Source organism: Capra hircus, chromosome 3 (assembly GCF_001704415.2).
Source record: "Capra hircus breed San Clemente chromosome 3, ASM170441v1, whole genome shotgun sequence".
Lineage (NCBI taxonomy): Eukaryota > Metazoa > Chordata > Mammalia > Artiodactyla > Bovidae > Capra > Capra hircus.
In genome coordinates this window covers 98,364,396-98,652,753 of record NC_030810.1, presented here as the reverse complement: position 1 = coordinate 98,652,753, position 288,358 = coordinate 98,364,396, and the positions used below count along the sequence as shown (strand labels likewise).

The 288,358-nt window shown below is 43.6% G+C and overlaps 3 protein-coding genes and 2 pseudogenes across 6 annotated transcripts in view; 4 read left to right on the top strand and 1 right to left on the bottom strand.

The window, feature by feature from the left end:
* GJA5 (gap junction protein alpha 5) overlaps window positions 1-861 on the top strand; it is an 18,499-nt gene extending 17,638 nt beyond the window's left edge. For both annotated transcript variants that reach the window (XM_005677755.3, XM_013962468.2), the window contains exon 2: window positions 1-861. This exon is cut by the window's left edge and continues 2,905 nt beyond it. The gene's annotated coding sequence lies outside the window, so the exon portion shown is untranslated.
* LOC102189724 lies at window positions 14,173-14,771 on the top strand (annotated as a pseudogene).
* Window positions 80,238-101,624, top strand: ACP6 (acid phosphatase 6, lysophosphatidic). The gene is made up of 10 exons (XM_005677757.3): window positions 80,238-80,927; window positions 88,871-88,999; window positions 89,120-89,250; window positions 90,050-90,129; window positions 93,795-93,882; window positions 95,210-95,342; window positions 96,296-96,396; window positions 99,244-99,339; window positions 100,609-100,774; window positions 101,423-101,624. Exons 1-10 carry the CDS (start codon window positions 80,709-80,711, stop codon window positions 101,564-101,566), a joined length of 1,287 nt encoding a protein of 428 aa, XP_005677814.2. The 5' UTR covers window positions 80,238-80,708; the 3' UTR covers window positions 101,567-101,624.
* On the bottom strand, window positions 123,146-218,553 carry BCL9 (B-cell CLL/lymphoma 9). Of its 3 annotated transcripts, none has more exons than XM_018046002.1 (10): window positions 218,311-218,553; window positions 144,184-144,303; window positions 142,244-142,335; window positions 137,592-137,904; window positions 136,319-136,635; window positions 134,727-134,916; window positions 133,739-133,838; window positions 127,732-129,973; window positions 126,244-126,504; window positions 123,146-124,902 (listed from the first exon to the last, which is right to left on the bottom strand). In XM_018046002.1, exons 4-10 carry the CDS (start codon window positions 137,642-137,644, stop codon window positions 123,785-123,787), a joined length of 4,281 nt encoding a protein of 1,426 aa, XP_017901491.1. In that variant the 5' UTR covers window positions 137,645-137,904; window positions 142,244-142,335; window positions 144,184-144,303; window positions 218,311-218,553; the 3' UTR covers window positions 123,146-123,784. The 3 variants fall into 3 exon arrangements, with proteins under 3 accessions (XP_017901491.1, XP_017901493.1, XP_017901492.1); XM_018046004.1 differs by having other exon boundaries at window positions 136,541-136,635; window positions 218,311-218,551; XM_018046003.1 differs by lacking the exon at window positions 218,311-218,553 and adding an exon at window positions 148,087-148,179.
* LOC102190569 lies at window positions 228,926-229,693 on the top strand (annotated as a pseudogene).

Below are 288,358 nucleotides of genomic sequence, written 5' to 3'. Positions count from 1 at the left end.
ATCTATTGTCTGGCACTGGCATTGAAAGTGAGGTCGCTCAGTCGTGTCCGACTCTTTGCAATCCCATGGACTGTAGTCTACCAGGCTTCTCTCTCTATGGGATTTTCCAGGCAAGAGTACTGGAGTGGGTTGCCATTTCCTTCTCCAGGGGATCTTCCTGACCCAGGGATCGAACCCAAGTCTCCTGCATTGCAGGCAGACGCTTGCATTAAGACTCTCCAAAACAAAACAAGACTATCTTTCCCACTATCTCTCAAGTGTGTTTGTTTTATGAAATAAGTGTTCTTGGGTTAGAAATTCTGTGAGATCAGTCCTTCATGAAGGGGCTTTCAGGAAGGAAAAAAGGAAATAATATGTGTAGTTTGTCCAAATAAAGTCTGGCCCTCCATGTATCTCTTCTTGGTGTCCCTTTCATGGTATGACTATAAGATAGTGGTAGCAGACTTGGTAGGGGAGGGGAGCACTTGATCAATATTGCAAAGGGCTTTGGAATTACACATGCTAGGGTGAAAATTGCAGCTGCTGATTTACAACTGGACTCCAGCAGGCTACTTAATCCTTGAAGCTTGGTTTCCTCATCTGTAAACTGAACCTAGTAATATCTACCTCACAGGTTGTTTGTTGAGGTCCTTTAATGGACCAGAACCTGGTGGTCTGGAGTCGACGATAAGAAAGTAAAAGAGCGAAAGAGGCTAATATTCCTTGGTTTACACAGAAAGCCAATAAAGCCCCCGCAGGGGGCCTGCTCTGTTCACAAAGTCCTCAGGTACCCTCTTGATGGGGTGAAGATGCAGAGCGGCTTTTCGAGAGGGTCTTAGGAGCCTGGGCAGGAAAGCGAACTCAGAGAGCCTCTGTACTCCAGGGGATCAGCCTGAAAAAAAGAGCGAGGGAGAGAGAGAGAGAGAGAGACACGGGGACCAGAGCTCTGATGGAGCAAATGTGTTTTATTCAACACTGTGTAGGTATTTATACTGTCTTACAAAATAGCTATTTTCAGCAGAGATAAAATCAAAACTTACACGTTATCAAGAAAACATGAGATCATCCATATGAAAGAGAGAGTTGTAAATAACCACTTTTACCATATGGTTCATAAAAAGGAAGAGGGTACTTATCACCATATAGAAAAACTAATGAAGGAAATGCCTGGATTCCTCAGTCCTGGGAGAGGCTTGCCTCTCCTCTTAATTCCTGAATATTCAGGAATTAATAAGGAGCAGAGAATTCCTGACAGATCCAAAACGGCACACAGGAAGCCTCCTGTTAAATGCTTCCTGACAGTTGTTGAATGAGATAGTGTTTGTAAAGAGTTCAGCAGGGTGCCTGGGAAATCATATTCTGTCATTAAATTGCAATTATTGCTATTATCTTCATTATTTTTGTTATTATGTTGACTACATAGAATTTGAAAACCTGGGATGTTCAGGAATGATTTTAGAACTTGCCATTATGGAGCTCACAGTCTGCCTAAGATGGTTACACTAAATTACATAAAGGAAACAAAAGAGAATGAGAAAGAAATTCATTAATGACCAATTCTAGGAACTATAAAGCTCTAAGAAGTGATCCACATGAAAAAAACTACGTTAGAAGAGGAGATACCTGACTTGGCCTTAAGTAATGGCTAAGGTTTTAGAAAAGTGAAGACCTCAAAAATGACTCTGTGAAATAGGCCTGTGTGTGTAAGTCACTCAGTCGTGCCCAACTCTTTCCAACCCCATGGACTGTAGCCCACCAGGTTCTTCTGTCTATGAGATTCTCCAGGCAAGAATAACTAGATTGGGTAACCACTCCCTTCTCCAGGGAATCTTCCCAAACCAGAGATCAAACCCAGATTTCCTGCATTGCAGGTAGATTCTTTACCATCTGAGCCACCAGGGAAGCCTGTGAAATTGGCCTGAGAACCCGAGTCTCCTACACTGCAGGTGGATTCTTTACTACTTTACCTATTTACCGAAAGTGAAATAGGCCTGATATTGGGCTTTCCAGGTGGCTCAGTGGTAAAGAATCCACCTGCAACATAGGAGACTCGGGTTCAATCCCTAGGTTGGGAAAAATCTCCAGGAAAAGGAAATGGCAACCCACTCCAGCATCCTTGCCTGGGAAATCCCATGAACAGAGGAGCGTAGTAGGCTACAGTACATGGGGTCGCAAGAGTTGGACATGACTTAACGACTAAACCACCACCACCATCCCCATTTTACACTTGGAAACTGAGTTCCAGGAAGGTTCTCTGATAGTGGTCATCTTCTCACTGGCCTCTTTGATTGGGATCACATCTCTTTGGAAGAGAAAAATGCTTCGTGCTAAAAAAAAAAAAAAAGGGGGGGGATCTTCCAGTTCCTCACCAGCAAATGGGTGCCATTTCCTAGACAAAGAATCAAAGGCTGGGAAAAAGCAAACAAGTATTATCTGAACTACCAACTGGTCTATTTATCAGGGCAGGGAAGCTCTTTTAAAGAGGGGTTGCAAAGCGCTCATAGAACACATCTTGCAACACCACTGTTGAGATTCAAGTGTGTACCTGGCGCCTGTCCAAAGGTAAGGTGCTCAGCCCAGAAGTACCTGAGCAGTTCAGCTAGAAAAAGCACCTGGTATCCATTTTTTCTCCTAGGGAAAAAAAGGATAGTGAATCTCATGGTTTTATAAACATGGCTGTTAACATTTGACAGTTTATGTTACGCCGAGACTTCAAAAGCCAAGGGACTTATTTTATAGGGAGTAGGATTTCAGCCTCATGTATCTACTCTCATTTTACTTCCTTTCTGCCTCTAAATGTTCACCACTAAAGAGGTAAGCTGAGAATAATATAATGAACACACCGTAGGTTGTAGGTCCCTACAGGCCCCTTTCCTTACTTTCCTTCCTCCAGTGCCAGTTAAAACCACTACTGTTTCATTCTTAAGGCTAAAGTGTTGATGTGGTTAATGCTAGTAACACTCTTACGAAGAATTGCAGTATGAATGAGTTTTTCCAGGTTTCTTCTTGATAGCAAACTTTGATAGCAGAGGGAAAAACAGAAGAGCACCAGGCACTTGGCAGATGTCTTGAAGATTTGCTTTCGTGATGTGGAAATGAAGAGTGGAGCGAGGCTGGAGAAGGGAGCCAAAGATAAGCTGCCCACTTCCTGGTCCCCAGTAGATGCTGGAAGCCCCTGCAGCCCATCCATGTATTGGCCCTTACCGTCCACATGGTGAACAAACGAATTTACAAATGACAGCTATGTAAATAGGATAGAATCGATCGTTTATCCTCAGCGGCCACCTGATGATCATCAGAGATGGGTATGGTCTATAGCTTTTTATTGTCATTTCAATTGGAAAAGAGGAAAACTTGAATTCAACAAATATTTATTGAGCACATACTTTGAGCTGGCACTCTTTTGGGCTTTAGGAATACAGTTTTACAAAATAGACATGGTTCCCTCCTTTTGGAGCTTACAGCCTAGTGGGGAAGACTCCCTCAGATAAGCAAGTGAACAAAATAATTACAAATTGTGATAAGTGCCTAGAAATAGACTGGGGAGGGGGGTACCTAACAAAGGTGGGGAAGTTTCTAATTTCTAAGAAATTAGAAAACATAAACTAAGTGAAATGGGAACAGTGAATATGAAATAGAAAAAGTGAAACAAACTAGATACAAGTAAAAGATCCTCATATAGTCCGTATAGCTATCAGATAGGTTGGGCGGAAGGTCCTTTCTGAGGAGGTAATGTTAAGGCTGAGATCTAACAGCTGAGAAGACACCAGTCAGTGATAAGTAGGACAAGAACCCAGGGAGGGGAAACCAAATTACTTCCAGGAAACCCCAGAATCCAGCTGTCCCTGACCCCAATCTGATCCAACATTTTTGAAAGATATAGAGTTCAAACAGCACCTGGATAGCACCTAAAGCAAGACTGTTTGGCAGCAACTGCTGCAAAACCCAACCAAGCCTTAAGGGACAGAGAAGTTTTTTTACTCAAGGAAGCAAAAGGAACATATAAAAGGTCTTAATTAAATATATGTTGTTAACATTCTAGAAAGCTCCATTTGATGCTACAACTATTATTTCCACCAATATCAATTCTTGTAACACACTTGGGGCCTGCTAAACTAGGCCTGTTCCCTAGAGGCCACAGAAACTGGTGGGCACAAGACTGTGTCTGGAGGGGCTGGGAAGGAGCCAGCAAGGCGTGGTCCAGAGGAGCCTTGGCATCGGAGGAATCAAAACAGCAAAACATCGAGTGCACAGAGAAGGGGAAGTGAGAGGGAGGGTAGCACATCTGCAGGGAAGCCAGGCTACAGGAGTCGTGCAAGACACCAGGCAGACAGGCATCTGGGGACATCTCTCCACTGGATCTGGACTTGGAGCTAGACCTCCAGACTCAGAGGAGGGAGTTGACATGGGCAAAGCAGAGCTTCATCTTCGGGGCTGGAGCACTAGGCGGAGCACCAGGTCAGTGTCTTGGACAGAGTACAAGGTGGGTGCCCATTATCAGAATTACTAAGGTGCTAATAAAGTCATTGCCAGTGATATGCATGATTTAATAGATGCCTTTGAAACCTTAAACCACAGGAATGACCGACTGAGACTTCCAGGCTCCCCATCAAGCATGATGGTGGACAGGGAGATGATTTTTGGCATGGAACTTAGCATTGGTCTGAAATCGCCCCAAGTTGGCATCTACTTCCTTCACCTGCATGTAAGGCCAGCATAGCCCTGGGGAAGTCGTGACCTGGACACAAGTCTTAAGTCTCCTCTGTCCCTTCAACCCCACTGACTTTTCCATTACCCTAATTCAAGACCCTTGTGTGACAGGATAGGCACATTTACTTGCTAACAACAGTTTCCTCAGAGAGAAGCTGAGAACCATGGGTGAATGCATTCTGGAGAGGGTATGGCCCTGTTCACTGTAGCCTGGTCATTGCTCAACCATTCAGGCAGTTGCTGCTGTTCCAGCAACAGGGGACATTCAGGGCTGGTAGAATTGTCTTATGCTTTCTTGGGACTCCTCTTCAAATGAGCTGAAATGTTAGAACCATATCTGGAGCCTTGGAGAAAAGAATTTCTCTCATTGTTTCTAATGAGTAGCCATGTTTAAAAACAACTGGGTTATATGAGGCTCTTTTACTTGTATCTAGTTTGTTTTACCTTTTCTATTTCATATTCAATGTTCCCATTTCATTTAGTTTATGTTTTCTGATTTCTTCATCTCTTCTTTTTCTTTTGATATTTTTTCTCAAGCCTTTATCAAGCACAGAAGAAAAGCTTTTGTATACATAGATATAAATAGTATGTATAACATATATATTTTAGAAAACTTATGAATTTTGCCTAACAAAAAGATTTATGACATTTTGATTCCACTTGTTTGACTTAGTATGAATAGAATGCTAGATTTCTAATTTTAAAAAACAGATATGCAACAAGCAACAAAGGTTTACCATATAGCACAAGGAACTGGAGTCAGTATCTTGTAATAACCTATAATGGAAAATAATCTGAAAAATAATATACATGTATGTTATTATATATATATATATATCCTTGTATGTTGTATAACTGAATCACCTTGCTGTACACGTGAAACATTGTAAGTCTACTATACTTCAATAAAATATATGCATATTAAGAAAAAATAAAGATTGGAGAAAGAAAAAAATTAAGCTGAAATATAACTTGGAGGGATTTAAGCTTGCAAATGTTTGAGGTAAAATTACGCATTTGAAACCCAGTGTAAAAAACTGGAGGGTGTCGTTGGCTAGGGACAAGTCAATTAAAAAAAAAAGAAACCCACATATTTTGGTGATAATCACATAACAAGTTTGCAGTTGCTGACCTCTAACTCTTTCATTGGCTCTGTGCTGAGATTTCATGAATGATCATTTTACCCTTACAATAATCCTGTGAGATCAGTTGACCCCACTTTACAGATAAGGAAACAGAAAGATGCAATAAGCTGCACAGCTTGTAGGTGGCAGAACTGTGATACACACACTCATCTCTCAGTCGACAGTGGGCTTCATCTAGTGTTAGTCTCTCAGTCGTGTCCAACTGTTTACGACCTTAAAGATTGTAGCCCGCGAGGCTCTTCTGTCCATGGGATTCTCCAGACGAGAATACTGGAATGGGTTGCCATGCCCTTCTGCAGGGGATCTTCCTGACCCAGGAATCGAACCTGGGTCTCCCACATTGCAGGCGGAATCTTTACCATCTGAGCCACCAGGGAAACCTACCTTATCATATATATTTTTGGTACAAAGGCAACACGCAAAATTGTACTTATGCTATGATTATAATGTGTAAAATAGATATTTATAAGAACAAAGGCCTGAAAAGAACAAAAATGAAAACAGTCATGCCGGTATGGTGGATCTGTGGGGGTGCTTTAATTCTCCTTATTTTCTGAAGTATTTTAATGTTATTTTTGTAATTAAAACATTTAAATTATATTTATATTCAACCTTTGGGCTAAATTTGGTGTCTCCCTGGGGCAGCTGCCAGGAGCTGCCTCTCTTCATTTCCGCAGTTCTCATGCCTGGGAACATTTTTCTTTGTTTGGGCTCTGACTGCCACCCTTAAATGGAATAAGACTAAGCAGGAGGCACCCACCCCAGGGTCTGGGCTGCTGACTACGTGACGGTGGATGGTCTGCCAGCTGTGTCTCTGGAAATAGCTGAGCTTCTGAGGGAGCGTGGGAGGCATGACCCGCACCCTCAGCGTGGTGGGTGTGGACAGTGCCCGCTCCACATCAGGTCAGGGCCGTGGACCACCAGGCACTGTTTGGATGATTTAGAAGGTTATCAGTGAGAGAGAAGCCTGCCCTCAGATGCTCAGACCTGGGGGGAGAGGAGAATGATGCTAAAGCACAAGGCAGAAGCACAGAATGGTAAACGAGAGGAAGGCAGCAATGTAGTTCTCAGAGAAAGGAGAGGACCTCGGGAGAGGGAGAGCTCAGGAAAAGAATCACTAAATAGGTGCCCCTTGAACTTGGGTGTGCAAGATGAATAAGAGTTTACTATGTAGAGAGAGAAGACTTTCTAGTGGGAAGAAATAGGATGGAATGTTCCAGGAGCTGGGAGGGGCCCAGAAAGGAACATTGAGGGGGAAGATGAGGGCAAGGGGAAAGAGGATTCTTGAAAGTGTGCCTTTCACCTTGTAGGTGGTAAGGAGCTCTGAGTTTCTTTGGGCATCTGGGGAGCAGGGTGATCAGTGCTGTTCTTGAAGTCAACTAAGGCCAGTGAGCTATGGAGGGAAGACCATCTTGGCTGACCATCCATCCCCTTTTGATCCGGGGATGAAGTGAGGGGCCACAGACAGAGCCTCAACCAGGGACTTGGTGGCTGGTGAGGAATGAAGTGGGGATGGTGGCAGGAGAAGGATGCCAGAGATAACTAAGAGGTTTCAGCTCTCTGTGAACGTTTATTTATTTATTCAACAAAATTAATTCCAGGAGAGGGTAATGGGTATATTAGATCCCTTTTACATATCACTTCAGATCCTATCGGCCTTGGTGGTGGTGGTTTAGTCGCTAAGTTGCCTGACTCTCATGACCCCATGGACTGTGGCTCACCAGGCTCCTATGTCCGTGGTATTTCCCAAGCAAGAATACTGGAGTAGGTTGCCAAGTACTGGAGTAGGTTTCCTTCTCCAAGGGATCTTCCTGAGCCATGGACTGAACCCAGGTTTCCTGCAGGCAGTCTCCTGATTTGCAGGCAGATTCTTTACCAACTGAGCCACTAGGGGAGCCCCTTGTCAGCCTTGCTGCTGCTGCTGCTGCTGCTGCTAAGTCGCGTCAGTCAAGTCCAACTCTGTGCGACCCCATAGACAGCAGCCCACCAGGCTCCCCCGTCCCTGGGATTCTCCAGGCAAGAGCACTGGAGTGGGTTGCCATTTCCTTCTCCAACGCATAAAAGTGAAAAGTGAAAGTGAAGTCGTTCAGTTGTGTCTGACTTTTAGCGGCCCCATGGACTGCAGCCTACCAGGCTCCTCTGACTATGGGATTTTCCAGGCAAGAGTACTGGAGTGGGTTGCCATTGCCTTCTCTGCCTTACCTGCCTCTAATTTCAATTGCCAGTGGGTGTTGATCAGCCACCCAAGGTCCATCTGACCCCACTCCAGGGTGCCCTACCAACCCAGTGGTAGATCTCTGCTCAGCACCTACACTGACACATGGACAACTGGAAGTGGGGGGTCATCAGTGCAAACACAGGGTACACCTCTGAACAGTGGAGACAGAAGCCCCTCCTCCGCCCCTGCCGCCATGTCCCTGATGGTTCCAAGGCCTGGTCACTAGGGTTTCTCCACAATGGGCTGAGCAGCCCACTGCACTTACCAATGCCCAGTTTGATAATGTGTCTTCTTATTTTGAATCCTTCCTTGCTTCTCTGTCCTTGCTTCCCACTCTTGCTCCTGGAACTGTACACCCTGATAAAGTGTTATCACATCAGTCTCTGCCTCAGGCTCTGCTCCCTGGGGAATCTAGACTGAACCAATGATTCCAGTTGGAAATCTGGAAATTTCAAATCAGAAAATTCAAATCTGAAAATCTAGCTTTTATCACTCTACCCAGAACTGTAGAGCATTCAGTCCAAGCCAAGGTTGGCAGTTCACTCTTGGAATAAGTATAGGTGTGCAGGTCACAAATCCTGACATCTGACAGCATTCAGAAGTCCAGCAGGTATAGGCATTCTCCGTTTCTTGTGTGTCAGTCTTGTCTGCCTGTAGGGATCTGTACCTCCAAGACCCTGTGCCTCAGGCATTTAGGACAATGTGGGGCAGGCAGAAGATGCCAGGAAACATCTGCCAAGTTGAACTGAAGTTGTTCTCTGTTATTTCCCTGAATTCCACATAATCTTCAGCGGCCTCACTTAATCTGGAGACTAGTTTCCAAAAGGGCATGTCCTTCTGCTTGTACTGCTTGTGCCCAGCGAAGTGGTACCGAAGGAATCTTCCACCGAGCATGGCAGGGCCACAGCACTCCAGCAGACACTGGGCCATTATACAGCGCTTTATCCCAAGAGCTCGCCTCCCCCAGGCAGTGCATCTGGAGCTCCAGCCTTGGAAATAGTCAGGCTGCTTGCTGCTCTTATGCCCCTGTGTCCCTCTATCCGCAACATCCCTGCTGCCTTGCTCCCCCACCCACCCACCACTGACAACCATAACAGCTCCCTATTTCTGTTCAAATTTTCAGTGGGAAGGGAATTAGAAGTGCGGAAAGAAATTATTCTCCCCTCCCCAGTTAACCAAGGACTTCACTGCCCCTAACTTGCCTCTCTTCTTCCCCGTTCCTCAAAGAGTCTAAAGATTTGGGGAAAATTAAAAGTTGCTACAGACACACACATATGCATGCATGCATACGCCACCACCACCCCCACCTCCCCCCCCCCCCCACACAGGGGCCTCTGTCTTCACATTTATAGCTGCCCTTAAGCCAAAGGGCTTTCTGGGTGAGGGAGGCAGCCCAAGTGATGCTGGCTTTTCTCTGGGCCTCCTGTGTCAGGTTCATGCAGGAGACCATGAGCGTGGAGGTGTTGAGTTCGGACCGCCAGGGCACTTCAGCTGGTAGAGAGAGTGAAAGGCGCCCTCTGACAGCTGGGCTGGGAGCTGTCAGGGCGTGGAGAGAGCAGCTCAGGGGGCAGCTATGCTTTCAAAGGAAAACACCTCTGGCTTTTCCAGTGTGCGCTCTTCTGCTTCCTTTCCCTGGCACCCACTTACACCCTGCCATCCCGAGCCCCCTGCTCACTCCTTCCAACACTTTCTGTCCACCCTGCTGACCTTCTCTCCCTACCCAGCAGAGGCCAGGGTCACGGGCAGATGGATGCATGTGTATATGACTCGTCTTCCCACATAAGCCCCGGAACGTCAGAATACATCTGACTTTTCTGTTGTCCTCTGTCCCTCTCATGTGAACCATAGGCTTTTTAAATAGAGAGAGGCCTCTAGCAATCAAATTTAACTCGCTTTTTCCAGGAAACTGAATCCTGGAGGATCAAGAATTCTGGAACCTCAGTGCTGAGCAGTCGTTTAGGCCAACCTCCTAATTGCTGCTGTCTGCCAGTGGTTGCCCAGCTTATCCTGAAACTTCCATTGACAAAGTCCCTGGAACGGTTAGGTTTAATTTGCCTGGCTTCTCAGACCCAGAGTCAGAGCCTAGCTTTCTACTTATAAAACCTCTTTGAGCTCTTGTTTCTCATCTAGGAAATAGTATAATAGTATCTAACTCGTAGGCTTGTTGTGAAGAATAAATTAAGGAAATAATACCTAGTATCAAATGATTACTTAATAAGTATTAGTTATCATTATGCCTTTTTCCAAGAAAGCCAGGCTGTCTCTGAAATACTCGCTGCATAACTGAAAAAGAAGGCAATTTGCCACAATAAAACACTGTGGTGTTTGTTCCCATTTTAGAAGGTGAGATAAGAGAGTGAGTTTTCGCTAGCCTCAGAGTTAGTTGGGTTCAGAATCGGTTCCAATCACGCCTTCTCTCCAGGCCTGTGCCCTGTCCCGCTACACGTGTGGCTTTAACGGTGTTTTCTCTCTCCCGCTTCCATCTTAGCAGATCAGGGAGGGTGGTATTTGTAGATATAGATAAATTGTAGCCTGCCCTGAGATCCCACGCATCTCCTCTGTTCATCTGTCTAATGCTAATGGGTTGGTTAAAATATAGGAATAGTTCTAGCCTGCAAGTATATTGGAGAGACAAGATCAGTCCTTCAGTTCTATAAGGGGTCACAAATAACGTTCTGCTTACACCTCTATTTAAGGGGTGGCCCTGAAAGACTGTATAGGAGAGAAATCCTACCATGGAGCAGAGCTCTGATTGGTTCTTGTCATCATACTCTTTGGAAGAGGAAATGACCTGACCTCTGGATTGAAGCCAATTCAGAGACAATGACTAATGATTTGGAAAAATAGTTAGGGAATTTGAAGAGATAAGACTGAAAGATGTGCGACAAAGAATTTTGGGAAAGAAGTGTATGAATAGACCAGTCATAATGGGCCCAGGATGTGAAACAGATTCGTTCCATGAGAATGTTCTTCCAAAGGTGTGCACAGTGCAAGAGGCTCTCAAACAATGTACAAGATATCTTGCCCTTTGAGTGTTCACCTCTTTCCCAAGTCACCCCAGTATTTGCTTAGTGAGGTTAGGAACTTCATCCTGGTGGCGGGGTTAAGATTATTGAAAGTCTACAACATACAAGAGACTTTACCTAGGCTGACCTGGCCACCATCACTGCTGAGTATCGAACTTCCCAGAAGCTTGAACCCTCAGTATGGTACCATGACTGAGAGGTGCCTGTCAACCACTTGCCTGGAAGACTGACTGCATTAAATCCTTTTATCATGAAGGGGGCGGAAATTTTGCTTCTCATTGAAATAGCAAGTGTGTTAGTTGCTAGTCATGTCTGACTCTTTGTGACCCCATGGACTGTAGCCCTCCAGGCTCCTCTGTTCGTGGGATTCTCCAGGCAAGAATACTGGAGTGGGTTGCCATCCCCTTCTCCAAAGGATCTTCCCAACCCAGGGACTGAACTCAGGTCTCCTGCATCGCAGGCAGACTAAAGACTCTTTACCAACTGAGTTACAGGGAAGTCCCACTGAAACAGATATTTCTGCATTTGCTCTCTCTGCCCACCGTGCTTCTGTCAGGAATATTACCTACAGCGTGCCTGCCACGCTCCTCTGCCCACGAGATTCTCCAGACTAGAATACTGGAATGGGTTGTTGTTTCCCTCTCCAGGAAGATGCCCTGACCAGGGATCAGATCCGTATCTCCTGCATTGGCAGGTGGATTCTTTACCGCTGAGCCACCAGGAAAGCCCCATAGTAATGAATGGAACACATTTAGTATTCTCCTTAAGAGATAGTCTGAGGAGGGTTGGGAGGGAGGTATGAGAGAGGGGACGTATGTATTTTTATGGTTGATTCACTTTTTGTGTGGCAGAAACCAAGGCAACATTGTAAAGTGAATATCCTCTAACTTAAAAGAGATATTCTGATAAACATATTTTCTTTTATTTCATTATATTCAGGCATGGTTAACAACCTAGACATGTTTCCGTAATTCTTGTAAATGGAACTTTGGGAAACTGCCTGGTTGGCCCATGCCCAGCCCTCATTGAAAGAATGAACATGGTATGTGCCTAGGACTGGGAAGAGCAGAGGATACACAATGGGGGGAAATGAGGTCAAGTAGAGCTCGCCCACTAGGTGCCGTCCGGTTGGGGCAACTCCACCATTGACAACCTGTGCATAGAGAGAACACTGCAGCTGCCACCACCCCTCAATGCAGGAGCCTCACTTCCTTTTGACCCAAGGCAGGCTTTCCTGAGAGGTGAAGGGAAGGGAATACGGTGGTTCTAGATGTTTCCCTCTGATAAGGTAGACCCGATGCCTGGTCCCACTTTAATCCATAGCTTCTTCAGAACTTTGCAGAGTGCGGATGTAGCTAACATTGAGTAAAAATAAACCCTGAAACAGACATTGTTAGGAACAGGTGCTTCAGAGAAGTAGGATTTGATTCCTGAAAACAAGTACCTCCGAGGGCCTTTTTGCCAGGAGGCAGGGCGCCTGATGGTGGCAGTGAAGTTGGCTTTCTTGCCCAAGACTTCCACCTACCCTTCACCTCTAACACCACCACATACCACAGCCCCATCATTCTCTCCTCACATTGCTTCCCCAACTCCTGCCCAATATAGATTCCTGAAGCCACCACCTTCTGACTCAAGGATTATAGTTTCTCAAAATAAGTTGTACTGAACAACTGCTGTCCCCAGAAAGAGAACGAGTGGAAATTCCAAGGCCCTGGGACAGGGTCTCCCCCTCCCTCGTGCTTAAGCCCCTGCCTCTGTGCCCCTGCAGGTGCCTGTGATGTGTTGTTCTGAGTCGCTTGGTCATGGCTAGTGGTCCACCCAGTATTCATAGAGTATGGAACTGACAATGGGGTAGATTTCATTCCCCAGCATCTCTTGTATCTATGTAACTAACTATCACCCACGGAATATGAGTAGAAATTATGTCATTTCCAGGCTGAGACTTTCAAGCAGCTGATGAGGGAAATCCACTTTTTCTTCTCCTGTCTGCCATATGAATGTTAAGAACTCCGAGTTTCCAGGAAAGAGTGGAGCCACAAGACAGCATGAAGGAATGCTGCAACCTACCAATGAGAAACATGTGCACTGAACAATTACATGATCAAAAAATCAATATTTATTTGTGTTAAACCACCATTTTTTGTTATAGAAACTAGCACTATTATAATGCTGTGCTCAGTTGCTTCAATCATATCCAACTCTTTGTGACCCCATGGACTGTAACCTGACAGGCTCCTCTGTCCTTCAGATTTTCCTGGCAAGAATACTGGAGTAGGTTGCCATTTCCTCCTCCAGGGGATCTTCTCAACCCAGGGATTGAACCCATGTCTCCTGCATCTCCTGCGCTGCAGGCGGATTCTATACCCCTGAGCACAGGAAGCCCGGTAGGTGCCTGACCAAGAAGCAAATGGAAAGAGCAAGTCTTTACAACACTGTACTTCATTTTTGCATCAAAAAGAGGCTGGTCAGGTCTAGGTCAATGTACTGAAAGTCCTTTTGTGTTGTGCACCTCTTTGAATACAATGTCCTGGAAGCTCATATAGGCAACTGGCCCACCTGAGCAGCTGTAATCAAATTGTGAGGCAGGGAGCGACATGTAGCTGGGCCTTAGCCACTTCACTCCATGTCAATCCCTCCCTCCTGTGGGACTGGATGAGCTATGAGTCTCCCTTCCGTCATAGCTCAGGGAGGATGAGTGTGAGGCCCAGATTGCCCTAGCAGGAAGGGACATGCTGAATGGAGCAGGAACTGGAACTAACTTATATGTGGGCCAATCTTTTCAAGCCTATGTGGGAGATGCAGATGGGGTGTTATACAGCCTCACTTGAGAGGGGAGAGGCCTGCAGGGCCAGGAACCCTGGCAGGACCAGAGAAGGCTCTCCTGGTCCAAAGAGAACTACAGTGGGGAGGAAACCATGAAGGATCGAGTTAATCGACAATTCTGAAGGTCTGTAGGGAAAACCTGGATTTGATCCTATGGGCAGTAGGGAACTGCTGTAACTTTCTGAGCAGAGGAACATCTCATGAAAGGGTTACCAGAAGAACAGTGGCTGTGTTCATGTAAGATCATCTCTAAAAACACACATGGCTTTTCCGGTAAGCGGCCTGAGGTGACGCCTAAAAATGGTGCGCTATTCACTTGACCCAGAAAGCCTCACAAAATCATGCAAATCAAGAGGTTCAAATCTTCGTGTTCACTTTAAGAACACTCGTGAAACTGCCGAGGCCATAAAGGGAATTCATATCCGAAAAGCCAGCAAGTACCTGCAGGAGGTCACTTTAAAGAAGCAATGCGTGCCATTCCGTCGTTACGTCGGTGGAGTTGGTAGGTGTGCACAGGCCAAACAGTGCGGCTGGACGCAGGGTCGGTGGCCCAGAAAGAGTGCTGAATTTTTACTACATATGCTCAAAAATGCAGAGAGTAATGCTGAACGTAAGGGCTTAGATGTAGATTCTCTGGTCATTGAGCACATCCAAGTGAACAAAGCCCCGCAGATGCGGCGCAGGACTTACAGAGCTCACGGTCGGATCAACCCCTACGGGAGCTCTCCCTGCCACATTGAGATGATCCTTACTGAAAAAGAACAGATTATTCCTAAACCAGAAGAGGAGGTTGCACAGAAGAAAAAGAGATCTCAGAAGAAACTGAAGAAACAAAAACTTATGGCCCGGGAATAAATACTGCAAAAAATAAATGCAAATAAAAGTAAAAAAAAAAATAAAAACACACATGTCTGAACTATAACAACCTTTAACAAGCACTTTGTGGTGTCTCTTCCTCTCATCCAACATTTCTGCCTGTCTAATTCTAGATGCCCAAACATGTTGCCCAGGCTTCTGCTCAGGTGTCCAGGCTCCATCACCCAACATGAGCCCATCCTCCATTCTGAAGCTGCAGTGACTCCCCTGGAACACAAATGTGGCATGGCATGGCACTCCGCCTTCAGTGGACCCTCACTGATTCAAGTCCAACTCCTAAGCCTGTTCCCACTTCCTCCACAGATTCACTGTAACCTTCTCCAATTACACTACAGCCTCCTCCAGTTACTCTATAGCCTCATCCCCAGTTACACTACAGCCTCCGTCAGTTACATTACAGCCCTCTCCCCAGTTACACTATAGCCACCCTTTCTGGCTTTCTCCTCAGGACACCTACCCACACCAGCCGGTCAGCGCTTCCCGTCTCTCCCCCACTTCCTGCCTGACTCACGCCTTCCTCTCTGCTTATTCTCCTTCCCTTCTGCAGCCTCCCTTACCTTCTCTCAAGCCTACCATGGAAAATCTGTTTTTCTCTGGTGCCTAGGTCTAACATCATGTCTCTTGGAAATCCTTTTAAGACCCTCTAGTCTAAAATAGTCTCTCAAGACACTGCATTTGTATCTCCAGTGTATCTGGTCTAGCACTTATCTGTCTGCCTAGTATCAGAGTTATTTATAAATGCCTGTTCCTCCCATTATGTTGTGCACTCTTAGCAAGCACAAAGAGTCGAAATACATACTTGACCAACTTGTGTTGGCTAGCAGAGTTTATAAATTTTCACGGGGAACAGTTCTATAGATATTTGAAAAGTAAGAGTAATCATCCTGAGCTCAGGACTCTGAACTTTTAAGCCCCAAACACTTCCTACCCCCTTGTTTTATGACAGGTGAGGCCAGCACTAGATAAGAAATGCTACCGAGAAGGCCAAGAATTTCCCGCACCCCTCCCAGTCCAGGGCTGTGCCAGGACAGGCGTGGCGTCAGTGTCCAAACACTAGGATGCGATCCACTGCACGGCCTGAGTCCCTTTCCTCCCACGGTGCATCTATAACCTGAGGCTGACATGCTGCTTAGTCTTATAAAGACTTTGGGGGAACATGCCACTCAGCAATGAGAATGGTTATTTAAGAGAATGGCAGCCATCTGAGATCATTTATTGAGCATGCTTATACGCTGGGCTCTGGCCCCAAGACTGGGAAAACACAACCCTGAAAGGTTAAGAATGATGGTGAAGGGACTTCCCTGTGGTCCAGGGGTTAAAAAATCAGCTTTCCAATGCAGGAGACTCAGGTTCAATCCCTGGTTGGGGAACAAAGATCCCAAAGGCTGCGTCCAAGGCAACTAAGCCTGAGCGCTGTAACTACTGAATGCATGCCATAATGAAGATCCTGCATGCTGCATAAATAAATATTAAAACGCAGCCATAAATAAATATTAAAAAAGAAAAAAGAATGATGGTGAAGTTACAAGTCAGGGCAGTGTGCCGCCTACAGATAGGTTGTGTTCCTGAATCACATGTGTTGAAACTTAGCATGCTTGCTTCAGAGAAACAATGAATAGGAGGGTGAGGCTTCTGGGTTATCACACAAGAGCCCATTGAATTCACAATGCAGTTAACTGTAGTACCTGAACACTACAGAACTCAAGCAACCTGTAAAGTCTGATTCCAACAGAAGTCATCCTGCCTTCCAATATGGGATGCCATCTTCACCAAGCACAGCCTCAGCATAGGCCTGGAGGTCCTTTCCTCTGCACCACCTCAGTGGGCAGAGCCCACTTTCCTTGGGGCCACCACAGTGGCAGAAGCTCTGAGTGCCTTGGCTCCTCAGTAAGTATAAATGACAGGGAGGAAGAGTCTCTGAAGCTTCTAGTGTTTAAGTGGGTGCCTAAGTGTCCCTAGCAGCACGGAGGAGAGGGGAACTCAAATGTTTCCATCTGAGATGGGAGTCTTTGACTGGAATGGCCATCTGTACGAAACGGACGTTCGCTAACCATGGTTTGTAAGCTGAGAAGAGGAGCTGGAGGACATTAGAACTGAAAGGATCTTTAAGATCAGCTAATCCAACCCCCATATTTTATAGAGGAAACTGACACTAAAGAAGTTAAACAGGGACTTCCCTGGTGGTCCAGTGGTTAAGAATCCACCTTGCCATGCAGGGTACTTGGGTTTGATCCCTGGTGGGGGAACTAAGATTCCACATGCCACGGGGCAACTAAGCCAGCACGTTCCAGGGCCTATGTACAACTACTGAGCCCTCGTGCCACAACTAGAGAGTTGTGTGCCACAACAAAAGAGCTTGCATGATGCATTTAAGACCCAATGCAGCCAAATAAAGAATTAGATAATTTTTGAAAAGAAGTTAAACGACTTGTCTCTGGCTACACAAAATGAGTGGCACAACCAGGCTGTGAACCCAGAGCTTCTAAAGGTAAGCAAGTCAAGTTTAGTTCCATCATCTGCTAGGTGGGAACAGTGATCCTTCCTCATCTCAGGGTTGTTGGGAGGTGCTCATGAAGACATCCTTAAGAAAGCTTTGTAAACTGCAAAAGGCCATGCGAACGAAAGCTACTTTTCTTTCCACTACTCCTAACTGCCTCTCATTCCTCTCTCCAAACTTAGTGGTGCAGTGAGGTGATACAGAAGCCAGGAAGTGCAGAGTCAGGATATTCAAAGGCAGCCCCCAATCCTGTTGGTCTACTAGCCTAAGAGGTGTGTTAACTCTTGTCCTCTGTTTTTCCATACTTTTATCCCAAAGCTGACATTTCTCTTCGGACAAGCTGTTAAAAAAAAAATAAAAAGCTCACTCTTCTAATCCAAACAAGAGAAGCCTGGTCTCCTGGAAAAGTTTCCAAGCTTTAAATAAGAGGCATGCTTCATCTTATTTGGGACAACACTAGAAACACCTCCAGGTGCCTGTCAGAATGGCACCCGAAGCCCCTTGGTATTTCCCAGGAGAAGGCACTAGAAAGCAGGGAGTCCTCAGAAGAAGGCCCTTGGGAAACAAACCATTTTCCCCTGGTGCCCACTTTGCCCTTTTGAACAAACTGGTTTGGAATCTGCCCATGTTCCATCCCCTCCCACTTGCAGATATTCTTGTAATAAGTTAAACATTTTGTAATTGCTTGCCATTGATGGGTGACTTGTTTTTTCAATTGCTCTATGCTACCTTCAAAAGTATTCCATTCACCACCACTGCTTAGTTATGGGGTTCTGATAGCTGGTGGGAGCCCACCCATCTGGGGGCACATGCCTTATAAGGAAGTCCTTGCTGAGTTCTGATTGGCTGATTTTCCTAGTGGCCCAGTTGATCCCAACATCTCTCTGAAGGTGGGTAGTAGTGATTTCTTGGTGAAATCTCATGGTGAATGTGTTTTCTCTTGTGAAGCATGGAACAGAGGTAAGTAAAAATCATAGTGTGAGCTAACATTTATGGCTCAGTGAATATCCCGGGCTCTGTGATGAGCTTGTTACTTGGCAGAACTCATTTAATCTTTATAATAACCCCCCGAGGTGAGTTGGCAGTTTTTACTCCCATTTTATAAAGGAGGAAACTGAGGCTCAAATAACTTGCCCAGAGTCCCACAGCCACTAGACAGAGGATGTGGGATCTGGTAATGTCTATCTAGGTCAATGGATTTGGTCTGTGAAATTCTCGGAAACTGACTTAAAAACAAATGCATACTACTTTGTTTATGAGAAGCGCTCTTGTGTACATAAAATGGGGAAATGGTCACCCTTCACAGTTCTGAGCTCTTGTTTCAGGTCAGGACAGAGCTTACCGTGGTCTGACATGGGTTGTGTAATCTGGGGAGGACCTTGCATGCAGCAGCTGTAGATGATCACCAAGTTCTGATGACAGAGGGGTCACCTCTGTACACCAGTCTGAAGTGCCCCCAGAGGGCTGAGCTGGCCCCCTGTCTGAGTTCACATGACCCTGAACAACAATAAGCAATTACAGAAGAGTTCACCAAAGAGGGTCATCCTGCCCAAGTCACCCCATCGTAAAACTCCTGGGTGCCCACCCAGCCTCGGGGCGGGAGATGCGCCTGCAGGAGTGGGGCTTGAGCCTCACTGGACATTGCAGATGCAAACCCTCCTCACCCCCTGCTCACCCTCTGCTGTGGGCTCCACCACCCTCCTCGCCTCCTTCAGGAGGCCACTGGGTGGGATCTTTTGTTGGCACGCTTACTGAGTAGTAAAGAGTCAGGAGAGGGAGGTGGAGGCAACTGCGGCTGTGTCCTTGTCACCACAGACACAGCTGAGCCTGGGGCCCATCCAGCCACACTCTTAACTCCAGCTGTCACGGCAGCCACGCCCTCAGCTCAGTTTGCAAGAGTCAAAGTAGCTGTCCCCAGTGACCTCTCGGGGCCAATAGAACTGAAAACAGACCGAAAGTGACTCGACAGAAAATAGACTGAGTCAGGGCTTAAAAACATGCCTTCCTCAGCCCCTCCTTCCCCATTCGGCTTTTGTCTCTGTCCCTTATCTTGTAGGTGTGCAAGCTGTCTGTTCCATGCAGTGGGAGGAGACCATTACATACGATGTGAAAACCTTATGATGGTCCTTTAGAACCGCCCTGGAGAGGATCTCAGGAAATATGCTGCTGACACACAGGGAAGCCCAGGAGGCTATAGGCCCAGGTCACACAGATCATGGGGCATTACACGGCCTCTGCCAAGCTTTGAGTCTCTGCTAAATATTAATCCACAAAAGCTCATTCCCTCTTCTTCAATAGGGGAATAGCATGAAAAAAATCTCCAAATATCTAAGACATCTGGAAAGAAGAATATTATTGCCAAGCAGAAACCTTGACCTTTGAGGCTCTCTCACCCCAATCAGCCCCACCCCAGCTCTCTTACAGGTCACCGTAGAGTCTGGGCTGAGATGCCCAAAGCAACCTCATCCCTAACCTTGGTCGTGATCCTCCAGGCCAAAAAGGCACAAAAGGCAGTGAGTCCCCAGTTCTGCCTTCCTGTGATCTGGAGACTTCCTCAGTCTTCAGGAGATGCTGAGACCACTCTCCGTGACGAGAACAAGGCAGGAACCCGGGAGCCACTCAGCCCACCTTTTCTTCCTCTGATGAGTACTTTCTGCAGTGCTTTTCCCATTTCCTGATTTGTCAATAAAATGAGGTCAGAGCAACCAGTTCAGCTGCCATTCTGGTGAGTCCTCTAACCTAGACCTAATAAATGAAGAAAAATTAGATAGAAAAGATAGATATTTAAAGAAAAGGAGCATGATGTGCACTAACGTGTAAAATAGACAGCTGGTGGGAGCCCCCTGTATCGCACAGGGAGCTCAGCTTGGTGCTTTGTGGTGACCTAGATGAGCCGCAGGGAGGGAGTTCCCAGAGGGAGGGGATATATGTACACACGTGGCTGATTCGTTTTGTTGTACAGCGAAAACTAACACAACATTTAAAAAGTAACTGTACCCCAATTAAAAAAACACACACACATAGGAGGAGGGACTCATGGGGTAGAGGCAAAGAATAGAGAAGAGATGAAAAGGCGGGGAGGGGAATAGAAAAGCTTTAAAAGTCCTTGAGTAAACAAGTGATGAGGAGCCATGCCCTGGGGAGTGTGACCAATTCGGTTCATTGCACCTGAGGTCTAATAGAAAATGAATGAATGAATTAGGAAAGTGGTGTGTCTCAGAAACTAAATCCTGAGAGAGTGTTTTGGACTGAGATGAAAAAAAATGGCACCACTCATTCACAAAAGAGACAGCCCATTGGTTATTTTAAAACTCACCCATATTCACACCCTGGCTCTGACATAATGTATTTAAAAATGTAAAAAAATATTCTTGCAATTTTAATACCATGGGGAAAAGTTCAAATTATTGTAGAAAATTCAACAGTGTTTCTTCTGTTAAATGCATAGAGTAAAAATGCCAAGAAAGGAAGCTATAGCAATGTATGTGCCTGGGACATAGCAAGTGCTTAAATATTTATTGCATAATGTACAAATTCAGTAACGCAATGTCTAACCTACTGTATGTACTATGAACACAGACTCTTGGGCATGCTTTATGTATATTTACTTGTATTTTCTTAAACTGCTAAAAAATTTCCTTTCTTTTCTTCATTGTAAAATTCATGCATTCTGCCCTCTCTGGTTCTTTTCTTGCTTTTGTTTTTTCAGTTCCTGGACCAGGGATGAAACCCTCACCCCGTATAGTATAAGTGCAGTGTCTTAATCATTGGACTGCCAGGGAAGTACACTCTTGCTTTAGTTTTTCAACTGGCATTTGCTTTCACAAAATAACCTCAAGGAGCTTCCTTAATTCCCAAGCCTCTCTTCTCAATGTATTACTATTCTGTTTTCTCCCGTTCTTCCTCACACATACTCACACAACACATACCACAATCTGCTGCTGCTAAGTCACTTCAGTCGTGTCCGACTCTGTGCGACCCCATAGACAGCAGCCCACCAGGCTCCCCCATCCCTGGGATTCTCCAGGCAAGAACACTGGAGTGGGCTGCCATTTCTTTCTCCAATGAATGAAAGTGAAAAGTGAAAGTGAAATCGCTCAGTCGTGTCTGACTCTTGGCGACCCCATGGACTGCAACCTACCAGGCACCTCCATCCATGGGATTTTCCAGGCAAGAGCACTGGAGTGGGGTGCCATACCACAATCTAGATGCCTTTATTCAACTTCATATAGACAGCTCAACATATACCTCCTTCAGCAGAATTTAATACTTACCATAAAACATTAATAATATTGTATTTATTCATGTAATTATTACAAATACAGTTAATTTATACTTAGTAAGCCCAATGATAAAACTCTTAAGAGAGCAACATATGGTTATTAGTGAACACATTAATAACTATGTTTTTGATGGTATAAGTTGTTTCTATAAACTGACTATTCCTATGACAGACTTGAAATATGTTTAATATTTAAATGCTTTCATTTAAAAGCATTTAAATAAAATGTGTGATTTTAATACATCCAGTTCAATTTAGTTCAGTCGCTCAGTCGTGTCAGACTATTTGCGACCCCATGAACTGCAGCACACCAGGCCTCCCTGTCCATCACCAACTCCTGGAGTTCACTCAGACTCACGTCCATCGAGTCAGTGATGCCATCCAGCCATCTCATCCTCTGTCGTCCCCTTCTCCTCCTGCCCCCAATCCCTCCCAGCATCAGAGTCTTTTCTGATGAGTCAACTCTTCGCATGAGGTGGCCAAAGTACTGGAGTTTCAGCTTCAGTATCAGTCCTTCCAATGAACACCCAGGACTGATCTCCTTTAGAATGGACTGGTTGGATCTCCTTGCAGTCCAAGGGACTCTCAAGAGTCTTCTCTAACACCACAGTTCAAAAGCATCAATTCTTCGGCGCTCAGCTTTCTTCACAGTCCAACTCTTTCATCCATACATGACCACTGGAAAAACCATAGCCTTGACTAGATGGACCTCTGTTGGCAAAGTAATGTCTCTGCTTTTGAATATGCTATGTAGTTTGGTCATAACTTTTCTTCCAAGAAGTAAGCGTCTTTTAATTTCATGGCTGCAGTCACCATCTGCAGTGATTTTGGAGCCCCCCAAAATAAAGTCTGACACTGTTTCCACTGTTTCCCCATCTATTTCCCATGAAGTGATGGGACCAGATGCCATGATCTTCGTTTTCTGAATGTTGAGCTTTAAGCCAACTTTTTCACTCTCCTCTTTTACTTTCATCAAGAGGCTTTTAGTTCCTCTTCACTTTCTGCCGTAAGTGTGGTGTCATCTGCATATCTGAGGTTATTGATAGTTCTCCCGGCAATCTTGATTCCAGCTTGTGCTTCTTCCAGCCCAGCGTTTCTCATGATGTACTCTGCATAGAAGTGAAATAAGCTGGGTGACAATATACAGCCTTGACGTACTCCTTTTCCTATTTGGAACCAGTCTGTTGTTCCATGTCCAGTTCTAACTGTTGCTTCCTGACCTGCATATAGGTTTCTCAAGAGGCAGATCAGGTGGTCTGGTATTCCCATCTCTCTCAGAATTTTCCAGTTTATTGTGATCCACACAGTCGAAGGCTTTGGCATAGTCAATAAAGCAGAAATAGATTTTTTTCTGGAACTCTCTTGCTTTTTCCATGATGGATGTTGGCAATTTGATCTCTGGTTCCTCTGCCTTTTCTAAAACCAGCTTGAACATTAGGAAGTTCACGGTTCACGTATTGCTGAAGCCTGGCTTGGAGAATTTTGAGCATTACTTTACTAGCATTTGAGATGTGTGCAATTGTGCGGTAGTTTGAGCATTCTTTGGCATTGCCTTTCTTTGGGATTGGAATGAAAACTGACCTTTTCCAGTCCTGTGGCCACTGCTGAGTTTTCCAAATTTGCTGGCATATTGAGTGCAGCACCTTCACTGCATCATCTTTCAGGATCTGAAAGAGCTCAACTGGAATTCCATCACCTCCACTAGCTTTGTTCATAGTGATGCTTTCTAAGGCTCACTTGACTTCACATTCAAAGGTAGTACTACCTTTACTACCTCTTCACATTCACATGTCTGGCTCTAGCTGAGTGATCACACCATTGTGATTATCTTAGTCTTTAAGGTCTCTTTTGTACAGTTCTTCTATATATTCTTGCCACCTTTTCTTAATATCTTCTGCTTTGTTAGGTCCATACCATTTCTGTCCTTTATCGAGCCCATCTTTGCATGAAATGTTCCCTTGGTATCTCTAATTTTCTTGAAGAGATCTCTAGTCTTTCCCATTCTGTTCTTTTCCTCTATTTCTTTGCATTGATCGCTGAGGAAGGCTTTCTTATCTCTCCTTGCTATTCTCTGGAACTCTGCATTCAAATGCTTACATCTTTCCTTTTCTCCTTTGCTTTTTGCTTCTCTTCTTTTCACAGCCATCTGTAAGGCCTCCCCAGACAGCCATTTTGCATTTTTGCATTTCTTTTCCATGGGAATGGTCTTGATCCCTGTCTCCTGTACAATGTCAGGAACCTCAGTCCATAGTTCATCAGACACTCTATCTATCAGATCTAGTCCCTTAAATCTATTTCTCACTTCCACTGTATAATCATAAGGGATTTGATTTAGGTCATACCTGAAAGGTCTAGTGGTTTTCCCTACTTTCTTCAATTTAAGTCTGAATTTGGCTATTACACAAAATGAGAAATTTATAGGGATTCTAAGATTATTTTCAAGAAGACAAAGTAAAAATGCTTCTAAATAGAACTCCTTACCTATTACTTGTCAACATCTAAAATATGGTTTTCATAATTACTGAATATCTGTCTATTCATTGGCTTGGCTGTCACCTGAGAACCATACCCTATTGAGTTCTGGGGGAAATATACCTACATATTTTAAGTAAAGCCATCCCCTATAACAATACTCGATTCTCCTCACTATGGCCTAATGTGCTGGTCTCATCTTCAGTTTCTCACCTTTACTCCCCTTTCAAGTCCAGCTGACTATGAATGTTCACAGCCTGGAATGCCCTAAGTAATTTGGCTGAAACTTACTTCAAGGTCCAGCCTCAGCGTCACTTGCTCTATGGGGTGGCCTCAGTAACCATGACAGAATTCATCTTTCTCCTCTATGTGCTTCTGGGTGCTCCTGCAGCACTTTTCATCCGGAGATATGAAAGTCACGTCTTTCCTTGTGTGACTTCTCCTTGGGCTTCAGAACTCCTTAAAGACAAGGATGGGGACTTATTTGGGATTGTATTTTCACACAGGGTTTGGCATATGGTAGATAGGCAAGAAATATTTCTTGTATAAACATATTGAAGTATTTCTGGTCTGCATTCAACATCTCTTTTTATACCTCTACTAACAATGATGCCCAACAGGTACAGTGGAGCTGACTGTAGCCTCAAGAAGCAGAAGTCAGTTGTCCTAACTTCTTTGTTGGGTCAGCTCCCTTGGCAACAGTAAACAACCTCTAGCTCCACTAGTTTGCTTTTCGAGCCTCTTTTCTCTACTCTTCTCTCTTCTGTGTTTCCCCACAAGTGAGAATAGGAACAAAACCTCTAATGCACACCGTATGAAAAGGCTTGTGTTCATGTTAAGTCACTTCAGTCATGACTGACTCTGCGACCCTACCATAGCCCACCAGGATCCTCCGTCCGCGGGATTTTCCAGGCAAGAATACTGGAGCAGCTTGCCATGCCCTCCTCCAAGGGATCTTCCCAACCCAGGGATCAAACCTGCATTTGTTACATCTCCTGTTTTGGCAGTGTGTTCTTTACCACTTGCACCACCTGGAAAGCCCCATGGAAAGGCTTATCTGCTAAAAAAATGTTTTTGTAGAAATGCAATTAAGCTACACCTTATATACTCCTGTAGACCATTCTGCAATGCCTAGCACAGTCCTTGGCTCAAAAAATATTTCATCAGTATGGCAGAAGTCAAAATATTGTAAAGCAACTATCCTTCAACTAAAAATAAATAAATTTAAAAATATTTCATCAGTTAATACATGGTTTTATCAATGCTATAAAATACCAGAGAACTTTAGCTATTTACAGTAGCAAAAATGTTTCATTATTAGGGTATCATTTTTGTGAGGTACATGAATAGGGTTAGAAGATTAAGAGACTAAAAACTCTGTGCCTGCCCTTTTATTGCCTCCATAAGCTACTGGGAGACTTGGCACATGCTATTGTGGTTAGTAAACTAATTTCATAAACTCAGTTAAGACAGACTCAATTCAACCTCTGAGAAAGTAACACCAATTTTGAATGATGGCATCAAAGTGGCCAGAGGTGAATTGTACTGTACACTGAACTGCAGGCAGCCCCCACATGCCTCTTTCTGGCTAGATCTCCAGCCTCCAGGCATTTCAACTCAGCGACCACCAAAGGTTGTCACAAGTTTAGAACATCTGTGGAATAGAAGAGACTTTAGAGACCAAGTTCTTCCAGCCCAGAGACCTTACATTCTCAGGAATATACTAAAGGGACTATGAGAGAGCCAGAGTCATTTTCGTATGCTTACCAAGAACCTATGGCAAAACTCTCTTAAGTCTGATTTATGTACAGGTGAATCTATTTGCAGGACAGGAATAGAGACAGAGATGTAGAGAATGGACGTGTGGGGTGGGGATGGAAGGAAGGAATGAATTGGAGGGGGGAATGAATTGGGGAGATTGGGATTGACATATATACGAAACTATGGGTAAAATAGGAAACTAGTGGGAATCTGTGCTCAGCTCGGTGCTCTGTGATAACCTAGATGGGTAGGATGAGGAGGAAGGGAAGTCCAAGAGGGAGGGGATATATGTACACATATAGCGGATTCACTTCGTTGTACAGCAGAAATTAACACAACATTGTAAAGCAACCATACCCCCAATTTTTTTAAAAGTCTGATTTATTTATGTTTTCGTTAAGCTTTTGTCAATTCTGTGTTATCAAGCTCTCTCTTGCTGATTAAAGTCTCTGATTAATTACACATGGAGAAACAAATTCTTTAAAACTCGGGGGTTACGGGAAAGGGAGATCAAATCTTTCAAAACAACGTTCATGCAGATAAAAACCATACAAGAGGTCCATGGTGGTGAAGAGTTTGCAAACTACTGACCTTATCCAACACTCTCCTTTTCCCACCCAGGATAGGAAATTTGCCTGGGTCACACAGCAGGCTAGAGGCAGAGTCGGGGTGACTCTCTCTTTCCTGGGCCAGTGTCTTTTGGGCTCCCACACTATAGCATTCTCAGTCCCTTGCCCTGAATCTGTCTCTGCTTCTTGATTTTCCTGACATCACCGGCTGTCGCAGAGAGGCGGGAGCGCACTGCACTCAGAGGAAAGGAGACCAGGAAGTGCCCCAAGAGAGAAAAAAGCTGGAGACTAGCGACACCCACTGCTCAGACCATGATGAGACATGTGAGTGTTCTGGGCAAAGGACCTCAGTACAGGAGCTCAACGAAGGGGACAGTGAGGAAGACTGATGGAGGTGGCTGAAGGGAAGTACACAGGTCAAGAAGAAAAGGTAAAATGGCTCTGTTTCCTGGAGGCCAGGCTTCCTTATTAAAGGGGCATTGAGGATGTGAGACATTTACTCCACCAGCTCCTAATGGTTAATCAGTGGCCCTGTGCGGTGAGATGAATAAGCACATGGTTTGGTAGAGACCCAGGGAAGACAAAGGGAAATAAAAGCAAAGATGCAGAGTGACCACTGATTATGTAGGGGACACACTTGCCTCTTGAGATTTCCCTGATCTCCTCTCCCACAGTCCCTATTGCCTGCCTGCAGAGCTCACTTAGTAATAACACACACTTAGAGTCTGTTCTAGCAACTCACTCAAGCCTCGTAACAACCCTACAAGTAGGTACTATTATGTCCCCATTTTATCAGTGTAGAAATGGAAACAGAGAGAGGTTAAAAAATTTTCCCAAGTCTCACAACTAGTAAGGAGCACAGCTGGGATTCAAATCCAAGCAGTCTGACTTAAAGTCTGCACTCTTAAGTGAAAGTGAAAGTTCCTCAGTAGTGTCTGACTCTGCAACCGCATGGACTGGGGTATGCCAGGCTCCTCTGTCCATGGAATTCTCCAGGAGTGGGTAGCCATTCCCTTCTCCAGAGGACCATCCCAACCCAGGGATCGAACCCAGATCTCCCGCACTGCAGGCAGATTCTTTGTCATCAGCCTGACTTGCTATGTAATTAACATCTCCTATTGAAATGTTGCTTTTCCCTCTCAGTCTCTGACTGTGAATTCCTGAAGGTCAGAGACTTGATTTTACTCATTATTGTATCCACTCTACTTAGCCAAGTGCCTGATATATGGTATATTCTCAACAAATGTTTGTTAAATGAACCAAAGTGCCCCTCTTTGTCTCCAAATCCTTCAGATTTCTAAGATTCCAGAAGGTCCCCTAGCTGGCATAGATTTTATTCCACCATCTCCATCCCAGTCCCTACTCTCCCAACAGGCTTGTTCTTATGAGAACTGCTTCCTACTTAGACAATTTTTCTTTCCTTTCCCCGCTTATACTCCTACATTCTATAGGGCCTCTCATTTGACAAGATCTTATTTTTAGCCATCAGAAATATGAATTTATGCTAATATTAATGTTATCATTTATTGTCTCTCTTAGTGGATTTCCTAGCCCAAATGGAAAAACACAAATTCATTCATTCAGACAATTCAACGATTCTTTAGTCTGATTCATGGAAGGTTAGGGCAAGGCAGGATTTTAAAAGTCATCATGTTCAATCTCTTCATCCTACAAAGGATGAATCTGAGTCCTGGAGAGGGAAGTGATGGGTCCTTGATGATACTGCCAGTTAGGAGCACAGTCAGCTCTCTTAGGCCTTTGTTGATGGATAGGAAATGGTCCTTCCCTTCAAGAAGTCTGTGATGGAAGAATTGCTGCAGGTGCTAGTAGGAGTAGACAGACCTTCTGAAATCATTCCTATAGGTGGCCACCTACTTGACTGTCCCCTGCTTTGGGCATCTAACAGTGGTTCCTAGCAATCTGGGCTGGAGGTGGGGAGCCTGCAAAAGTAAGGAGGCTGTGATAACAACCAGAGCCAAATATTGGAAGGACCTCACTTTAATGTGTGCTTATAGTTTCAGTACAAGTAGCACCAATTTTCTGCAAATTCATTTTAAGATCTTTGGATTGACAGAATAGATCAAGACAGCATTTTTTGTTTGTTTCAAGCCTTAGATTTGGGGGAACATTTCAGTTCAGGACAATTTCACTAGTCTTCTCTGTTGACTGCCTGTAAAATGCTGTTTTCCTTCATGGCTTCATTCCCATGTATTCATTTATACACTATTCCTGACTGATCTCATCCATTCTCCTGGCTTCTAACCTGATCCTCAAATTCTTATCAACTGGCAGTTCTCTCCCCTGAGCCCCAGTTGCTATATTGAATGTCTTTTGGACATCTTTATCTGGGTGACCACAGTCTATTAGACTCTGTAACTTTTTGCCTACCCTATACCTACTACTCCAGACTATCAATATCCTGTGACAGACTCTCATAGCACTCTTTGTCTACAGTTTATTATTATTGATAATGGTTGTGATGGTTATGTTTCAACTTGACTGAGCTCTGATGTGCCCAAGTATTTGGTCAAACATTCTGGGTGTTTCTATGAAGATGCTTTGGGATGGGATTAACATTTAATCAGTAGACTGAGAAAAGCAGAATGCCATCTGTCACGTAAGTGGGCCTCATGCAATCAGTTGAAGTTCTGAATAGACAAAAGGCTCCCCTCCCTCAAGTAGGGGAGAATTCTCCTGTTCGATGGCCTTTAAACTGGGACATCAGTTTTCCTGGTTCCACAGCAGCCTGCTGGCTTTGGGACTTGAACTGGGACATCAAAGCTATAATTTTGGGACTTGTCATCATCCATGGTCTTCTGAACCAATTCCTTATAATAAATCTCATACGTTCTATTGACTCTGTTTCTCTGGATACTCCTGATTAACACAATGTGCTAAGTCACTTCAGTCATGTCTGGTTCTTTGCAGCTCTATGGACTGTAGGCTCCTCTGTCCATGGGATTCTCCAGGCAAAAATACTGGAGTGGGTTGCCATTTCCTACTCCAGGGAATCTTCCCAACCTAGGGATCAAACCTGTGTCCCTTATGTCTCCTGCGTTGTCAGGCAGGCTTTTTACAACTAGCCCCACCTGGGAGTAAGCTGACTAATACAAAAGTAATAGCTATTTATTGCCTTGTTTTACTATACTTTATTTTGGGGGGCTCCAAAATCACTGCAGATGGTGATTGCAGCCATGAAATTAAAAGACGCTTACTCCTTGGAAGGAAAGTTATGACCAACCTAGGTAGCATATTCAAAAGCAGAGACATTACTTTGCCAACTAAGGTCTGTCTAGTCGAGGGTATGGTTTTTCCAGTGGTCATGTATGGATGAAAGAGTTGGACTGTAAAGAAAGCTGCTGAGCGCCAAAGAATTGATGGTTTTAAACTGTGGTGCTGGAGAAGACTCTTGAGAGTCCCTTGGACTGCAAGGAGATCCAACCAGTCCATCCTAAAGGAGATTAATCCTGGGTGTTCTTTGGAAGGACTGATGCTAAAGCTGAAACTCCAGTACTTTGGCCACCTCATGCGAAGAGTTAACTCATTGGAAAAGACCCTGATGCTGGGAGGGATTGGGGGCAGGAGAAGAAAGGGGCAACAGAGGATGAGATGGCTGGATGGCATCACAGACTCAAAGCACATGAATCTGAGTGAACTCCAGGAGTTGGTGATGGACAGGGAGGCCTGGCGTTCTGTTATTCATGGGGTCGCAAAGAGTCAGACATGACTGAGCGACTGAACTGAACTGAACTATGTGCTATAAGGAGAAACACATAACTGCACTTAACTTCTTTACAACTCTACATGGTAGGTATTATCTCTATTTTATAGATGAGGTATCAGGTTTAGCATGGGATAGTGATGTGTCCAATGTACTCTCATTCCAAGGTCCAGTTTTCTGGTCACCTGTGTGTCTCTCTCACTGAATTGGATATATTCCTATATCCAAAAAATATATTCCTATATTTTCTTTCCTCTCTCAGCATCACTCAGATTCATGGTATCCAAAAAAAGAATTATTTTACCTTTTCCTCGAAGTTGCTTAGTTAAGGAAAGGGGTGGAGAGCACTAAAGGCCCTACATTTTGGATATGCTATAAAGTGCTACCACGGAACTCTAAAGAAAGTGATGGAAACTTCTCACCACCAACATTTGCAGCACAATGCCTCATGCCTGCCCACCCTGTGAATGTCTTCCTTGCCAAGAGTTTCAAGTCTATCGGTAAATTAACTTTAAAAATTTAACCCCGAAAACACACTACAGTTTTATGATGAAAGTCAGTGGAAAATAGAACTTTATTCATTTATTTATTCATCCACTCATATCTATTGAGTCTCTACTGTTTTTCAACTTCTGGGCTAGGCATTGAGATTGACAAATATTTCCAAATTATAGATACAGGTAGATCGATTTTATTTATTTTTATTTTTTTCATGATAAACCAATGAATTTTAATGTAAGGCATTGTAGAAAGTTTATTGGTGTGATTTTGGATACCACATTGCAACTACTTTTTAAGAAACTGCTCCTTGCTGAGTTTGTTATGATATCAAAGAAGAATATTCACAGTTAGATGCAAAAGTTATTAAAATACTTCTCCACAGGTAGATGTCTTTTAATGAGAAGTATATGTTCTTATTGGGGTTTCCCAGGTGGCTCAGCAGTAAAGAATCTGCCTATAATGCAGGAGACTGGAGACATGGGCTTAATCCCTAGGTTGGGAAGATGCCTTTGAGGAGGGCATGGCAACTCATCCAGTATTCTTGCCTGGAGAATCCCATGGACAGAGGAGCCTGTCAGGCTACAGTACATAGGGTTACAAAGAGTCAGACACAACTGAAGTGACTGAGCGTGCACACACACGTGTATATTCCTTTTCAGAAACAGAAATGACACATGATGTGTTTCACAAAAATAAGCTGTTTTTTAGAAAATTTGAAGACATTGAAGGTTTTTGAGCAGTATCTGAAGTCTGACAGCATTCTGAAGAATGAATTAGATGCAAAAAAGAGTGAAAGATTAATGGCATGGACATAAATTAAGGAGTAATTGCAGTAAGTTGGAGAAAGTTGTAACTAGGTATAAGTTTAAAATGTGCTAGACTCAGGTACTGAAAGCAGAAATGGAAAGGGGATGTGGTGGGTGAAAATGTATTGCAAAGGAAACACTGACAAGATGTGGGAACTAGCAGATGTTAAGGGAAGGAAGAAAAACTGACTCTAGGGATTTGAGTGTGAGTGACTGGAAGAATGAAACCTTGGAAGAAGGAAGTGGTTTGGAGGCTAAAGCCCTGTTTCAGATACACTGAGTGGGAATGTGGTGCCTCTGGAAGCGCCCCTAGTGGGAAGTTGGTGAAGTGAAATATAGGATTGCCTAACCCATGTCTTCCATGGGTTCCAAATAGGAAAAGGAGTGGAGTACGTCAAGGCTGTATATTGTCACCCTGCTTATTTAACTTATATGCAGAGTACATCATGAGAAAAGCTGGGCTAGAGGAATCACAAGCTGGAATCAAGATTACCAGGAGAAATAATAACCTCAGATATGCAGATGACACAACCCTTATGGCAGAAAGTGAAGAATTAAAGAGCCTCTTGATGAAAGTGAAAGTGGAGAGTGAAAAAGTTGGCTTAAAGCTCAACATTTAGAAAACTAAAATCATGGCATCCAGTCCCATCACTTCATGCCAAATAGATGGGGAAACAGTGGAAACAGTGGCTGACTATTTTTCTGGGCTTCAAAATCACTGCAGATGGAGATTGCAGCCATGAAATTAAAAGACGCTTACTCCTTGGAAGGAAGGTTATGACCAACCTAGACAGCATATTAAAAAGCAGAGACATTACTTTGCCAACAAAGGTCCATCTGGTCAAGGCTATGGTTTTTCCAGTGGTCATGTATGGATGTGAGAGTTGGACTATAAAGAAAGCTAAGCACTGAAGAATTGATGCTTTGAACTGTGGTGTTGGAGAAGACTCTTGAGAGTCCCTTGGACTGCAAGGAGATCCAACCAGTCCATCCTAAAGATCAGTCTTGGGTGTTCATTGGAAGGACTGATGTTGAAGCTGAAACTCCAATACTTTGGCCACCTGATGTGAAGAGCTGACTCATTGGAAAAGACCCTGATGCTGGGAAAGATTGAGGGCAGGAGGAGAAGGGGACGACAGAGGATGGGATGGTTGGATGGCATCACTGACTCAATGGACATGGGTTTGGTTGGACTCTGGGAGTTGGTGATGGACAGGGAGGCCTGGCGTGGTGCAGTTCGTGGGGTTGCAAGGAATCGGACACAACTGAGCGACTGAACTGAACTGAGCTTAACGCATGTCTTCTGATTCCATGCAAATACTGCTTTAGTTGATTCACGAGAATGCTATACAATCACTTAAAGTGATGTACTTGAAAAGATATTTGTTCATTAACATGAAATGAAGTCTGCATATTAATTGAAAAAAAGTGAATAGAAAAATCTGAAAGGACTTACCCCAAATGTTAACAGTGGTTACTTCTGGGTGATGGGATTATGGTGATTTTTCCCTCTTCTTATGAATGGCATTTTTAAATCTTTGGCAAAATTGTGTTATCTTGCCCTCATCTGAGACCAGTCCCAGATCAATGACTGAATGAGATCTGCTGTTTCCTTCAGTCAGGGTGGCTCACAGTCTCCTGTGCTAGTGTCTAGGAGCTTCCCACAACTCTCCTCCCACCCTGCTCACAGGACAAAACCACACTGGCTGCAGCTCAGCCATGCTTGGCAGTCTTAGTGCCCTCTCTGGCGGCAGAGCTCCCCACGTGTAATGTGTGCCTGGGACATCACGGGGCTCTCGGAAGGAAAGGTCTATCCTAGGAGGCAGCCTTCTCTTTGAAGAAATCAGGCTCAGAATCCACGTGGGAGGAAGTGGTGTGGGGAGCTTTGACCCTGTCAGAACACAGAAAGCTCAGAGTCTGTTTTTCCTGAATAAGCCACGAGGCCTCTCAGTAGCCTTAGGTGGCCCTGCCCAAGCTCTCCTCTCTCTCCATCACCCAAGAACAGTGTGTGTGGAAACCTTTCCCCAGGCCTTCGAGGTGCAATAGCATGAGCGTGGGATTGGCACCAAGGCAGGAGAATTTGCATTCTCGCTCCATCACTTCCTAATCAAATGCATGCCAAGCATTGTCACTCTGTGTATTAACTCACTGAATCCTTACACCAACTCTAAGAAGCTGGTGACAATTACAGTTTCTCCCAGCCCCAGAGAACTGCAGAGTTCTCCACTCACTCTGACCTCTCTGACTGCTACCCTACAATGTTCCTGCACCTCCGCTAAGCTCTGGCCACAGTCATCTCTATCTTCTCACTCCTGTTTGCTTCTCATCCCTCTGCAATCCTCTTTACTCCAATTGCATCAGTGGAGTCCCTCAGTAATCTTCAGGCTGCCAACTCCTATGTATATTTTCCCTCATTTTGTATCACCTCTTTGTGCATTTGATTAAGTTGACCAGTATCTCTCATTTAGCTTCCAAGATACTCTCTCCCACCCCTTAGCCCTATTTTCACTGGCTGTCTTTCAAAATCTCATTCGGATGCCACCTCAGATTCCTGCCTACCTTCTGTTGAGCCAAGGACGCTGTTCTACGTCTGGGCCTTGCTCGTATCCTCTTTGTTATACTTAGCACATTAGATTATCCTTTGTTTACCTGCATCCCCTATAGGCCATCCCTTGAGGGCAGAAGTCATACTCTATTTCTCTATTCTAAGTATTTAATACATAAAAGTTCAGTTCAATCGCTCAGTCATGTCCAACTCCTTTGAAACCCCATGGACTGCAGCATGCCAGGCTTCCCTGTCCATCACCAACTCCAGAGCTTGCTCAAACTCACGTCCATTGAGTCAATGATGCTATCCAACCATCTCATCCTCTGTCGTCCCCTTCTCCTCCTGCCTGCAACCTTTCCCAGCATCAGGATCTTTTCAAATGAGTCAGGTCTTCACATCAGGTGGCCAAATTATTGGAGTTTCAGCTTCACTATCAGTCATTCCAATGAATAGTCAGGACTGATTTCCTTTAGGACAGACTGGTTGGATCTCCTTGCAATCCAAGGGACTCTCAAGAGTCTTCTCCAACACCACAGTTCAAAAGCAACAATTCTTCAGTGCTCAGCTTTCTTTATAGTCCAACTCTCATCCATACATGACCACTGGAAAAACCATAGCTTCGACTAGATGAATCTTTTTTGGCAAAGTAATGTCTCTGCTTTTTAATACACTGTCTAGACTGGTCATAGCTTTTCTTCCAAGGAGCAAGCATCTTTTAATTTCATGGCTGCAGTCACCATCTGCAGGGATTTTGGAGCCCAAAAAAATAAAGTCTCTCATTGTTTCCCCATCTATTTGCCATGAAGTGATGGGACCGGATGCCATGATCTTCGTTTTTTGAATGTTGAGTTTAAAGCCAACTCTTTCACTCTCCTCTTTCACTTTCATGAAGAGGCTCTTTAGTTCTTCTTCACTTTCTGCAATAAGGGTTATGTCATCTGCATATCTGAGGTTATTGCTATTTCTCCTGGCAATCTTGATTCCAGCTTGTGCTTCATCCAGCCTGGCATTTCACATGATGTACTCTGCATAGAAATTAAATGAGCAGGGCGACAATGTACAGCCTTGAGGTACTCCTTTCCCAATTTGGAACCAGTCTGCTGTTCCATATTCAATTGTAACTGTTGCTCCTTGACCTGCATACAGTTTCTTAGGAGGCAGGTAAGGTGGTCTGGTACTCCCATCTCTTGAAGAATTTTCCAGTTTGCTGTAATCCACACAGTTAAAGGCTTTGGTGTAGTCAATAAAGTAGATGTAGATGTTTTATTGGAACTCTCTTGCTTTTTGATGATCCAATGGATGTTGGCAATTTGATCTCTAGTTCCTCTGCCTTTTCTAAATCCAGCTTGAACATCTGGAAGTTCACGGTTCACGTACTGCCGAAGCCTGGTTTGGAGAATTTTGAGCATTACTTTACTAGCATGTGAGATGAGTGCAATTGTGCAGTAGTTTGAGCATTCTTTGGCATTGCCTTTCTTTGGGATGGGCTTCCCTGATAGCTCAGTTGGTAAAAAATCTGCCTGGAATGCAGGAGGCCCCAGTTCAATTCCTGGGTCAGGGAGATCCACTGGAGAAGGGATAGGCTACCCACTCGAGTATTCTTGGGCTTCCCTGTGGCTCAGCTGGTAAAGAATCCACCTACAGTGAGGGAGACCTGGGTTAGATCCCTGGGTTGCGAAGATCCTCTGGAGAATGGAAAGGCTACCCACTCCAGTATTCTGGCCTAGAGAATTCCTCAGACTATATAGTCCCTGGGGTAGCAAAGAGTTGGATATAACTGAGTGACTTTCACTTTTCTTTGGGATTAGAATGAAAACTGACCTTTTCCGTTCCTGCGGTCACTGCTGGGTTTTCCAAGTTTGCTGGCATGTTGAGTGCAGCACTTTAATAGCATCATCTTTTAGGATTTGAAATAGCTCAACTGGAATTCCATCACCTCCACTAGCTTTGTTCATAGTGATGCTTCCTAAGGCCCACTTGACTTCGAATTCCAGGATGTCTGGCTCTAGGTGAGTGATCACACCATCATGGTTATCTGGGTCATTCCCTAGGTTGGGAAGATCCCCTGGAGAAGAGGAGAAAATACATAATAGGTCCTCATCAATAAATTGCTTATTAAAAAATTAATAACTGAGTAAATTGATGAGGACAATCAGGCATGCAAATAGCTCATTTAATAAATTTGCTAAGGACAGATGAAATGTAGTTGGAAAACATGACCAAATGGTAGAGAAATGTGGTTTTGCGTGTGTATTCATTTTAATTAGGGAGTGGCTAAGACCTGAGACCAAGTGGTCCCTGAAGAGAGAAGAGGTTTTTAGCATAAGGAAGAGCATAAGGCTTCTTCGGTGGCTCAGCGGTAAAGAATCTGCTTGCAATGTAGGAGACACAGGGTTCGAAAGAAATGGCAACCCACTCTAGTATTCTTGCCTTGGAAAACCCATGGACAGAGGAGTCTGGAGGTCTGTAGTCCATGAGATCACAAAGAGTTGAACACGACTGAGTACGCACGCACGGTTCATTTCATAATTTGCACAGTTAGGTTTGCACGAGGTGGAAAGCCTGTGTAAAGGAAGTAGGAAGGAATGGGTGTGGGGATATACCTGAACCAGAGCCTGTGAGGAAAGTCAGGATGGGCCCCAAAGCACAGGGATTAGCCACGGACAGAGGAGGAGCCAGGGACATCCCCTTACCAGCTCGGCCCTGCCCTTCTCAGCAGCTTGTTAGCACCCACCTCAGCTGCGGCTCCCCCAACCTCAGCTGCCCGCACCACCAAGACCTGGCAGGCAGGAAATAGGTGCTGCTCCTCCACTTGGTCATTCCTGAGCTCTGGTGGCGTGGTCACCATCAGATGCTAATAACTCCTCTCTTCAACCACCGAACAGGGCCTTCTTTCTTTTACAGTCACCCTAACCCCAGAATACTTTTCTTTAACTTCCTCCTTCTATTTATTAACATTCCCTCCTTAGCTCTTAGGCCTGATAGTCAGAAAACACTGTGGGGGACACTCTATTCCCATTATATTTACTGAGCATGAAATGGTCAAAGAAAAACTTTGTCAGTGTGTGTATGCGTGTGTGTGAGAGAGGGAGGGAGGGAGGGAGGGAAATGAGGGTGTTGTAGGAGGTGTTCCAATGGCTTTGTTTTTAGCTCAGATCTCAATCAGGAAGTCATTCACTCTGGCACTAAATAGATTGGGTCAGAAAACAAAGATGGGCCACTGAATGCTCAGAGAAGTGTAAAGAGCCAGCTGGAGCTGGAGCTTCTTGCAATTTAAGAGTGAAAAGCTGCTCTAGAATAATAATCAGGGTGGGCAGACAGGATTTTGCAAAGTTTTATATCCAATTAGTCATTTGACAAATATTCTGAGTGCTTACTATATGCCTGGCGCTATGCTAGCCACTTAGAGGTATGCTGCTACTGCTAAGTCACTTCAGTTGTGCCCGACTCTTAGCGACCCCATGGACTGCAGCCTACCAGGCTCCTCCGTCCATGGGATTTTCCAGGCAAGAGTACTGGAGTGGGTTGCCATTTCCTTTTCCAACTTAGAGGTATAACATTCAACAAAAGAGATCAAAATTACTACCATCAGGAAATTTGCACCTAGTGTGACCTGTATGCTCAGGCCTGTCTGACTCTTTGTGATCCCATGGACTGTAGCCCACCAGGCTCCTCTGCCTGGGATTCTTCAGGCAAGAAGACTGGAGCAGGTTGCTATTCCTACTCCAGTGGATCTTCCCAACCCTGAGATCGAACCCAAGACTCTTGCATCTCCTACACTGGCAGGTGGGTTCTTTACCACTGCGCCACCTAGGAAACCACATTCATCTACTGTGGGGAGACCAAAAACAAACATCTGAAATAGGTAAATGATACGGTATGTACAAAGGGATGAGTACTATGGGAAACAATAGACTTCAACATGGACCCCAGTGATCCCACCTCATGGAAACACACCTAGTGTTTTCTCCCACACTGAATAGGTCTGGCCTGTGAGACTGATTGGATATACAGAAGAGATGGTGAGTGACTTCCAAGGGTAGGTTATAAAAGACACTGTAGCTCCTGCGTGGTTATCTCTTGGAATCCTTGTTCTGGGGGAAGCCGGTTGCCATGTGGGAGAGGTCCATCTGGGAAGAAACTGGGACTTCCTGCCAAGAGTCTCACTACAAAGGAGACACTTGAGCAGAGATTTGTAAAGAAGTCTGGGAAATAGGTGAGCAAATATCTGGGGAAGAGTATTGCAGGCAGTATTGCCAGTTGAAAGGTCTGAGGAGAAAGCATGCTTAAAGGATTTGAGAAACAGTAAGGACTGTGTGGCTGGAGTGGAGAGATGGGGAGAGAAGTTAGTGATAAGGTCAGAGAAGTAACGGGAGGAGGGACAGTGGCTGGTCCAGAGAAATGAAAAATGATTATTGGATTCAGCTCCATAGCAGTCATTGTTGACCTTGATAAAAGTTGCTTCAGTGAACTAATAGAGATGAACGCCTGCTTGGTTTGGGTTTACAAGATAATGGGAGAACAGAATTGGAGGCAGCAACTCTTTCAAGGACTTTTTCTGTAGAGGGGAAAAGAGAAATAGAATGTAGCAGCAGAAGAAAGTGGGGTCAAGCGAAGATATATTTTTTAGATGGGAGAAATGACAGCATATGGGCATGCCGATGAGAAGGAACCAGTGACAATAGATGATGGGCAGACATGCTGGAGGGATATGCTTGAGTGTCTGAAAGGGGATCAGATTGAAGGCATGAGTGGAGGAGCTGGATTAAAGAGGAATTGGAAGCTTCATCTAAGGAAAGGTCAGGAAGACAGAGAATATGGAACAGCTACTGGAGGAGGGCAGATGTCACGGTAGGAGGCTGTGGCAGCTCTTGTCGGATTATTTCTCCTTGCTCACTGGAGGAAGTCAGATTTTCTCAGCCATACAATGACAAAAACTGTATAAAATGAGCCAGTATATAACAAAGACAGAATAAAATCCCCAGCAGAAGAAAAACACACCTTGATATAGCCTGTTGTTTAGAAAAAAAATGGCATGGAACATAGAAGAGAACTACAGAATTGAACTACCTAAGACTTCATCAAAAACCCAGGTAATTCAGCCAAACCTAAGGACTTTTGAGTCTACTTCATAGTTTTCTACTTCAAACTATAAGTCCTTCATAGTTTTCATGTGCACTTATGTGTGAGTTTGCCATATGGCAAAATGCATAAAGTTTTAATTGCAGAATGTAAGTTTTATCATTCTTAATTTTCACATCTTCATCAAGTCCTACGGTAAAAAGATATTTTTAAAGCTCTTGTTATAGACAGATATCTATCCATCTATATACATAGATGTGAAAATTAAGAATATATATATATAGATATCTATATCTATATACCAGGGTTTCTCTGGTAGCTTAGCTGGTAAAGAATCCACCTGCAATGCAGGAGACCCCTATTTGATTTTTGGGACAGGAAGATCCCTTGGAGAAAGGATAGGCTGCCCACTCCAGTCTTCTTGGTCTTTCCTGGTGGCTCAGATGGTAAAGAATCTGCTTGCAATGCGAGAGACCTGGGTTCAATCCCTGGGATGGGAAGATTCCTGAAGGAGGGCATGGTAACTCACTCCAGTATTCTTGCCTGGAGAATCCCAATGGACAGAGGAGCCTGGTGAGCTCCAGTCCATAGGGTTGCGAAGAGTCAGACATGACTGAGCAACTAAGCACAGTACAGCACGTAGATATCTGGATTGACTGGATCTTACTTGACTTTTGAAATTAGTATATGGTGTCCCAAGTTTTTGTCCTGAGTTTTTAGCAAGAGAGTATTTCATACTCTATGTTATCATATAACATTATATTCAAAATCATCTCTCCATTCACCCAAACAGTATCTTGGATTGAATCGGTACCCTCATCTGTCCCTTTTCTCCAGGTAAAATGTTTTAGTTTGGGACATTCAAAGGTATCCCTCTTACTGGCTGTAATTATTAAAATGAGGACCAATCATTATCTGACTTGTCCTGTGCCGGGGTCCAGCCCCGGTGGATCCAGGGAATTCGAAGGGTGGACGGCGTTGGCGTGGAAAGACTTGTTTATTTATTGATATAAGATTAGATTAGGAAACTATAGTGTAGTAAGAAGATTAAGTGGAGGAAGAGGGCTGAATAGCTTGGTTTACACGGAAGGCCAATAAAATTCCAGACAAGGAATTTGCACCATCTACGTTGGGCCACCGGCACCTGCTTGAATATCTAAGGGTGCCTCGCCTTAAGCTACCTTTCGCGTGGGTCTTAACAGCCAAGGCAAGTAAGTAGACCTGGCAAGCCTCCGCGCCCCAGGTGGAGATTCAAGGCTAGTCAAGTGCAGTAGTGAGAAGGGGGGAAGAGTAGAACGAGGAGTTCGATCTGTAACTGACTGTGAACAATCAATTGAGATAACTCACTACCTTCGGACCAGCCTGAAATTAAAGTAAAGCGCAGAGAGAGGGAAAGGGAGAGAAGAAGAGAGAGAGAAAGACACGGGGGGGAGCCAGATTCCCAAGAAACCAGGCCGAGAGACTAGTTCGAGAAACTGGTCCGAGAAACTGGTCCGAGAAGCTGGCCCCATCCTTTATTGTTCAGAAGACCTTTTATACTTTTGATAAAATATGGAGATCAATGGGTAACACAAAATTATGTAGCGTTCGCAACCCAGATTCTTTCTGTACATCATTTTGTATACAAAAGGTCTCAGGTGATTTACATTATCTTTTGGCCAAGAGGCTTATTAACAGTTTTTGGCTCTCTTCCTTAATGAATGTTAATTTTGTTTCCCCTGAAGTGTTTTTCTTTAATCTACATCTCCTTAAAGCACTAAAGTTACATCTCTATAGAACAAAGGTGCAGTGGGTTATAACAAAGAAGGTACTTAACTCAAAGATCTAATGTTGCTAATACAAGGTCTACTACTTGCATTTCTATATACCAACTATATCTAAAAATAAAGGATATGAAAATTTGGCAGCAAGGATTGACTCAACAAATGAAACTTTTAATCAGTCCTATTCTAAAGATTTTGACTCTTCGGAAGCCCCTACATTCCTAGGATGTTTTAAGCTTTCTGTGCCTCCTGCGGTCAGGAGGCCTCAAACAATCACACTCGCAGCTGTATGAGTCCTGCAGGCAGGCTAGAAAGCCATCAGAGGGGTATTTGGATTGAAACACTCTTTCAAATGCAGAAGACTAAAGCCCTGAATTGACTTTTTCCAGAAAATGTCAGAAGTGTGGAAAAGCAGAGCACAAAAGCCGGCAGATTTTTGTTGGGGTACATGCTTAGGAATTTCCAGAGGGGTCCCTGAAGTCTGAGCACGCCTTGCGTATGTCAGCTTCCTTCCTCATGACCTTGTCACGGGTGGGATTCCTCACACTGGCTCCCGGCAGTCCTGGTCCCCTCCCTCTTTAGGTTCATTAAGCCTGCATTCAGACAGAACCGGTGGCCAGCTACTCTAAGTGTTCAAACTTGCTTTGATATGCTTGAGCTCCCTAAATAGGCAAACGACGCAGCTCAGCCGCCCTGGACCCTCCTACATCCCCTTTGTTCCATAAACTGAGGGGAGGATAATTCTTTTTTATTAAGACCCATCTAGGATAAGTTAAATAGTCTGCTGATTTCTCATGAACTACCATGAGTTATTTTCAAGTCTCTTTAGATAGCACTGGGGGAGGTTGGTGGAAAAGAAACGGGGAGGGTGTTTGATTCATGTTTGAGAATTGTTCTACAATAAAGATATTTAAAAAAAAAAAAGATTCCTTCTGTATGGACTTTCATTCAAACACAAAGCTTCTCTTTATTTGAGTACCAAAAAATCCTATTTATGCTTACAATTGTGCATTAACCAAAAGCCTCAAATTAAATTGCAAGAGAATTGAGAAAATAGGGCTATTACAATATTTGAGTTATTTACTGAAGTTGAGAAGAAAAAAAAGACTGTTTTAGCTTCCTCCTACCTTTTATCCCTCTGCCTTTTCCCTCCCTCCCCAATTCCCCTCTCTTCCTCTGTCTGTCCGTTTTTCACACGTTGTCACAGGAAATGACTTTAGAGGGGTCTTAGGGAACATGATCCTGCCCTGGCTTTAACTGGCTGCCTATTGGCCCTCAGATGGAGTGTACAGTTTGTCCTCTATCCTGCTCTACTCCTGCTTTCCATATCATTCCAGTTGAAATCAATCATTCCACATGCACTGAGTTCTCTCCATGTCTAAAGCACTATGATCTATAATTTGGGGGAAGAACAGGCTTAAAGAATTGAATGCTGTAGTCTCCTTAGAAGGACTTTTATCACTGAGATGTAATCGTACATATATATTGTTGAATGATGCATATATATTGCTGTTGTTTAGTCAATAAAATCTGTCAATGGAATTCTCCAGGCAAGAATACTAGAGTGGGTTGCCATGCCCTCCTCCAGGGGATCTTCGCAACCCAGGGATCAAACCAGTGTCTCTTATATCTCCTGCATTGGCAGGTGAGTTCTTTATCAGTAGCGCCAAATAGGAAGCCAGTTGTTCAGAATAGCACAGCTCAAATGATGGCGTAGAAGAAAACGTCCTAATACAGCAGGTAATAGATCACACTCCAGATAACAGATTCAAACAACATGCTTAACATGTCTGCTGCAGCAGGCTTCCCCAGGGACAGTGAATGGATATTTTTGCCTTACATCTACCTGACCAAATCAATCACTAATAGGACACTCTCAGGACAAGAGTGGGTTATCTCAAACACACTCAGACTTCACCATCCAAGAGGCAGAAGCTGCTGCCAGTCCCCAGCTGGCAGTTTAGCGAGCTCTATCAGGGTTAAAATCCATTTTCTACCTGGCAACCTATTGCCCTTTTATGAATCCTTCATTGTGTCTATTTCTGATTCTGGTTCTAACTTTTTTTTTAAGGCAGCAAAAGATCTTACATGGCAAACTTGAATATCTAAAAATGTGCAAACCTTTCAGTAAACTAAATCTTTAGTGTCATAAACAATAGAGTGGTACTTGTAGTATGTTGCTACTTAGGCTTTTTAAAAATGTGAACCTGATCATTTTAGTTTAAAGCTGTGACTCCATATATATCCAGTTGAATACGAAAATAAGTAATCATTTTCTAACCTTCATAATATTTAGTGACTGACTAATGGATCAGTCTCTGAGTGAGTCTCTTTGAGTCACTCTGAGTCAGTTATCTTTATGACTACAATAACTATATTAGTTTTGCAGACCTGAGTCAGCCTTCTAGCTCAGACACTCCTGGAGTACTGATAAAATAGATCCCCTGAAACAGGAGTTGTTGTTCAGTTGCTAAGGTGTGTCCAACTCTTTTTGTCCCCATGGACTGTGGTCGAATATCAGGCTTCCCTGTCCTTCACTATGTCCCAGAGTTTGCTCAAACCCACATTCAGAGTTGGTGATGCTATCTAACCATCTCATCCTCTGCTGCCCGCTTCTACATTTGCCTTCAATCTTTCCCAGCATCAGGGTCTTTTCTGATGAAACTGAAGAACACACCTCAATTTCATAACAAGCTCCCCAAGTGCAGCCATGGTCTGAGAACCTTCCTGAGCCATCAGTCACATCTCTCTCTGACATCTCTTTAACAATAGCAGCTCTCAGGTCCAGGATAAAAGCACTTTTCACTGAATAACAAGGACTTTCATCAGATGTGATTTGACTAGATGGTACTCTCACCCACAGAACATCCTTAGGTTTCTTTTCAGGTCTTAACCCCTGGCTCTCATTTATTGAGTTGCTATTACATGCCAAACTCTGTGAAAAGCTATTATTTATACCATGTATAATCTTAAAGAATCTTAAAGAAATTCCTGTGAGGTGGAGCATCGTTTTCCTGTTTTCACAGATAACAAGCAATTCTACATGCCTTGCCTAAGGGCGTATAGAAGTAAGTGGTGAAACCAGGATCCAAATGCAAATTTGCCTGGATCCAAAGCTTTTCCTTTTTCTTATTTCTGTTCTGGGTATTTCCTGCTGGCTTATCGGAAAATAAGTATTGGTGGTCACCTGTATAATCCACCAAGAATACACAGAAGAACGGTACAAAAAAGACCTTCACGACCCAGATAATCACGATGATGTGATCACTCATCTAGAGCCAGACATCCTGGAATGTGAAGTCAAGTGGGCCTTAGAAAGCACCACTTACGAACAAAGCTAGTGGAGGTGATGGAATTCCAGTTGAGCTCTTTCAGATCCTGAAAGATGCTGCTGTGAAAGTCCTGCACTCAATATGCCAGCAAATTTGGAAAACTCAGCAGTGACCATAGGACTGGAAAAGGTCAGTTTTCATTCCAATCCCAAAGAAAGGCAATGCCTAAGAATGCTCAAACTATTGCACAATTGCACTCATCTCACACTCTGGTAAAGTAATGCTCAAAATTCTCCAAGCCAGGCTTCAGCAATACGTGAACTGTGAACTTCCTGATGTTCAAGCTGGTTTTAGAAAAGGCAGAGAAACCAGAGATCTAATTGCCAACATCCACTGGATCATGGAAAAAGCAAGAGAGTTCCAGAAAAACCTCTATTTCTGCTTTATTGACTATGCCAAAGCCTTTGACTATGTGGATCATAATAAACTGGAAAATTCTGAGAGAGATGGGAATACCAGACCACCTGACCTGCCTCTTGAGAAACCTATATGCAGGTCAGGAAGCAACAGTTAGAACTGGACATGGAACAACAGACTGGTTCCAAATAGGAAAAGAAGTACATCAAGGCTGTATATTGTCACCCTGCTTCAGTTCAGTTCAGTTCAGTTCAGTTCAGTTGCTCAGTCATGTCTGACTCTTTGCGACCCCAGGAATCACAGCACGCCAGGCCTCCCTGTCCATCACCAACTCCTGGAGTTCACTCAGATTCATGTCCATTGAGTCCGTGATGCCATCCAGCCATCTCATCCTCCGTCGTCCCCTTCTCCTCCTGCCTCCAATCCCTCCCAGCATCAGAGTCTTTTCCAGTGAGTCAACTCTTCACATGAGGTGGCCAAAGTACTGGAGTTTCAGCTTTAGCATCATTCCTTCCAATGAAATCCCAGGGTTGATCTCCTTCAGAATGGACTGGTTGGATCTCCTTGCAGTCCAAGGGACTCTCAAGAGTCTTCTCCAGCACCACAGTTCAAAAGCATCAATTCTTCGGTGCTCAGCCTTCTTCACAGTCCAACTCTCACATCCATACATGACTATGCAGAGTTCATCAAGAGAAATGCTGGGCTGGAAGAAACACAAGCTGGAATCAAGATTGCCGGGAAAAATATCAATAACCTCAGATATGCAGATGACACCACCCTTATGGCAGAAAGTGAGGAGGAACTAAAAAGCCTCTTGATGAAAGTGAAAGTGGAGAGTGAAAAAGTTGGCTTACAGCTCAACACTCAGAAAACGAAGATCATGGCATCTGGTCCCATCACTTCATGGGAAATAGATGGGGAAACAGTGGAGACAGTGTCAGACTTTATTTTGGGGGGCTCCAAAATCACTGCAGATGGTGACTGCAGCCATGAAATTAAAAGATGCTTACTCCTTGGAAGAAAAGTTATGACCAACCTAGATAGCATATTCAAAAGCAAAAACATTACTTTGCCGACTAAGGTCCGTCTAGTCAAGGCTATGGTTTTTCCAGTGGTCATGTATGGATGTGAGAGTTGGACTGTGAAGAAGGCTGAGCACTGAAGAACTGATGCTTTTGAACTGTGGTGTTGGAGAAGACTCTTGAGAGTCCCTTGGACTGCAAGGAGATCCAACCAGTCCATTCTGAAGGAGATCAACCCTGGGATTTCTTTGGAAGGAATGATGCTGAAGCTGAAACTCCAGTACTTTGGCCACCTCATGTGAAGAGTTGACTCATTGGAAAAGACTGTGATGCTGGGAGGGATTGGAGGCAGGAGAAGAAGGGGACGATGGAGGATGAGATGGCTGGATGGCATCACTGACTTGACGAACATGAGTCTGAATAAACTCCGGGAGTTGGTGATGGACAGGGAGGCCTGGCATGCTGTGATTCATGGGGTCGCAAAGAGTCAGACATGACTGAGCGACTGAACTGAACTGAACTGTATAAGCCAGTGTACAATAATGAGAGACACCACACAGTAATTTGAACAAATGAAGTTTAGCATGAAGCATTATTAACTACGTCAGGGGATTGGAATAATGACAAATTGTCTTGTAAAAGGTAAAGAAGAACTCTTACATCTCAATGATAAGACAGAATACTCATTTTTTTTTAATAGGCAAAAATTTGGATATGTCACCAAAGGACATATATGAGTGGCTCATAACACATGAAAAGATACTCCATATCATTAGTCATTAGGGAAATGCATATTAAAACCACAATAAGATGCCACTTCACAGCACTAGACTGTTTATAATAGAAAAAGACAATACCAAGTGTTGGTAAGGATGTAGGGAAAGCAGAACTCACATATTGCTGGTGGGAATGCAAAATGGTACAGCTACCTTAGAAAGCAGAGTGGTAGTTTCTTAAAAAGTGAAACAAGCTGATCCACTTTGCTGTACAGCAGAAACAAACACAATATTGTAAAACAATGTTTATTTTTTCTTTTAAAAAAATAAACATTTTTTAAAATGTGAAAACCGACATAGCCCAGTGATTCTGCTCTGAGGTGTTTACATAAGAGAAATGAAAACATAAGTCCACACAAAGGCATGAACATCATTATACAGAGCAACATTAATCATAATAGCCAAAGCTTTAAAACAAATCAAATGTCCATCAACTAAATAATGAATAAATAATAAATGGGATCTAAGCATATGGTCTAGATAATAGTTTATATTATCCAGCCATAAAAAGGAATGAAGTACTGAAAAATATTCAATATGGATGAACTTTAAAACATGCTGAGTCAAAAGAGCAAGAGACAAAAGATCACATATTACATGATTCCATTTATATGAAAAGTCCAGAATAGACAAATCCATAGCGATAAGAAGTAGATTAATGGTTGGCTGGGGTAGAGAATGGCAATTGACAAAAAAATGGGTATGATGAATTTTCATGGGGTAATGGATATGTTGATAAAATTAGATTGTGATGATAGCTGTACAGTTCTATAAATATACTAAAAGTTATTGAAGTTTTCCTCTTTGAGTAATATTTTTTCAAAAAATGTAAAGACAACTTCAAAGAATTCAGGAAAAGCAGATATAAGGAGCAGCCACTACCACAACGGCTTGGAGAAGCCCCAGAAGAGCACACCCCACACCATCAACTCCACACGCCCAACACTCCTCCGCTCACCTGCCTTGTCTCCAACGTCAAAGAAATGTGAAGCAATCAGACATGATCCAACTTCCCACCTCTTTACCTGCAACTGCCTTTTCCTCTTTTCTCCAGACTCAGAGGGTGAAGGGTCCCTTTTCCCAATCTCAGCTGGCCAGGTGCTCCTCATCCCTTCATGCATTGTCCTCCTAGGCTCTGCTCCACACCTAATCCCCTTTCTTTAAAGTCTGCCTCTCCTTCTCCACTGCCCTCTGCCACATATCAAAATGTGCACACCTCCTCCATCCAAAGAAAAAGAAAGCTTCTCCAATTCTGCTACTTCTTCAACTTCTCAACTTCTCAAAGGAATGGCTGGCAGCATGTTTCTACTCTTCTCCCATTTGTGCGTCGGTCCACAGAAATAAGGCTTCTGCCACTTACCCTTTAACTATTGTACTCTGAAAACAGAACAATGACCTCCTCCCAAGTTCCCAATCAAAAAGATTCTTTTTTCAGACCTCACATGACTTGCCCTCTCTGATTGCTCCCCTTGAAGAACTCTGCTCCCAGTGTCTCTCCTGGTACCTGCCGCTGTGTTGACTCCCCTTCTCCCTGATGCTCCCTAGTGTTCTGACCTTGGCCACATTCTCTTCTCAGACCACAACTCTCTCCTTGGCCATCTCTTCGCTCTCACAGCTTCAACCGCCTTAGGGCTTGTGGCTCTGCAAACTCTCTCCAGATCAGGCCTCCACACTGAGCCTGAGAGTCAGAGATCCATCTGCCTTCTGCTTCTCTCCAATCTGCCCAGACCCACTTCTCCTCCAGCGCTCCCTGTGCCAGTAAATGTCACCACTATGTACCTAGTTTATCAGCCAGAAATCATGGGGCCAGCCTAGTCTTCTTTTGCTCCCTCATTCCCCACAATCAAATCACTAGTCTGTGTATCTTTTATTTTTTTAAAAAATCAATGTGGACCATTTTAAAAGTCTTTATTGATTTTGTTACAATATTGTTTTGTTTCATGTTTTGGTTTTTTGGCTGATAGGCATGTGGGATCTTACCTCTCCAAACAGGGGTGGAACCACCTCTCCCGCATCGGAAAGGGAAATCCTAACACTGGATTGTCAGGGAAGTCCCCTGTATCGCTTTTACAATACAATTCAGAACTCTCTATAACTGATCCCTCCTGTCTATCCTCAGTGCCCCTGCCTGGATGAGGAGCAGTATCACTTGCCATGTGCTTGTTTTTCTAAACCCAGACATGGAATTATCATCACTTGGCACAGAAGCTTCCGCAGTGGCTCAGCAGTAGAGAATCTGCCTGTGATGCAGGAGGCACAGGAGATGCGGATTCGATTCCTGGGTCAGGAAGATCACCTGGAGGAGGAAATGGTGAAAAAACACTCCTGTATTTTTGCCTGGGAAATCCGATGGACAGAAGGGTCTGATGGGCTGCAATCCAAAGGGTTGCAAAGAGTTGGACATGACTGAGCATGCTTGGATGCACAACAACTGCACAGAATTTATCACCTCTGAAGCATCACCCCTTCAGTAATGCTGATGGGGAGACTATTTGAACCCTCTGTGCTGGGTCAGGCTTTGTCATAGAACAAGGATCTTAAACCAGTCTAGAGGATCCAGGTAGGTCTGTGTCTCTGTGGAATAGTCAGTTGAATATGAAAATAAGTAACTTCACTGGGGCGGGGCAAAGATGGCAGCGGGGGGCATGTAGACAGTGGAGAGGAAAGGACTGAGCTGAACTAAAAGACACCGTGCTCTGTCTGAAGGCAGCGATGCTCCGCCGCACCCATCAATCGCAACGTGGAAATGCAGGTCTCGAGTTGCCAAATAATCTAATTCCCCACCCCACCCCCTCAAAAGCTAGAAATTCTGATTTTTATCTAAAAATCTTCCTTTTACAGTGTTGGAGATGAGTTCAAAATATTTTTTTAAGTATCAGGTAGTCAAGCAAAGCATAGCTATAGGACTGAGAGGACTTGTTCAAGACTTCCACAATTGAAGGTTTTTCAGCTGTGGAGGAGCATGGTAGAAACAATGTTCTGGGAAGATGTTTCTAGAAGCAGGGTGCATGGTCTCGGCTGTTAGAAGGTGAAGGCAGGGAAAACTAGCAGCGAGCCCAGGTGTGGCGAGGAGAGGCCCTGGATGGGTGGATAGCAGTGGAGCCAGCATGTCGTGGATGTCCCCCACACCACACACCAGCTGAACAAGACACAACCAGAGATGACGTCTTCGTGGCAAAATTCTCCAAAGGAACCCAGTGCAGTCTGAGCCGCTGCCTCCACTTACCTACCTTAACCTGCGCTCCTCAGCCCCACCCGCATCCTCTTGAGGAGCCTGAGCGACCTTGGTGCTGTCCATATGGCTCTGATGAGGACGTCGGCTAGCTAGTTGCAGAACTGCCATTGTCTCACTGTTGCCTTATGCAAACGGCAGGCCTGCCGAGCCTGTTTCTCTATCTGGATCCCCAAAGGAAAGCCTCTGGACAACCTGATCTTCCTCTCGGAGACAGTAAAAGGAGCAATGAGGAAGCATTTGCAAAGCCCCCCACACCCACCTGTTTGTCGAGGGAAGGAGAGCTGCTCTCTAAATTATTAAGGAGACCGATCTGAGCCCGGAGGGAGTCTTGGAAACTTCATTATTATGCGTGGTGTGTGGCTGTCTTTTGAATATTCTGCTTGCTTGGTTTCTAATTTCCTTTTCCTACGCAAGTCTTTCTCCCTCATAAATCTTTGCATCTCAATGTGCTGTTCTTTCTTCCTTTGTGTTCTGAACTGGGAGTTCTCACAACCCCTCTATAGTTAACCTGATCCTGCAAACGTCAGGAGCTCTGAGCGGCCCTGGGTGAAATTAGGATGAGTCCTGGAGAGGAGAGAGTAGAGGGGGCGTTGACGAGAGTGAAGTGGGCCAGGAACCCTCCCATCACGCCTACCTCTCCCAGCTGGCCAAGGAAACACTCTCCAGACCGTTTCTCTAGAACAAACAAACCAAGCACCGCAAGCGTGCTGTGAATCTGACAGCAGGCTGATCATAGAAGCAGGACTTCCAATTTCCCTGGGGTAGCACCTCGCCCAGAATTAGCAGTAAGTGCATCCTAGTGGGAATCAGAGGCACCCTATGTGAGAGGCAGATCAAGTCCTCCCTGAAATGGGCGCTCCTTGGCATATGATACAACACACAAACCCCCCAAATTGGTGTCTTTGTCACTAAAAGACAGAAAGGAAAGTGTCTTTTGGTATCAAGAGGAATCTCATGTCTGAGAAAAAATGAATGCTGATCTAATTAGGCTAATTCTCTGGAGGAAGCAGTAGGCAGGGGAGGGACCAATGGTGATCCCTGGGTGGGGTGACAGTGTGTGGCCCCTCTGCTGGCTCACTCTTGGGACCTGCCCCCAGCCACAGGGTTCCTAGCCAGAACCTGCTACCCCTTTGTTAGGGGAAGCACACTGACTGAAACCCAGCCAGGCACCAGAGTAACCATTTGCATTAATTGTTTTACCGCAGGAGATCCTGGTAAGGAACACGGAACTAATCAGCCACCAGCAACCAGGAGATTTCAGGAAAGGTCAAAAGGTGACACCACATGTCCAGCCACCTCCCTGAATCCTCGCTGGTGTCCATCTCGGCTGAACAAAGCGTGCACCACCAGGAAAGACTCTGAGTTAGAATGATTGGCTAAAGACAACCCAGAAACAAAGCCCATCACCATAAAACCTGAGACTGCAAGCCATATGGCAGAGCGGTTCTCCTGGGTTCCCTTAGTCTACTGCTCTCTGCCTGGGCGCCCTTTCCCAATAAAATCTCTTGCTTTGTCAGCACATGTGTCTCCTGGACAATTCATTTCCAAGTGTTTGACAAGAACCCACTTTTGGGCCCTGGAAGGTGTCCCCCTTCCTGCAACCTTCCCCCTTGCTTTTGAAATGTATTGAAGCAGGCACAGCAGTTTAAACTGTGGCATCCCTGTTTATCTTTGTGTTCTCAGTGCTTAATATCAATAGTTAAGTGCTCGAATGGAATTTAAATTGCTGTAAGCTTGTTCATTACAAAATAACAGAAAATTTTCAGAGGGATGGTGGTTGGGGCTGCATTTCTACTGTTACCGAGTCCAAGCTCCCTCTGCTCACCACATGACAGGCTAATGAATCTGAGAGATGAGGTGTTGAGGCAAGGAATATGACTTTATTCAGAAAGACTGTTGACCGAGAAGATGGCAGACCAAGGTCTCAAAATAACCATCTTGTCCGTGTCTGGAAGCCAGGTTCTCTTACAGAGCCAGAGAGAGAGGCAACGAGAAACTAAAGTCAAAAGGCAGAACAGAGAGGGAGAGGCAGTGGGGAAGTAAAGTGAAAGGGTCTTCAGTCTTGCAAAACATCTCCTGGAAGGGCCAGTCTTAGGAAAGGGTATGTTAATCTTTTCTATTCACAGGTGGGCAGGGTCAGATGATCTCTCTATGAGCTGAACAAAAGCACTTTGGTCAGGCAGGGGGCAGGGTCCTTTGAGGCAAGACATTACATACGATTTTCTTGGAAGGAAAGCTATGAACAACCTAGACAGTGTATTAAAAAGCAGAGACATTACTTTGCCAAAAAAGGTCCATCTAGTCAAAGCTATGGTTTTTCCAGTAGTCACATACAGATGTGAGAGTTGGACTATAAAGAAAGCTGAGCGCTGAAGAATTGATGCTTTTGAACTATACTGTTGGAGAAGACTCTTGAGAGTTCCTTGGACTGCACGGAGGTCAAACCAGTCAATCCTAAAGGAAATTAATCCTGACTATTCATGGAAGGTCTGATGCTAAAGCTGAAACTCCAATACTTTGGCCACATGATGTGAAGAACTGACTCATTGGAAAAGAGATGCTGGGAAAGATTGAAGGCAGGAGGAGATGAGATGGTTGGATAGCATCACCGACTCAATGGACATGAGTTAGAGTAGGCTCCAGGAGTTGGTGGACAGGGAAGCCTGGCATGCTGTAGTCCATGGGGTCGCAGAGTCAGACAGGACTGAGCAACTGAACTAAACTGATTATGTATGAGTATAATAACAAAAGCAAGGAAAAGCAAGTCAAAGAAGCAGTTTCCAACATGGAATCAGAATTGCCTTCCTCTCTGCAAGAGTTGGTGTCTGGCTTAACTTTTTATGTCTGGAGGGTCAACATGGTATAATGGGAAAATCTTGGGTCTTGGAATTAGATATGACTAGATTTCAACAGGAGTTCCTCCACTTACTAGTTGTGAGACCTATAGTTAGTTCAGTTGCTCAGTCGTGTCCAACTCTTTGCAACCCCATGAATCACAGCACGCCAGGCCTCCCTGTCCATCACCAACTCCCAGAGTTCACTCAGACTCACGTCCATTGAGTCAGTGATGCCATCCAGCCATCTCATCCTCCATCATCCCCTTCTCCTCCTGCCCCCAATCCCTCCCAGCATCAGAGTCTTTTCCAATGAGTCAATTCTTCTCATGAGGTGGCCAAAGTACTGGAGTTTCAGCTTTAGCATCATTCCTTCCAAAGAAATCCCAGGGTTGATCTCCTTCAGAATGGACTGGTTGGATCTCCTTGCAGTCCAAGGGACTCTCAAGAGTCTTCTCCAACACCACAGTTCAAACGCATCAATTCTTTGGTGCTCAGCCTTCTTCACAGTCCAACTCTCACATCCATACATGACCACAGGAAAAACCATAGCCTTGACTAGACGGACCTTAGTCGGCGAAGTAATGTCTCTGCTTTTGAATATGCTACCTAGGTTGGTCATAACTTTTCTTCCAAGGAGTAAGCGTCTTTTAAAAACTTTCTGCACCTCAGTTTCTTCATCTTAAAAATGAAAATCTATTTCAGAATCTAGTTCATTTAGCATAATGCAAACTATTTAAACCATGCCAGACACACATTTAATGACATAGAAATTTTATGGCATGTTAAATTTTAAAAGTAGTTATGAAAACTGTTATAGAGTGTAACCAGTTTGTAGGATGACATGACACTGTTAGGGGAAGCACACTGACTGAAACCGCCCACCCTGGCCAGGTACCATAGTAACCATTTGCATGAGCTGTTTTATGACAGGAGATCCTGATAAGGAATACGGAACTAATAAGCCACCACCAACCGGAAGAGTTCGGGAAAGGTCTAAAGGAAACACTGCAAGTTCATCCACTTCCCAGAATCCTTCTCGCTAGCATCCATCTTGGCTGAGTGATGCGTGCGCCACCAGGAAAGACTGAATTAGAATGATTGGTCAAAGACCACCCGGAAACTAATGCCATCACCATAAAACCCGACATTGCAAGCCACGCGGCAGAGCAGTTCTCCTGGGTTTCCTTACCCTACTGTCTCCACTCGAGTGCCCTTTCCCAATAAAATCTCTTGCTTTGTCAGCACATGTGTCTCCTCGGACAATTCATTTCCGAGTGTTAGACAAAAGCCCAGTTTCGGGCCCAGGAAGGGGTCTGCCTTCCTGCAAACAACACTACTGTGTGGATGTCCCAAGTTTTCTTCTGTGTTTTGATCTATTGCTACCATATCTATGTGGCATCATTGGTACCAAGTCCATACTTGCTCTGTTTGCCGCACAACGGACCAATAAAACCAAGAGATGAGGTGTTGAGGCAAGGAATACGACTTTATTCAGAAAGTCAGCAGACTGAGATATGATGGCAGATTAGTCAGTCAGTTCAGTTGCTCAGTCATGTCCAACTCTTTGCAACCCCATGGACTGCAGCATGCCAGGCTTCCCTGTCCACCAACTCCTGGAGCCTACTCAAACTCATGTCCATTGAGTAGGTGATGCCATCCAACCATCTCATCGTCTGTCATCCCCTTCTCCTGCCTTCAATCTTTCCCAGTATCAGGGTCTTTTCAAATGAGTCAGTTCTTCATATCAGGTGGCCAAAGTATTAGAGCTTCAGCTTCAGCATCAGTCCTTCCAATAAATATTCAGGACTGATTTCCCTTAGGATGGACTGGTTGGATCTCCTTGCAATCCAAGGGACTCTCAAGAGTCTTCTCCAACACCACAGTTCAAAAGCATCAATTCTTTGGTGCTCAGCTTTCTTTACAGTCCAGCTCTCATATCCATACATGACTACTGGAAAAACCATAGTTTTGACTCAATGGACATTTGTTGGTAAAGTAATGTCTCTGCTTTTTAATATGCTGTTTAGGTTGATAATAGCTTTTCTTCCAAGGAGCAAGCCTCTTTTAATTTCATGGCTGTAGTCACCATCTGCAGTGATTTTGGAGGCCCCAAAAATAAAGTCTGTCACTGTTTCCATTGTTTCCCCATCTATTTGCCATGAAGTGATGGGACGGATGCCACAATCTTAGTGTTTTGAATGTTGAGTTTTAAGCCAGCTTTTTCACTCTCCTCTTTTGCTTTCAAGTCATCTGCGTATCTGAGGTTATTGATATTTCTCCCAGCAATATTGATTCCAGCCTGTGCTTCATCCAGCCCAACATTTTGCATTATTGGGGTCTGGGTGCCAAGTTCCTTTAAGAATAGAGATGGGGGCGGATGAGGAAATAAAGTGAAAAAGGCAGAATTGAGAGGGAAAGGTGGTAAGAAAGTTTAGTATAGAGGGTGATCAGAGTTGTCTTGTGAAACTTCTCGGGACACCAGCCTTCTGGAAGGAATGTGTTACTTCTTCTTTCCTATAGCCATTCACAAGTGGGCAGGGTCAGATTATCTCTCTGTGAGCTGAACAAAGGCTCTTTAGTTTAATAGTCAGGCAGAGGGGCAAGGTTCTCTAAGGCAGGCCATTATGTATGGTCGTAATAACAAAAGCAGTGAAAAAACAAGTCAAAGAAACTGATCTAACAGGGAGTCAGAATTGGCTCTTTCTTGCACATTGTGACAGAAATAGGGGAAGGGGAGCCCCCTAGTCCATGGGTTCCCTGCCACTGCCTCTGCCCACATGTGTTAAATCACTTCAGTTGTGTTTGACTCTTTGCGACCCCATGGACTATAACCCACCAAGTTCCTCTGTCCTTGGGATTTTTCAGGCAAGAATACTGGAGAGGGTTGCCATTTACTTCTCCAGGGAATCTTCCCAACCCAGGGATCAAACTTGCATCTCCTCTGGCTCCTGCATTGCAGCAGAGGCTTTACTGCTGAACTCTGCCCAGCTGGTCCTTTTTAAGGCCAGTCCCTCGGTGGTTTAGCTGTAATGGTTCCCCAGGGAGGAGTCTCTGCACATTTGCCATCACCACTGTTCGCCTCTTTCCCCACAACAGCGTTCTCTGAAGACTTGACATTCCATGCCTGAGAGTAAAGAACACTGGTGAGCTGCTGAGAAGAACTGCTTTGCACTGTTGGGTTTTATACACATTTGGGCTAAGAGAATTAATCTAAATTCATTAGATGTGACACTGTCACAAATTAGTATTTAACCAGCAATTATTTTGTCTATAAAATGATGGACAAAGTGCACTGAAATGGGAACTCCATTAGCATGCTGTACTCTATTAATGATGGTAAAAGCTGGTTCAACTCTCTGGAAGACCATCCAACAAGAGCCTTTAATATGGCATACCCTTTAACCCAGTAAATCTGGGAAGCCATCCTAAGAAAATAATTTAGAACACATAAAACCTTTATGCACAAAATTTTCATTCTAACATTATTTATGCTAGTGAAAAACTAGAAAAACCTAGAAACAATAATAATCATTCTGGAGGTAAATAAATTATAATACACTCAAATGTTGGAATAGTTACTTAAGATTATGATCAATGGTCTCCAAAGGTATAAATGAGTTGTTTTCTTTCTACTTAAATATATACCGTTTTCTATAAGAAAGAAGAATACTTTTGAATTTGGGGGGAAAAACTTTATTGATTAAAAAAGATAGAGTTCAAATTAGATAATCTCTAAGGCTGGGTTCTTTGGAAGCAGATGTTGAGTTGGAGTTTGGGTGTAAGATGTTTGGAGGTATCAACATTGTAAAGAAAGGGAGAAGAAGAAGGATTAAGCAGAGGAAAAGATTAAACTCTAGTAAAGATCTGAGAAAATCTTAGCCAACCCATTAGGAAGCTTTAGAGCAAGGAATACCCACAAGAGTGTCCCATACTGGGCAAAATGGCCTGACTTCTATTCTCCCAACCCTCTCAATCACCAAATGCAGGCTGCACACAGAAAGGCATGACCTCAAGTGACCTAACCTTCTGTAACAGAGGCAGAATCAGAAAGACCTGACAGCTGGAGGCTCTCTGTTGATTACATCACCAAGAAGGGAGATCTAGGTGGATTTTTCCATTTATACTATATCCCTCCTGGGTCCAAGTTCTTATGGTCCAATTTTATATACTTATTTATTGAACAAACATTAATAACAATAATGCAATCTTATAAAGCACTTTTATAATGGTGTCACATGTGGCACGCTTCCTTAAGTTTTAGTACTGAACCAAGAAGACTCTGAGGGATATTTTTTAAAAGCACCCCCTTCATAGATTTTTCATGACAATTGCTTTCATCATACTTCAGTAAGAACATTTTATCTTTAAAAAAAAATTAGTGGGGTATAGATAGAGGTTGAATCGAAGAGAGTGTCCACTTTCTAAGATTTCACAGTACCCAGCAATATGGAGCAATCCATTTGGGGATTTAATAAATATAATGTGCATATTGTGTAACACTTCCGTTAAACAAAACCAAAGAGGCCTAGTGTCTACCTTAGAGGAACTTACAAATTTTTGGCAGAAACAAGTACACTTAATTTCAATACAAGGCAGAAAATAAGTACCATGTGAATGGCGTAATGATCCACACCTGACAGTTTGGCAAAGTGGAAAATTACTACTTTGGGGCTGATGAGGAAGATTTTGTGGAGGTAGAGCTTTAGGGATGTAACAAGATGTTAAAATAAAAGTTTCAGCTGAGCTACGTTTCTGAATTTTGTGTTGGACCAAAATGCAACCACTTTCAAAGTGAAGTGAAAGTCGATCAGTCATGTCTGACTCTTTGCAACCCCATGGACTATACAGTCCATAGAATTCTCCAGGCCAGAATACTGAAGTGGGTAGGTAGCCTTTCCCTTCTCCAGGGGATCTTCCCAACCCAGGGAGGATTCTTTACCAGCTAAGCCACAAGGGAAGCCCAAGAATACTGAAGTGGGTAGCCTAACCCTTCTCCAGTGGATCTTCCCAACCCAGCAATTGAACTGGGTCTCCTGCATTCCAGGCGGATTCTTTGCCAACTGAGCTACCAGGGAAGCCTGACGGTAAAAAGAGAAGGGAGAGGCGAGTAACTCTTAACTGGTCACCCACACTGAGGACATAAAGGGATGCTGGACTGGAGATAGGAAGCTTTTGAAAAGGATTTCTTTGAAAAGAACTAGTAAGTATGAAGAATTCTATCTTCCTCACTAAGGGTGAAGGAGGAAGAGGAGGGATGTGTGCTCTTTTTGTTGTTGCTAGTTAGTCACTAAGTTGTGTCCAACTCTTTGTAGAACACCAGGCTTCCCTGTCCTTAACTATCTTCCAGAATTTGCTCAAATCTATGTCCATTGAGTTGGATGCTATCCAACCATTTCATCCTCTGCCACTCCCTTCTCCTTTTGCCTTTAATCTTTCCTAGAATCAGGGTCTTTTCTAATGAGTTGGCTCTTCACATCAGGAGGCCAGAGTATTGGAGCTTCAAGCTTCAGCATCAGTCCTTCCAATGAATATTCAGGACTGATTTCCTTTAGGATTGACTGGTTTGATCTCCTTGCTATGCAAGGGACACTGAAGATTTTTCTCCAGCACCACAATTCTAAAGCATCAATTCTTCAGTGCTTAGCCTTCTTTATAGTCCAACTCTTGCATCTGTACATGACTATAGGAAACACCATAACTTTAACTATACAGACCTTTGTTGGCAAAGTAATGTCTCTGATTTTAATACCTTGTCTAGGTTTTGTAGCCCAGGCTCCTCTGTCCATGGAATTCTCCATGCAAGAATACTGGAGTGGGTTGCCATTCCTTCTCCAGGGGATGTCCTGCAATACAGGCAGAGTCTTTACCATCTGAGCCACCAGAGAAGCCTGATGGGCTTCCTGCCCTGAGGTAAGGGCTTCAGCTCCTTACCTCAGATCAAAGGACAGCACTTTGATGGAATCATCTGCAGAGTTTAATGTGTGCCTCCTACATTTGAAGGACACAGGTCTGCTGACTGGCTCACACTGCAGAAATTGAAATCTCGAGGACTGAAGTGTGGGAAAGTAGCTGCATTCTCAGAGTCTGCCTGGGCAAATGGTGTTTCCTATGGACAAGATGAATTCCTAAGGGAAAGGGAGTTGAGGTGGTTATGCTTTGCTCCTGATCAAAATGGCCTCCAGGGGAGGCAGAGGGTGAAAGCTGGAGATGAATTGCTGCTGGACACCTTGATGCTGCAGAAATGGGGAAAGGGAAGGTCTCTGAGGAACCCATGAAAGTCCCTCGAGAAAGAAATCAGCTTCCAACATCTGCAAAGTCCAGAGACAGTGTGATCACTTCCAAAGCATCAAACAAGAATTTTGTGAATCAACAAATTCCCCTCCTCAAGCTCCAGGTCTTGAAAGGATCAGAAACAAGTTAGTAAGATGGGAGAAGAGAAGAAGGAACATGAAAGGAGGAAAGAGAGATGAAGCCAAGAACCTTTCTCTCCATGGTCTTCAAATTTCAGACTTTTAGCCTGTAGCCAGCCTGAGCTGGAGGAGAAGAGACATCTCAACTGTAAGTTAAAGTTGAAGTTACAACAGTTCTTATCTGGAACTGCCATTTAAATTCCCAATTGACATTTTGTGCCTTAAAAAGTGTCGGTACTGTTTTAACCTCTGAGGAAACACCTATGTCTTTTCTAAGGGTAAGAGAGAAATAGCCCCTTGGTGCAGACTTAAAGAGACAGTGGGAGACAAAAATGAATTGCTTTAAGATTGCATTCTACCGGTTGTCCTCATTCAGTGTAAACTTTACAGGTAAAAATGAGAGAAGGCCTCAAGCAAAGGAATAGAGGTGACCAGATCCAAGCTCTACTTGGAAAAGGAAACATAAACATATCTCTCCTTGGGATGGGGAGAGCAGGAAGGAGTTGTGACTGTAGACAGGGGGCTGACTGGAGGGGCCTCCAGTGCCAAGCTCGAGCCATTTAAATGCTGGATAAAATTTCAGATATTTTGGTACTTATTTCACATAGTATATAAATACTCGAGATCAGTAAAATTAAGTATTTTTATTTCTTTTTGTATGTTTAGTTGCTAAGTCGTGTCCAACTCTTTTGTGACCCCATGGACATGCTTTTGATCCCTGGGTTTGGAAGATCCCTTGGAGAAGGAAATGGCAACCCATTCCAGTACTCTTGCCTGGAGAATCCCGTGGACCGAGGGCTACAGTCCACCTGGGGCCACAAAGAATCGGACATGACTGAGTACACACACACTAGCATAAATGTAAACCTATGAAATATATTAAACATGTTATTTTAATATAAAAATAAAATCCTGCTTAAAGTAAGTGCTACATAAAATAGTTTAATTGGGTTTAAAGTGAAGTAAAATTACAGTCTTTTTCAGTGATATTAGTCTATCAACGATATCATCATTGAGCTGTGAAAAACTTTCCAGTTGCTGAAAACTACTGAGTGTATGCTGGTTAAGGGAATGATAAGGAGATAGCAATAAGATGTTCTTAAATATTTTCTTTAGTCCTGTATATTCAAACAACCTATCTCTCGGTTAATAAGTTCGAGGAGATTTGGGTGAGGGGCACTATTTTCTTTCTTTGCAGGGACAACTTTTTGTTTGTAACAATCTTTTTTTTTTTTTTGCTTCAAAAAAAGTATCTATCTCTCACTTGTCTTCATCTTCCTAGCTCATCTTACATTTATGAAGATTCTAATGTGGACACCATATTAATAACAGTAGTGGTCTGATCCTACTCCTTCTGTTGGAAATCTTTGTAACAGATAAGAATTATTCTTGCATTAGAGGCTTTGCTTTAGTGGTTATAATTTTCTTCTTTGGCTTAAGGATTATGGAAGTATAGAAGATAGCTTTCTAAACAAGCTCACTTATATTTGATTCAAAATTTTAATGAAGCATGTCACTGATCTGCCTGAAGACATAAATGATTCAGATTTTTTAAACTCCAAAATAACCATATCACACCAACAAGACTGCCAGTATTCCAGGACTTTAAAACCGTATGGAAAGCCAGAGCAGTGGAGCACTGAACGCTGATATGTAAATCATTCTTCCATGGGCAATGTGGCACCAATAGAGATGCTTAAGCAAGGAAATGACAAAGATATATAGATGCAGACATAGACCCGATTAGAGCTGTAGACAGTGTTAAGCCCACCCACCTTTGCTGAAAGGTCAGCAACTTCAGTGTGAGTCACTGACAATCACGTGGGAAGATGATTAATGAGGGGAAGAAAGCTGGGGGAAAGGCTGGAAACATCTGTTGTTTTCCCCTAATCATTCTGTCACTTGTTTCTAGTAAAAGCAATTCTAAGTCTCCTTTGAAGAACTGCTGGTACCCGTTTAGCTTATGTGTGTAGGTCTGACTTCCCCTTCAACTCCAGAGATGGTTGGAAGTGATTTGCCATGAATGAAACACGTGTCTCTAATCTTGCAAATGATTGCAGTCTAGGGTTTATTTATGTGGGGGAAAATCTTTTTTTCCGGACATACTGGATGGTCAAGGGATAGAACTGCTATAGCCATTGTGTGACCCAGGGGTGAGTTAGGAGTCACCAGATAAAGTTTCAGGAAAAAGGCAACAGAGAGAGAGAAAGATCTGGAGGCTTCAAAAGAACCAGAACTCATTATTATCTGAGCTTCTACACAGCCAAGCCTTCTGAAGTTTCCGATTATGCAGCCTAATTAATTCCTTTTCTTTTTTCATATTAAGCCAACTTGAGTCAAGTTTTCTACATTTACAACAGAAAGTTCTAAATGATATTTAAGAAGAAAATAAGAAAAACCCAGAGAGCCATCAATTAGGACTGAGGTGATAGTAGGAAGAAAGACTTAGTGGCCCCAAATTCATGAAGGAAAAACTCTTTCAGTCTCCCAAGTTAGAGGGGTATAGCTATGGGGTCGCACAGAGTCGGACACGACTGAAGCGACTTAGCAGCAGCAGCAGCAGCAGTGAATGCAAGTAAGTAAGTGCTGAGTCCTGTCCGACTGTGACCCCATGGACTGTAGCCCACCAGGCTCCTCTGTCCGTGGGGTTTGCCAGGCAATAATATTGGAGTCGGTTGCCATTTCTTTCTCCAAGGGATCTTCCCAGCCCAAGAATGGAACCCGAGTTTCTATGTCTCCTGCATTGGTAGGTTGGTTCTTTACTACTAGTGCCACCTGGGCTGAATCATGTATGCAAAATGGCACACAAATTACTATCCCTTCCCCAATGAGTTCAGCAGTATAGTATCTGTGGCTCATAGTGTTGGCTCAGATGTCAGACAGACATGGGTTCAAATTCAGACCACCTAGACTCTTGGACAAGTTACTTGCATCCTTGGACAAGTTACTTAATTTTTGTTCTCGAACCTCAGTTTCCTTCTCTATGAAATGGTAATAGGACCTTCCATTTAACTTACTAGGAGGATTAAATGGCACATTGCATGTGAAAGGTTTAGCATAAGGCCAGTTATTAATATTATTATTGATAGTTTCTCTTTTCCTAACTTGCTGGAGATTATCACTGGGGAAAATTTTTGTTGGAGGTAAAAATACCAATGTCAGTTACCTGCCTCCATGCTTATGTCTTTATCTCCATTTCCATCTTAATTGGAGAGGTAGCCCTTAATGAAAGAGGATTTAAGGCTCTTTCTGCCTAAGGCTGATCTAGAGAGGTTGATGTATCTCCTGTCCAAGACTGATCCTTCCTTCTTTCTTCTTTATCACAACTTCTCTTTGGAGATTTTCCCTATCAATGATTCCTTATTTGTCTTCTTGTTTCTCCCCTCACTGGCAGTTTTCTCTCATTTTATTAAAAAAAAACAAACACACAAAAAACTCTCCCAGATTAAAATAATCCCCTCCTGGTACTTAGCTGGTAGTCCAGTAGTTAAGAATCTGCTTTGTAATGCAGAAGAAGGCAGGTTCAAACCCTGGTTGGGGAACTAAGAACCCCCACATACCACAAAGCAACTCAGCCTACACACCACAACTACTGAGCGTGAGAACCACAACTAGACAGTCTGTGTGCCACAGTGAAAGATTCACATAACACATGGAAGATCCTGCATGTCTCAACTAAGCCCTGATGCATCCCCCCGCAAAAAAAAAAAAAAATCCCCTCCTGGCTATCAGCAGTTCTCAAAGTGTAATCTGAAGAACTCCTGTATCAGAATCATGCGGAGGCCAGCAAGCCTCTGGCTGCCTCGTCATCACCCTCTGTTGTGCTGCTGCTACTTCACTTTCCCAGGCCCCTCAAATCTTCGAAAGTACCAAACCTACCCCTCCACACTCAGGGATAAAAAGAATCATCCCCCTACACACACACACACACACACACACACAACCGCTCTAGTTCCCACACTGTAAGTGGATCTTCACTTTCGTCTACCTTTTTTTTCCCCCCATCTGTCAATGTTGACAATATGTACCTTCTTCTGAAGCTAAATCAGTTCAGTTCAGTCGCTCAGTCGTGTCCAACTCTTTGCAACCCCATGAATTGTAGCACGCCATGCCCTGTCCATCACCAACTCCTGGAGTTCACTCAGACTCACGTCCACTGAGTCCGTGATGCCATCCAGCCATCTCATCCTCTGTCGTCCCCTTCTCCTCCTGCCTCCAATCCCTCCCAGCATCACAGTCTTTTCCAATGAGTCAACTCTTCGCATGAGGTGGCCAAAGTACTAGAGTTTCAGCTTTAGCGTCATTCCTTCCAAAGAAATCCCAGGGCTGATCTCTTTCAGAATGGATTGGTTGGATCTCCTTGCAGTCCAAGGGACTCTCAAGAGTCTTCTCCAACACCACAGTTCAAAAGCATCAATTCTTTGATGCTCAGCCTTCTTCACAGTCCAACTCTTACATCCATTCATGACCACAGGAAAAACCATAGCTTTGACTAGACAGACCTTAGTCGGCAAAGTAATATCTCTGCTTTTGAATATGCTATCTAGGTTGGTCATAACTTTTCTTCCAAGGAGTAAGCATCTTTTAATTTCATGGCTGCAATCTCCATCTGCAGTGATTTTGGAGCCCCCCAGAATAAAGTCTGACACTGTTTCCACTATTTCCCCATCTATTTCCCATGAAGTGATGGGACCGGATGCCATGATCTTTGTTTTCTGAATGTTGAGCTTCAAGCCAACTTTTTCACTCTCCTCTTTCACTTTCATCAAGAGGCTTTTTAGCTCCTCTTCACTTTCTGCCATAAGGGTGGTGTCATCTGCATATCTGAGGTTATTGATATTTCTCCCAGCAATCTTGATTCCAGCTTGTGTTTCTTCCAGCCCAGCGTTTCTCATGATGTACTCTGCATATAAGTTAAATAAGCAGGGTGACAATATACAGCCTTGACATACTCCTTTTCCTATTTGGAGCCAGTCTGTTGTCCCATGTCCAGCTCTAACTGTTGCTTCCTGACCTGCATACAGATTTCTCAAGAGGCAGGTCACGTGGTCTGATATTCCCATCTCTTTCAGAATTTTCCACAGTTTATTGTGATCCACACAGTCAAAGGCTTTGGCATAGTCAATAAAGCAGAAATAGATGTTTTTCTGGAACTCTCTTGCTTTTTCCATGATCCAGCAGACGTTGGCAATTTGATCTCTGGTTCCTCTGCCTTTTCTAAAACCAGCTTGAACATTAGGAAGTTCACAGTTCACGTATTGCTGAAGCCTGGCTTGGAGAATCTTGAGCATTACTTTACTAGCATGTGAGATGAGTGCAACTGTGCAATAGTTTGAGCATTCTTTGGCATTGCCTTTCTTTGGGATTGGAATGAAAACTGACCTTTTCCAGTCCTATGGCCACTGCTGAGTTTTCCAAATGTGCTGGCATATTGAGTGCAGCACTTTCACTGCATCATCTTTCAGGATCTGAAAGAGCTCAACTGGAATTCCATCACCTCCACTAGCTTTGTTCATAGTGATACTTTCTAAGGCCCACTTGACTTCACATTCAAGGATGTCTGGCTCTAGATAAGTGATCACACCATCGTGATTATCTGGGTTGTGAAGATCTTTTTTGTACAGTTCTTCTGTGTATTCTTGCCACCTCTTCTTAATATCTTCTGCTTCTGTAAGGTCCATACCATTTCTGTCCTTTATCGAGCCCATCTTTGCATGAAATGTTCCCTTGGTATCTCTAATTTTCTTGAAGAGATCTCTAGTCTTTCCCATTCTGTTGTTTTCCTCTATTTCTTTGCATTGATCGCTGAGGAAGTCTTTCTTATCTCTTCTTGCTATTCTTTGGAACTCTGCATTCAAATGCTTATATCTTTCCTTTTCTCCTTTGCTTTTCCCTTCTCTTCTCTTCACAGCTATTTGTAACGGCTCCCCAGACAGCCATTTTGCATTTTTGCATTTCTTTTCCATGGGGATGGTCTTGATCCCTGTCTCCTGTATAATGTCATGAACCTCATTCCATAGTTCATCAGGCACTCTATCTATCAGATCTAGTCCCTTAAATCTATTTCTCACTTCCACTGTATAATCATAAGGGATTTGATTTAGGTCATACCTGAATGGTCTAGCGGTTTTCCCTACTTTCTTCAATTTCAGTCTGAATTTGGTAATAAGGAGTTCATGATCTGAGCCACAGTCAGCTCCTGGTCTTGTTTTTGTTGACTGTATAGAGCTTCTCCATCTTTGGCTGCAAAGAATATAATTAATCTGATTTCAGTGTTGACCATCTGGTGATATCCATGTGTAGAGTCTTCTCTTGTGTTGTTGGAAGAGGGTGTTTGCTATAACCAGTGCATTTTCTTGGCAGAACTCTATTAGTCTTTGCCCTGCTTCATTCTGCATTCCAAGGCCAAATTTGCCTGTTACTCCAGGTGTTTCTTGACTTCCTACTTTTGCATTCCAGTCCCCTATAATGAAAAGGACATCTTTTTTGGGTGTTAGTTCTAAAAGGTCTTGTACGTCTTCATAGAACCGTTCAACTTGAGCTTCTTCAGCGTTACTGGTTGGGGCATAGACTTGGATTACTGTGATATTGAATGGTTTGCCTTGGAAATGAACAGAGATCATTCTGTCATTTTTGAGATTGCATCTAAGTACTGCATTTTGGACTCTGAAGCTAATAGTCTTCTAAATACTTCACTCAATTATCCTGTCTTTTGTATTTTCAGCCTCTCCCTATCTATAGCCTTCTTTCTATCAACATTTAAGCACACATAGGAACATCTCTCCGGAGAAGGCAATGGCACCCTACTCCAGTACTCTTGCCTGGAAAATCCCATGGACGGAGGAGCCTGGAAGGCTGCAGTCCATGGGGTCGCTGAGGATCAGACGTGGCTGAGTGACTTGACTTTCACTTTTCACTTTCATGCATTGGAGAAGGAAATGGCAACCCACTCCAGTGTTCTTGCCTGGAGAATCCCAGGGATGGGGGAGCCTGGTGGGCTGCCGTCTATGGGGTCGCACAGAGTTGGACACGACCGAAGCGACTTAGCAGCAGCAGCAGCAGGAGGAACATCTCTCATCTTCAAAATACATTTAGTTCTCCCTTAATTTCCTGAATCAAACACTTCATGATACTGTACTCGTTTACCTCCTCTTCTCAGCTAAACTTCGGGAAGATTTCTACACTTTCTTCCTACTCACTACCCAGTTTTATTTGATTTTCATCCCACTATTTCACTGAAACTGCTCTCCCTAACATGACCAGAGAAGATTTTGTTAAATTCAGGAGACACTTGGTTCATCCATCACGAGCTCTCAGCTCCATTTGACACTACTGTCCATTCTCTTCTTTTGGCTTTCTTTCTTCTCTTGTCTTTCATACCTAAGTCTTTTCTATCTCTGCCACACCTTTAAATTTTTTTTTAATTTTTAAATAAAAAATTTATTTTTGCCAGTCCTTATCATTCTTCTTCTCAGGTTTCTCTTTCTCTACCCTTCCCTTAAATGACGATGTTCCTTATGTTACTAATAAGGGCTTCCTGTCTCACACGGAAGCCAGCACAGAAGCCAGTACTACAGCACTGGCTTTTGAGAAAAGAAAGCATTATTGCGAGGTCTACTTGATCTCGGATATGCACAGCAGTAAGTGGCAGCTTGCAACAGGCAGCAGCAAGCGGTATCTGGAAGTGGGGCCTAAGTTTCCCAGACCGGGAGTCCTAACCACTGGACCACAGGAGCCAGCAGTTAGGGCTAAATTCCGTAGTCTTGCCTGCCTAATCAAGAACGAATTCAGGTGAGGAAGCAGAAGGTAAACAGTAAAGTAAAAAGTTTATTGAAAAGAAAAGTACATATGGAAAGGCACACAGGTGAGATCAGAGAGACAGTTGTGCCTCTGGAAATTCAAATCCTTTATAAAGGGGCAGACTTCTGGGTCTTCATCTTCCCTTAGGCCAATCACCTTGCTTTGTCTCCCTGCTGGTTAATTTATCTCGGGACCTTCCCCTGAGTTGCACATGCACACCCAAGCCAAGATGGATCTCAAAAGTGAAGGCTTCTGAAGGAACAAGACTCATTATGGCCTGGAATTATCCTCTGACTTTTGGCTCCAAGGAGCCTTTCTGCACATATGTAGTGTCTACCTTATCAGACAGGGTTTTTTCCTTTCTTTGTCCTTGCCATGATTATTCCCTTGAGGTAAGAGACAGAGACTGGCTATTTACCCTGTTTTTGTTGGCTGCAACTTCCTGAACTGGAGCCCACCTATCTCATCTCAAGAAATGCAAGCAGAAGGGTGACTGATTTTAAATTTCCAACCTGGAGCCCACCTATCTCCTACCTCATACTGACAAAGACACAGGAGGCAAGGCTCTCAAACCTGTCTCCTCAACCCAGAGTTTGGGAAGAAATTCAAGGGGTTAGAAGAAGGAAGTGGCAACCCACTCCAGTATTCTTGCCTGGAGAATCGCGTGGACAGACGAGCCTGGTGGGTTGCTGTCCACGGGGTTGCACAGAGTCAGACACGACTGAAGTGACTTAGCAACAGCAGCAGCAGAGGCATTTCAAACCTGGAAGCTGATTGGTTAGTCTTGAATAGTCCATATGAGCTACTGGAAGCCAGATTTTCCTTATTGAAGGACTTGTCACTTTGTAAAGGGCTCTGGTGGCAACATTTCTATTCTCTGAGTTCTGTAGACTGAAGATTTTTGGTTCTAGGGTCATCCTGGAGACATGGGTTCCTGTCTGGCACACCCACAGTGCTATCTCTGTAAAATAACTCCAGCTTTGATTAATCAACAACCTGTTTAAAGGAAGTAAAACCAGTTTAAGCCGGCACTGTTTCAGTTCGATTAGTCAGCAACCTATTTAAGGAGGCAAAAGCAGTTGAAGCTGGTTGATGTTTTATGTGCTATTTCAAAAAATCTCCCCTTTTTCTTTGTACATTCTTCAGTCTTGAGGGAAATAGGGCAATGACCATTCTAGGTGCTTCCTGCTGATTAGAGGTGTGAATTTTTATAAGAGGAAGGAAATTGTTTTGCATTTAATCATAAATATTTGCAAATTCCACCTTGAACTCTTAAGTCGAGCAATCTCATGCAAATGGGGCAGGGCTTTTTAAATATACACAATGAACAATAAGTCCAAAATCTGATGAATGACAGGATTAACCCTAAGATACAAAAAACTATGACTCCTAACTTTAAGAGTCCTTAAAAAACACACCTATTCCTTTGGGAATCCATGAAAACATGTTGTAGTATCTAATTGTTTTACAATATGAGCTACTCATGCTGCATGATCATTTTCAAAACTGTAATAATATCTAGTTTTAAGGAAGATTATTTCATATATTTCATAAGGGCTCATTTGGAGCTTGTGGCTAGGGGTTATTCTTATCCCAAGCTAAGTTGGTTTCTTGGCATATTTTGGTGATTGTCTTTCTAAAGGTATGATTCATCTTTTCCTGTAGATTGAGGTCTCCATGAAGCATATAACTTTCACTGTATTACAAGGGTCTAAGATATTCCTTCTGGAGAAGGCAATGGCACCCTACTCCAGTACTCTTGCCTGGAAAATCCCATGGACGGAGAAGCCTGGTGGGCTGCAGTCCATGGGATCGCTAAGAGTTGGACACGACTGAGCGACTTCACTTTCATTTTTCACTTTTATGCATTGGAGAAGGAAATGGCAACCCACTCCAGTGTTTTTGCTTGGAGAATCCCAGGGACGGGGGAGCCTGGTGGGCTGTTGTCTATGGAGTCGCACAGAGTTGGACACGACTGAAGCGACGCAGCAGCAGCAGCAGCAGCAGCAGCAGCAGCAGCAGCAAGTTACCCCTTCAGTTATCTTGGCTATGAACTCTCCACTGTCACTTTGATAGAAAGAGGCAACTAAAAAAGAGGGAAACTTTCCTTTAGTAGGTCTTTGTTACCTCAGAAGCTTTCTCTGTTCAGCATAGAAATGCTTCGACCCATCCTGTGAAGGTATCCACAAATACAAGCAAATATCTGTTATTTCCCCTGTTCTTGGCTTAACAGTAAAGTCTGTTTACCAATCACTTCCTGGTTTTGTCCCTCAGGTTTGCACCCCTTTTACTATTGGGCATGGCCCAGTTTTAGGAGTGTTTCTGGTGTAGATGATGCAATTTTGTACTACTTTTTGGATGATCCTTTGAATTTGCTAACCAACAATAAACTTCTATAGCCAGTGATAGGTTGTATCCTTCCCATAATGGGCTCCTTGATGTAAATGAGTTATAGTTCTTTCCAGTAAATGTGCAGATGTAAGCACTAGTCCCTATTGATGTTAAGTCCAGCCTTATTTGGTTGTTTGGTACTGATTACCATCTAAGTCTTGAGTGTTAGCCACTCAGTCGTGTCTGATTCTTGGCCACCCTATGGACTGTAGCTGGCCAGCTCCTCTGACCTTGGAATTCTCCAGTCAAGAATACTGGAGGAGGCTGCCATTCCCTTCTTCAGTGGACCTTCTAGACCCAAGGATCAAACCCAGGTCTGCTGCATTGCAGGCAAGTTCCTTACTGTCTGAGCCACCAGGGAAGCCTGAAGTCTTAAGAGTCATCAAAATCCCCATAAGTCTCTTTGTTTTAGATCCATTTTTGAATACTAAGGCTTAAAAATTGATGAATCCACACTTGGAATTACTGCAAGGGCCTTAGGATCTGGGGTTTTGGCTCTGGCTGCCTGTTTATAGCCCAATCCATCAAATTATTTCCTTTAGCTACATAACTATCATTCTTTTGGTGGCCAGAGCATTGTACTATGGCTACTTCTTTAAGCATTATAACAGAGTCTAATAAGGCCAGTATCTCCTCTCTGTATTTAATTTCTTTCCTCTCTGATAACAGCAGACCTCTCTTTCCCTCTGGCCCTCTGGGTATGCACAACAGAGAAGGCATACTTAGAATCAACATAAACAGTTACCTTTTTCTTAGCTCTAAGGTATGGGGCTCTCATGAGGGCTATGAATGCTGCCTTTTGGGCAGATGTACCTGTAAGAGGGCTTCTGCTTCTTGGACTTGCTGATGAATTTCAATTGCACAAGCAGCCTTTTGAAGTCCCTGGTCCGTGAAGCTGTTCCATCTATAAACATTTCCACCTCTGGCTTTTCTAAAGGCTGATCAGTCAGGTCAGGTCTGCTAGAATAGACTTCTTCAGTTATTTTTATGGTATGCAATGCCTTAGGGCATTCCATACCCCAGCATAATGGTTCACTGTCATTTCTTCTAAGAGCCTCATATAGGGATTTAGCCATGAGTCCAAAGTTAGGAATCCCAATATGGCAAAACCCAGCCATTCCTAAGGATCCTTCCAGTTGCCTTCCGGTGGTGGGAACAACCACCACACCTAATGCTAATGCTTCCCTTAGCTTTGTCTTTGTCCTTTTGGTAAATCAAATCCTAGACATTTTACAGTTGGTTGAGAAATTTGCACTTTTCCCTTGGACTTTATAACTCTGGTCTTCCAAAAAAGTGAGGATTGTATTTTGGTCTGAAGCATCCTTAGTTTTACAGGCAATTAGTATTAGGGAATTAAATGAGGGAATCTTTTAATTGGAGGTCCTTTGGCTAAGGCTACCCTGAAATTGGTGGGAGCATTCTTAAATCCTTGTGTGAGTATATTAGTCACTGGATCATCCCATTCAAAGTCAAATGGTTCCTGGGACTCAGGATTTAGTGATTAAATGCATTGAAAGGCAACTTTTAAGTCCAGAATTGTAAACAAGTAAGTCTCAGATAAAGTTGGATAAGGATTTGGCACCACTGAATGTATGTCCTCCACAATTTGGCTAATGGTTCTCAAACCCTGCACAAAACGATGCTCTTTTGTCCCAGGTTTTCCTACAGGCAGGACTGGAGTGTCACATGGGGATTGACAAGGTCAGATTAATTGGAATTTAAGAGAGATGATTATCAGAGGTTTTATACCTTCCTTGGCATGCCTCTTTAAAGGATATTGCTTTAAATTTGCAGCCTTGGCACCTGGACAGAGTTGGCTCTCCTCTTTGCTCTCCCTACGTACCCATCAGCCCAAACATCTGTTCTTGCACTTTGTAGAATTCCTTCAGGGACTTCTAGTGGAAGCTTGTCTCCCAATTGTAATAGTGCAGCTTGGAGGGTGCAAGCTTGCTTTTTTGTTGTTGATAAAGTCATTTAATTTTGTTAGTAGATCTCACCTACAAAGGAGTAGAACATTCAGGCAAATGCAGAAAGCTGCGCTGTAAATATTTCTTTTCCCAATTGTATCGATCAGAGGTAGAAAAGCAGGAAGACACATATACAAATCCCCTGAGTTGACCTTGGGCACCTAGACCTGTGGGAAATTGTCTCCATGGACATTACCCTGCCTGAAGAAAGGTATCCCTGGGCTGAACTGAGTACCTTCTTGGTATGGTATGAAGAGGGGGCTTCTCTGGTGGCTCAGACAGTAAAGAATATGCCTGCAATGCGGGAGACCCGGATTTGATCCCTGGGTAGGGAAGATCTCCTGGAGAAGGGAATGGTAGCCCATTCCAGGATTCTTGACTGGAGAATCTCATGGACAGAGGAGCCTGGCAGGCTGCAGTCCATGGGATCACAAAGAGTCAGACATGACAGCAACTAACGCTTTCCATTCCTTTTTGGGTATGGGTAGGGGAGACTGTTGATTGACTGGTGAGGAAGGTTACAGAGCTAGCGCTGGACCTGGGGCTCTAGGGGGATTGTTGTAGAAGCCTCAGCACCACTCACAGAGATTTCCCCCTTCATAAGGTGGGGGAACAGGGGGAGGAACCAAAGGGGAGCCAGATGTAGTAAGTCAGGATCATCACTGGGCTCTGACTCAGGGAAGACAGACTGTTTGTGGGGGTCTTCCTCTGAACCATAACTTTACACATTTTCTGCAAATTCTTATTCTGATATAAAGACTCAGTTTGGACACGTTGCTGAAAAACGTACAAAATAAATTAGAAAATCCAGTTGAGGTCAATGTTGTGAGGTCACTATTCATACCTGCCAACTCTTGATCTGAGGAAAGTTGATAACCGCAGTGCAAGGCAGAGCTGATGATAGGATAGTCAGGAGTTCTCCAGTTGGAAGTTCCTTCTCTGAAGAAAAACAAGCCCTAGTCAAGTCTGAGCTTTGCATTTGGCTGACTGGATTTCCTTCATTATATTGCTCAAAATAGTGTATACATGTACACACACGCTTAAAAGCAGTTCAGTGCTAACTCCTTGAGAGAGGAGTTGTACAAAAGAGGGTTAAAACTCTCAGTGAAGAAAGGCTGAAATGTGTCCTGTTGTATAAAAGCTCTTCCCTTGCAAGAAATGGAGATAAAGCTGATTTTGTTCCATTTCTCCTCTTTTTTTTTTTTTTTCAAAACAAGTCTAATTGTAAGATAGTCTTACAATTCCTAAGTAACATTCCTGATTTTGTGTTTTCTTCCTCAAGATAACCAGAGCAAAATGACAAGAAGCAGATTCAATAAAGCTTTGCTGTGGCCATCCAGTAGTTAACCGTATTGTTGTTGTTCATTTGGTCCGTTGTGTCCAACTCTTTGCAACCCCATGGACTGAAGCACTCCAGGCTTCCCTGTCCTTCACCATCTCCCAGATCTTGCCCAAACTCATGTCCATTGAGTCGGTGATACCATCCAACCTTCTCATCCTCTGTTGTCCCCTTCTCCTACCTTCAATCATTCCCAGCATCAGGAAATTTTCTAATGAGTCTAACTCATTACTGTCAGTCTAACGAGTCTAACTCTAATGAGTTAACCCTCTTAGCCAATTCCTAACAGATAAAACAATTATAGGCAAACATACACAAGCAGAGAAATCCAAAGACCTCAGCCTCTAACCCAAGGCTTTCGACTCTAATCCTCTTGAGTAACCTTTCATGTATATATATATATATGCTGAGTCTCTACAGTCATCCGACTCTGTGCGACCCCATGGACAGCAGCCCACCAGGCTCCTCTTCCAGGGGATTCTCTAGGCAAGAATACTGGAGTGGGTTGCCATTGCCTTCTCCGATACACACTGCAAGTGATAAATCCTTCCTTCTCCTGATCTTCGGTTTGGTTGTATCTTCAGGCTCAACACCCACCAAGAATGGCTTTGGTGGTAACCCAGTTCCGGGGTAATACTTCCTGTGGCGTGCAGGACCTGGCTGAGCTAGGCCGACCTCCCAGCCCACTGGTGGTCTCCCCACAACTCATTCCTCTGAAGCTATACTGGCCACACGGATCAGTTTTCCTTTTCCTAAACACACATAGCCTCACACTTGCCAGTCCCTCTGCTCAGAATGCTCTTCCCCAGTTCTCCTCAGAACTGACTCCTTCTCAGCCTCCTGGAAATCTCCACCCCTTCCCCAAAATGGTTGCAATAATCCCCCCACTCATTAGCCTATGAAATTACCCAGCCCATAAAAAAACGAACCCTGCCGCATTTCGAGGCGACCACTCTCGCTTTCTGCGGTGGCCCACACTCTGTCTGTGAAGTGTGTTTCTCCCTGAATAAATCCACTTCTTACCACTTTGTCTCTCAATTGTCTGTGATGAGACATCAAGAACCTGAGCTTCACAACTGTGGGTTTTGGCTGGGTTCAAGTCCTAGTCTGAGGTACATGGTGTTTCGGCAGGGCCTCCTATGACCACCCTGTTGGAAGTGGCCACCAGTCACCCAGACCCCACCTTTGCCCTCTATCAAGTAGACTGTCGTCCTCACAGCACCACGGCCGAGAACAGAAACCCCAAAGGACAGGTGCTTTCCTAGTTTGATTCACTGTGTGCCAGCTGCTGAGGACACTGTCTGGTGATTTTTCTTCTTTTGGCTGCACTGTGAGGCATGCAGGATCTTAGTTCCCTAACCGGGGACTGAACCTGTGCCCCTGCGCTGGAAGGCGGATTCTTCACTGCTGGACCATGGGAAAAGTCCCATCTGGTATGTCGTAAGTACTAAATAAATATTTTGCCTGAATTTTCATATAAAAGTTTTCTTCTTTTACTACTTTATGGTCTACCCGTCCCCCCACTAGAATATTAGTTCTATGAGGGCAAGACTTTGTCTGTCTAAGTTGCCACTATATCCCCACACTTGGATCAGTGGATGGCGCATGACTGATTCTGAAGAAATGAATGAGTTCCTCAGTAGCTGGGGGTCCTGACCCCCTAGTCCCTGTCCTCTCTGGCTGGGGTTGGAGAGTGTCACAACTTGTCACACTCAAGGGGCGTGACTGCAACAGGGGACACAATTAAGAGCATGATCCTGATTTGAATATTGCCTCCATTAATACTGGCCTGTGAAATCAGCAAGTTGCTTAACCTCTATGAGCCTTAGTTTCCTCATCTTGGCAGAGTTGTTGGGGGGAATTCAGTGAGATCACGTGTGAACCTGCCATGTGGCACGCAATAGAGGTTAGTAAATGCAGAGCAGTGTAATTGCTTGCCTGTACCACAGAAAATGACAATGCCTTGACATCAGAGACTGCAAGGCAGTGCTGCCCATATTGGAGGCACAGGCCCCTCCTTCCTCAGGAGCACAGGCCCCTCCTTCTTCATGTGCCATTCATCTGCCCTCCCTGGTGACTGCCAAATACACAGAAGCTGGAGACTCACATTCACATCCAGGAAATGGAGATAAGGGCAGCCCAAGGAGCCCTCGGGCAGACTGCGGAGCTTGCCCATGTTGAGGGTGGACAGCGAGATCCGGGGAAGCTCCTGTAGGATCAAGTAAACTTTTATATATATACATTCGAGTAACCTTATATAAATATATTTTAAATATATATATTTATATTTATATAATATATTTTATATTTTATCCTCTGGCTGTAACCTTTTATATTGGCTCCCTTAGGGAAGGACTCTAATCCACAAACTGGACTTGCCTCTAGAAATACTGGCACTAGAGCCCTTTACTAAGTGAGAAGTCCTTCAATAAGGAAATTCTGGCTTCTAGCAGCTTATGTGGATTAATTCAAGACTAGCCAATCAGCTTCCACATTTGAAATTTCCCCAACCCCTTAAACTTTGCCCTTATACTGGATCAAGGAGACAGGTTCGAGAGCCTTGCCTCCTTATCAGTCAACCTCAAGATAAAGTTCTTTCTTTTCTCAAAAGCCAGTGCCTTTTTATAGCTGAGTAATATTCCAAAGGGGTAAGATGGGGAGAGGGAAATGGCAGCCCATTCCAGTATTCTTGTCTGGAGAATCACATGGACAGAGGAGCCTGGGGGGGGCTGTAGTCCATGGGGTCACAAAGAGTTGGACATGACTGAAGTGACTCAACAACAGCAAGATGGGGAGGGAGGTTTAAGAGGGAGAAGACGTGCTTATACCTGTGGCTGATTCATGCTGATGTATGGCAGAAACCATCTCAAAATTGTAATTATCCTCCAATTAAAAAAAGAGAAGCCACTACCATAGTATTGGCTTCTATGTGCATTGTACAGGGAGCCCTTGCTTGGTAACACTCAGAGTCCTGTTTTAGCCTTCTGTTTTTCTCCTTCTACTCTATTCACTCACCTGGGAATCTTATCTGCTCCTTTTGTTTCAATTAATAATTATGTGCAGAGGAGTTCCACCTACATTTTCCTAGTCCAAATTTATCCTGACGGATATGTAATCTAGAGGGCATTTCTATTTAAATGCCTCACAGGTAACCTCATAATGTACATGTTCAAAATTAATTTGCTAATTTCTGCTCAATCTCCTTCCAAAGTCATTCTCTGCAAATTGCCCAACCCAGGAACTAAGAAGTTATCCTTGACTCCTTCCTCCCTCTCACTCTCTATTGTTAACTCTCTGTCTTAAACTTAACTTTCACACCTGGAGTCCTGCAACACCCTCACTGACCTTTCTCCAGTTTTGCCCCCTTCCAATCCAGAGAAAGCTGAGCACTGTAAGAATTGATGCTTTTTAACTGTGGTGTTGGAGAAGACTCTTGAGAGTCCCTTGGACGGAGATCCAACCAGTCCATCCTAAAGGAAAGCAGTCCTGAATATTCATTGGAAGGACTGATGCTGAAGCTGAAACTCCAATACTTTAGCCACCTGATGCAAAGAATTGACTCACTAGAAAAGACTCTGATGCTGGGAAAGATTGAAGGCGGGAGGAGAAAGGGCCCACAGAGGATGAGATGGTTGGATGGCATCACTGACTCGATGGACATGAGTTTGAGTAAGCCCCGGGAGTTGGTGATGGACAGGGAAGCCTGGCGTGCTGCAGGCCATGGGGTCACAAAGAGTCGGACCTGACTGAGCTACTGAACTGAACTAATCTGGGGTGATTTTCCTGAAGGAAAAGATCACAGTTATACTAGCTATTAGATTCTAAATATATGCTGTGGTCAAGTTTAAAATTAAGCTCCAAGCTTCCTGTCAGCCAAGGCAAAAACAAAGGAAAAGTAATCTTCATACGTTTTGCTGTCTGTTCTAATGCTAACACTAAAACAAGGTTCTCAAGAGGAGATTTATATAGGGAGCAATAAGTGATGTAATGAACAATGTCCTCAACACTATTCCTATGATATAACCTATAATTTCATCCCAAAAGTATTTGCGGGGTACTTATGAGTCAGGCACTATGCTCACTATTGGAGATAAAACAGTGAATGTGGCTGTTTCTTACCTAATCTCATAATTCAACCTGAGTTTGGGCATAATATTAACACTAACCCTCTGAGGACAATTTGGGCGGAGGAGGGCTTATTTCCCAAGTAACACTTGTATGATGGTAAAGCCAAGGTTACAATATCAGTTGTTCAGTGCCCCCACCCCTACTACTCCCAACCCTTGCTACTCTGCAGTCCCAGGGCATGATTTCAGGATTTCTGGGGTCGCACAGAGTTGGACACGACTGAAGTTGCGGGGGACTGCCCGTGAAGGGTTAAGTCTTGGGAGCTGCTCGGCGTTATGCAGAGCCCTAGGACATGTTCCTAAGCTCCCTGTCCCGCCCCCTTGAAGAATTTATTACCCTTAAGGCTCCAGGACGTTTGGTTCTTGCAACATTTCATAGAAGATAGATTAGCTTATTGATAGAAGATAGATTATCTATTTGTGATGTACACAACGGTAAGGGTCTTGTGATTGTATTTGGAGATTAAGAACAATCTTGTGAATGTCAGAAGTCACGTACTTTATCCTATATATACTGCAGCACAATAAAGGAAGGCATCAGCCATTTTGGTCTGATCCTCTCAACCCCATCTTTCGTCTCTCTCTCTTATTTTTCTTAGCGGGGACGCTCCGTTCTCTCCCTATGCAGGTGTGACTCTTGCTTGTGCTGGCCGCGGCAGAAGTGACTTAGCAGTAGCAGCATAGCTGATTAACAATGTTATGATAGTTTCAGGTGGACAGAAAAGGGACTCAGCCATACATGTACATTATATCCAGTCTTTCCCAAACTCCTCTCTTATTCAGTCTAGCCTTTCTTTTAAAATGCAATTTATTAACATGACCAGGACCTCTGTACACAACGCACCAAATATTTATAGGATTCCCCAAGTGTTGTCTCACATGTGCTGACAAACAGGGCTTTTATTAATAAACGACCTCAAGGAATCTATCATTTTTCCAACCTTACTTTCTCTGGCTTCTGGCAAAACTCTGCTGCTAAGACTGCTCCCCACGTCAACCACACACTTGCGTCCTGACAGCATGTGCTCCACCAGGTCAAAGGTGCTGCTCATGATGCCTGACAAGACTGTGCTGAGGCTGCTAGGGAACAGCATGTGGACTAGGCTGACCTGTCCATTATGCAGAAGGGAATGGAACCCAGATGCCAACATTACATTGCCCTGGAGCTGCTCTGACATCCTAGAACTATCAGGACTCCTGAAGCTGCTCAAATGCCAGGGCCCTTCCGTACTCAAGCCATACCACAATTTTGCTCAACTGCTGAGAACATTTTTCCCCACTGAGGTTACATTTTATCACTCACTTTCCGAAGCAGTGTTGTCTAGTGCTCCTGATAGCTTACTTAGCCTAGAAAAACAGCTTTCAGTTTTTAATAACATCAGAACACACAATAAGACTCTGAGAAATGAGTCCATGGGCTAGGCCAGGGAGAAAACTGTGACAACATGCAGTGTTTCAAAATGACTCCTCCCAATGGTAGGACATTTAGAACTTTCTAGCCTGATGAAGTTTAGACTCAGGTCAGGAGCCATACTCCATAAGTATGTTGCCTTTACATCTGACCAAGTTTGACGCAATGACAGAATTCAGAATGATAAAAGAACTGGTTGGATGCTGTTAAAAAGAAAACCACAAGCCCCAGATGGCATCATTTGTGTTGCCAAAATCTTGGCTCTCTGTGCACCAATACCAGACAAATACAGAGACAGTTATGGAGGAGAAGGAAAGTGTGGCTTTATTATTTTGCCAGGCAAAGGGGGAACACAACAGGCTAGTAGCTCAAGAACTGTGCCCCCCTCCCTGGTGAGTAGGAAGAGATTATATAGTCAGGCAGGATATGTGATAAGGCAGTAACAGTTTTCATTCTTTCTTCTTTAAAGTTTTAACAGTGTGGGGTTGCTGACAAGATTAGGGTGTGTGCAGGGTCTCAGGTGGCTCATCTCCTAATCCTGTCCCTAGGACAGCAAGGAGATCAAACCAGCCAATCCTAAAGGAAATCAACCCTGAGTATTCATTGGAAGGACTGATGCTGATATTCCTATACTTTGCCAACCTGATGTGAAGACTCATTGGAAAAGACCCTGATGCTGGGAAAGATTGAGGGCAGGAGGAAAAGGGGGCAACAGTGCATGAGACGATCGGATGGCATCACTGTTTCAATGGACACGAATTTGAGCAAACTCTGGAAGATGGTGAAGGACAGGGAAGCTTGGCAGTGCTGTAGTTCACACGGCTGCAAAGAGTCAAATATGACTTAGTGACTGAATAACAACAACTGGTTCCTTTAATCTTGCCTCAGGTGGTTTCATTACTCTTTCTCCTTTGATTAGTAACTGTTTTGTCCTTTGGAACTCAGAGAAGGTCATGGAGGCTGGAGTCTTGCCTACAAGGAATGGGGGACAAAAAGGCCTCCAGGCCCAGGATCCCACAAGGCCCTGCTCAGCATCACGTGTACTACAGACCATGGTACCAAACCTAGATTTAGTATCTCTGTCAAATTGCAGTTTTAACCTTCCCTAGAAATGTAATGTTAATGGACCAGTCTGGAATTTTCTGGTTAAGCACCAGTAAGTTAAACTGTCACAGGGTCCCTCTCCATCAACTCCCCCATCCCCAGCTGAAGAAGAGGCAATCTGCATGATAAAACCCTTGCCAGTTCCTTTCTCCTCCCTCTTCCCAGTAGGGGAATCCTTTTTTTCTTTTATTACTACCTTCTTTTCTTTTGTTAATACTTTCTTGCTCCACCCTATGAAAAACCTTCCATTTTGTACAACCCCTCCCAGCACCCTTCTAGTTGCTAGATGGGGTGCTACCCAATTCATGCGTAGTTGAATAAACACAATTAAATCTTCAAATTTACTCAGTTGAATTTTTTTTTTTTTTTTTTTAGTGTCAATATACTCAAGACTCTCCTCACAACTTGACCTTTGCCTTGAGGACACAGATGTGTCCTGTTCAAAGACCTGGAACAGAAGTTTGGAGCTGCAGTATATTCATGAGAAACCAGACCAGCAGGTGGTTTAGGCTAGTTAAGGTACTTACTCACTGGGACATCTACAGACAAGGCCTGGATTTTTCCACAAGAAATATTCTGGATACAAGTAACGCATCAATGGGCTTGAACTTCTATACGTTTGGAATGATCTAAACCTCTTTAAACACAGAAGTGGGATATCAAATGATTAAATATAAAGCCCCCACCCACCGTGTCGCCAAGAGTAATCATTCAGTAAGTGGTGTCTTGGCTCTTAACTCAGTAACTTCAACTTCAAGAAAGTCTTCTATGCTCCCTAGACTCCAAATAGATGATCTACATTACCCAATTCTATCTACTCCTTTCTTCATGTCTCCTACCCAATCAGCCTGGCAAACTCGCCAATTCATTACCACACACTGGCAGCCCTGCGCCGGAGACTTGCAACCTGCTAGCCCGAACGCTGCGAAATTTACGGTCGGAGTTCTCAGGGAAATATTCCAAAGGAAATAATGTCAAAATAGGGTTTCTAGGGGTGAATGGAGAAGGCAATGGCACCCCACTCCAGTACTCTTGCCTGGAAAATCCCATGGACGGAGGAGCCTGCTGGCTGCAGTCCATGAGGTTGCTGAGTCGGACACAACTGAGCGACTTCACTTTGACTTTTCACTTTCATGCATTAGAGAAGGAAATGGAAACCCACTCCAGTGTTCTTATCTGCAGAATCCCAGGGACGGGGGAGCAGCAGCAGCAGCCTACCAAGCTAGGCCCACGGCGGAGTGCGGGGTAACACCTCCAGCTAGCCCACGGCGCGCAGCCTTGTGGGAGTTGTAGTTCTGGCAACTCAGAGTCCCCGGACAGGCTTCACCACGGGACTCGTTTTCCCGTGCTCCTTTGCGCGGGTCCACTTGAGGCAAGTCCCTGGGTAGGTGAGAAAGTGGCTGGCAGCTTTCTTATAAAAAAGTGGAGTTCAGCGGTCTTTGTTAATGGAGCTACTGCCACGGAGGGACTCAGGGCGTGTTTCTGTCCCGTCAAGAGTGCTGCAGGCCGAACTTGAAATACAAGTTTAAGGTTCCCTAGAGGACGAAAGATCAGGAGCTGAGCTCCCGGCTCCCGGTATCCCCGCCCAGTCTGCTGCAGGAGCGGCCAACCCCGACCCGGGTTAAAACTCCCGGGAAGTCGCTGCGCCCACTTTGGGTCCCCTTCAAAGCTGGGAGTCGTAGCGGTCGCAGCCTGGGCGGCTGGATGTGTGCACCCTCCGGTTCCCAGGAACTTAAGGGAGGCTGCTGAGCCCCGTCGCCCACGGGGGACTTGTATTCTCTTTCTGCACTCACCCCGAAGGGCAGCCGAGGGGTTTCCACCATGATCTCCCGGGTCTTCAGGCTGCGCATGTGGGCCCCCGTGGGCGTCCTGACTTCGCTAACCTACTGCCTCCACCAGCGGCGGGTGGCCCTGGCCGAGCCTGGGGGGGCGGACGACCAGAATCCTGTCGACCGAAGCCTGTTGGAGTTGAAAATGGTGCAAGTCGTGTTTCGACACGGGGCGAGGAGCCCTCTCAAGCCGCTCCCGCAGGAGGACCAGGTGAGAGAGACCAGCACGGTTGGGGAGCGAGAACTGTGTGGCCAGCTAGTGGCGGGCCAGGGTCTTTGCCCCAACGCACACCACCTTTGGAATTTTACTCACGGAGCGGGAATTCGGACTGGGTCCTGACGAAGGGAAAACAGTGTGAACAAAGGTGCTGATCGTGTACTCCCAATCCCTCCCAGCCCCCTCGGACACCCGGATTGTGGGGCAGCCCGGAAACTTTCCATGGCTGTAGCCCAGCTAATAGTAGTGTGCTTCCCTGGGTGCGTATAAATTGCCTAGGGATCTTGTTAAAATGCGGATTCAGTAGATGTGGGAGACTGAAACTCTGTATTTCTAGTGAATATTGTGGGAACTTGAGTACAAGGGTGTAATGTAGTTCTGACCATTTTAACGTTTGTCAAAGAGTTGCAGGGACCTTTGTGACAGGAACCAACCAGATTGGGATCACAGTGGACAAGAGGTTAATAATGCCTTTGGGAAGGGACCTCCCTGGTGGCTCAGTGGTGGCTCCTGCCAATGCAGGAGACAGGGATTCAATTCCCTGGGTGGGGAAGATCCGGGCAGAAGGAAATGGCAACCCACTCCAGTATTCTTGCCTGGAAAATCCCATGGACAGAGGAGCCTGGCAGGATATAGTCCATGGGATTGCAAAAGAGTTGGAGACTTCGCGACTAAACAACAAAACCAACACCACTTTTGGGAACAGATTTTACCTCAACTTTTTCTCCGGGTTTGCTGGAGACCATTTGAGATCCTGAAGATTTTTTTGGTAACATGTGCTGTATCTTGGGGCTCTCCTTTTTCATTCTGGGTTCCTAAACTTACTGTAGAAGGGATCTGAGGTAGGAAAAAACAAAATTAATTGACCAGTCTTAAAATCCACCTGGTTTTGCTCAGGATAATTATGATTAAAGTACAGGGTTTTGAAGATGATTACCCTTTCTGGATTTTATTCTTGGGGAGACCCAGTAAAGATCTCTTTCATAGCAGGCAGGCTGTGATTAAAGAATTGTCTTCCTAATGAAGATAAATAGGCAACCTGGAATTCCCAGGCATCTAGGTGGCAAGCTTGCCTGTGGGTGCTTTTGCATTGCTGGTTCTCCAGGTTGATGTTGAAGCAGGTTCAGCAGGATGTCCAAACTAATATTAGGCATACTCATGACAGTTGCTTTTAAGAAGTCCTCAGGGTTCTACAGCTCACAGTGTACAACTGAAAACCCAGTTTTTAAAGCTGGCCACATGTGAAATCAAACCTCAAAGCACTTCCCACATAATAAATCTTTGTAGGCACTTAAATTCTGTTATCAAGTTTCTAGTTAGCCTTTCTATATGGCCATTCCACATTCTATCTGGAACCTGAACTTCACTCCTTTCCTTCTCTTTCTTTCCTTATTCAAATATTTGGATCTTTTCTCAGTCTCTTACTTTGCCTTTTTATTGTTAGGTCACTAAATTTTCCTTCTAGTTTTGTACATAGCCCATCTCTTGTGTACTCTCCTTTCTTCTCCATTTATTCTTGGTACAGAATTGTTGTTCAGTCGCTCAGTCATGTCCAGCTCTTTGCGACCCCATGGACTGCAGCACATGAGGCTTCCCTGTCCTTTACTATCTCCTAGAGCTTGCTCAAACTCATGTCCATTGAGTCGGTGATGCCATCCAACCTTCTTATCCTCTGTTATCCCCTTCTCCTCTTGCTTTCAAATTTTCCCAGCATCAGGGTCTTTTCTAATGAGTTGGCTCTTTGCATCAGGTGGCCAAAGTATTGGAGCTTCAGTATGAGTCCTTCCGATGAATACTCAGGATTGATTTCCTTTAAGATTGACTGGTTTGATCTCCTTGCAGTCCAAGGTACTCTGCAGAGTCTTCTCCAACACCACAGTTGAAAAGCATCAGTTCTTTGGTACTCAACCTTCTTTATGGTCGAACTCTCACATTCATACATGACTACTGGGGAAACTCACAGCTTTGACTAGATGGACCTTTGCTGGCAAAGTAATGTATCTGCTTTTTAATATGCAGTCTAGCTAGGTTGGTTGGAGAAGGCAATGGCAACCCACTCCAGTATTCTTGCCTGGAGAATCCCAGGGACGGGGGAGCCTGGTGGGCTGCCGTCTGTGGGGTTGCACAGAGTCAGACATGACTGAAGTGACAGCGGCAGCAGCAGCAGCTAGGTTGGTCATAGCTTTTCTTCCGAGGAGGAAGCGTCTTTTGATTTCATGGCTGCAGTCACTATCTGCAGTGATTTTGGAGCCCAAGAATAAAAGTTTGAATGTGTAGGCCTGGACCTCTTTCAGACAGTATGTGTGTTCCCTGAAGGAACCAGAAAAAGATTTAGAGTCTTTTAGGGCTTTCTCTGGAGAAGGCAATGGCACCCCACTCCAGTACTCTTGCCTGGAAAATCCCATGGACCGAGGAGCCTGGTAGGCTGCAGTCCATGGGGTTGCTAAGAGTTGGACACGACTGAGCGACTTCACTTTCACTTTTCACTTTCATGCATTGGAGACGAAAATGGCAACCCACTCCAGTGTTCTTGCCTGGAGAATCCCAGGGACTGGGGAGCCTGATGGGCTGCCGTCTATTGGGTTGCAGAGTCGGATACAACTGAAGCGACTTAGCAGCAGCAGCAGCAGCAACAGCAGCAGCATCAGGGCTTTCTCCTGAGCCACTGGGTGTGTGATGGGTATCTTTGCCTTATGTTGGAAGGGGCAGTTGTAGCTAAGGTAGAATGCCGGCTTCATTCATCTTCTGTTTTTGTAGCCACAAAATATGGTGCATTTGAATCCTTGGTCTCATTTTGCAATTAAATAAGGCACATTACCCCTCAGACCTCCTCACATTTTCAGATTTTATGTAGATGCACTGAACGCCTTTAGTTATTCTGTATAAAGTCTTGTGCATAAAAGCAAGGGGTATAACCAACTTTTGTTCAACTTAGTCTATGAGCAGGTGTCATCAGCCTCCTGTGACTTGTTTCTGGCTATTCTATCAGGATTTTGTTTCCAAGCTCCAGTAGGATAGAGGCTGTTAATGGGATTTTCTAGTCTTCCTGATTCTACTATTAATTAGAGTCAGGAAGCAGTTCTAAAACTAAAATTGCCTTTGGTGGATGTTTCCAGACTTCTGACTGGTTTATAGATAAACACGTGACAAGTCAATGCATTCATTATCTTACAAATCCTTAGAAAATATCATTGTTTAAAACTAGATGTTTTATTGAGTTTTTTTTTTTTTATGATTGAATGACTGATAAATTAACCTGTCTTCCTGAAAGTATTGTATCTGTGCTCTGGAAATAAAACTCTAGAACTTGATTGGTCATTTTTTTCTGATTGTTGGATTAGATCCAAAGATAAATTGACCCTACTTTTGGAATTTTGTCAGCTTCTCTCTGTTTCATGGCAAGATAGCCCCCAACCCAGGAAGACTCCAGTTTTTAGAAAATAAAGTCCAATGCGTTCAGACTCCACAGTTCATGAAGACATTGCTACTAAGTCACTTCATTCGTGTCCGACTCTGTGTGACCCCATAGACAGCAGTCTACCAGGCTCCTCCGTACCTGGGATTCTCCAGGCAAGAATGCTGGAGTGGGCTGCCATTTCCTTCTCCAATGCATGAAAGTGAAAAGTGAAAGTGAAGTCACTAGTCGTGTCTGACTCTGTGTGACCCCATGGACTGCAGCCCACCAGGCTCCTGCATCTATGGGAGTTTCCAGGCAAGAGTACTGGAGTGGGTTGCTGTTGCCTTCTCTGTTTGAAGACATTAGAGTCCATATTTATTCTATACTGTAAATGAGCCAGGAAGAATAATGTCAGGTGGGCTGGGAAGGATGATGTCAGTATCATTGTCGATTAACACTTATTCAAAGCTCAGCTAAGATAAGTGGTTTTCAGGAAGCATTACATAAAGGATGTGCAGTCAGTCCATTAATTCCTGTGCAGTGGTGGTTCTTAACCTTGGTGGGACATTGGATTCAACTGGGGGGAACTTTAAAAAATACTGAAGCCTAGATCTCTCTCCCAGAGATTCTGATTTAATTGACTCAGAGCATCCAGTCATGATAAAAGCTTCTCTGGTGAAGCTTATAATTATCTAGACTGCTGCTGCTGTTGCTGCTAAGTTGCTTCAGTCGTGTCCAACTCTGTGCGACCCCATGGACTGCAGCCCACCAGGCTCCCCCGTCCCAGGGATTCTCCAGGCAAGAACACTGGAGTGGGTTGCCATTTGACTGAGTAGCATTTAAAAAACTGAGGCCCCATCCCTGGGAGATTTGGACGTGATTAACCCATGCGGGGCTCAGGCATCAGTAACTTAAAAAAATTTTTCCAGCTATAATAGTGTGCAGTGTGTAAGCTTTCAATTCGTTAGTTTATTCTGAAAACTACACCTGGAAGTTTCTGTTTACTTTTATGTAGATTTTTTTTCCCCTTTTACCTGGAATGTAACATATCAATCCCTGTATAGTAGTGTCTTCATGGAAATGTGCTTTGGTGAGATGCTATCATTCCGTGTCGAGGGAACAATAAGAAACAATCCCAGAAAACTCATTGCTGTGACTACTGAAAAGATGTTCATTATATTACTCTATCCTCTTTATGAGGACCCTTGGGAGGAATTTGTCTGTTCACTTGAGAAATGGTGTGCTTCTCCTGTACAGTTGGCTTGCTTTTATCTTTAAGCTTGTCTAGCTGATCAGGTTTCTCCTTTTACATAAAAGCCAGAAAGCTTAGTGCTGAATCTTTTGGCCCACCTACAATAAGTATATAGGTCTTCACAGCATGTATTAATGTTTTTTGAGAAACTTTTGCTTTATCCATTTTTTTGGTCACTCTACTCACTTGCTTTTGTTTCTTTTCGACTTTGAATTGGTTATCTTGGGAGTTCCGTCAGTCCAGAGTTAGGATTCCATGCTTTCACCACTGAGGGCACAGGTTCAATCCCTGGTCAGGGAACTAAGATCCCACAAGCCTCGTGGTGCAGCCAAAAAATAAATAAATAAATAGGTTATGTTGCTATATTTTAGGTATTGCTACCACCTACTTCAAGTTAGTTCTTGAAAATGGAGTATAAATAAATAAAATTATAAAGTTACTCTTTGCTACTGACTCTGGACTGAAAAACAGGAGCAAGAATGACAGTATGTATGTGGGATGGTCACTGTGTATGGAACTGATGTATCATCCATTCTTGAAAGTCTGAAAACGTGTATTTTGGACTTGACGTGACCTAGCCCTCAGGAGTCATCTCCTAGGAGAACCAGAGGTCCTCTGTTGGTGGATACACCTAACAGGAGAAGACTTTTTAGTGTGGCTGAGCAGGCCTTATGGACCAGGTGTCAGGACCTGTGCTGAGACACTGGGCTTACATGGATGGATAATTCAGTCTCAACTATAAAAAAGAAACGAGTTTACAGTGTGATGAAGAAGAGAGACAAAACGGACTCCAGTTATGGGAATATGCTGGGAATGCTGGAAACTCAGAGGAGATATCTCAAACTTAAATTGTACAAAACTGAACTCAGTTTGTTAACTGTTCTTCTGTCTTGGCCTCAGTTTTAGTCAAGAAGTACCTCCATCACCCCTTACCACCTCACGCACCCTGACTCCAATCAAAGTAATTTTTTTCTTTATTCTTTCTTGTTCACCTACCAATATAGCCTCCAAAAAAAAAAAAAAAGAAGAAGAAAAAGCTTTTATCTACTTCCTTGCCAGGATTGACGCAATGTCTTGAATTCTGTTCTGTTGAATTCCCTTCTGTTCTGACTGCCTTTCAGTTCAGTTCAGTTCAGTCGCTCAGTCGTGTCCGACTCTTTGCGACCCCATGAATCGCAGCACGCCAGGCCTCCCTGTCCATCACCAACTCCCGGAGTTCACTCAGACTCACGTCCATCGAGTCAGTGATGCCATCCAGCCATCTCATCCTCGGTCGTCCCCTTCTCCTCCTCCCCCAATCCCTCCCAAGATCAGAGTCTTTTCCAGTGAGTCAACTCTTCGCATGAGGTGGCCAAAGTACTGGAGTTTCAGCTTCAGTATCATTCCCTCCAAAGAAATCCGAGGGCTGATCTCCTTTAGAATGGACTGGTTGGATTTCCTTGCAGTCCAAGGGACTCTCAAGAGTCTTCTCCAACACCACAGTTCAAAAGCATCAATTCTTCAGCACTCAGCCTTCTTCACAGTCTAACTCTCACATCCATACATGACTGCCTTAGATGAGCCCTTAGGTGCTCGCTGGCTCTCGTACAGACATCTTGAAATTGGCTTTTTCTGTGTTGAGTCTTTCCAATTCAGTTGTGATCTCTCTGATAGCCTTCAAACCATTCTGTAGAGCCTGTGGGCTAAAGGGATGCTGAGTGACTGGGCCTGAGTTCCCTCTCCTGCTTCAGCTAGAGAAACTCCAGGCCTTTTTATGGCTGAGTAATATTCCATTGTATAAATGCACCACAACTTCTTTAATCATCTGTTGATGGACATCGAGGTTGTTTGCATGTCCTGGCTATTGTAAATATTGCTGCTCTTTACAATGGCTATTGTAAATATTGAGGTACGTGTATCTTTTAGAGTTGTGGTTTTCTCAGGGTATATGCCCAGTTGCGGAATTGCTAGGTCACATGGTAGATTTATTCCTGGTTTTTTAAGGACTCTCCATACTGTTTTCCGTAATGGCTGTATCAGTTTACATTCCCACCGGCAGTGCAGGAGGGTTCCCTTTTCTCCACATCCTCTCCAGCTTTTACTGTTTGTAGATTTTTTTTTTTGATGATGGCCATTCTGACTGGTATGAAATGATACTTCATTGTAGTTTTTATTTGCATTTCTCTAATAATGAGCAATGTTGAGCATCTTTTCATGTATTAGTAATAAGGTTTTATGAAGCTTCCCTGGTGGCTCAGTAGTTCCAATGCAGGAAAGACGGGTTCAATCCTTGGGTCAGGAAGATCCCCTGGAGAAGAAAATGACAACCGACTTCAGTATTCTTGACTAGCAAATCCCATGGACAGAGGAGCCTAACAGGCTATAGTCCATGGGGTTGCAAAAGAGTTGGACACGACAGAGCATCTAAAAACAACAATAAGGATTTATACTCTAATAATAAGATAAAAGAAGGACCAGCAGAAGTGACATTTTTTTTCTAGCCAGTGATCCACAGGGTTTGGGGTGGAAATGGGGGAGCAATGGGAAGAGTCAGGTTTGAGTTCTAGGGATTAGAATTGGGGTAGCCTTGAGAGTCATAATAAGTTGAGAAGAGGAGCTGGCATATGGAATTAGAAGGAAAGATTTATTTTTAAAACTGAGTCATCACATCCGACTCAATGAGTGTAAGAATTTTGTGGGCTGTTGGAGCTATGAGGCCTATAACTACTTGTTATGTTTTGAAAACCAGTACAGTTGGGGCAGGAGTCAGAATCTGGGGAGTAAAGGAAGATGGTGAAAAGTGAAGGTTTCTTACAGGGCAGCTACTTGTTTGAGAAACTGGATGAAAGGAAGAGATATATGTAGTAGTTCAAGGGGCATTAAGTAGAGTCTTTAACAAGGGGCCACAAAACCCTGCAGGTTGATTCCTTAAAAAATCTTACAAATATATGGTCACTGAGATTGTGTTATATTCATTCATTCATTCATTCACCAAGTATTAGGTGCCAGGCCCTCTGGCCACTTCTCCCCTTTACTTCAGTCTGGGCTTGGTGCCAGAATAGACCCTCAACAATGAGTACTAGTGTGGCAATTACAGGACCTGGGCTGAGGATACCTGGAATAATAAATTGCAGTCATTTCTTCCCTTAATTGGAGCTAGAGTTGAAGTTTCTTTCCTTCTTCCCATCCTTCTTGGGAAGGTTGCTCGTATAGCATCAGTGTGATTCTAGCTATGTGCTGCCAGATGTTAACGCTCTTAAGTTTCCAGAACCTTTTAAGCAATGTGTTGTTTTTTTGTGCTCACCGCAGGTAGAGTGGAAGCCCCAGCTATTAGAGGTCCCACCGCAAACTCAGCTTGATTATACAGTCACCAATCTTGCTGGTGGCCCGAAACCACACTCTCCTTTTGACTCTCAGTACCATGAGACCACGCTGAAGGTGAGCGATGCTTTCCTGCTCCCTGAAGCGCCTTGCAGAGCTGTGATGGTCTGCCCTGGGCTGAGGTTCTTTAGCAGGCTGTGAGATTTCTTCATTCTTCTCTCCCCTCCCATGCCTCAGGGGGGCATGTTTGCTGGACAGCTGACCAAGGTGGGCATGGAGCAGATGTTTGCCCTCGGGGAGAGGCTGAGGAAGAACTACGTGGAGGACATCCCCTTTCTTTCGCCAAACTTCAACCCACTGGAGGTCTTGTGAGTCACTTGAAAAAGGAGTATAGCACCCAGTGTCAGGTCTTAAGTGTGAGAAAACCTGTCCTGACCCTCTGTGTGGTTCCCACTCTCATCCGAGGTAGTCTAGGTGGGAGATATGAGAGTGATCTGGCTGCAGCCTGTCACTCCATTGAGCTCCAGGGTTGAGTTGGCTCATCTGGCTAGCTTGGCTGGTGTCCCTTCCTTTCTCACTGCTCCACATGTATCCCTCCTGATGCTGCGTGCTCAGTCCAGAGGATGACCTTCCCTGAGAGAGGAGAACCGTTCTTCGATCGAGGGTATACAAGAAGCTGTGTTCCCTTGCTAGAACCTCGTAGGCAGTCTGGGGACAGTTACCCTAATATGATAGGATTCGGAGAACAAGTGGTCCCTGGAGGTCATGTTCACTGGCCCTCAGGTCCCTTGGACAGCCATCCCACAGAGAGAGAAAGGGTATTTCCCAGCCCTCTAGCCCCCTTTTGGGGCTTTCCTGGTGGCTCAGATGGTAAAGAATCTGCCTGCCGTGCAGGAGACCAGGTTCGATCCCTAAATTGGGAAGATCCCCTGGAGAAGGGAATGGCTACCCACTCCAGTATTCTTGCCTGGAGAATTCGATGGACAGAGGAGCCTGGCACGCTATAGTCCATGGGGTCGCAAAGAATCAGGCACGACTGAGTGACTAACACTATAGTAGCTCCCTTTATGTAGTTTAGAAAGCCTATGAGTGCTCTGTGGAATAAGGTAGTGGGCACATGTAAATCTTCCTTCTATGAGTTTCTCTATGTTTTTGTTTTGTTTCCAGCATCCGTTCTACTAACATCTATCGGAACCTGGAGTCTACCCGCTGTTTGCTGGCTGGACTTTTCCAGCATCAAAAAGAAGGTTCGAGTTCAGGGTCTACAAGTCAGCCCCTGTCCCTGAGGTGCCTTTTCGTCTTGCTTCCAAAGCCCCGCCCTCTCTTTCTTGATGTCTGTCCCCACCTGGGTCTCTCTCCTCCTGCTCCTGGGGCCTCTCTGATGTACCAGCTGTGTGGCGGGCCCCTCCCTGTCTGGCCTGCCGCTGCACCTGCCAGCCTGACCTCACACCTACACCGACATGTCAGCTGCTCCGATGCACCCCTGGCTCCTGACTTTTTCTCTCAAGTGTCTACACAAGCTGCATAAGGTAGCTGCAGCCAGAGTTTTTCAAACAATACTTGGGGCTTTTTGTTTAGTTGAGACACTGCTGGAGAGGAAAGAGAGTAAGAGGAACTCTTCACTGGGACCCAGGCCTGCTGCCACGGCCCTGGTCTTGGTGATAATCCACAGCATAACCCAGGTGGTGGTAACAGTTTCCCATATGGCCTTTCCCAATTCAGGAAGTCTGTTGAGTTTGGGTTTTGACATATTCAGCCAGTGAGTGATCACACTAGTGGGTTCTGCAACTTTCCACCCTCAGGGACTACGTTTATTATTTTCCCTTATGGATCTCATGTATTTGAGGGCTTTTGACTATCAAGTGAAGCTGCATTTTGTCGTGAATTTTAATTGATTCAAATTTACAACTTAATTACTGGTCTGAGTTTCAGAGCATCATGACCTTGCCAATATTAAAATACTCAAATGATGCCATAAGGCAAAAGTTCTTGTTACTTTGTTTAACTTCTTTAGCAGTATCTCAAATTGAGGTAAAATTTCCATCAGGCTTTTAAAATATATGTAAGATACAGAACCTCCAGACCAGAGGAGGCTGGCCTTGCCCCTAGCTGGTTTGGGTATGGCTGCTAATTCTGGCTGACATTGGCTGAACACAAACAGCCTGAATAACAGAGTAAACAGGATGGCCTGCTCCTTACCTTTTGGGAGCCCCTGAGCTTAGGAATAGTCTACGGTGCATGGCCTTCTGAAAACTGTTCACTTGCTCAGCTTCTGAAAGGCAAATGTCCTGTCCCCAGAACCACCTAAAGTATAAGTAATGTAGAAAGGGTGTTTTTTGGTAGCAGCCTGATCTACAGGTGGGCCTCAGACTCAGGCTGCCCCAGGTTTCCTGCAAGGAAGGAAGTGGTATCATCACCAACTGCTGGTGTGGCCGCCTGGGTAGCCGCTCCCTGCGCGGGACTCAGCCTCACGCTCCAACTTGACTTGTGACCTGGCTACTTCCTTGCCTTGGCCATTATCATGGGATTTGGATAGACCAAAGAACCCCAAAAGGTGCTAACATTGGTGGGAGTGGTTCAACTTTGGGATATTGTTTCAAGAGTAAAATTGTAGCGAAGTCCAAGAAGGTTTTGAGTAAGCTCCAGAGAATCAGAATGGTGGGGAAGGGCTGGAGGGTGTTGCTCTATATCATTTGGTCATTCATTCCTTCAACACATATCTGAGTGCCAGCTCAAATATACCTTATTTATCGTAAACTGAAGGTCTGTTATCCAGACAGTCATGGCAGGTACCAGGTAGGAATTACCATGTGTTAAGTAGAGGCTTAAATCATAGTTAATATTATTCTCACATTTAAAGGACTCACTGTACATCAAACATGGTTCTAAGAGCTTTGCAGATACTGACTTAATTCTTGTGATGACCCTGTGAAGTAGGTAGCATCTCTATTTTACAGATAAGAAAACTAAGGCAAAGGATAAAGGACTGTCTGAGGTACACAAAGCTAGTAAATGGAGGAGCTGGGATTCAGATTCTGGCAGTCTGATTTCCCAGTCCATACTTTTCACTGTTGTGCCATCTTGCTTCTCAGAAGACTTGGGTATCTGGAGAGGGCCTCTGATCATGAGGTCTGTTTTACGATGTGTTCTGCAGAACTCCAGGATTCTTCAGAGGGGTCAGGATCTACAGAAAAGGAGTGGGAATGGGGCATGCAAGTACACTGTGCTTCAGACCCCTACCTGGAAGCCCTCAACCCCTTTTCTTTTATTACCTTACTTCATAGTGGGAGAAAAAATCTCCCACTGCTTTAGAAACAATTGGAAATTGCTGATACTAGTCTCACCCCTTCGATTTACATGTGAGCACCAAAGAAGAGAAGTGACTTCCCAAAGTCATCTTGCTGGTTGGTTGTAGATTCAGGGCTAAACTCATGACACAGTCTGATTTTCTCCTCCTGTCCAGACCAGCCAAGTGTGTGTGACTTCTGGTATTGTGCTCAAGTCACGGTAGGCTGCTCTTTAATCCTGAGGTTTTGACTATCAGTAATTTGTTTGGGAATGGTAGGTCTTTGGGGTTTGGATTCACCTGAGGGCTTCCCAGGTGGCACTAAAGAATCTGCCTGCCAATGCAGGAGACGCAAGAGATGTAGGTTTGATACCCGGGTTGGGAAGATCACCTGGAGTAGGAAATGGCAACATACTCAGTATTCATGCCTGGAAAATTCCATGGGCCGAGGACTTGGTGGGCTATAGTCCATGGGGCTGCAAAGAGTTGGATAAAACCGAGTGACTGACCGCATAATACAGCAATCATTCCACAGATTGACCTCAGTGAATTCCATAAAGCTCCTCTGCCATCAGAGAAGAAGAGGCTTGAGCTGTGTAGAACAGGACGCTGGTGCAGAGCAAAGCATGGAAAGGTGTTAAAGCACCTCCCTTGGGCATTGACAGGAGACAAGGGTACCTGTCAACTCTGAGCAGGAGCAAGCTGCTGTGAGGTGTGTAAGAAACACTGTCTGTAGTCTAATCTTTGCTTCCTGCTAGTGCATCTAGAAGCCTGGCTTTTCTTTTGGGCAAGGCCATGGGGTCTCAGAGGATTTGTGACCTTGTGGGCACCTTTCTCAGATTGTTTCATGAGTCACCATATTGGTGTATGCAGCCATGCATGCATGCTAAGTTGCTTCAGTTGTGTCCGACTCTTTGTGACTGTATAAACTGTAGCCTGCCAGGGTCCTCTGTCCATGGGATTTTCCAGGCAAGAATACTGGAGTGGGTTGCCATGCCCTCCTCCAGGGGATCTTCCCATCCCAGGGATTGAACCCATGTCTTACTTCTGCATTGGCAGGAAGGTTCTTAACCACAAGTGCCACCTGGAAAGCCCATATTGGCTTATAGGGTTGGACTTTGCAAAGCAAGAAAATCACCTTGTTCTGCTAAAGTAAGGGATGGCCCATTTGTTAGCATCTCCGAGTACTGGTAGTATCTTGAGGCAGGCTTTTTTTTTAGAATGCATCATAGATGTGCCTGGAGTAGGAAATAGCTACCCACTCCAGTATTGTTGCCTAGAAGATCCCATGGACAGAGGAGCCTGGCAGGCTACAGTACATAGGGTTGCAAAGGGTCACGACTGAGCATGGATGTGCCAGTCTGATCAGGTCTGTGCCTTCTCCAGGATACAGGTAGCCCAGCAGGAGAGGTTGTGCTCGACAGAACCGGGCTGCTGTGTGCTTTCTCAGACCCCAGGGGAGCTCCTGTTGGCAAAGCCAGGACATTCACTGTCCTTAAGGAGTAACCTGGATGAAGGCCTCTGGGAGTAGCTCCATCTGTGTATACAAAGAGAAGAAGTGGGTGGAGCTGCTGGGAAGAACAAGCTGAAGCCTCTTCCCGCCTGTGCTTCCCACCTTCCTTCCAGGACCCATTGTCATCCACACTGATGAAGCAAGCTCAGAAGTCTTGTACCCCAACTACCAATACTGCTGGAACCTGCGGAAAAGAACCAGGTAACTGCCTCTGACTCATGTTCCTTAGGGTGGGGGTACAGGCAGCATTATACCACCTCTGCCAGCAGACTGGCTGTGCCAGTGGATAATGGATGGGAGAGATGTCTAGGATGGGGGGCAGCTGTTGCTCACAGGACAGGCTCATGGTGAAGGTACAGGACATCCAGGGAGACCTACACGCTGGGCTGAGAGATGGTGTATACAGCCACGCGTGGGGCTTCACCATTTACCAAGCATTGTCCTTTGTATTCAGTCCTGGGCTCTCAGATGGGGTAACTGAAGAAACTTATGGAAAAGATGAGTAAGCCAGTCATTAACTGCAAATCTGGATGGGCACGCCAAAGAAGACACAACGTGCTGCTGTGTAGGATAGATTGGTTTGGAGCTGATGGCACTATTCAGGTTTCAGGTATTTTGAGACTGCACTTAAAATATGTAGAGTGTGTTCCCCAGAAGAAGTAGACGTGTTTTCAAGCAGACCTGGCCATGCTTGCATTGTTTTGGGTATAATAGAAGGGAATGCTGGAATGGGATTTAGAAAATCGATTACTCTAGCCCAGGTATGTACTAAGTCAGTTGGCCTAGTAGAGTTTCAGTTCAGTTCAGTCACTCAGTCCTGTCCAACTCTGCAACCCCATGAACCACAGCACGCCAGGCCTCGCTGTCCATCACCAGCTCCCAGAGTTCACCCAAATGCATGTCCATTGAGTTGGTGATACCAACCATCTCATCCTCTGTTGTCCCCTTCTCCTCCTGCCCTCAATCTTTCCCAGCATCAGAGTCTTTTCAAATGAGTCAGCTCTTCGCTTCAGGTATCCAAAGTATTGGAGTTTCAGCTTAAACATCAGTCCTACCAGTGAACACCCAGAACTGATCTCCTTTAGGATGGACTGGTTGGCTCTCCTTGCAGTCCAAGGGACTCTCAAGAGTCTTCTCCAACACCACAGTTCAAAAGCATCAATTCTTTGGTGCTCAGTTTTCTTCACAGTCCAACTCTCACATCCATACATGACCACTGGAAAAACCATAGCCTTGACTAGACGGACCTGACACAGTAATGTCTCTGCTTTTCAATATGCTGTCTAAGTTGGTCATAACTTTCCTTCCAAGGAGTAAACATCTTAATTTCATGGTTGCAATCACCATCTGCAGTGATTTTGGATTTTGTAGAGTTTACCTATCTTTAAAATGACAATTATACTAGCTAACCCCAATGAGTTGTTGAAAGTTAAATAAGATCCTAAATGATGAATGAAATATATTTTGTAAACTTAATAACCATACAGTATAAAGAAATATAAGGGATAACTTTTTTATTTTTCGGCAGAGGCCGGAGGCAGGCTGCTTCTTTGCAGCCAGGGATCTCAGAGGATTTGAAGAAAGTGAAGGAAGCAATGGGCATTGCCAGTAGTGATGAAGTGGACTTCCTCGTCCTACTGGACAACATGGCTGCTGAGCAGGTAGGCTGGCTGTCCTCCTCGAGCTCTGGGAGGGTCGGGGGAGCCTGGGCAAGGCTTGGTGGGCTGGCTCCTGAGTTAGAAGCGGGTGGAGGCCTCTTGGCTTGGAGGCAGCTATGAAAGCACTTGCTGGCAGAATGGACCTGGGAACTGGGGGGTAGGGTGGACTCCTCACCAGATTAGGTGTGTAGACATTTTAACTCTTTACCAGAGTTCCTTGAAGCATATTCACTAGAATACCCATGATGCAAGTGTGTATAATGTGGGCAGGCAGGGCTGGGGTGGGTGGTGAGTAGGGAAGGATTGTGGTCTAAAAAGTTTGGAATGCCTCTTTATTGTGTCACTTTTTGGAGAGTCTATATGCACGTCAGCCTATAATCTTTAATTCTGTTTTTCTCAAGCTTGGCCCTAGAATCTTTTTTTTCCTAATAAATACTGATGGCCACACAATGGGAAATGCTGCTGCAGATTCAGAAGTCAGACACCCAAAGGCTGTATGGTCTGGATCCTCCTTCCTTCTCTTGTGAAGATGACAGTGTGCCTTGAAGGCAGAAATGCACCTTATGCTTATGTGTAAAATAGGTTTAAGGTTATAAAACAAAAGAGTTGATAAAGTATTTATATGGCATACTTTTTAGAAATCATTTTGGGGATAATGAAGGCCGAGTAAAAATTTTATTAATTCCTTGCCTTTTATTTATTTATTTATTTAGCTTAAAAGAACACAAATGTTTTTTACTTTGGAGTAGATGAGCATCAGAAAGAGAGGAAAAAACAATTTTTCTCTGGGCCTTCAGATCTGGAGGAATAGCTTCCGACAGGCCTTGGGGACATAGAGTTTTGAGCCAGTCTCTCTCTGAGAGAAGACAGCCCCCTTGGACTCCATGGAAGCGGATCGGCCGCCAGGCCCATTGGATGAGCATTTCTTTCTAAAACTGTACCCATGGCCCTTTCAGGTGCACAACCTCCCGAGCTGCCCCACCCTGAAGAGGTTTGCATGGATGATCGAGCAGAGAGCTGTGGACACAGCCATGTACATCCTGCAGTGGGAAGACAGGTGAGGGGGCCTCTTCAGCTGCCGGCATACAGTCACGCTTGGTCAGGCCTCCCAGAGTGTGGGGAAGGGGACTCGTCAGGCCTGCTCACACCTGTCAGCTGGTGTCTCTGTGTGCAGAGGCTGAAATCACCCCATTCTGCTGGCCTTCTGAATAGACTCGGCCCTGGGTCCTTCCATTTCTGGAGCTGGGACTGGTGACGTAGTGTTTTCATTCACTGTTACACAAAACAGGGAGCTGCCACTCGACCAAGTTTCTCTCTCTCTTTTTAAAGTATTTATTTTATTTTTATATATTTATTTGGCCATGCCAGGTCTTAGTGGCAGCATGTGGGATCTAGTTCCCTGACCAGGGATCAAACCTGGGCCCCCTGCGTAAGGGAGCATGGACTCTTAGCCACTGGACCAGCAGGGAAGTCCCTTGATTGAGTTTCTCTTAATCACTGACTTTTTCCTTTGCTTTAAGTTTCAAAACATTGGGAGAATGAAGGAGGAATGATTATTGCTCATTTTATTGATCATATTACAGTTTATAAATAATTTTCCTGTTCTTGCCATGAGGTTGATGTCATTATCCCTGATAAGTCCAAGTCCTGGCTTTAGAGATGGGGAAACGGGGCCCGAGAGATGTGGGCCACCTTGCCTAGGCTCAGCTAACAAGAGGTGGAGGCAGGACTTGAACCCAGATCTTCTGACCACCAATCCTGTATTTTCTCTGTTTTATTGGTATTTAGGGCTCTCTTTATAGAAGGCCTATTTCCCGACTATCAGAATGGAGGGTATCTCTCTTCCCAAATATAAAAAGCACTTTTTAATGGTTGGTTCAGAGCATTCAGCTTGTACTCAGAATAGATGACTTGGTAAGAGAGGGGAGTATAGAGGGGAAGTCCTGAGGAAGAGAAGTGGGAGGAAAAAGCCGCTAACGTTTCAAGAATTTGCTTGATCTTGCATCATAGGAGCCTCTGCCTGCTTTTCTTCCGCTCAGTCAGCGCATCCATTTTGCACTTGCCTCAGGCTCCTGGAAGGTTCCAGCCACACCCTCAGCTCGCTGCCACTCCTGTGACTGACCACCTTCCCTCATCTTTTCCTGAAGTGGCCCCACTGTTCCTTCCCTTCCACCAGCACATACTCGCATGTATCTGTCCTGGCTGTGCTGCTCGCTGCTGTGTGCTCAGGCGCTCTCTAGTTGCAGTGGGGCTTGCTCTCTGGTTGTGCACAGGCTTCTCACTGTGGCGGCTTCTCCTGTTGCAGAGCACGGGCTCTAGGCGCACGGGCTTCAATAACTGCCGCACCAGGCTCAGCAGGTGTGACAGACAGGCTTAGCTGCTCTGCAGCATGTGGAATCTTCCTGAACTAGGGATTCAACTCATGTCCCTTGCCTTGGCAGGTGGATTCTTGTCCACTGTGCCACCAGGACAGTCCATACACACATGGTTAATAAATATATTAGGCTTTGCAGGCCGTGCATTATCTGTTGTGTCTGTTCGTCTTGGCCCGTGGAGCATGAAAGCAGCCATAGATGATACACAAACAAATGGGCACAACTGTGTTCCGGTGGAACGAGTTACAAAAACGGGCTGCTGAGTTGGAATTGGCCCACAGGTGTTGTTTGCTTTCTCCTGCATTTTAAACAAGAGCTGGGTCCAGTCCACTTTCTTTTCCTTTAGCCCTGGTTTCTTAAAATTGATGTTTCTTCAGGAACAAATGGTTCTAGTTCATAATGCCATACAACTTGCCTTGGCCTGCACGAATTATTTGGAAAGTATATGCTGCTTATGGTATTGATTGCCTGCTGCTGCTGCTGCTGCTAAGTCGCTTCAGTCGTGTCCGACTCTATGCGACCCCATAGATGGCAGCCCACCAGGCTCCCCTGTCCCTGGGATTCTCCAGGCAAGAACACTGGAGTGGGTTGCCATTTCCTTCTCCAATGCATGAAAGTGAAAAGTGAAAGGGCAGTCGCTCAGTCGTGTCTGACTCTGTGCAACCCCATGGACTTCAGCCCACCAGGCTCCTCCATCCATGGGATTTTCCAGGCAAGAGTACTGGAGTCGGGTGCCACTGCCTTCTCCATTGGTTGCCTACTCTTCAGCTATTGCTTCAGCTTTCCTTGGTTTGTAAAAGTGGCCAGTCACCATGAATAAGGATTGGTCTAAGCCAGTCATGGCAACTCTTTTTGTCAGTGATTGGGTTCTGGGGATTCTGGGAAAGATTTTTCTTCTCTTGGATAAAAAGTGAGAGTCATCCAAACCAAGCCTTTTTGCTGCTTACTAGCCCCCGTGTTCCTGCTTTGTTACTTCTCAAATGTGCTTTGAGTTGAGGTAACCACCTGTGATCATGAGGTGCCCATCCTGAGAATGAAAGTGGTAGAGCCCCAGTGCCAACGCGAGGGCTCTAGTGCTGGACTTGTTAAATAAATTAAGAGAAGTCCTTATGGTCTCAACGCCAAAGAAGGGGAGCTGACACATAGGAAGTGTAGTTCAGGCGATTTCCCTTCAGGTCGCTCTTCTAAGGCCCTTCTGGAATTCCAGGAATTCATTACACCCTGTCCTTCCCAGTTTTGGCCTCGTTCTCTATTGCTTATCCTGGTTGCCATCCCCTCACCCCTCCCATCTCAGCCACGTTCGTACCAGGTCTGTACCCTGCTGCTGTTTACAGTCTCGGCGCACAGAGAGCCCTCGGACGTAAGGCAGTGCTGCTTCTGCCCTTACCGCCTGTCTCTGTCCTTCTTGCATTCCCTGTCTTTTCTCAGCTCTCTGACTGGGCTCATGAGGTTCCAGGGGGCAGAAGCAGCCTGCATCCCTTGTGTGCCCAGTGCCCACTGGGTACTTCAGTACCATTTACTCACCACAGGGAGGGCCTTCAGATGGCAGTTGGCCCATTCCTCCACATCCTGGAGAGCAACCTGCTGAAAGCCGTGGACCCTGCCACTCCGCCCAGCAAGACCAGGTACTTGGCCGAGGAGCTTGGCTTGGCGTGACTGAGGAGGGTGGTGGTGGTGGGGCTCTGGCTACAGGAAGGGAACCCAGGTTCTAGGAGGGTGAGAACCAGGCTGTCGGTAACTGAAAGTAGATGTTCGAGGCCATGTGTCCCAGAGACATTCACGACATTTCTACCTTTCTTCCTGACACATCTGTCCTACCATGTTTCTAAATTTTCGTTTTAGTAGAAAAGAACCCTAAATTAATTTTTCCATTTTTTAAAACTAGTTGAACATGCATCCAATGGAATAAGTAATTAGGACATCACAACTCTGAGAGGATGGACAGGGAGGTCTGGCGTGCTGCAGTCCATGGGGTCGCAAAGAGTCGGACACGACTGAGCGACTGAACTGAACTGAACTGATTTGGTATTAAAATAGCCCCAAACAATGATAGTTGCTTAATAGATTGTTTAAACACCTTCACTGAGTATATTGGAAGAAAGGATTTCTACTGGGCATTTAAAAATGTTGGAAGTGGCTTGTGAACCTCCATAGCCACTTTTGGGGTGCCTGGAACTCCAGGTTAGGGACCATGGATTTGGAATGTATGTCCAAGGCACTTGGTAACCAAAGTGTGGTCTGCAGATAAACAGCTTCACCATCACCTGAGATTGTTTGATTTGCCACTGTAGCCTGACCCACTGAATCAGAGTCTGCCTTTTAACAAGACTCCCAGGTGGTTTGTAAGCCCCCTGATATTGGAGAAAACACTTTGCGGCCCCATGGACTGAATCCCACCAGGTTCCTCTGTGCGTGGAATTCTCCAGGCAAGAATATTGGAGTGAGTAGCCATTCCCTTCTCCAGAGAAAACTTCCCAACCCAGGGATCTAACCTGGGTCTCCTGCGTCGCAGCCAGATTTTTCACTCTTTGAGTCACCAGGGAAGCCCATCTACGCCCAAGGAGTTTTTTGATTTTTTCCCTCACATTTATTTATTTGGTTGTGCTGGGTCTTCATTGCAGGACGCAGGCTTCAGTAGTTGTGGCACTTGGGCTTAGTTGCTCCATAGCATGTGAGCTCTTACTTCCTGGACCAGGGATCAAACCCATGTCCCCTGCACTGCAAGGTGGATTCTTAACCACTGGGCTACCAGGAAAGTCCCTCAAAGGAGATTTATACCAGGCTCAACTGATTTCTAGATGTCACCTGGTTTCCCCACTCAAAGGAGGCAGGTGATATCCTGGCCTCCAGCATCCTGCGGTGAAGAACTATGGAGAACTGTTTTCTTCTTGCAGGAAGCTGTATCTCTATGCAGCTCACGATGTGACCCTCATGCCTCTCTTAATGACCCTGGGAATTTTTGACCACAAATGGCCCCCATTTGCTGTGGACCTGACCGTGGAACTCTACCAGCACCGGGAATCTAAGGAGTGGTTTGTGCAGCTCTATTACCGAGGGAAGGTAAGACCTCTGGGGTGTGGCTGGGAGGTGGCTGGGCCACGCGGCCCATCTGGTTTCGCACCAAGTCGCCTGCTTGGGCCCAGGGAGTCTCCACTGGTACTCGAGCTCTCTGGATCCTCTCATGGCTCTGGCCCAGGGATAAGGCAGAACTGGGTCCGTAGTGGCAGGCTGGGGCTGGAACCATGTCCCGGTTCTGCCGCAGAACCCTTCTAACAACAGGACCACCCTTCTCTTCTCCTGAGGGTCTCTCCCAGGATGTAACTCCTGACTGCGAGGCCTGTTTTGAAAGTTAATGATGAGGTCTTTGGGAGGTGATGTGTACTGTCAGCACCTCTGGTGCCATGGCCACTGCAGCAGGCTGCTGTCCAGGGCAGAGGCTGAACACTCCCTAAGGTTAGACCTTTAGCCTTCCCAGGGGTATAACATCAATGTGTCTTCCAGTCAGTTCAACCAACAGTTATTGAGTGACTTTTAATGAGCAGGGCATAGTGCCTTTAATCTGAAAGCTGACTGATTAATGGGGGTTCTTGGCTGATACATGTGTGCATACACATCTGATTGGGTCAAAGCCTTTCAGAACTCTGGACACAGCTGAAAACAGCCAGACACGGTCCCCAGTGCCCCTGCTGAGTTACGTCTCTTCCACAGGAGCAAGTGCCAAAAGGTTGCTCTGACCGGCTCTGTCCACTGGACCAGTTCTTGAACACCATATCAGTTTATACCTTAAACCCAGAAAAATACCACATGCTCTGCTCTGAAGCACAGATGATGGGACTTGGAAATGGAGAGTGATTGGTTTGTACAAGTAAGATGTCTGGATTTTTAAAATAAAACGCCTTTACACAATGCCTCCTGCTGTTTGGTTTGGGGAAGGCAAGAACAAGGGTTAATGGACTTTAACATAAGGTAAGGGTATTTCTTTCCTATAGGTATATTAAGGTCTCTTCTTGAAAGGAAAAGGGTATAATGTTGAGACCAAAAGGATATATCCTATTTTGTGGCTTGATTTCCATGGCAGCTGCCTGTGACATGAGGCTTCCCTAGTGGCTCAGATGATAAATAATCTGCCTGCAATGTGGAAGCCCTGGTTTGGGAAGATCCCCTGGAGAAGTGCATGGCTACCCACTCCAGTATTCTTGCCTGGTGAATTCCGTGGACAGAGGAGCCTAGTGGGCTACAGTCCATGGGGTTGCAAAAGTCAAACATGACTGAGCAACTAACACTTTGCTTTTCTTGCCTGTGACATAAGCTATAGAATTGCGTGTGGTTTTGGACCTCAGTTCTTTTCCTGTCTTCATTTCACACACATATATTGAACATCTACTAAGTAGTGGTCATTATAAGGGTGAAAGATTTCTGCTCTCAAGTTTTTTCAGTCCAGTAGGAGTGGCAGATAAAATATATCAGTGCTGATGATACAGTATGGTTCATCCTGTGATAAGGTACCTCGAGGGCTGTTTGGGTTCGGAGAAGACCCCTCAGCCCTGATTGGCAGGGGCTGGGGGGAGCAGTTAAAGGTTTTTTGGCAGGTTTTGCTCTGATCTGAATAGAAAAAAACGAGTGAGTAGTAACCAGTTAAGTAAGGAGAAAAGAGTGTCATGTAAAAGATCGGCTAACCAGGTAAACAAGGAGGAAAGGGTGTCGTGTGAAAGGTCAGGGAGCATAGCTGGGCAGTGAGGTGGAGCCCTGCTATGGAGACCCAGCAGGGGGGTCCCTGGCTTGTGGTGGCTGTAGCTCCAGGAGCGTGGGTGAGGTCTCCGCATGGTGGGTCAGGACCACTCAGCATATCTGCTCTACCTTGACCTGGGCCTCCAAAGTTACCTGATGGTCCCCTATTTCCTTTTCAATTTTCCCATTCTTCCCCAGAATCTATTTCAAACTTTCTTTGATCTCAAACCATCAATCCCTTTACTTCTCAGAGAAAACAGCAAGCACAAACACCTCTCTGCTTCCCACTGTCTGTATGGTGATGACTCCCAGATCTCCTTCTCTAGTTGAGGTTTTCTCTTCCAAGCTTCAGACTCTCATGTCCACTTGGCGGTCTCATAGACACAGAATTTCCCCTCTCTCCTCCTAGACCTGCCCTCCCCACAAGCCTGCCTTATTTGAATGGAAGCCACCTCCACCATCCACTCAGTTACTAAACCAGAAATCTATCCTTATCTCTTTCCTCTCACATGTTTCTATGTCTGATCTGTTAAGTTCTATCAGTCCCACCCGTTTATGTCTTAAATATATTCATATCTTCTTATCCTCAACCTTCAATATTCCTTCACCCTACTAATTGCTATATTTAATTCACTAAGAAAATAAAAGTAATCAGAAGATAACTTCCATCTCCATCACCCCTCCCCAACCTGCTAACCCAGCTGCATTGGTACCTACAAGGCCCTCCTTCCTGTTACTAAGAATGAACCATTCTTACTCCTATTGAAGGCCAGCCCTCCAGCTTTGCTTTAAACCCTGTAATTATTTCTTTCCTGTATTGTTAATTTTCTCTTCCTACCAGTTATTCCCATTAGCTTAAAAACATGCCATAAAATCCCATCTTGAAAAATGTTTCCCCACATCTTTGAAGTACTCTGCTATTTTCTTCTTCCCTTTATAACAAAACTTTTCAAAAGAGTTGTTTATACCCTGATTCTTCCCTTCCCCTTCTCTTTTGAAGGAACTGTGATTTGGCATTCACCCCTACCACTCCATGGAAACAGCTTTGTTAAAATCATCAGTGACCTCTGAGTGCTAAATTAGTAGCCAGTTTTCAGTCTTCTTACTCAGCTTCTCATTAGCACTCTTGGAAGAGTTTCTTCATTTGGCTTCTATGACATATGGTTTTCCTCACTTCTTGACTTCTCAGTTTTCTCTGAATCTACCTTTTAAAAATTTCTAAATGTTGGAGTATCTCTCTTAGTCCTTGGACCTTTTCTCCTACACTTACCACCCCCCCACCCCCCACACCTTTGGTGATGTCAAGCTATTCTGTAACTTAAAATATTATTTACATAATGTCTCCCAAATTTATACCTTCATTCTGGACCTTTCCCTCTGAATTCTGGTCTCATTTCCAACTGTTTACTCAACATCTCTGCAAGGATATTTAAGATATTTAATGTGTATTAAACTCGCCGTTGCCTGTGCTGAACTCTTAATTCTCTCTCCTCTTCTACTTCTCCACAACTTCCCCATCGAGGTAAATGGCACTACCATTAACCCAGCTGGTTGGGCCAAGAACTTTGGAGTTACCCTTAACATCTGTCTTTTTCTTATGTCCTACATCTAATCCATCAGTAAACGCTATTGCGCCTTATCCAGAATTGACTGCTTCTCAAGACTACCATTGCTACTATTCCAGCAGCACCACTCACCTGGACTGTTGCCATGTCTCGTGTTTCTGTGCTTTCACTCTCTGCTAATTTATTCCCAACACAGGCGTTGCTTTTAAAATACGAGTCACATTGCCATTCAGGGGCTCCATCTAAGAGAAGGTACTAGACAAGAGTTGTTTTATGTAGCTAACCATTCTGGTTTGCTAATTGTTTTCCTACCTATAAACTTGAAGTTGTTGCTCATTGAAAAAAGATAAATAAATTAAATAAATATTTGAATTATCCAAATAAAATAAAATACGAGTTAGATCATGTCAGTCTTCTGCTCAGAATTCTTGCCAGACTTCCCATCTCAAAAAAAGGGCCAGTCATAATGGCGGTCAAGGTCTTTATGTAACTTCCTTTCCTCCCTGTCTCTACTCAATGGACTCCAGCCATACTATTCTTGTTTCCCAAGAAGTCCCAAGGCATGTCCTCATCTCAGGCTCTTTGTAATCGCTCTTCCCCTCTCTGGAATATTCTCCTAGGCATGGGCATTTTTAGCTCCCTGTCTTCATTCAGATCTCAGCTCACTAGTCATCTCTGGGAAACCCTTCCATATTGTCCTATATGAGACATTTCAGATCCACCCCTTTACCTACAGCCCAATTACATTCTGTCTCCTTGTGTGATGGGCTGACTTATGTCCACTTAAAATTCATATTTCGAAGTCCTAACCCCCAGTACCTCAAATGTGACTGTATTGGAGTAGAGCCTTTAAAGAGGTAATTAAGGTAAAAAGAGGTGATATGGATGGGCCCTAATCCAATATGGCTGGATAAGGAAGAGAGCGTTAGGACTCTGACACAGAAGGAAGGCCACGCGAAGACGCAGGGAGAGGATGGACATCTATAAGCCAAGCGGAGAGGCCTCAGAAGAAACCAGCCCTGCTGACACCATGACCGTGAACTTCAGAACCGCCAGGAAATGCATTTCTACTGTTTAAGCCACCTGGTCTGTAGTATTTTGCGCTGGTAGCCCAAGTAAACCAGTCCGCCTGCCCTCTTTTCCACTGTGGTTCTTCTCAGTGCTTGATATTACACATTTGTGTATTTATCTATCTCTCTGACAAGAACGTGAGCTGCATGAAGGCAGACTTCACCTTGTTCACCATGTGTGGCCAGTGCTGAGAATCGTGCCTGGCACGTGCTAGTAGTCACGCATCCGTAGAGTGAGCACATGCCCTTTGCCCCCGTTCTCCTGGGCTCACACTTATCCTCCCAGGTTACTCAGCCCCTTTCTAGTGGGTCATCTCCTTTGAAACGTGGCCCCTGCTTGCCTCTCCAGCCTCATCCTTCATGCCGCCTCACACATCCCCAGACTGAACTGTTTCAAGAAAAGTGTCTTGCCCTCTGGCCCTTGTGACACACTCTTCCCTTCCCTGACCCCCAACACACCCTCTCTTGCCCAACTATCCCTCCCTTTTTTTTTTTTTTAGGAGAGGGAGAGACTTTTTTTTTTTAAGGAGTTGGCTAATACAATCGTGGGGACCAGCAAGTCTTTAGGAAGGGGACTCAGGTAAGAGCTGGTATTGCCATCTTGATGGTCGGAAACTCAGGCAGAATTTCTGTGTTGCTATCTTGAGAATTCCTTCTTCCCTTTCTTGTACTTCTTTTTTTTCTTTGGCCACACCTCACAGAATGTAGTAGTTTTAGAACCAGGGATTGAACCCACGGTCCCTGCATTGGAAGTGTGGAGTCTTAACCACTGAACCACCTGGGAAGTCCCTATCCCTCGCATCTGGATACCTCCTGTGTTTCTGTCTGTCCGTCAGTAGGGGGCACCTGTCTTGTCCCTTGCTATGTTCTTAGAGCCAAGTACAGGATTCACTGGAACAAGATTCACTGAATGGCTTCTGACGGCTCCCTATCCTTGTTTCTGCTTTGCAGGAAGGGGGCTTCTGTGCACTCTTCTCCACTCACCACCAGGGGGAAGCATGGAGTAAGGGAAACAAGGCTTCTGCTGGGTTCACATTCTGATGCTAACAGCTGTTTCTTTGTGGCCCTTGGACAGGTGTCTGAGCCTGCTTTTCCTCACATGTAAAATGGAAATAATTATTATCAACTTATTAACTAATTAGGGTTGTTGTGAGAACTGAGTAAATGTAAGAGCCTTCAAATGCTCCTTTTTGTCCCACTGGGCTCAGCACTAACTTTAGTTTCCTCAACTAGTCAGGTGCTTTGGACTGCTCTTTCCAGCCGCCCCCTCTGCGGGCCGTGCTTCCCTCTGCTTGCCCTTACCAAGGAGAGCACGCCTATGTGTGCAGGAGAGCCCTGGCCCCTCTCTGGCTAGTTGTGTGACTGTGGGCAAGACATTTAACTTTTCCGAGCTTATGCTTTCCCAACTGCAAAACAGTGATGTTACTATTTCCCTAACCTGACAATTTGTTCTGAGGATGGATGTGAAATGTAAAATGGAGATGTTAAGCACAGCATAGCCTAACCTGCCCTTAGCCTCGACTGGTTTCTCTAAATGCTTTTAAAATGAGTGTTGTTAAGGTTGAAATAATTTCCAGAGGGGATCTCACCCTTGGATGGCAAAGTAAAGGGCCTCCCAGGAGACAGGAGAATGGTCACTCCTCTCCCCCCACATAACCAAGCCTGTTCAGATAGGCTGACTTCTTGGGAACTTCACCTGAGAGACCGTCCGGAGGGCCTCATGGCTTATCTTAGGAGCTCTTGGCCCTGGTAGGCACTGGGATGAAATAACTGGTAAAGACAAGGCCAGGCACTGCTGTGCTGACTCTCCTTTAATAGTTTCATGTAGATAGTTTAAAGCTGAAGCTTCAATACTTTGGCCACCTGATGCGAAGAACCAACATATTAGAAAAGATACTGATGCTTGGAAAGATTGAGGGCAGGAGGAGAAGGGGGCAACAGAGGATGAGATGGTTGGATGTCATCACCGACTCAATGGCCATGAGTTTAAGCAAATTCCGGGAGACAGTGAAGGACAGAGAAACCTGGCATGCTGCAATCCATGGGGTTGCAAAGAGTCGGACACGACTTAGCGACTGAATGACATAGTTTGAAAGGACAGCAAGGACATCAAAACTGAAAGATCCACCTGGAGAGAGGGAGGAGGAAAGAGTTTTTATTCCACCCACACCCCCAGACCTCAGGGCACTGGGTCCTGGTGTGCTGGCTTGTTTATTATAAGAAACTTGCATCTTTGCAAGTGATGCCTGGCACCCCTTCTCCTCAGCTGGACTTATCTAGGGCACTGCTCATATACCTGTGAAGAAGGCTGGGGGGTTTAAGAGCAGCTACTTTAATATATACCAGGGAAGTATCATTCTTCAGCTTTGGGGCCAAGAGCTGTGCTTTGCTGTGCACCCTGGCTCTGCACGGGCAGGTGTGGGTCCCTTTGGCCACCTGGGGAATTCTCTGGGGAGCGGGCTGTGTGCTCTGCTCAGACCCTGCCCTCTAGTGGCCAAGGGAACCGGCCATGCAGTCCGGACCGTCCCAGTCCACCCCATCAACCTCTAGGATCCTGGTCCCTGTCCAAGGGTAAGTGCGGAGAGGAGAGAAACACTTTCCCCAATACAAAGCCTGTCTTCCCTGAGCTCAAGTCTTGCCTCTGCAGGTAGTTTCCATGTGACTTAGGACATTCTACTAACTTCCTGTTAACAAGCCTGCAGATCCTCATTTGTATACTGGGACTCTAATATGGTGCCTTGTTCACAGAACTACCCCAGGGTTCACACAGGTCAGGTGTATAAAGCATGCTGTAATGTCACAGTGTTATACAAATGTGAGGCAATTGACAAAAAGAAAAAAAAAAGTTTAAAACAAACAAAAAACACATGAGGCGTTGCTCAAAGTATTGTCAGAAAAGCCCCTCTGTGGCTCCTGAATGTTGCCTGGCAGTTGAGGTAGTGGGCGCCCTGTCCTGGATGGCGTTCCATTGGTAGTATGATCCTGGTGACTATTTTTTTAAAAATAACATTAAAGAAACATTTTTTTTTAAGCAGACCTTTTTCTTTTAAAAAAACTGATTTTTATGTATTTATGTATTACTTTTGGCTGCACTGGGTCGTCACTGCTGCGTGCAGCCTTTCTCTAGTTGCAGTGAGCAGGGGCTACTTTCTAGTGGTGCATGGGCTTCTCATTTCAGTGGCTTCTCTTGTAGAGCATGGGCTCTAGGGTGCTCCAGGTTCAGCAGCTGCAGCGCGTGGGCTCGGTAGTTGTGGCGCACAGGCTTAGTTGTCTCACAGCACGTAGGATCTCAGTTCCTAGATGGGATTGAACCTGTGTCCCCTGCATTGGCAGGCAGATTCTTAACCACTGGACCACCAGGGAAATCTTTGCTTAATTTTTTTGGCTGCATGGCATGGCATCTTAGTTTCCTGACCAGGGATTGAACCCACGCCCCCTGCAGTGGAAGTACAGCATCTTAACCGCTGGGCCACCAGGGAAGTCCCCTTGGTGACTGTTCTAGAGGTGCTTAAGCACTCCTGTGGGGTGGTGAGTGCACCCACCTTGGAGTAAAGGGCCAGGGGCTTGAATTCCAGCTTTACCACTTTCTTGGACTCTGACCTTGAGTAACTCAACATGATCAAGTCTTTCTTCATTTGTATATTGAGGATGGGGATGCTATCTGTAGGTTAGAGGGGGCAAGTGGTAGAGAATGTAAAGCAAAATAACTATATAAAAGGGTCTGGAATGTGGTAACTGCTTAAGTATAAACCTTTGAATCCTCATCTTCATGTATTTGGGGCTTAAAGAAATTAGAATTCAACAGCTCACTGTAAGCCCCTAAAATCTGAGTCACTCCTTGTGGTGCAGGGATGTTTAGAGAGTGCAAGCATGGGCTTTGAAATCAAAGGTCGGGCCTAGGTAAACCAGTAAAGGAAGTGTGCTGTGGGGTAGGGCTGTTTATGTTGGTTGGAAAGCAGGGCATTTTTCCCTAAGGCAGGCTTTCTGCAGAGGAAAATCTGGATTGGAGAGAGAGATTAAAAATCTCAAAGGTAAAAGGAAAGATGTAAGGAAATGGCCTGCACTGAATCACTGCAAAGGACAGTATTCATCAGAGAATTAATTTGGAAGGAAATAGAGTGTGAAATAGCAGCAAGGCTTTCAACTCTGGGCACCATGGCCTTAGAAACCCAGTCGGTGTTTCAGAGGCTTGCCAAGGCCCAGCCTGGGAGCTCCCTCCAGAAGAGCAGCCGGGGGCTGCCCAGAGACCACAAATGGCTGAGCTCGGAGGAACTGATTGAGTGTGTAATTAAGGGGAGGGTTGTATAACACTTGGGTAAGTAGAACTTGATGGGGTCAAACCAGCAGGGCTTCTGGGAGATGAGAGAGCAGTCCCTGGAGCCGTTAGTAATGGAAGCCAGATGCATAACGTTAGACACAGCTTACCTGGGCTTTGTGGGGAGAAGAATGGAAGAGATCAGGAAGGGGAAGGGTTGAAAGAGTGACTGCTCTGTAGATCTAAGTGTCGACAGATGCTTAATACCTTAGTGCGAGGAGTGAGATAACATTCTGGAACAATGTGGAAAATCCCCAGAAACTGACGATCAGAGAGGCTGTGATGTGGCCAGCACACTGGAGATGTAATGGATGCTGAATCCTGACTGTGGGTCCAGAGTGTGTCTTGACGTACACCAGTGAGCTAGGTAGGAGCTGCCAGGGTGTAAAGGGGGCATCTTGGATCATGCATGGGGATTAGGACAGGAAACCATTCATGGCATATTCGTGGACAGAACGGTCACATGTAGACCAGGTGGCGCTAGTGGTAAAGAACCTGCCTGCCAATGCAGGAGACATAAGAGATGCAGGTTCGATCCTTGGGTCGGGAAGGTCCCCTGGAGGAAGGCGTGGCAATCCACTCCAGTATTCTTGCCTGGAGAGTCCCATGGACAGAGGAGCCTGGTGGGCTAGAGTCCATTGGGTCACAGAGTTGGACATGACTGAAGTGACTTAGCACACATGTAGGCTGGATACTAAAGCAATTGTGCATATTCATAACTGCTTGAATTCCTAGAGCTACATCCCTAGGAGGCCCTAGTACACAAGACCCCTCGTAATAGCCCCTCTGCTCACCTCTCCAGCCTCATCCCCTACCTCTTTTTTTTTTTTTAACTTATTAATTTTTTTGGCTGTGCTGTATCTTCGCTGCTGCTTGGACTTTCCTCTGGTGTGGTGAGTAGGGCGACTCTCTCGTTGCGGGGCACAGACTTCTCACTGCGGTGGCTTCTCTTGTTGCGGAGCACTGGCTCCCGGGCACGCAGGCTTCAGTAGCTGCAGCACATGGGCTCTGGGGCACAGGCTCAATAGTTGCGGCACACTCGCTTGGTTGCTCCATGGCACGTGGGATCTTCCCGGACCAGAGATCGAACCCGTGTCTCCTGCATTGTCAGCTGGATTCTTTACCACCGAGCCACCAGGAAAGCCCTCATCCCTACTGAGGGCTTGCTGTTCTATGATGTGTTGGCTCCTTCTTGTCATTCAGACCTCAGCTTAAATGTCACTCCTTTTCATATGAGGATATTTCCTTGCATGTTAATATATATGTCTAATTTAGTGTTTGCTTTTGCAGAGACACAATAGAAACTCAGTGGTTAGACAGACAGGCTCTGGAGCCAGACTGCCTGCACTGATGCTCCGTCCTTTAGGATCTGTGTGGTCCTGAGCAAGGGTCTTAACTCTTCTTTGCCTCAGTATACCTAATCAATAAGATGGGAATAATGATTTACTTCATAAGGTTTTGTGAAGAATAAACATGCAAAGTGTTTAGAGCAATGCTAGGGATATTGGAAATGCTCAGTAAATGTCAGCTAGTGTTAGTAGTAGCATGCGTGTTATGCTCTGTCTCTCCCTCTATAGTCAGGAGGACGTCTGTCTGCTTTGTTTGCTTTCCTGTCTCTCCAGCACAGAGATCATGCCTTGGCATATTCTGTGTTGACACATATTAAGTGAATAAATTTGCTGAATTAATAAAACCACTAATGCGGCAGTCAGTCATTCTTCAAGGAGGTGTTGCGTGTTGTATGGTAGGCTCTGCCCTTTCAGACATGTTTTTCAATGGTTTGCAAAAAAACAACACAACTGAATAAATACATAGAGTATAGGCTAATTACATTTATTAAAAGCATAAAGCTGGAAGAAATAGGTAACTGAATGACTGAATGAGTGAATAAGTGTGTTAGATGTCCATATTGATATCTTTTTTTTTTTTTTTTTTTTTTTGATTCTGGGCCAAATATTGCAAGGTGAAATTTACTGGGGATAAATACTAAGCTCTTAATCTCACAATCAATTGCCCACAACAGGATAGATGTTAGAGTGAACAATTTATTCAGTGTGAGTCAATGACATGATGCATTCCTCAAAATTCTAAATGTGCTGTGTCTGTGCTGGTCCCTGAGATGAAGGAGGTGATGGTCCTGTCCTGCCCAGCTCGGAGCACTCCCAGAGAGCTGTGCTCAGAGAGCAAAGACAGACAAGCAGGTCAACTGGAGATGGACCATCTCTGGGAGGAATGGAAGGGCTCAGGGCACATCAAAGCTTTTATTTATGTGTGTCTTAAGGACCACACTTAGGCCAGAATGTAAGCTACAGGGACATACAGAGCAATATAAGGATAATCCATGAAATAGTCAGAGCTTCCATGCATGAACTGGGCTATGTGTGAGGGTTCCTGTCACTGCAGGATTTTGAGCTTACATGGGCATTTAGCCAGAGTATGGGAAAGGGTCTCAGACCAGCCAAGTGGTGGAATAAATGACCTGTAAAGTCTGCCCACTCTGAGAACCTACAGTCCTATAATTCCACAGCATCCTTCATTCCCTGTGAACAGTCTGAGTCAGAGGCAAGCCTCCTTTTGTCTTTCATGTGGTCAGGGCTGGGGTTTGGTCCTCTAATTTGATAATTCTGAACTTTTTAAAGAAGAGAGGAGTGCTTGGGAATCCGGTGACCTCAGTATAACCCTGTTGAGTGTTGCTACCATCACCTTGGGCCGCTTGGGCTTGGAGCCTCTAAGGATGAGTAGCTCTTGAAAGCACCTTCTTGATACTGCTCCCGCCATCCCATCTTGAAATTTCCGCTCTGGTGCTTCTTTCTTTAAGGCTTTTCTGTGCTGCCTTTCAGAATCCAGGAGAGCAACAACAGGGCTTCCTGGGTCTCTCTTCTGAAAGAAGATAAGGAATTTCAAGCTAGAACCTTCCCATTGCCTAGCCAGCACACCTCTTGTGAGCTTTTGAATTTACTCACTGGAGCAGCCATTTCAGACGTTCTCTTTTGCATTGTGAGTCCTGGGATGAATCTCATAAATGCTCTGATAACTTAGGTTGTACTGGGCATATGCACCTGTGTTAACTGATACCAGCCTCATGTGAAGACTGTGACATCCCAGTGTAAAGCTGCTGGCTCAGAGGGATCAAAGTCAATGATCCAGGGAGAGGCAGAGGCTGGACTCAGATTCCCGCTGTTGACCTTGAGGTCAGCTTGGTTTTCTCCCCTTTTACCCCTACACCTGTCCTCTGGGGTGTGGCTTTCCTTTTGCTTTGTCTCCTTCACCACTTGTGGTACCTTCCTCTTTTCTCTTTCCAGTATCTTCCTTTCTCCAAAGCTTACCTCCATCTGTGCTCTGGTTTCTTTTCTGCTTCTGTGATCTTTCTGTCAAGGATGGCAGGAGTTCTCTTGTATCCTCCATCCCTCTCATTCAATTGATTCCTCCCTTCTGTCTTAAAATAGTAATATTTCCATTATCTTAAACTCTATTTCTCCTTTCCTTCTAGCTATCATCTTATTTCTCTTGTCAAGCTGAGTGCATATAACTCACCATCTCCTTGTCTCTTTCACATTCAAACCCTTTCCTCTGATACTGACCTTGCAGTCTGGCTTCCTTTTCTTTTCTTTTTTTTTCTTTACCAAAACTGTATACCAGAAGACCAACGCATCATTTAATTAATTTTGAGACCCATTCTTAGTACCCTCACATTCTTTAATTCCTTAGTACCGTCTGGCCCTATGGACCACTTCCTACTGCTTAAAAGCCACTTTCTCACTCCTTCCGGATTTATGCAACTCTATACTTTTGTAGCTACTCCAGGGACATATTCTTTTTTATCTGGACAACCATTTTCTCATCAGTTATGTGAGAGAGGTGAGTTAGATCTAAAGGTCTAGGAAGATCATTTCTTCTTAATCAATGGGTTTCAGTTTCTTTTGCTGGAACTTCTCCTCCCTGCTGATTGTGCCAGTCTTTCATGACTTATTTCTTGGCCTTCCATGTGACTCTCTTCTCTCATTTCCATTGAGAGAGAATCCATACTCATCTCAATTTCTCACAGAGGAATTCACACCTTTATAACTAGTCCGAACGTCTCAGCCTTTATTTCCAACGGTCCACATGTAGCTGCCACAGCATCACTTTACATTCAGCACTTCCTCAACCCCCAACAAGCACTTCTCCCCAACTCCCACAATTTTTAATCCATGATACCTGAGGCTTGGGTGAGGTGGGTGTGGAGGGGAAGCTAAGGCTTTTAAACTATATTCTGAGAATATAATGAAAAAATCAAATATAGGCCCCAATATCTGGGGGAAAAGATTTAATAAAGGAGAGAGACAGGACAAAATCCTTTAACTCCAAATTCTGCTCTCCTTCCTAGTAAGTCTTTCCTAGGACTTATTTTTGCCTTTTTGTACAGTTCATGAGATTCTCATGTCTAGTATCCGGGAGTGGTTTGCCATTCCCTCCTCCAGTAGATCACATTTTGTCAGAAGCCTGGTGTGCTTCTGCAGTTCATGGGGTCGAGAAGATTTGGACACAACTTGGCAACTGAACAACAACAAGAAATTACTTATTTTTACTTTTAGTTCGTTTAGTGGTGTCTGACTCTTTGTGACCCCATGGACTGTAGGCTCCTCCTCCAGGCTCCTCTGCCCATGGAATTCTCGAGGCAAGAATCCTGGACTGAGTTGCCATTCCCTTCTCCAGGGGATCTTCCTGACCCAGGGATTAAACCCTAGCCTCCTGCATTACAGGTAGATTCTTTACCTTCTGAGCCACCAGGGAAGGCTTCAAGTCTCTCTTATAAGGAGAACCAATCTTCAAGCCAAAACTTACCAAACAAACATTGTTAGGAGGAATGAAAACCTGAAAGAGGTGAGGATATAACATCCAGTTGCTTTTAATGACTTCAGATATTGTTATCCATTGAGTAATATCCCAAGGTAGGTAAAGAAGTTATAGCTGTTACTTCAGAGAATTATCTAAGATAAATTAAAATGCTCTCAGATTTTTTTTTTTTTTTTTTTTTTGCTTCATTGGGTCTTCATTACAGTGCACAGGGCTCTTTGTTGCTGTGCACGGGTGTTCTCTAGTTGCAGAAAGCAGGGGCTTCTCTTTGTGGTGGCTTCTTTCATTGCAGGGCATTGACTTTAGGGCGCATGGGCTTCAGTAGTTGGGTGTGTGGGCTCAATTGCCTCACAGCATATGGGATCCTAGTTCCTGGATCAGAGATGAAACCCATGTCCCCTGCATTGGCAGACCAACTCCTAACCACTGGATCACCAGGGAAGTCCCAAGATACTCTCAGATTTTTAGTCTCAGAGAGCCAAAGTACAAAGGCAAATGTGGTCCTTGTATTAAAATGCATGAAATGTTGGACTCTACAGTCTGAAAAACAAGAGCTCCTTGGCCCCAGTAGAGCCTAGAATGGATTCTTGAGTAGAAGTTGGTGAGCATTTAGGGAAGAAAGCAGTAATTCCCACTAGGGATCAGTAGTTAGCTAGACTATTTCTTTTATTTAGGTTAATAAACCAGTAAGTCAAAGATTCCCAAGAAATTGATAAAATCTTTGGGGTTATTTTATGTTTCTCAGTCTTACCTGTTGGCAGCTTCCTTTTCTTCTTTCATATTATACCTGTGCCTTCATACTATACCTGTTCAGTGTCTGACTTCTTTAATCAATAGAACTTGGTGAGAGCAAGGTGGGGCCATTTCTGACCACTTCATTGCTGTATCCATAGTTCTTAGCTTTGTAGGTACTCATTAAAAGAATAGATAAGACAACTAATTGCTTAATAGGAAGATGGAAAATGTGAGCTGGCTGATGGTAGACTTGGGATTATGAAGGTATGCTTAAAATACTAATGAATTACTGAATTGATGTCAGTCTAAAGATTAGCTCTGACTGTAAAACTCTTAAAAGAAAACATAGGGAGAAAGCTTCATGACTTGGGATTTGGCAATGATTTCTTGGATATGACACCAAAAGCACAGGCAAGAAAAGAAAAAAAATAGGTAAGTTGGACATGATCAAAATTTTTTGCCTCAAAGAACACTGTCTACAGCAAAAACGTAGCCTATGGAGTGGGAGATACAATCATGTACTGGATAAGGAATTGATACCTAGAACATATAAAGAACTCCTACAACTCAACAGACACTAACAATCCAATTCAAAAATGGAAAAAGGACCTGTATAGACATTTCTCTAAAGGAAATATACAAATGGCCATAAACACATGAAACAATGCTCAACATCACTAGTTATCAGGGAAACGCAAACCCAAACCACTTCATACCCATTAGGATGGCTATTATTGTAAAAAAACAAACAGAAAATAACTAGTGTTGGCAAAGATGCACAGAAATTGGAACTCTTGTACATTCTTGGTGGGAATGTAAAATAGTACACAGCCACTGTGGAAAACTATGGCAATTCCTCAAAAAAATCAAGCTTAGAATTACCATATGATCCAGCAGTTACACTTAATGAAGTTGACTTACATTAAAGACTAAGGAAAAAAAGCTAAAGGGAAAGGAAGTTAAAGCAGGGATTCAGATCTTTGTATACCTATGTTTATAGCAGCCGTATTCACAACAGCCAAAAGGTGGAAGTAACCAAGTGTCCACTGCCTATTATACAGAGTGAGGTCAAAAAGAGAAAAACAAATATCGTATATTAATGCATATTTATAGACTCTAGAAAGACGGTACTGATTCACAGTTTCTGTATCCATCTGTCAAACCGAATTTTTCTTGTTCATCACTCGTTCACCAGCACTAGCATAGGACTTGCATTCTGAAAGCAATCAGTAAATATTTGTTGAATGAAAGGAAGGAAGGGTCATACAAAATCTTTCCTGGCCACCCAGACTCACACTGATCCTTTGGTTCTTGACTTCGTGGAGTAAGTGAGAAAGAATAAATAATTGCCATGAAGGACACAAGTAGGATGTTGTACTACAAAATGATGATGTGTGTGTGTTGGGGATGGGGGAGTAGTACTTTGTTGGGGTAATCAGAAAAGGCCTTTCTGAGGAGCTGAGCCCTTAGGATGTGAAGGAGTCAGCCGTTGGGAAAGGGGAAGGCCAGAGTCAAGAGCATGCCAGTACAGAAAGCCAGTGTGTGATTCCTGAGGCAGGAAGAGTGTGGCACATCGGAGGTACTAGAATTAGAGTGGTTTGACTGGAGCATAGTGAGTGCGAGGAGAACGGCATGCGGTGAAACTGGAGAATGCCTGGGGCCTGGTAGGCACTGTTAAAGATCTTGGATTTTATATGAATTATACTGGAAAGCCATTGGAGGGTTTTAAGGAAGGAACTGATGTATATGATTTAGACACTTTTTGAGATGACTCAGGCTACTCTGGAGAACAGACTGAAGGAGAGCAAGAGTGGAAGTAGCAGTTAAGAACTGAATGTAATGGACCATGTGAAGGATGGTGACTTTATCTGGAGGGATGGAGAGAAGTAGACAGATTTAAGATATTTCTTGGCAATAGACATAAAAGGATTTGCTTATGGTTTTACGTGAGGAGTAAAGGATGAAAGATGACTCCTGTGTGTCTGACATGATAACTGGATGGATGGATATAGATCATTTACTGTGATGGGGAAATAGGATATGGAGATTAGATTTGGGGGAAATGCAAATGTTTAGGACTTAAGTTTGAGGTGCCAGCAAGACACAAGGCAGTGCTGAAGGTTCCAGTTGACTGTCTAGAACTCCTATGGATACGCTGAGAGGGAGAGAGAAATTCTAGGCTTACAGTTACACAGATGGTATTTAGTGACTTGTGATTGGATGGATTAGAAGAGTAAGCAGGAGGCCCAGGGCCGAGCCCAGGGCATGTTTGTATGCTGATGGGAATGCTCTGCAGGAAGAGGGTCAAAGGCATGATCATAAGCCCAATAACTGCACTCTATATGGTCCTTGCTTTGTTGTTTAGGGGCTTCCCTGGTGGCTCCAGTCTGTCTTGATTAGCTAACTTAGTAATTATTTCAATATGAACTATGAACACGAAATATACTAAGAATAGCATGTGGTCCACTTTTGCCATTATTGCTAGTGTATATCTCTTCAGTTAGACGTAGGTTCCTTGTAGGCAGCTGTTATACTTTCCTTTTACTCCACTGTGCCCAGCACAGTGCAGGATAGAAGATAAATGCTCAGTGCTCCGTATAAGGCCCTTGTTGAAACCATGGATCCTGGTACATAATGCTAAAGACTGCTTCATACTTCGTATGGCTGCGATCCCTGTTTTTCCTTATTGTTATTATTACATTTAAATCACAATGGTTATATTTTAAAGCTCTTGCAGACACTAAGCATAAGAGAAATAAAGAGACCCTAGGGATTGTGTAGCTTCCTTGACAAGGGAAAACCAACTCATCTTTACAACAGTGTACTGACATTTCAAAACTGGCATTTAATTATTTACATACTCTAGTATATTAAAAGTACATATACATTTGTATAAGTAAATCTGTCTGTGTGTATATAAAAATTTTTAATAGCTGAACTACTGACAGCTAGAATAGAGAACTTCACCAAAGCTTGGGAGACCTCCTGCTGTTTGGAGAACAAAATAAATCACAGTAATCCATGACTCCCTGTAACCAAATACATTTTGAGTGAACGCAGTGGTGATGACTCAGTGTCTAGCAAGGTGCTGGGCCTGGCCGGACTGTGTTTGGTGCTGGGAACTGGGCAGCCAGAGGCCAGCGCCCCAGAGCTCATAAAGCACATCCAACAGCACGTGCTTAGATCAGACTGACTCATGGGGGTGGCTGGGAGCTCCAGGAGAGGAAATGCATGTAGAGCTGTGGGGTTTCTATGTGGGAAACGGGGAAGATAAAAGCTCCTGAAAGACTGACAAAGAGGAGAAACAGGCTCCCAGGAGTTTTCAACAGAACTTAAGCTGTGGGGGAAAAAAAATCTTGAAAAGTTAAATCCACCCTGGACAGTAATTTTGTTTAGTTGCTAAATTGGGTCCAATTTTTTGCAACCCCATAGACTGTAGCCCACCAGGCTCCTCTGTTCATGGCATTTTCCAAGCAAGAATACTGGAGTGGGTTGCCATTTCCTCCTCCAGGGGATCTTTCTACTCAGGGATCGAACTGGGATCGAACCTGCATCTTCTGCATTTGCAGGTGGATTCTTTGTTGCTAAGCCACCAGGGACACTAAATACCATTAAGATTTCTAAGTCTCTTTCACCTTTGACCCTAGCTCCCTGGTGGCTCAGAGGTTAAAGCATCTGCCTCCAATGCGGGAGACCTGGGTTCGATCCCTGGGTTGGGAAGATCCCCTGGAGAAGGAAATGGTAAACCACTCCAGTATTCTTGCCTGGAGAATCCCATGGACGGAGAAGCCTGGTAGGCTACAGTCCATGGGGTCGCAAGAGTCGGACACGACTGAACGACTACACCTTCCCTTCCCCTTCCAGCCACAGGACAAAGGAAGAGGGAGGCTAGCAAAGAGCTGTGGGCAGGCTGTATAGTATGAAGAACCAGACTTCCCAGAATCACGCATCATGTCCTGTCCTGTTCCCCTCCCCCCGCCACAGGGCAGACCTGAACTTTCTTAGGGCTGGATTGTGTTTTTAAACCTGTTCTTTGGAACCCCAGGGTCCCTCATAATTGCTTCGGGCTCTGAGGTGGGGTTTTGCAAGGGAAGCCTGAGTTCTCGTATGTTTGATGAAATAACTGGATTTTTTTCATGCTTTAAATATGTGTGAGGCACTCATTTCTGAACTTTCTCTTTATCTTCTTTCTGTGATCATCTGCTTACCCTCTTCCCCAGGCAGTGTTGGTTGCCAAGCACAACTAAGCACTGGGCCAGAAAGTTAACAGTCAAAGTGTGGTTACCTACAGGCAGAAAACAGATCCCGTCTGTTACAGTAACCCAGATAAGGAGCCACGTCAGAGGCTTTGTTATTTATACAACCCTTAGAGTGTATCTTCTTTTTAACTTAGTTTATTATTTAACTCCCTCCAATATAAAATATTGGGCCACAAATTGGTTTCTGTGTGCTATAAACTGTTTGCTTTAAATGTGTCATTAAAATTTTACCACCAAATTAAGCTCCCTTGACTTTTCTTAAAAAGGTGTTTGTGACTTTGAAAAATATGAGTTGTCTGGGTTAGAGAAAAGAAAGTGGCAGTAGGCTCAAGTTATTAAGCAGCAGAGGAAATATGACCCAATTTGATGTTTTTTTAAAGCAAGAGAGATGAGTCTGTGAGTTTAAAGATTTTGTAGAATAAACAAGTTTTTGCAAAATCTTCCTGTGGTTCTCTCACTCCATCCCCACCCTGTCCTCCACACCCAGCACAGTAATCTTTCTGCAGAATCTATCTGATCACCAGATTCCCTTGCTTAAAGCTGTGAAGTTCAAACTCCCTGGGCCACGCTGGGTTCTCCCATGACCTGCTCTCTCTGAGCTCATTTCTTCTCTCCACCTCCCTCCCTTAAAGAGCCACCCTGTTGCAAGAAGCAGGCCTTTGCTGCCCCCATGTCCTATTTAAAGCCCACCAGCACCCTCCACTGGGAAGTGATTCCTCCTTCAAGAGTTAAGTTCAAAAGCACCTTTCATGGCAGTTTCCCTGGACCTTCCTCTCTGGCCAGTAGCACTCAGCTGGCACTTTCCCCATGGCAGCGATCAGAGTATGGAATGTCGATTTACAACACGTGTTTCCTGGCCCGTCTTAGCGCAGTTCTTGACACACAATAGACGCTGTCTAAATGGTTGCTAATAAATGAATCCTTGGGTTAAATACAGCTTTCCTCTCCTCTGAGCACTTTGAAGGTACTCAGAAAAGGAAAAGGAAGTGACTGAAGTGTAGACGGTTTAAACAGAACACAGCACCCACCCTGTCTGGGGTCACCCCTGGCCACTGGGATAGAGAAAGCACGAAGAGAGACCCGGATCCCAGCACTGCTCTGGAGCTGCTGAGAATTCTCTTATTCCTAACAGGGCCAGCTGCTTCATTTGTGGGGCCCAGTATAAAAATGGAAATATGGGGCCTCTGCTCAAAGATTATTAAGAAAGTCAACACGTGACAGCAGAGCATTAACCACTCTGGGGCCTGTGCAGCTGCTTCAGTGACACAAGTTGTGTCATGATCACAACATCTAGAAGTACAGGAGAGTAGGGAGGATGGCAGAAATTTTGGATCAATTTTTTAAAGAATAGCTTTAAAATATACAAAATTGTTTTAAAAACTTATTTTTCTTGCCCCTTCATAAGGCGTCTCCAGTTTTGTTTGCTTGTTTTCATTTACAGGTGCAGATTCTTTTAAAAAGTAAATCACTTTGTTTCACGTTATTTTAAGGAAAATACCACATATGCTTCATTCGTTCTTAAAAAATGCTATGATCCACAACCTTACCACTTAGCCTGGAATGAAGCAACACATTATTGCACTTCCTTCATTTAATCCCAAAATTTCAGGAGGGGCAGGGGGTGGGAGAGACTAGCTTGGGTTTCATGGGATTATGTTAACATGAATTATTTTTATCACCCTTTTGTGAATTTTTAAAAAAATCTTGCATCATTTATTCCTCATGCAAAAGCACCCAATCTGCCAAACATGACTTTATTTCATAGCAAGATTAGCAAATTAGAAATTGTGACATTTAAACCCTAAATGAAGTTTATCATATCAGATGGATCATGATGAAACATATATGGCTAATGTAAACGAATGAAGATTTATGGTCTTTTCAAAACCCAACTACTTTGAAATGGTTAAGCTGATTTGCACTGCTACAAGTTCTCCAGCAGGGGAAGGACATGCAGAGTGCCACACGTCCAGCCTCTCCCAGTGGGGGTCTACAAAACTCCTACTTGCCTTTGTCTCCCTCCTTGGGACAGAAGCAAAGGGACCACACAGCATCAGTGACCACAGCACAGAGATGCAACAGAGAGTGGGGCTGCCCATGAAGCCAGACCAGTGGACCACCACCGGGTCCCAGCCTTCCTTTCAGGGCTCTCATCTTGCGTGCCCGCACGCTTAGCTGTTTCCCTATTCTTATTTGTTCAAAGCCTAGAGAACCTAGGGATAGGGCTAAATCCCTGAAACAAAATCCTTGTACTCTAATTTCTCCACAATGTAAAATTTTCACTGCTTAGGTTCATCTGTAAAGATCTGATTGTGAGCTTGGTATTCTCATCTCCAAATGAGATGATTTACTACCTGCTTCCTATGGCCCCTCAAAAGTTCACAAGAGAACACATGTGGGGTGGAGGTGGCTGGTAGAGGAGGTACTCAACTCAAATCTCACTTTTGCGGTCTGGGGCTCTTGAGAAGACAGGGTTGCTGAGGGCAGAAAAGAAAGTGACTCTCAAAACCATTTCACGGAGAGAAACGTTCATAGGTCAAACTCAGACTGGGGCTCTGGCAGAGCCCAATCTGTACAAGTCTGTTTGCAGACAACTGCACCTGCTGCTCCTCACTTAGATTCCCTCACCTGGGAGGAAACACGCACACAGACACCCACTTGCTCAGCTGAAGATGCCTCTAACTCACAAGAAATACATACACCAGAAGAAACCTAACTGCACAGAACACAAAAGCAGCCGGTCCCTTAGACGCTTACCTTGCAGGGCTCATACACTGACGTGCTGAAGGTGTGTGTGTGGAAGGGAACTGTGTAGGCTGAGCACGGCTGGCAGAAGGGGACCGTGATAGGCAGGGAAGCGGGGAGGCAGAACGGACCACAGAAACCCACGTTTGCACACACAGTTAATAATATGTTACTTTAACAAGCTCCAGGGACATTTCATAGTTTTTCAAATGACTGTAACTTTGGCCTTCTTAAATACTTCACACCATTACACTGGCCCTCACAAAAATTCCTAGTAAAGACCATGAGCTGCCTCCAGAGATGAGGCCGTGGGCACCAGGGCTGCTCTTCTGCCTACAGCTAAGATTTCACGCCTGAGACAGGAACAGCACTGGATCAATCTACAAGAGCAGTTACTCCTCAACAGCAAGCAATACGCTTCATCTGCAAAAGCACTTTTCTATACTTTCCCTAACTTTCACCCTGTCGATCAAGTCTGATACAACGGTGCTACGTTCCTGGGTCACATGGCAACCACTATACCTAATACTCAGCAAACAGGAATCCAAACGGACAAAAAGAAAAGACAGTCCAATTTTGTAAGAAACAATATATTTTATTTTTCTGACACCACAGCTCTGGTGAGTGGTTTTGTACCAAATTTAATGGAGGTTACACAGAACGTTTTACGCATGGGAGGGGGAGGAAAGGGAAGGAACCACAAAATTAAAAACAGAAAAACAAAATCCTGGATAGCTTTTAGCATCTGTTCCACTCCCACATTAATAAAATTCACTTGGGAATTCCTAATAAAAGGAGAACAGAAAACAAGGTGGGCAGGGAAGAGTAGGATGGGGAAGAAAAGACGAAGGGCAAAGACCGTCGAGCATCCCAAAGACAGACCTTTCCCTCATGGAGCCGGGACGATGCTCGGCATGGAAGGTGAGGCTTGCTTAGATTTATTTCCCCAAAGTATCACCGTGTATTGCAGCTGCCAAAGGGAAAAAGAGGAGCGAAGCAGGGGGTCACCAGTGAGGGACACAACAGGGGAAACTCACTCAACCAAGAGACGGGGAAGGAGAGGGGAGGGAAAACAAGAGAAAAATGTGCAGGTGGGTCTGTAGACTGGGAGAGGCAGACAGTGCTGAGAGCACTTACACTGGAAAACAAAAGTCCTAAGCGTCATTATTTTTAAAAAGAAAAATCTCCCCCTCCCCCACCCCTCGCTGAACTTAGTTCCTTTTTTTGTGCTTTTCATTAATACTCTGCTCTGAGGTTGTAGTTTGGTTTTTCTATACACTGGAGTTGAAAGAAAATAGTCCAAAGGTCTGAAGATGGATTCTCCACCTAAAGTAAACAGCCCAGCATTCCTGTTCTCCTCTTGTCCCAAAGACTAAAGTCTCTGCTAAAATCCCTTTTACAATATAGTACAGTACACAAAAAAATAAAGCCCCAAGCAAAAACAAAACCAGAAAAGAATCCTGGGAGAAGCCAAGTCCAAAGGACGTAAACATACAGAGAACGGTGCAACACGTGACCCATGGCGATTCTCAAAGCACGGCTACAGATTCCCAAAAGGAGGTGCCATCACGGGATACCCAAGTCCACAAAAATAATTTTTAAAAAATAAATCTTAAAAAAAACACACCTGTTGATTAAATGAATAATTTGTTTTCAGATAAATCCATACATTCTCGAGTTCCCCCCGCCCCCAAAGCAGCCCTTGGGTCTCTGTTCTCCTATTGCATGACCAACAGTGCTCCTGGAACGCCCTCATAGCAGCTCTCAGGACCTGGAATCTCATCTCAACAAGGATGGGCACATCCAGTCTTAGCAGCTTAAAACATCATGTTTCCTGGGTTGCCAGGTCCTTGGCTGAATCCACCCATGCCCACGTCAGCGGCCATGCCCCGGGGCCTCATCTGTGGGGGGATCATGATGTTCTGTTGGGGTCCCATCATGCCCTGCATGGACATCATCATGCCTGGAGAGCCCACAGGCCCAGGGTGAGTGTAGAGCCCGGCAGGCCCCCGCTCCTTGCCAGGAATCATGCCCACGGCAGCAGCAGGATTGCTCATCAGGGTGGGCTGGCCGGGCATTGTAGATTGTGCTGGTGACATCATCCGATGGTGAGGTCCCATCATGCCTTGCTGGAGAAAGGCTGGTGGTCTCATAGGGTTGTGGCCTGGCATGGACGGAGCTGTACCAAGAGGGATGTCTGGAGTTCCCACGGGCCCTGGACCTCCCATGCCAGGTAATGCTAGTCCCATTCTGGGGGCTTGTTCACCCATCATCCCCTGCATGTGCGAAAACCCAGGTCCAGGACCCTGGGGCTGTTTACGGCCTGGGACTTCCCCTCGAGGGAAATATTGCAGTGTCTGGCTAGGCTTCTCAGATGGGATAATGCGAGACAGGTCAAACTCAGGTATTCCGGTGGCTCCAGGTCGGATGACCTCCTGTAGATCTGGGTCTGTAAACACTGAAGGCATGCTGTTTCCCAGGACAGCGAAGGAGTCAGGACCCCCTGGGCCTCCAGGCTTGCAAAGTGCTGCATCTGCTGAACTTTGGGGCAGGTTGCTGGGGCGGCCAAGAGGCCCTTCTCCTGGGAAACCCATCCCTCCTGGGAAGTTGCCCTGCCCCCCACTGGGGCCATTGTGAGGAAATGGAACCTGCTGTGGAGGAGACTGAACTGGAGGGAAACCCTGGGGAAAACCCATGCGTCCTTGAGGTACCATTGGAGGCTCCTGGGACCCATGCCCCATGATAGGATTGTGTGACATCAAACCAGGCCCCATAGGGACTCCATGAGGAGGTATGTTGGGTCCCATGGCGTTCGGAGAGGGCATCTGATTGGAGTGAGAAAGTGGCTGGGTCATTCCCATTGGGCTGAGGGTTGGCATTGGAACCACGGGGTTTGGACCTGAAATTCGAGGATTCTGTGTATTAATGCCCATTCCTAGAAAAATAAAGATATCAAAGGAATCAATTTCACCAAAAGTAACTCAGAAAAACTATTATAAATAAAATTAACCAAAAAAGTTACTATGCATCAAATGTGCATGGGACTGTGCTGAGAAAATACACAATGCACAATGTACCCTCAGGAAGGCTATAACACATTCTGGGGCACACAAACGAACAACTCCACGAGGCACTGTATGACTGAGCTTTAAACTGTATGACATATACGTGTATAGAAGACACCTAGAAAGAAAGTCTCCTGAGTGAAAAGTTACAAGTTAATACACAAATGAGTACAGTCTTCTTCATTGGAGGTATTTAATTCAGAAGAAAACAATTTGCCTAGATGACCTATAGTACGGTCCTTTTTGGAGAAAGAGGACTCATCAGTCCTACAAGTCCAAGAATCAGAAGCAACAGCAATGAGGAAACCAAACAGGCCTTTTTCAATTGATAATGTGACATCTATTTCACACTGCCTTATAGGGAGAGCATTTAAAACTCTAGATTACATAAAATGGTGAAGAAAAGCTAACTTTTAACGGAAAAGGAAAACACACAGGTTCTACCATGGCCTCTGGGACATTTAAATATTTGGTCTCTCCATGAAATTAACCACCGAGTATGGTAAGAATGATGCTTGTGCCATCCATGGAGCATGCCCTAACCTGACTGATGATAAGAAGCATTCTTAACAATCAGAATGGAACTGGAACCAGAAACTCATGGCTGAAGTTATTATGGTCTCTTTGTTGACCACCTTTGCCCTCTCATATCCTTTCCTGTTAGTGACATGTGGGGAGATGGGAGGTGTAGGAGTGAAGGAGAACAAAATGAGAAGGGAAGGGAGGAATTTTATTTTCTCTGTAGGCCTAAACAAAGTGCTTCTCTAGGAAATAGGGGTCTTCCATTGTCTGAAATTCTGTGGCTGCTTGTGGTTTGAGGCTGCTCTTTCAGGAAAATAGTTGAGGACTCAAGACATTCCTATCAGCATATTAAAAAGATACTGCTTTCAGTCTCGCTCCAGGAGGAGCCACCTAAAAATAAGCACATCGAGGTACACAGAAGCATCAGAACTTCTGTAAGAAAATGACAAGAACTCTAAAGAAACTTGCTTTCTTATCCACAAACACAGAATTAAATAAGCTAATCCAAAAAAGTGTTATTCTCTTCCTCTAGACAAGACATTTTAGTTTTACTGAAACTAACTCAGATGGTATACTTTTTCAATCTGCTGAACGTCCAGCTTATCGAGGTCTACAGACATAAAGAAAACACAAGACGTTTTTCTTCTTTCAAAGCAATAGGGCCATATCCTATCTTCCTGATTTCTTACCTGGCATATTATTCATTGATGGCAAGTTGGGAGAACGAGCTGGAGGGGAGTCGTCATCTGAGCTGGCCACGGTCTTGATGGCATCGTGGTATAACGGGGTAGAACTGGGCATTGCAAACTTGGACATTCGAGACATCATAATAGACAGTGGGTTCTGGGAAAGGGTCGGCTCTGGAGGCATGGTGTAAGGTGTACTAGAGGGAAGACTTCCCGGGATACTCACAGAGGCAGACTGGCTGGCTGTAGGAGGTGGGGGGCCACCTAGGAGAAGAAAGCAAAATAAAACAGGCAGGGAATTAGATTCTCCTGAAGGTTCTTGGGCCTTTGATTATGAACTAGCAGGGCCAGGAATGAGACAAATGAACGGGACAGTGTTATTAGACCCAGGACATGAATCATCAGTCTTCTAGTCAAGCTCCGTGCGTGTGCAGAGGGAGATGGCAGCGTGCGATGGAGGTGACAGCTCAGCAGATGGCAGGACAACGCACCAAGGATGCATGAGAAATATTAGCTCAAACTTGGGAAAACCACGTCTCACAAACTCCTTCACTAAAACAATGGGAAATAAGTGGATCTCTTACCCTTGCCAATCACAATTCAGAATTTGCCTCTGGCGTTAAGTGTGTTTGGAAGCCAGATGAGCCATCCCACCCCAGGTACTGACCAAAGCACCCTACACATGCTCCTGACTGATTTCCGCCACCAAGATGTCTGCACTCGAAAGGTCTGAGGGGGCTGCTCCACTGGACTGCTTTATAGAGAACTGCTACCCAACGGAGAGACACACTTTAACCTGGTAGGATAAATCTCCGATCTCATTCTGATTCTAGTCTTTCTCAAGTGGAGGCAGCACAGACCTAGTATTTACACCTCAGTGCTCATCTACTGACCGCCTCTGGTCCTGTTCACAAAACCACCATCATCAGTGAGAACTTCCCCTAGGAAGAAAATACTAATAAATTGCAGCTGATCTGTGAGAATAGCAGTCTACCAAGGAGAAGGTTTTGGAAACTGTTTCGATGGTCGACACATATTTACGAGAACCACTCAAGTCTCTCAGCAGTCTCCCCTCTTTGCTTGGGATGACACTCACACTCTCTTAACACAAAAGCAGACCTCTGAAGTGAGTAGGGCTGGTGTTAAAAGGAAACACATTTATCCACTGTTAAGACATTTTATTTCACCAATAAGAGTTCCCTGTGCAAATGTAAATCGTTCAGTGAAATGATATGCATTTCCCATTCTCCTCCCAGTCCTATCCCATAAACATATTTTGCACTGAAACCCATAAATCTTCACCAGGATTGAACACTTGAGCATAACCCCATGGGAGTACCAACTCTGCACCTTGCCACAAATACATCCATCTTGGCAAAAGCCCCCTCCTCTGGCTGCATAATTAGGATACCAGTTTTCTTAAAAGTACGTAAACCAGGCTTTCACAATCTCTGGCTATAGGTGCAACTGTGAGGATGAGAACATACTGACCTGACTCTACACTTGCCAGCATGGCTGGGGAGGCCATGGTGAGGGGCGCTTTGTGGTTTGGAGGGATCCCAGGACTCTGAAGGGGAGGTTTTGGAGACGAGGTCCATCCAGGTGACGGGGCGGGAAGTGATGGAGACTTGAGGTGAACAGGCGAAGCAGCAGCAGACCCCAAGACGGGCGGGGACTTAATGGAAGCAGCGGCAGCTGGGCCTGCCAGCATGCCTGCCAGCTGCGATGGAGTCTGGGGGGACTTGAGGTTCCCCGAGGGTGAGCCCAGCATCGGTGACTGGACTTGGCGCATCGTGGGAGATTTCAGAGGGTTGATGCCTGGGGAATGCACCTGGCTGCCTGCCACAGATATATCCACGGGCTTCCGCCCCAGGCCGCGCTGAACGGGAGGAGCTGTGTTGAGGCTAGTGGGGTTATTGGAAGGGTTGAGAGGTAGTGGTGGCATATGACTGAGCCGGCTGTTAGTCCTTTGGTCAGGCCCCATGGGTTCTCTGAGATTCCGCAAGCCACTGTTGCTGCCTGGACCCTGAGACATGGGGAGGAACGGCCTGGGGCCCATGCCATACTCTTGCTGCGGGTGCTCGCCAAACGGCAGAGGCACCATCTTTTGCTGAGCAGGCAGCATGTCTGCGCCACCCGCACGGAGCTTCAGCATCTCCTCGGGCCCCGCCCCAGCCTCTCTCATCTTCTGAGGTAACATCTGAGAGTTGGATCCCATGCTGACATTTAGACTGACATCTCCCTTCATCCCACTGGGAACCATCCCAAACTCGAGTTCCCGGCCAGCGCCCAGCTGCGGGGGCATTCCTTTTGGAAAGTCACCCCTGGAAGGGCTCAGTGGGCCCTCCACTGGTATTCGCGGGAAGATGGGATTATTCCCTGGCTCCACATGGCGCTGGGAGCCTGGGATCATCCTGTTCATCTCCATTCCAGGCCTGATACCTTCCACGCTCATCCCCGGGGGCAATCCCAGCTGCTTCTCTGCCAGCTGCTGTTGAAACATCTCTTCAGACAATCCTTGGGGGTTTGGGAAGCGCTCCCCTCGGCCAGGACCACTGAAGACGCCCTGGCTAGGCGGGAAGTTTTGACCGTCTGGGATTTTTGGCACATCGTCTGGCCAGCTGACTGCAGAAAGACCTGGTCGCGATGCTGGGTTGGGGACATTGGGCCCCTCCATCTCAGAATTTATCATTCCTGCAAACCCAGGGAGGCGCATTTGGCTCCCTGGCATGTTGGGGTGGGGAGCCATGGCCCTCGGGGGCAGAGAATGGGGCATGTTGATCCCGTCGGCAAAGGGCTCTGCGCCCCCCGGCCCCCAAGCCTCACCAGGGGTCATCTGGTACGGAGGGGGCGGCCCTCGGACCACTCCCCGCGGCCCGTGCTGATGGACCATCATGTCCTGGAGGGAGCACTGCTGCACGACCACTTGCTCCTGCTTCCTTCTCTTTTCTTCATAGAACTCCTGCTGCAATTTCAGCCATGCTATCTGCTCAGGGGTCATGTGATCCAGATGGTCGGGTCCGATGGGCCCAGACTGGGAGTTCAGAGAGGGTGGAACCATTTCATCTGGAGAAAAGGGCACATCTCTGTGTCCTTGAGGGCCAAACGGAGCCCCCACGTCTGTCCGGGGCCCAGGTCCCTTACCTAGGCTTTGGGATTGAACCATCATGGCCTGTATAGGCCCTTCTGGTTTTTTCTGAGGTCCATCTAATACCCCAGGGTTCTGCTGGGGTCCCCCACTCTGTCCTCCTGGGAATTCCTTCTCATCGGGGAAAAGCATTCGCTGGATATCTCTGAGCGTTTGTAAGGAGCGCTCCCGGTGCTCCAGCTGCTCCTGAGATAGTCCATCAGGGTTCTCCCCCAGTGTGGGGGGCTCTCCACTGGACACCGGCGGAGGCGGGGGGGCTTTGGGATCTGCTGAAGAGCTATTGCTCCCCTGAGAGACAGGGGTCACGGCTCGGTTGTTGGGCGTTGAGTTCGGCCCGGTGCTGTCTGGGGGCAGTGGAGTGGAGCCGGCAGGGCTGCCGACAGAAGGGATCAGTTTGTTTTCTACCCCAGGACTGTCCCGGTCCAGGGGACGAGGGGGTGCGGCAGGCTTGGGTGCTGGTGCCGGAATGGGGGGAGTTGGCTGCAGCCTGGTGTTCTGGGAAGAATTCTGGTCCTGGTTGGCTGGAGCTGGGGGCTGTTGTGGGAGAGGTTTCGGATCATTTCGAAGGGCAGATATCTGTGTGTTCTGAAGATAAACGAGATTTTAAAAATCATTGGTAAATTGAACAGAAGGACAATGAAAAGAGCACACTATGTTATAAAGGACTGGTCCCAGCCATATAAATCTACACTGACACTTGCCGTAGAAACTGCTCAGGTACAAACCCCATGGACATGAAGACATTCGGATTTCTTCCCTCACATTTTACTGTCAAACAGTATCCTCTTTCCCAAGCTGAAGATTAGGTTTCAATAACTTTATAAGCATGCCAAGGGAAAGCCACTCTGCTGGAGTGAATACATCTGAGTATCTATTTCGAGGAACAGGTTTGATATCACATGTCTACTATGTGTTTCTGATTCAGGGAGAGATTAGTTTCTTGGTATGTGGGAGGCTGTACCTAACACCTTTTTCTTTCCCTGAAAGTATAAATGGGTATGTAGACTTCTCCCTGTCAATCAAAGAGTCTGACGTTTTCAACTGAAAAAGAAAGTCCCTGTCACTCCAGTTCAGTACTCTACCAGCCAGAGGCAGCAGGTGAGGCCGCTCCACTTCACTGTCTGCCCTGGCCCGGCGGCTAGTGAAGCACTCCTCTCCTTTAGTTTCCAAGGGGCCTGACAGCTCCGATTTCTGTTTTCAGTTTGTGATCACTGATTCAATATTTGATAAGAACTTGCACATTAACTGCAGTAAGATAATCTGTAGGCAAGAAACATCTGTGGAGAAATCTGAGGCTAGCTTGTGGTGTCTCTTGATCTGTTCTTTCCAACAGACAGCACATGGCCCTTTCTACAGGCTGGATGAGTGTTTTATTATTATTTATTAAGTACCAATGCTACATTTAAGTCCTGGATAAAGGCAGGCTCACCTGTAAGAGGTGACATGGATGATGTCAGTGTTTGGAAGAGGGATATAAAATGTTCTGCATCTATGCCTTGGCCCTGCTGGAGGTTCGGGTACTAGAGAAGGGCGGTACTGAAGAACAGAAGGGCCCAGCCTACCACTCCATCAAGGGATCTCGAGAGCTGCAGGATCCCTTTTTGATGTTCACTTCCTTCTACCTGTTCACTTAATCCAGTCTGTATTTCCAAACCCCTAAGGCTCTTACTTACATCCCCACCTACTCTCTGGAATGTTTCTCAAGGTACAAATTTGTACAGAAATCATTACATGTATCCCTGAACACAAACAGCTCACATTCTGTGGACATGTATGTAAATGCTCCACTAGCTGGTATTCTCCATGCATCTATGCCTGCAGACCCAGACTGAGGTGGGGCAGATTGGCTGAACCTAGATGACTCTGGACGTCACAGTGTCCTCAGTATCTCTGACTATTTTACTGGAGTCTGGAGGTCACCTTAATTTTCTCTCCAGAGCCAGTTCACATTTGCTTTTGCTGGCCAGGCTGTGTTTTGTGTTAAGGGTGGACACTCCTTTCCTATAAGGGTGACTGTGACAGAAGAAATGGTTTAGTGCCACTCTTTTTATTTTAGATTTGGAGTGATGGTGACTGGACTGTTCCCAATACCCTCCTTAACTCCTCTTCTGATTTCATGTTAGTACTAGAGGAGGTGGAGGTAAAAACTGTATGAAGATCTGTCATTAAGTCAATAAAACACCGGTTTGAGCTGCAATTGTGCCCTATATATTCCAGAACAATATAAAATATAAATACTTCTAAAGTATAAATTTAAAATATATACACTTAAATATTATATATACACGTCTTCTTCCCTTGAGTAGTGGAGATACAAAGAGACATGCAATTCCTTTGCTTGGTCTGGGAAAGCCCAAGCCCTGCTATGTCATGGGGAGGCATCCTAAGTTCTCATATAACATGGACAAAATGTCATCTATTCTGTACTGAATTTTCACTTCAGTCATTTCACTTTCCCCATGTTTCAGACTCATCCCAGTTTTATACTTCATGCTTCCTGAAAGCAGGGATTGTGTCTTTAACCTCCAGTGTTCTCACAGCACGGGGTGCAATGCCTTGACAATCTGAGACACAAGAAATACCGTCTGGAATGTGAGACCCTACATATATTGAAACAACCACTGCAGGCATGTTCTAATGTAGTTTACAGCAGGCGCTTACATTCCAGAGAGGAAACAAACACTAACTATAATTTTGAAAATATCAAGAAATTAAAAACATTCAATGGTTCTCTCACTCTGAAATAAGTTAAGAAACATTCTGAAAGTCACTGAGACTCTAACTGTGGCATCAGCAGCATGCACTCCAGTCCCGTAGGACGGGAGTAAACTGTTTCTTCTGTCACCGTCTATAGGAAACCACTGTCCACCCTTAACTGCTGTTTTTCCTCTGTTCTTTAAGTAACTCAAGAGTATCTGTTATTTTTTTTTAATTCTGCTGTGTATGCAGGGTCTGAATTCAGAATTTCCCAGAGAGGGCCACATTAAGGAAATCCTAAGATATCCATATGTCTCCTTTTTTTATTTTGCACCTCTTCTCTTCTAGGAATTCACCAATATATCAGCATGCTAGCAGAAAAGGCCAGTGTGATGTGCCTAAAACTACACAACTAGGTTAAATGCTCAAAATGTAGCTGATACCAAGACTGTCTCCCTACTGAACCCTCGTGGATTGTTGGTGGGGATGTATACTCGTGTAGGCACTATGGAAAACAGTGTGGAGATTCCACAAAGAATTACAAATACAACTAACATATAATCCAGCAAGTTCACTCCTGGCTATTTATCCGAGGAAAACAAAAACACCAATTAGAAAAGATATCTGTACCCTTATGTTGTTCACTGCAGCATTATTTACAATAGCCAAGATATGGAAGCAACCTAAGTGCCCATTAATAGATGAATAAAGACTATATGGTACACACACACACACACACACACACACACACACACAATGGTGTATTACTTAGCCATTAAAAAAGAATGAAACCTTGCCATTTTCAAAAAGATGGATGGACCTAGAGGGTATTGTGCTAAATGAAATAAGTCAGAGAAAGACAAACATGTGGAATCTTAAAAAAACAAAGCAAATGGTTAAACATAACTAAACAGGAACAGAGTCACAGATATAGAGAACAAACAGGTCATTTAAAGAGGAGGGAGGCCATGGGAGGAGGACATAAACAGGTGATGGAAATTAAGAGTACAATTAATAAATGAATAATAGGCGTGAAATGTACAGTGTGGGGGATATAGTCAATAATTGTGTGATATCTTTATACAGTGATACATGGTGACTAGACTTATGGTGATCACTTTGAAATGTATAGAAATATCATTTCACTATGTTGTATACCACAAACTAACACAGTATAGGTCAGTTAAACGTCACAAACAAACTCACAGAAAAACAGATTAGATCTGTGATTACCAGAAGTGGGGGGACTAGGGGAAAGGGGACTGGAGGAGGGCAGCAAAAAGGTATAAACTTCTAGTTATAGGATAAGTAAGTACTAGGAATGTAATGTATAACACGATAAATAATTAATGTTGCTGTATGTTCTACATAAAAATTAAGAAAGTACACCTAAGAGTTCTCATCACAAGACAAAACAAAATTTTTTGTCTTAATTTTTATATGTATATGAGATGATGATAATCATTTCGTAATGTATATGAGTTAAAGTATATACAGTATAGTTGGCTGTACACTTTAACTTATACAGTGCTATCCATCAACTACATCTCAGAACTGGAAGAAGGAAAAAAAGACTATCAGTGAACTCATCATCTCCCACCTTTAGTCACCTTATAACCTTTAAACCATTATTCCACTTCTAAGACGACATACCAGAGGGGCTGTGCTTCTCTCTGTCTTGCTGTTAGAGATGTTCTGGATGTGGAAAGAGACGATAGTTTCAACCTGGCCCTTCAATACGGCTTCTGCAGCCCTACAAAGAGAGAAGAGATGCACACACTAGGACGTTTCTATTTCACTAACTGAAATTCTAAAGCATTTTAACCCCAGATGGAACTGGTATGAGAGAGGAAGAAGTATAAAGAACCACCAGCAATGCCCAGTGAGAAGAAATCAAGATAAAAAGGTTTTCATTACTTGTCTGTCATTTACTGTAACTCCTCTGAAATTTAAAAATAGCCATTAGCAAATCTCAAAAGAGGCATTAAAAAACCCCAGGGATTTTTCCTTTAAATCCATCCACTCTAGTAGGTGTTTTATAGAGAATCCTAGTTCAAAATCCCAACCCAAGAAGGGTAAAATGAATTCTCACACCTTATCATAATTTAAGGTTGCCAAGATTCACTCTATGTCTTAATTTTAAATACGTTAGATGAAAAAAGTCAGAAAACTATGTAGTGTATATTCACATTTTAAATAAACAAATATCCAATGATGCATCTGTCTACTAGAAACATGTACCAAAACATTCATAAGTTATTTCTGTAAATTCTTGAGATACATTTCCTAATTATTCTAAAATGGACATGTATTACTTATGTATGCCATTTTAAAAAGAATACTGAGTTGCAGAAAAGTGTGTACTGTGCCATCGATCCTTTTCCTGTTTAAAGAAGTATATATACATCTATATGTATAAGCCTAAAAAGTTTCTCTGGAAGGAAAGCCAAGGAACTACCACCAATGGTTGCCTCTGGGAGAAGGGGAGTAGGGGGTTTATATTTTATTTTACCGCTTTCTGTAGTGTTAACCTTAAGTAATAATACAAGTGGGCAAAAAAAAGGTCTCTTCAAAGGGAATAAAAATTTAGATGCCCAAACACAAAACCCACACCAGCATCAAGACACAGCCATGAACTTACTTATTAGCCATCTCAGTAGAAAACACATAGACCACTTTGGCAGGAGTCTTCTGAGCAGGTGTGGGCTCTGGGGCAGTAGTCTGGCCATGGGAAGGGGTGGAAGGCCTGGGGGCTGTAGCATTTGATGGGGTCATCGAGTGTGGCGTGTGCTGGGGATCCTGGGACTTTATGTGGTCAGCAGAATTACATTCTAAAAAATAAAAAGAAGGTTCATCTTATAGAAAGTATAAAGCTTTCTTTTTTCTGCCAGCATTTACAGCATCATAATGCAAACACCTTGAAAATTTCAAGGAGGAAGTATCTTGTTAAGAGGAAATTCTTCTATTCATAAAAATACAAATATACTTCTCCCATTTAAATGACTAAGTACAAAGCGCTCTTCCCCACATCCTTACTGCTCTACTACACATTCTTTGAAAAGTGTGAAAATGTTAGTTGCTCAGTCCTATGTGACCTCATGGACTGTAGCCTGCCAGGCTCCTCTGTCCCTGGAATTCTCCAGGCAAGAATACTGGAGTGGGTAGCCATTCTCTTCTCCAGGGGATATTCCCGACCCAAGGATTGAACCCAGGTCTCCTGCACTGCAGGCAGAATCTTTACCGTCTGAGCACGAGGGTTTAGATATTAGCATAAATGTCCCTCCTTCCTGGAAACCTTTTGGAACCTCCTGGGCTAGATGTCCCTGCTAGTTAGACCCATAGCCCCCTAATTTCCCTTACTTCAGCATTTATCAAATATTATTGTAATTTTTTAAATGATCTGCTATCTAGGTGCATTTAAACCCTTGAGGATAGCAACTGTTTCGGTTCTGCTGACCATGGCACCCCCAGCACCCAGCGTAGTGCTGGTGCTCAAAACAGGCCTCCAACAAACAACCTGAAGAAGAAATGAAAGACAGGGGAACAATTACCCAGGCACTCATTTCAAATTTGGGTTGGGGAGTCACCGTTCCACTCCTTGAGTATTAGTTTCACATTCTGGCCTACAGTTAAGATGTTTTATTTTACACTAAGTGAGCATAGCCATGGGTCCCATCCCCTTCTTGGCTGACTCCACTGTGGCACCTCCTGGATCTCTACCACATGGAGCCCCTCATTCCCGCCATGGTGACACTGGCAGGGACAAATCTGGACTTGTGCCAGGGCAGCCTCTTGACCTACAACTGGCAAAATGGCAGCCAGAGCGCATGCAACCCAAGTCCTGAAGGACTAATTTCATGAAGAGGAAGAGTTGTCAGAAAAACCGCTCCAGTATGGGCTCTGGCATAGACAAACTGGAGCTACTGGCTTGACACTCAAGTACACAAAGGCACAGAGACTAGAAACATCCATGAGTACATGGTTGGGGTCATGCAGCATCCTCAAACACTTGCATCCTCAAGGGCAAGAACTCAACAAGGTCACTCCAAACTATTCTTAAGTTCATAGGAAAATGACCAGAAGGAGTTCCATCTGAAACTCCGAGAACTCCTGGATCCGATTCCTGCTCTCCCCACTTGGCTACTATTAGGCTCTCCGGCATCCGTCCATGTCAGAGGCCCTCCCTCAGGAATACCTACTTCCCTCTGAGTCTCAAAGATCTTATAGACATACCTTTCATGTCAGAGTCATCGTTTGGAGTCCCAGGATCTCTCTGATCAAAGGAGTCGGCGGAAATACTTCGCTCCCTTTTCCCCTTGCCCTTGGCACCATTTCCAGCCCCATTCTTCAGCCCCATGCTCCCACCTGGGCCAGGGAGTGCTTTAGGGGTATGGCCCCCACTCTTGGAGTCACAGGGGGATGGCTGGGATTGGCTGGTTGAGCCCCCCTGTTTACCCTGATTGGAGAATTTGGAATCCAGCTGGGGGTTTCCAGATGGGGACATCACTGTAGGGGGACGGACCATCACCTCCTGCTTTGACTTAGGGCTACTGGAAGAGACAAATAACAAAGGGAAATCAGACACCAGACAGCACTGGGCAGCGCAAATCAAAGAGGTCTGATTCCTATCACACGTCAGGGAGACCCAGACAGCTAAGTAACCACCCCACCTTTCACTTAAGCCGCTTGCTTGTTCTCTTCTCCCCATTCTCATCTCAGAGCTCTCAACAGAGAGGAGGATTTGGGCAGAGTGGCCTGCCTCGTCTCGGTAACCCTAGAGTCACATGGGGACCCATCGCTAGGGCTTCTGTCAATAAAGGACAACGGTTTCTATGTACATAGAGAAATGACTCTCACACTAAGACTAGCTCAGAGTAAACAAACAGACATCGTTAAGATCAAAATACTACCCACCCCTCGGCTGATGAACAAGGAACAGCTGTAACAAGAGGCTGGCTTCCCTGCTGGAAACTACCAGCAGGTCTGGGAGAGTGTGAGGAAACCCGCTGGTGACTGGCAGGTTGGGGAAACCCTCCAGGACACTAATCACCAAATAAGAAGTATCACACCAGAGCAGACACACTAACCACTGCCTCCAGGGGAGGAGGAAGAAATTCTTTTAAGATATCAATGTTGTAGAACAGAGGAGAAAGCTTCACAGTGGGGGTCAAGGGCTGGTGTTTTAGCTGTAGGCCTTTAGGCCTCCTGAACATTCCAGGTCTCCTCCTTCCAAGTTTCATTTGCCAAGTTTAGCACACTGTACTGGATGGTTCTTAATGTTTTGTTGAGGAGGGGGGCTATAATGAGGAGCAGTTAGGTAACGATGGACAAATGAATAAGAGGAGGACGCTAACCTAAACTCTGACTCACTATTCTATCACTGTTTACTTGAGTCTTTTTCTCTTCCCATTTGGGTCTCATGATTCAACATACTGTTCCACCAGTGAATGTTCTGGGTCCACTATGATGTCCCCAAGGCGCAGCTGGGCCAGGCCCTAGGCCTCACCTCTGTGTGTTTCCTGACGGAGAGTTCCTCACTTTAGGGTTACTGGAATGCATTGATTGAAATCCTGAGCTTGCAGCCACAAACAGGGACGGGCTCACCGAGTTCCTCTCGGGCTGCAGCAGAAACGGCTGCTGGGGGCAGTGGCAGGGGCCCACTGCGTGCTGGCTGCGTCCCTTAGCGCTGACTGCCTGCACGCCTTTTTCCTCTTTGTTTTTCTCCGCTGTGGAAGTGGGTCCTGTCCCCTTGCGGCTCCAGCATTCTCTGGGTGTGTGCCTCCGGCTGCCAAAGGAAAATCTCGCATCTCCAGGGCACACTGGGAACAGAAACAGAGACATCCAACACCCTTATAGCAGGACCAAGGCTAAAGCCCCACCTCAACAGTGCAGAGGCAGATGGTTCCTCAGCTTTCCTCAGGGTGAAAGGAAAGGGCGATGTTCATATTCTGGCCAAAAGGCTCTAGTGCTAAACAGCGGAAGAGTGACTTAAACTTTCTGCCAGGCATACAAGCCTCCCACCCAAGCATCATATACCAGGCGTTTGTAAGCAGATGAGAAAAACATTTTTATCTTTAGCTGTGTATTCTCCCTTACATTTCTCTACTTCTAAATACAAAACCCTCAAAAACTTGGGTTTTTCTTTCTTTGAAACAATGCTCTGAAACCACTGGGTACTCCAAATCCATAGCAACTATCTGGTGCTTCACCTCTGATGGCACTGAAATGTAACAAACCCATCCCAATTTCAAACCATGAAACAAATTACTCTCTGTTTATATTCTCAGGGCCTCAGGGTGGGGAAGACATTAAAGGAGGTACTTCTGAAATCAACTATTGAGCCAATACCAAATACAATCAGTTCTGCCCCCTGATTTCTATGATCTTTCTATTAAATTATGCTGAGTATGTGTCCTGTGTTCTCACTGCTTAATGACAGGAGCTGTAGGCATGGGTAAGCAAGGGAATGATCCATAATGCGGAGGTGAAAGAACATCTTTGAAGACTAAGATATTTTTTGAGCCAATTTGCAAGGCTAATTTGAAGCATAAAGGTCAAAAAAATATTCCCCAACCTAGTAAGAGAACAAATGGGAAAGCCCTTTATTTAGAGAAACCTAAACTGGTTCAGGGAAAACCAAGATACACTTTCAGTCACTGCTTCTTCCAGGGCAGTTCCAATGTGATTTTTTTTGGTAACCATGGTCCCCTTACCTCCCTTCCTCCTGCTATCTTTACTGATGAGGTATAGGACTGAAGGAGAATATTAGATGCAGGATTAAAGGCTAAGGAATCAAAAGGAGTTAGAAGTCGCTTCGGTGTTACATACACTATAAGAGGTTCAAGAACGGGACTAAAACTGGGAGAAATCCTTATATTCTAGGAATCAGCAATGAGTATGATCATTGTCAAGTATTAAATGTCTATTTCCTCATTTAGAAATAGTCCCAACTATTTTACCTGAGCCCATGAGAGGAATTTATGGATGTTCTGAGTATACACAATCACATTTTTTTTCTTTTAAATGAAGAAGGCAGGGAAAAAAACGAGTAAAATGCTATAGAATATTTCTACACTGACCTTAGGAAAAAGCATCCTATAATTGAGTCTCAATTATATTTAGGGGTGTATGTTTATTCCCTACCACCTTTAGCTCCCTCCCCCCAATTTAGATTCTAAAACTGATTATTGCTGTGAAGCTCAACATAATATATGATCATAAACCATACTGTACCTCTCACTAAACATCAGGAATCACCGGTAAAACAGAAGTAGTCAATGAATCTTCCATGGACAAAGCCAACAGAAAACACTTAGCTCAGGAAAAGAAAAGAAGTTACCACCCGTACAGTCCCTTTTGGTACTTTCTGTCTATATCATACATTTGAGCACTCCAATCATGTGTCAAACTGAATAGTCCCATGTGTATGATTTACCTCCCTCTGAAGACTATGCTCTTTGAAGACAAGAACTTTGTTTTAAATTTCTTTGGTTTTTCTATAATACTCAATATAATGTACTAAGAATGTGGTTAGATACTAGGTGAGTTACAGAGCAGAAATGCCTGGCACTTGTGTTACACTCCTTCTAAAGAAACTCTAAACATTAAACGTACCAAATCAACTCAGTCTGCCAGGTATTTCTGATGAGCTGGTAGCAAAGATTACTTCTAAATAATAATAATGTAAACAGAAAATACTTATTTTCAAAGTATTTCCACATACAGTTTCTTAAACTCACTATACCGTGATCAATGGCATTTTATAGATGAACGGATGGAGCACATGGGCGTGAATGCCTTCTCCCAGGTTTCCAATCAGTGCTCCCTGACCTGCTCTTTCCTCTAAGCCACCTCCTTGCCATTACTTTATGAGTAGAGAAACAACACAGAAGGTTGAAATAAGTGTATGGGCTCACTAGAGATGGGAATAAAATCCAGCTGTTTTCACCCTTAATCCAAAGGAGTTGTTGAAATAGGTCATCCTAGTTTTAGCCTATCTGACACCAAAAACAACTGAGCAAGAAATCTGCCAAGTATCTTATCAGATAACCCTAAAGAATAAAATGCAACTCTTTCAGCTCCTGCGTGTTCAGTTTAGTGCTCAACTGTTTACCTTTCAGGAAAAAGAGATCTTCCTTAGAATGGTTAATTTTAGCCAGAGAGAGATATTTCCCCAATATAACTAAATCTTCTAAGATCTGCTTATAGAATGTTTCTTTCTTTTCTCTGTAAATAATACTTAAAATATTTACTAACTGTACATCAGGTACTCTTATAAGCGCTCTCCATACATATTAACTCATTCATAACAACTGCAGAAGGCAGGTCCCATTACTATCCCTATTTTATTATTTTTTCTTTCTTTTTGACTTTTTTTTTTTTTGCAGTATAGTTGATTCACTATGCTCTGTTAGATTCAAGTACAGGGCCAAGTGAATCAGTTATACCCATATATATATATCCTATCCCTGTTTCAGAGATGAGGAAACTGAGGCTCTTGGAACAGTACGTAATTTGCCCAAGTAAGTTGGTCACACCCTAGTTAAGTGGTGGAGCTGGAGGTCAGCCAGACACTCAGGCTGTACTCTTCATCACTGCAGTACTTTGTGAAAAGCGTGGACTTGGTGGACAAGGTGAGCCAGCACACAGAAAATGCTTAGCAGCACAACAGAAGCATTTATGTAAACTAGTACCATGACTTCTACCATCCTCTAGCAAGCTCACTCACCTGTCCTGCCCAATGGCATTTCATACCTTCACCATTGCCAACCATCGTCTTCCTCTCACAGCGCATGGCCTTGCCCAGGACTTAACAGGGAAAAGAGAAGTCACCAGGCAGGACTCCTTACCACCAAATCTTCAAACTTCTTTTTATCATTGCCTATCCCTTCTTTTTTCTCTATTACTGCAATCAAAAAAAAAAAAAAAAAGCCCACTTTTTCCCCAAAGGTTAGTCCTACCACAGTCTAGCCCCATCCCTTTCAGCTGACTGAGTACTCACTCTCTTCCATGACCACCCTTCTACGTCCTGCATCTCCTGGATATTTCCAATCAGCTTTCAGACATGCTATTCTACCTTCCAGATGAAATAATAATGATAAAGCAAAACAAAACTGGCATTCTATTCCCCTTTGAAGTCAAGTTTCTTTATAGAGTTGACAAGACACAGTCTTCATTTCCTTACCTGCCATTCACCCTTTAACCATCTTAAACCAACTTCTATCCACAGATCACAAAAACCATGGCTTTTGTTAAGGTCACCACTGACCACTTTTCTAACCTCATTGTACTCTATCTCGTAGACTATGCTGGTTGAGCACTCCTTGAAACTCCTCTCTCTTGGCTTCTATAATACCACACTTTTCCAGTCTTCCTCCTTCCTCTCAAGTCACTCTTCATCTGCTTCCTTTGCTGACCCCTTCTCTACCCAATCTCTACAATTTCAAGTTCCTCACAGCTCTACCCCGGGTCGTCTTCTCTTCTCATTCTGTAAGTTCTTTCCATGCCAAGAACTCCCAAATTTCCATCCAGCTCAGCTTCTGCTCTGCTGACCTGTATACACAGCTGCCAACTTGGCATCCCACTAGAAGTCTGAAACCTAACAAGGTCAAAGATGAATTCTTCATCCCTATATAGCCTCCCTCCCCAACGTATTTCCCCTTCAGCTTTCTACATTTTAGTAAATGGCACCTTTATCCACCCAGCTGCTCATGCCAGAAATTTGGAGTCATTCCTGACACCTCTCTCCCTCACCCCTAACCTTCCCATGTCAAGTTTGAATATTTTTGCTGAGTGAAGAAAATCTCAGTTTCACTGTTTCTTCTTCAGAGATAAACAATACCGTAAAGCCACTACTCTAGACGAAATGCTCCACTACATTCTTTTCATAGCATCCTATGTTTTTCCTTCACAGCATTTCTCCTGTTGTATAATTATGTGGTCATTTGCATTAACATTCATCTGTCATGCTAGGCTCCATGAAGGTAGGAGGATCTGTAAAGGATCAAGGCTGACTTATTCATCCTTGTATTCCTAGTACTTGCTATAGTATCGGATACATGCCATTTGCTCAAGAAGTATTTGTTGAATGAAAGTTGAAGCTTTTCCCTAAACCAGGCCTGCTTTCTAGGGTCCCCATCCCTCCATCAGGCTACTCACCAAAACCCCAAGGGTCACGATAAGGCAGTGCTCATCCTGGAGGTGGGGAGCTTGGGGAGTCCAGGAACCCCTGTCTCAGAGGTGACCCTCACCTGGATAAGGATAAAGGAAAGAAGAGTTTCTAAGGAAGGAAAACAAAATCATCAGTGCCACTTAGTTACTATTCGAAGACCCGGCTTCCTATCTACAGAGTATTAGTTTAAGAGGAAGTTGTCATCTCCCATGTAAACAGCATCAGCTTCCAATTATTTCAGGGCATATCATCCAACCTGCAGATACCTCAAGACCCTTGTAACTTTCCCTCCTTCCAAAGTGCATATTTTCTTTTCAGAGACTGGAAAATTAAGGGCAAAGAAAATCGATTTGTCTACTTTTCTGAATATTTAGTAGGAAAAAAAACCTCACATTTTTGCTTCTTCCCATTCCTAATTAGTACAGAGAATTGAGAGCTGACTGTAAAGGTGAAAGAGACAAAATTCCAGACACACTTTTGAATTCACAAAGTGCATACCCTACAGTTCCTCCCTACTCTCAACTGTAACTTTACATGGCAAGCATTCAGCAAGGAAATTTACTTTCACACACTTTTGGGAGAACATATGACTGAACGACAGGGCCACAAGATCTCCTTTGCTTGAGAGCCTACTGTGTATAAAATGCTATACCAAGTTGAGCTAGGTAAATTGGTAAAACACGAAGTAACTCAGGAGGCAGAACTACTTCCAACATTAGTCCTTGTAACTACAATGATAATGCTGAGCCTCCCCCTTCACCCAGAATTTATAGTTTTGAAATGGCAGGGAAAAACCAAGTTCCAGACTGTCCTAAGGCCAAATTTCTCAGGAATCTTTAAAAGGAGATTCTATAAGGTTGCTGTGAAGCTCAGAATCACCTCTACAATTCCAATTTCAACTTTTCCAATGATCCTTTCCCACTCTCCTGCTCTAAGAAGTCAAGTTTATTACAAGTATGTCATGTTTAACAAATTTCATTTCTATGCTATGACCACTACGCCATAAAAGGCATAGTATCAAACTTAGAATGTGGAAATAAAAGGCCCTGGGATTCCATTCCGAGCTCATTCTTAAGTTCTGGCATACCAGCTACTAAAAGGCTTCCTTCTCAGTAAGTACACAATAGGAAGAACCAATCTTTCCCAAATATGTGGAGGAAAGAACACTATACTATAGTCTTATGTAGAAAACCTTGGTCCTAACAAAATGCTAAGATATGTTTTCATACTCAAAGGGTAAAAACTCATCTAATGTCCTTCAAGCTAACAAACTTTAAGCAAGCAAATAAATTTGTATCAAGCTCAAGGGTTCTGATAAAATGTAACTAATAAAAAATGAACATTATCTATCACCCTTTAGAATAATGGCTACCCAAAGTAAAACTTCAGCACAAATGTCCCTTCTTTGTGAAACTTTCCTTGATTCCAAACCATCCCCAGGAATGCCCTCCATGGCCCCACAGCATTATATTCCTGACACTTTTAAAACACTTTGAGAATTGTATCCTTGTTATGTACAGCCAGGGAACCTCCTGAGGAAAAGGTCATCATCTCAGCGCACCAAAGAAGAAACTCAATAAATGCTAGTTGATCTGTGTATGATAATGAGCGGGGGGCTTGTGTACGGTTACTTCTGCTTCGCATCCCCACATAGCAATGATGACACGATAAATACCTGTTCAATTTTTCACCATCTGTCTTTCCTAGGAAATAAGTTACTGCAGAAGTCCCTGTTCACAGAAAAGTACAAGGTAACTGCACTTACAGCTATGACGTGCATTTAACTTGATGACCACTGCCTTGGGAACTGCTACAATAATGAACAAATATAGTTTTAACTTACAAGACACCCTACAGAAGCAGAAACAAAATCCAAAATACACTGACTGAATAACAGAAGTTACATGTTCATAATTGGGCTCTTTACCTTTCAAGATGTCCAACTTGCTCTCTCTTCTAACATTGGGACACAGCGATCTGTGCCTCCCAAACAGAAAGGAATTTTTAGGTCAAAGTGGAGTGACACCAGCTAGTCCCACATTCAGTCCTACAGGAATGAGAAGAATGGAAAAGTTCATACCCCATCACACCAACAGCAAAGAAAACCACCATTCCCCAAGGCTCCGTGACCAAAACAATATCTGGAAGAAAGAACAGTAAGAAAAAAATTAGGTCAAAAATGGAGAAGGCAGGCAAAACCACTAAAACTCAAAATGCAAGAAGCTGGAGCACTCTAGCCCACATCTGTCCCACTGAACACTGGGAAGCCTAGAAAAGCAAAATCCATCAGACACAAAAGCCTCATCCTAGTCATCGGCTTTAACTTTCTCCTCAACCAAGAACAGTTATCACAGGATGCAAAATAGACGTTTATTTCATATCTTCTCTATGCTCTTGTTCTTAGCATGAAGATATTGAGGCTTATAAGGCGAGTGGCCATAAGATAATTGACCTTTCAAAAATCAGCTGGTCTATAGCAGGAGCTCTTATCCGGGTATCCACGACCTCCTAAGTGGTCTGTAGAAAGACTCAGAGGAAGGGAGGCAGCTGTGAACTTGGCTGGAGAATATTTTGATCTTCATACTCACTAACTTCCAAGTAAAAGTTAGCACCACCTTCAACAATGAATGCAGGTAACAACCCACAGTAGTATTAGCTATTCTGTGACTATGTCACCAAGAGTAACCACAAGACACTTCACATCACATTACTGTTATCACGACTTCAAAACTATAGTATCTGCAGCTACATTTTGTTATTTAATGAGCGATAAACATATAAACTATTATATCACAACTGTTTTAACATTTTGATACCTGTTTCTGTGTCATTTGTAATTTTATATACTTTACACATTTAAAAAACCCACGATTCTCAGAAGGGGTCCTAAGCTTCATTAAACTGCCAAAGGAAAACATGGAGCACGGAAGATTAAGAACTTCTGATCTAGAGCAAATAAAGTTTCTATAGACCCCACATAGTTACCAAGGCAGACAGACAAGTCATTCCACCAGCAGTACTTCATAGATGATGAAAATTAAACCACTAGATTTCCCAGGTGGTGCCAGTGGTAAAGAATCTGCCTGCCAATGGAGGAGAGATAAGAGATACGGGTTCAATCCCTGGGTGGGGTCGATCCCTGGAGGGCATGGCAACCCACTCCATGACACTCCAACCCACTCCAATTTCATATCCAGCAGAAAGATATGAAATTCTTTCTGCTTGGAGAATCTCATGGAGAGAGGAGCCTGGCAGCCTACAGTCCATTGGGTCGCAAAGAGTCAGACACAAATGAAGCAACTTATCATGTACGCAAACCACCAGGAAGACAAGCAACATGTCCAAGGTCACACAAATTTAGGGTCAGCTTCAGCTTAGGTTAGCACTCACAAGCATGTATAGTTCTACTTTCCCATGGGGACTGTTGACTACATTTCTACAATTGTCATCACTATTCCTGTCTTACCACTAAATGAGGAAGAGGTATCACCTTTCAAAACTCATGTAAAACTCCAAACCCAGACAATAGAACAAGGCAGACAGATAGGCAGAAGGTAGAAGGTACTCCTTTTTGTTTCCTGATCAAGCACAGGGCATGTTTCCGAAGCTGAATTTGGTCTGTTCCTGAGATAGCAATTTTTCAGAAGTGAGGAAAAAGTTGGTCTACACGAACTTTCATTCCTAGATGTGTCCAAGGCACTTTGCAGATAATCATTAACTTGTTTGGTGCCACAATGCATTATGAGTGATGAGGGCAGTGGTAACCCCGCTTTATAAAAGGGAAAACTGAAGAATAAATATGAGAGATTTGTTTGAAGTCACATATAAGTCAATGGGAAAGTCAGGGTTCTAATACTAAGTTCAAGGCTCAACCAAATCACCATCATCAAATATTTAGTTGATTACAATGCTTGTGAAACCTCTGTACTTCCCCTGCCCCCCACAAGCTAGAGATCATTTGATTCACAGGACCAGACACTTCTGAAGGCTATGGGAAAAGTATCCCATAGAATAGATTCCAACGTACGTAAGTGCTTTTTCACTTATGCTAGTCATGTAGGAATCGAGGTCAGGAATCCTTAGCTCAACAGCCAAGTTACTACATAAAACTTGCCTTATAAGAAGAGAACAGTATGGAAATTGTTTCTTCATCTTTTACTCAATGACCTCCTTATCATCTACCACATGTTTAGGAACTATTATCATCTTACATTCAACACTGTTATTACAAAATAATATCCTAATGGTTCAATACAATCAGATCCTAGATGCTAAAACTATGAAAGGTCATCTCTATGTCAACTTTGCCTTAAATTTCCTCTTTACCCAAAACACCAATTAATGGAATCCTTACTTCCCAAAGCATCCTTATGCCATCTAACTAACTGCTCCTTTTATTAATGCATTTTTGTTTTTTATAGATTGGGTCTTTTTCAACAGTTAGCAAGATCCTTCTTAAATCTGTACTTCGGATGGTAATGTTTTTCACACTTAACGTTAACTCCTTTTTACAAATCACGAGCATCCAATCAAAAACCAAAATCAGAAAAATCACGTTGTACAATTTCCATGAAGAGTAAAAAGTTATACTACACAGGGGTCTTACCTACCAATACCCATCTGCACCCCCTACCCCTTACTCGCAACTACTTATCCTTCCTACCTGTTAATTCTGATTCATCACTTCCAGCACAGTGGACAAGAGTCCAAATCTCTGACCCAAGAATGAACAGTTAGTTCTTGAACACATTAAATGCTAACAAACACTCCATTACACACCACTGATCAAAACGTAACTCTTTACATAGCCACTCATTCATTTTCCCTCTAAAGTTACTGCCCAGGGATCTGAATATGTTTACCCTAAGGAAAGTTTAACTTTGCACCAATTCTACCCCATCTTAGTCTCTCACTACTGACACAAAGTTTCGTCCATTTCTCTACTTTGTCTAGTAAGTTTATCAGTCTCCAACTGGGCTGCAGTCTAGGCTCCAAGTCACTCTTCTCTAGGCAGGCAGGGCCTTGGAAGACAGGTTTCAGGCCTCCTCCTTCAGGCTTGGGAGCCTTCACATAAGGCCCCCAGAAACACTATTATAGGCCTCTGGCCCTTCCCTCTGAACATAATAACCAAGTCTGCTGTTTATTTCCATAGAATATCTCCATTTCACCAGGCTGGTCCAACACCAACCAGTGACATCTTTAATAGTCTTTGCAACTTCCAAAGGTCAACGACTACAGCTCCATTCTGGAAATCACTGGTGTGTCCACGACCCCCACAATGACTCAGTGACCTAGACATCACCACCTCACCTGCTGGAGCCCTTTACTACAGGAACATTCCTCTTAGCTTCGGGTTCCCCCACCCTCCAACAAGTCACTGGCCTGCAAACTCCCCTTTACCTCTCTATCCATCTCCTGGGTCTAACAGACCCCACCAAACTCAACTCGAATTCAGCTCTCCATCTCGTCCCTACGATGTCCCTTCATCCCAGGACCCTGGGACTGTCCCATGTCCTCGTTTAGTCTCTCCAAGCACCGCCTGGGACACAACATCTAAAAAGCTGAGAGACGCCTCAGTCTCTCCCCACCGCTGGTGGGCAGAGGACGCCCCCCCCAACCTTCCCCCACAGGTTTCTCTAGACTCAACTCTTAAATTCACAACCTCGACCCCCACCCCTTTTCTCCCCTCACCCCAGCCCCTAGCCCTACGCGGCTTTGGCTACCCCTGCCCTCAAACCCGCTCAAAACACGCGGACGCGGACCGGCCCCCCCGCACCCCCGGCTCCGGTCCTTCCCCTCCCCCTCCCCCTCCCCCTGAGGTGCCACTTACCCCCGAGGCAGGAGTGGGGGAGGGGACAGGAGGAGCGGTGTAGGGGAGGGGGCTTCGGTCCCGGGCGGCTTTCAGCCCCGGGGGGCCGGGGCCGGGGCCAGCGGCAGCGGCGGCGCAGCGTCTCCCCCCGGCGGCGGCAGCGGCGGCGGCGGCGCCGGCCCACTCCCGCAGGCACACATAGGCTCCATTGTCCGCCGGCGCCTCCCCCTTTCCGGCACCCCCTCCCAGTACCGCCCCTTCCCCCTCCCCTCGGCCCTCCCCCAGCCGCACCGCGCCACGAAAGGTACCGCCGGCCCCGCCTCGGACGCGAGCGGAGAAGTGCCCCCTCCCCCGCTGCTCCGACGTCCCGCCCGGCGGGGGAAGAGGGAACTGCCCCTCCCCACCTCAGCGCAGGGCCCAGCCGCCGGGAAGGGCCCGCCCCCCTCCAAGGGAATGTCACTTGTCCCCCTCCCGAACGAGCATAATGGTACCAACCCGGCCGCTTCCTCCTCCCCCTCCCCAGCCTTCCCGGAGAGGCACCGCCCCCGAGCCCCGCCCACCAAGTAGCCTCTCCTCCTCGACCCCGCCCCTCCCTCCAATATTTTACTATGGAACCGCCCACCGCGGGCACCACCTCCTGCTTTGCATGGACACGCCCTCCAGGTCCCCTCCTCAGTTCGTCACCCGGCCAGAGGTGACGCCTACTCCCCACCTTAAAGCGGCAGAGCCCCCCCTTCTCAACTAAAAGAACCTCCCAAAGGGCCGGCGGGGTGGGAGGTGCGGCCAGGGAGGGGCTCTTCTTTCTTACACCTTTATTTTCACGTTCACATTCACCGGACCTTCTCACCGCCTCCTGCAGCACCGGGGAGCTACACGGTGGAAAAGGCGCGGAGGGGGGAAGGGCAGTGTGGAATTTGGCCATCTTTGACAGAAAAGAATTGGGAGCTGCCAAAGGAAGGGGTTCTTCCCTCACACTTCCCTGCTGTCCTGGTCCCGGCCTAGTCCTTAGTCTTCAAGGAGACCCCTGCCTACCTCCAGGATGCGGTTCCACCCTAACCCAATCCCCTCGCCCGTCCCTGGTCTTCACCCCTCAATCTCTGCACTGCCTTTGCTGTTGCCGGCTTTCTCCCCTCCCAAGAGTGCAGGCCCCTTTCGGGGTTGCACTCTCCTCCACCTTCTCCGAGGCACGTTTTAGCCATGTCCTGCAGACACGTTGGGTAGTGCAGGGTCTCTTCTTCCTTTGGAGCCCGCCCCAGCCCCACTCACGCAACGCTATCTAGTGCCCACAGAGAACCTCTGCCCAGATCCTAGAATCGCTTTATAACCGCTTTTTTAATCACTTCCCTGATTTTTGGAAGGCCTGTGCTTTGGAGAGCTCAAACCCCAGGCATTCCGGCACTGCCCCCTGTGAAGTGAGAGGGTAACCCATTAGATTGCACTTTTCTCAGAAGGAAAAATGACGGCATCATGGTGAGCGCATGTTGCTGAATAAAGCTCAGATTCCGACTACTCCTGTTTTATCTTTGTGGCCCTTGTGCTGCTGTGCCCAGCTGCTATTACAAACCTGTCTGCTCCAGAACACAGTTTAAATCTCTGTGTTTGTGCTTTGTAGAGTTTTGATCTAAGATGTTTCTGTAACTATGTGCACTGGCCCCACAGCTTTTCTCAGTTAAGTGAAGACTGCCTGTGTTATACTGTACTTCGTATTCTCCCTTAAGATAGACGGAGGCAACATGGCCAAGAGAAGCAGATAAAATTTTCTTCTGTATTTGCTTCCATCACCAAGTTTTAACCAGGCACTTATTTCTAAGAAATGTTAGTTTCCTTGTCTAGAAAACGGGAAACGGTCCTTGTGGTAATCTTTTAACAAATGGTGCTGGTGGTAAAGGATGGTACATCCTCAGTCGTGTCTGACACTGTGATCCCATGGACTGTAGCCCACCAGACTCCTCAATCCATGGGATTTCCCAGGCAAGAATACTGGAGTGCGTTGCCATTTTATTCTCCAAGGGATCTTCCTGGCCCAGGGACTGAACCCTCATCTCCTGTGTTGGCAGGAGGGTTCTTTACCTTGGAGCCACCAGGGAAGCCCAAAAGGATGATACAGGAGAGCCCTAAATGATAAAACTTTTGAAACAATTTAAAACTCTGGGCTGGTCATGTAAATTTCTATACCATGGCTCCCCAGCTTAGATTCTATGAAAAACTTTTTTTCATAGCAGATGTTTTCTCTTTGTCTTATGTTATGACTGAGCATGCTGTGCTGTGCTTAGTCTCTCAGTCACATCTGACTCTTCGCAACCCCATGGACTGTAGCCCCCCAGGCTCTTCTTTCCACGAGGATTCTCCAGCAAGAATACTGGAGTGGATTGCCATAACCTTCTCCAGGGGATCTTCCCAACCAAGGGATTGAACCCAGGTCTCCCTCATTGCATGTGGAAAGAAAAAAGGCAAAAGCAGGTATAAATTTAAATTTAAGATCAATTGAAGGATTCCTAATGGAAAAATATTACAATGCTTTTTGTCAAGTTTTGGTGATAGAATATTTGATGAAACATAGTAAGGACCTCTGTAAAAAAAAAAAATGGTAGGAGGAAAGTCAGGCCTGGACATATGAAAAGATAATTAAATCCAGAAATATGCAAGAGGCATTTACAATTACTAATGTAGATGGAAAGAAGGGATTCACAGACTTATCTGTAAGAGAAAACCACTACTAAAGTAAACTCTGGGCTAGGGTGTTCCAGACCAGATCACCTTTGCCCAGAAAGGTAAAAAAAACAAGCTCATTATAATAAGTCTTAACCATTTTACCAGCCCTTACACCCTCACTTTACTATATATGTCAAAGTTTGGAATTATTTACTGAACCAGAAGAAAAAGCAAATGAATATTAAATGTGCAACACCAGGCTAAAAGAGCAATAATACTGAGAATTTAAGCAAGCTGAAAGTCATGAAATTCAAAGGTTAGAGACTCCATAGTAATGGTAATTTAGCTACATTGCACATGGGATAGAAATGCATTTAAAATATTATTTACTGTAATAAAATAGTTTATTTTTATTAGCTTTTTTCCTTTGAATTTTCTAACTTCCATGCATCTGCATCTCACTTGAGAAAGAATTCTATCTATTTTACTGGATAGGGATCTAGCATACTGTTTATACATAAATACTAATTGATAATGATGAAGTCGTTGTGAAAAGCATCCTTTAAATAAAAGCTTCAAACTATTTCTCTTACTGTAGAAATTCTAAGAGAAATCTTTTTTTTTAATCCAAATGGTAATATTGTTAAAAATAAAAGCTTTCAACACTAAAGAGATCTGGGTTTGATTTTTTACTTTCTGAAATGTGCTTCTCCTAATGATGATAAGCACTCACTGTGATACAAACATGGATGGTATGTCTGGCTTAGTTCTTCAGCTAATCACTGCACCTGTTATTTGTGTGTCACTAGTCTTTTTCACTTGTAAGCTCCACCTTCGAAATGCTTTTGTTCTCTCAGCTTTTGATAAACATATATCTAAATTTCTGGTTTGGAAAGAACCACATCCTATTTTACAGATGAGAATTCTGAGACATAGAAGTTTCATGACTTGCCAAAATTATGCCCATTTTTAGGGACTAGAATTTAAGTCCAACACTCTACAGCACTGTTCTAACCTCCGAGGATTATTCACTCCTAACAATATTTACTATTGTAGGAGAGAATATTAGATAATAAAATCAAGACTCGGAAAGGCTGAACCCACTCAGTCAGCTGGTGCTAGGGTTAGAAGCATCTTGCTATCTAGTTCAGAAGTCATGTCCGACTCTTTTGTGACCCCATGGACTGCAGCCCACCAGGTTCCTCTGTCCATGGGATTTCCCAGGCAAGAATACTGAAGTGGGTTGCCATTTCCTTCTCCAGGAGGTCTTCCCAACCCAGGGATCGAATCTGAGTCTCCTGCATTGCAAGCAGATTCTTTACCACTGAGCCACCCAGGACAGCAAGGGTTATAAGAGGCTCTAACAAATTATTGGCCTTGGTCAAAGTCCTTAGTTTGTTCATGATTTCCTGCTTCTTAAACTATTTTTTTTATCAATTTATCTGGGCTTCCCCAGTAGCTTAGCAGTAAAGAATCCACCTGTGATGCAAGATCTCTGGGTAGGGAAGATGCCCTGGAGGAGGGTATGGCAACCTACTCCAGTGTTCTGGCCTGGAGAATCCCATGGACAGAGGAATACTATCAAGATAGTAATTTATGACTGAAAATGAAGGGTTAGAATGGACCAGCATCTTGACTTTCATAGGTATTACCCAATGCTGTAGTAAAACAGTCAGGAAGGGATTTCTTCTTTAGGCTGCCCATGAAGCAGATTTCACCAGTCCATTTAAGCCAATGAGAAGTTCCAGAGCTTCATCCCTTCCAGGAATATGGAGGGCTAATTGTCCTTTTTGTAAGGAAGAAATAAAAATTCCCATCTTCTTCCTTCCTGCCGCTCCATCTGGGGCCATTGGCAGTCTGATGTGAGCTTGGGTCTTGTTCTATGTCCCCACATATCTGCTTTCCACGACCCAGGCATCAGAGGCACTCTATCTGCAAAAGCTCTGACAGATCTGTCATGTGACACTCATTTCCCTTTAGAGGGCACCACCGATGTTTCTCCTTTATTTCCACACTCAAACCTATAGGGTTGTGCCTCCTACCCTCATTGCCTGCCTTCTAGAAGCCAAGCTTTGTGACACCCAGTCTGCAAATTCTTAAGCCCTAATTGATCGATTACTGTGATACTGAATGGTTTGCCTTGGAAACGAACAGAGATCATTCTGTCGTTTTTGAGATTGCATCCAAGTACTGTATTTTGGACTCTTTTGTTGCCCATGATGGCTACTCCATTTCTTCTAAGGGATTCCTGCCCACAGTAGTAGATATAATGGTCATCTGAGTTATGTTCACCCATTCCAGTCCATTTTAGTTCGCTGATTCCTAGAACGTCAATGTTCACTCTTGCCATCTCCTGTTTGACTACTTTCAATTTGCCTTGATTCATACACCTAACATTCCAGGTTCCTATGCAATATTGCTCTTTAAAGCCGTGGACCTTGCTTCTATCACCAGTCAAATCCACAACTGGGTATTGTTTTTGCTTTGGCTCCATTCCTTCATTCTTTCTGGAGTTATTTCTCCACTGATCTCCAGTAGCATATTGGGCATCTACCGACCTGGGGAGTTCCTCTTTCAAGATCCTATCATTTTGCCTTTTCATACTGTTCATGGGGTTCTCAAGGCAAGAATACTGAAGTGGTTTGCCATTCCCTTCTCCAGTGGACCACAGGAATCAAGATTGCCGGGAGAAATATCAATAACTTCAGATATGCAGATGATACCACCCTTATGGCAGAAAGTGAAGAGAAACTAAAAAGCCTCTTGATGAAAGTGAAAGTGGAGAGTGAAAAGTTGCCTTAAAGTTCAACATTAAGAAAATGAAGATCATGGCATCTGGTCCCATCACTTCATGGCAAATAGATGGGGAAACAGTGGAAACAGTGTCAGACTTTATTTTTTTGGGCTCCAAAATCACTGCAGATGGTGACTGCAGCCATGAAATTAAAAGACGCTTACTCCATGGAAGGAAACTTATGACCAACCTAGATAGCATATTCAAAAGCAGACATATTACTTTGCCAACAAAGGTCTGTCTAGTCAAGGCTGTTTTTTCCAGTGGTCATGTATGGATGTGAGAGTTGGACTGTGAAGAAAGCTGAGTACTGAAGAATTGATGCTTTTGAACTGTGGTGTTGGAGAAGACTCTTGAGAGTCCCTTGGACTGCAAGGAGGTCCAACCAGTTCATCCTAAAGGAGATCAGCCCTGGGTGTTCTTTGGAAGGACTGATGTTAAAGCTGAAACCCCAATACTTTGGCCACCTCATGTGAAGAGTTGACTCACTGGAAAAGACTCTGATGCTGGGAGGGATTGGGGGCAGGAGGAGAAGGGGACAACAGAGGATGAGATGGCTGGATGGCATCACCGACTCAGTGGATATGAGTTTGAATTCCGGGAGTTGGTGATTGACAGGGAGGCCTGCCGTGCTGCAATTCATGGGGTTGCAAAGAGTTGGACACGACTGAGTGACTGAACTGAAATGAACTGAATTGATTGATAAAGAAATCCCAATTCCCCTTCCCCAGCTTTCCAGTTTAGCCATAGTCCATCATGGCTCAATGAAAAACAACTTATATGTTCCACGTGCTCTAACCATTTCTCCCCTAGATCTCTTGGTCTTCAGGGGGGTTCTTCACATCTGTCCTTACAGTCTCGTGTCTCCTTTCTTCTTCAGTTTCCACTAATTTACTATTTCATTTTTTATTCTTAACCTGTTTCCCAAGAATAATTCTCTGCAAGTATTTCTACTATTTAATTTCATTTTCTTCTGCTAGACATTTCTCCAGGAATTTTGCCCATCGGATACACCTATTTTATTTTTCCTGGGTTCTGCCTTCACTACTAAAATCTTCCCACTTCCCACAATCAGTCTCTTCCCAGCTTCTCTGGAGTTGGAACCCAACTACTGCAGCTTTGACCTCACTTCCATGGTTGAATCCGGGTTGCTCTTACTAGCCACACTGCCTTTTGGAATACTTGACCATCTACCATTCCAGCAACTGAAATTCCCATGGCTGAGATATACCCACATTTGTTTTCATTCCTGGGCTGGCAGACATTACTAGAAAAAAAAAAAAACCATGAAACAAACAAAAAAATGGATCTCAATCAAATTTCGGGTGATAAAACTTCAATCAAACTTTATTGGGTTTTACTTGGCAATCCTTTTATGCAGCCTCATTGCCTCCTATATCATTTCCTACAGCAATTATTCCAAACTTTGTCTCCTACTTCTCCTACTCCTAGATGGGTAAGCTAGGTGGATAGAAATGCAAGACCAACCTTGTCATCTCATCTCAACTTGGAAGGGTTTTGCTCAGTTATCCGTCTGTCTTCCATTTACTTTTTAGAATCTTTAGTAAAATCTTTCTTACACAAATACTCTTTCCCCCCCTTTCTTTTCATTCCCAGTTTATCTAAAAGGTAACCTACATTCTCTCCCATCACAATTCCTTTTCTTCCTCTGTAATTAACCCAACCATCTAACCAAAATCCTTTCTCCAATATGGCCAAACCTAATCACCAAATCCATCCAATGAATATCCTTTCCTTACTCTCTTACGGTTTGGACTCCAAGATACAAAGATATTCTTATTTTGTCTAGCCCCCATCCCCCAATTTTATTGAGATATAATTGACATATAACATTGTGTAAGTTTAAGGTATATATATAATGATTGAATATACATATATTGTGAAATAATTACCACCTTAACTTTAGTTAACATCCATCACCTCACATAGTTATGATTTGTGTATGTCTGATGAGAACTTTTAAGACCTACTCTGCTAGCAACTTTCAAATATACACCACAGTATTGTTGGTTATAGTCACCATGCTGTACGTTACACCCCCTATTTATCTTATAGATAAATAGACATCCTATTTATCTTATAACTGGAAGTTTGTACCTTTTGAATGCATGTGTGTGTGTGTGTGTGTGTGTGTGTGTGCTCTCAGTCTCGTCTGACCTGCCAAGCTCCTCTGTCCATGGAATTTTCTAGGCCAGAATACTGGAGTGGGCTGCTATTCCCTACTCAAAGGAATCTTCTGGACCCAGGGATTGAACCCACTTCTCCTGCATCTCCTGCATTGGCAGGCGGATTCTTTACCATTGAGCCACCTTTTGAATACCTTAATACCTTTCCCCCAACCCTCTGCCTCTGGTAATCACCAATCTGTTCTCCGTTTTTGTGAGTTTGGGGTTTTTTTATTTCACATATAAGTGAGATCACACAGTATTTGTCTTTCTCTGTCTGACTTACTTCACTCAGGATAATGCCCTCAAGTTTCATCCGAGTAATGGCAAATGGCATAACTTCTTTTCTATGGTTGAGTAATATTTCACTGTATATATAACACATATCTTCTTTATCCATTCATCTGTTACTTGGCTATTGTAAATGGTGCTGCTGTCAACATGGGGGTGCAGATATCACTTCAAGATCATGATTTCATTTCCTTCTAATAGATACCTAGAGGTCTGTCTTCTTTTTTGACTTAAATACTTCCTTGACCTGAACATTTCTTGAATGTTCCTTCAACTCCTTGGTTCTTTGATCTTTTTTTTTCTCCACTTCTCCCTGGGATTTCTCTCTCTCACTCTCCTAACTCTAGCTATCACCTCTTTGCAGTTGATCAACCCATCTGCAGGTTTAACACAGGCCTCTCTTGAGCTTAAATCCTGCATTTCTATCCACTCAGCTTACCCATCTAGGAGTCAATTTAATACATCAAAATACAAACTCACCAACTTTCAAAATTATACACTGTCTCTCACTTAGGCTTGAAACTTTGGAGTAATCCTGACTCAAAATTTCTACCTGCTGTGTATTTTACTCAATCATCATTGTCCACAAACTCCTCCTTAAATCAGTTTCTTGTTTTCTGTTCCCAAGTTGGGACTGTTGTAATAGTTTCTAAATAGACATTCCTGCCTCCAGCTTCTCCTCTCAGTCAATTCTCCGCGTTCTTCCTAAATAGATCTTTCCGAAAGACCTGTGTGTGTATACATACATGTACATACAAGTGTGTGTGTGTGTGTGTGTATGTGTATAGTCATTTGTGTAGTGCTAATTCCTCTCTAATTATTTAAGCCCTACTTGTTCTTCTGGAACCAACTATCCTAACATAGCAGGAAAATCAGTGGCTTTAGAGTTACCAGGCCCTGGATTTGAATATTAGACTGCATTTTACTGGCCAAATAACTTCAAACTTCATAGAAAAAAAATGTTATTTTCTTTATCATTAAGTTCAGTAGTAGGTGTTTATATCACCTGTTTTAGAACACAACTTAGATATGCAAACGTTTAATATTAATAGTGTGTGTACATGCGTGCTAAGTCACTTCAGTCCTGTCCAACTCTTTGCGACCCTATGGACTGTAGCCCACCAGGCTCCTCTGTCCATGGAATTCTCCAGGCAAGAATACTGGAGGAGGTTGTCATGCCCTCCTCCAGGGGATCATCCAGACCCGGGGATCGAACTTGTGTCTCCTGCAGCTCCTGCATTGCAGGAGGATTTTTTACTGCTGAGCCACCAGGGAAGCCCAATAGTAATATCATCTACCTTTTGCTGTAGTTGCCAGTCCTTCCCTATATCCTGAGAGCAGAATCTGACACCTCTTTGTGTTTCGAAGTCATTTAGTTATTGCTACATTTATTCAGCATCTATTAGACGCAGGGCATCTTGAGGGAAACAAAAAATGAATCAGGTACACAATTTTGTCTTCCAAGTATAATCAGACTTATATGGAAGATTCATTGGCAGGGAGAGAAAATGCCTAATTTACCAGGTACTTTGCAAAGTACCAAAGATTCAAATAAGAAGAGGACATGTTCCTTGACATTAGAATCTGGGATCTATCCAGTTAGGGATACTGATAAGCAAACATTTATAATCAAGTGTAGTAAATGCTGGTTTAATCCCTGGGTTGGGAATATCCTCTGGAGCAGGGTATGGCAACCCACTCCAGTATTCTGGCCTGAAGAATCGCCATGGACAGAGGAGCCTGGTGGGCTACAGTCTATGGGGGTCTCAAAGAGTTGGACATGACTGAGTGACTATGCACAGCACAGCACATAGTAAATGCTATGATATGGATACATACCAGGCATTTGGGGCACACAGAGGAGGGGTATCTAATTCAGATAGGAGAGTCAGGGGACACAATAAGACCTGAGCAGAATCTTAAAAAATGTGTAGCAGCAACCAGGCAAGACTCAGCAATGAGCAAAGGCTTGGTCGGCTGTATGAGAATGTATATAAATAACCGTAATACAAAATAGAAAGTAATAAATAAGTGGCAGAGCAGAAGCAAAAAGTGGCAGTCAAGAGGAGGTACATTCTTGGGAGTCGGGTGAGGTGAGCAGAAACTGCTGTGTGGTAGTGGAGGCATTTGAATCAATCTGAAGGGTTAAGGGGTCAAGTTCAGACATGTAGTGGGGCCAGATGCCTCTTTATCCTCTGAGCATTCTGTGCTGTGCCCTGTACACAGTGACATAGGACCTTGTTTGCTGTGATGATGGTGATGATTATGATGATGGTGGTGATATCTAGGTTTTTATCATGAAGTTGCCCCTTCCCAGACTGTTTACAAGGGGAGAATCATGAATCAAAAAAGCATTTCTGGATGGAGAGCCTCTCAGTCAGACTGCTCGGCTTGAATCCCAGCTTTCCATTAGAGGGCTGTGTGACTTTAGAAAAATTACTTAACTTCTCTAGGGTTGAGTTTTTTCTTCCATAAAATGGAGTAACGATAGTGTATGGAACAAATGAATGACTGCATACAGACATGAAGGAAGAGCGCCTGGCGCACTCTAGGTACCCAATAAACATTGGTTATTATTATTACATTTGTACATCTCTGGATTATCCACAATGCGGTTGGCCTTAAGAGAGATTTTAGGAGCACTGAAAAGGCCATCTCCTCAATACTTCACTTATTGTCATACCATATCTCACTCACTGGTATCTCTTCAACTCTCCTAAGACACTCCTTTAAAGTCTGTCATTAGACATTCATACCTTTGGATTTTAGATGTCACTTTCCCAATACCTTGGGAAGGAACATAATAAGGGGTCAGCCCTTTGTCACTTTAAAATTTTATCTGGCCAGACCTCTATTCTTCTTAACTGCCAACTATAATGAGGAAATACAGAGAACAAAGAAAAGGCTAATTCTGAAACTTGGAGAAACTTTTTCCTCAGAACCTCAAGCTAGAAGGAGATACTCAGAGGGCTTCCTGAGGACAGCAGGTCCTCTGGGATTGGAAAAAGAGGTGAGACAGCAGAGAGAGGCCAAGAAGTGATGACGAAAGCAAAAATAAGGTCATTCGTGTCAGGAAAGACACTAACTTAACAAACAGTGCTGATCTTGAGTTTGGAACTCTTCAATCACCAGGCCTTTCTCCTTTCTGTGCTGTGTTTTAGAATAAATAATTTTTCTCAGGATAAATCTTGATTCATATTAATGAAGGAGACCATACAGGGGATCAAGTAACCCCGGGTTTTAAATTTTCATAACGACTTTTACATGTTTGCTTTCTGTGTTATCAAAAACTAATAGAACACCTGCTATCTGTCTTAATGCCAAATTAAGGAGAGCGAGAATTTCGTTAGAGGCTGAAGAAATAGTCCCTCTCAGGCACCTTACAGTCCAAATGAGGAAGCATAAAAATTAATAACAACTAATTCCTAAATTGTATAACAGATATGACACAAAACTCTAGACTCGTAGGAAAGAAAAAAAAAAAGCGATGAGTAGAGTTTGGAGTAGCAAGCAATAATCTGAAGGATCAGATTGAACTGGGCCTTGAAGACTAGAATTTGGGCAGTTCCAAGAGGGGTTGATGACCTCAGGGGAAGATAGACAAGGAGCAAGCCATGGACTGAAAGGAGCACAGCACATGTGTGGACAGAAAATGATAACAGGAAAAGTCATTACCAACAACCATGATGACAGCTGTCATTTATTGAGTATTTAGTATCTGCCTGTGCCAGGCACTATTCTAAACACTACATTATATTGTCTCATTTAATACACATAATAACGTCATGAGATACGAACTGTTATTCTCATTTTACAGTTGAGGCGCCAGATGCTTCAAGGAGTAAGTGACTGTCCTAAATCATGCAGCTAAGTGGGAGCTGAGTTTAAAACCCAAGTCAGCCTGAGGTGAAAGCTCTTAACCAGCCCACACTACAGCCTCTCTTCAGCATGGGTGTTAGGAAGCAATGGGGCATATGATTGGTTAAATAAGTTGGGAGTTCATTACGCAAAATATAATTTTGAGAAAGCATACAAGAGGAATACACAGTGAGTTTTAAAAAAGGTCAGATAAAATAAGCTACAAGGATATATTATACAACATGGGGAATATAGCCAATATTATATAATAATTATAAATGGAGTATAGAAAAAGGAAGTGTTAGTCCCTCAGTCATGTCCAACTCTGCGAGCTCATGGTCTGTCCATGGAATTCTCTAGGCAAGAATACTGGAGTGGGTTGCCATTGCCTTCTCCAGAAATGGAATATATGTAACCTTAATAATTATGAATCACTATGTTGTATACCTTGTAACTTATGAAATATTATACAGCAATTATACTTCAATAAAAAGAGTAACGAAGACCTTAGTATTAAAAAATAACATGCTTACGTGTTCTTCATGGTTTATTCTATTAGTAACTTTCAACTAAAAGATTGTTCACTCTAAATAAAACAATATTGTAAAAAAAGCTAACCTGCTTAAAAATTTACAACTTTTTGATAAATAATTTTATACTGTTATTTACTAATAGCCATTTAACAAAAATATGTGTATCTGAAAATACTAACAAATACTGCATTAGATGTCTGTATTTATCAAAACAGAACCAAAGTATGCCTGTCGCCATTGTTGTTTATTTGCCAAGTCATGTCTGACTCTTTTGTGACTCTAAGGACTGTAGCCCGCCAGGCTTCTCTGTCCATGGGATCTCCCAAGCAAGAATGCTGACGTAGGTTGTCATTTCCTTTTCCAGGGGATCTTCCTGATTCAGGGATCTAACCGGTGTCTTCTGCATTGGCAGGTGAATTCTTTGCCACTGATGTATATATGTGTTTATATACCTAAATAACTAGCAGTATAAATCTTTATTAATAAAAAAAAAGTCACAGTGTACTGAACACTGCTTATGGAACAGGCACCTTCCTTACAGCATCATCCTGAATGTGATTTATAATTACACCCATTTTATAGACAAGAAAACCCAAATGCAGAGGTTACATGACTGCCCAAGCCTCACAATACTTAAACAGCACATTCCAGATTTGAATGCTAGGCTGGTGGCAACACCTGTGCCCTTGCTACTAACCTACACAACCTCTCTCATGAGCAAGGGAAACATTGTGTAAAAAATAACACCACTGCAATTTACATCGTGTCTTTCAAAGCATTTTCATATTCATAGCAACAGCCAACTCTTAGGATAACCACGTGATAAGGTTCAGACGATACCTCCCTTATCAGTTCAGTTCAGTTCAGTTGCTCAGTCGTGTCCGACTCTTTGTGACACCATGAATCGCAGCACACCAGGCCTCCCTGTCCATCACCAACTCCCGGAGTTTACTCAAACTCAGTGAATAACAATAGTAGTTATAGTTATAATTAAAATAATAGTCTTAGCACTGACTGAGTGTTCCCCATGCACCTGTACTAAGGTCTTTAAATGGGCTACATGGTTGGTTCACAACAGCTTTGTAAGATAGACTCTATTATTATCCTCACCTTGCCCATGAGCAAATGGGGACTCTCCTAACTGGTGTCAAGAGAGGTTAAGTAACTTAATGAAGGAGACTGGGCTCAGATAAGTTACAGAACTAATTCAAGGTCATGAGATAACGAGTGTGATTCCTGGACCAGAGCACACATCCCCCAATTCCATATCCACGAAAGATCCTTTTCATGTTATGATACTAACAATGAATCTGCAGCTACGGGAAGGACGATTTGAAGAGAGAGCTACAACCAGCAAGGAGAGCAGCTGGAAGACTAATGTGTAGTAAATGTGAGATGGTGCAGAGCCAGGTAGGATGGAGGAGGGAGGAAAAGGTGGCCAGTGTGAGGAGGGAGGAAAAGGTGGCCAGGCCAGGGGCTCTCTGAGGAAGATTATGGTAGCTCACTTCTGCAGCATGAAAGTACAAGAGGAAGGAAAAAACAGCATAAGTTTGGCTTCTAGCCACAAAATCTGTGAAAAGAGGGACACTGTGGTCAGAAATAGGAGTGGTTTGAAAATGGCACTGGCCCACAGTGAAATAACACTACATACCAACTAGGGATACAGTTTTGAAAAGTCAGGCAATAACAAGTGTTGTGTGAATGGAGAGATGCTGTAATTCTCATACACTGCTGGTGGGACGGTAAAATGGCACAGCCACCTTTGAAAACAGTTCTGTAGTTAAAAAGTTAAACGTTAAGTTTACCAAACAACCCAGCAATTCCACTCCTGCATGTCCACAAACACTTGTATGTGAATGTTCTACAGCAACATTATTTCAATAGCCAAAAGGTGAAAACAATCCAAATGTCCATCAACTGATGAACGGATAAATAGAATGTGGTATGAGGAGGGCATGGCAATCCACTCCAGTATTCTTGCCTGGAGAATCCCATAGAAGCCTGGCAGGCTATGGTCCATAGAGTTGAAAAGAGTCAGACATGACTAAAGTGCCTGAGCATGTATGCACACACATGACAATACTGTAGGATATATTCAACAATAAAAAAAAAATCAAGTACTGATACACACTATAACATGGATGCACCTCAAAATCACTTGCTAAGTGAAAGAAAAGAAAAGTGAAAGTGTTAGTCACTCAATCGTGTAACACTCTTTGGGACCCCATAGACTGTACTCCTCTGTCCATGGGATTCTCCAGGCAGGAATACTAGAGTGGATTGCCATTTCCTTCTCCAGCAGATCTTCCCGACCCAGGGATTGAACCCAGGTCTCCTGCATTTGCAGGTGGTTTCTTTCCTGCTGCCCCTCCTGAGTGCGCAGTGGCCGCGTGGCGACTGCCAGAGCACGTGGGCAGAACTTCCCCCCACCCCACCCCCGCCGCTCCGTGGGAGTGTGCCGCTCGTTGTTTTAGACTTCCCTGGTGGCTCAGATGGTAAAGCATCTGTCTACAATGTGGGAGACCCAGGTTCGATCCCTGGGTTGGGAAGATCCTCTGGAGAAGGAAATGGCAACCCACTCTAGTACTCTTGCCTGGAAAATCTCATGGACGGAGGAGCGTTGTAGGCTACAGTCCATGGGGTCACAAAGAGTCGGCCATGACTGAGCGACTTCACTTCTTTACCGGTTGAGCCACCAGGGAAGATGCCAGATACAAAAGACTATAATATTGTATAATGTTATTTACATGAAATGTCCAAACAAAGCAAATATATAAAAGAGAGCAGATTAGTGGGACTGGAAATGGGAATCAACTGCAAATGAGTATGAGCGGTCTTTTTGGGGTGAAGCAAAGGTTATATAAAAATGGATTTTGGTGATGGTTGCACAATACTGTAAATTTACCAAAAAAAAAAAAATCATTGATTCATATATACACTTAAAATGAGTGAATTTAGGGTATGCAAGTTACATCTCAATAAAGATGTTATTTAGAAAGGTGAAGCTGGTTTGTGAAGGAAGAGAGTTAAGTTTTGGAATCATAGGTGACCACTGGACACTAAAGTGGAGATATCCCACCAGGTAAGAGGTGCAGGTGCAGAGGTGAAAGTCGAAGGAATAAAAATGGATGAGCTTACACACACACACACACACACACACACACACACACAAACAGACACACACAAGAGGAAAGGAAAAAAGGAAGAAGCCAATGGCAAATGTTTGGTGTAACTACCATTTAAGGAGGACAGGGATAATAGTTTACCTGGGCTGACATGGTATTCACCCTGGTAGCAGCATATCCAGCTAATATTCAAATTTACTTGTGTTGTCTAAGCATACACCTACTAACAGCAAAGGTATGTGTCCCACAGCATGGCAAAGAGTGGGGTAAGTCTACTCAGGGGAAAATTGCCGCTAAGTGACTAAAATACACAAGGATAACTGGGAATGGACTGAATATGTTCCCTGTATTTTGGTGCTAAAAAGAACTGCACAAACATTTTTACCCAAATTAGAAATAACATCAGCATTAGGGAGTGCAGTTTTCAAGAGCAATGATATTTCACTTAGTCACTAGCAACCAAGAAGGATGGATACTGTGCTGGACCACCACTAGAATCAGACTCTTTGGCCCCAGTATTGACTTCTGAATTTAGAAGGAAGCAGCAGAGATTCTCAGATAAACTACAACTGCTTTTCCACCTCAGAATTCGTGGACCCTTCTTCCTCCTGCCCTGACTCCATCCCTAACCAAAGCTTAGAACTTTGGGGAGGAGACCCTCTCAGGCTAGGGACTAAAGACCCCTTCCCTCCCCTAAGACCTGACAGTTCTTCGTTTCTCCTTCTTTCACATTTCTGGTTGGTGTAAATGAAGCAAAATTAGACTACAGTCCTTGGCTGTGAAAATAAAGGGGGAAAAAAAATTCAAAGACTCATGAAGCTCAAGATAGAAAAGGAAGCCCAAGATTGAAACCACACTGGCTTCAGGACCATCCACCACCCATACTGCTAAGCAATAGGTTCCAAATCCTGGGTCCAAGTTGGACACCGAGATAGAATTTAGATTGGGTGGGGGGAATAAAACTTAAATTTCACTAACTTCTACCTGAAATTTATAATTCCCTTCAATGATGAAGATAGGCAATAGATCAAGGCAGAGCAACCCATGACTTTTCACCAATAGAATCACAGACATTTTCACATCATCTTACAGTTGTGGCAGATATTCTCAATATTGTTTACACTCATCACTATGACAAAATTACAGTAGTTATTAGATCTGCCAATAGACTTTTTTAAAAAATTAATGCCCTAATAAAGAAGCACATAAATTACTATATTACAAATTAGAGGTTTTGAATATTTTTGATATTTCATTATTAAAATTATTTCATTATGCAGTATCTTTGTATCACTATGTACTTTATTATACATGTTTAAAATCACGATTCTGTCCATAGGCTTCATCAGACTGCTCAAGGGGGTCCATGTCACAAAACAGGTGAAGGACTCCCAGGCTGGAAACCACCCCCAGCCCTCATTCACCGCCACCAAAAGTGAGCCTCCCTGGGTGCCTGCAGTCCCACCATTAGTGAACATTTCCTTTGGGTTTTAAGATTTCCATTAAATTGCAAATACCCCCAGAGGAGAAGAACTTCTCCAAGCGTTATTAGTTAACCCCTTAAATGGGGTTGTTTAGCAGCTAGCTGAGCACAACGCCCTACAATTCAATTAAGCAAGCATTTACTGAGCTCCTGCCACGGGTAAAGGAGCCAGGCTGGGGAACGGGGAGGGAAACCCTGCAAGGCTTCTTCCCTCAAGGGTGCCTGCAATCTAGAAGGAGGCAAAAAACAAGTACAGAAAAGACAAGGGACGAACAACGCTAAGGGGAAAGGGCAAAGATCAAAGATCGTCCTGGGGGAAGGATGCCTCAGGAGAAGAGACTCCCTCGTGCTCGCATTCCAGAAGGAGTGATGAGTATTCACTCGGTGCCAGGGCCGCGGAATACCACCTTAGTCAAGGTCACTGCCTAGGATTAAGCTACACGGGTAAAACACGAAGTAAGCTACTGGCATGGAGTTCTCTAGGAGGTATAGGAGGCCGAGGAAGCACAGGGGAGGGAGTGCTTTAGTGCCGGCGGGGGCGGGGAGAGCCTAGTAAGACTGTTGGTTGTGATGAATGTGGCACGGAGGAAGTGACATATGAGCTGAGCCTAGTAGGATAAGTTTTTTTTTAAGGGAGACCAAGAGAGAGATGGGGGAAGGGAGGAAGAGGGGGGAGGGGCACCGCATTCCTGGCAGAGGTATGTGTAAAAGAGTCTGTTCTGAGAATGCATTTTCAGTGGGAGTTTAAGGATAGCGGAGGAACCTGGGCAGGAGTCGGGACTGGAACTGTACAGGGGGGATGTTCTGTGTGAACGGACCTTACATTTAATGCTGGGAAGTCTGCATCCTCTCCTTTTGGAACAATCTTAAAGGAGGAGATATTTGAGCTGGGCCTGAAAGCATGAGAAAAATTTCAACAGGTGGAGATGGGGCAGGGTGGGGAGTGTTTCAGGCGAAACGAACAGCATAGCTAGGCCCAGGGGCTGAGAGCATGAGCCTTGGTGAGAACAGTGCTGGACACGTGCGTGGTCCAGAGCGCGCGGCACGCACTGGGCGCACCTGGCCGGCATGGGCGTGGGGCAAGAGGGATATGGGGGGATGCTTGTTAACAGCGCGGGTTCTGGGCCCGCAGGCAGAACTGCCGACTCAGGAGCTCTCCCCGCAGGCGCCTGGTTATCAAGCTCCTCTATCCTGATGAGCAGTAAAAGCTCGTTTAGGAGAGAAGGCTAAAAGGAAGGTAGGGTTTGAGAACAGGGTAAGAAGTGTTAGTCTCTCTACCATCTCAGCCACCAGGGCAGGGTAAGAATCTGCACTTCAATCGGAAGACAGTGGGGAGCTCTGGAGAATGGAGGCAGAGGGAGAGTGCTATTTATCAAGGCTGTTCTTAGGGAGACAAGCGAGCTGAGGATGGGAAGTGGGGCCCAGGTAAGGGCTACTGCAGTACTTCAGGTAGGGGTATTATGATTTAGGACAGTGGCAGGGGGAAGAGGAGGGACGTGACAAATGCAAGGACATGCAGGTGACAGAATCTCCACGGCTCACTGGGCAGCTGAGGTGAGTGGAGCGGCTGAGTCACCAATGACTCCAGGGATCTGAGCTGGGCAGTGAGGAAAACAGTAAGGCCTTTAAAAGCAAAGCAGGAGAGAAGGCGGCCTTACTGTAAAGCAGGTGAGGAAGCGAGGTGTTTAGGTGTAAAGTGGTGCCACAGAGTCAGAGGCCAAGAATAGTGATGATTTTTTATTTTAAGGGAGCAGCCCCTGGCTAGCAGGGTACAGGATAAGAGCAGGTCGCCGAGCAACAGGGAGCTGGGGTGGAGGAAGGCTGTGAGGGCTGCCTTCATCACCACTTTGCTGAGCATCCCCTAACAAGGTGACAGGCACTCTGAGCTATAAACCCAGTCCTTTCTCTTCTCAGGAGCTCCCATTCTCCTTCTTGATGGAAAAGCAGGTGATAATAAAACTTAGCACCCACTCGTCTCATGGGAGTGCCGCGGAGGGCAACCAACATACATATATAAATAAGTTGAAGGCACTCAACAAGAACAAAGTGTGCTGGAACTGCTAAACAATAATAAATTCAGCCACTTCCTCCGTCATCATAGTAAACAAGGTATCTTCCTATAAAGAAGATATGGTTAACCAGATCCTAAAATTGAGACCATCTCTAACAACAGACACAGCCTCTAACAACAGGTAATTAAATCTAAACTCTTGATTTTCAAGAATTCCTTCGTCAGAGAGTCTCAGAATGACCCTAATATCTCTATCAAGCTGTGGCCTGGACCAGATGGCAATTAATAAACATAAAAGTTACTTTATCGTCCTCCCTCCCATTCGTAGTATCGATGTGTGACTAACATCAGCATCCAAACTACAGGCAGTCTCCACCATCCCCCTAAGCTGTACTCCCTGTCACACCCCTGAGGTCCCTCTCTTGGCAGAATGGTGCCATATAAAATATTCAGATCCTAGGTAGGATGTGTGCAACCTACATGGAAAAGAAGGCTGTCGGGAAAAAAAAAAAAAAAAAAAAAACAGCTCTCCTAAAATGACAAAGATAGCAAATCCATTTAAAAGGACCACATCTCTAATTATATGTTCCATGCATAGCAAATCTCTTAATAAATCCCACCACAATCTCTGCTCCTCTAAAGAGCAGACCTGAGAGGCAATAACTCCCCTCCTCTGTGGTAAAATCCAATTTTCACACCTGGTAAATGAAATAACTCCACTGTGAACTAAGGTCGGGTTGGGGTGAGCCGTTAACAGAAGGTTAGGGGCTGCACATCATGTAACAGCTCTTCTGGGAAGCTCTTCCAGAGACTTGCTCCTTTTATGCCAGCTGATACTACTCGGCCAGAAAACCTCCAACCTCCTAGGTTACAAATGCGAAAGCGTTTGTCACCCGGAGTGGTTATAATTGAGTCATATATGTGCAAGGTCTGGCTTTAGCTTTTATCTCCGGTTTGGTATGAAGTTTCCTTACCGTTTGTGTACTTTCAGGGCATAAGATTATACCACATTCCTGACTAATTGACCACAAGAAGGGGAGATGCTACTGAAATTTACAATGGTAAAGGAGTAAAATACCTGAGGAACAAAAAAATGTAAAGCTTGAAAATCCAACCAGGATGTATACATTGTACAGAACTAATCAGGAACAACAAAGTGGACATCCACAAGGAACACACACACACACACACACACACACACACACACACACACACACATTCTTAAAGATAATTGGAATAATCGCCAGAAACACATCTCAGGAAACGTAAGAATTAGTAAAGGTGACATCACAGATAAGTAGAAAAAGGAAGAATTGCTCAAGAAATACTGAAATAATTGTCCTACTCTTTGGAAAAAATTTCACATCCTTATCTCACATCATATGATAAAAAATTCCAGTGGGATTAAAGTGATAAACATAAAAATGAATCCTTTTTTTTTAAACTAGAAGAAAACATAGATAAATATTTATCAGACCTTGGGGACAGGCAAAGATATTCTTAGAATAAAATCAAAGGAAAAAATAAATAATTCAATAGATGTGACTACACAAAAATGTAAAATTCTGTATGTTTAAAAAATCATAAAACTAAAAGACAAACAACCTAATGAAAAAAATATTTCCAACAAATAAGATTTCAACAAATATGACTGAAAGAAGTTTATGTTCTTAGCATATAAAGAGCTCATACAAAGCAATATGCAGAATGTAAATACCTGAGTTGAAGCTGAACACTTTATATAGATAGAAAATTAACAGAAAAAAAATCACTTGAACTTATGAAAAAATTCATTCTAACTTGTACTCAAAGAGGTAGTATAATAAATAAATCATATTTTCTATGCAGACCTGGCACATGATAAACATTTGGTAAATACTCACTGACTTGTTCAAATTAACAAAAAATAAGAAAATCCCAATGTTCAGGATGTGATCAAATGAGTGCTCTAACATGCAACTTGTAGGATTACATACAAAAGCAGGGGTCAGCAAACTGCTTCTGCAAAGAGCAGACAGTAAATATTGAGGGTTTGCAAGCCATACAGTCTCTTGCAACTACTGGGCTCTGCCGTTGTAGGCTGAAAACAGCCAGAGACAGTATGTAAATGAACGAACATGACTGTGTTCCAAAAATATGCTATTTATGGAATTGAAATGAGAATTTCGTATAATTTTAATTGTGTCATGAAATATTATCCTTCTTTTGATTTTCCCCCAACCATTGAAACATGTGAAAACCATTCGGAGCTCAAGGACTGCACAAAAAGAGACCATGGGATAGATTTGGCTTATGGATGGTAGTTTGCCCTGTCCTAGAGCAGCTTTTCTGGCAATCAGTTTGGCACTGTACATCAAGAGTCTAAAAAAAGACCATACCCAGGCTTGCCAGTATTAAAATAATCTGTTACAAATAATTTTTAAAATAAAAAATGGAAAGTTTGTACTGTTTTCCCTAATCGTCACGTAATTCCCTTTCTAAGAATTATCTATAAGGAAGAACAAAATAAGGAAACTCAGACAGCTATATATACAGAGAAGCAGCTAAACATCCAGCAGAATGGGAATGGTTAAATAAACAACCTTGGTTATGTTCATATTAATATACATATATGTGTACATAGAGAAAAGACGGGAGGAAATACAATAAAATCTGAATAGTGCCCTGGATGCTGAGTTCATGAGTGATTTTGTATTTCTTTATTCTTTTCTTCTAACAGTTCTCTGTAGTAAGTAGTTATTACCCTTGTAATTAGGAAGATACTCTAATATTGTATTTAAAATAAACTGAAAAAAATAATCCAGAGACTAATTTACACAGAACAGTCAGAGAAGGAGAAAAAAAGAAAACCTGTCCAATGTAACCTAGATGTAAAATCTTGACAAAATGTGCAATGAAAAACAGACTGAAAGTTGCCTGGGTCTAAAACTCAAGCACCACCAAAGTAAAAAAAAAGTTCTGATCAAAAGCAGCTGAGACCTGGAATCTACAATTGACCCTCTACCGAACATAACTCGAAAAGCATGAGATTAAAGGACCTATCCTTGTGCACGGTGTGGCTAGGGGCAGTCAGATGCTTCTTTTTCCTTCTCTGCCAACAACCCCACTCCCCCAAAATAAACTCCAAACAACTGTTGTCTCAAGCTTTAGAAAGACAGAATTCTGCAAGGAAAGCTTGCTTCTTTTATTTTTGCAGAGGGATGTCTTCTCTCTTCCAAGTGTTAACTAGCCATTTACCCTTGGATGCATTTGCTGCAAAGGGAGAGAGGAGCTAGGGCAGTTTCAGGAAATGGAAGGCTCCCTTAAACAAACTTCAGCTCTTTGAGTTTGGTCCAAAAGCTGACTTATACACAATGAGTACATGGCTATATTTTGGGGAATTTAAAGTTTGCCAGTCCATTTGCTACCTCTTTATATGGGTTGCTTCTCTTAGTTCCAAAAGGAAGCTGATAAAGAGGACTTTCGTCAACACTATATAAATCAGCAGTCCCCAACCTTTTTGGAACCAGGGACTGGTTTTGTGGAAGACAATTTTTCCACGGACTTGTTGGGGGAAGATTAGGGGTGGGTGGTGGTTTCGGGATGATTCAAGCAGATCACGTTTTTTGTGCACTTCAGTTCTAATATTATTACATCAGCTCCACCTCAGATCATCAAGCATTAGCTCCTGGAGGCTGGGGACCCCTGATCTAAGCAAGTGTTATATCAGTCAAGACCTACCAGATAAGTAAGACCTTAGAGGGGTCAAATAATTTGCCCAGGGTCATCTAGGAAAAGCCTGGTTTCAAATCGTACTTCGAGGTTTGTGGCATCAGTGGCTGAAATGTTTCTAAAGCCAGATTTTAAGGAAAGGCAGGGTAGAGGTCAAATATGTTACCATCAAACCCACCTGAGTTCAAGGTTCAAGATCATGGTATGAGTTGACTTTTCTTATCCTCAGTTTTCCCAGCTACAAAAATGGGGGATATTAAAATCTCTCAAAACTTTTGGAAATTCAGAGACAGTATAAAAAAAATAGCCAGCATATTGTAAGTGCTCAGTGAACGGCTGCTATTAGGAGAACACAACTACTACTCATTTCCTTCACTAAGTTAAAGCTTAGTCAAAAGGTCTCTTCTAGGAAAACAGAGTTAAAGGAGGGAAATTCCTAAGGTGACTTGGGAAAGGCTTTTCCTTCCCTTTATTTCCCAGAGAGCTTTAAGTCTTTGCTTTTCTATTTAAGATAAGGGAAGCCTGTTTGGGACAACAAGTTTGGAAATGGAAGTACTTTACGGCATGTTTATGCTGTAAAAATCAAGTCTAAACTCTGCAAGACCACAAACCACTGCGTATGGTGCTTTTCTAGGAGGGCAGGAGCCATAAACGTATTCCTATAGGAAGACGCAGCCTCACAGAGCCCATGAGATGAGCCAAAGGAGACTCTTCTGCCCGCAAGGAGGAAGGTGGTAACGTCCTTCACTTCCTTTGTGGTTTTAACCTAAACCACAGCTCCTCCCTTCTAGTTATGTCTTTTCTTCACATACATTCAGATGTGTGTTAGCTTTCTTCCACCTAATATGTCATTCCCTTCCCTGCCATATGGAAAAATAGCATATGTTTCTCTCCCTCCTAGGAAAGCTGCAGCACACGGGAACGGTTCTGAGGCACTCTCACAACCCATCTATTCTGTCCAGAGCTGGCTGCTTGAGTGTCTGCTCCCAGAGACCTCCGGAAGATTCCAGAGTTCTTCCAATGCCCAGGCCCTTGGCTTGGAGGCAGGAGGATGAATGCATGTACTGTGTATGTGTGCGTGCATGTGTGGTGTGCTCAGTCACTCAGTTGTGTCTGACCTTTGCGACCCCAAGGACTACTGTAGCCCGCCAGGCTCCTCTGTTTAGGGGATCCTCTAGGCAAGAATACTGGAGTGAGTAGCTGTTCCCTTCTCCGGGGGATCTTCCCAACCCAGGGATCGAACCTGAGTCTCCTGAGTTCCAGGAGGATTCTTTACCATCTGAGCCACCAGGGAAGTGCTGTACATCACTTAGGCAAAAGAGGAAAAGACTTGCTCTGAAATGAATGAGAACATCACGGCTTCCAGCTGGGGATAAATGGAGGAAATATAATGTCTTATTTTGTTTTTGCCTTTTTTTTTTTTTTAAGGAGGAAAGAGGAATGAATGAAAGGGGAAATAAGCACAATGCTCAAGCCAACTAAAAGAAAATAACCTAAAAGTAGTGATAGGTTCAGGAAGGTGGGCAGACTGCTGTCTCCTAAATGCTGCTGTGGTTCCTGAGTTAATATTTGCCAGACTTAGCATTCCTGGGTGTGCCGGTGGGAAAACGGCCCTGCTCAGCATCACGTGAGCTCTCCATCCCAGCTGAGGGATGAGATTGCAACCGTATCACACACAGCTCTCATTACTTGTAAGGAAATGATCTTCCTGAGGAAAGCAGCACAAACCATAAACACACTTACTTAAAAAGGCAAAGCTGTTAGGTGTACCCCTTAACTTCATGACTAATACAGTGTGCTGGTCTTCGCTGCCAATATCTGAGTCTGGAATAGCATTTCCCAGAGCAGATTTGAAGACCCTTTCAGGTCATGGGCTATGATACGAGAGGGGCACCCTGGGGTTTAACTTTCTTGCCAGAAGGAGTAGAATAGCAGTCATTTTCTAAGGAGGAATTTATTAAGCACCATCTATGTCAGGCAGCGTATGTATAGCATAATGTAGAAAAAGGAAATTCTTTGCCTTTGAGAACTATCATCTTGTGTTAGTCTTTCAGTCCTGTCTGACTCTTTATGACCCCATGGACTGTAGCCCGCCAGGCTCCTCTGTCCATGGGATTCTCCAGGCAAGAATACTGGAGTGGGTTGCCATTCCCTTTTCCAGGGGAGCTTCCCGACCCGGGGATTGAGCCCATGTCTCCTGAATAGCAAACAGATTCTTTTACCATCTGAGCCACGAGAAATGCCCATAACCTTGTTAAGGAACCAATATGCCAAATATCAATTCTAAGGCTAGAATCATTTGATCCTTTCGCAACTTTTCCCTTCCTCTTTTAGGTTAAACAAAAACAATTAACTCTGAAAATTAGGGAGGGGGACTGACTGTCCTCAGTCGCTCAACTAGCAAATTAGCAGAGTTAAAATCAACATTTCATAACTCCAGGTCTGGGTACTGTTCCTTTATGGTTCACTCATACTTCAAAAGGAACAACTTGAACAAATAACTAAACAAGTTAATGTGACACAAACCATGTGTACAGAAGTACTGTGAGAGACAAATTAAGGGAATGCAAAGTCTGATTTTGTTCAGAAAGGTTTCTTTGGAGGAAGGTCTGAAGCATGTGCTGGGTAGGAATTGTCAGAAATTCTGTTTAATTCAACAGCCATTTTCTGAGTGCCGAATGTGTACAAAGCACTAGGCATAGAGAATAGGAAGCCCCAAAAGATGAACATCAGTGTGTACCCTAAAAGCAGTACAAATTAAATTTATTAATGGTGGGAAGGGCATGACTGAAGTAAGTTACACAGACAGTTATAAGCCAACAGGAGGAAAAAGCAGATTCTTGGAAATATGGTGATGGCAAAGAAAAGCTGGCCAGGAAATATACAGTGAGAAGGAGGATGCAGATTGTATTAATGTTTTACCGGGGATGGAGGTAGGGGGGCTTCTAAATATAAGCTGGGTAAAAAGGGAAATAATCAATTAACTTACATTTCAAAGATTTTTGGAGTTTGTCCCTACAGACATAGTCGTTTTATTTCTTTTTGTTTTTGACATAATGTCTTGATACATCATAGGACTGTAGCCAAATTCACTCAGAGATTGGTATCATGAAGGCTTATTTAAAACACACACACACACACACACACACACACACACACACACACACACACACAATAGGTAGGGACTTCCCCTGGTGGTGCAGTGACTAAGAATCCACTGACTGATGCAGGGGACAGGGATTTGATCCCTGGTCTGGGAAGATTCCACATGCTGCGGAGCAATTAAGCCCTTGAGCTGCAACAACTGAAGCCCACAGCCAAGAGCCCGTACTGTATAACAAAAGAAGCCACTGCAAGAGAATGCCAACCACCACCATGAAAAGTAGCCCCCGCTTGCTCCAACTAGAAAAAGCCTGCTCACAGCACTGAAGACGCAGTGCAACCAAAAGTAAACAAATAAAATTTTTAAAAGAGAGAGACAATAGGTAGAAAACTTTGAAAGCACTACTCCAAAGCTCATACCGTTAAAATGTTAAAAACAAAAGAGCCCTTCAAGATCACTTGGTCCAACATCTCACTACAAATGGAAAGATTAAGGTCCAGAGAAACAAAGCAAAAACTTACCTTTTCACTAAGGAAAGTAAAAAAGGATCCGGTCCCAAACTAAAGCCACTTTGTTCTAGCTCTAGTGTTTATATTTTCTAAGTCAAAAATTGGGACACAAAATACAAGAGCACTTATAGACCTAATGGAACAGAACATTTAAAATAAAAATAAAAGTTTACTGTGGTCCTTGATGATGCCCTTGATGATGCCCTCCAGAGGATGCCACCATGTTGGTCCTTCTGTTTGCCAAAGGCATATTTCAGAAGGTAATCATAGTCTACTCAGAGTCATGAGAGCCTTCCACCGTCCTAATAGAAGCATCAGAGTCTATCACCACCCAAGGTGAGCCTTGGTGAAAAGAAATGCTAGAGGGACTACAGGCAAGTTCTTCATAAACAAAATGAGATGATAAATAACATAAGACTCTCAGTTTCCAGGCACCAGATTTTCTACAAAGCCTAACATGTGCAGGGCTCAATAAATTCTAAATATAAACTAGAGTAAGCTGATGATGACCTTGGCCAGGGCACTCCTTGGGCATCATAAGATACTCATAGCAATTTTAACCTGGTTTATCTGTAACTTGTACAAATACAAATCCAATTATTTTAATATCATGGTTAGATCATTTCTGGCTATTCAAAAGTTAAAATTAAAATTCCCCAATATTTATGTAATAACTGTCAGAAGATTTGTGGGTTATTCTTGTGCTAAAATAGTCATCCAAGATAAGCATCAAGACCTGTCCATGAAAACTAATATATAATGGTGATGTCCTTTATGTAGACATTTCTCTTTTGATGGTAATAGATTTACATGAATTCATACTCACTTTCTCACCTAACTCCTCTAGAGACAGAGATCAGCAGTAAGTTAAGTTGCTAACAGTAACTGGAACCTACAGCTGCTGCTTCGTCATGCTGATACTGAACAAAGAGGTGTATAGAACCATCATTCTGAGAGTTAGAACAGAACACCTAGGCTGATTCAGGACTCACAGTTGATGATGTCATTACTGTCCTAAGTCACGCAGCATTTCTCATCCATTAGAACCATGTTTCAAATTTCAATAGCCATGATGTTTAGTAGTAGTTTCTAAGAAAATAGACTTAAAGAGCTTTGTGCTTTTGGGTTCTATATATTGAATTCCTCCCTCTCACTTCCTGTCTTTGCCTAGACTAGGAAGTGAGCTAATTCACTTTTATGATTCAGTCTGTACCGTGGTGTTTTATTAAGAGATAATACCTTTTAAAAAGTATATGCTTGCATATTCTTAGACTATATCCAGAAAAACATATGCAAAACTGGTTATCTCTAAAGTGGCTAGGGGATGGGACAAGGTGAAAGGGGGCCTTTTCATTTTTATCTTTCTTTGAATTTTACATTACTTTGTGTATCATCTACTTGTTTAAAGAATATGTTTAAAAATTTTAATGCATAAACAAATATTCTCATTGAGCTTCTTAATCCCGAAATACGTTGCAGCAGTGACCAAGAATAAATAGCAGTTGATTTTCGAAGTTTCAAAGGCATCGGCTCCATTCTGGTCTGCTGCTACTGCTGCTAAGTCGCTTCAGTCGTGTCCGACTCTTCGCGACCCCGTGGACTGCAGCCTACCAGGCTCCTCCGCCCCTGGGATTTTCCAGGCAAGAGTACTGGAGTCGGGTGCCATCGCCTTCTCTCTAGCCTGCCTCTTATTACTCCACAATGTTTCTTGTGCCACATGCGTGCATGCAAAGTCACTTCAGTCGTGTCCTAGTACCTTTTAAACATCCAGCGAAGTTATGAAAAAAAATTCTCAAGAATCGTGCGTCACTGTTCAAAATAACTGGACATTCTTGCAGTGTGCCAGAACTACAGCTAGGAATCAATGAAATACAGATTCTGAGAGTGCTAGTTACATTTTTAAAAATTTACAGAATCCAATGACACATAAATGCACATGAATTTTATCTGGTTTACCCCAACTCTCTAGGGTTTATTAGATTCAATTGCCTATTATTTGGGGCTTCCCACGTGGCGCTAGTGGTAAAGAACCCACCTGCCAGTGCAGGAGGCACAAGAGACTCAGGTTTGATCCCTGGGTTGGGAAGATCCCCTGGAGAAGGAAATGACAACCCACTGCAGTATTCTTGCCTGGAGAATCCCATGGACAGAGCCCTGGCGGCTACATTCCATAGGGTTGCAACGCATCAGATATGACTGAAGCGACTTAGCATGCAACACCAATTATTTGAATATGGACAAAAATCTCTAAATTGTAAGATAAGGCTGAAGCATTGAATAGATAAATATGATGACTCGTTAAGGGACCTATTGCAAAACTGTAATACAGCATTTTAAAACGAGAGAAAAGAAAATCTATTCCTCTATCCCTCCCCTCCAATGCATATTCATTGTACTTGTATTACCAAGAGACTTAAGCTTGGAATTTGAAAAACTAAAAAAAGGAAGCATGATGCAATGGAAAACACAGAGACCACAGAACCACACATAGCTAAGTTTGAATCACCCGTCTTATTCGTCGGGTGTCTTTGACAATTCATTTAGCTCTTACTTGTTAAATACCTGCTACACTGCAGGCACTTCGCTGGGTGCTGGGCACTCAGCATAGAGTAGAGAACAAAGGAGAAATGAGTTAGTTTATCATTTGGTGGGGAAGACGGACAATTAAATTATAGTACAGTTTGTGAGGGAAACTGACAAGGAGCTAACCTAGTCTAGGGGTCAGAGGTGGCCTTCTGGAGGAGTGATGCTCAAGGTAAGACTGGAAGGATGACCTGGAGTTGGCAAGTGAAGCAACTCCCTCATCTTCAGGTCCTTGTCTGTAAAGTAGGGATTATGGCTGCTATTATATCTCAGAGGTTTTCTCTAAAGATTTAATGCATTTTGACATCGAAAGCGTTTGGTGCAGCACCTAGCACATAGGACATGCTCAGTGGGTGCATGCTCAGTCACTCAATCAAGTCCGACTCTTTGCAACCTCAAGGACTGTAGCCCACCATACTCATCTATCCATGGAATTTTCCTGGCAAAAATACTGGAGTGGGCTGCCAGTTCCTACTCCAGAGTGTCTGCCCAGGGGCTGAACCTGCATCTCCTGCAGTGGCAGGCACATTCTCTACCACTGAACCCCTGGGAAGACCACACACCCAGTGAACAATAGCTATTATGGTTTAGCTATTATTTAATAGCTATTATTGGGACTTCCCTGGTGGCCCAGTGGTTAAGAATTCGCTTAACAATGCAAGGGACATAGGTTCAACCCCTGATTCTGGGAACTAAGATCCCACATGCGGCACAGCCAAATAAATAACAAGTATTTTAAGAAATAAACCATTTGGTGTACCTTCTGGCATGTAGTAAGTGCTCAATAAATGATGGCTAGTATTATTTGTTCACTCTCTACAGCCTTCTCCAGTTTATAGATGAGGCGGCCCTCAAAAGTATAAAACTTCCCTAAATGAACCTTCAGCCAAACACTTAGGTTCTCCTGCACGTGCTTCACAGGAGGGGACGGGATAAGCAAGCCAAGTACACGTCTTCTTGGCAGGAACACCCTCAGGCTCAGGGCTGCACACTCACCATGGCAGGGAGGCAGGGGCCCCAAATCTTTTTTGTCACAGGGTTAACATGTTGTGTGAGTCAGATCTAAAGTCCTGGCCCCCTCAAAGGCTGCTGGGTCTCCCTGTTTAATCAGACATGAAACAAATCGCGTGCTGCGGCAGAGGCGTACAAACACGCTTTAATTACAATATTGTAACACCAATTAGAGATCTATCTAATCGAGGACTCGGCACTTCCTGCTCGGATATTACTCCCATGTTGGGATAATTACTGCTAATTAAGCTTGGAACTAATTAGGCTAAATGATCTCATTTATACCAACAAAGATGACTTCTAGGAGTTCATAAGAAAAACCAGGGTGATTTTATCATTCTTGGACTATTTGGCATTTCACACTGGAAATAAAGCCCCATCCCTTGCCACCAAGGTGAGCAGATAAGTTTACTCCCCTGGAATTCTGGTCCCAGATGGCAGCAGGTTCTTCATCTGTCTACACAGATTCTCCTCCGCAGAGAAACAAATACTGTAAAAAGACTGTCCACTCAAATCACTCTGTGTCCTTCCATGGACGACTGTCATAGCCCCTTGAAGAGGCCAGTGTGACTATGCACAGCCTTGTTTAAAGTCCTTTTTGCTTTCCACTTACATGTCATATTCCTCCAGTCTTACCACAGCCAGTGAAGAGTAAGGCATGTGTTTGGGGGGCCAGGCAGGCAGACTTGTGTTTAGATAAATTATTTATTCTACCTAATTCTCAGTTTGACATCTCTAGTGCAGGGATAAGAATAATGCAGCATTTCTGTGAGGATTAATAAGGTAACACATATGGAATGCAAGATAGTACTTGGCACACGCGTGCGTGTGTGCTAAATCGCTTCAGACGTGTCCAAATCTTTTGCGACCCCATGGACTGTAACCCACCAGGCTCCTCTCTCTATGGTAGTCTCTAGGCAAGAATACTGGAGTGGGGTGCCATTTCTTTCTTCAGGGGATCTTCCCAACCCAGGAATCGAGTGGTGTCTCCTGCAGTGCAGGTGGATTCTTTATCCACTGAGCCACCTGGGAAGCTCCACACAGTAGCCCTCAGTAAGTAATAGGACCTTTTTTTCCCTTTAAGTCACCATCATACTCACTTCTAAGTCCTCATGTTACCTGTCTTGCTACTCTTTTCTGGCATAGCGCAGTTGTGGTGGAAAAAGCATGTGACAGGGAGTTAGGAAACATAGTTATTTTCAGGTTTATCTCTAACTAGCCGTGTGACTTGAGCAAGTCACTTCTCCTTCCTGGAAAATAACATTTGGTGCATGTACTGAGCCAGGTCCAGTACTGACTGTTTTATGTGAATTTTCTGACTTCACCTTTCTAGCAATATTCTTCATTTTAGAGATCAGGAGTCCGAGACCTAAGTAAATAATTTTCAAAAACAAAAGCCAAAATCTGTCACTGATATTATAGGACTACATCAGAAATCAAACCTACGTCTCACTCCAGAGCCTACCCTCTTAATCACTGTTATGCTGAATTGCTTTTTTCCCCCCTTTCCATTTGTAACTGAAGGAATTGGAGAAGGTATCTCCAAGATCTCTCTTGGCTCTGACAATCTGTGGTTCTGTCCTATGGGGTGAGCCCTCTTTTTATATATATATATATATATATATTTTTAAATGTAGACAGTTTTTAAAGTCTTTATTGAATTTATTACAATATTGCTTCTGTTTTGTGTTTTGGTTATTTGGCCACAAGGCATGTGGGGTCTTAGCTCCCAATCAGGAATTGAACCCACACCACCTGAACTGTGAAGTTTTAACCACTGGACCACCAGGGAAGTCCCTCAACCTTACTCTTAGCCAGCAATACTAATCAATTATGAAGTCTTTATTGTGTGTCTAATATATGCTGCATTCTAAGGAGAATAAGATGCCTCCTCCCCAACACAAACACCCCAAGAACTTTATTATTAGACCACCTGTCTTAGAGTCCCTGTGCTTTGACAAATGTTTGCCCCATCAGAATTACATATTTTAACTCTTTTCACAACAATGAAACTAACTTCTGTCTTGTAGAAAATCCTTACTTATATTATCTTCTTCAGGCTCTAGCACTTGGACATTTTTTTCTTAGAGAAAAAAGTTCTAGGGACTCTGGTTCCCTATTATCATCAGAGTCTAATTAGAGCCTCTAGAAATATTGGGTACTTATACACAGATATTCTTTGCCAGATTGTTCTACTGGGGGAAACAAAAACCATAAGCAAAGCCCCAAACTCTGTTCTTAAACATTAAGAGAGAATTGAAACCTTCCACCTTTTCTTCTAGAGAAGTGTTAAGGGGACGAACAATGCAATGCTGGCTGGTCCACTATGGTCAGCTCAGACCAAGAACTTCCTGCACTCTATCCTGGGAGGAATTTCTGTTGTTGTAGGAGGAGATGAATGCGACACACTGGTCACCTGACTCTTAGGGGCCTTGGCAGCAAAAGCCTGCTCTAAAGCTGGCCTCTAGTCTATACCCCACTAGAACCTAAACTCCAGGAGGACAGAATTGTTTTGTATCGTGTTTCATCTCCAGTACCCAGAACAGAGCCTAGTATACAGTAGATGTTCAATAAGTGTATGTGGAGCAAATGACCAGGGCTTCCCAGGTAGCTCAGTGGTAAAGAATCTGTCTGTCAATGCAGGAGACGCAGGATCCCCTGGAGGAGGAAATGGCAACGCATTCCAGCATTCTGGCTGGGATAATCCCGTGCACAAAGGAGCCTGGTGGGCTGCAGACCATGAGGTCTCAAAGAGCCGGACATGACTGAGCACAGTACAGGAGCAAGTGACTAGCGTACTGGGTTCCAGTACAGGAGTTTGGGGCAAAAACTAAAGAAGCTTCTACACCTTTTCAGACATGTGGAAGTGTGGGAAAGTACATCTTCCCTCCTTTGGTGCATGCTTCCTCTGGCATCTCCCCAGGCGGTAACCCTAAGTAGTGTGGTCTGTTCTTTGACTCCTCTGTCTGGAGGGTTGCCCACAGCCACATCCCATGGTGACTCCCGCACCCTAGAGTCTCTCTGTGGAGGAAAAGGTATGGGATGAGGGAAGAGGTTGCTTTTTCATTTGTTGAGGAAGAATCCAAGAACCTCAACATCACCCTGCAGAAGGGCTGGTGGTAGACCCTGCCCGAAGGCCCAGAACGCTAAGCATTTCCTAACCCAGGAGTGTGGCTTTGATGGAAAAGAGGGTCTCCATCTGCAGCCAACTCTCTGGAGATTGGAAAACACTTAACTATCCTTGCCTCAGTCTGAAATAGACTGCCCAGGGGTGATTCAAGTTGGTTCCACGCCTGCAAGGTGAGAGCCTCAGAGATGGTTGGTCAGAAAGCACAAAGAGAAGGAAGAAACAGTGGATTTGGGACCAGGAAACTCAAGTCTCAGGCTGGGCAGCTTAACTTCCTTCCAGTGTGCATCCTAAGTCACTTCAGTCGTGTCCAGCTCTTTGTGACCCCATGGACTGTAGCCCACCAGGCTCCTCTGTCCATGAGATTCTCCAGGCAAGAATACTGGAGTGGGTTGCCATTTCCCTCCTTCGGGGGATCTTCCTGACCCAGGGACAGAACCTGCATTTCCTGCCTCTCCTACATTGCAGGTGGATTCTTGACCGCTCGAGCCACCAGTGTGTGTTCTTCCAGTGTAAAATGAGGATAAGAGCCATCCTTCTCCCACCCCTCACCCCTACCCAGAGTTGTAAGAATCAAAAGGGATAGTAAATGCCACAGCCGATTGCACATTGCAAATGTCATATAACATTGAGTTACCACCTCTTGCCCACTAATGAATTGTCTCTAATTGTAATGGGACCTGACTAGGAATGTCTGTGACCCACTGAGTCCTCAGGGATGCCTGGGTGGGCCCCACGGTGTACAGCTGGTGGATAGCAGGTATGCAGGCAGATTCCCTGAGATCACACATGACCCTGTCTTTGCCAGAGATTAGTTTGGCTGCTCATCTAGGATGGCTCTGGAGATTCCCACCTAAGAAGCAGATAACACCCATATGGTATTCCTGGCCTCCATTTCTTTGCTGGAGATGGATTTTTATGGATGTTGACTTATGGGAGTTAAGTTCTTCCTTATTTCCCACTGGTCACAAGGATTGGTTCCTTACCATTCCTAAGAGCATGGGCAACCCAGGCAAGTGAGGGATTTAAGAGAAAGGCCCTTGGTTACAGAGAACCCCAGTCTGACATATGAGAAAAACACAATTTTAAGGAATCCTGAAAGGGAACAGGAATTAGCACAGGCCTTAAAATATAATAGGTGATTCTTACATGTGCAATCTAAAATATAGCACAGATGAACCTATCCACAAAACAGAAATAGACTCACAGACATAGAGAACAGACTTATGGTTGTCAAGGAGGCTGGGGGAAGGAGAGGCATAGATTGGGAGTTTGGGGCTGGTACATGCAAACTGTTACATTTAGAATGGGTAAACAACAGGTGCTACTGTATGGCACAGGGAACTATAGTCAGTACCCTATAATAAACCATAATGGAAAAGAATAGGAAAAAAAGAAAGTGTGTATGTGTATAACTGAGTCACTATGCTGTACAGAAGAGATTGGTACAACATGGTAAATTAATTATACTTTAATTAAAATGTTTTTAAAAATAATAGATGATTAATTTAAGAGGATAAAAAATGAATAAATAAATATTTGGGTAAAATGAAGAAACCTATAAAAGGAATGGTTGTGCCATTCTCCTGAATGTCATTTTGTCTTTTGTGTGAATACAGTTTCAATGTATCATTTTTGTATCCATAACTCAGCTTTCTGTGCTATATAGGGCATGCCAGACAGAGAGCCAAGGGCCTCTGTGACTAGGGTTGTGAGGGAAATATTCTGAACCCCCAAATCACAGCATAGCAGGTCTAAGGGAGAACTTGGGTAAGTCAACCAGCCCCTTCATCTGACAACCAAGAAAACTGGCACAGAAAGGTCACATGATGAACCCAAGTCCAGAGGACTATGCCCCACTGAAGACAACATGTTGGGATGTTTGCCTGAGAAAACTATACCAGCTTTCCTCATCTGAAGCAAAAGAGAGACAAAAACGTTTTACATTTTTTGCTATAGGAGGAAAAAAGAAAAATCAGTAAGTTGCCAAAAAACAAGTCCTCCCATTTAAAGGTATAGGAGAAATGACCCAGTAAATATGGGACTCTGAGCAATTCAAGACCAGTTCCTAAGAACAACAGAGGTACCAGGAAGTCCCCTGAGGCAGAGGTGTCAGGGAGACCATGTCTTATACTTTCACTCCATTTGGCCAGTAAAAGCCCCAAATGGGGCTGGTATCTTCAGGACTATGTAGCCCCATCCATTCCTCTTTAAGGAGTATGCCTATCCCTGAAAATATGAGACACTGTTGCTTCAAGTATCCATTAGAAGAATATGATCACACATGGGGAGGGCTGAAGGGCTAGAGTTTCCCTAATAAGAACCTCATCACGAGGCCGAACTTTAAAATGCGTCATCCCCCAAAGTCCTTACAGTTAATTTTCCCTGGTAGAAAGAAAGTGGTTCTTCTTTGAGTTTGGGGGTCTAATTGACACTTCTCAGCCTTCAAGCTTTGGCTCATTCATTTATTCACTAGTCCAACTGGCACTTACTGGGTTACTTTCTTTCTTTTTTTTTTTTTCCTTTTAAAATATTCTTTATTTGGCTGTGCCAGGTCTTAGTTGTGGCACATGGGGTCTTCAGTCTTCATTGCAGGATTTTTAGTTGCAGCATGAGAACAAACTCTGAGTTGCGGCATGGGGTCTAGTTCCCTGATCAGAGTTTGAATCCAGACCCCCTGCATTGGGAGTGCAGAGTTTTAGCCACTGGACCAGAGAAGTCTCTGGATTTCTATTCTGAGCCACAAAACAGGGTAACTTTGGGAAGGTAGGGGGCTTCCCTGGTGGATCTGAGGGTAAAGAATCTGCTTACAATGCGGGAGACCCGGGTTCAACCCCTCAGTCGGGAAGATTCCCTGGAGAAGGGAATTCTTGCCTGGAGAATCTCATGGACAGAAGAGCCTGGCAGGTTACAGTCCATGGTGTTGCAAAGAGTCTGACACGACTGAGTGACTAATACTTGGGAAGACAGAATCCTTGCCATGGAGAGGTAATTACTCTTCGGAGTAACTGGTGGCTCAGATGGCAGAGTCTGACTGCAATGTGGGAGACCTGAGTTTGATCCCTGGGTCTGGAAAATCCCATGGAGAAGGAAAAGGTAACCTACTCCAGTATTACTACCTAAAAAATCCTGGATGAGCCTGAAGGGCTGCAGTGCATAGGGTTGCAAAGATTCAGACACAACTGAGTGACTACACCACACCTCTGAAGACTAGGTTATCTATCACTCCTCTTATCTGAGAAATGTTTTCCTCTGTTGGAGGGGTGAAGAGGGTAAATTTATAACTTAATGCATCTGATCATCTTCATGCAAAGGTCACATGTCATCCAACTGGAGCTAAAGTGTCATCCAACTGGAGCTAAAGTGAAGGAAGGAGGTTGGCAGACAGATCAGAGAGCAGAAAGGGCAGACCACAGGCAGAGAAAGGGTTCCATAAGCTTCTGGGCAGCCAAGCAAATGTCAGGTATGAAAAGGTCTTGTCATTCATTCATTCAACAAACGTGCTGAGCATCTGCTGAGTGCCTGACACTACACTAGGGACAGAGTTATACGATTAAATAAAGGGATGACATTATTTTCAAGGCTCTCAGGGTTTACAGGAGGAAACACAAACATACACAACATTATGATGAAATGAATTAAGTCCCAGAAGTGCTAGATGGAGAAAGTAAATGCTGAATTTGAAGACTTTTTTACATGACTGTTTGGATGTAGAAGGTAAGGAAGAGAAAGAATTCAAGGAGCCAAGATTTCTAGCTTAGGAGACCAGATGAAAGGTGGGATTATTTAACTAGGAAAGGAAACACAGGAAAAGATTCTGGATTTTTAGATAAAAGTGCATTCATTTTGTTTTGCTCATGATGTCCCTGGGTAGCTGTAAATGTGTCTAGAATTTAGGGGAGAAATCAGACAACAACGTTGTGTTTGGGGAGGGGGGTGCAAAGGGATAGGATGAGGAAGAGGAACAAAAGTTAGAGTATAAATGTATAAGAATTTGAAAACATGATCCCTGCTCCAACGAAGATGATGCAAAGCTCCTGCCTACCCCACTTCATAAAAATAAAAATTGCTTTAATGTAAGTCACAAACAGCTTCAAGTTGTCAACTGCAGATGGCACTTTCTACTCTATATCTTGCCTGGCTTTGCAGGATTCACACACTTGTCTCCTCAAGGCCTTTTGTCTCCTTGTAGCTTCTGTGATGCCAGCTTTCTAAACCCCTCTCACTTCTCACTTTTTCCCAACTTTCTTTTACTTCCATCCCAAGACTTCTCTTTTTACTCAACCCACTCTTCCTAGGTGATATCCTATAGCTTCAATTGCCACTGACAAGGAGATAGTTCTCAAGCCAATATCTATAGCCCGGACATCCTGCTGAACACAGTAGTTGGCATATAGCAAGTTACAATCAACATTTATCTGCTGAAGCTAACTGAGCTCTGGCCAGATTTTTCTCAACCACAAGCTCCATTAAGACACTAGGACAGGGACTTCCCTGGTGGTCTAGTGGTTAAGACTCAGTGCTCCCAATGCAGGAGGCCCAGGTTCGATCTCTGGTCAGGGAATTAGATCCCACGTGCTGCAACAAAAGAGCTCACCTGCCACAGCTAAGACCTGGTGCAGCCAAATAAATAAATATCTTTATTTTTTAAGGTATCAGGACATCCTGTAGAGTCTCCAGATTCAACATAAACAGACAGAATCTTTTGCTGTGGCTGATTGTCCTTTTTAACCCCTATTCTCTCTCTTTCTTTTTTTTTCCCTTCAGAAAACCACACTTTTAATACCTAGGTGCCTAAACCAGAGTTTAGAGTCATCCCAGCCTCTATTGTCTCACTACCACATTGTCTTTCAGATTCTACCTCCAAAATGTTTAAAATACACCCCTTCCTCCTCATTCTCACTGTCAATGACCCTCATCACCTCTCTCCTATTTCACTCTGATAGCCTGCTATTTAATCTCTCTGACTCTAGTCTTGTGTGCATGCTCAGTCACTCAGTCATGTCCAACTCTTGCCCTGCTCCAAAGTACTGTCAGAATGATCTTACAGGAGAAAGTTCAAAGTCCTTGTCATAGGACAGATCTTTCTCTCCTGGCTCTTGTTCACTTCCTTCTACCCTCTCCAAAAACAATCCTTTTCAAGAAAATAGCTATTTACTAAAAATGCTTGGTTCTGGAATGGCTCTGTGACTTTGCACATTCTGTTGCCCCCTTACTGGACGCTTTTCCTCCACTTGCCTTGGTTCCCTATTTGTTCACCCAGAAGACTCATCTAAACCTGAAAAGCTCAGTCTAAGAGTTTTCTTCTTCCCATGCTTATCCCAGCTGTCCGGAGGTCACCTTCCCACCTCCAGGCTTCTATTTATCATCTTAATTGCTTTATATTAATATTGGGCTATTTATTCATCACTACACTATGCAGTATGCTCCCCAAAGGGAAGACATTTATCTATGATTCTTAGGGATCCCTAGCACCTGGAACAGTGGTAAGTTCTCAGGGAATGACTGAATAAATGAATGAAAATGATGGGAGGGGGCTTTCCTCGTGGCCCATTGGCTTAAGACTCCATGCTCCCAATGCAGGGTGCCTGGGTTCAATCCCTAGTCAGGGAACTAAGATCCCATATGCCACAACTAAGAGCTGGTACAGGAAAATATATTCATTAAATAAATTTTTTAAAAAAAGAAAAAAAAGAAAATGATAGGAGAAACAGAAATGAAACAGACTTCTGTGTTTTAATTTTGTAACCTGCAACTTGACCAAATTCATCGCTGAGCTCTGGCAGTTCTCTAGTATCTTTAGGTTCTTTTGTGTATAGTATCATGTCATCTGCAAACAGTGATAGTTTAACTTCTTTTCCAGTTTAGATTACCTTTACTTCTTTTTCTTCTCTGACTGCTATAGCTAGGACTTCCGAAACTATGTTGAATAAAAGTGGCGAGAGTGGACATCCTTGTCTTGTTCCTGATCTTAGAGGGAATGCTTTCAGGTTTTCATCATCGAGTATGAGGTTAGCTATGGTTTTGTTGTATGTGGCCTTTATTATGTTGAGGTGTGTACCCTCTATGCCCACTTTATGGAGAATTTTTTTTAGCATAAATGGGTGCTGAATTTTGTCAAAAGCTTTTTCTGCATCTATTGAGATGATCATTGTTTTTATTTTTCAGTTTGTTGATGTGGTGTATCACATTGACTGATATGTGGATGTTGAAAAATTGTAACATCCTTGGGATGAATCCCACTTGATCATGGTGTATGATCTTTTTAATGTATTGTTGGATATGAATGGCTAGCATTTTGTTGAGGATTTTTGCATCTATGTTCAAAAATGATGGGAGAAATAGGACACAAATAAATAAAAAAAAAATACTATGGAAAAGAAGGAAGTAGGTAAAAGAAGTTTGCTCAAAGTCCTCTTAAATTTGCCCTCCCATTTCATCTGATCTGTGTTTCTCTATTTGAAAAAAAAGAAGTAAAAGATTTCCATTCAGATAGGTTTCTAGAAATCACAAGCTGTTATTTTGTGTTCTGTTTGGAACCAAGTAAAATGACAAAGAAACTGACCTGGTTTTAGCTTTTTACCGCAACAATTTTTCTGGTTCAACATGCCCAGGTACGAAATTTAATGCAAGAGGGGATTTAAGCATTCAGTGAGATGTTGGACCCTACAACTCTGAAATTTTGTGATTCCATGAAGTACAGCATTCTAGATTGAATGATCAACAGGATATTTGTTAAGACTTTGCGCTGTTAGGTTATAAAGCCTCTCAAGGCTGTGGAACTCACCTTTTACGAGATCGTTTGACCACAGTTCCGCCCTCAAGCACCTAAATCCGCAAACAGAGTCCTATTGGGAGAAGTAAATCAAATCCCTTATGCTTATACAGTGGAAGTGAGAAATAGATTTAAGGGACTAGATCTGATAGAGTGCCTGATGAACTATGGACGGAGGTTCGTCACATTGTACAGGAGACAGGGATCAAGACCATCCCCATGGAAAAGAAATGCAAAAAAGCAAAATGGCTGTCTGAGGAGCCCTTACAAATAGCTGTGAAGAGAAGAGAAGCGAAAAGCAGAGGAGAAAAGGAAAGATATAAGCATCTGAAAGCAGAGTTCCAAAGAATAGCAAGAAGAGATAAGAAAGCCTTCCTCAGCGATCAATGCAAAGAAAGAGGCAAACAACAGAATGGGAAAGACTAGAGATCTCTTCAAGAAAATTAGAGATACCAAGGGAACATTTCATGCAAAGATGGGCTCGATAAAGGACAGAAATGGTATGGACCTAACAGAAGCAGAAGATATTAAGAAGAGGTGGCAAGAATACATGGAAGAACTGTACAAAAAAGAGCTTCATGACCCAGATAATCACGATGGTGTAATCACTCACCTAGAGCCAGACATCCTGGAATGTGAAGTCAAGTGGGCCTTAGAAAGCATCACTATGAACAAAGCTAGTAGAGGTGATGGAATTCCAGTTGAGCTATTTTAAATCCTGAAAGATGATGCTGTGAAAGTGCTGCACTCAATATGCCAGCACATTTGGAAAACTCAGCAGTGGCCATAGGACTGGAAAAGGTCAGTTTTCATTCCAATCCCAAAGAAAGGCAATGCCAAAGAATGCTCAAACTACCACACAATTGCACTCATCTCACATGCTAGTAAAGTAATGCTCAAAATTCTCCAAGCCAGGCTTCAGCAATACGTGAACTGTGAACTTCCTGATGTTCAAGCTGGTTTTAGAAAAGGCAGAGGAACCAGAGATCAAATTGCCAACATCCGCTGGATCATGGAAAAAGCAAGAGAATTCCAGAAAAACATCTATTTCTGCTTTATTGACTATGCCAAAGCCTTTGACTGTGTGGATCACGATAAACTGTGGAAGATTCTGAAAGAGATGGGAATATCAGACCACCTGACCTGCCTCTTGAGAAACCTATATGCAGGTCAGGAAGCAACAGTTAGAACCGGACATGGAACAACAGACTGGTTCCAAATAGGAAAAGGAGTACGTCAAGGCTGTATATTGTCACCCTGCTTATTTAACTTCTATGCAGAGCACATCATGAAAAACGCTGGACTGGAAGAAACACAAGCTGAAATCAAGATTGCCGGGAGAAACATCAATGACTTCAGATATGCAGATGACACCACCCTTATGGCAGAAAGTGAAGAGGAACTAAAGAGCCTCTTGATGAAAGTGAAAGAGGAGAGTGAAAAAGGTGGCTTAAAGCTCAACATTCAGAAAACTAAGATCATGGCATCTGGTCCCTTCATTTCATGGGAAATAGATGGGGAAACAGTGGAAACAGTGTCAGACTTTATTTTTTTTGGGCTCCAAAATCACTGCAGATGGTGATTGCAGCCATGAAATTAAAAGACGCTTACTCCTTGGAAGGAAAGTTATGACCAACCTAGATAGCACATTACAAAGCAGAGACATTACTTTGCCAACAAAGGTCCGTCTAGCCAAGGCTATGGTTTTTCCAGTGGTCATGTATGGATGTGAAAATTGGACTGTGAAGAAAGCTGAGCGCTGAAGAATTGATGCTTTTGAACTGTGGTATTGGAGAAGACTCTTGAGAGTCCCTTGGACTGCAAGGAGGTCCAACCAGTCCATCCTAAAGGAGATCAGTCCTGGGTGTTCATTGGAAGGACTGATGCTAAAGCTGAAATTCCAATACTTTGTCCACCTCATATGAAGAGTCGACTCATTGGAAAAGACCCTGATGCTGGGAGGGATTAGGGTCAGGAGGAGAAGGGGACGACAGAGGATGAGATGGCTGGATGGCATCAGCGACTTGACGGACATGAGTTTGAGTGAGTTGGAAGTTGGTGATGGACAGGGAGGCCTGGTGTGCTGTGGTTCATGGGGTCGCAAAGAGTTGGACATGACTGAGCGACTGAACTGATGGAACTGAAGGGGACTAGAACTTTCTTGGGATGAGTGGGTCGTTTGGAGGTCTAAAAAGATAAGGCGCTGGCTACAGGGATCAGTGAGATTATTAGCATATCTAAAGCTTGATATGCATGGCCTTTTCAAAGAAAGAAAACAGCAGGCTTTGTTAAGGAAACTGGATGGGGTTTGCTAGTGTTTATGTGCGCAAGTGAGTTTCAGAGTTAAATGCATGCAGTTTGAAAGTGCAAAACCATTAGAGCTGAAAGATAAAATTTGAAATAGATAGACAGCAGTTGAGCAGAAAGGCAGTCAGACCTGCTAGGTCACTAGCAATGCCACCCTCAAAGTAGATAAGGGGATCTCTGCATTAGGAGGCAGGAGAGATTGGTTCCTGAGACTGGGGTGAGGGTGGGGGTCCTGGGACAGGAAAAGATTTAGGTTTCATTATGCAGGAACACTGCTTGCTTTCACCTCTTAGATTCTCATTATTTCCTCATATATTTTTCTTTAATAGAGTTAGGCATTATTTCCTACTGAGTGTCAGTTATAAGCCAAGTTTGATGGATTTTTGTAATACTAATTGTTGAACATATCTGGTTTTTAAAATAAAATTTTTTTTTCTTGCTCTTAGTGGACTCAGAATAAATGAAAAAAGAAAAAATATGAATGGGTTCCATTTTGGTTTTCCCTCATAAATTTCCCTTAGGCATATATCAAGTATGTGTGAAATGCCAACTCAATTAGAATATTTTGGAAATAAGTCATCTATGATGGTGAAAAGTAGGCCAGACTAGAATTCTCTTCCTAAACTTACTGGTGATATTCCTATCGTAACACTATAGAGACTACTGATCTAGATATATTATAGTATTGTAACAGCATAATACAACTGCAAACAGACAATGTTAGTATTTGTCCCTTCCCTTCATTGGAAGATGTCCTTGGCCCACTCTTTGGCTTCATACCCATCCAGACTCTATTTCCCACAGGGTCCAATTCAAACTTTATGTTCTAACTTCAATACAAGGTTAGTTAAGAAGAGATACCTGATAAATAACCTCTCATAACAAGAATCCTTCTCTGATTAGCTTTCACCCAGCATCCCGCTGCACATACACCCCACCCCATGGGACGTTGTAAACATGAAGACACCCACTTAGTTAGGCCTAAACTTATGAACAAGACAATGAAGCTTTAACCTCACTTTCACAACCCACCTACAGAGTCCTGTACCTAATTAATTTTGAATAATCTTTTCTTCAGGAGGGTCCCATAAACGGAATAAACTTCCAGCTCCCCCAAACCTGGACCCATCTCTGCCTATACGTATATTTTGTTCTCAATTACCCAGCTAACCCCTTTTCCAATAAGCCCCAATGGCCATTTCATGTGAAGAATGAACCCCACTGTTGTTTAATTCAGACACAGGTATGGAGGGACAGAACAATCACATAGTGCAGATTTTCTGGTCACTTCCTACTTCTGTTGTCTCTAGAAATGCTTTTATACCAATCAGATCCTTTGTCTTGATGATAATAATCTGGAACTATCTCCCCTGCTCCCATACCTCTGAAACTGTTCATACACAGGGCCCTTGATTGTAGGCTCTCAAACAAGGTTGACCAAAAATGTAAGAATTAAAAGCAAAACCAAATAAAAACAACAACAAAAAACAGGAGTTTGGGGTTCTGGCAACTTGGGAATTATAAGTGTTATATCGTTTATCTCAGAAAGGGCTGGCAGCTGCTAAGGGGATGGTAGGTGAAGTGGATAGAGCTGGAGGGAAGGGAACTAAATGTCTAGTGGGCACCTACCAAATACCAAGAGCTGTTTACCATTTTTACATCCATATTACATATAACCTTGGGAACAGCAATCTTCAATTTAAATTCCCTAGCAGTTTGCTTAAAGATCCAATATATCATGATTCAAATGAGTGTAAAGAGGAAGTGAGGCCAATCTCAAGGAATTTGATCTGATCTGGGGGATTTATTCAAATTCTCAACCACAGAATACTCTGGTTCTCATGGCAGCCAGCCTTCTAGGGCCCTTGTAACTCAACAGAGGCAGTGGGTGGAAGGGTGAGGTGTGCCCGCCAGCTTTCACTATGTCTTCACTATGACTTAGGGAGGGCTCACCGGTAGCACTAGGCCAGACAGGAGAAGGCTGCTGAATGGCAATAGCAAGCAACCTCTAAATTCTTTCTCAGACATATTTTCTTCTGAGATGGATGATATCAGCCACCCTCCAGGAGGAAAATAATGCTACCCTATTACTTGTGTGTTCACAGTTACACTGTGCAAACAGTGGTGGAAATCCATTGAAGAGTTGTATGAGCTCAAGCAAGTGATCTCACTTCCTTGGGGTTAAATTTTTTAGTGTATAAAATTAGGAAGTTGGGGACCTCCCTGGCAATCCAGTGGTTAAGACTGAACTTCTAATGCAGGAAGTACAGGTTTAGTCCCTGGTCGGGTAACTAAGATCCCACATGCCACTTGGCATGGATAAAAATAAATAAATAAGATTAGGAAGTTGGAATAGATGATGGCCAAGGCGATGGCACCCCACTCCAGTACTCTTGCCTGGAAAATCCCATGGACAGAGGAGCCTGGTAGGTCGCGAAGAGTCGGACACGACTGAGCGACTTCCCTTTCACTTTTCACTTTCATGCATTGGAGAAGGAAATGGCAACCCACTCCAGTGTTCTTGCCTGGAAAATCCCAGAGACGGGGGAGCCTGGTGGGCTGCCGTCTATGGGGTCACATAGAGTCGGACACAACTGAAGTGACTTAGCAGCAGCAGCAGCAAGGTAGGCAAAAAGAATCCCCAGTTTTGCAGTGGAGGAAACTGAGACTCAGAAGTATAAATCCCTTGAACCATGTCAGATCTGAAGTTAAAATGCAGTCTGAGTGACTCCAAAGCCTAAGCGTGCTGTGCAGTGAAGTGAGGAGTGGGGCGGTAGAGTTTGTGGGAGGGTGAGAAGGCAGTGGGAATCTTTCTTTTCCTTTGAATGCAGATGTGACTTCTGGAAACATACAGGAGCTGTAGAACAGAATCCCAGTTGTGCCACTCAATAAGCATGTAATCTCAGACTAATAACTTTGTCAGCAATAAAATGCTGCTGAGAATGCTGTGTCATAGAATTTGTTCTGTCAAGTACAATCTGCAAAATGCTTGGCACACAGTGGGACTTAATTTTTCCTCTTTTTTTCCTCACAAGAGACACACTACTAACTCTTGATTCTGTCTGGGTTGGACGATCTTAGGTGGTGGATTACTGAGTTCCTTGCTTTTTCCTTGCTTTCTTTTTTTTTTTTTCAATTCAGAATTGCATTTTATTTTATTTATTTATTTATTTTTAAATTTTTATTTTTACTTTATTTTACTTTATAATACTGTATTGGTTTTGTCATACATTGACATGAATCCACCATGGGTGTACATGCGTTCCCAAACATGAACCCCCCTCCCACGTCCCTCCCCATAACATCTCTCTGGGTCATCCTCATGCACCAGCCCCAAGCATGCTGTATCCTGCATCAGACATAGACTGGCGATTCGATTCTTACATGATAGTATACATGTTTCAATGCCATTCTCCCAAATCATCCCACCCTCTCCCTCTCCCTCTGAGTCCAAAAGTCTGTTATACACATCTGTGTCTTTTTTGCTGTCTTGCATACAGAGTCATCATTGCCATCTTTCTAAATTCCATATATATGTGTTAGTATACTGTATTGGTGTTTTTCTTTCTGGCTTACTTCACTCTGTATAATCGGCTCCAGTTTCATCCATCTCATCAGAACTGATTCAAATGTATTCTTTTTAACAGCTGAGTAATACTCCATTGTGTATATGTACCACAGCTTTCTTATCCATTCATCTGCTGATGGACATCTAGGTTGTTTCCATGTCCTGGCTATTATAAACAGTGCTGCGACGATCTTAGGTGGTGCATTACTGAGTTCCTTGCTTTTTCCTTGCTTTCTTATTATTATATTGTATTGTATTGTTTAACCTGTAACCACTTCTACAATGAAGTTAGGCGAGAGGTTGGATTGGAGGTTGTACTGTCTGTTAAAGGAACTGGAGAAATGAAGTCGGAAGTGATTGATTTAAATTACTGCTTCATTTACTGTTTGACCCTGGGCAAGCATCCGGGTCTCAATTTGCTCATCTGTAAAATGAGATAATATTACTTGTCTTCTACATCACAGGGTTTTGGTGAGGACCAAATTATAGTCATGAAAGAATTTTAGAGAGCATAAAGTCATATATAATTGTGTGTGTGTGAGTGACTCTGTGGGCAACTCTAAAATAGGGATTTCAAAATTATGTCTGACAAAGTAGCATTTTTGCTAAAGTCTACCAAGTAGAGAGTCTCTGGAGGACAGAAGACACTCACTTAGATAACAGAGGTTAAGTTGGAGATTGTAGGTTTAAGATTAGTTATTGAGGCAGAAACACTAAAGTGATGCCTTTGCTCAAAAAGGCCTAGGAGTTGTAATGCATTTCTTGACTTTTCATCTCCTGGAAGACAGATGTCAAACCTGGCCTTCTCCTGAGCTCTAATCCCATATATCCAAGTATTTGTTGCCTGTCTCTACCTGAATGTGAAAGTGAAAAAATTAAAGTGTTAGCCACTCATTTGTGTCCAACTCTTTGAGACCCCATGGACTGTAAGCCCACCAGGCTCCTCTGTCCATGGAATTCTCCAGGCAACAATACTGGAGTGGGTTGCCATCCCCTTTGCCAGGGAATCTGCCCGACCCAGGGATTGAACCTGGATCTCCTGCATTGCAGGCAGATTCTCTACCATCTGAGCCACATGAATGTGACACCTGAATAAAAAGCCAACATTCTCCAAAGAGAATTAATTAATTCATTCAGCAACTACTTATGAAGCACCTCATTATGTGCTAGGCTTGATTCTAATAACTGGGATATAGTTATGATACAGATAAGGTCTTAGAGCTGAGTTTTGTTAGAGGGGAACAGATCCAACATAAACAAATAAGATCATTTCAGATTATGGTAGGTGCTATAAAGAAAAAAGCAGGATGATGTGAGAAAGAGTGGCTGTGGGCGAAGGGTATGGTAACTAATTAGCTAGGAAAGTCTTCTCTGAGGAGATAACGTTGAAGCTGAGACCTGACTGACAAGAAAGGTGAGTTATGTGAGAGTAGAGTGTTCTGGGCACAGGGTACAGCAATGCAAAGGCCCTGAGGCAGGAATAAAGTTGGTGCATTTAAGTGACTGAAAGGTGACCAGTGTGGCTAAAGCTGAAGCATTGGGGAGAGTGCCAAGAGACAAGGTTAGAGTAAATCATAAGGGCCAGATCATGGAGCGCTTACACAAGTCCATGGTAAGGAGTTTGGATTTCATTCTAAATGCAGTGGAAGGCCATTTGGATATTAAGCAGGGGGCAATAAGATCTGATTTTGCCTTTTAAAAAGATTATTTCTAATCCTGCCATCCCCTCACGCAAATACACAAATGTTAAGTACATAAGTGCACACATCCAGTTTCTCTTAAGAGCATCATCATTTTGCCAGTTATCTGTCATGGGTGAGTCTCTCCCCACCCCCACTTAAGCTGCTGCCAAATCCTATCAACTTGGCCTCTCTGAAGTTCTCAGCCTCTCTGTTTCTGAAGTTACTGCTCCACTGCATTCCCATTGCCGTCACCCTAATCCAAGTTCTCACCACTTCTCACCGGAACTACGCTAGTATTCATAGCTTTCTAACTGGTCTTTCAGACTCTTGACTGACTCGTCCACACCACAGACCATTGCCAAATAAATCTTCCAAAAGTAAAATCTGCTTATGTCGCTGTTTTCGCTCAAGAATTTTCAATGGCTCTCCACTGCCCAAGAAACTCAATTACAATTCTCTAACCCAAGGTTTAAGATCCTCCACCATGTCTCCTGAGCTGCTGTCTCTCCCTGCTTACCTACATCCGACCTATGCTTTGGTCAAATGGTCTACTTACTCTTCTTAGAACATGGCTTGCTTTCACTCGTGCCATTTCCTGGGTCTGAATTGATGCCTTCTCCAGTTATATGTAAGATGCCTTCTACTGTCCAATCCCTGGAGTCAAATGATACCATCTTCCTGAGGCTTTCTGTGCTCTTTCTAACTAGATGTGAACCTCCCATGGGATTTGGTCTGACTCTTTTTAAAGCATTTATTAACTTGTTCTCTGTATCACAGTTATCTGTGTACATGTCTTACTCCTCTACTAAATTAATAGCTCCTTAAGGATGATGACTGAACCTTATTCATTTTTAAAAATTTTTATGCTTGTTAGTCCCTAGCAGAGAACATAGTGTACAGGAAAGAAAGTCAAAGTGTCAGTCGCTCAGTCGTGTCTGACTCTTTGCGACCCCAAGGACTGAAGCTCGCCAGGCTCCTCTGTCCATAGGATTCTCCAGGCAAGAATACTGGAGTGGGATGAGGACCTTGATAAACATTAGTTGAATGAACAAATGAACAAACAGAGCACTAGACTTAAAATTCATCTTTAGGTCATGCAGTTCAATAAGACCATTTTAGAAAATTATGAATAATCATGAGAGGGAATAAGAAGGGCCTAGCCCTTTAATCTTCACATGGCACTTAAGGACTCCTGGGAAACACAAATAAGCATGGAAATAGGTTTCCATTGTTTTACATGGAATGGATGTGAGGAAAAAGTCACTTGGGAGTTGCTGAAAATCATACACTGTGTTAACAGTGCCTTAGGACACAGATTTCATGTCTGTGGCTCCCACTACCCACAGTCCTTCAATCCCCAAGGTAGGTTTATGGGAAATAATGTAGAACCATTTCCCTTCGCAATTAATTTTGAGTTGAGTAGCTCCTTTATAGAAAAAAAGATAAAAGTTTCAGCTAATTCCCTAATTCTTCACTGTACTATATTAGCATTCCAGAAAGACTGAATTAGTGTGTTGGGGTTTACCTCAATCAATTGTGTGGGTGAGTTCATTTATCCTCAGCAACTTTGCTTTGGAAGAAAGGTACTGAGTGAACTTTCTCACAGAGCAAAGCCTTCTATTTATGTAGAAAACGGGCACAAATTTGTTTGGGAAGCAACAAGGTGACCTTTCCTCATTCCCTATATTTTGCTTCATGCACAGACCTTGACTCTGTTTATGAAGGAGGATAACTGGATGTCCCCAGTGTTATTTAAATTAGACATATTGTTAGCATATTGCTTAGTTGTAAACCATCTATTATTACTGGAGGAGGAAATGGCAGCCTGCTCCAGTCTTCTTTTCTAGAGAATTCCATGGACAGAGGAGCCTGGCAGGCTATTCAGCCCATGGGGTCGCAGAGTCAGACACAACTGACTTGTGTTATTATTATTATTAATTGTGTTTAAGAATCAAGATGCTCCTATGGGGCTTCCCTGGTGGCTCAGTGATAAAGAATTCACCTGTCAGTACAGAAGCTACGGGTTTGATTCCTGGTCCAGGAATATTCCACATGCTGCGGAGCAACTGAGCCGGTGCATCACAACTATTGAAATGTGTGCTCTAGAATCCCAAGGCCGCAACTACTGAAGCTGGCGCACCCTAGGGCCCATGTTCCCCAACAAAAGAAGTCACTGTAATGAGAAGCCCTAGCATCGCAACTAGAGAGTAGTCTCAGCTCGCTACAGCTGGAGAAATGCAGCAACAAAGACCCAGCACAGCCAAAATAAAGAAAATTATTTAAAAAGGATTTGAGATCATTTATGTATAAAAAAGGATGCTCCCATGAACTACAATGCCCTGTTTTCATGACTATTTTATGGTTTAAAAGACTCCTCCCAGAGGGTTTAAGGAATCCTCCAAAGGCCAGTCCCTTAGCGAGAGAGCAGTGTGGCAGTCAACATCTCAGCATATGACTCACCTCCCCCTGGACTGGCAGCCCCTTATGTATCTCATTCATGCTCACCCGCCTGGGATTGAGCAGTAGGGCTGGTTCTCTGCATCTTCCCTAAGTCATTTATGCTGTGTTCTTTCTCTTTATTTTTTAACTTTACAATTGTAATTTATTTTGAAATATGAAGTCATCGCAGCATGTGCTGAGGGACAGAGAGAAAGTAAGGTTTTCTAACTCTGGCGACTTTATTACCAAGAGTTTAGGTAACTGGCTTTTACCAGCTTCTTAACATTTCTGTTTCCTCTAAGTCCAAATACTGCTCAATAGCGCTTTACTGTTCAGGAAAGAATCTTCTTTTTCAAACACTGTTTTTGTGCCTGTTTCTAAAAGAAGTCAACGGAAAGGAAAGGGTGTGAGAACTTCCCATCCTTAGAGGGAAGAGAGCTATCCAGTCTCTTGCCTGCAGTTCTCTGGGAAGGAGGAACAGAGGGCACTTCTTTTATGACATCTGGCTCCTTGAGGTCAGAAATGCTCTCCTGTAGTTCAGGAAAATGAGGTAGAAATACTATTTCTGAATTTCAGCAAAAAAAGATTTGCGATGGGTAGGTCCACAGTAGAAGAGAAGGAATGTGAAACCACGGGTTGCAAATCCTGGTTCTGCTTCTAACAAACACTCCTGGGTGAGCTCCTTCACCTGCCTGAAGCTCAGTTTATCTAACGGTAAAACAGGGACTGTCTAGTCAAGGCTATGGTTTTTCCAGTAGTCATGTATGGATGTGAGAGTTGGACTATAAAGAAAGCTGAGCACCGAAGAATTGATGCTTTTGAACTGTGGTGTTGGAGAAGACTCTTGAGAGTCCCTTGGACTGCAAGGAGATCCAACCAGTCCATCTTAAAGGAAATCAATTCTGAATATTCATTGGAAGGACTGATGCTGAAGCTGAAATTCCAATACTTTGGCCACCTGATGCGAAGAACTGACTCATTTGAAAGGACCCTGATGCTGGGAAAGATTGAAGGCAGGAAAAGAAGGGGACAACAGAGGATGAGATGGTTGGATGGCATCACTGACTCAATGGACATGAGTTTGAGTAAACTACGGGAGTTGGTGATGCACAGGGGAATCCTGGTGTGCTGCAGTCCATGGGGTTGCAAAGAGTCAGACACAACTGAGCAAGTGAACTGAACTGAAAACAGGGACAGTCATATCTTGTTATGGACATTTTGCCTGGGTAAAATGAGGTGGCATGTGTAAAGCCCCTGATATTCTTATAAACAAGACAGGGAAATGCAGGGCATAGAAGGATAGGACAGAAGAATATGGTGGACTGGTAACTGAACAACTAAAAGATTTTCTATGACCTCCCAGCCAGCTCTGTCTTTGTCCCTACCCAGCTCAATTTGTGCTGCAATGCTTTTATTAATGCTCTGAAAAACCTTTTTTTTTTTTTTTTTTTAAAAATCTCACTTGTGGATGTTACAAAATTGGGGGAGATCAGTATCAAATGCCAAAAAAAAACCCCCAAAATTCAAGAAAACAAAGCAAACACATGCCCAAAGTAAAAAATCCTTAATCAATTCTAATGAAATAAATTTTAAAGTTCAGATGGCCTACATAGCAGTAGGTGTTAAGAAAAGGGCGGGGAAGGGGGAGGGCTGGAGAGAGAAGGAAGGAGAAGTCTTTACTTCTGCGATGAGGTTCTGCACACATCAAATGTACTCCCAGCTTGTGCCAGGAGATGTGCTGTGCTGTGCTTAGTCTCTCTGTCGTGTCAGATGCTATGCGACCCCATGGACTGTAGCCCACCAGGCTCCTCTGTCCATGGGGATTCTCCAGGCAAGAATACTGGAGTGGGTTGCCATGTCCTCCTCCAGGGGATCTTCCCAACCCAGGGATTTAACCTAGGTCTCCCACATTGCAGGCAGATTCGGGAGGTGAGAGATCTCTATCCCATATGAAACAAAATGACTGAGTATGCCTGTTCAGTCGTGTCCAACTCTTTGTGACCCCATGGATTGCAGCCTGCCAGTCTCTCCTGTACATGAGATTCTCCAGGCAAGAATACTGGAGTGGGTTGCATGCCTTTCTCCAGGGGATCGCGCCGATTCAAGGATTGAACCAGTGTCTCCTGCAACTCCTGGGTTGGCAGGCAGATTCTTTTACCACTGAGCCAGCTGGGAAACCCTTCTGAATGCCTCTTTTTTTCAAAAGAATACAGACAACAGAATAGCAGCCAGAGAGACTTCTATACCATGTCCTGTAAGGAAGTCAGAAGGTTCACCTTGGAGAAGACAAGTCTTGGAGGGGCCCTCATACTTGTTCTCAAATATGGGAAGGGCCATGTGGTGCCAAGACAGTGAGGCCAACTCTAGACTCTCTACACACAGAACCGAACCAGTGAAGAGATGAAAGCAAAGCTCACAAAAGGTGCACCGAGCTGCCCAAGTGGCCCTGCCCTGCTGGTGCTTCTCACAGGCCACAGGGCTCCCTGGGGGAGTGTTATCATCAGCGTTCAACCACCAGACATAGACTGAACCAGAGGAACTCAAATTGTCCTTTCACTCGTAGAAATCCATGGCTCTTACTGACTCTAGTGTCACTCAGTTTTTCCCTGAGGAAAGGTTTTGGGGAGACAAGTTCAAAGGTGAGTGCTTTTAGTAGAATACACTGTTTTTATTATTTATTTTCTAAAATCTCTGAATCCTGGGCAAGCACTGGTTTCCATCAGCAGCACAGAACTATATAACTATGAAAAGGGCATAGAACTATGGAACTATGGAAAGGGCAGTGGATTTGGAGACAGATCAATTTGGGTTCAACTCCAGTTCTAACACTTACCTGCTACTTGACTTTAGGTAAATGATTCTCTGAGCCTGTTTCTTCATCTGGCAATATGAATGCTTAATGTAAGGGTCATTGGGAGGATTAAATGAGATACTATATCTCACTGATTCTCTAAGATGCATATTTATCACGTCTTAATAGCTCTGTAATCAAGATATATTTTAACATTGATGGTGTGCTATGGTTAATTGGGAGTTTTTGTTTTTTTCTTTCATAGTGGCACATAAAGTAATGTTGATCTTAAAAAATCAATTGCAACTTATATTCAAAGGAATATGCTGCTGCTGCTACTGCTAAGTCGCTTCAGTCTTGTCTGACTCTGTGCGACCCCATAGATGGCAGCCCACCAGGCTCACCCGTCCCTGGGATTCTCCAGGCAAGAACACTGAAGTTCCATTTCCTTCTCCAATGCATGAAAGTGAAAAGGGAAAGTGAAGTTACTCAGTCGTATCAGACTCTTAGCGACCCCATGGACTGCAGGTACCCGGCTCCTCCGCCCATGGGATTTTCCAGGCAAGAGTACTGGAGTGGGGTGCCATTGCCTTCTCCAGGAATATGCTAAGCTATATTAAATACTTAGCATAATAACTGGCACACAATGAATGCTCAATACAGTGTTAATTCCATTCTTACTTTTCTAGATAACTGCTTCATAACCTCTTGAAGAATAGGGAGGTCCTCAAGAATTAATTATTGGAATTGGTCAACAGGTACACAATATGGAAAATTAATGAAAAGATTCACACCAGATCCTATGGAGTGTCATTTCTACTGTATACATACACACACACTATATATATATGTTTATTTGTGTATATATATACACATATATGTATATGTGTATATACACACATATGTATATATGTATATACACACATACATATAATAAGCAAATATATATGTGTGTATATTTATACACAATAGGTAAATATTTATATAGTGTGGATATATATATATATATGTATATGTATTTTCCAGTAGTCTTGTATAGATGTGAGAGTTGGACCATAAAGAAAGCTGAGTGCTAAAGAATTGATGCTTTTGAACTGTGGTGTTGGAGAAGACTCTTGAGAGTCCTTTGGACTGCAAGAAGATCAAACCAGTCAATCCTAAAAGAAATCAGACCTGAATATTCATTGGAAGGACTGATGCTGAACCTCCAATACTCTGGCCACCTGATGTGAAGAACTGACTCACTGGAAAAGACCCTGATGCTGGGGAAGATCGAAGGCGGGAGAAGAAGGGGACAACAGAGGCTGAGATGGTTGGATGGCATCACCAACACAATGGATATGAGTTTGAGCAAGCTCCAGGAGTTAGTGATGGACAGGGAATGCTGGCGTGCTGCAGTCCATGGGGTTGCAAAGAGTCGACACGAATGAGTGACTGAACAGAACCGATACTTTTTCTCATCCCGTTTACTCATCATAGAAACTTTCTGTACTTTTCCAACTATGCTTGCTCTGTTAATTTTGTTTCAAACATTTTTTCAGCACAAGGCTAAATGTTTTTGCCCACGGTATCTTCTTGCTCAGTCGCTAAGTCATATTCAACTTTGTGACTCCATGGATTGGAGCAGGCCATACTCCCCTGTCCTTCACTATCTCCTGGAGTTTGCTCAAACTCTTATCTATTGAATTGGTGATGCCATCTAACCATCTCATCCTCTGCTGCCCCTTTCTCCTTTTGTCTTCAATCCTTCCCAGCATCAAGGTCTTTTCCAATGAGTCGGCTCTGCATCAGGTGGCCAAAGTATTGGTGCTTCAGCATCAGTGTTTCCGATGAATATTCAGGGTTGATTTCCTTTATCTTAGGAAAGAGGATAGCCCTGCCCTCACCAACATTCTACCTGCATCTCCTAAATCTGCCATCAAGTTTAATATCCTTCAGATCTGACTTCTTTCCTCTTCTGGTGCTCAATTCGAGATGATTTAGTTTGTCACAAGAAGCATATCATAAACTCAACATTGCAAGGATATGTCAGTCAGGGAAATTTTTTCTTGACCCAGCTGGTCCTGAAAGTAATCATCACAGAGGCTTTTCATAGTCAAATACTGTGGTCATAAGTGTGGATTTTTCCTCATGTAAGAATATTATCTGATCATTTATAAGATGTTATCAAGTGTACTGTCTCACTATTGTTATGTGCTAGTGAGTTACCCAGGTTAATTACATATCATACAAAATTCACTTCTTTGTATTTGCCTTCCATTCAACTTCTAATGGTATATATCATCTTATCCTACAGCAATATTAGGAATGCTTTTGCTAACTCTTTCTCTCTAACCCAACTTCTACACAGAGGATGGTGCTTAAGACCCTCACCAGAAGATGTGCAGCAACAAAGTTGAGTTTTGCTTTTGTTGGTGTAATCAGTTAGCTAGTTTATCAGTGTTAATTGAGGGTCCACTATACACCCACTGGGCTTCCCAGGTGGTACAGTGATAAAGAATCCGCCTGCCAATACTAGAGATTTGGGTTCAATTCCCGGGTCGGGAAGATCTCCTGGAGTAGGAAATGGCAATTCACTCCAGTATTCTTGCTTGGAAAATTCCATGGACAGAGGAGCTGGTGGGCTACAGCCCATGGTGTCGCAAAGAGTTGGACATGACCGAGCACATACACACACCTATCACTGTACTGGGTTTTGGGACTAACCAAAAAGATAAAAGCTAAAGTTTCAAGGTATTCATCTTCCAGGCCAGACATGGAACAGAAGCCATACTGAGTCAGGGGTCTCTTAAGTGGCCAGCACTTGACTGAGACTCATCCGTGGTCTCCATTCCCTCTGCAAATGTAAAGACCAGGCCCACGGCATGCTGCCTGATCACAGTCAAGAGTGGCTACTCCAGGAGGCCTGACCCCTGCTTGCTCAAACCAGTGGAGAAAACTACTTACGCTAGTTCTTCCTATCATAATTCCACAATTTAATTAAAGTTACTTAAAAATAATGAAATATGAGCGCACAAGAGAAAATTGTTTCTATGAGATCTATCAAGAAGTTGAAAGTTTGGGAAAGGCACATTAAAGCTGAGTTACTAAAAAATGCATTGTCAACTTAGGTTGTGGGCATTGTTGCTCTTTAGCCGCTCAGGCATGTCTGACTCTTTGCGACCCCATGGACTGTAGCCCGCCAGGCCCCTCTGTCCATGGGATTCTCCAGGTAAGAATAATGGAGTGGGTTGCCATGTCCTCCTCCAAGGGATCTTCCCAACCCAGGGATTGAACTCTCGTTCCCTGCATTGGCAGGCAGGTTCTTTACCACTGAACTACCAGGGAAAAGCCATCATTAAATCTGGAAAAATCTGATTGTCTCACAGAATGTCTTTAAGATCCAGCTCCACTTTAAAGAAACTGAGACAAAATGACTGTGAAAGCCTTGGAGGTGTGGCTTAAATGAGAAATAGGATGAGGAGTGCTACTGGGAGGCCCTAAACTCAAAAGACAGGCCTTGGCCCTACATCAAAAACTTGAGGGATGTTTTAAGTGGAAATAAAGGCTTAAGAGATGATTCCATCACTTTGTATGATTCTTGCTTTAACTAACTTGTTCAGCTAAGTCACCAACTATTCATTGAACAGGGTAAAAGGGTTTCTACTGTTGTTAACATAATAACCTGTTAAGAGCTACAAGACAGGGGTGTGAAGGCAGACAAGATGACTTCTGGTGATGAATCCTGAACTGTGTGCCAAAGGATAAAGGAGGAGTTCCCAGGGAAATAAGGAAACCCCAGCCCAGCCACTCCCCAGAAAAGGGATCAATATTGTCACATGAGACAATTTTCTAGACTTTTAAAATCAACCCAGAAGCAAGAGAGCATAGGTTTGACTCTGTATTCTGCTGTTACTATGTGTCCCTAAGCAAGGTGTCTGTGCCTTAGCATCTGCACTCTGGAAGGTGAGGATAATTGCAGTATGAGCCTTATAGGGCTATTAAGAAAATCACAGGAGATGACCCTTAAATAATCTTGCATTAATAAAAAACATATGCAAAGTTACCTTAAGGTTTTCTGGAAGCAAGGAAGTAGGCATGCTGCAGATGGTTCTGGAGATGAAGGAAATGTTGCATACTTCTTCTAAAACCTCCTACCATGAGCACAAGCAATAACAGATTGAAGAGAAGGGAAGAGTGGTGTGAGTCCCCCTTCTCCTCCCTGGTATTGGGAGCCATGTCTGCTCTCGAGATGGCAAACCAAGTGGGACAGCACTCTTGACAACCAGCTCTCAAATTCTTACATGACCACTCACCAACCACTTCCAATGAACATATGTAGTTTTCCCAACAAACTATAATTTTACAGATCCTTCACTTTGCAGATGACGGAACTGGGTCTCATAGAAGTTAAGCATATCACTCAAGGTTGTATGGATGATAAACAGAAATGACACCTTATTCCAAATTCTGTGTGTTTCCCAACATCCCACACTGTCTTTCTCATGAGCCATTTAGTTCACAAACCCTGGGCTGCTATGTCTTGTATTTATTCATCTGTTAAAACTTTCCATAGGACTGGATCCTACAACTAATATCTGAAATGAGGGTTGGAGATTATCAGGGATTTCAATTATCCTGCCTATCTCTGACCTCCATTACCAGGGATAATCAGAAGCTAGCTCTAGCAATTTTGTGAAACTTTCATTAATTTTAAATAAATTTATACAATGTCATTTTCCCCCCTTTATCCAAATTAAAATGTCCTTGTCATTTCAGTTTCTCATTACAGGCAAATCCCTTGTATGTCTTGGAGACAGTCTGTTGTTTTTCTCTGGATCCTTTATATTTCTGCTTTGTTTTCTCGGAAATGAAAGGACTCAATGCCGAATTCTGATTTTAAGGTGAAGTCATAACATCAATGTATATCATTAAAATGTTTTATTGTAATTACAGAAATAGTCAATGCCAAATTATGTGCACTATATTATCTTCTGCATTATTCTTTATCCCATTCTCAAAGTTAATACCGCCTATTATATCTCATTCATTCTTCTGACTGCTGCTACACAGCGAGCAGATGTCCCCATTGAGCAATCCACAATGAATCCGAGATCTTTTTCCTGAGCACTTACAAGTAGAGTAATTCAGAGCCCATCAGTGAGTATGAGCTGTTTCAATTGTTCCTTCCAGTATACATTAGCTTGTACTTGTCTACATAAAATTTCAAGGAATCATAGATATTAGAGATGGAAAAGACCAGTTAGTTTACCAAGCCTGCCCACTCAGCCAGCAAAAGCAAGTAAAGAAAATAACCCTATCAGTCCATGCTATGTTAATGATGCTTATTAATAATAATTATAATTACTATTTATATTACATGGTTTCTTTCATCCTAAAATCAGTAAGATGATGGCTTTTTTTTTTTCTTTTTTTAAAGCAACATTTCTTTTCCAAAAGGGAACTGGGGGTCAGACATCAAGGTTACCATACCCAAAACCAATCCAATAAAACCAAGAATACAATTAAGTTCAGTTCAATAAACATCTCTGGGCATCAACCACCTGTAAAGCAGGGACCCTGTTGGGTATTTTGAAGGACACACAGACGACTAGAACTCAAGGCCCTGCCCTCTTGTTTATTACCTATTAAGGGATTTGTGATAGCAAACACATATAGATATTATGACCATTCCAGGAAAAGAACACAATAACATGGATACCATAGAGTTGGAGAGATTTCTTGCTAGAAAGTGAGAAAGACTTTGTCATAAGGTGACATTTGAGCCAGATCTTGAAAAAAAAAAAAAGGATGAACATTAAGACAGAGCTTGGGAAAAGGGGACTTGAGCAAAAACCCAAAATAAATCAAAACAATAGATCTTTTTAGCTGGGTTTCTGCTGCTGCTGCTAAGTCGCTTCAGTCGTGTCTGACTCTGTGTGACCCCACGGTTGGCAGCCCACCAGGCTCCCCCGTCCCTGGGATTCTCCAGGCAAGAACACTGGAGTGGGTTGCCATTTCCTTCTCCACTGCATGAAAGTGAAAGTGAAAGTGAAAGTGAAGCTCAGTCGTGTCTGAGTCTTCCCGACCCCACGGACTGTAGCCCACCAGGCTCCTCCGTCCATGGGATTCTCCAGGCAAGAGTACTGGAGTGCACTGCCATTGCCTTCTCTGAGCTGGCAGAAATCTCACAGTATAAACACAAGTATGGACGTTCTCAGTACAAGTGGATAAGGTCCATAAGTGGAAGACGTCTTCTTGGCCTTTGTAAACAGGATTAAGATGTGGAAACTCCATCTAATTAACAACCTGAAAGGACATTTGGAAACAGACTACCAATCACAAATAAATTTATGGAAAACAACACAAAAACGTTTTCAATTAGAACTGTCTCCAAAAAAATTTCAGAAAGCCTGATAATGTATGTAAGGAAAACTGGGAATTCCCAGCTACAGAAAACAATCTCTAATCGAAGTGTAGATGGATAAATGACCTATGCAGTCATACCTAGTTAATACCACTCAATATAGCTGAGAACAGCTACTGGTGTACCATTTGAGGATGCACAGAATAGAGGATTCCACATTCTGATCCCTTCAATAAAAATATACATAATTGTAGACCAGAAAAATACCAACATACCTCTATGATTCTTTCCTTTAATTTTAAAAATCATTTTTAATTGAAGTACAGTTGATTTACAACGTTGCGTCAATTTCTGCTACACAGCAAACTGATCCAGGTATATACATACGTATGTTCTTTTTTATATTCTTTCCCATTTTGATTTATCACAGGATATTGAATCTAGTTTCCTGTGCTATGCAATAGGACCTTGTTGTTTATTCTCTATGATTAATCAGAGTAGATGTTTCTCTACTTTTAGTCAAAGAATTTACTCTTTGAAATCCTATAATCTAGCCATATATTACCACAGCAGTTATCTTCTTTATACCATCCTTTATGAAATCCTTGGTGTGAAGAAAAAAGAAACTACAGAAGGCAGTACTTCCATATTTGTCCCCTCAAAAACCATTGCAAATGCCATCTCCATCACGAAGACTTCCCAAGTTCCTTCCACCAACATACCCTTCACCACCAAATTAATGTTCTCTCTTGACTCCACTTCTTTCATCTATTGCCCTCTGCTTTATCACTGGTTGGGTGAGTATCAATCTCCAGCCACCAGAATGAAAGCACCTTAAAGGCAGGGAGCCAGCCTTCCTCATCTTGCATTTCCACAGTGCCAAGCCTATTTTTCATTGCCTGACACACAATAGACATTTCCAGCACATGTTTGTTAAATCATTTCAGCAAGTCTGGGAGAACTTATTTTAACATATTTCAATTATTAAAAAAAAATTTTTCCTTTTGTACCCTTTCCAAAGTTTGCCCTTGCAATCCAGTCATGGCACTCAGATTCAGGTGCGGCACAAGTGTGTGTACAGCTACCGCTATTCTTCATCAGCGTGCAGCTCTGGTAGTGAACTACAGAATTACTGCCCTAACCAAGACCTTGGTCTTGACTCAGCCATACTCTCATTCATCGATTTCTGCGACTTCGGAAAACTTCAGTCAGACTGGCCTAGGTTCAGATAGACTTACACCCAAGCTCTGGTTATCACTTACTAGATGTATGATTTGGGGCAAGTTGAACTTGCCAACCAACTTCCCAACTCTAGACCTCAGTTTCCTCAACTAGGAGATGAAGACACGAACAGTATCTATCTTGGTTCAAATATGACAACACAAGAAAGGGTTTAGCTCGTGCTTTCCTCACAGCAAATACCAATTAAATATTATTAGTGTATTCTCACTCATAAAGTAGAAATAACACATGAACCATATATTACTGTACTTGTACCTCAATAAAAGAAAAAGTAGAAATAATACAAGTCCTGTGGGATTATCCCAAGGAATAAATGATATGACAAGGAAACTTTTGCTCAGAACATTGTTTAGTCAATTCCTTCCTTCCTTTGTGCTGGAATAATTGCTACAATTGACTGAGCACCTAAGACATTCTAAGTAATGTGTACCAGTCACTTTAAATATACTATGCCATCTAATTTAATTCATATAATAAGCTATTGAAATAATAATCATTAACCTATTTTACAGATGAATAAATTGAGTTTGAGAGAGAATAAATAACTAGCCCAAGGTCACATCACTAATTCATGACAGATGGTTCCAGAAGCTAAAGTTAAGAGGGATCAAGTACAGAACAGAGAAGAAGAGGGATAAAATACAGGAAGAAAGGATAGGCAGAAACTCCCTAAAAAGCTTAGTATTCCTATTTATCCTCACTCTGGGCCTCAATTCCAGGATTATGCTTGTTTTTTAAACTAGCCTCTGGGATTCATGTCAATATAGTCTCACTTTCACTATTTATCTACTTTCATTCTTTAATAAATGTATGAAATGATGCCACTCATCTGAGAACTAACTCTAATACACTTCCCTCTCCCAATTTCTTTCCTGGTTATAAAGTTGCTATTTGTTCCCATGGTCTTCTTATCTCAGTTATACTAATCATCATCCATGAAACATTTTAATTTTTAATAATCTGGTTATCCTTAATTTCTCAGACTTCCCTAATGGACTCATAATAGATATGTCAAGTACATTTGTTGTGAGCTATACGGAAGGGAAGATGGCCCTTCCATAGTTCCTACTAAGAGGCAATCCAGTTTTATACTGACTGACAACCCGTCTGTTCCTACCCACCACCCTCTGCCACAGCATCCTGAACTAAAGGTGCACTTCTGTTCCGTGGGCAACTCCAATCATAGACTGGTTAGAGTCCTCTAAGACAGGGCAATGAAAGGCTCAGTTGGATTCCTTCTTGGGAATCTAAATTAGGGAATTCTGAGAGAATGAAGCAATTCACAGGGAACACTACAAATGAAAGACTATAAGGACAGAAGCCTTGGGGAAGAAGCCTTGAAGGAAGTAAGGGAGAAAGGGTGTAGGGTTCTCCACATGGGGGCTCCTTGGCAAGTTAAAGAAGCAACAATTAGGTGTAAGCAAAAGCTATGAGATTGAGAGTGATTATTCAGAATAACGTTAGAAGACCAAACCAGCAGGCAGCAAAAGCAGCTCAAGGAAGGCAACAAAAGGAGCCTAAGGAAAGCAAACACACCCTGAGAGGACAGGACTGATGGAAGACAGAAGGTGGTGCCTAGAGTTTCTTCAGTAGCTCAGAGATTTCCAGTTCTAATTCCAGGTTCCATCTGTGAGCGTCCTCACAATGAAAATCCCTTTTCTCGAGGAAACTTCAGTGGTCCAGTTCTTTGCCACCAGAATGCTTTTGTTAGAGGGTTCAGCACTTAAAACCCTTTCTAGAAGAGAAAAGTTAGATTGTACTATTCCCCTTCTTTGTTTCAGATGGGTCACAACTGCAGTTTCCTGGAAGACAGTCATTTACCTCACTATCCTCTGATTGTCCTGACTTCCCCGAATCTCTCTTTATTTTCCATGTACTGAGGTAGAATAAACTGCTCTTCAGCTACCACTATCAAGACCAACTTCACCAAGTCATTTGTCATAAGGGATTCTTTGACATAAGGGCTTCCCAGGTGGCTCAGTGGACGAAGAATCCATCTGCAATGCAGGAGACGCAGGTTCGATCCCTGGGTTGGGAAGATCCCCTGGAGAAGGGCAGGACATCCCACTCTAGTATTCTTGCCTGGAGAATCCCATGGACAGAGGAGACTGTCGGGCTACAGTCCCTGGGGTCGCAAAGAGTAGGACACGACTGAAGTGACTGAGCACACATTCTCTGACATAAAAAATAAACTCTTAAGTAAGGGAAGCACAAGGTTCAAGAGTGGGAAACGTGGCAAAAAGGCTTTAGGGGAGAAAAACTGGACACAAGAAATAGGAACATTCAAGGGTGAAAAAATACTTCATTATGAATATGTAATTCACCTGCAAACGAGAAGAGTGACTACCCTAATATAAGAAACTTCCTGTTTTTTAAACTTGGGACATAAGATTACATAATCTAAGCCTTTTACCTGCCATTCTTTCTGTATACAGTAAAAACATTTATCCATTCAACAACATTTATGGATCATCTGCTGTTTCACCCTAAGCTAGGCATTAGGGGTACAAAAACCAAAGACAGCCCCAGTCCCTGATGGGACCACAGCCCAGAGTAGAAGCCAGATCATTCCAGTGCAGTGTGATGAGGGCCACATAAGTACACGACCAGCCCAGGAGCAGAGGTAGGGTGCTTTGTTCCTTGGACACTAAGGAACTTTCCAGAAGAAATGGCCAGGATGATCTTGAAGGAGCAGCGGGCGTTGGCTTGGAAAAGACAAGGCAGAAGACCTGGGAACTGGCACAAGAACTAAAATTCTGCCTTCTTTAGAGTACGGTTGTCTTAAACAGCCCAGTGTATCATGGATTTCGATATAATAATTACCACTCCAGGCATCCTCAGGGTAAGTGTGTCCTGGACCTGCATTCAAAAAGTCCCTTGTCCATAGACCCTCTGCAAAGATTTCCTCCTCAAACATGTACTAACTACACAAGCCCCAAGCATAATAGACAGTCCAACAGATCTAGTGTTAGGCAAGATAAAGTTACCTCAAGATTCACAAGTTTCTCTTCTGAGCAAATAAAGGCTTGGCTTCTTTCAACTGTCATTACATTATTGTTAATTTTGAATTTGTGCATTTATTTTTCAAGAAAAAGACTGATTCTGGCTTTCATGGAAATCAGTAAAGTTCTCCAAACCTTTAGATTAGAGGCATTTTGAATCTTCAAGTGAATATCATAAAAACACTTTTGATAATCATTTATATTATTAAAAGTTAGTTGACCACAATAATACGTAGAATATTATTTTCCATAGTAGTTTAACATTCACCAATAACCAAACATTTCACGTATATTTACAGAGTATACTCTTATATTCTAAAAAGCATGCCATTATACTATTCTACAAACCTATTTCTGTTTTCCCATCTTTAAAGTCAATAATGCCTTTCTCCTATATATCTACTTCTAAGGATTGATGTGTAAGATTAAGCAAAATACCCAAAATTAGAAAATTTAAGCAACCAAGAATGAAAGAACAATATAAGTGAAAAAAATCATTATATGTTGTTTTCAAAATTCTCTTCTCCAGATAGAAAGTAATTATATCTTATACACTATTTTTTTTTTTTTCAGATAGAAAATAAGACCAATTCAAAGAGAGTCAGTGATTTACTAATTGTCAAAGCAGCCTTGAACTGGTCACTCTTGCAACAAGTCAAGATGATATTTCTAAAACATGGCAGAAGAACTTACTCTGGGATTCTAAAAATTGCATTAAAAGCTGCTATGTGAAATTTTCCAATTATATCTTTCCAAACCTTTAACCAATTTCAAAAGAACAGTGCACAAAATTACTCATAGAAAACATGATTAATAAAAACGTCATTTACTCTCTTTTTTTGTCCCACTCTTGGGTGCACTTTAGAAGCAATTTATTACTCACATTCTAAACATATCATATATATATATATATGCACACATAAATTTATTTATTTATTTGTCATCACATCAGCAAGTCTTCAGCAATATCCGTCAGGAGTTGCATATCATAAAGATCATCAACAGTCCTGTCATCCCCAAAAGCATAACATTAAACACACAGCGTGTATCATAAACACTATAATTGCTTAAATTGGTCCCTTGCATCCTCAAAACTACATGTAAACACAATGCAAAAAGGAATTGCACAATTTCTATGAAAAAGCATGAGAATAGTGAAGCTAAGAGATGTACCAAGTGTCCGGCCATTTTAAATTCATACTTATTATACAGAAAGACGTATTCAAAATGCATGTCTTTTGAAAATGCTTCTTAAGTCTCCTTCCACGTGTCTGCATGCTGACTGGCAAATTCTCTTGAAATTCATAAGTTAAAATCCTACTTTTCCTTACTGTGCTTTCCACTTCAAAATGTCAACACAGTTTGGATGTACAGGAACAAATCTCATACACCCACAAAATTCACATTTCCCCTTTTGGTAACCATAATTCTTGAATTGGGCCTTGTGTAAGGTGACTGAAAGACCAGACTCATGGAAGATCCTATTCATAGAGTCAGAAATACTGAATAACAGAACTGGAATGGAATTTAGAGAGGATTTGGTCCAATCCCTTCATTCTACAGGGGTTTTCCAGGTGGCACTAATGGTAAAGAATCCACCTGCCAATTCAGGAGACCTGAGACGTGGGTTTGATCCCCGGGTCAGGAAGTTCCCCTGGAGGATAGCATGGCAACCCACTCCAGTATTCTTGTCTGGAGAATCCCATGGACAGAGAAGCTTGGCAGGCTATATATAGTCCATGTGGTGGCAGAGTCAGACATGACTGAAGTGACTTAGCAAAGCACAGCACTTCATTCTATAAGACGTCCAGGGAAATAGATTGGCAAAACCAACACCAGAAACTGGTCCAATGTACTTAGCAAAAAAAACAACATAATTATTAAACTGTGTGCTTAGTCACTCAGTTGTGTCCAACTCTTTACGACCCCATGGACTGCATGCAGCCTGCCAAGCTCCTCTGTCCATGGGGATTCTCCAGGCAAGCGTACTGGAGTGGGTTGCCATGCCCTCCTCCAGGGGATCTTCCCAACCCAGGGATCGAACCCAGGTCTCCTGCATTGCAGGTGGATTCTTTACCATCTGAGCCACCAGGGAAGCCCAATTATTAAATTAGAATTGGAGAATTCCTCTCTTTTGATCAAAATTCTAAATCTTAGTCTTTAAAAAAAGGGCCAAAAGTAAGGCAGTCAGGAACTTCCCTGCTGGTCCAGTGGTTAAAAATCTGTCTTTCAATGCAGGGGACGTGGATTCAATCCCTGGTTGGGGAACTAAGATCCCACTTACCATGGGGAAACTGAGCCTCTGTGCCTCAACAAGAGAGCCCTCACGATACAACTAAGACTCGACACAGCCAAAAATTAAATAAACATATTTTAAAAACTAAGGCAGCTATCTTAATGCCCTCTCAACACAGTACCTTTGACCTGAATAGCATGGTGACTGCCTCACTTCTTTGCTTCTCAACTCTTGAAGAGATTTAGTCTAATCGGGAGATTTAACCAGATGGCCATCTTGCCCCTTATTTTCTTGTGCGTCTTTAGGTGAGTCACATAACCTTACTCAAATAAACAGAAGGACAACAACAGTACTTAACTAAACAATATTATTAATACAAGAGAAGTCTGGGACTTCCCTGGTGGTGTAGTGATTAAGACACCGTGCTTGCACTGCAGCAGGCACAGGTTCGACCCCTGGTGGGGAACTAAGATACCAAATGCCACATGGTGCGATCAAAAACAGAAAAAAAAAAAATTATAATAGAGGACTAAGCAGATATCATTTTAAACTGCATCAAAATGTCAAGACTTAAAAGAAATGTAGAAAATTTCCATTTTACATCTTATATGTGTGTCTCTTGGGGGTTGGGAGGACACAAAATTCCCTTCAATAAAACTACATGCAAAAGCAGTATTTGTATCTAGGCGTTTGAGGAATGTCTTGTATGTTGTATTGGTTTTACCTTCAGCAGGACTTCCCTGGTGGCTCAGATGGTAAAGGGTCTGTCTACAATGAGGGAGACCTGGGTTGGATCCCTGGGTTGGGAAGATTCCCTGGAGAAGGAAACGGCAACCCACTCCAGTACTCTTGCCTAGAAAATCCCATGGATGGAGGAGCCTGGTGCAGGCTACTGTCCATGGGGTCGCCAAGAGTTGGATACGACTGAGCGACTTCACTTTCTTTTCTTTCAGCAGGACTAAAGGCTCTAGCACTTTTATTTATGCAAGTATCCACCCATTGTACCTTTTTAAAATATCATCACAATCTTTGTGCTTATTTCTCTAAAGGTAAGGATGACCAGGATCACTGTTGTCTGGCTCCCTAGCTCTGTTAAATGTTTTCCCCAACCAGATTCTTGTTTTATTCACTGTTTAACTCCCCACTCAGATTACTCCTCTCTTTGGATTACCCTTCCAAGGCAACTCAGACTGCCTCCCCCAGAGACAGCTCCCCAGCGAGTAACACAGAGTTGGGGGGGAGTGTCTCAGAAGTGATCAAAGACTTGCAAATGAAGCCATACAGCTCACAGAAGGCAATGGCCACAGGTGCCAAATGCAGACGACTACCCAAGCTCCGGAAAGGGTAGCTGCTACAACTACCCTCACTGCCTAGTAACAATGGGTACATAGAAATGCCTCTTTTCACATGCCTTGACCACACAACCTGCGTGGGTTCCCAGAGGATAGGCACCAAACCTATGATTTATGTGTGGGTGGGCATATCTGTCTTCCTTTTAAACTACTAAATTAATCTAAATAAGGATGGATTGACAACATTGAAGACTTCACACCTGTGAGTACCAGAAAAAGACACAATGTAGAAAACGGTGGTATAAGCCTTAACACAAATCTGCCTCCAAGGAAATGACTGGCATTTCACCAAAATATTCTCCCCAAACAAGACCATAAACGTTGGAGTTGAGGGAATTCTCCTACCTTTGACTTCATAAAACCAGTGAGATTTTAGCAAATCAACCAAAAGTGGACCCACTGAAGAGGCTTTAATTCCACCCCCCCCCCCCCGCCCTTTTTAGATATGTGTGCTTGTTGGTAGGAATGGGAAAAGCCATTTTGTACACAAATGTCTTTGGAATTCTAAGATGACAGTGATAATGGTGATGTGTCCTGCAGCTAAGTGTTTAGTATCAACTGGAAGAACTATAGAACAAGTGCAATGAGACAAGCAAGAGTCTCCCTAAACTCATGCCCCCTCCAATGTCTATTTGGTTTAACCGCGCACAGAGGCTATAGCTAATGTGAATCACCCAGATAATGACTGTTAAATAGGCTGGCTCACAATGAGTATGAAGTTATTTAATAGTATATGTGTAAAGGGTTAGCAGACATATTTGTGACTCTTTTGTATTGTGTGGAGGAGGGTAGAGGGAAAGAGAAAGAGGGAATTTTCTGCTGTCTTTACAAACACTGGACTCTATGTGAGTGGAAATGCTACCAGGGAATGGAAGTTGGCCAGGGGTAATAACCTAGCCACAAAGCCAAAAAGACAGTTTATGTCTAATTACAAACTTCAGGTCAATGACTTATACAACTTTATGCCCTGCATAACAGCATCTGCAAGCCGTTCAATGTATATTATCAATATTATAATTACTACTTTGTGTGGTTCATGTTGATTACACCAATTAGACTGCAAGTTTTTTGAGAGAAGTGTAGGTGCATCTGCCCTGTTCTTTCCCACATCCTCAGTTCTCAGCAAGATGCTCAGCACATAGCAAGTGCCCCTGAATATTAGTTGAATAAACAAATGAATACATGTATGAATTCATGCAAATTCATGTTGTGACGCATATCTGCCACGTCTGTGCCATGAGCAGGGCTGAGTGTGCTGCTACAACTCAGTACAGCAGGCAAAACTCCAAAAGGTGCCCATCTTTGGCTGGCTCAATGCTGGGACAGACAAAATCAAATGTGGAGGCAAGGGAAGGATGGTTGGCATAGCAACTGACCTGCAGGGCACTCTGAACCCCAGGGTATGGTCCAGATGCAACTACACTTGCTTTGAGCCCCTTCAGATCATTGATGATCTTCTCTGGGCTTTTGTGTCCTCATTTAAAACTTCAGGAATAATCTTTCTTTTCCCTTGCAGTTCTGAAATTCTAACCTTTTAGGAAGATTTCTGGACCCTGAAATCTTGCCAAAGACAAACCATGGTAAGACCTTCTGCTTACAAAGTTGAAAACAATTTCTAAAATATGAAGTTCAGCTCTGGTTCAATGAAATGCCATGGGGCGGGGGTGACTTCTTACCAGATCCAAGCCAGTTAATACCTTCTCTTCATCCTTTTCCACACCCAGAAGTCAGGCTCTCTAGGCCTCAATGGGAAGAACATAAATATTCTCAACCAGAGCTGGTGCTTTGCTTCAATCTCTAGCTATCACAGGGAGTCGGTCCGATAAACATTTGCAGTTAGAATGGAAGGAAGCACAGCCTCTCAGACTTTTACATAATTTTTTTTTTTTTATGGACAAGTAGGAGAGTCACAGAAAACGTAGAATTAGGTAAGAAAGAGAAATTCCCCCAGAGAATTCAGAGAGAGAAACAACTGAGAGCCTTGAAACAATCACTGTATAAGAACAGAAGAAAGGAAACCTACAATTTGAGAAAATAAGCAGACATATTTTTTCTTAAAATTTTTTTAAATTAATATTAGGCACTGATTTTAGTCCTCTAGTCCCATGTCTCAAGATGTCACTTTAAAAAGCAGAGGTTTTATCCACAAAACCACCAGTGAGTAAACAACCTTCATATTCTTACCCTCACACACACACAGTAAGATATTTACTTTCTGATAAACAGCATTTGTAAATAAATCTCATTTAATCTCTAGAAGCCACAATAAAAATCTTTAACCTCCAAGGCAGAGTTTACAGATGTGTCTGCATGCCCTGCCAGAGCCAGAAAACACAAGGTTTTGAAAAAACTCCTATAAAGGGAGACACATTTTCTCTCTGGAGCATCTTACATTGACCTTCTTCTTCTTTTTTTTTTTTTTTTAAATATGTACCAGGGAGGAGAAAAGGGGAAAACCCAACCCCTCCTACCCCATTCTCTGTACAAATCGGCCAATAAATCTAAGGAAAAGACACAAGAGAAAAGGACAGAAGCCAACAGGTGGAAAAAGGCTTTTTGTTTCCTTAGAAATGCTCAGACACTTGATCTGTGTTCCCGGTCTATTTGTCTCAGGGTGTCTTAATGACGGTTTTATTATCATGATGATGACGATCAAGAACAATGATAACACTTCTACTTTGTGATGCCACAGCATTGCTAGCTCGAAGATTTCTCAACGCGTTTGAGACAGAAGGGTATCTATTCCGTTTTTACCGGATCCCAGAGAGGCGGGCAGCATCCCCAGGCGGCTCTCTGGATTTTACAGCTGGGGAAACTGAGGCACGGGGCCGCCCACAACTCCTTCACGGTCTCTACACCAGAGAGATCCCTGAGACGGGAAAAGTTTCTGGATCGTCTTGCGACAGAGTTCTCTCAGCCTCCCTCCTTGCCTGCCATGCCGCTCTTCCTCCCGGAGAGTATGGGCTCGGGTGGTAAGGATGGGGGTACCTCCCCTTCACTACGAGGCACGCCAGGGCAGGGTGTGGGAAGTCCACACACACGCACACGCACACAGGCACACTCGCGCACACACACAAAGCTCCGTGTAATCTCTGCAGGCACTCGGCGGAGCCCCCGCTGGCCCCTGCTCCGCCTGAGAATGCACAGCGCAAGCTTGCAAGGAGGCCCTCCTTGGGCTCCTGGTTGGGGCTGCTCTGAACGAGGGCTCTGCCCTTCTCTGCCTCTCTTTCAGGCTGCTCTCTCTCTCTTTCCCCCCTTCACGCCCTCCAATCTCACACCCTCCTCCCATTCCTCTCCATCCACCCCTTCTCCCCCATCAACCCAGAGGCGCAGATCGTGTTACTGGGGTTCCCTAGAAAGAGGGGGCCATCCCCAGCCCGGAGCGCCTGCAAAGACTTCCAGGGGCAAGGCTAGAGCTCCAATCGCAGGCTCCCAGCGCTCCTCCTGAGCAGCGCAGGAATGAGACCCCCACTTCCAGGCACGGGCGAACCAGCCTGCCACAGAAGAAGGAATTGTTAGGGCTCTTACCTTTTTTATGAGGAGAAATTCTGGAGAATCATTTCAGAAACTGAGGGGGGAAAGTGAATGAAGACAAAAAAGACCCTTTTCCTGCAATCCCTGGCCTCCTGGTATCAAGACACTAGGACAACATCAAAGCAACTTAGGGGGAACACTTTAGGGGCCTATTGTCTGCTCTGGTCTGATCTGTTTTTCTTCTGACTCCCCCTCTTGCTGCGGTGACACTTGGTACGGCCCAGGCATTCATGCCAAGTAGCTTTCACACATGGAAGCTTGTCTCAAGCAATTGCTGACAAGCCACAAACAAGACATTCTCCCTCCCTTCTCAGTGCCCCCCCACTCCTTCCCCCTCCACCTTTTCCTCCCCCCTCCTTGCCTCCCCTCCTCCTTTCTTCTGAATGCAAACTAAAACTCTCCAGTGACAGGCAGGCTCGCAGGCTTGGCCTAGCTGCGCAGGCAAACACACACACACACACACACACACACACACACACACACACACACGCGTGCGCGCGCGTTCTCTCTCTCACGCAAGCAGCTCAGCTAGTTGCTGCTGCACTGGTGGAGTTAAGAGACAGGAAAAAGCCTAGGCTGAGTTGGGGGCAGGGAGAGAAAGAGAGGGAGACGGAGAGCCGCCTCCTGTGTCCTGGTAAAATGGCAGAAGAGAGGTGAGCCCCCTGCAAAAACAGCAGTGGCCACACACGTGTGCACACAGACACACACTGGGAGGCAGTCTGAGCTCCAGAAACAGTGAAATCAATGACTCCACAAAGGAAAAAGCCCCGGCCGGTCAGCTGCAGCTTGGGGGAGTGGGGAGATAAGAGTGGGTGGACCCAGGGCTGGGGTTTCTGTTGAAATGTTTAGATGGTTTTCTTCTTCATAGTAGGGAAAAAAAAAAAAAGTGTTCCCTATGGAGCTAGTCTTTCTTCACTGCATAATGGAGCCTAAACCTGAACCACTAGTTAAAATAAAACCAGGAAATGTGTAAATGTGCGAGTAAACTTAACTGTGGGTTCAACTTGTACCTAAGATATTTTTAAGTGGATTTTTTTTTTTTTTTTGCAGAAACCCTAGAGAGCTGTAGCAAGGAGAATAGTAACAAGTAGTGTAAACTCTGAAAGCTGTGAAGTGTGATGCGAAAGTTACTGATTGCCAGGCTGCTGGAATTTATGGAGGGTGGGCATTGCGAGTTGGAGGGGGGAAGGGTGAGTCTCTGTGAGCTGTTTTCGAGGAATGAAAGGGGAATGAGGTAGAATAATGAATATGGCAAGAAGCAAGCAGGAATTTGATTGGTGTGGAGGGAGGAGGAAGGTGGGGGTGTAAAGGAGGGAAGAGAAAGAGAGGAGGGAGAAAAAAAAACACTGCATGAGAAAGGAAGAAGAAAAATGGAAGCCCAGAGATTGAAACATGCCGAGTAAATGAGATGGCAAAAGAAGGCATAAAATGTGAGCAAAAAGAAGCACAAAGGATGTGCAAATTTGCAGATGGCATGAAATCAGGAGAGCCAATTGAGATCAAGAAGAAGGACAGGATGATTATGTGACATTCGTATTTTTAGCCTCTTGTGGAGTTATAAACCTGATAAGGTCTCCTTTGCCAGGGCTGGGATGGTCACCCTTCTACAGGCAGGACCTGAATGGGAGCTCAGCTCCTAACTGGAGCTACCAGATCTGTGGTTTTGCAGGAAGGTCGCTTGTACTCGAGTCCACATGCAAATTATGTGAACACACATCACTTATTCCTTTGCTGGGGTGCAATAAGAACTAAATTATGACTTTTTACATTTACGACTAGCTAAAGCCTTCCCTGATGGCCCAGAGGTAAAGAATCCGCCTGCCAATGCAGGAAACATGGGTTCGCCCTCTGATCCTTGGAGCATATAAGCCTGTGTGCCACAACTATTGAGCTCTGTGCTAGAGCCGGGGAGCCGCAACTACAGAGCCCATAGGCAGCAACTACTGAAGCCTGCATGCCCTAGAGCCGGTGCTCCACAACAAGAGAAGCCACCGCAATGAAATGCCAGCACGCCACATCTAGAGACGAGCTCTTGCTCACCACAAGTAGAGAAGAGCCCACACAGCAAAAGAAGTCCCAGCACAGCCAATAAATAAATAAATATGTTTTTCAGTTCAGTTCAGTTCAGGTCAGTCGCTCAGTCGTGTCTTAAAACTAGCTAAATGGCTTGTCACTACGTAAAACTTACCACATCAGACACATCCTTGTTCCTACTACCTTTCCCCTTTCTCCGTTACGGCAGATCCTATTAACTGTCTGTTCCGATCCACATTTATGATGATAATGAAAATAATTCCTTTGGATTAAGTATTTACTTGATTCCCAGCATTTTCCAAGCATTTATACCATGAAGTCACTTCTTTTAAGACCATCTCTATTTACAGATGATAAAGAATGAAGCACAGGGAGGCTAAATAACTTGCCGGAGGTCACACAGCAAGGGAGAGATGGAGCTGAAATCAGACTCAGGTCTGTGTGGTTTTAAAGCTCCAGCATTTACCCATCACTTTATATCCTCTGATCTAGGTAGCACATGTTCTCCATGACACCCCAAGTCCACTCAGCCATAGAAGTGCCCTGTTTCTTTCTGCACCCCAGAGCTAGGTTTGGATCCTCTCACTTTGAGCCAGGGGACCTTCTGACCTCTCCTTAACAAACTACTGACTCACCGTCCACTTCTCCGTGGTGGTGACTCACTATATACAATGAGGCCTTCTAGGCAAGAATTGCATAAAGGGTCAGCTTGACCTTTAATGACTGTATGATTTACTGATTGCCAGGCAACAGAGAAAGGCAGCTAAGCCCAGAAAGGCTTCCCCTCCTTAAAAAATGCACAAAGCAAACTAAAAACACCCACAAGTTGTTGATGGCAATATTGACGGTGACGATTGGTAACATGTAATGAGCAGGTACATATATTAAACAACCCCATAAGGTATACACTGTTATTGTTCCTGTTTTCCAGATGAAGAAGCTGAGGCACAAAGGTTCAGTAACAGGCTGAGTTCGCTCAGTCAGGAAGTGCTAGCTGAGCTATGGCCCCAGGCAGCCTGCCTCCCCAGAGACCATGCTCTCCCCAACTCTGCTGATACTGCTGAAGAAGTGAAAAGAGTAGTTTCAATTATAAGAGTGAAAAATCTAACTGCTCAGTGAGAGAAAGGGGAGAGAGGCAGTAATAATCCTCATATACTCAATGATCTCCATGAGTAGCTAATGAAGCAAAAAGCATGTACCAGAGCCCCCAGATGGCCCCAGTTTTCAAATGCCTCTACAGCCCTGCTTGGTAGAGGACAGAGACTCTCCAGCCTCCGGGTCAGAACACTGGCAGGAAGAGCAGGTCAGATTATCTCCCCTCTGGCAGTGATGACTTCTACCTACCAAGTCCAAAGAAAGAAAAGACAATCCAAGTGGATAAGTGAACAAGGTCAATGAGTGATCCTGAGTTTATTTTTTGAGACTTCTGAATGCTAAGCATGGATTGTAGAAGAAAATACCCTAGACTCTTGGGCAGAAGACCTAGTGCCAATTCTACCACTCACCAGGCCCTTGCATCCTCAATTATATAATGAACTAATGACATTAGCTTTGCAACTCTCTCCAGTGCTGAAATGCCATCATTCTAATAACTGTCCATTTGATGAGGGAAAGATTAGCAGCCAAGGTAGCTGATACGATGTGTGTTTGGATGCGTGTGTATATATGTGTACTGGAGAGGTCAGTGGCATGAAAGGAATGGGGAAGAAAGACCCTTGTTGGCTTGGTCTCCCCATATTATGGCATATCACTTCCAAACTACCTTCTACATAGCAGCTATTTTCACTTTATTTTGTCTCACTGCAAGATGAATGTACATGCACAACTAATAACATTTTTTTAAAATTGAAGTGTTGATTTACAGCGTTGTGCAGCAAGGTGACTCCGTTTTACACATGCATACATTCTTTTTTAAACATATTTTTTTCAATTACAGTTTATCCCAGGAGATTATAGTTCCCTGTGCTATACAGTAGTTCCTTGTTGTTTATCCATTCTAAATTTAATAGTTTGCATCTACCAACCCCAAATTCCCAGTCCATCCATCTCCCTCCCTTCCTCTCCCTTGACAACCACAAGTCTGATCTCTATGTCTGTGAGTCTAAAACTAAATCTTTTAAAAAAGCCAACCTCTCAGATGTGTATAACGGACTTTTGGACTCAGAGGGAGAGGGAGAGGGTGGGATGATTTGGGAGAATGGCATTCTAACATGTATACTATCATGTAAGAATTGAATCGCCAGTCTATGTCTGACGCAGGATACAGCATGCTTGGGGCTGGTGCATGAGGATGACCCAGAGAGATGTTATGGGGAGGGAAGTGGGAGGGGGGTTCATGTTTGGGAACGCATGTAAGAATTAGAGATTTTAAAATTAAAAAAAAAAATAAATATTCACTAAAAAAATAAATAAATAAAAATAAAAATCTAATAAAAAAAGAAAAAACAAAACAAACAAACAAACAAAAAAAAACAAAGTGGCATGCTCGAAAAAAAAAAAAAAAGCCAACCTCTAGCAGGGATAAGGGAAATCAGCTTCTTATACTTCAGTGTGAATTATTTTATTAATCTGCTTTCCTCCAAACCCTTAGTTCATATCCAATAGCTGCTTAATATTTATTTCTTTTACTGTTTGGCTGTGTTGGGTCTTCGTTGCTTTGTGCAGGCTTTCTCTAGCTGCAGCTAGCACAGGCTGCTCTTCACTGCGGTGTGCGGGCTTCTCATTAGGGTGGCTCTCTTGTTGCTAAGCACGGGCTCTAGAGTGTGTGGGCTTCAGTAGTTGTGGCACTCAGGCTTAGTTGCTCCAAGGCATTGGGATCCTCCTGGACCAGGGATCGAACCTGTGTCCCCTGCATTGTAAGGTGGATTCTTAACCACAGACCACCAGGGAAGCTCCCAATACCCATTTAGATTAGAGGGTGAAGTGGAAAGATGAGAGGGGAGCAGGTAGATAGTTTTAGAATTTAGAGGACTCCTTAATGCAAGGAAGGCCTGATCTGGAGGTCGCTCAGAGCAAGAGAAGATAAAGGGGCACTAAAAGTTGGCAATGGACATGAACTTGGGCAAACTCTGGGAGATGGTGAGGGACAGGGAGGCATGGCATGCTGCAGTCCATGGGGTTGCAGAGTCAGACACAACTTGGCAACCGAACAACAACAAAAGATGGCACAAAGTATGAGAAAAAGAGGAATTTTCAAGATTTACCGAGATAAAGCAGCAATTTAGAGGCAGGAAAGTTTAGAACTCAATCTGGAAATAGCCACATCTTCTACTAATAATTTAAATTAATTATATAAAAATATACCCCACCACCACCACCACCATGATTAAAAGACAGTGAGGTTTCTGTTTTCTGGAAGGAAAAGGTTTGAGTTCCTGTTTCAGTGTGCTTATAAGCTAAATGAACTTGGCCAAGTCTTTTAACCTTTCTGAGCCACAGTTTTATGATCCTTCATTTGGTATCATGAAGTAATGAGCTACTATATCAGTGAGCTTAATAAAGAGGGGTGGCTCGATGGTAAAGAATACGCTTGCCAGGGCAGGAGATAGTGTTCAATCCCTGGGTTGGGAAGATCCCCTGGAGAAGGAAATGGCAGCCCACTCCAGCGTTCTTGCCTGGGAAATCCCATGGACAGAGGAGCCTGGTGGGCTACAGTCTATGGGGTTGCAAAAGAGTTGGACACAACTTGGCAGCTAAACAACAAAAACAAATACAAATTTTAGCTGCTAATATGCAATAATATGTAATATGAATATAAGAGCACTAACTATGAGCCAGGCATGCTCTTCTCATGCATTATCTCATTTAATCCTCATAACTCACCTTATGAGAAGAGTACTACTACAGGGACACAGTATAGTGTGGTTTATGTACTTGGCCTCTAGAGCCAGACATGGCATTGAGTTACAAACTCTGCCACTCTGTGATTTAGGAAAAATTACTCAACCTTTCTGAGTTTCAGTTTCTTCATTTGTAAATGAGCATATTAATAGCATCTTCCTCATAGGATTAGTTTGAGGATGAAATGAGATAATGAATGCATGTGACATAATTAGCCCAGTGCCCAGCACATAAAAAGTAATCAACAAATGTTAGATGTTATATTAGTTCTCATTTTACAGACTTGCTGAGATTAAGTGCTTTGCCCAAGGTCATACAGCTTGTAAACATAAGGGGCCCAAAACCTGGTTCTGTTTGATCCAAAGCTCTTGCTCTTTACTATTCTTTTATATCGTCTATCTTGCCACTGACTTTTCTGAACCACAGATAATTGAAAGGACATACTAATTGCATCAGCATTTGTTTAACCTTTATTAGCTTCCCACTTGAACTATTAGTCTGCAAACATAAGCACTCAGGGAAAATATTTTCCATACAGAGCATCTTAGAGAAGTAATGCTATTACTTAAAAATACTATTTGAAAAGTTCCCTCAACATAGTTCAAACATCTCAGAAAAGCACTGTGACAAACTCATGTTTTAGAAATGAAAAATTATTAGTTTAAATTTCATCTCTCTTTTTTTTTTTGCCATGTTGCACATCTTGTGAAATCTTTGTTCCCTGATCAGAGATTGAACCCAGTCTCTTGGCGGTGATGTACAGAGTCCTAACTACTGGACTGCCAGGGAATTCCCTCATCTTCTTTTCGTAGTTAAGCTTCAGGTCAATATGGAGCACTTAGTGGTCAATAGCTAGATTAGAAGAAAGAAGAATAAGGCATCCAGGTAACCCACAAACTATAAGATGCTTCCCCTCAGACTTTAAGAGATGGGCCTAAAATTGCAGTGGAGAAGGAAACGGCAACCCACTCCTATATTCTAGCCTAGAGAATCCTGTGGATGGAGGAGCCTGGTGGGCTGTGGTCCATAGGGTCGCACAGAGTCAGACACGACTGAAGCGACTTAGCATGCATGCATGCATTGGAGAAGGAAATGGCAACCCACTCTAGTATTCTTGCCTGGAGAATCCCAGGGATAGAGGAGCCTGGTGGGCTGCTGTCTATGGGGTCACACAGAGTTGGACACGACTGAAGTGAGTTAGCAGTAGCAGGAGCAGCAGAAAATTGCAAACGACAGTTTTTACAGGGCAAAAAAATGTTTAAAGAACTTAGTTTAAATAACAAAGTTAAAATACATGTATTAACAAGAGATTCATATTACTCAACTCTGGTGAGAGATGACAGGTAAAAATAGACCATCGCTGTAGTGAGAAATAGAAATTCCTCGCTCCTTCAGAACAAATGAATACAGCTTCTTCATTCTTTTTAAACAGCAATAAATTAGGAGAATAGACTCACAGGTGGGTAGGCTGAGAGGATAACCATTCTGGAAGTGGCCAACAGATTAAATGCCCCCAATTCTAAAGGAAATCAGAAAAATAAAAATCAGTTAATCCTAAAGGAAATCAGTACTGAATATTCCTTAGAAGGACTGATCCTGAAACTGAAGCTCCAATACTTTGGCCATTTGATGGGAATAACCAACTCATTGTAAAAGATCCTGATGCTGGGAAAGACTGAAGGCAGGAGGAGAAGCGGACAACAAAGGATGAGATGGTTGGATGGCATCACCGACTCGATGGACATAAGTTTGAGCAAGCTCTGGGAGTTGGTGACGGACAGGGAAGCCTGGTGTGCTGCGGTTCATGGAGATGCAAAGACACGACTGAGTGACTGAACTGAAGAGCTTAACACTACTTTTTAAAGCTCAATTATTTTATTTTTTTCTTTCTCCAGGCAACTTTCTGAAAAACCTCTAATTGTTGCCAAAGACCTCTGGGTGCTTTTAAAGGAGTTCGCTTAGGTGATCAAGGATAGTCAGAGATTTGCTTGAGTTCAAAGTATTTGGTTTTTATAATTGTTATTTTAGTGGGGGTAAATAATAAATTGGAGTTCTAAGCATTTCATAAGATGTGACACCATGTATGTACACACCCACGTGCCATCCTCTTGGGAGAAAGATCAGCCTTGAGCTACATTAAGAACCCCAACAATGAAAGTGTTAGAGTGTCTGTTATGAACAGAGTATGTATGTAATAATACAACTGGCATTTTAGTGGGATGGATGGACCATTTCATCTTGAGTCTTCTCCCTTCTAACCAGGATATAGAAGGGAGTACAGAAGACCCTGAGAAGGGCCTCAGGAATCGATGTCAGCTGAGGCAAGGAAGGCAGAAACCAGCACAGGGTGCATCTGCCGTGGACTGTCTGAAATGCCTCTTCCCTGAGATCTACTTCTGCCTGAAGCTTGCAGCTCATCAGAGCAGAAAGAGGCAGCAGAGCTACCGGTGGGAGCAACTGGTTTTGGTAAACAATGAGGCAACTTCTCCCTCAAGAGAGCAGATCAGAGGAGAAATAATAAACGATGGAGAGAAACTCTCCAGCAGTTACAAGACAGCCGGGAAAGGGCCGCCTCTCCTGAATGACCTTGGCGGCTGCAGAGGCTGAGCTTTCCTGGCATTGATAAAAGGGCAGAAGGATTCGGATATGATCTGGGGCACTCAGCTGCTCCTGGACCTGTGTAGAAGCCAGCATAGGCAGCAGCTATACCTAGGGCTTCCCTGGGGGCTCAGACAGTAGAGAATCTGTCTGCAAATGCAGGAGACCTGGGTTCAATCCCTGGGTTGGGAAGATTCCCTGGAGGAGGACATGGCAACCACCCCAGTACTCTTGACTGGAGAATCCCCTTGGTCAGAGGAGCCTGGTGGGCTACAGTCCATGGGGTTGCAAAGAGTCAGACACGACTGACTTTGCATGGTAAGACAGCACATACCTAGGCCACTAGCCACAGCTAAGTAATTCTGTGCTCACACTGGCCTAGAATTCACTTTGGGCTGACTCTATGAAAGGATTTTTTTTGCTAGCCTGGCTCCAGAGTTCGAGTTGCTTCTCCCTGTGGAGCTGGAAGGAGATAATTGCTCTGAAACTATTATAGTTGCATTCACAGTACATCTGGACCTGAGGTTGTTTGACCTCTGAAAAACTGGAATGGAAATAATGCAATTATCTGAACTAAAGACAATTTAACAAAATTTAAAAAAAAAATGAAGCCAGGAAAAGAAAATTTATCTTTTATGCCACATGTCTTTTACCTAGCAATGGAATGTGGATCTTTCATAAAGATTAAAGATACTTAAAGATTGAATAGAAGGTGATGTTTTCAATGCAATAAGCAGTTGCTAATACATGCTGGGTGCAAAACATTGTACTGAAACTGGGGACACGACAATGAGTGAGGCTCTGTCCCTGTTCTAAAGGAGCATGCTGTCTAGATAGTGGAAAAGACAGACAGGCATACAAGTAACCACAACATAAGCCATCATGTGACAAATGAAGCCAGCAAGTATCACAGGCATTTTGAGGTGTCTGCCCAACACATTCCCTCCATTCTTGGCTGGTGACTCCTGGACTACCCACTCAAATCTTCGGCACTTTGTTTATAACATGCATCCAGTGCTCCCAGCCAATAAGATTCTCTCTCCCGGAAATGTAAAATAAGGGCTCTCAGAAGCTAGTTGATCTGTGAGCTATTGAATTGAGAGGATTGCCCTGAAAAGAAAAGTAATGATATCTGCCTAGTCAGAGAGGTAGAGATGGGAGTCCATTTGGCCTGAGAGAGAAAGAGAAGATCCCTGGTTGTCAGCTTAGGAAACCGTAGTTTTAGCTCTGATGGCGGCTTCCTCAATTTAAGTTCTTTAAATGTTCCTGATTCTAAATCACTCCCCTCCCTCCCACTGCATGCGTGCTCAGTCATGTCCAACTCTTCAAGACCATAGGGACTATAGCCCACTAGACTCCTCTGTCTGTGGGACATGGGATTCTCCAGGTAAGAATACTGCAGTGGGTTGTCATGCGCTCCTCCAGAAGATCTTCCTGACCCAGGGATGGAACCCAGTCTCCTGTGTCCCTTGCATTCCAGGCAGATTCTTTACTGTGAGCCACAGGGAAGGCCCTCTCCCTCCTCCTAAAATAGTGTTAATGAGTTCATTTTTCTTGCACCTAATAGAGGGATTGTGAAGCTCAGTAATTTGGTTCAATCCTTCTCAGTTGCCAAGCACTGTACTAGTTCCAGATGTTCATCAAATAAATTGAACTCACAGGACTTTGAGGCCTAGTAGGGATTCTGGTAGGGGGAAAAAGTACAGTGTCGTACTGTAAAGGAAGCGCTAAAAGAATCTGAGAGGGGAACAGCATTGATTTCTTCAGGGGAATTTTGGGAAGATTTCACCAAGGATGCGGCATATGATCTAAACCTTGAGTGGGATTTTAGTGGATTTGGTGGGATAATGCATTTCAAGCAGAGGAAAGGGTACTACACTTCACTGCCTCTCTAATTTTCAACCAGGCTTCAGAATGACAAGCTGGTTTGCTCCCTATGATCCATGGGCCACATCCAGCCCGTTGCATTTTTGTACAGTACAGCCTGCAATCTAAGGATAACTTTTGCATTTTAAAATAATGTCTGGGAAGTGCGCTGGGTAGCCCCGCGGATCTGTCTCTTGCTTCAACAGTGCTTGGACGGAACAGACCCAGGGACGCCCCTTGCTCCAGCCTCCGACTACCCTCCAACCTCTTCTCCAGTTGCAACCTTCGGAGTCAGCCACTCAGCTGTCCGCGATCACCGGGACCAGCCACCATTTTTAACTGCTTATTATTACCGACCAATCATGAGCTCCCAGATTCGTCAGAATTATTCTACCGAGGTGGAGGCCGCCATCAACCGCCTGGTTAACACGCAGCTGCGGGCCTCCTACACCTACCTCTCCCTGGGCTTCTATTTCCACCGCGATGATGTGGCCCTGGAGGGTGTGGGTCACTTTTTTTGAGAATTGGCCAAGGAGAAGCGCGAGGGCGCAGAGCGTCTCTTGAAACTGCAAAACCAGAGTGGTGGCCGCGCCCTCTTCCTGGACGTGCAGAAGCCATCTCAAGATGAGGGGGGTAAACCCAGGACTCTATGGAAGCCGCCTTTCTCGTAGAGAAGAACCTGAATCAAGCCCTGTTGGATCTGCATGGCCTGGCTTCTGCCGGCAGAGACCCCCACATCTGTGACTTCCTGGAGAACCACTTCCTAGATGAGGAAGTGAAACTCATCAAGAAGATGGGTGACCACCTGACCAACCTCCGCAGGCTGGCTGGTCTCCAGGCTGGATTGGGCGAGTATCTCTTCAAAAGGCTCACCCTCAAGCACGACTAGGAGCTTCTGGAAACCAGTGGCCATTGAAGAACCCACCTAACATTAGGGCTGCCTGAAGCCCCTCTCTGCAGCCACTAGGCAGCTTTTTAACACCCTGGAGCCCTCTCTCAAGCCTTGGACCAAATGGAAACAATAAAGCTTTTTGCAGCAAATAATAATAATAATAATAATAATAATAATAACGTCTGGAAAAATCAAAAGAAGAGTAATCGTTCATGACATGTGAAAATAACATGAAATTCAAATTCTGTTCTCTGTTAATAAAGTTTTATTGGAAAACAGCCACCCTTATTCCTCCACATATTTTGTACAGTTGTTTTCACACTGCAACCTTGGAGTTAACTAGTTGCAACAGAAACTACATGGCCTAAAAAGTCTAAACTATTTCTATCCGACCCTTTGCAGAAAAAGGCTGTGGACCCATGCCTTATACTTTAGCCTCCAAAGGTTTCCTTTGAACATTTGGGATGTGAAGTTGCAACCTTCAGAGAGGTTACATCAGATATCCATTTATAGACAAAATGGTGTATTAATATGTACTTCGTAGGGTTGTTTTGAAAATCATCCATCATACTCGTCAAGTAAAAAAGAGACGTGGAATTATTTACGTATTTTGGACCCCATATTATATACAGACACAGATATAAAGACATTGATATAGATAGAAAAAAACCTGAAGAAATAAGCAAAGAGCTATAGGTAGTAATTACTTCTGAGATGTGAATTATGGAGAACTTTATTTAAAAACTTGGACTGCAAGGAGATCTAACCAGTCAATCCTAAAGGAAATCAGTCCTGAATATTCATTGGAAGGACTGATGCTGAAGCTGAAGCTCCAATACTTTGGCCACCTGACGGGAAGAACTGACTCATTGGAAAAGACCCTGATGCTGGGAGTGATTGAAGGCGGGAGGAGAAGGGGACGACAGAAGATGAGATGGTTGGATGGCATCATCAACTCAGTGGACATGAGTTTGAGTTAGCTCTGGGAGTTGGTGATGGACAGGGAAGCCTGGCATTCTGCAGTCCAAGGGTATGCAGATACTCAGACACGACTGAGTGACTGAACTGAACTTATTTAAAAACAGCAACATTAATAATATCAATAATAACCAAGTTATAGTGACTGTTCACTGTATGCCAAGCACTGTGCTCAGTGCTTTATAACATCTTATTTAAATTTCTCAGGAATCCTATGATATGAGAAGTATCATTGCCCTTATTAAACAAATAAGGAAGCAGAGGCTCAGAAGAATTAAGTAAGACATCCCAGATCACCCAGCTAGTATCAGTAGAGTCAGAATGTAAACGCAGTCAGTCTGAATCCAGTGCTTTCCCGCTTTGCAGCACACCACTCTTTCAATTCTTATGTATTTCTTGTTAGAACTTTTAAATACTGACAACCTTTTACTTTTGAAATTAGGAAAGACACATACTTTATAGGTAAATATGTAGGGACTTCCCTGGCAGTCCAGTGGTAAGACTCCGTGTTCCCAAGGCAGGTGGCCCAGGTTCGATCCCTGGTCAGGGAACTAGATCCCACATGCTGCAACTAAGAGTTGCATGCCACAACAACAAGGAAGATTCTACATGCCACAAGGAAGACAGAAGATTCCATGTGTGGCGACTAAGACCCGGTGCAGACAAATAAAGAAACATCTTAAAAAATAAGTAAATATGTTAGCACATAGCTTGGTGCCCTGGCACATAGTGATTGTTGTTGATAATGATGATAAGGAGGAACATGACGATGACAACTTACATTTATTGACCTCTTCTTGTGATCCAGGTTCTAGTATAAGGTAGCAGGCACTTTGCTAGTTTAATAGAGGAGGTATTTGGTAACTTGTTATTCCTATAACCATCAGATGTTCCTCAGAGCTTCAGAGACGGGCTAGGGATGTGTGGATCTGGGATGGAGTATGACCTCACAAGTCTTCATTCCAAGGGCTAGGGAGAAGCTGTTCTTAATACTTCTACTTCCATGTCTGCTCTTACTCATTCCCATTAGGTGGCCTGGGAATGAATCAGTATAGACGGGTGGACCAGATAGCTGCCGTGTCCAGTGAAGAAGGGTTCTAGTCTGATTCCAGTATTTATTTTTCAGCTCTGTGATCTTATGCGAGGTCTTACATTGTCACAGTTGGGCATATTTGTCCTGTTTTTCCAATTCCCTCTTGTATGGCAGGATGTTAAGTGTTCAAGGATGCTAGGAAGGCCCTGCTGCCCTACTGGCAGGCCTCCGATAGTCTGAGAGTCTCTCATGAAAGATTCGTTTTTTTGGGTTATAGCTTTGCCAAGGAGAAGCGGCACATTAAGCCACTGACATGGTAGCGATTTAATTTCATGAAATTGTAAGATGTTGGAGCTAAGGAACCACCTAGAGTCTACAGCCTCGTTGTTCCTGCCACTTAACCCATTCTTTCCTATTTCCATCCACAGTGGGAGAGATATCCTGGCTCCTGTCTAAGCTAATCCTTCTCCCCATACTCTGGATCCCACCCACCTTCCTTCTCAAAGACCTCCCTTTATCCATTATACCTCCCTTTTCCATACCACTACCTCCCCGGCTCTGCTGGCTTCTTTCCATCAGTATTTAAATAAGCTCAAGTCTCCCTCATTTAAAAAAAAATAAAATGAAATAAAAAGCCTCTTGGGTCTCATACCCCTCTTGAGCTACTGCCTTGCCTCATTTCCTTGCCTGCCTTGCCTTCTTTCCTTCTCAGCCAAACTTCTTATGAGAATTGCCTATAAACTCTAAGGGGCAGGCAAGAGAACTTCGGGTTTTTAGGATGCACATATGTTTTGGGGGCCTGGTACAGCCTAGAGGAGGACGAGTAAGTGGCACAGAAAGAGGTTGGGGATGTGGGAGGTTCCTATGGCCAAACTACCTATTCCATACTTTTACCTAAAATCAATACTAACCTTTCACACCAACTAATAATTTATATTGATTTGGGTACCCTCTCTGAGTATAGCACCAAGGTACTGTGGGGGATACCATCTAGGACCTACCACATCACTGCCTTTGACTTCTTCACAGTTTCATCTGGGGGGCAGGATATACACACTCAATGAAGATATCGATACAGGCAGTGCATGATTAGGCTAAATGAATGATACAGATTTGTGGTCCTCAGAACATAGCATCAGCATTACTTTGGAATTTGTTAGCAGTGTAAATTCCCTGGCTCTACCTCAGCCCTACTGAATCAGAGACTGAGGGGTCCCAGAACCTGTGTGTGTTTTAAAATGCCCTTGAGTAAGCAAGGCTAGCATGTACTGTGCTGTGCTTAGTCATTCAGTTGTGTCCAACTCTGTGACCCCATAGACTGTAGCCCCCTAGGCTCCTCTGTCCATGGGGATTCTCCAGGCAAGAATACTGGAGTGGGCTTCTATGCCCTCCTCCAGGGGATCTTCCCAACCCAGGGATCGAAGCCAGGTCTCCCGCATTGCAGGTGGATTCTTTACTGTTTGAGCCACCAGGGAAGCCCACCCTTGAGTAAAACAATAGACAATTTCAGATCATTTCCAAACAAATTGTACTTCTCTGCTGGTTGAAGAGCAGGAAGGATCTGAAGTGAACTGGAAACTCGATTGTTATTACTAACAATACTCAAACATGAGCACACAAGGACTGGGGTGGGATAGCTTGAATTTTGTCTGATGGTAAGTTGGACATGAGCTTAAGCTAAAGTTGGTTTTGTTACCAACAGGTTACAGAAAGAAAAACATAAACAAACAAATAATAAATAAAATGCCCTCCAGGTGATCCTGATGCAGAGCCACAGACCCAGGGCTGTGGGCAAGTGGGACCAGTGGGGCTGGAGGGTTCGGTCAGACTTATGGGGTACTTGGCACTTAAATTTGATTCAGTGAGACAGAGCGAAGGGTAGAGGGTGACCCGGGAAGGATGAATCTGGTGAGTGAATGTTTCAGGGTTGGAACACATAAACAACAGAAAAGCTGGAGGTAGAAGGTATGGTGGATGAGGAAGGTGGAGACCTGGAGCCCTACCCTGGAGGAAGGCGAGGTCCCTGCAGAGGAGGAGGGAGGAGCCAGTGAGCCCTAAACACAGCTATCCTGTGGGGAAATAGAAACCTCTTCAGGTTCTCGCTATAGCAAAGGCTCCACCTCCCACATCTCATTTCTTTCTCTCCTTTACCTTGGCTGGCATTCTCTCGTAGCCTCTCATCTCCAGAAGCGAGGATCACCCCTCTCCTTTGATCTTCGCTGCTCTGATCGAGAATCGCGTCTTTTCCCCTGCCTCCCCCATCAGTGCTTTTTCCTTCCTCCTCCTAATCCACCTCCTCGCTCCTGCTACAGATGAGAAATTATAAACCACTCCTTTGAAATAAATGTTCCTAGAGAGGCTACATGATATGAACAAGTTCCTATTGAAAGCGTCAGGGGAGCTACACCTGCCTCTTAGATTCTGACAGTGTGTACCAGGAACTCATTCAGTGTGAATCAGAGGTCGGTTGTCGGAGCCGGCTTTTCACTGCGCCTCGCAGTTCAGTTCCACTGGGGACCCGCGCGGAAGGCTGATGCGGGCTGTGGTTGGAAGCAGCTCTCGGTTGAAAGTCCGTTTCCAAGCGCGAAGGAATGCTGGGTGGCCTTGTTTCCCAGAGGGACCTTCTCTAGAGATAAAGACTCCAAAGGCACCTTTAGGCTCTGCTGTTTAGAGCACCTGGTTCCTGAAGAGGCAACTCGATGTTGCAGGATGTGCAGTAGTGGGTGATGAAAGCACAAGGGATTCCCTCTTAAAAGTTTTCATGATAGGGTCCAAGTTTTTTGTTTTGCCTTTTTTTTTTTTTGGACATACCTGCCCTCCGCAGTGAAAGTGCAGAGTCCTAACCACTGGACCACCAGGGAATTCCCAGAAGACTGAGGTTTTAAGCTTGAGCTCTTCTGTTTGCTAGCCAGAAGAAAGGGAGGGTGTTAGTCGCTCAGTCTTATCTGCTCAGTCTTGTCCAACTCTTTGTGACCCCATGGACTGTAGCCCGCCATCCCCCTCCATCCATGGAATTCCACAGGCAAGAACACTGGAGTGGGTTGTCATTTCCTTCGCCAGGGGATCTTCCTGACCCAGGATCAAACCCACGTCTCCTGCATTGCAGGCAGATTCTTTACCACCTGAACCACCAGGTGATTTGGTCTGATTTGTCTATCTCCTCTTGCTGCCTTATTTGTAAAATAGCGATAATGAACACCACCTGACAGAGTCGCTGTGCAGATCACATGACAGGTAAGTGTACATCGTAAACGACCCTGTTGGGTCCGACTTCTGGGATGGCCTTTGAATCAGTTCCCGCGTTCCTCCACCCTCTGCACACTCCATTAGATCCTGTCCAATGTTGTGAACTGGCTTTCCCCAAATATGATTTTTATTATGTGGCAGGATAATACTGCAGGATATTATCCTCTCCCACTCCATCTCATCTCCCAACATTTCTTTTCATCCTTTACCTTTCAGTCACTAAAGTCGTATGAAGAGCAAGAAAAACAGAGACAAGCTGGAGCTCCTCCAACCTTTCACCACTTCCAAACTGGGAGACACATCGCAGCCTTGACAAGGGGCTTATAGCTGGGCCCCTCGTGGAGTGGGCCTGCACACCTCAGGAACAGAGACATCTCAGGGGACCCAGTACGGAGAGTGACAACAGCTCCCATCCCCAGGGCTTGCTAAACCTCACGGAACCTGGTCTCCACTCCGAGCATGGCAGGGCTGGCCCACCCTTGCTGAGGTGCTGTTTTCACCATAGGGTGGAATGGGGTTTGGAAATCAAGTTCTGTTTTGGTTCTTGAATATTTTAGTTTGATGCTTGACATTTAAAAAGCTGTTGCTGACCACGTTGTTTCCCTAATCAAAGGGCCTCAGTGACTTACTCTCTTCACACTCAAGTCCATATGCCATCCCGTCCCCTAGGCTCTCTACTGTCTAATCAGCCCTCTGCTCATCCTAGTCAGTCTGTCAGGTTCCCCAGTCTCTTCTTCCAGCTCAGACCTGGTCCTGACCTTTGGCCGGGTCTAACCCACCACCCAGGGAGAGTCCCCAGGGCATTATCTCACAAACACACCTTTACTTCTGTGGTTCCTCTCACTGCTGATGGCCCCACAGGAAAGAAATGCAGCTATGGGAGCAGAGTTCTGGAGTCATGCTGGTCCTCCCTCCCCTTTAATCTACGCATCAGATCAATCACAACACCCAGTAGGGCCTATTTCCTAAACGGTTTTGAACCCTGTCTCTTTCTCTCCGTTCTCAGCCCCACCACTTCAGTTCTGGCCTCATTATCTTTTATTCTGACCATGACTCTGCCGCCTTCCGTCCCCCACCACTCACTTCCCTCCCCTCCCCAGCCTTCCCACTCTGCAATCAAAGAGGCAACAGAATATAGGGGTGAAGAGTCTGGTCTTGAAAACCGAAAATCCTCTTCCTGCTCCTCCTGCTGGAGTGACCTTGGGCAAGTTTGTATCCCCCTCTGGAACTGATAAAGGTCATTGTGAGGTTAAGGTTTACAAACTGCAGTTGGCCCCAAATAATGTGAGACACTGTTATGCTTATCTTTCCCAAATGCAAATGTGGTATGTCATCGCCCCTGAAATCATTTCTGATTGCCTCATCCTCTGAATAAAGTCCAGATTCCATAGAATGTCCTCTAAATGGCTTCAAGATCTGATCTCTAGACCATCTAACTACCTTATTTCCCATCAATCATCATCTGCCCTCTACACTGGGCTCCTGTGTCCTTCCTAAAGAGCCTTGGCATGCTGTCCCTTGCAACTGCATATCCTTGGCTCCCTTGTAACCCACTGAGCCCTTCTTCATTCCCTGGGAGGCTGACACTCTCTGCATGCTACTTTACACAGGCCTCTGTTATTATACTCATCACACTCGAATACACATTTTTCTTTATGTGTCTACCTCCCCCATTAGACTACAAACTGCTTGAGGGAAGGAATGACGTCCTACTCATCTTTCAGGCCTATAATAGATATTTCCAAAAAATTTCATTCAATGCATTAATGAATCAATAAATAAAAACTATGTTCATCCCTGCTTCTGAGAGTTACCCACCTCCCCCCAGTGACTTCCTACTTGGCAGGCCACACTGTACCCTCATTTGTTTAGATTATGCCAAACCTTCACATCAAATCAAGACCCACCAAATCAAGACTACTCAAATGGACCCCTTGTGTGTGTGTGTGTGTGTGTGTATGTGTGCTCAGTCGTGTCTGACTCTTTGTAGCCCTATGGACTGTAGCCTGCCATGGCTCTGCCCATGGAATTTTCCAGGCAAGAATACTGGAGTGGGGTACCATTTCCTACTCCAGAGGATCTTCCCCACTCAGGGGATCTAACCCATGTCTCTTTCATCTCCTGCATTGCCAGGTGGATTCTTTACCACTAGCACCACCTGGGAAGCCCCAACTGGACACCTTGGATAATATCAAGCAGGCCTCTTGGACATGACCATGTTCTGCCCTATACTGGAGCCCTGCTCACATAGATCAGCACCGGTGTTAGTCACTCAGTCATGTCCCACTCTTTGTGACCCCGTGGACTGTAGCCCATCAGGCTCATCTGTCCATGGAATTCTCCAGGCAAGAATACTGGAGTGGGTTGCCATTTCCTTCTCCAATCAGCACCAGCTCCTTATTAAAGTATAGGAGGGCAGCATTTAGCTCTCCTGAGCTCCTTCTCCTTCATGGCCTTCAGTACAGACGGTGTTCGGTGTCTATTAAATGAGTAAAAGAATGTATGGAAGAAGGAACAAATGAATTAAGTCTCCCTGTCTTAATTTTCTGTAGCAGTTACCTGTTTTGACAGACTTGGGGATATATTCATATATGATCTTGGCTTTTTGTCTTATGTGTTCTCACTGCAAGAGATTGTAAGCCCAAGACTCATATTGCTTTTCTATTTCCCGTAACCCTGATCACAATGCTGGAAAAAATGGTGCAGATTTTGTAAATATTTCTTGAGGAATCGACTCAGCCTCTTCGACTAGTAACGGAAGTAACAGACTGTACAGAAGGAGAAATTGGTCTGGTGTATTGCAACACGTTCCACGCAGCATTGCGCTTCTTCACGTCACTGTTTTTCTCCTGGTCCACTCTTGTTTGTTTCTCTAGCCTGTGGCTAAACATTACAACCAGCTTAGTTCTCACTACTCTCACCCTATTCAATGCCAATAGCACTTTTCCTGGGGATCCTTCCTCAGTTAATGCCTACCATTGCCTGTTCCTATTCAAAGTCAACCCTGAAGATGAACCTGTAGCCTTATTGTCAGCCTGCAGGCCTGGTGAGATCAGAATGATTTTCTTATTACAAAAACAGCAGCAACAACAATAAGAATAGCTACCACTTAGTGAGAGCTTGTGATATTGCAGGTGATGAGCTAACTGCTTAAAATATTTTTATATTTAAAAATATTTAGTAATAATATCTGATTATATTTTATCATAAGAGTTGCATAGTTTAGAAGTATATGGAATAAAACATCAAATGCTAAACAAAAGGTCCTACTGAATAGCACAAGGAATTGTATTCAATATCTTGTAATAAACGATAATGGAAAAAAATCTGAAAAAGGATATATATATATATTTATATGTATTACAGAATCACTTTGCTGTACACCAGAAACTAAAACAAAATTGTAAGTCAACTTTACTTCAATTAAAAAAAATTTTAAATTAAAAACTCAAATGCTGAGCATTTTTTCCTAGATTTTATTAATTCTCTGAACAATAATGATAGCTAACTAATAAATAGGCACGTTTTGTACACTTCAGATATATTAACTTATTTTAAGTTGCACCATAATCTGTTGAGGTAGACTTCTTGTTCTTATCACCACTACACAGATGAGGAAACTGGGGACAGAGAGGCATAGAGAGATTTACTAGCTTGCTGAAGTTACAGTGGTGGAAGTGGCTGAGTTTGAATTCAGATTAAGAATGTCTGGTTCTACTGTCTATATTCTTCATTACTATGTTTTACTGCCTATGTGTTCATGCTAAGTCGCTTCAGTAGTGTCCGACTCTTTTGTGACCCTACGGACTAAAGCCTGCCAGGCTCCTCCATCCTTGGGATCCTCCAGGCAAAAATACTGGAGTAGATTGCCATGCCCTCCTCCAGGGGATCTTCCTAACCCCCGGATGGAATCTCTGTCTCCTTTATTGGTAGGTGGGTTCTTTACAAATAACGCCGCCTGAGAAGCCCATTTTTTTTTTTTTTTAACAAATTTGGTAACCATTTTAATATTGAATCTTTTGACCCCTCCTTCATGTCACATCTAACACCCCCTCTCCCTTCCCCAGAGTCAAGGTTTTCTCAATCATTTCTATCCTCCTTTTCTTTTTTTTAATTTTTAAATTTTTTTATTTTTTAAATTTTAAAATCTTTAATTCTTACATGCGTTCCCAAACATGAACCCCCCTCCCACCTCCCTCCCCACAACATCTCTCTGGGTCATCCCCATGCACCAGCCCCAAGCATGCTGCACCCTACGTCAGACATGGACTGGCGATTCAATTCTTACATGACCGTATACATGTTAGAATTCCCATTCTCCCAAATCATCCCACCCTCTCCCTCTCCCTGAGAAGCCCATTTTATTGCCTATGGAGTAGTGCTAATATTACTCTCACTTTATAGATTTATTTATTCATTCAGCAAATATGTATTGCCAGGTGTCCGAGGAGCCTCTAGGGATATTATAGTGAATAAGGCCAAGTCCCTGTCTTTATGGGGCTTCCAATCTATATGAGGAAACTGAGGCAGGGAAGTAATTGAGTACTGCTGTTCAGGCTGAATACAATAGTGCTGGGACTTTTCAGTCTGACTCTAAGGCCAATGATTCTAACCTTTGGCCATATTGCTTTTCTGAACAAATTCTGTATCAAAGACCCTGGAGGACCTGCTAAGCGTTACCGGAGGTGGCAAGGGATGGTGACACTGAGCTGTACCTGCAGCTATCACAAAGGTAGACTTCACCTCTCATGGAGGCACTCAGAGCCAGAGAGATTGCTGAGAAGCCCAGCCGCACTGCTGACTTCGGGCATTGCTTTACTCCCTGGTGGCCCAGAGGTAAAGAATCCGCCTGCCAGTGTAGGAGATGTAAGAGACCTCGGTTCAGCCCCTGGGTCGGGAAGATCCCCTGGAGAAGGAAATGGCAACCTCCTCCAGTTTTCTTGCCTGGAGAATCCCATGGACAGAGAAGCCTGACAGGCTACAGTCCACGGGGTTGCAAAAGAGTGGGACATGATTTAGCACCTGAACAACAAATGACTCATCTCTAAACATGTTTCTGGTCCTGTTTCTTCTTTTAGCATGACCAGAAACACTATTTAATAATCCTCCTCTCTACAGTCTCCCTGATGACAGTCTTCCCTGGATCCCCCTGCCACCTCCCCACCAAATTTCAAGAGCTTCATGGCCCTTACAAGGGAGAAATTCCATGTGAACTCAGTCTCTCATACGCTGTCCCATTCCTCCAGCCTGGGTCAGTCTGTCTGAGTCACTGGGACAGTTGGTGTCCTTGTACGGCTTTCCTTTTCACTCAGCATTCAGCCTAGGTCTGTTTTGCAAACTCATATCGCTATGACATCCTCCCCCAGTTCTTATTATCATGCTTCACTCGTGAGGCACAAAATACAAATGGTGTACATTCCGGAAGAATCAGGTCTATTGCTGAGAGCAGAGGAAGTCAGTCTGCTGGCCCTTCCCTGAGCACACTTTCTGGTGAGGACGATATATGGCTGAGTAGTGTGGGGAGCCTGGCTGTGTAACGTGAGCAAGTGCTGATCTGAGGATGGGCTGGGGATCCTGGGAAGATCCCAGCCTTCCTTCCTGAGCGCTGAGATCTGGGGACTTGGAGATCGAGGGAACTATGGACAGGAGTGCCACCAAGGGTGCTGCAGGCAGGCTGAGGTTGGGCCTCACTCCTTCCCACAACCCTGGGAACACGAGAACCTTTCAGCTTTCACAGCCATCTGGGCAGAGGGGAGGGCACAGTGCCTAACTGCTTCGCCCTCAGGGAAATGTCCTGTGCCCTACAGATGTGGGATTCCCCATCACTCAGGCCCCCGGGAGTGCTCTGAAGACCTCTTATGACTCTTAAGTCCCCATAGGACAAGCCCAAGAGGGAGATGGTCAGAGGTGTGAGAGGGGTGGTGGAGAGAATTTACACTCCTTCCCTGTGTCATACTGTGTGACTTACTCCTGTGTCTAGAACAGCTATTTTTCAGGGATGTACAGAAAAAACAACAAGTTTACTCTTAATCCAGATTCCTTATAAGACAAGGACTTGTGTGCAGGTGATTAATTGGGGGAAGTGATGCTAAGGAATAATATAGCGGCGGGGGATGCAGATAGAGGGAGGGTGCCTGTGAAGACTAAATCAGGGAAGAAAGAGAAGCCAATCCATGATGACTTTTGTTTTCTGATTATCATTGTGGGCAACCAGAGCTCAGTCCTACCTAGGACCCTCTGAAGAGCCCTTGTACAATGCCTCAGACTTGGGAGCCCGAAGGATGGAAGAGGGAAGTATTAGTCTGCCAGCTTCTGCTCCCCATTGATCAAGTGTGGTTCCTTGGGTGTTAACATCCACATACTTCCAGGTTTGCATGTGTATCAGAACGGCTGAACAGGTCTGCAGGCAGGGAGGGCAGAGAAGCCAGAAAGATGAAGCTGTTGCTGCTCAGGGCACCTGAAGTTACAACATTGTCAGATTTCGCTGTCAGATTTCTGCCTCCGTGGCTGAAATGGTAAGATGGGCCCAGATGTGGTGCACTGAATTCAGGGGAGGAATGCTCTTTCCACAACCTGTCTTCTGATTCAGATCCCCCAGATCCTTCGAAGTTCAGTTCAGTCCTCTCCCATGAGGTTTTTCCAAAGGAATCTGGTTATAGTCAACTTTTCTCAACTCCTGGAGCACAGTCACTTAATTAGCATTTATTTTTTGCTTGATTTATGTTATATATTATAATGGTCTCACTCTTTGGATGATGACTTGAAGGCAAAGACTTAATTCACCTCACTCCTAGGGCCTTCAGTGTTGTAGATGTAAAACAGGCCTGTCAATCAGTGTTCATGTAATTGAATGGTATAAACATTATTAGCAATAAGAGCTCTGCAGTTTTCAAGCATCTGTTTGAAAGCATTTGCTTTTCGTTGGCGTCATAGACTAAGCTATAGAGATGGAAGAGGGGAATGTGGGTGAAGGTTTTGTTTAGGGCTCTAGATTATAAATTTAGCCACTGGAACCATTATGCTTTCCTACAAAGTCTGTAAGTTATCTCTAGCAGAAAATGTATCCTGTGACCTTCTCTTTGAGAACATGACACGTGCTGGACTGAATGCCCCAGCTGGTTATTTCTTCCTGTGCCCTTGCTGTCACTTCAGCCTGCCTCACCTTCTCCTTTGTAAAGCCTTTTGGGGCTAGATCCACTCAAGCCACTGAATATTGACCCAGAAACTTCTAAGGATAACTCCAGGATTCTGTCCTTTCTCCTGGGAAAAAAAATAAAAATAATCAGATTTTCTTCCCCATGTTCTCTAGAGATAGAATTAGTGAAGGATTTGCTCTGCTCTATTCATATTCTTTTGCCTAGTCCTTGCTGTTGACCATGGCAAGAATGGCAAAACGGGTGATAAAGGGAGTGGTCTGTATCACTGGAACTAAGACTGCTATTGTCTTGATGAAAATGTAACTACTGGTCTTTTGAGAATTGAACCAGTGACCTTGACCTCATTGGCACAATGCTTTAGGCTAGCATTGTGACACAGGCTAGCCCATGATGCACTATCTACACTAAAGGAGGGGAGCCCTGGACATGAATAACAGAAGCCATAGGTAACTCAACAAACAGCTAGCGAGGCTGTATGGTATGCCAGGTCTGTGTTATGCAGGAAGCTGTATAACATATTTGGTATTAGAAATCCTGGGTTTCAATGGCAGCTCTGCCACTTAATACCTATGTGCCCATAGGTGAGTCATTTGAACTCCAAATATCTTAGTTTCCTCATGGGTAGAATGGAAACACTAATTTTTTGCTTACTGGGATTTTTGCAAGAATCAGATGAGATATATGTGAAAGTACTTTTAAACAGTTGAGTCTGAAGTATTATTTGTATTTATGTAAAGATGAACAACACCCAGTCTCTACCTTTAGGGCTCTTAAATTTTTGGCTGAATCTGGTGGGGCTAAATTTCTCCCAAAGAGAAAAACGTCCTTGAGGAACAAAGTCAGGCCCCAGCCCATTTGAGCAGAAGCAAACTTTCTTGTGGGAATAATTCTTCCCTCCATAGGGGTCTCTCTAGCTTCCTAGCCATGTTAGGTCATCTGAATGGCCGGCAACTAACCGCTAGGCGAGGGCCCCCATGCCTAGATAATGCATATGTAAATTATGCAGAACTGACAGATACATTTGGGTAGATCCCCAAATAAGACAGGGCTTCCAAGGTGGCACTGGTGGTAAAGAACCTGCCTGCCAACGCAGGAGACGTAAGAGACCTGGGTTTGATCCCTGGGTTGGGAAGGTCCCCTGGAGAACGAAGTGGCAGCCCACTCCAGTATTCTTGCCTGGAGAATCCCATTGACAGAGGAGCCTGGTGGTCCATAGGATCGAAAAGAGTCAGACATGAGTGAAGCAGCTTAGCACACACACTACTTAGGAAATGTATAGATATTCCAGAGCAAGTCGTCTTAGGCAAATGGCTTAAAATCACATTTGGTGGTATGAGAGAAACCTTCTCCCCACAAATCCTGCTTGATTTAAGAAGATGAGTACATTCTTACTAGGGACCAGTCAGACCTTTCACAACTAATTAAGTTGTAGAAATACGCCCTCATGAACATGTTTGGCTAATATGGAACAAAACATACTAAGTGAGAAACTAGTTACCCAAGTTTGGGAACCCTGTAAAGTAATTAGAGTTCAGAAAAAGTTGACCAAAAATACCGGAGACCTTTAAAACAAATCAAGATTGGGGAGGTTAGGGGATTTAATTCATTAGAAAAATCACCAAGCCAGGAATAAATGAAAAAATTGAAGATGAATGAAAAAAGTTATGCTATTTACTCCTTTGACATTTACTGAGTGTAATGGTGGCAGGTACGGTCTAGCTGCTAGGGTAGGTGGTAGATCCTCATTACCTGGAGGGCATACCTATCTCAGACCCTGAGGACTCTCAGTTGAAACCTTTGCTGGATCTTGTAGGCGGATATCACTCCCCACAGTGATACCTGGGAAGTTGTGGCCCCCCAATCCCCACCCATACACACATACTCAGGGGCCAGCCTGTAGAAAACGAGATGACTGATATTTGTGGGGGTGGTGAAAATTCAACCTCTAGCCTCAAGGTGGGACAACTCCGTGTTGTCATTCAAGAAGTAGAGCTCCTCCCCCACCATCAGACTTAGGCTGAGCCCACAGCTGATCTCAGCTTACCCTATACTGTTTCCCTCATTCCACAGGTCTCACCTGAAAGTACGCTCTCAATAAATCACATGATAAGAACTTTCATCTTAGGCTGTGCGTCTAAGGAGCCCAACTTACAGCAAAGAGCAACACCACAGCAGTCTCCACCATCCAGAAGCTCAAGGATGCTAACACATAAACAGGTACTTCCAGTGTAGAGTCATGGTGATATTGTCAGAAAATACACAGTGCTCTGGGAACACGAGCGCCCATAGAGAGCTTTTAGAGTTGAAAACTTCTAAGCCGAGAATCGGAGTGTGACTGAGAGTTGGCCGGGTAAGGAGGTAGGGGAAAAAGTTTGCCAGGCAGAAGAAAAAGGCACAGCGGTAAGAAGAATGGGAGACACTGCAAGATACATCCTCAAGACTGCAAAGGATTCAGTAGGACTGAAGCTGCAGGTGACAATGGCAAAGAAAGAGACCAGAGAGGTAAGATGGTCCAGATTATAAAGGGCCTAGTGACCTATTCGCAAGCTTGTACTGTGTCCAGGCAGAGGAAAAACAATGAAGGGTTTTAAGCAGAGAATACATGATAAGGTTTCTCTTTTAAGAAGAATTCTTGGGTAGCAGAATGGTGAAGGGACTTAAAAGGGCAAGGCTAATGGTAGGAAACAACAGCAGTCAATATTTAAGTTTTAATGCAATGGTTATGGGCTAAAGCATCAGCATTAGAGAGATAGGGATTTAAGTTCCAACAACAAACCCACCCAGGTTGGGTTATTTATTCTCTCTGAGCTTCAATTGCCTTGACTGTAAAATGGGACTATTAACAGCGCTAAAACTCTCAGAGTAGGCATAAACATTGGAAGATCTAATGTATGAAGAGGATTTTATTACTTTTTTATAACACTTTGGTACCACGGAAATACCATCAAAACTATCAATTATTATCCATGTGGTCTGAACTAGGGCAGTAGCAGTGAGAAGGGAGAGAAGCAGATGGAGTTAAGAATTGGGGGAGGGGGGACTAAAGGGACATGTAAACTGGTTGGATGTGGAAATGAAGTAAAGAGAGGTGTTGAAGCTTTCTGGTTTGGGCGGCAAGTAGACTGCAACATCCCTCATAGCGATGGGACTTTTCAGGAGGAGGTGAGGATTCTAAATGGAAGCTATGGCCAGTTCTGAGCACGCTGCTTTTGAAGAGCTTAGGAAATACGCAAAGTGGAAATGTCTGGCAAGTAGTTGTCTCTGTGGCCTGGAGTTCAGGAGAGAACTCTGAACAGGAGACACAGTGGGTGGAGTGTGTGCTGAGGACAGAGGAGAGGGTCCGGCTCCGTGATGGACCGGGGAACAAAGGTGAGAGGACACGCCTTGTCGCTCAGGGAACTCACAGTCTGGTGGGGGAAGCAGAGAATTAAACATTATTACAACACAATGGATATGTTTTTGAACTGAAGCTATGGGGGGAGGATCCCAGGGGTTGAAGGAACTGAGGATGGGCTGAAGATTCCAAAGGTCAGAGCTAAAATTGGAGGCTGTCAAGGGAGTGGGGTGGGGGTGGGGCAAGGAAGGAAAGGGTGGAACAGCTTATAAAGTATTTTTTTTTTTAATATGCTAACTCTGGGACAAAAGCAATTTGTTTAAGCTTAAACAGCTAATTGGGCTTCCCAGGTGGTACTACTGGTAAACAGCCTGTTTGGCTATACAGGAGATGTAAGAGGCATGGGGTTCCACCCCTGGGTTGGAAGATCCCCTGGAGGAGGGCATGGCAACCTACTCCAGTATTTTTGCCTTGGAGAATCCCATGGACAGAGGAGCCTGGCAGACTAGAGTCCATAGGGTCACACAGACTGACACAACTGAAGCGGCTTAGCATTCATGCACTCACATAGGTGTACAGCTAATTAGGGGTCAAGCTGGGCCTAGAATCTAGATTTTTGATTCTCAAGCTAGTGTTGTTTCTTGCTGTATCTGAGACCTTGTAACTCCAATACTTTGGCCACCTCATGCGAAGAGCTGACTCATTTGAAAAGACCCTGATGCTGGGAAAGATTGAGGGCAGGAGGAGAAGGGGACGACAGAGGATGAGATGGTTGGATGGCATCGCCGACTCAATGGACATGGGTTTGGGTGGACTCTGGGAGTTGGTGATGGACAGGGAGGCCTGGCATGCTGCGATTCATGGGGTTGCAAAGAGTCAGACACGACTGAGCAACTGAACTGAACTGAACTTCTCATGTGCCCAGTCCACATTTAACTGTATTTTCAAATTTTTCTGAACTGTAGTGAAAGAGATATATACTTTAAAATATCACAGGTATAAGGCATGGGAGGGATAATTTTATGGAATAGCAATCAAGATCATTGATGGCACATGGTCCTTCACAAGAAAAGACCTTTCACAGCTGAGATCCCTTTTGATTCCTATCAGGACAGTAGCAGAAAGTTAACCCAGGAGCAAGCCTGTCAGTCTTGCTGGGGACCCAGGCATTGCTTCCTGTTGAGGGATCCCATTTCATTAGAAATGATCTAAGTTTGAACAAACACCACAACCTGATGGTATAAGAAAGGTCTACTGTGACTTTTGTGAAAAAGATTATTCTCAAGAAAGGTAAAATCATGACTCTCAACAGATTTAGAATGAACACTCATTAGAGGTTTTAATTCAGTCAGTGAGGGAATTAGGTAGATGCCACAACTGATTCAAAAGAGAATTCAAAAGAAAACAGACCCATTTCTAGATTAGGAATGTCGATGTGAATGTGCAAAAACCTGAAAAACTGGCTTCTTTCTTAAGGGACATGAGAGTCAACTGAACCTCTACCAGAAGGGATGGAAATTTGCATGTCTACAGACAAGAAGTGTTTTTACAATGTTATCAGTTATCTCTAATGTACAGAGTTGTATAATGTACAGCTCTCATTGAATCAAAATCAGATAACGCAAAACGGTATGCTATAGACAACACATAGTTTTCCAGTGATGAGAAAATTTTTTCCTACACCTACAAGGAAAGCAGAGACATCTGACAAACAAACATGGGGTTCTTGGGTTTCTTTCCCTGTTGGCATATATATAAATACATGCATGTGTGTATTTACATACACTGTTAAAAATAAAGTTTTATGAAACAGTACTTTGCCTTATCACATGCAATGTACCCTGATACTTTCTATTCTCATCTTAATGCTGGTACCTACACAAATTAATTTCATGACTGATCCATGGGTTGCTACCCACTCATGGATCCAAAGTTCACAGTTTGAAAGCCGGGGATTAGATCAGTGGTCCTCAAACTATCTCTTGAGAAATACCCATTTTGAAATTTTTAAAAAAAATTTCCAACCCTTCATGTACAACTGACCCCTGAACAATGTTCAGGTTAAAGGGGCCAACTCACTGCAGTTGAAATCCAGATGTAACTTAATATCCGTGGTTCTGCATCTGAGCATTCAACTAACCAGATCTTGTATAACTGTGGTCATATTTACTGAAAAAAATCATCATGTAAGTGGATCTATACAATTTGAACTCATGTTCAAAGGTCAACTGTTCCTCATAATTTTAAAAAATAATAAAAATACTAGAAAAATGAACTGGAAAAAAAATCCCCACAAATTTACAAAAAGCAAGCTCAAATTTTTTATTATTAGATTCAACAGACAAAAAATTGGATGTTGGGGCAAGGTCAAATTCCTGTTAAAATTCTCAAATGCTTACTCAGTTTCCATTCCTAGTTCCCACACACTGGAATGGTGGTGGATTCCACTGGTCCTTGGACCACACTTTGAGTAGCACTGACTAGATGATCCCTAACCACCTCTGACAGTCTTGGAATTTTTTCCCCCAGGAACCAGTACTCCCTTAGCATACCTCAGTCAGTGGGAGATTACTGAGTCATACCTGTGGCAATAAGAAGAGAGACACATCATACCATCTGGAACAGTGACCTCACAGTAAGTGAAATGCCATATGGGTACTGGGAGGACGAACCCCAGAGGTGGTCCTTCATCTCCTTACTGTTCATCACAAGCATGACCAGTCTGTTCTCTCCAGCTGTTCTTCTGTGTTCATTCCATGTTCATCTGATGCATCTCATAGTACAGATATTTTTCTTTGAGTTTCTCAGTTCAAATTCCGGAAAGAACTTTATTGCCCTATTGAATCATCACTCTTGTTGATGCAAAGCTTTGTGTACTACTGGGGTTACTTGACAAAATTCAGATTGCCTGCCTTTGTATCAGGAGTCAGCTGTGCATTTGATCCAAGGGCAGAGAAAAGGTTCTTATAGTAGGGAACATGGCCACCCTCATTCAAGGCACAGCCAGGGCCACTTCTCTCAGCACAGCTGGGAATGGGAGGACGAAGCCAGTTGTCCTTTAAAAGAAAAATTGACCCATTCAAGATATATTTTATAATTCTCCATTCCAAACTCTAAATGATCTTGAGATGTTACTCCCCAGGAGACTAAAGAAGGGCAGCGCTGTTGTTGCAGCATCTATAAAATAACGGCAGATACAGGCCCTTCTGTCTTCACCACTATCCTAACCTAGGACTAGATGATATTATGAAAAGACATTGGAGAATTTACCTATATCAGTGGGGTATTTCCTCATCTCTTTAAAAGCAGAAACACTTTTGCCTTTGTGAAGTATACGTCTTAAGATCTTTTGCAAGTCTTCAAGCTCTCAGTTAAAATAATAGTTGATACTATCACCCATAAAATGCAGTCAAGCATTGTTCCAAAAGAGTGATGACAAACTCAATGAAACATATTAGAACAACCAAGTTGTACTGAGATGTAGACAGTGGGCAGTAAGCAATTTTCTCTCAACAGCTAAGAGAATCACTGCCCAGCATAAGTCATTCTGGTGTCTGAGTAAATTACAAATCAATCCATGTCCTCCACTTTAAGGGCTGCTCATGAATAGTCATGACGAGTTATGTCAAATCCTTGAATGGTGAAGTTCTTATACCTCAGATCCATACCTTTCATTTACTTCATTTCATGCCACACGAATGGACATGTTACTTGATGTTTAGATTTCACAGGCTCGTTCATATTTCTCATGATGGTGGTTTAGTCACTTGGTCATTTGTGACCCATAAACTGTAGCCTGCCAGGCTCTTCTGTCCATGAGATTCTCCAGGCGAGAATACTGGATTGGGTTGCCATTTCCTTCTCCAAGTTATCTTCCCAACCCAGGAATCAAACCTGGGTCTCCTGCTTTGCAGGCAGATTCAAGATCTGATGTGTATAAAATGGTTAATACTATATCTGCCACATAGCAAATACTCAATAGACGTTAACTCTGACATACATATATATATAAAACCTATACTATCTAGATTGCTTGAGTTATTTTTTGTGCATGTGGTTGTATTAATGCCTGCTTGAGTTATAGCTATCTTCATTATTCAATATGTTCTCTGCTCTTGCTCACATTCACAGAGCTGTTGTTTTTCTGCAGCAATCTCTTCCACTAGTTTTCAAGCTCATCTTAGAAGGTCTTTTACAGTCTGGCTAACTCCCTACAGTTATTAGTATCGGGAATGCTCTGTGCACAGTGGGTACCCAGCAAATGCTGCTGGCTGGCTGACTGATTGATTTACTACCGACTCCCCTCCATCCTATTATAAGCTTTCATCACTGCAAATATAAGAACCTCCTTATCTACATCTCCTGCCATCCAGAACAGTCTTCCTAGATCTCCCTGCCTCATTGACTCACCATCTCATTTCACCCTTTCTTCCTTTTCCTGGACATTCTAACTTAGTTCTTCTCCCCAGACTATCATTTTAAGTCAGTGCACACATTTTTAGTTTTGGAAAATGCTTCCCATTTGCTTCTGTGTGTTAATTTGGCCATACCCATTTCTATGGAGCCTAGCTGTATAAATGAGACAATGGCTCCAAGAGCCACTTGTTAAAAAGAAAAAATGAAAAGTTCCATGCAGACTGTCAGGGACATTAAATGCATACTTTAGACCAGAAGCTGAATTATGGGAGAGGAAGCTTCCTTAGCTTGTCTCTTCTTCGAAGCTGTATTTGTGGAAATATTTTTAAAGGAATTCTCTGAATATGGAGTGGGGGCTGGGGTGGGATGAAGCCTTCGCCATCTGGATGAGAAAGATTCAGATGCTGAAACAGATCTCTGGAGTTAATGAATTTCACAGTCCTCTGCCCTTACTTTCCTTTCAGTCTCAGTCTAGGAACAGACTCCTGGTTGGAGCTCCTTAAGTGGCAGGTGTAAGTAAGGAAGTGAAGCAGAGGTGAAGCAGACTTCCTTGGCTAGTGCTCTCCTTCTGAAACTAAGCAAGGAGCTCTAGGAGTGAAGGTAACCCAGGCAGTCTTCTGGCTCTGTGCTGATCAAATACCAAGGTTCACCCACATTTATGCACCTGCAGCTTTTTTTTCCTCCAAATTCAAGTCTGGGCTAATTACAGAATTTCATTGTATTTTCATACATATAATAATTTAGTCTACCCTGTAAACAATTCATTTACAATTCAATTAAACAGCCAAGGAGAACTAAATGTTAAAATATGTGTTTAAATAAGATACAATATGTATAATTAGACATAACACATCCTCATATCTTAAGCGTTTAATGTGCACAATAACACAAAACAGGTCATTTGAGGCTATGCCAAATATCAGGGATTAGATGACCTTTAAGTTCCTGCCAAGCCGGAGAGTCTATGATTTTGTGTTCTGAATGAAAAATGAAAAATTCAGTGCGTCATCCAAATGTTTATAAGGATCCAGCTGTTTGATGTCAGGTCGACAAAACACCCAGACTACTGACAGAGGCATTTCATTTTCATCCAGATGTTTCTGCATTGTGTTGATTTAGCCTGATGCGTAGCAAAGTTAAGTGACTTTCTCAGGATCTGTGACAAAATCTTCTGAATATACTGTCAGTAAAAGGATTTAGAGGTTTACCATCTTAGTATCCGTAGCACCAATGTTTTGCTCCTGCCCCACTGATAGCTTCTGCCTCCATGAGATGAAAACAGTCCATTCAGTTCTCTTCATTCTCCAGGTCATCACTCTCCTCATCCCCCCTCCCCCTCCCCAACTAAGGTCTGTGTTTAGCCTGGGCTCTGACCCATGACAAAGTGGACTCCTCCATCACAGGGCTGTGCATCATGGCCTTTGTCTTTGAAGTAGCTTCTGTTCACAGTGATCACTGTGTCTCTGGGACGTTATTCTCCAGGCCAAGGGCTGGCCAGATCAAAATTTCTAGCCATCTTAAAAGTTGATTGCCATGCAGGCAGTCACAGCCACCATTCATCCTCCCATTATCATGGTCAATAATACAACTCATCTAGATTTGGCTGTGATTCACAGGCCTGGCTGAGGTGACTGACGCTGACCAGAAGTCCTATCCACACTCTGTAAATCTAAATGCTGTCCTTGAGTTGCAGCTGCGGCTTCTGTATGCAGAGCCCTGCGCTGCTTGCAAATCAGCCTCTTTGACTCAGCTTCTTCCGGTTGCCTTGACTCCCAGTGAATTGCCCAGTGCCTGATTGCTGCCTATCCCAGGCCCATCTGGTACCTCTCACGCCCAGATGTCTCAGGCTTGACCATTCGGATTGAAATTGTGCGGCTACAGCATCTTCCTCTGCAACCTCTCTTGGCTTCTTTTCTTCCAGCCCCTGCTCCTCACTTCATCATTGCCTCCAACCTTCTGCACAGACTCTGCTGTTGCTGCTTGAGTCCCGCCCAAGTCTAGATAGCCTGGCCTTGACTGTCCACAGGGCTGGTAATAGACCAAACTCCCTATGTGACCTTGAGCAAGTCACAACACCTCCCTGCGCCTCACTGTCCTTATCTTAACATGAGAGCATTGGATTAAATCAGGTCGGAGGCCCCCTCCAGTTCTAAAATTATATTATCTCTCTAATACTGTTAGACTGGCTGCCTTCCAAAGTGTCACTGCTTATCATTCTATCTAGTTGTTATGCAGGAATTTTGGGAGGTGGGGGTGAAAAAAATGAGGCCATGGGACTAATATCTTGAAAAATTATAAAATTTGTCTGCTACCCTTCTCATCTTCATCTTTTTTCCCCCTCTGTTGAATTTAAAACTCAGAGACTTAAACATACACATTATGACAGTTCTGTCACTTCCCCAAATTGCAGGGTAGAAACAGAGAAAGGTGCAGGTAAGCTTAGCGCTTTGTTCTACAAGCTATGCTGCTTCTGGGCCCAGGGTGGAGGGTGGAAAGAGGCTCTACACGGGGAAGCTGGGGAGGGGGAGAGGGGGGAAGAGAAAGACACAGCGACTGAAGAGAGGGGTCTGCACTCACGTGGCTCTAGGAGAGAAGGGCTCACCTGGAGTATCCCACCAGTTCTGTGTGTGGAGTTTAGATATATTCATTTCAAACAAATATAACACTTAAGACACTTAGCATATGTACAGTGTTGAGAGATTTCCAGTGTTTAGATTTCCAGATAAACTATCATCTATGATAGTAAAAGTTTGTCCATGCCTGGTCTGGATGTTCCAGGGAGATCACGTTAACTGCTCTCCCCTCACATGTTTATACAGCTAAAATCGGGTTAGTAAACATCCAGCATAGGTTTCAAGAAATCGCAAAGGGTGTTAATCTAAGGAGGGGGTGCTGAAGTGGAGAAGAAGGCACTTACTTCTATAACATCTTATGTGAATGAGGTTATAGGGTTTTTGCTACCATGATTGTTTTTATAATTTGTCACTGCCAACGGATGCAGTGGTTGACTCTCCCACAACATAACCCTGGTGGTGATTTTTTTTTAAAAGATCACTTGATATTATCTCTGATTTTTTGGCCTCTAAGCTCAGGAATGGTTCTGAATACCTAACTCTGTTTCCAAATTAAATCACAAGAGATCAAATGTACAGATCAATACGTCCTGTGTTGGGTAGCACCAGATGAGACTGGGACCTTCACCTCTTTTCAGAGCTAGCCAGAGACACAACCCTGCTTCGGTGAGGTATATCACTCTCAAGGGAATAGAGTATGACCTGGGAGGATGGATTCACTACCCTGTTCGCCCAACAACTCTTCTACCCTCACACATACCCCTTGTTTCTCTTTCTTCCGTTTCTCATATCATCTCTAATCTCCCTTCCCTGTAATCTCTGGATTGAGATTTTGCTTTAAAAACCCTTTCAGCATTCGATTCCTCTCCAAATCAACTTTTCCAATGGCCAGGATAACCTTGGGTTATAACCCTCTCCTTCAGTTTCTGGAGTGAGTGAAAGTAAGAGGGGTTGTTAGGGTGGTCAGGAACAGAGATGCTAATCCTTAGTGCAAAGGCAATTGCTAAGACTCCTAAGGGTGGCGAGAATCAGCCAAGAGAACCCAATTGGACTGAGCCGGCATGAAGCTGTAGCTATTGCGGGGTGAGTACAAAGCTTTGGTATAGCTGCTGCTTGAGCCAAGTTGGGGACGGAACTGACAGAGATGGTATGGAAGACAACTTGAGCAGCTCCTAGATCAGAAAGGCACTCCCATGTGAGAGAGCACAGGGCAAGTCTCAGCTGACAGGACTTTGATGCATCATGATCTCTCAACTGTTGAGATGGTGGGTCCAGAAAGAGGATGAAAAATCTAGAAAAGTATGGGAGATCAACCATGCATTTTTTTTTTTTTATTGTTGTGGGGGTTTGTTCTACAATTTCACAGCTTACAAAGTGTAATAACAAATACTATGTCATACAATTTCCACAATTCCCCAATATAACTGAGAAGTAGTTAACTCTATTTTGCAGTTCATTCATTCAATATACTCTGAGAGCCTTTTATAAACAAGGCGCTGTGCTAGATATTCAAGATACTACAACAGACAAGACTATATCAACAACTGAATAGTAAAATTGCAATGAAGTGCGACAGATTATGTTTGAGGAAAATAAGAGTGTCAGCAGGAAGGTTTAATCTGGTGTAGGGAAGTATTCTCAAAAGAAGTGACATTTAAGATGAGAACTGACTGGTAGGTAAGCAAGGTTGAGCTAGGAGAGAGGCAAGGGATGGAAAATATTACAGTTATAGGTACAATTAAAAAAAAAAAAAACAACTGGAGACAGGAAAGACAGAAAAGGGAAGTGAGCTGGCTCGTTCTAGGATCTGCAAAGAGTGATCAGTTAAGTGAAGACTCGGGGGCTGAATCAGAAGAAATGGAGCTGGAAAGAGAGGCAGGAACCAAGTCTTAAAGGGCCTTTGAAACCACGTTAGGGAGGGTAAATGAAAGGTGAAAACGATGACACTGAGTTTTCTGACTTCGGCAAATGTTGGATAATGGTGTGATTTTACTGAGATAGGAAGTCTGGGAGGAAGACCAGGTTTTGAGGAAAAGATAACAAGTCATGTGAGACATCATATGTTCCTGTGCCTTGGGCAGTTGGAGAAAAAGACCTGGAGCTCAGGAGAGGAGCATGGACTGAGGACAGAGGATAGTAATATTTCTACATGGATGGTTGTTAAAGACAAAAAGTGGGTGAGATTATCCAGGGAGAGATGACAGAGGAGAAACAGGCCCAGGATAGAGCTCCATGGAATTCTGAAAGTAAAGAGAAGCGTAGAGGAAGACAGCCTATAAAGGAGGGTGAGAAGCATGTTGTGTCTGTTGAGAGAATATGGTTTGGAAACAGACAACTCTGGCTGTATGTCCCTGGGGAAGTTACGTTACCTCTCAGCCTTGGTCTTTTCCTCTCTGTGTGCATGTGTACTAAGTCACTTCAGTCGTGTTCGACTCTTTGTGGACTCTATGGGCTGTAGCTCACCGGGTTTCTCTGTCCGTGCGATTCTCCAGGCAAGAATACTGGAGTGGGTTTCCAAGCCCTCCTCCAGGGCATCTTCCTGACCCAGGGGTCAAACTTGTTTCTCTTATGTCTATTATAGGTACTAATAATAGTACCTATCTTATGGAATAGCATCTGGGAAGTTTAGCATAATCTTGGCACATAGTAAGCATCAACTAATGCTAGCAATTATTTTAATTATTTTAATAAGAAATGAAAATGACAGCAATAAGGGGAAGCAGCAGCTACAGAAGTCAGAAGAGTATCAGATGAAGCAATATCATAAAGGTTGAAGGGATAGTGTTTAGGAAAAACTGGTCAATAAGGACAAATGTGATGAGAGGTCAAAATTAAAAGGCTGGAAAAAGTCTACTGAATTTAACTGTAGGTAAGACATTGATATTATGACCCAGATAATCACAAAGGTGTGATCACTCACACTCCCCTACAGCTGGACATCCTGGAATGTGAAGTCAAGTGAGCCTTAGGAAGTATCACTACAAACAGAGCTAGTGGAGGTGATGCAAGTCCAGTTGAGATCTTTCAAATCCTAAAAGATGATGCTGTGAAAGTGCTGCACTCAATATGTCAGCAAATTTGGAAAACTCAGCAGTGGCCACAGGACTGGAAAAGGTCAGTTTTCATTCCAATCCCAAAGAAAGGCAATGCCAAAGAATGCTTAAACTACCGCACAATTGCACTCATCTCACACGTTAGTAAAGTAATGCTCAAAATTCTCCAAGCCAGGCTTCAGCAATATGTGAACTGTGAATTTCCAGATGTTCAAACTGGTTTTAGAAAAGGCAGAGGAACCAGAGATCAAATTGCAAATATCCACTGGATCATCGAAAAAAACAAGAGAGTTCCAGAAAAACATCTATTTCTGCTTTATTGACTATGCCAAAGCCTTTGACTGTGTGGATCACAATCAACTGTGGAAAATTCTGAAAGTGATGGGAATACCAGACCACCTGACCTGCCTCTTGAGAAACCTGTATACAGGTCAGGAAGCAACAGTTAGAACTGGACATGGAACAACAGACTGGTTCCAAATAGGGAAAGGAGTACGTCCAGGCTGTATATAGTCACCCTGCTTATTTAACTTCTATGCAGAGTACATCATGAAAAACGCTGGGCTGGAGGAAGCAAAAGCTGGAATCAAGATTGCCGGGAGAAATATCAATAACCTCAGATATGCAGATGACACCACCCTTATGGCAGAAAGTGAAGAAGAACTAAAGAGCCTCTTGATGAAAGTGAAAGAGGAGAGTGAAAAGTTGGCTTAAAGCTCAACATTCAGAAAATGAAGATCATGGCATCCGGTCCCATCACTTCATGGGAAATAGATGGGGAAACAGTGGCAGACTTTAGTTTTCTGGGCTCCAAAATCACTACAGATGGTGATTGCAGCCATGAAATTAAAAGACACTTGCTCCTTGGAAGGAAAGTTATGACCAACCTAGATAGCATATTACAAAGCAGAGACATTACTTTGCCAACAAAGGTCCGTCTAGTCAAGGCTATGGTTTTTCCAGTGGTCATGTATGGATGTCAGAGTTGGACTATAAAGAAAGCTGAGCACTGAAGAATTGATGCTTTTGAACTGTGGTGTTGGAGAAGACTCTTGAGAGTCCCTTGGACTACAAGGAGATCCAACCAGTCCATCCTAAAGGAGATCAGTCCTGGGTGTTCACTGGAGGGACTGAAATTGAAGCTGAAACTCCAATACTTTGGCCACCTGATGCGGAGAGCTGACTCATTTGAAAAGACCCTGATGATGGGAAAGATTGAGGGCAGGAGGAGAAGGGGACAACAGAGGATGAGATGGTTGGATGGCATCACTGACTCAATGGACATGGGTTTGGGTGGACTCCAGGAATTGGTGATGGACAGAGAGTCCTGGCGTGTTGCGATTCATGGGGTTGCAAAGAGTCGGACACGACTGAGTGACTGAACTGAACTGAAGACATTGATGACCTTTGCAATATGTTTCTGTGGCATGGTATGGGAGGGGAAAGTCCTGGAGAACAATGATTGGGTGGAAAATGATGCTCAGAAGGGTCTGGTGGCTTAACCAAGGTGATGCAGCCAGCAATCTCTGTCGTCATGTAGTGATCAAAGCTTATATCATAAGACTCCAAATTTGGTTTTCTTTCCACTTGTATTACTCAAAGAAGGTGGTTTAGTAGGTAAACATGACTCCGTGGCTTATGCTGAGTTAACTGAGGAAGGGAAGGAATGAAAAAACAAGAAAGGATGGGAGAGAGAGTGATGGGAACTATCCAGCAAGGGACAGAATGAGTCAAGAAGGGGATATACAATCAACAAATACCTATTGGATGCCTAAGAGTTGGATGGGCTTCCCTGGTGGCTCAGCGGTAAAGAATCTGCCTGCCAATGCAGGAGACATGGATTCGGTCCCTGGGTGGGGAAAATCCTCTGGAAAGGGAAATGACAACCCACTTCAGTGGGTTGCCTGGGAAATCCCGTGGATAGAGAAGCCTGGCGGGCTATAACCCATGGGATCACAAAGAGTCGGACACGACTTAGTGACTGAACAACAACACATCATGTGTTAAGCAGATGGGAGCTGTTGATGAAACAGACATAAGACATGGTTCCTCCTTCCAGGAACAAGATAAAAATACGTAAAAGATGTAAGAGCTAAACCAGTTGTTAAAGGCAATGGTAGAAGAGCTGTCACAAAGCAATATGTGATTTACTCTCTAGTGTACTATGGTATTTCATGAATGGATGGACTTCTTCAGACCTTTCCAAGGAAGGGTCACCCAGCAGAGGTAGAGGTCCAAACTGCCAGTTTCACGTAGTTGAACTGGCCCCCTGTCCGTCATCAGGGGACACGTACTGAGGTTTCCTGAAATTGTGTGATAAGAATGGGGCTGCAGAATGGCAGGGTTCAGAACTACTGGTCCATGATTAGGCTGTAGGATGAGAGTGCTGTTCTCCACCTGGCTGAGGGGAGTATGGCAGAGGAATAGCAGAGGGAAACTAAGAGACAAAAAGACACAAAAACAGACACAGAGATATTATATCTGGAAAAAAGGAATGAAGAACACCTAGCACATAGTGGGTAGTCACTGGGTAAATGAACAGGAAATCCAGGGAGACACAGTCCACAGCATACAGGAAAGGCTGAGCCACATATTGGGAAAACTTCAGACTCAGACTTACCTCTTTTTATCTGTATACATTTAGACAAGGTTATTTAACTTTTCAGGGCTTCCTTTTCTTTGCCAGAAAGCCAGGGTTAGCAACACCTTCTTTGACAGCCTTATGTGAGGCCTGAATGAGATAATACATACATAATATCCAGCACATGGTCTGATCCAAAGTCAATGCTCAATAAATATCATTTGCCAACAACAGTTCAAGGTGATTACAGACGGTCACCTTTTGCTGAAGAAGTTCAAATGTGTCATAACTATTAGAACAGGAAGCTTTGTAAGACCCTGGAAAAGTGGATAACAAATGTTATCATCCCTGCTTTATGCATGGAGAACCTTGGCTCTGAGTATCAGAATTCTACCAGAGAAATAAGCCATTTAGTGGGAAGATGGGAAGAGGAGGAAGCGAAGCCCTCCACAAAGATTCTTGAAGGCTGCCTTCCTTCCCTCCAACCTTGCAGCCAGCTTTCCAGCTTGCCAGCAGGTGGTGGGGTCAGGTTACACTCCTCTAACCCAGCCCTACCACTAGCCTTCACCGGGAGTTTGCAAGGATGCAGTGTAACCCTGGGCATTTATTTCTGAAAAAAAATCAGGCAGCATTAAGAGAAAAAGCTCTGATCAGACCCAGCATTGGCTCCTTCTAAGAGCAGTTTGCGAATCAGATTCTCTTTGGCAAGCTTTCCCCACCTCCTTCACGACAGCTTGATAATAGTCCGCCCTGGTGGAATTTTCTCCCTCGGGACATTCCTGCAACTGAGTTTCAAAACACAAGCCAGCAGAGCCCAGAAACTGAGACAGCCTTCCGGTCTCATTAGAGTGCTGTTTCCCTGTTGTTCAGCTTTGCTATTGTGGTTTCTATGTGTGAATGTGATCACTTGTTAGAGTGGTCTATTTATATGGTTCTTTTCTTTTGTTTATTCCCATTACTCAGCACTCTAGAAATCAAGAGAAGTCAGTGCATCGTGCTTATGATTCCTGGGGCCCTGGTTGCTAGGTGCGTGTGTGAAGACCTGGAACTTGAGGGGGCGCTCAGTGTCTGAACCAGCGTGAAGCTGTCTCCTCCAACCTGTCCTCAGGCGCACGCACCAGTGACACTCGTTATGGCTGACTTGAGCATGTGCATCAGAAAGAGGCTCCTGGAGAATGCCAGAGTGTTGGGGTTGAATGGGAACCGCATGCACACGTGCACGATTGTGGTGCTTCAGAAAGGCCTGGCAGGGAGGAGAGGCCTAGAATATTTATGAAGTGTGGGACCTTCAAGGGGGTGTAGCAAACAGTAGGTGCTCAGCTAGTTAGTGGTTGAAGGTGAGAAAATAGAACCAAACGACCAGGAGAATGGGCTTCCCTGGTGGCGCAGAGGTATAGAATCTGCCTCCAATGCAGGAGAAATGGGTTATATCCCTGAGTCAGGAAGAGCCCCTGGAGAAGGGAGTGGCAACCCACTCCACTCTTCTTGTCTGGAGAATTCCATGGGCAGAGGAGCCTCGACACCAGTTCGTGGTGTCACAAAGGGTTGGACATGACTGAGTGACTAACACACACACATTCTACGAGAATGGGTCATATGCTAGGTTCTTAGGCCTGAGACTTGGAATGTATTTTCTTCTAGGAACCCCTGGGCCTTGGTTGAGCCCCGACTTCAGCAGGATAAGAAGTAGCTATCTTTTTATAATTTAAAGCTCTGAAAAGTAGGAAACAGGAATCACTCCTTCTCCCTTAGAACTCAATACATCATCCCTCATCAGGAAATTCTTCCCTCCTATATGAAGCAAGCTCATTTTCTCCGGATCCATCCTCAGAAGAGCTGGAGAGGTACATTTGCTGGCCCATTTCAAGGATCCTCCTTATGACTCATGTTGTGACCTTTTTTTCTCCATGATGGCTTGTCTCAGTTCCTTTGGTGTTTGTCAAGGATCTTACTAACTGGCTATTTACATCATCCTCTTGTCCCTTCCACAACTTCTGTCGAGAAATAATCAGGCTGTATATAATGAAAAGGCTGGAATGCTACTTGTCTTGTTTTATTCACACCAGTTTAGGATTAATAACAATGGCTAAATTCATAGAGCACCGGACCGTGTGCCAGGGTTCCTGTGTTTGTATTATCTCACTTTATCTTTCAGCAGCTCTATAAGGAAGGTACCAATATTATCCACAAATAATAGCCAAGGAAAACCAGGCACAGAGAGGTTGGGGTACTTGCCCACAGTCACACTTGAGAGTGGCAGAGCCTACCACTGTTTGAACTTGAAGTAGTCTAATGTTAGATTTGGCACCCCTGATAAACCTACCATGAGGTCTGTGTATGGGTGTCTGTTGTCACACTTCCTCCCCATCACTCCCACTGGCCATTTGTGAACTTGCTTTTGCTTTCTTTTCTGGTCAATATTTTTCCATCTCTGAATGAGCTTTTTATTTTTCCTCCACAACTTATTTCCTTCATATACTTTGTTCCACAAATGTTTCTTGTTTACCTCCTGAGTGCGGGTTCTTTGGTATTAACGGTTGGAGTTATCTCCCAAAAGCCCTGGTGGCCTTAGTCTACTTTCCTCCTTTTCTCATCTCTTGCTTTTCCTTACTTCACAACATATGAAACAAAGTAAAGAAGGATTTTCAGGGTGTGACATTGAAAGGCCCTCAGAAAGTATCTACCGACTCGTTCACTTACCCACAAAGACCCAAGTTTTACTCTAATTAAAACTTTCATTTCTCTCTACTCCTTGCTTTAATCTTAGTATCAGGTACATTATAGACAATAAGTGTTACTTGGCCATCTGTATCATTCTATGACTCAATTTTTTAGTCTGTAAAATGGAAATAGTATTACTACTCATCTCTTACAGTTCTAGTGAGAAATAAAGGAGTTACTACACGTAAAGAGCTTAGACTGGTACCTGAATTAATAAATGTTGGTTTATTATTGTTATTTTTAATTCCACTTCATATTTCTTTATGAGTCAGTATTTCTAAATATTTGTCATATTAAGGTGGTTTTGAACAGGAACTGAAAAAATGAACTTCAATTGATCTTATGATGCTATCAGTGAATTAATAGAAGTTATTTGTATAGTTTAGAAAGCACTATGAAGGCTTACCAGCCCTCTTCTCTACCCAGAGACTTTGGCAAGGTCAGGTCATACATTTTCCTTGGCTTCCAGATACCCTGAACATTGGATCATTACTGTTTCCCACTCTCATTCCTAAGACACTGTTGGAACTTGAGGGCATAGCCTAGACCTGTTCATCTTTTTATTGCCAGCTCTAAGTCCTAGATCTTCCTGGGTTGCAAAGATCCCCTGGAGAAGGGAAAAGCTATCCACTCCAGTATTCTGGCCTGGAGAATTCCATGCACCATATAGTCCATGGGATCGCAAACAGTCAGACGTGACTGGTTGATTTCCACTTTCAAGCCCTGGATCAGGAAGAGTCTCTGGAGTAGGAAATGGCATCCCACTCCAGTATTGCCTGAGAAATCCCATGGACAGAGGGGCCTGGTGTGCTACAGCCCCTGGGGTCACAAGAGCTGGACATTACTCAGTGCACGTGTACACACATGCACAAGGATGCAGAAGGTATTCAGCACAGATTTGTTGCTGAATAAAAGAACACAATATGTTTGTGTTCTTCCCTCCCCAACTTTCTACTGTGGTTCACCAACTTCTAATATATAATATACATTTTCCTGGCTTGACTTTTTACCATAGAGTTTAAAACAAAAATATAAACTGTTAAATGCAGCCAGATAGGTGGCTTGCATAGAGACCACAAAAAGGAAAATGGAAGCAAAAATCAATCAGAAGTCTCCAATGCTATCAAGGGAAGAAGGTAGTCCAAGTATGGCCAGATAATGTCAGCTTTTTAAGTAGCCCTAATCCTAGAGAAACAGGACAGAGCAGGTGGTTGAGAGCAGTCAACTTTGTAGTTGGACACACCTGGGTGTGGATGAGTACACTGACCTAGATCTCTAAGCTTCTGTTTTACCACCAAAAATGAGGTGATAGCTGGTAGCCTTCTCCTAGGACTCCTGCAAAGTCTGAGATCATTTCTGTCCAGTGCCTGGCACATTGAGAGGCCTTGATAAGTATTAGCTGTAGAAGGGAGGCTGGCCTGCCACAGTCCCCACACCCACCCCAGGCAGGTACAATGGTTTCTTGAGATCATTCCATGCCCTTTATTCTAATTTTTTAAAAAATTCTATTACTTATTTTTGGCTGTGCTGGCTTTTGGTTGCTGTGCATGGACTTTCTCTAGTTGCAGAGAGCAGGGACTACTTTTCAGCTGTGGTGTGCGGGCTTCTCGTTTGAGTGGCTTCTCTTGTTGCAAAGCACTGGCTGTAGGGCGTGTGGGCTTCAGTAGCTGATGCTCTCAGGCTTAGCTGCCCCAAGGCATATGGAATCTTCCTGGACCAGGGATCGAACCTGTGTCCTCGGCACTGGCAGGTGAATTCTTAAGCACTGAACCACCAGGGAAGTCCCATGCCCTTTATTCTAAATCTGTGGTCACAAAGTGTTTATTCCCTTAATGGGACTCGACAGTGAATTCTAGGGATTGGAGAAGGATCTCTCCTTTTCTATGTGAATGTGTTTGCATTCTGGTTTATCAGTCATTTCTAAAAGGAATTTCTTACTTGAGGCTTGAACCTGTACTGACAGAGTTCAGCACAATTCTTAGACTCGTGGTCTTTCCCTCGCCCCTTCGTATAACTCAGACGAGATGTGGCTACGTGGAGAGAGCCTGTCAGAAAGAGCTGAGCATCTCTCACCACATAGAGAGCAACAGCAGTAATTTTCATCATGACCATCACCATCATAATAGGTTAATAGGGCACGAGTACATTAAGGACAAATGTGAGCCATAAATATAAGAATAATAATTTAAAAGAAATAAGATCATTCATTTTAACTCTACTCCTTACTCTCCTGAGCTTTGCTGAAATTATACAACCAAACAAGCAGCAGGCAGACACCCAGTTGAATGTGGTTACCAGAAAAAACTCCCTGCCTTTACCTTGTGATTGGCTGAGCGTCTCCTGAGGGCCAAGAGCTTTTTAAGCAGCTGGTGCAAATGGATGCCTTTCTGAAATTAACCAGTTGATGAATGTCACAGGCAGCAGGCTCCATTCCAGGGTTGGGCCAGGACTGGCACTCTGGCTCAAACTGCCTGTTTCCCTCACAGCCTCCAGGGTCTATGACTAACGAGGAGATGAATGGTCCAGGGCAGGTGGAGTGGGATGGGGCTCAGGGGCAGTTTGAAGGGAACTGTAAGGTGCTCACCCCTTGCGAGCAGGTGCTTCTCTCTCCTGTGTATCCTTGGATCTATGCAATCCCTTCTGAGACCACAATTTCTGGAGATTGGTTCACATAAGGTCTCAGTCCAGGAGGTTTATGTATATCGTATAACGGCCATGTCTTGGCTCAGGTACTTACTTTGCGAACTTGTGCGGTTATTACCCACCCTGAGTTTGAGTTTTCTTACCTACTTATGGAGAAACTAAGAGCTGCTTCACATGTGCGTTAAGTGATACATATGCTTCACACCACCCGGAATGTACCGCGTGTGCTTAGTTGCTCTGTTGTGTCTGACTCTTTGAGACCCTGTGGACTGTAGCCCATCAGGCTCCTCTGTCCATGGGATTCTCCAGGAAAGAATACTGGAGTGGGTTGCCATTCCCTTCTCCAGGGGATCTTCCCAACCCAGGATCAAATCCATTTCTCCTGCCTTGCAGGCGGATTCTTTACCATCTGAGCCATCAGGGAAGCCCTGGAATGTACTGGGCACTCAGTAAACGGTAGGTCACTGATGATGGTGATGATATTGCTTAGAATTATTACTACTGTTATTGAAGAAGTTGAGGTCAGCTAACTTCAGCTATCACAGACTGAATGTGCTATTGGCAGAGACCTTCTTTTTGGATTCATCTCCTCCTGGGTGCTCTTTTAAAATATGGATTCGAGTTTTGCATATACTGAGGTATTAGTAATCCATTTTAGTCACATATCTTGGTGTCTTTAATTCCTTCTTGACATGAAAGAGGTGAGAGGTTATACGACTAGCTTTATTGATATCATGATTTTGCCAAAGGTTGGACCCATGCCTGAGAGCCACTAAAATGAGTCTGGTATAAAGCTATATTTAAAAAATGAGTCTGGGGACTCCCCTGGTGGTCCAGCGGTTAAGACTCCGTACTCCCAAGGCAGGGGGCCTGGGTTCGATTCATGGTTAGGGAACTGGCTCCCATATGCCACTACTAAGACCCAGCACAGCTAAATAAATTAAAAAAAAAAAAGACTGCTAACAATGAGTCTGGTAACTGTGTGTTCCTTGAATTAGCGATTGGAATGGGATCTACACAGGCAATGCTCTGTAGTCCTGGTTGTTCTGTCCTTACAGAGCAACTGGATTGGACCAGGAGGCTGGGCTGGTCCTAGATCTCCCACCCTCAACTTTGCTTTGGCTAAGTCTCTCTTTGGACCTCAATCTCCTCATTTGCAAAATGAGAGGGTTGCATTTTATAGGTGACAGACACCAGGAGTGAGAAAGAAGAGTGCTTAGAAGAACAGACAGAGATGAGCCCAGGCCAAAGTTGCTAAAGAGAGAAGCACAGGACTGGTAAATCTGTTATGAAGAGTAATTCCTGGTCCCCAGAGGACTGGTGCTCCGGAAATGAGACTCAACATCTCCGGGCCCACCTTGGGAATGTTATAGCCCACTGCCGGGTGGGCAAAGCTGTGTGTAGCTTAAAGAGGCAAAGGTTTCATAAGGCTAAACAGCCACAAGGAGAGGGAATTAGATTTCAAAGCCTTTGCATTTGGCCCACTGTTTAGCCACAAGCTGCACCTGTCTTCCTCTTTCTATTAACACAGGCTGCCCCTCAAACACCTATTGACTGTTCATTAATGGCCAGCAAGTCAGCCAACCTGCTAGTACTAACTACTGTTAACAGCCCAAGAATTTGTGCAGTAAGTTGTGTTCTTCTTAGGGGTTGTTAGCATACATATCCCAAGGCCAATTGTTGAGCCTGGCAAGGTGATCTTTTACGTGTTTACTTACTATTCTGGCCACAAGGCTGTGTTGCCTAGAAAAATCCTTAATGAAAATAGTTATATAAACAGACCATTGATCAGCGTAGGCATAGTTTTAGGAACACTGCTGGACATCAGCTGGTTGGTGGACATTTGTTATGACCAGTCAGTCCATCTAGGACTCCCGTGTTCTTTCAGGGCTTGACCTTGGCCATGGTGCAGTTATGATGTGCCCTGGACCTCTTCCCAAGTCCAGTTCCTCTGTATGTTGCTCAGTGATATGGGAATAGGAGACCTGACTCAGAAAACCTGGTCCCTATGCCTGCCCTGCTGTTTTCCTGCTGTGTGACACTGGGCAACCAGATACCGCCTCTGAGCCTCAGCTGTCTCATCTATGAAATGGGCAAGAAACAATACTCTCCCAGGCTGATTGTGAAGGTCAATCAGTGTTACCTGCTGGAGGGGAGCGGGGAACACAACACATTGCAAACTGTAGGGTTCTGTGAAACCATGAGCTCTGTGAGGCTTGATTGGTGATTCTCTCTCTTTTTTTTTCTGGTATGTATAATCTCATACAGTGATTCGCAACCACAGAAGAATTATCCAGAGAGCTTTTAAAGAATACCAAGGCCTGGGCTCCACTCCCAGATATTCTTACTTAATTGGTTTCGGGTGGAGCCCCGGCATTGGTATTTTAAAAAGTTCCCAGGTGATTCTAATGTGTCAGCCAAGGTTGAGATCTACATTTGGCTCAGCTGGAAGCTCAGTTCTGGTGGGTGAATGAATGATTCGTATTCCGACTTCCTCTCCCTGCCCCTTCGGAGGAGTGTGCTTTACACCGGATGGAAGGGTGCTTCCTGTGTCGGGTTACATTCAGGTGCCTGGCTATTTCTAGAACTGCTTTGCGAGAGCATCTGGACGGTCATGTTCAGAAGATGCTCACAATGACTAATGTGCCGGTGGGCAGCACCCCCGAAGCCCAGGGCAGGGGTTGCCTTGCAGCTGCTGCACTTGGCCACTGGGCTAGCATCTTTACCTGGCGGTTGGCCAGGTGGGGAATAGAGGGGCGGGGGGCGGAAGTGAGCTGGGATTCCCTGGCCTCCAATATACTCTGGTCAATTGAGTCTGGCCAGCCTTTGGCTGTGTTAAATGCCTTAGGAAGTTCCTGAAGTCTTTCCCATTGTTTACCTTGTGGAGACACTTCCATCGGGTTTTTAAAATAGAACAATCCAACATGAAATTAATTTCCTGGGTGAGCTGGTAGTGAAGCACGCTGGTGTTACAACTCCAACTTTAGATTTTTCACTTCAACTTTTGATCCTACTTCCTTCCAGGAAGTATTCTTTTATAGAATTCAATCACGCTTAGAGTGTGTGTGTGTGTGTGTGTGTGTGTCTTTGTCTTTTTCTTTCTCTTATATACCAAATTCACCATGATTCAGTACCTCAGATTTCCTGCACAGAGATGTGTAGGGATTCCTTCTTTCTTCTCCTGCCTCCTCGCCAGTCACTTTCCCCAGAATTCCTTTCTGATCCCCTCAGAAGTTTCCTTCGGAACTCCTAATAGCCTTCTTTTTATGGCATTTTCCACGTTCTTGTGTTTTTACCTTATAAGCACCTTAAAGAAAAGGGGGACACAGTGAAGAGGCAGAGCTGAGCTTGAATTCCAGCTTTGCTAGAACTCTGACAAGTTACTTAACTTCTCTGAACCTCAGTTTCTAAAATCAAGCCAATGAGGCCTAACTCTCAGGTCTCGGGACTATTGTGGGAATACATGCAGAAAGATAAATTGTGGGAATAAATGGAATAAGATAAATAATGTGACAAAGGCAATACCTGAAGCAGGATGGTTCAGAGATTTATGGTGAGGGCAGTGTGTGTGTGTGTGTGTGTGTGTGTGTGTGCGTGTGCGTGTGCGTGTGCGTGTGCGTGTGCGTGTGCGTGTCTGTGTCTGTGTGTGTGTGTGTCTGTGTGTGTGTGTGTGTCTGTGTCTGTGTCTGTGTGTGTGTCTGTGTGTGTGTGTGTCTGTCTGTGTGTGTGTGTCTGTCTGTGTGTGTCTGTCTGTGTGTGTCTGTCTGTGTGTGTGTGTCTGTGTGTGTCTGTGTCTGTGTCTGTCTGTCTGTCTGTCTCCTCAGCACACTTCTTTGCCCATTAGAAGTCCTCTACAAACATTCACTGATTGGGGATGGATGAAGGGACCTGGAGATCCAAATCCTAGGACATTGGCAAGGAAGCCGCTTTATTTACCCCAGCTCCTTGTTAAAGATAATTACACCTCCTACAGTTTTGTTTGTTTTTAAGTGATACTCAGTGCCCTTTATACACATCACCATGCGGCAGAGTATTGTCACCAGATGGAATCATTTGGATTCATCACTAAAAGCTGCTTCATGAAGCTGAGCGAGTTCCGAGAGGAGCCAGGGCCCCAGCTATAAGGGGAAGGCCTGACCAGTGTTGACTAAATGCCACACCTCTCACCTCTGCTAACTTACTGACATAATTTGATCCATAGCATGGCAGAAGCACTGTCGCCCACAAAACATGAGGACACAGAGGTTCAGACAAGTTAGGAAATTTGACCAATTACCCAAAACAAGGCACAGGAGATTCTTGGCTCTAAAATCCAGGTACTTGCTGTCACATCACATTGGATTTTAAATCAGAGGACCTGTGACAGAATTGTGGTTCTGCCACTCACCACCTGGGTGGCCTTGGGAGCGCCACTTAATCTTTCCGAGGCTCCAGTTTCCTCCACCTAAAGGGAGATTGGACCACTAGGTGATGGCTGTCTGTGCCTGTCACTGCTAGTCTCTGCAGCCCTCTAGTGGTGCTTTGCAGGTCACGGAGTGGTGCCTTACCTTTCATCACCACAGTCCCAAAGGGCTGATGCAGACTCTCAGGGCTCCTGGGAGCCAGACACCCTCTTGATATTCATGACCAAGATAAATGGGGTTCAGAGGAGCCTTAGCGATAGAGATGAACAGCCTGGTTCCCAGAAGACATTTTTGTTTTTAAAACTTTTGGTCCTATTGGTTCTATGCTGCACCTAGAACTCTCACTCTTGAATGATAAAGAATGAAAGCCTCAAATATGGATTGAAATTTTAAGTTTAAAATTATTTGTGGAATAGATATACTCCTGACCTTGTTTGCAGTCCACTGACTCTAATATCATCAGGCCACTTTGGCTGTTGGAGGTTGTGTTGAGGGGACGCTGTGCTGGGGGTCCTCACGTGTAGGTCTAAGCTTTGACTCTGCTCTGTATGTACCAGCTGTGTGACATCACTGGTCTCTCACCTCTCTGCACACCAAACTCTTCACTAATAAAATGAGGGGGTTGGTGGCAGAGCTTTTGCGAAGTCTGATATCTTATGCCAGTGCCTGGAGTTGCTTTTTCTTTAGAATGGTAGATTTTTAACATTCCATCCAGTCATTTACTTTGCTACTCTTGCTGATGGAAAAATGCTATTCTGGGATAGAGGGTGTTTAGTTCAGTTCAGTCTCTCAGTCGTATCCGACTCTTTGCAACCCCATGAACTGCAGCACGCCAGGCCTCCTTGTTCATCATCAACTCCCGGAGTCCACCCAAACTCATGTCCATTGAGTTGGTGATGCCATCCAACCATCTCATCCTCTGTCGTCCCCTTCTCTCCTCTTGCCTTCAATCTTTCCCAGCATCAGGGTCTTTTCAAATGAGTCAGCTCTTTGCATCAGGTGGCCAAAATATTGGAGTTTCAGCTTCAAAATCAGTCCTACCAGTGAACACCCAGGACTGATCTCCTTTAGGTTAGGTAAAGATATTATCTGAAGCTATGAAGCTGGCTAAGGTCAACAAACATGACCTTATGAAGCGTCTACATGCTGATGACTCTTAGATCTCCAACTGGGCTTCTTCTCTGAGATCCAGACTTAGAATCTTAAGTGTCTGTTCCATTTGGAAATCTAACAGCTCTTCAGGCCTATTCACCCACCCAGCCTTCCTCACCCCAGCACATGCTATCATCTCTGCGTAGTTGTTCTGGGAGCCCTATTGGGTTCCTTTCTTTCACTCATTCCCACATCTAGTTCTTCAATAAACCCTTCATCTCTACCTACAAGGTGAATCTCAAAGTTGACATTTCTCCCATCTTCACTGTCTGCTGCAGCACGTTACCCCCCTGACACCTAGATGACAGCCATGGCCTCTTAACTGGTCTTTGGTGCCCACTCTTTCCCTTCTAATCCATCCTCCACGGTGATCATTCAGAAGAGAAGAGCAGACTGTATCACCCCCTTGCTTAAGTTCCTCTAGTGGTTTTGCCTTTACATATACAGTCAGATCCAAATGCCTCATCATGGTCTACCAGGCACTTGCTGGTCCCACCCTGCCATTCTTGCCAGCCTCCTTTTCCTCTGATTGCTCCTCACTCACCTCATGTTGCTCTGGCCACCCTGGCCTTCCCTCTTCCCCAAGATTTCAAAGTCCTTCTCGTCTCAGGACCTACCTGTTCTTTTTTACTGATTACTTTTCACAGCACTGGTCTTTGTTGCTGTGAACGGGGTTTCTCTAGTCGTGGCGAGTGGGAGTGACTTCATTGCAGTGAATGGGCTGCTCATCATGGCGGCTTCTCTTGCTGCGCAGCACAGGCTCTAGACACACAGGCTTCAGTGCAGCACATGAGCTCAGTAGTTAACTGCTCATGGGCTCTAGAGTGCAGGTTCAATAGCTGTGGTGCACGGGCTTAGTTGCCCCACAGCATGTGGAATCTCCCTGGACCAAGGATTGAACCCATGTCCCCTACACTGGCAGGTGGATTCTTATCTACTGTACCAGCAGGGGAAGTCCTCAGGATCGATTCTGACCTTTCTGCCTGAAATGCTCTTCTCTTAGAGCTTGGCCTCTCTTCCTCTTTTTCATTACCAGTATCACCTCCTCTTGCAATCGTGACTCCTCTAAGGGGCCATCCCTAGTCTAACTGGAGTAGCACCTTAGTCACACTGCTATTTTTAACATACTTTTCTAGCCATTACTCATGTATGATATTATTTATTTGTTTAGGAGTTATCAGAACACTTCACCCTAGAATATAACCTCCTTTAGGGCAGAAAATGTATTTCTCTTGTTCATCGCCGATTCCCCGGAGCCTTGAATTGTGCCTGAAACATGCTTTTGTCATCCAGAGGAAAACATTTTTCTGACCATGGCACCTTGGTTGCATTCTCTAGTCCTAGTTGAACACAGTGCTCAAGAAAACCTGTAGGTGTGATTTATTTCCCCCTCTCATGGGTGGGGGTATAAAGAAACTGAATGCAAATAAATGCTGTTTGGGGCCAGCAGAGATGGAGGCAATGAGAGAAAGTATATATATATGTGTTGGGTGGTGAGTGGGTGTGTATTGACATGTGCCTGCATGTGTGTTGGAGAGCAGGATTTCATTTTATAGTTGAGCATGGTAAATGATTTTCAGTTACATTTTCTACGATTCTGAGCCCAACTTAGTGGAAATAAAGCAGCAGGTGGCAGCAGGAGAGTATTACTACATTTTCTTAGCACTTAAAAGCACTTTTCCAGTGGATGAGAGGCTTTACAAAATGGACAATTAGACACAGTCTTTGCACAAACAGCTTGCCATCTATAGATGGGTTGGTTGTCATTATATAAAATCTGTATCTTCATTACCAAAAACACATGTGCTGAATGTCCTTCTTTGCAGGACATTAGGTAAAGGCTGCAGAGTCTTCAACCAGAGTGGACCTTGCATTGTGGCGATTACAGCAGAAAACAAAAAATAAAGGAAATATAGATGGTTGCATGAGCCCTGAACAAGTTAAGAAGTGATCATGTATTGCAATTATTTGTCTACTTGTTTTACAGTTTATTGTTTCCTCCTTCAGACTGAAAGTCCCTTGAGGGCAGGGACTTTTTTCTTTCTTATCCTTGAGGGCAGGTCTTTTGTAAATCCTGAAACACTTAGCAAAGAGCCTATCACAAAAATGAAGCTTAATGAATGTTTGATGAAAGCATGAAAAGAAGAGTTTAAAAAAACAAGACAGAAAAAAAAACAACAGTATATGTTACTATGTAGAAAGAAATTAGGAGCATGTCTTGTATAAAATATTTGAGTTGCATACTCTTAATCCCAGTTTATGGTCATATTCATCTTCCTTTTCTGCTCTTCAAGAAAAGTCAAGAATCCTTCCATGCCTCACTTCAGTGGAATATTAGCCATTGAGAGCTCTTTAGACCAGGAAATCTGATTGAATGGGTGAGCTTACTATTCAGAGAAAACCCTTAAGACATATTCCCATTAAGCTGATTAGCATTGCCCACTATTTTTATAGCTGAAAAGCATCTCTGTGGACCTAGAGACCATGTTCTGTGTTTTATAATCTCCAACATCTTAGGCTCTGTATTGTCACCCAAGCAATGAAAGGCAAGAGCCATGTCTTACAACTCAGTACCAGAGCTTCTCTTGAGATGAAGAGAAGCTCACCACGCCACCAAGCTTTTCCATGCCAGCCCACCGTTCCTGCCCCACAACAGAGGGGACCTGGAGCAATTTCTCCCTCCTAGGGTGGCAGGATGGTGGGATGGGAAGAAGAAGACTGGTAGGCATCAGAAAGTGGAGAGGCAGAAAGGAAGAGCACCCCAGGCCAGGGCCAGCTATGGCACAGAGGCAGGGGGCAGGAGAGCTCTCTGGAGAAGGGACTTGCAGTGTCTCAGGCAGGTTACTACAGCGGGGACAGTTTTCTCTAGGTCAGACCAGCTGAGCCTGCGCATGCAAGTTAGATCTCAGATTAGGTTAGGGTTATGTTGAAGTTCCTTCCGAAGCATAAATTCTAAGGAGAAGTCATTCTTATATATCTTCTCTATATATCAAATCCAGCATCTGCTACCAATCCAGGGATTTCTGAATCTTAATTTCCTTTAAGAGAGGGAAAGTCTTTCCTTCTTCAATGATAGATTAAAAGGTTTAAATGGAAGCAGCACATTTGTGTGAATGAATGTCAATGTATACCTGATAGTCAGCTCCTTTCCTATTTTGTTTGAGGGGAGAGGAGAAAACCATAGAAAAGTAGGGGCTGGAGACCAGCCAAGGGCTGTTTTTTTTTTTTTTCCCCTTCATTCTCATGCGGAGAAGATAAGCTGCTGGACCAACTTTACAAAGATCAATATAGGCATTTTAGCAGCTTGTAATCTCTGTTTTTCCCATGATCTGTTCCATGTTTATGATAACCTCTAAAAAGTAATATAAATGTATTCTGAATTATAGATAACTATCTTAAAGACTAAATATGGCCTCCTATTTTTGGTGTCCCAGTTTGTGTCTGTTTCTGATCATATTCCTGCCACATGAAGGACAAATAACATCTCCACCTCATCTGTAGATGAAAGTTTTGTATTGGTTCAAGAAAGTGAAACTGCTGGGAGAATTGTCATCACTATTGTGTGACAGAGAATAGAAATGTCATACTTGAAAGAATCTGTGCATGTCAGTGAGTACGGCATGTGTATGGTATTAATATTTAAAGTGTTTTACTTGTATTCTTTGTTCATACCAACACACTGCAGTTCAACAGGAAGAAATAAAGTGCAATAATTAATTTTTTGCTTAAAAGATTTTTAAAAAATTACGATGTTTTATTTGGAAGGGGGGCACCCATTAAGTTGAGTCATTCACCCATCAGACAGTAATGAATCCACCTGTAAGGTGGGAGAACTGGGTTCGATCCCTGGGTTGGGAGGATCCCCTGGAGAAGGGAATGGCTACCCACTCCTGGAGAATTCCATGGACAAAGGAGCCTGGCAGGCTACAGTCCATGGGGTTGCAAAGAGTCAGACATGACTGAATGACTTTCGCTTCATTTCACCCCCAAACAAATCTATGGTTAAATGAGCTCCTTTTTTTTTTTTTAATAAAGAAAATTATCAGCAATGATATGACAATGATTTAAATGCACATCCATTGTGCACAAAATCGAAAGAATCAAGTCAATAAGATGTTACATTTTTATCAATAAACTCTGCATTGGTGATTTTGCTTAAACAAAATAGTATTACATGTCACATTAACTTAATGAGGTCAATCTGAATTTTATTGGTATGCCTATATTTAATTTGTAAATTGATTTGATTTTATGGTTGCTTATATAAGAGGTTTTATGGTTGCTCCTGTAAGTATAAGGAGTGGAGTTTACGTTTAGTTTCATGATTGTACCTGTTTACATTTTATCCTCTTTTACCTGTTTTACTCCTTCCCCACCCGTTTCCTCTGCCCCTTCTTTCTGGCAGCCACTACGCTATTCTCTCTATGTGTTTTGTCTTGTTTATTGTTTGTTTTTTCTGTTCCACACATGAGTGAAATCTTGTGGTGTTTGTCTTTCTCCATCTCAATCAGCGAATTATTTTTGAAAGTGAATGTTATACTTTATGACATTTATAAAATAAATGTTATACTTTATTATACAGATAACAACACTTATTCCACTTGGATCACATATCTTTGAATATAGGTCTTTTCAGTTTTATTAGCCATTAACAGCAAATATCTAAAACTTAGATCTTAGAGACAGTATGTCAGAAAGTATTAAATCAAAAATTTCCAAATCAGAACAGACTTGTGGTTGCCAAGGGGGAGCGGGGTTTGGAGAGGGGTGGATTGGGAGTTTGGAGTTAGCAGATGCAAACCATTATATATAGGATGTGTAAACAACAAGGTCTCACTGTATAGCACAGGGAACTCTATTCAAGATCCCATGATAAACCATAATGGGAAAGAGTATGAAAAAGTTTATTCAGATATGTGTGTGTGTGTGTGTGTATATATATATATATATGAATCACTTTGCTATACAGCAGAAACTAATACAACATTGTAAATCAACTATACTTCAATAAAATAATTATTTGAAGTTTCTAAATCAATGAGGCATATTCAATGATATTGCTGCACTAAAAATAACTCATTATTGTAAATTTTATAAGTATTTGAGAGTGAGCATAAAGGTTTTTGCTTTTAATACTTAAAAAACTATTTAAAAGTTTTAATTTTTAGAACTTGTGATATTGGAGTATAGGTATCAATCAGCTAATTTTTAATGCTTTCAGTTTCTCTCTTCCTATTCTCTCATAAGCTCACTCCAATCATTTTTCCACCCTGACGATTCCACCAAACCTTTTTCTTGTCAAGATCACCAGTGACTTTCTCCTGGCTAGACTCAATGGGCGCATCTCAGCCTTCCATCTTCTTTGACCTGTCTGCAGCATCTGACATTACTGATCATTTTTTCCTCCTGGAAACACTTTGCACACTTGGTTTCATGGTCAACACACTTTTAACTTTCTTTCTATCTCACTGGCTGCTCCTTCTCAATTACTTTGGCTCGTTCCTCCTCTCCTCCAAACTTCTTAAATTTGACATGCTCCAAAGTTCAGGTTTTGCACAACTACTCTTCTAATTTCCCTGGTATATCATCTAGGCTTTTTAAAAAAAATTAGGTGTAATTTATATATAATATTACCTAGTGTTACAGTTTTAAAATTTCACCCAAATGCTGTTGAATTTCTATAGCCCAGGCTATAGAAAAAAAAAAAGTATATGTTACTATTTTTTTTTTTCTCCTTCTCATTTGGCTATAGCCCAGGCCTTTCTCTTGAGCTTCAAGATTTTATACCCAAATGGCTACTTAACATCTCCACTTGTTATCTGTGCACAAGTGTCACAAATGTAACAAAACCGAGCATCAGACCTTATGTGGTAAACACTGTACTGCACTGCCCACATCCCCCTTCAGGACTGAGGCCCCTAAGAATTGCTCTCTGTTTTGCCTACGGTAACACCCCTATTGGGGGCAGCTCCCATCCAACACCTGAGAGGCCTGGTCCCCTCACCTCAACTGGAGACAAGGCTTATGAGTCTTTCCAGCTCCACATGGGATCAACTGGAACCTCTGTCAAAGCTGGATCATAGTTCAGCTTTTATGTCTGCCCATTTCTACTTCGGGTGTTCCAGAGAGCAGTCTTGGGCACAGCAATCTGTCTCAGATCTTTTTCCTGGGGAACATGCCTCAGATAGTGAATACTGAGAATGGTCCTTACAGATTGATAATTGCCTTAAATGTAAATAGATTTTGGTTGGTACATTTAATCCATTTACATGTATGCACTTCCACTTACCACATCACTCTGCTGCTGCTGCTGCTAAGTCGCTTCAGTCGTGTCTGACTCTGTGCGACCCCAAAGACGGCAGCCCGCCAGGCTCCGCCATCCCTGGGATTCTCCAGGCAAGAACACTGGGATGGGTTGCCATTTTCTTCTCCAATGGATGAAAGTGAAAGTGAAGTCGCTCAGTCGCATCCGACTCTGCGAACCCATGGACTGCAGCCTACCAGGCTCCTCCGTCCATGGGAGTTTCCAGGCAAGAGTACCGGAGTGGGGTGCCATTGCCTTCTCCACATCACTCTGCATGATCCCCAAAATTGTATGTAATCATTTTATATTGTCAGATTAATCATGTTCCCATTATAACTTGCAGTTATAATGATCTTTTATATTTTTTGTCTAGCTATTGATTATGAAAACTGATAAACATCTTTTATTATTGTGATTATGTAACTGTTTTGTAACTCACTCGATAGGTCAACAGAAAAATAATAGAATTCCATATCACCCAAACTACCATTTAATAGAAAAACCTGTAATCACTTTAAAAAATCCAGATGCATATCAGAATCATCTTGGAGCTTTTTGAAAAATACAAATGCCCAGGTGTTGCTTTTTTTCTCCAGAGCTCCAGATATATTTCTAATGAGCAGCCATGTTTAAAAACAGCTCGACTTTACGAGAATGGTCCTAGGGAACAGAATTTTTAAAAAGCGTTTTGGAACTGGATCACCAGCCTGTTGACTGGAAATGAAAGCCTCATCACTAGCAGTGGGTGGGATACTCATAGTTCTTGGTTTTCTGTTGTGTTTTTAAAATGATGCAGAGTTTTATTATCATCAATTGTTCTATTAACAGTTGAGAGGGGTGTTGATATCTCTACTATAATATTGGATTTATATGTTTATCCATTCAACTCTATCATTTTTTCCATGTTCTGCTATTAAGTGCATGCACATGTAGGCTTGGTATAGCTTCTTGAGAATTATCCTTTTTATCATTATAAATAATCCTGGATGTATATTTTATTCTGAGTAAGAATTTTGTTTCTTTGTATACTTTGCTTCACTTTGACTAGGTCAGCGATCTATATGTGTGTATTTTCAGTTATTCAGTTATTTCCAACCCTTTGTGACCCTATGGACTGCAGCCCATATGAGTCAATAAACTTTAGTTTTGGTCTCAACCATATTTGCAATAGGTTTCTTTTCTCCTCCCTTGTTCAGGACCCCATTTAGTTATATCTTTTCTGAAGCTTCTGAAGACAAAATTTGTTATCACCTCTGGCAATCATACTGAGCATGGAATCCATTGCGCGCATATTGCATGCATTCTAATTTTATTGAGCATGATTGCATGTATTTGTTTTGCTTGTGGGTTGGCTGCTCTTGGGTTAGTCATCAGTTGTCCAAAATAGGTAGAAGGTGGGATCATGTGATATAATATGACTGTCCAGGGATATTCCTTGATTAGGGCCCATGGATGTACCACTCCCTTCATGAGAAGTAGAGAACATACACACCATTGATGACAAAATGTAAGGTAAGCCTAAAATATAATCCTCCTGATTTTTTAAGGTTTATCCCTGTTGTTGCATATATCTCTGGTTCATATCTTGTTTAATATTGCATTGTATGAATATACTGCAATTTATCCATTTTCTGTAGACATACATATGGAACCCTATTGCTTTTCAAACTGATATTTAAAATGTTTGTTTATGCTGTCATCAAACAGATACAATTTAGAAGTCATGCTTGTAGGAAAATTACTAAATCTATATATTTCTCTTCCTCTTTCTTTCTCCCTTCTCTCCCTTCCTTTCTCTTTCTCTCCTTCCCTTCTTCTCATGATTTCAGTCAGGATACCTCTTGAATATCCAGATAGTTTTGTTTGTTTGATGTCATTTGAAGTTGATTAATCTTTCCCCAGAAAAAATACACTTGGTAGTTCAAAATAAAATAATTAAGAGTATCCTGTAACTTGAGACACTTTGCAAATATCCTTTTTTTCTAATTGAGTGTTGCAAGAAATGAAAAGATATCCATAAAATGCTTGTACACAAATATTTATAGTAGTTTATTCATAAAAGACTCAATTGGAACTGATCCAAATTTCTATCAACAAAGTGAATGAATAAACTTGGTATATTTCTAAAATGGAATACTAATTGTAATTTAAAAATAGCAATTATTATGCACAGAATCTCAAAAATTTTGATCATATTTGAAAGATCCATATTTACATGTCTACCTTCAACAGTCTGTGAAAGTAAAGGAAGGCATTAAGGGGAATGTGTTGGGGTAAGGTGTAAGGCCCGGCTATATTAAAATGGAAATTACAGTCTCTTTGAGGTAGGAACATCTGAGATAAGATCTTAATGAGAATGAGGAAGGCTGGAGACAGAGGCAGGAAACAGATTATGTACAGTTCTACAACCTATGGAAAGATATATACTTTAATAATCAATTAGATGGGATATCATGTATATGTTTATATAAATATATATATTAATATTTTATTTATAAATTTATATCAACACTATATATTTATAAACAAATATATTAACAATTGTGTAAATTATATAGGTATAGTTTACTTATTATATATTAGGGTAATATATAGTATATGTAGAATAAAACATAAATACATTTGTTATTAATTTATATATCATATATTGGGATATAACATATTTTACATCAGTTCAGTTGCTTAGTTGTGTCCAACTGTTTGCGATCCCATGGACTGCAGCATGCCAGGCTTCCCTGTCCATCACCAACTCCTGGTGATGCCATCCAACCATCTCATCCTCTGGCATCCCCTTCTCCCACCTTCAATCTTTCCCAGCATCAGGGTCTTTTCAGTTGAGTAAGTTCTTCTCATCAGGTGGCCAATGTATTGGAGTTTCAGCTTTAGCACCAGTCCTTCCAATAAATATTCAGGACTGATTTCCTTTAGGATGGACTGGTTGGATCTCCTTGCAGTCCAAGGGACTTTCAAGAGTCTTCTCCAACACCACAGTCCAAAAGCATCAATTCTTCAGTGTTCAGCTTTCTTTATAGTCCAACTCTCACATCCATACGTGACTGCTGGAAAAACCATAGCTTTGACTAGATGGGCCTTTGTTGGCAAAGTAATGTCTCTGCTTTTTAATATGCTGTCTAGGTTGGTCATAGCTTTTCTTCCAAGGAGCAAGCATCTTTTAATTTCATGACTGCAGTCACCATCTGCAGTGATTTTGGAGCCACCCCCCCAAATAAAGTCTCTCACTGTTCCATTGTTTCCCATCTATTTGCCATGAATTGATGGGACCAGATGCCATGATCTTAGTTTTCTGAATGTTGAGTTTTAAGCTAACTTTTTCACTCTCCTCTTTCACTCTCATCAAGAGGCTCTTCAGTTCCTCTTCGCTTTCTGCCATAAGGGTGGTGTCATCTGCATATCTCAGGTTATTGATATTTCTCTCGGCAGTCTTGATCCCAGCTTGTGCTTCATCTAGCCCAGCATTTCACATGATGTACTCTACATACATGCTACGGTTCATGGGGTCGCAAAGGGTTGTACACGACTGAGTGACTGAACTGAACTCTGCATATAAATTAAATAAGCAGGGTGACAATATACAGCCTTGACGTACTCCTTTCCCAATTTGGAACCAGTCTGTTGTTCCATATCCAGTTCTTTTTTTTTTTTTCCCATATCCAGTTCTAACTGATGCTTCTTGACCTGCATATAGATTTCTCAGGAGGCAGGTAAGGTGGTCTGGAATTCCTGTCTCTTTAATAATTTTCCACAGTTAGTTGTGATCCACACAGTCAAAAGGTTTGGTGTAGTCCATAAAACAGAAGTAGATGTTTTTCTGGAACTCTCTTGCGTTTTTGATGATCCAAAGGATGTTGGCAATTTGATCTCTGGTTCCTCTCCCTTTTCTAAATCCAGCTTGAACACTGGGAAGTTCACAGTTCATGTACTGTTGAAGCTGGGTTGGAAAATTTTGAGCATTACTTTGCTAGTGTGTGTGATGAGTGCAATTGTGTGGTAGTTCAAACATTCTTTGGCATTGCCTTTCTTTGGGACTGGAATGAAAACTGACCTTTTCCAGTCCGTGGCCACTGCTGAGTTTTCTAAATTTGCTGTCATATTGAGTGCAGCACTTTCATAGCATCATCTTTTAGGACTTGAAATAGTTCAACTGGAATTCCATTGCCTCCACTAGCTTTGTTCATAGTGATCCTTCCTAAGACCCACTTGACTCCACACTCCAGGATGTCTGGCTCTAGGTGAGTGATCACACCATCGTGATTATCTGGGTCATGAAGATCTTTTTTGTACAGTTCTTCTGTGTATTCTTGCCACCTCTTCTTAATATCTTCTGCTTCTGTTAGGTCCATACCACTTCTGTCCTTTTTAGAACAAATCTGATCTATATATTTATGAGTTTGTTTGTTTTTGAAGTATAGCTGACCTACAAGGCTATGTTAGTTCTTGGTTCACAACGTAGTAATTCTATATTTCTATACATTTCAAAATGATCACCGTGATCAGTCTAGTTACCATTTGTAACCATACAAAGATATTATGTAACTACCAGCTGTATTCCCCTCACGACACATTTCATACCTGTGGCTCATTGATTTTGTAACTGAAAGGTCATACCTCTTAGTCTCCCTCACTTATTTTTCTCTTCCCTTCATTCATCTCCCCTCTGGCAACCACCTGTTTTTTTTCCTCTGTATCTATAACTCTGTTTCTGTTTTGTTATGCTTGATCATTTGTTTTGGTTTTTTGAATTCCACATATAAGTGAAATTCATATAGAGTTTGTTTTTTTCTAGTCTGACTTGTTTTACTAAGCACAACACAACGTAGGTCCTTTGTGCTGTCACAGCTGGTAAGATTTCATTGTTTTAAGCCTTTTTTATTTTTAAAATATGTTCCATTGAATATATAAGCCACATCTTTTATTAATGAACACTTATGTTGCTTGCATATCTTGGTAATTGTGAATAATGCTGCCATGAACATAGGGGTGCATGTATCTTTTCTAGTTAGCATTTTTATTTGCTTTGTATATATACTCAGCAATAGAATTGCTGGATCATATGTTGAAAGTGAAGTGAAAGTGAAAGTCACTCAGTTGTGTCTGACTCTTTGCAACCCCATGGACTATACAGTCCATGGAATTCTTCAGGCCAGAGTACTGGAGTGGGTAGCCTTTCCCTTCTCCAGAGGGTCTTCCCAACCCAGGGACTGAACCCAGGTTTCCCACATTGCAGGCAGATTCTGGACTTTCCTGGAGTCTCAGATGGTAAAGAATTTGCCTGTAATACGGGAGACCAAGGTTCAATCCCTAGGTCAGGAAGATCCCCTGGAGAAGGGAGTGGCAACCCATTCCAGTATTCTTGCCTAGAGAATTCCATAGACACAGGAGCCTGGCAGGCTATATAGTCCATGAGGTCACAGAGTCGGACATGACTGAGTGACTCACACACACACACACTAGTTTTATTTTTAATTTTTTGAGGAATCTCCATACTGTTTTCCATAGTGGCTGCACCAATTTACATTCCCACCAACAGTACACAAGGGTTCCCTTTTCTCCACATTCTTGCCAACACTTGTTATTATTGTCTTTTTGATAAGAGCCATTCTTACAGGTGTAAGAATGGGGGATTGATGTAGGTTCAGTCCCTGGGTTGAGAAGATCCCCTGGAGAAGGAAATGGCAACCCACTCCAGTATTCTTGCCTGGAATATCCTATGGACAGGGGCGCCTGGTGGATTATAAGTCCACAGGGTCACAAATAGACACAACTGAAATGACTTAGCATGATTTAAAGCAATTATTGAATAGGTATGAAGAGGAACTGAAAACTTCTCGATGAAAGTGAAAGTAGAGAGTGAAAAAGTTGGCTTAAAGCTCAACATTCAGAAAACGAAGATAATGGCATCTGGTCCCATCACTTCATGGGAAATAGATGGGGGAACAGTGTCAGACTTTATTTTTTTGGGCTCCAAAATCACTGCAGATGTTGATTGCAGCCATGAAATTAAAAGACGCTTACTCCTTGGAAGAAAAGTTATGACCAACCTAGATAGCATATTCAAAAGCAGAGACATTACTTTGCCGACTAAGGTCCATCTAGTCAAGGCTATGGTTTTTCCTGTGGTCATGTATGGATGTAAGAGTTGGACTGTGAAGAAGGCTGAGCATCGAAGAATTGATGCTTTTGAACTGTGGTGTTGGAGAAGACTCTTGCGAGTCCCTTGGACTGCAAGGAGATCCAACCAGTCCATTCTGAAGGAGATCAGCCCTGGGATTTCTTTGGAAGGAATGATGCTGAAGCTGAAACTCCAGCACTTTGACCACCTCATGCAAAGAATTGACTCATTGGAAAAGACCCTGATGCTGGGAGGGATTAGGGGCAGGAGGAGAAGGGGACGGCAGAGGATGAGATGGCTGGATGGCATCACTGATTTGATGGACGTGAGTCTGAGTGAACTCCGGGAGTTGGTGATGGACAGGGAGGCCTGGCGTGCTGCGATTCATGGGGTCACAAAGAGTCGGACATGACTGAGTGACTGAACTGAACTGATAAACTTATTGCCTTTTTGTTAGTTTTGGGGATATTTTGTAATTCTTTTTTGTTCATTTCTTTTTTGTTATTATTTGTGATTTTGTGACTACTTTTAGTGTTTGGTTTCTCTTTTGAGAATTAATCTATTATTTTGGTTTGTGCTTACCATGCGGTTTATATGTAGCAATCTCTATTCATATGTGATTATTTTAAGTTGGTAATCTTTTAAATTGGAACATATCTTAACAACCCTGTCAAACTTTTGCCAATTTAATTACAATGTATCTTGATGTGGTCCTTTTTGGGTTGATCCTGTTTAAGACTCTGCCTCCTGTACCTAGATAATCTGTTTCCTTTCCCAAGTTAGGAAACTCTTCAGCTATTATGTCTTCACATATGTTCTCTACCCCTTTCTCTGTCTCTCCTTCTGGGACTCCTACAACATGAATGTTAGTATGCTTGATGTCATCCTAGAGGTCTCTTAAACTGTCCTCATTTTTGTTTTTCTTTTTTCGATTCAGCTTCAATGATTTCCACTATTCTGCCTTCTAGTTCATTGATTTGTTCCTCTGTATTATCTAATCTACTGTTGATTCCTTCTAGTGTATTTTAAAATTTCATTTATTGTATTCGTCATCTTTTTTGGTTTTCCTTATATTTTCTAACTGTTTAAAAATTCTAACTTCTCATTCTGTTCATTCAGTCTTCTCTCATGGTCTTTGGGCATCTTTTTGATTATTACCTAAAGTCTTTATCCAATAGATTGTTTATCTCCAATTTACTTAGTTCTTCTGGAATTTTATCTTGTTTCTTTGGAACATACTCCTCTATTGCCTCCTTTTGTCTAATTTACTGTTTGTACTTCTATGTATTTGTTAGGTTGGTTATGTTTCTCAGTTTTGGAGTAGTGGCCTTATGGAGGAAATGAACAGTGCACACCCTTTTGTTTTCTAAAGACTTATGCTCAGGGTGTTCTCTGTGTGGGTTGCAGGGTTCCTTCTGTTGTGGTGGACTGACTACTATGCACATGCTGGTAGATGTGGCTGACCCCCATTCCAGTTAGTTGCAAGGCCTTGCCTTTTCAGAGCCTGCCAGCTACTGGTGGATGGGTCCAGGTCCTAGCATGGCTGGTTGCATGTCCAGGGGAGTTCAGTTCTGGTTTTGTACTATTAGTGGGTCAGGCTGAGTAATGAGGAAGCTGGCTATGGGGCCCTGGAGGGTCCTAGGACTAGTGCTGGCCAATTGGTCTGCAGAGCCAGGTCCCAGGGCAACTGGGTACATTTCCAGGGATCTTGGAGTTATTGTTGACTCACTATGGGTGGACTGATGGGTCCAGAGTGTCCTGAAGCCTGATCATGGATGGGATGGGTTCAGAGTCTCAGGGTTTTGGGAGTCCTGGAGTTGGTGTTCCCCAACAGGTAGGCAGGACCAGTGCCCATAGGGGTCCCACTACGAGTGCCAGCCCATTGGTGAGTGGATCAGGCCCCGCCTGACAAACCTGGCTGTATGACCTCAATGGTCCTGAGGTGGTGTCTGCACATGAGTGGGTGAGGCCAGGTCCTAGGGCCAGCGCTGACCCACTGATGGGTGGAGCTGGGTTCTAGATTCTCTGGCTATAGAGCCCTGGTGTCTCAGAGTTGGTGTTGGCCTATAGGTAGACAGAGTGGGGCCCAGTAGGTCCCAGGGCTATTGCTCACCTCCTGGTGAGTGAGGCTGGGTCTCAGGGGTAGTGTCAGCTCTCTGGTGGTTGAATTGGGGTGTTGGATCCTCTGGTGGGAAGAACTAGGTCCCAGGGCAGCTGGGGACTCAGGGCGTCCTACTGCAGCTAGCTTAGTGATGGGTAGGCTATCTCCCTGCCCAGTTATCTGCTTGCTCTGGGGTGTCCCAGGACTGGTACCAGCAGTCTAGTGGATAGGACCAGGTTTTGGCACTAATTAGCTAGAAGGACGATTCCAAATTGTTCTCCCAGTACCAGTGTCTTCATAGTGGGATGAGCTCCTCAAAATGGGTGCTGCCAGCATCTGTGTCCTCAAGGTGAGACCCGGTAGCCTCCTACCTTTCCAGGAGGCCCTCCAAGATCAACAAGTGGGTCTGACCAAGGTTCCTTTCTAATTACTCCTTCTGCCCTGGGTCGCAGAGTTTGTGAGATTTTGTGTCTCTTTTAAGGGTTGGGTATATTTCCTGCAGCCTTCTAGCTCTCCCCAGAGTAAGCCTTATTGGCCTTCAAATTCAAATGTTCTAGGTGCTTGTCTTCCTGGTGCAAGACCCCTAGGCTGGGGAGCCTTATGTGGACCTCAGACCTCAGAAGAACCTCTGAAGTTGTAATTATTCTCCCATTTATGGCCATCTACCCAGGGGTTTAGGTCTTGACTGCACTGTATCTCCACCCTCTTGTATGACTCATTGTGATTCCTTCTTTATATCTTTAGTTGTAGAAGATCTTTCCTACAGTTTTTAGGTGTTTCTCATCTATACTTGCTCTGTACTTAGTTGTAATTTGGGTGTGCTGGTAAAAGGAGGTGAGATCAGTATTCACTGTCTTCCTATTCCACCATCTTTTTAATTGGATGCTGAAAATAATAAATTATATATTCCTGAGTTTATATTTTGAGTTTTTTGAAAACAGTGTTTGATTTTCTTTTCTGTCCATCAGCTTAGTTAGTTACATATCAATTTGATCCTTTCAAGGCCTATTGTTATTTTAGGACAGATCTACAGGAGTCTTTCTCTAGGACTAATTTAGCAACACTCCCAAGGTATGGATATTCTTGTATCTCCACTGACTGCTCTATTGTTCAATGTATCTATACTTCAGATGGTAAAAATCAGAATGACTTCTGGCCCTGGGAATAATTTAGTTTACATTCCTTTTAATTGTGTGTGTGTGCGCTCAGTCGTGTCCAACTCTTTGCGACCCTATGGACTGTAGCCCACAAGGCTTCTCTGTCCATGGTGTTTTCCAGCCGAGAGTACTGGAGTGGGTTGCCATTTTCTTCTCCAGGGGATCTTCCCAACCCAGGGATCAAACCCATGTCTCCTGCATTGGTAGGCAGATTCTTTATCACTCGCGCCACCTGGGAAGTCCACAATCCTTTTTATCCCTCTAATAATTGGTCTTCCCCAAAAGTTACTCTTGCCCAGCTTTGTGAGGTTTTACCCTATACATGTACAAATTTGTATTCAGTCAGACTCAAAAGGAAATGCTAATTAAATTTCTGAAATCTGTCCTCTGTATAACTTCTTCCTTTTGAATATTTTGTCCCCACAAATTCTAACCTTCTTAACTTTCTTGTATAATACTTCTATGTCTCTTCAGATGAGTGAGATAACTAGTCTTTGTTTGGATTCTTTCTCCTTGTACTGTGATTGAGAAATTACCTGCTGACAGGAAACTTTGAAATGGTAGAACCTATCTTTTTTGTTTTCCTTCTTTCAGGGATCTCAGACCTGTACTGCCTCATATCCAATGTCTGAAAATGATTGTTTCCTGTGTTTTATGACTGCATACCCTCTTACTCATTCATGTCTGGAAGAGAGATTCCAGGAGTATATGTTTTATTTTATTGTAAGAAAAATAGGACATTAGGGAAGGTAGTTTCCTTTTGGTGGGGGGGGGGGTTGGGTAGAGGAGTGATGTGATTTATGATTAATATTTTCAAAATATTATTTTGATTACCTTATAGAAAATGGAATGGCATAAGAATGGAATCAGAGAAAACAGTGAAAGATATTGCAGAAATTGGAGTAAGGATTATGTTACTTTCTATCTATCTCTACAAGGATTAAATCATGTTTGCTATACTGACTTTCAACACCACCTAAAAGGAGTTCAGGATGAAGAGTAGAAATGAGGTACTTTGTGCTCTGGGAAAAACTGACAAAATAGGTCTTCAGAGAGTTTGATTTTATAAACCCAATTCTTGCATCGCCTCATATCTAGGAAAGCACTAAAACCCTTCATGGTGAGGTCTGCTCCAAGTGACTAGCAGTAACCTTCACAGGACTAGCAGAGACTTTCTGCAAAAATGTCTTGATTGCATGTACTCCCCCTTCACCAAAATCATATATTTACTGATCTTCCCCCTGTATCTTTGGAGCAGTTTCTCAGAGCTATCTGAGATGTTGTCTTCCAGGCTATAGTCTTCATTTTGTCCCAAATATAACTTAACTCACAATTCTTACAAATTTCCTTTTTTTTTTTTTTTTTTAAAGTCAACAGCTAGTAGCTTTTAGGTCCAAGTTTATGCTAAGATAGATGACATAGTCTTTAGAAACACAGAACTTAGTCAAAGATTGAATGTTAAGTGTGGTTTGGAAATTTTGTGATTGGTGGAAGATGAATAGAGGATCAGATAAAGGGCAGGAGAAATCGAGAATTGTTTAAAATGATATTCTGAACATAGTGAATTTGTGATTCCTATTAGACATTGAAGAGAAGATGGCAAGTAGGTGGTCAAATCCGTAAGTTTCAAGTTCAAAAGAGACTGGAGATATAAACTCTACAGTTGTAGACATATGGGTTTTAAAGTTATGGGAATAGAGACAGTAATCCTCAGAGGGTGAGTGGTTAAAGTCACAAAAACTTGATATTCCTTCAGATAAGGTATGTGGTTGATTTTTTAGTTTTATTTATAAATATTTAGCTTTGGAAAATGAGAGAAGGTCAAGCAGATATTGGCCTTATATATGTGGAATGTTCAGTGCAGATCAGGTTGGTAGTAGATACGAAGCCGATGCCAATAAAGTTCAGATTCCTGGGGAAATCATTCATTAGAATGTGGAGGGCAATCACTATGAACTGGTGGCTGTTACTATGAGCATGTTCCCAGGCAAATGATCAGAAAGACCAGGAAGAAAAACCCCTGTAGGTTGGATGGTTAGAAAATCTCATGAAAATGAATTCAGTTACAGCTGTTCGGTTGTTCATTTCAAATTATGTCACAGTGACAAAACAATGAGAAGAAAGACCCCATAGTGCATAAAACTTTGCCTTCTAATGCAGGCAGTGAGAGCTGGGGTGCTAGGAACCCACATGCCTTGCAGCCAAGAAACCAAAATATAAAACAGAGGCAATATTGTAACAAATTCAATAAAGATTTTAAAAATGGTCCACATTAAAAAAAAATCTAAAAAAAAAAGGGCAAACACAAGAATATAGTGCAAGTGCAGAAAGTGAAAAGTGAAAATGTTAATTGTTCAGTTGTGTCCGACTCCTTGTGACCAATGGATCGTAGCCCACCAGTTTCCTCTGTCCTTGGAATTCTCTAGAGAAGAATACTGGAGTGGGTTGCCATTGTCTTCTCCAGAAGGTTTTCCCAACTTAGATCAAACTCAGGTCTCCTGCATTGCAGGCCAATTCTTTTATCATCTGAGCCACCAGGGAGAGAGCACCCTAAGCAGGCTTGTAAACTTGTGGGTTGTGCCAAATGACTTGGGTTACAAGACAGCCTAAACTGTAGAGGGAAGAGAGCAGGGCTGTCTTTGGGAGACCATCATGGCTCCTCACTAAATAGACCTTGGTGGCGCAAGCGTAGGCCACCTCCCATGTGGGCTTCTGCGGCTGCCAAAGAGTGGAAATGATTGCAGACTTGGTTCAGACCTGCATGACTCTGCATGAGAGTGAGCTCATTGCCTGCTAGTTGTGCAAAAACTTCACTCCTAGCATTGCCTTCACTATGTTATTTAAATGTATTTATGAAAATATATTTTTATTATTATGCTTATAATAGATATTTATGAATAAAAAAATACAAAAAGATGCTTAACACCCACAGAATCTGTTTCATTTCTATGCATTTCTTTCTATTCTCATTCTCTTTTCCACCCCCTCACCATTCTGTTTCTCTTCATATCTTCACAAAATACAGATCTTAATTTATATTCAATTTTATACCTTTTAAAAACTCATCTCATACCACAAACGCTTTCCATAGCTTTCAATATATATTTGAATATATACTTTCCTATGGCTGCATAACATTCCATTATGGGGAAGTACTGAAGAAGGAAATGGCAAGCCACTCCAGTGTTCTTGCCTGGGAAATCCCGTGGACAGAGGAGCCTGGCAGGCTACAATCCATGGGTTAACAAAGAGTCAGACACAGTGACCAAACAACAACTGTGGAAGTACACATAAAAATGTGTTTATGAAGGTTTCGGTTGCTTTCTTGATTTTGCCATCACAGAAGTCCTATGATGAGCATCCTTGACGTAATTATAGATGATCTTTCGCTAGTTTCTTCACGGTAAATGTTTAGGTTCCATTTTTTAAACAGTTTTTTTGAGAATTCTTTTTTTGAGAGGAGTATTTTTTGTTTTGTATGGATTTTCTTTTTAGGTTTTATTAGAATATCAACATTTGGAAAACACTTTAATGGTGTTTTATAAGCCTAAAAATAATATTGAATTTACTGATTCTTTTCTAAAATCTATCTCCCTCCTGAGAAACATATCATGTAAAATCTTTGCAAGGTTTTGGTAATCTGGAATAGATTTTATTTTTCTTAATAAGGATATTTTTCTTTCCAGAGTTTATAAGTATTTAGAAAATTTAATCAACCCATTAGTTTTAGGTCAACTTCTTTGATATATTTCCTAATTGATAAAACTTTTACTAACCTCTTTCTCTATTTTATATTAATATTTAATAAAAATTAAAATTTATAATATTTA

What these genes read in the sequence shown, in the direction of transcription:
- ACP6 (XM_005677757.3), top strand. Translation starts at nt 80,709, where the DNA reads ATGATCTCCCGGGTCTTCAGGCTGCGCATGTGGGCCCCCGTGGGCGTC. An exon ending in ACCATGAGACCACGCTGAAG is followed by an intron (nt 89,000 to 89,119) that starts GTGAGCGATGCT and finishes CCCATGCCTCAG; the next exon opens with GGGGGCATGTTTGCTGGACA. An exon ending in ACAACATGGCTGCTGAGCAG is followed by an intron (nt 95,343 to 96,295) that starts GTAGGCTGGCTG and finishes TGGCCCTTTCAG; the next exon opens with GTGCACAACCTCCCGAGCTG.
- BCL9 (XM_018046002.1), bottom strand. Translation starts at nt 137,644, where the DNA reads ATGCATTCCAGTAACCCTAAAGTGAGGAACTCTCCGTCAGGAAACACA. An exon ending in CCGTCAGGAAACACACAGAG is followed by an intron (nt 136,636 to 137,591) that starts GTGAGGCCTAGG and finishes TGTCTCTTCCAG; the next exon opens with TAGCCCTAAGTCAAAGCAGG. An exon ending in GCTGGCAAGTGTAGAGTCAG is followed by an intron (nt 126,505 to 127,731) that starts GTCAGTATGTTC and finishes TTCTTCTCCTAG; the next exon opens with GTGGCCCCCCACCTCCTACA.